The sequence below is a fragment of the Oncorhynchus clarkii genome, chromosome 20, assembly GCF_045791955.1.
Source record: "Oncorhynchus clarkii lewisi isolate Uvic-CL-2024 chromosome 20, UVic_Ocla_1.0, whole genome shotgun sequence".
Classification (NCBI taxonomy): domain Eukaryota; kingdom Metazoa; phylum Chordata; class Actinopteri; order Salmoniformes; family Salmonidae; genus Oncorhynchus; species Oncorhynchus clarkii.
In genome coordinates this window covers 52598790-52887147 of record NC_092166.1, presented here as the reverse complement: position 1 = coordinate 52887147, position 288358 = coordinate 52598790, and the positions used below count along the sequence as shown (strand labels likewise).

Sequence of the window (288358 nt, the reverse complement as noted above, 5' to 3'; positions counted from 1 at the left end):
AGACTCCTTTTTTATTACATTTTTTTAACAGCCATGGGCACACTCCAACACTCAGACATAATTTAGAAAGGAAGCATTTATGTTCAGTGAGTCCACCAGATCAGAGGCAGTAGGAATGACCAGGGACATTATCTTGATAAGTGTGTGAATTGGACATCTTTCCTGTACTGGTAAGCATTCAAAATGTAACTAGAACTTTTGGGTGTCAGGGAAAATGGATGGAGTAAAACGTACATCATTTTCTTTAGGAATGTAGTGAAGTAAAAGTAGTCAAAAATATAAATAGTAATGTACAGATACCCCCCAAAACTACTTAAAGTATTTTAACTTAAGTACTTTTCACCACTGATTCCATATGAGTTATTTCAGATTTGATGTCTTCACTATTATTCTACAGAAAGTAGTAAATAATAAAGGAAAAACTGGAATGAGTAGGTGTGTCCAAACTTGTGACTGGCACTGTAAGCTACTTAACAGCTTTTACCCACAAACCATAAGACTCCTGAACAGCAAAATCAAGATGCTACCCGGACTATTTGCATTGTCCCCACCCACCCACCCATTTTTACACTGCCGCTACTCTCACTGCTGCTACTCGTTTATTATCCATGCATAGTCACTTGACCTGTGCAATATTTGCCCATTATTATTTCTGTTTTAATTCTTTAAGGTCTGTCTAGGAGGTGATGGGAATCATGGCTAGACAGCAATTTTCAAGTCTTGCCATTGATTTTCAAACAGATTTAAGTCAAAACTGTAACTTTGCCATTCGGGAACATGCACTGTCTTCTTGGTAAGCAACTCCAGTGTAGATTTGGCCTTGTGTTTTAGGTTATTGTCCTGCTGAAAGGTGAATTCATCTCCCAGTGTCTGGTGCAAAGCAGGTTTTCCTCTAGGATTTTTCCTGTGCTTAAATCCGGCACATTTCTTTTTATCCTGATAAACTCCCCAGTCTTTGTCGATGTCAAGCCTACCCATATAATGATGCAGCCACCACGATGCTTGAAAATAAGGAGGCAGTTACTTCGTGATGTGAAGTGTTGGATTTGCACCAAACATGGGCTGCATTTAGGTCAAATAGGACGACATAATTATTAACTTGACCATGCTTAAAGAGATATTCAATGTCTAATTGTTTTTGTTACCCATCTACCAAGCACTGCCCTTCTTTACGAGGCTTTTGAAAACCTCCCTTGTCTTTGTAGTTGAATCTGTGCTTGAAATTCTATACTTGACTGAGGGACCTTACAGATGTTGTATGTACAGGGGACAGAAGAAAGGGTAGTCATTAAAAATCATGTCATCCCCTACAGACCTTGGGACTATAAGTTTCTATATGTACAAAGCATAGATCTGAGATATTGAGCATCAAAGTGTTCACATCGCAGATCTCAGAACTGTTTTGTAGTTTATTCTTCTTTCATAACCCAGTAAGATCCTCACCTTAAAGGTACCTAAAATGCTGAGTATCAAAATCCTAAGCCATTTGTAAATCTGTTGTTTTAGAGGTGGGGGCCATTCTTCTGAAAAAGTTGTGAAAAAAATAAATGCAAAATGTAAGGTTTTGAGATAATGGGTATTATTCAAGTCCCAGATCTCAGAATTGTTTATTGATGTCTTCCTCTTCATGACTCAATAAATACAGTGCATTTGGAAAGTATTCAGACCTTATTCCACATTTTGTTACGATACAGCCTTATTCAAAAATGGATGTAAAAAAAATTCCCCTCTTCAATCTACACACAATACCCCATAACGACAAATTAAAAACAGGTTTTAGACATTTTTGCAAATGTATAAAAATCTAAAACAGAAAGATCACATTTCCGTAAGTATTCAGACGCTTTACTCAGTGCTTTGTTGAAGCACCTTTGGCAGAGATTACAGCCTTGAGTCTTCTTGGCTTTTACGCTACAAGCTTGGCACACTTGTATCTGGGGAGTTTCACCCATTCTTCTCTGCAGATCCTCTCAAACTCCGTCAGGTTGGATGGGGAGCGTCGCTGCACAGCTGTTATCAGGTCTCTCTAGAGATGTTCGGTCAGGTTCAAATCCAGGCTCTGTCTGGGCCACTCAAGAACATTCAGAGAATTGTCCCAAAGCCACTCCTGTGTTGTCTTGGCTGTGTGCTTAGGGTGGTTGTCCTGTTGGAAGGTGAACCTTCGCCCCAATCTGAGGTCCTGAGCGCTCTGGAGCAGGTTTTCATCAAGGATCTCTCTGTACTTTTCTCCATTCATCTTTCCCTCAATCCTGACTAGTCTCCCAGCCCCTGACACTGAAAAACATCCCCACAGCGTGATGCTGCCACCACCATGCATCAGGAATGGTGACAGGTTTCCTCCAGATGTGACGCTTGGCATTCAGGCCGAAGAGTTCTTTCTTGGTTTCATCAGACCAGAGAATCTTGTTTCTCATGATCAGAGAAACCTTTTGGTGCCTTTTGGGAAAATTCAAGCGGGCTGTCATGTGCCTTTTACTGAGGAGTGGCTTCCATCTAGCCACTACCATAAAGGCCTGATTGGTGGAGTGCTGCAGCGATGGTTGTCCTTCTGGAAGGTTCTCCCATCTCCACAGAGGAACTCTGGAGTTCCTTCCTATTGACCATTGGGTACTTGGTCACCTCCCTGACCAAGGCCCTTCTCCCCCGATTGCTCAGTTTGGTTGGGTGGCCAGCTCTAGAAATAGTCTTGGTAGTTCCACAATTCTTCCATTTAAGAATGATGGAGGCCACTGTCTTCTTGGAGACCTTCAATGCTCAACACAATCCTGTCTCAGAGCTCTATGGACAATTCCTTCCACCTCATGGCTTGGTTTTTGCTCTGACATGAACTGTCAACTGTGGGACCTTAGGTAGGTATGTGCCTTTCCAAATAATTTGCAATAATTTGAATTTATAACAGATGGACTCATCTCAAGGATGATCAATGGAAACAGGATGCACCTGAGCTCAATTTTGAGTCTCATAGCAAAGGGTCTGAATACTTATGTAAATAAGGTATTACTGTTTTTTTACCTTTAGTACATTTACAAACTTGTCTGAAAACCTGTTTTTGCTTTTTCATTATGGGGTATCGTGTGTAGATTGATGAGGAAAATATGTAATTTAATCCATTTTAGAATAAGGCTGTAATGTAACAACATGAAAAAAGTCAAGGGGTCTAAATACTTTCCAAATGCGCTGTATATCACCTTACAGACAATTATTTTCTACTGACAAACCAGTATTGTATAATTGGATTGCAGACAGAACCTAATAGCACCAAGTTAAAAGATGTTTGCTCAGACAGAACTTTCAGATTATACATTTTTCTTTCAATGTAAATGGAGTTCAAGAAAAATCAGACATATCTCACATGAAAAGGACCACCTAAAGGGAATGTCTATGTGAATAACTCAATTTTTGACCAAAATGTCAGATAGAACTTTAGTTCCAAGGTCTTGCCCTATTTTTTCACACCGTCCATGTAATTTATGTGATTTGTTAAGCCACATTTTACTCCAGAACTAATTTAGTCTTGCCTAAACAAGGGGGTGAATACTTATGCAACGACTATATTTTAGTTATTTCATTTTTATTCATTTGTAAATGTTTCTTCTCACTTTTACATTATGGAGTATTTTGTGTAGATCATTGACAAAAAATCCCACTTTGTAATACAAGAACATTTGAAAACATCCACAAGGGGGATGAATACTTATGATTCCCACTGTACATAATTTACACGCACGCACACACACACACACACACACACACACACACACACACACACACACGTCAGCTCAGACAGATCCAGCTCAGTGAGGTCCAGCTCATGAGCTCCATCAACAACAGCACAATTTTATTTTGAAAGGAAAATGTATGTGTTTTTTCAACAAATGTCAGTGCATCGATTTGTTTTTCTTATCAAATCACTTATAACTAAAACTTACTGATTCCTGCATCAAGACACACTACATATCAAATCAAAGATTTGAAAGATGCACATGTATTTTACTAGGTAGGTCGACTGAGAACACATTCTCATTTACAGCAATGACCTGGGGAATAGTTACAGGGGAGAGGAAGGGGATGAATGTGCCAATTGGAAGCTGGGGATGATTAGGTGGCCATGATGGTATGAGGGCCAGTCATGACACTGTAGTTCATACCCCTACTCTTACAATAAGTGCCATGGGATCTTTAGTGACACCTGTTTAATGCCCCATGTGAAATCCGGCACCCTACACAGGGTAATGTCCCCAATTGCTACACTGGGGAATTGGGATATTGTTTTTTAGACCAGAGGAAAAAGTCCCTTCTACTGGCCCTCAAACACCACTTCCAGCAGCATCCAGTCTCCCATCCAGGACCAACCCTGCTTAGCTTCAGATATAAGCCAGCAGTGGGATGCATGGTGGTATGCTGCTGGCAGATCCCTAGTACAAACCCTGCCCACCTGTCAATTCAGACCGGCTAAAGCAAACCCTAGGTTGTCTTTTTGACAACATGATTTGTCTTGCAGAAGAAGCTGATGAAGCAGTTTTTGGTGCTCCAGAGACAAGGCCTCCAGAGTCATGTCCCTCACCACACCACCGTGGAGGACATGAGCAACTGGCTTGTTAAGAACAAGTCCCTGGAGCGGTGAGTACAGCTACTTGTACTATGTACCATATAATGAGGAATCAGAATACTAGAATTGACATGAACCTTCATATGACAATATAGAAGGTCAGCCATTTTGGTAAGGGAGTTGGTAAGCCCGTGGTCAGCCAGTGCTATGATAAAATATTGTGTAAAATAATGAATGTGAACATTATCTGCACAGTATGTTTGTTAGCTACAGTGGCGACCCGTCATTCAGGGCAGGTGGGGTAGAATTGTATCATTCTGAACTTTATCCACAACGTTATATTACATTTTGTTGCAACTCGAGGGATACCTCTCCGTCCATTCTAGCAAGCAGGCTACACAGAGAATGGAACAGCTGTATAGGGGAAACAGCTTGATTCGCACAAAATGGAATAAAATGTTGCGGATACATTTGGAATGACACTTTTTCAAAGTTGCAAAGTAGCTAAAGAGTTCTAAGTAGTTGCAAAGTTGCCAATTAGCTAAAATGATAAAATTGTCAATGATGTGATTCGAACACGCAACCTTTGGGACTTCCCCAACCAACCTCCCTCATTTTGTTTTTGGCTTAAATATCCTTATTTCTTATGTACAACGTAACATATCATACTCATTTGAGTGTCACAGATTTACATTTACTATGTTACGTCTAGTATTTGAGGCCAGGCTGCTGTACTGCAATTCACTCCGATTTCTCCCTGACCACAAAGGCTGCCATTTTCCTCCCATTCTGTAACTTTGAGCATTTATGACATAGCCCTTATAATTTTATAGGATCTCAATGCCATGTACACTACCACTGTCATTCACTGCAAGGGCATAGACATGCCCACTGGGGAGCCAGGTCCACCAACTCGGCTTGAGTAAAGAAATATGTATATATCTTTTGAATTGCTTGTGTTCTGAATGGGACATGATTTTCTTTTTACCTGAACACCATCAGATAGAATTCATAGCAATCAGTGCACAAATTTGATGAAATATAACAGAACAGATGTTCTGGAATGACATTCACTCTCCCGGGATGGGTTGCCAAAAATAACTAACTGAAAGCCACACTCCCAATAAGCCACAAATATGACTGCATTGAGGCATATTTCACTGTGCTTCTATGGCTATATGCACCATGCCACAGCCTATTTCATTTGTTCATTTAGCAAACAATTCAGCTCATAATTCAGTGCCTTTATCAGTCAACATATCTATATTGTAACTTCAGTTAGCTTTAAAAATGCATTTTCTCTCAGCCTCATGGCAAAATGTGTACAATAGCAGGAAGTTTCTGGCCCACCCAAATGTCTGCAGGCCCACCCATCAACAAATGTCTGGCTACGCCACTGAATCACTGTCATAGGCTCAATGGGAAATCAATGTGAAAGTAGAGGAAGGATAAAAAAGGCAGGAATGTTCAGTTGCTCTGTATTTGATTTTAAGGTTCAGAAAGGAAGCAGAGGAAGGGAATGACATAAGTCACCTGGTAAGAGATTAGAAAGATGTCTACAGTATAAGTGGAGATAATATACAGTTAGTGAGTTATCCTTTCTAATAAACAATGTCCTTATTTTGCATTGGCTCATGGTATGTTGATATCAATATTTTACCCTCACTGCTATGGGCATTAATGGCACCCCCTGTTTCCTGTGACAGACCTGGGAGGTGAACACTCAACTCAGAATGAGGGACGTTGAACATGAGGCTTTTACTGAGTTGGCCACCGACCTTAGTCAGGCCATTAACTCACTTGACTTTACTGCTGATCTCTCCTACCTGTGAGTCACATTCACTCTTTATGTTACAGTTATTTGGTCTATGTATTATTCTATCCATCTACTGATGCTAAATGAAATGACGAGTGCAGGGGCCGATATCAATCAAACTTCATTTACTGTATGTGGCACATTTCTTACAGAGGATGCGTTTCAAAGTGCATAAAAGTGTTTCCTCTTCTCTCTATCTGGCTTGTATTTTTTAGAAACCCTGAGGCCTGCGATGAAGTTGTAAGAGCTCTAAAGAGCATTTCCCAGAGCCTGGCCTTCCAGCCGTACTCCGAGCTGTGCTGTCCCTCTAAGGTGGTGGTGGACATCGTGTCCAGGCTGCTCCAGGCCCTCTGGTCCTGCCAGATGGAAAGCCCCTGTGACCGGTCCTCCATGGCGCTGAGCGACATGAGTGTCACCATAGTGCTGGCAGTAGTGGAGAACCTCTCTAGAGTTCTGAAGGCTCCTCCTGTCGCTCAAGTCTACTACTCCCGTTCCACTGGTGTCAGGATGGTCCACTCACTCAACCGTAAGATCCAGTGCCTAAACAGCCCTGAGGACCTTAGGAGAGCTCTTTTCACCCAAAGTGCCACCTTGATCAGCACCATCATTGAAGCTGTGAGCACCAAAGTCCAGAGGCTGTTTGAAGCTCCTGCTGACTACATTCCATTAAGCTCTATCCGCAGCTGGCTATCAGAGCCCAAGGCGAGCGAGGTTCGTCCAAAGTGCCCTGACCAGCTGGTAATCTCCTCGGAGCTCCTGAGGAACATCATTGGTATGATAGTTTATGTAGTCTTCGAAGGCCACCTAGAGGAAGACATCAACCTTCATTACTGGCCCCTCATAAACGACATAATCCACCAGCTGTCACTGTGTGGGGTCAAAGTCACAAAGAAAGGGGGCAAGGCCAACTGGCACATTGGCTGGTACCAGATCCTTGAGATGGTGACAAACATCCATACTCATCTTCACCACTATACTGGCACAGAGCTGGTACTAAAGTTTGCAACATCTGCAAGGGCCACCATGCTAACGAGGCACATGGTTCACCATGTGGTCGAGGAGCTGGTAAAGCTGAAGGACGTGGATGAAGGGACACTAGCTTCAGGGAGCAGTGAGGTAAGCAATGATTACAAGTGTTTATCTTTATGAAAGTCCACTCATACAAAGCATTTTTGTTGTTGTTGTTGTTGGTAAAAAGAAGATTTGCAATGTCGCAAATATTACGTTAAATATGATGTCCTTGTTGCTTTCAGTCTGTCACAGCACCCCTAATCACTAACCCCGTCAAAGTGGACAACATCACAACAACCATGACCACGACTCCAGTTGACCTCCAGTCAGGTGAGTTAAATTGACACGGATCACTTTGACAGCTGTCCATGTCTTACTGTAATATAACTTATTAGCTAATGTTTTGAAACTAGACAGTTTTGCAATAAGTTGTGTTTGTATGAGATAGATTTTCTCCTTCTAATTTCAAGGGAATGTTGTGGTAAAACACTCAGCACCCTGTATTCCACCTGCAGGCTTTGCCCCGGCACCATGCATATTACCCCCAGGCTTTGCCACTGCATCCTGCATCCCACCACCGGGCTTTGCCCCAGCATCCTGCACCCTACCACCAGTCTTTGCCCCGGCATCATGCCCACTCCCAGCAGGCTTTTCCCCGGCATCATGTCCCCCACCACCAGGCTTTGCCCCTCTATCCTTCCCCCCACCACCAGGCTTTGCCTCTCTATCATGCCCCCCACTACCAGGCTTTGCCTCTCTATCATGCCCCCCACCACCATTCTTTGCCCCTCTATCATGCCCCCCACCACCAGGCTTTGCCCTTCTATCCTTCCCCACTCCACCAGGCTTTGCCCCTCTATCCTGCCCCCCACCACCAGGATTTTCCCAGGCATCATGCCCCCCAACACCAGGCCTTGCCCCTCTATCATGCCCCGCACCACCAGGCTTTGCCCATCTATCTTGCCCCCCACCACCAGGCTTTACCCAGGCATCCTGCCAGCCACCACCAGGCTTTGCCCAGGCATCCTGCCCCCCACCACCAGGCTTTCCCCCGGCATCTTGCCACCCACCACTCACTATCGCGGATCATATCTGCACTCTAATTCAGAGCATCACTGCCAGATCCAACAACATCGTCAACAAGGAGCTGGAGAAGTGTATCGACTCTTATAGTAAGAGCATCTGGGCTGACACTTTCTACTGTGAGTACATGAAGATGTACCCATCACCCCAGGGGATTGAAGCCTTCTCATTTGATGAGGAGAGATTTTTAGTGGTGGCCAACATAATCGGCAGAATATTGCTGAACAATCTCCAGCTAGAGATGCTCCTCTCAGTGGAAGACTTTAATGTGGATGAAGTAGGGAGCAGTGGGGTAAGCAATGATCACAAGTGTTTATCCTTATGAAAGTCCACTCATTCAATATTCTCTGATAAAAATACAACTAAATGTTGGTAAAGAGGAGATATGAAATGTAACAAATGTTCTGTTAAATATTGTGTCTTTGTTGCTTTCAGTCTGTGGACTTGATCCGGGCAATCCCAGAGACCCCTAACCCTGTCAAAGTGGTAGACATCACAACACCCCTGACCACTAATCCAGTCAACCTTGAGGTTTTGGATGAAACACTTGTCCTTCAGTCAGGTGAGTTACACTGTCACAATCACTTTGACAGGTGATCATTTTTCACTGTAATGTAACTTACTGGCTCAGGTTTTGTAACTAGACAGTTTGGTAATTAAGTTAAAGACGTCCACCAGAGATTGTTGAACTTTTCCTGTTGAAAAGCGATATCCCAAGTATAAATCCAGTAAAGTACACACACTAAAGCAGTGGTCACCAACTGGCCAATCGCAGTCGACTGGTCGATCTCCTAGTCAATCACCAAACATGTATGTAAAAAACCCAATAATAAAGCCTTAAAGTTTTTATGTAAGACTGATCTTCACTTTGTCCGCCACCACCAGGCTTTTCCCCGGCACCCTGCACCCCACCACCTGAATTTGCCCCAACACCCTGCATTCCACCCCCAGGCTTTGCCCTGGCAACCTGCACCTTGTCGCCAAGCTTTGCCGCTAATGCCATGCAGGGCTTTGGCACCAAAGTCATCCTGAAACAAATGGTTCTGCTATTCTTGGAGAGGCTCCCTCCTTCGTCAGAGGACCTTGAGTCAGAGTTCCTGACTATCACCGATCGTATCTGCACGCTGTTTCAAAGCATCACTGCCAGATTCCGCAACATCGTTAATGAGGAGCTGGAGAAGTGTACCGACTCTGACAGTAAGAAGTACTGGGCTTACACCTTCTACTGGGAGTACATGAAGAGGTACCCATCATCCCAGTGCCTGGGGATTGAAGCCTTCACATGTGATGAGGAGAGATGTTTAGTGGTGGCCAAAATGTTTGCAAGGAAGATGTGCCCCAAGATGCTCCCCTCAGCAGCAGACTTCGACGAGGCTGAAGATTCAGGCAGCAATGGAGTAAGCGATAATTTCAAGTGTTTATCTTTATGAAAGTCCACTCATTATATTATCTCTGATAAAAATACAAATAAATGTCAATGTTGTGAAAAAGGAGATATGAAATGTAGCAAATGTTCTGTTAAATATGGTGTCCTTGTTGCTTTCAGTCTGTGGACTTGAACCTGGCGATCCCAGAGACCGCTAACCCTGTCAAAGTGGTAGACATAACAACACCCCTGACCACTAATCCAGTCAACCTTGAGGTTTTGGATGAAACACTTGTACTTCAGTCAGGTGAGTTACACTGTCACAATCACTTTGACAGGTGATCATTTTTCACTGTAATGTAACTTACTGGCTCAAGGTTTATAACTAGACAGTTTGGTAATTAAGTTAAAGACGTCCTCCAGAGATTGTTGAACTTTTCCTGTTGAAAAGCGATATCCCAAGTATAAATCCAGTAAAGTACACACACTAAAGCAGTGGTCACCAACCGGCCAATCGCAATCGACTGGTCGATCACCAAGGCATTCCTAGTCAATCACTAAAGATGTATGTAAAAAACCCAACAATAGACTGATCTTCACTTTGTCCGCCACCACCAGGCTTTTCCCCGGCACCCTGCACCCCACCAACAGAATTTTCCCCAGCACCCTGCATTCCACCCCTAGGCTTTGCCCTGGCAACCTGCACCTCGTCGCCAAGCTTTGCCGCTAATGCCATGCAGGGCTTTGGCACGAAAGTCATCCTGAAACAAATGGTCCTGCTATTCTTGGAGAGGCTCCCTCCTGCGTCAGAGGACCTTGAGTCTGAGTTCCTGACTATCACCGATCGTATCTGCACGCTGTTTCAAAGCATCACTGCCAGATTCCGCAACATTGTTAATGAGGTGCTGGAGAAGTGTACCGACTCTGACAGTATGCAGTACTGGGCTTACACCTTCTACTGGGAGTACATGAAGAGGTACCCATCATCCCAGTGCCTGGGGATTGAAGCCTTCACATGTGATGAGGAGAGATGTTTAGTGGTGGCCAAATTGTTTGCAAAGAAAATGTGCCCCAAGGTGCTCCCCTCAGCAGCAGACGTCGACAAGGCTGAAGATTCAGGCAGCAATGGAGTAAGCGATGATTTCAAGTGTTTATCTTTATGAATGTCCACTCATTAAAGAATCTCTGATAAAAATACAAATAAATGTCAATGTTGAGAAAAAGGAGATATGAAATGCAGCAAATGTTCTGGTAAATATTGTGTCCTTGTTGCTTTCAGTCTGTGGACTTGAAGCTGGCAATCCTAGAGACCCCTAACCCTGTCAAAGTGGTAGACATCACAACACCCCTGACCACTAATCCAGTCAACCTTGAGGTTTTGGATGAAACACTTGTCCTTCAGTCAGGTGAGTTACACTGTCACAATCACTTTGACAGGTGATCATTTTTCACTGTAATGTAACTTACTGGCTCAGGTTTTGTAACTAGGCAGTTTGGTAATTAAGTTAAAAACGTCCTCCAGAGATTGTTGAACTTCTCCTGTTGAAAAGCGATATCCCAAGTATAAATCCAGTAAAGTACACACACTAAAGCAGTGGTCACCAACCGGCCAATCGCAGTCGACTGGTCGATCACCAAGGCATTTCTAGTCAATCACCAAACATGTATGTAAAAAACCCAACAATAAAGCCTTACGTTCCTATTTTTTGTATTACTTTCACGCTGTTGGTGGTAGGTGCACTTGATTCAGCAGCCCTAGCTCCGGGAAGGCAGTTTGTTCCCATTTTGAACCATTTCATGTGTCTGAAGGTAGAACGCGTACCCGGCAGGCGCAGAGAGCAAATCAAATGAATTGGTGCATGAGGTGGAAATAATGCAGTGGGCTTTGAGTTTCACCCTCAGCTGGAGTGCAGAGGAGTCAGTTGAGGCAGCCTCACTGCTTCTCCCTCCCCCCAGACTGACCATCTGTCCTGTAAAAAAATGATAGTGAAATTATGCTCACTCAGCTTTGCCTCCCAAATAATACAACACATTATCTAATTACCAGTGTTATCATATATCAAAAAATATATATATATTATTTAAACACACGGTGTGAAAAGATCAACATTGGCAGGCCAATCCAAGCGTAGCCAATATGCAGTGATAATGTATTGGGCCTACAGCCTACTGAACAAACCTCATTGCTACAGAACAGTTTAGAAATAGTTAATGTTGCATAGGTTAACTTTTTTTAAAGTCATGTTTTAAAAAAATCTGAGCGGTAGATCTGGACTTGCATTTTGACTCAGAAATTGATCTTGACTCAGAAAGTGATTTTGACTCAGAAAAGGTTGGCGACTACTGCTCTCAAGGGGAAAAGAATACGTTTTTAGCTAAATACAGTTTTTTAGAGACAACTGCCAACTGCAAGGAGCAGGCTATTCAAGGTGTTGGTCTGATGGTGATCCGTGATGTCATCGGCCGCCCCCCTTTCTTGAGGAGCAATAAAGAAGCAATATAGAACAAAAGAGAAATGGCCCACCCCCACACTTGTGCTATGTCATGACATACCTAGACCACCTGTTGAGAGGTGACTTTTGTTAAGTACATCAGGTGTTAACTGAGGTGAAAAGGACACTAGAGTGCCACTTCTAGTTTTTATGTAAGACTGATCTTAATTTTGTCCGCCACCAACAGGCTTTGCCCCGGCACCCTGCATTCCACCCCCAGGCTTTTCCCCAGCACCCTGCATTCCACCCCCAGGATTTTCCCCAGCACCCTGCATTCCACCCTCAGGCTTTGCCCTGACATCCTGCACCGCATCGCCAAGCTTCGCCGCTAATGCCATGCAGGGCTTTGGCACGAAAATCATCCTGAAACAAATGGTCCTGCTATTCTTGGAGAGGCACCCTCCTACATCAGACGACCTTGAGTCAGAGTTCCTCACTATTGCCGATCATATCTGCACGCTGTTTCAAAGCATCACTGCCAGATTCCGCAACATCGTTAATGAGGAGCTGGAGAAGTGTACCGACTCTGACAGTAAGCAGTACTGGGCTTACACCTTCAACTGGGAGTACATGAAGAGGTGCCCATCATCCCAGTGCCTGGGGATTGAAGCCTTCACATGTGATGAGGAGAGATGTTTAGTGGTGGCCACCTTGTTTGCAAAGAAATTGTACCCCAAGATGTTCCTCTCAGCAGCAGACGTCGACGAGGCTGAAGATTCAGGGAGCAATGGAGTAAGCGATGGTTTTAAGTGTTTATCTTATTAAAGTCCACTCATTCAGTTGTCTCTGATCCAAAAATGTATTGTTGTCAATATTGGTAAATTGTAAAAAAATAAAAAATAAAAAATAGAACATCTGCAATGTTGCAAATGTTATGTTAAATAATATCTAGATTAAATATTTCATATTTTTGCTTTCAGTCTGTGGACATGAACCTGGCAATCGCCGACAAATTTGTCCCTAACCCTGTCAAGGTGTTGGAGTTGCTTCAACCCCTGTCACTTCCAGACATCAAAAAGCCCTTGACCACTATCCATGACAAAGTGCTGGACAACACAACAACAACCCTGGTTGATGCCCCAGTTAAGGTGGACAACATCACAACACCCCTGGTTGATTCCCCAGTTAAGGTAGACAACATCACAACACCCCTGGTTGATGCCCCAGTTAAGGTGGACAACATCACAACACCCCTGGTTGATGCCCCAGTTAAGGTGGACAACATCACAACACCCCTGGTTGATGCCCCAGTTAAGGTGGATAACATCACAACACCCCTGGTTGATGCCCCAGTTAAGGTAGACATCACAACACCCCTGGTTGATGCCCCAGCTAAGGTGGATAACATCACAACACCCCTGGTTGATGCCCCAGCTAAGGTGGACAACATCACAACACCCCTGGTTGATGCCCCAGTTAAGGTGGACAACATCACAACACCCCTGGTTGATGCCACCACCTTAAGGTTACAGATGAACCAGTTGACGTCCAGTCAGGTGAGTTACATTAACACAGATCACTTTGACAGGTTTTCATTTCCCTCTGTAATATAAGGTATTAGCTATTGTTTTATTGTAACACAACAGTTTTATAACTAACTAATTTGTAACTAATTTAAGCTATTTTTTTTTTGTGATTGATCTTCTCCTTCTCATTTCCAGAAGATGTTGTGGTCATTAAACCAAAGAAAAGCAGAGTCATGAGATTCTTCCGTCGACTTTTCTGCTGCATATACGAAGATGATTTGATGGTGTGAACCTAACCAGCTTTTCAGAGGATGACTTCAGCTCACACACAAACACACGGGCGCGCACACACACATATACGCATGCACACACACACACACACACACACACACACACACACCAGATGTTGTTTAACATGAGTTTCGTATGTTAAATATTTCTCTATAATTTTTCCTCATTAAATATTTTATTATGTCTTCATTCAATGACTCTTTTTACTATTTACAGTAGCAATCAATTTGTATTGTTATTTTTTTGTAACTATTTACAGTTTCAATTCACATTTCATCACAAACTTACAGTTTTTTACAATCACTCGGACCCATTTCTCAATACTTAGGTCACTTTTTCAAAACTCTTCACACAGTGAGCATAACAGCAGTCTATGTGGGCTAAACTATGGATCATTTTTCATTGCTTTGGCACAAAATGCATTCAATGACTACATCTTTCAATCTTCATAAACTCTTTTCTCACTCAGACACAACCACCACCAAAACTCTATGTACCTACAGGCCAATTTGCACAAGTTTACATACACTTTTCAAAACTATTAAACTTAAAATCAAAACCTAAAATTATACAAAATTGAATAAGACATACATTTGCTACATTTCTACAGTAATAGCGAATTGAAATATTTTCCAAATCTAAAAAATTAAATTCTATCGAAACAATTAGACCAACCACAGCTGATTCCCATTGTAGATGAACACCCACCCAGGTGTTAGTCTTTCAATTTCATTACCATCTATACAAAAGGGGACATTTTTAGGAATAATGCTGTACTGTAATGTAAACATGGACCCAGCCAGAGATAGAGAAGTGGCTGACAGAGGAAGAAGAGTGGCTGGGAGAGGGAGAGGTGTACATATGCGTGGTGGAAGAAGACCGAGAGGAAGATCAAGAGCTGTAGTCTCAGATGAGATTAGGGCTACTATAATTGATCATGTAATATATCATGCTCTATCAATGAGAGAGGCTGGTCTGAGAGTGCAGCCAAATCTGCAACTCTCAACAGTGGCATCTATTCTGAGAAATTTCCGGCAAAACAACAGGTAAGATGTGCATTCTGCAAGGGCATCTGACTGAACTGCACATTACAGAAGTATATTGAGCAAAGCCTCCAAACCTACTTGTGTGTAATTGTTTTTGTATTTCTGCTTAGGACCCAACCTCCTACAGGCGGGAGAGGTAGGATTTTCACTGCTGTGCAGGAAACTGCAATCGTTGATATGGTCATCAAAAAACTCACAGAGATTCGGGACAGAGTGTTGGCAGACAATGTAAGCATGACAACTATTTCTAGAGTCCTGAAACAACATCAAGTCAGGATGAAGCAGTTGAGGGCAGAGGCACACAATGGCATGTTTTAAGGTATAATGTAAACTACCGTAGTAGCCTAACTCTTATGTTGTCTTGTGGATTTATTTTAGAGAGTCATGGAGATTGAAGCCAGGCAAACACCCCACGTATTCATCTTTGTGGATGAGGCTGGTTTCAACTTGGCCAAAACACGGTGGCGAGGAGGGAATGTGATTGGGAAAAGAGCCTCAGTGGATGTCCCGGGCCAGAGGGGTGCCAATATCACAATGTGTGCAGCAATATCCTCTGATGGATGGCTGTTACACAAACCTCTAAATGGGACATACAACACCGAGCGTCTCATTTCATTCCTGGATGACCTCTATGGAAGGGTTGTGCCAGGTGAGGAGAGGTTCGCAGTGAGGCGAAAACGTTTGTAATTGTATGGGACAATGTGGCGTTTCACCACTCCTGCAGTCACAGAGTGGTTTGCAGTCCATCCCAGGATGATGTCATTTTCCTCCTTCCTTACTCTCCGTTCCTCAACCCCATAGAGGAATTATTTTCCTTATGGAGGTGGAAGGTTTATGACCACGTGATCAATTGTCCCTCCTGGACGCAATGAAGGCTGGATGCCTGGACATATCTGCAGAAGATTGCCAGGGAGGGACCAGGCATGAAACAAGATTCTTTCCTAGGTGTATTGCCCAAGATGACATAAGATGTGACGTGGATGAGAACCTGTGGCCAAATGCATATGACAGGGTTTACTAGCATTGCTACTGTATCTGTATCGGTAGATGGTGTATATACAAATTATTGTATTTTGGAATCACATGAGACATGTATGTAGTGTTTTGGTAGTGTTAGGGCATTTTGAACGTGAAATTAACTGCCTTGCCAAGCTGAAAGTTAGTTATGCTCACTGTGTGAAGAGTTTTGAAAAAATGACCTAAGTATTGAGAAATGGGTCCTAGCGATTGTAAAAAACTGTAAATGACATATTATTTATGCATCAACATGTATTGAACGTCTGTTAGCCTGAGTTTCCTAGTTTAATAACTGTATTTGTTCCGTTTTCCAGCAGAAGGCAGTCTTGTCTAATATCTGGAGTCATGTATGTTACAGTAATTCTGATGACCTTGTGTCTTGGTATATATATTCTTAGTCATTATCATGTACTATAAAACAAATACTACATTGAATATATATATAAATATATAACAAGCATGACCACAGTACAGTATTGACAAGCATGACCACAGTACAAAGAACAATGGTCTTTATGTATATGCTATTAAACTAGTAGTCAGAAAGATAGGGCCATATCCAATAATCTCTCTTTCTTTGATTGCAAAATCTCTATGGGTAATAAACAGGGGTCCCTGTTGGACTAGATAGATTAGGGAAACCAAAGAAAGCTTTACAGTTTACTTTGCAGCAGGGATCTGGTTCATTTCACTTCCAGATGATTATGATGGCCTTGCCTCTCCCAACATGATGGGTGGGGGCTGTGGTGAGACTGGGAGCAAGACCATGGGAAGAACTAGTAGGACAACGTTGAGACACAACGACTACAGCACCGTGCAGTACATCCGTCGAGAGTGTTGCTGTGCTGTATTTAAACTCCAGTCAGATTCCCACACCTTTCAACAACACAACACAACACCCCCCCGAGACCCATGCAGTCGCGGATCTACAGCTTCCGCCAATGCCCTCCATCCAGGTTTCCCACTTCTACTCTTTGACACACACACACACACACACACACACACACACACACACACACACACACACACACACACACACACACACACACACACACACACACACACACACACACACACACACACACACACACACACACACACTGTGCCTGGCTTGCACTGAGGTGGGTTTCAAGTTTACAATGCACTTCTGTTGATGTCTGGCCAGTTCCTTTCTCCTTGTGAGGTATAAAAAGGTCACAAAGCAGCCTTCTGGCTCAGCTTTATAACATATGCTGCTCTGTCTTCCACAATAACTCCTAGCCTCTCTGGTGCATGCTAAAGACTGTTCTCTACAGCTATGTAGCATATATCAGTGCTCTATGGTCATCTCTGTCTTCACAATAGGACTGTTAAATCCCCTGGCAAGAAGAGCTGAAGCAGCTCAGCTGAGAAAATTGCCCCAGTTTGCTACAGAAATTCCTTTGATATGTTTCTACTTTGAAGGGGATATAATGAACGAAAATGTCCCTTGTGTCACTTGAGCCCAATACACAGATTTTGAGCCATAGTCGAAAATCTGCTAAAATATAATTGGCAACATTCTCCTGAAATACATGTAGGCCTATTTCACAAAACACTGTTGTGGTTCGGTGCATCAGTGTATTAAATTACTGTAACAATCATATACATTATTGTTATTTCAAAATAGATTATAGATGTAGGCTATTTGCAAGTGTAAATAAATGTAGACTGTATTTATAGGCTAACCATTGCCATTGTCTTTGATGTTTTGGTAATAAATACATGTTTGTATTTTTAATTAAGCAGCAGTCAATCAAATCAAAAAAATAATTTTGCTGACAATTATTCCTATGTTGATGTTTTCGTTATTTGATCATCGACATCATGCATTTTTGCATGAGCTTTTACGAGTGAGGAACGAGAGCGCAGCGCATCACCTATCACACGCAGTGTGACCATTATCGAACCTGTAGCCTACAGTATTACGCAACAATACGCACAATCCATAACAGTATGTTCACAATCAATTTCTATGGAGATGGAATGTTTGATTTCTCCAGAATGTCAGAATGTTAGCTAAAAACATTAGTTTGCGCCAACCCAAGCACGAACACATTTGCGAATTAGCTGCGATTACTCATCTTTATTTTGAGTTATTGTCAAAAGTCCATCTATCATTTCCTCAAATAATTCATGGATTTTAGCAATAAAATCCCGCGTGCCCTTTCTACATCTGCACAGGTAAATCCTATGATATATCTTATTTGAGTTTTAATAGTTCAATTATGTCCTTGTAGAAAGTCCTGGTATGTTTTTCTGTTCTCAAGATGTTCAGTCCGAGTGCTGAATACCGGCAGACTGTAGAGCGGTGCTGGGACAAGAACTACTACAATGAGCAGGTAAAATTAAATCATCTTCATTTCAGAAAACACTTACACCATATCGAAAGTGTATGTTACAGTGGAGTAAATGTGAATGTTGTAGGGAGTGAACGTTATTTATGATAAGACTTACATGGAGGAAATCGAACCTTTCTGAAATGAAAATGGATGGCCCTCCCTTCAGCAAAATATATTTAACCTAAAACCCTACTTTAAAAAAAAAGTGGCCCTCCCATATACCCGAAATATTAAGTAAGACAAAGTGGATAACAGATAACATGTCTACCTTTTACCCTAACTTCTTGGACAGACAAGAGCCTTAGATATGCAGTTTTATAAATTGTTAATCATCCTGTAAGCATTAAATGGCAACATGGGAATTTTGATAGCACACAGGGCTGTGGGCCAGAAGGTTGTGGGTTTGCAGACCTGGTCTCAGAGTATTTATCATGTACGTAAATCCGAGACATTCGATTTAGTATGACATGATACACTTTGTATGGTACGTATTCATTTGTGGATGTCCATCACCCATTTCGTATGATATGATACAAATTAAAATTCGTATTATTTGTTACGATTTTGAAAAACGTACAATATGTTACAAATTTGCAAAAGTACAATTTGTTAGGAATTTGAAAAATGTGTGATATGTTACGAATTCTAGCAAAGTGTCTAACGTTAGCTAAGCTAGGGGTTAGGGTTAAGTTTAATAGTTAGGTAAAGTGTTAGGATTAGGGGAAGGGTTAGATAACATGCTAAGTAGTTGCAAAGTAGCAAAACATTTGTAATTAGTTAAAAAGTTTCTAATGACCTAAAATGTGTGTTGCTAACCTATGGGTTGCTAGATGTTCGCATTATATACTCACTAGGGTTGAATAGCATGAACTCAGTTACAGAGATTTAATGAGATCTAAGCACCCAAAATCACTCCCTTTTCCCAGGATAAATAACTGTGAGAAATGGTAAATTATAATAAATTCTTTATATCAACAGCATGACGTGAAATGGAACTGTTAAATGACTGTATATGCGATGTCTAAATCTGGCCTCTCTACGGCCTACTCTCTGCATGATCAATCATCAATGCTCATGGTGCGGACAGACAGCCCATCTCAGTATGGAGTGTAGTTCACAATGCATGTAGACCTATCATCTCATCATGGTAACTGTTTTTCTTATGATAAAGGCCTAAATTTGCTGCAACATAGCCTATGCTACAGTAACATAAGGACTGAATGCAAGTCTAATTTACACATCTCAATCTGGCTTTCTGGGATCACTATATTTTTAAATTGTTAATAAAAAAAATTCAATTGCAGCTGCAGAGTTTTAAAACAGCCTATCACTCTAATATAGTTGCTTTAAATCAGAGCACGCACAAGCAGTCTCTCTCCATCCATTCCATTCAAATTGCATCCTGTTTCAGATATATACAGTACCAGTCAAACGTTTGGACACACCTACTCATTCCAGGGCTTTTCTTTATTTGTACTATTTTCTACATTGTATAATAACAGTGAAGACATCAAAACTATGAAATAACACATATGGAATCATGAAGTAACCAAAATAATTATTAAACAAATCCAAATATATTTTACATTTGAGATTCTTCAAAGTAGTTACTCTTTGCCTTGATGACAGCTGTGCACACTCTTGGCATTCTCTCAACCAGATTTTCCAACAGTCTTGAAAGAGTTCCCACATATGCTTAGCACTTGTTGGCTGCTTTTCCTTCACTCTGCGGTCCAACTCATCCCAAACCATCTCAATTAGGTTGAAGTTGGGTGATTGTGAAGGCCAGGTCATCTGATGCAGCACTCCATCACTCTCCTTGGTCAAATTGCCCTTACACAGCCTGGAGGTGTGTTTTGGGTCATTGTCCTGTTAAAAATCAAATGATAGTCTCACTAAGCGCAAACCAGATGGTATTGCTGTAAAATGCTGTGGTAGCCATGCTGGTTAAGTGTGCCTTGAATTCTAAATAAATCGCAGACAATGTCACCTGATTGGCTCAAACACATTAAGAAGGAAAGAAATTCCACAAATGCACTTTTAACAAGGCACACCTGTTAATTGAAATGCATTCCAGGTGACTACCTCAGAGAAAATGCCAAGAGTATGCCAAGGAAAAAAGGGTGGCTACTTTAAAGAATCTCAAATATAAAATATGTTTTGATTTGTTTAACACTTTTTTGTTTACCACATGATTCCATACAGAGGTGGAGGAAGTATTCAATTGTCATGCTTGAGTACAAATAAAGATACCTTAATATAAAATGACCCAAGTAAAAGTGAAAGTAACCCAGTAAAATACTACTTGAGTAGAAGTCTAAAGGTATCACATTTGAAATGTACTTAAGTACAGTGGTGGAAAAAGTATTCAATTGTCATACTTGAGTAAACGTACAAAGTAAAAGTAAATGCTATACATCAAATTGCTTATATTTAGCAAACCAGACTCCTTTTTTATTACATTTTTTTAACAGCCATGGGCACACTCCAACACTCAGACATAATTTAGAAAGGAAGCATTTATGTTCAGTGAGTCCACCAGATCAGAGGCAGTAGGAATGACCAGGGACATTATCTTGATAAGTGTGTGAATTGGACATCTTTCCTGTACTGGTAAGCATTCAAAATGTAACTAGAACTTTTGGGTGTCAGGGAAAATGGATGGAGTAAAACGTACATCATTTTCTTTAGGAATGTAGTGAAGTAAAAGTAGTCAAAAATATAAATAGTAATGTACAGATACCCCCCAAAACTACTTAAAGTATTTTAACTTAAGTACTTTTCACCACTGATTCCATATGAGTTATTTCAGATTTGATGTCTTCACTATTATTCTACAGAAAGTAGTAAATAATAAAGGAAAAACTGGAATGAGTAGGTGTGTCCAAACTTGTGACTGGCACTGTAGGCTACTTAACAGCTTTTACCCACAAACCATAAGACTCCTGAACAGCAAAATCAAGATGCTACCCGGACTATTTGCATTGTCCCCACCCACCCACCCATTTTTACACTGCCGCTACTCTCACTGCTGCTACTCGTTTATTATCCATGCATAGTCACTTGACCTCTACCTACACGTACATATTACCTCAATTACCTCAACTAACACACATTGACTCTGTAGCCCCGCACATAGACTCTGTACCGGTACCCCCTGTATATAGCCTGCTACTGTTATTTTATTGTTGCTCCTTAGTTATTTGATATTTTTCTATTTATGTTTTACTTTAGATTATCTTAGTAAATACTTTTTTCACACTTTTTTTCTCATAAAACTACATTGTTGGTTTAAGGGCTTGTAAGTAAGCATTTCACTGTAAGGTCTACTACACTTGTTGTATTCGGCGCTTGTGACAAATAACATTTAATTTGATTTTTGATTTGAAGAGCTTTGCAAGCCTGGACTGTGCAATATTTGCCCATTATTATTTCTGTTTTAATTCTTTAAGGTCTGTCTAGGAGGTGATGGGAATCATGGCTAGACAGCAATTTTCAAGTCTTGCCATTGATTTTCAAACAGATTTAAGTCAAAACTGTAACTTTGCCATTCGGGAACATGCACTGTCTTCTTGGTAAGCAACTCCCGTGTAGATTTGGCCTTGTGTTTTAGGTTATTGTCCTGCTGAAAGGTGAATTCATCTCCCAGTGTCTGGTGCAAAGCAGGTTTTCCTCTAGGATTTTTCCTGTGCTTAAATCCGGCACATTTCTTTTTATCCTGATAAACTCCCCAGTCTTTGTCGATGTCAAGCCTACCCATATAATGATGCAGCCACCACGATGCTTGAAAATAAGGAGGCAGTTACTTTGTGATGTGAAGTGTTGGATTTGCACCAAACATGGGCTGCATTTAGGTCAAATAGGACGACATAATTATTAACTTGACCATGCTTAAAGAGATATTCAATGTCTAATTGTTTTTGTTACCCATCTACCAAGCACTGCCCTTCTTTACAAGGCTTTTGAAATCCTCCCTTGTCTTTGTAGTTGAATCTGTGCTTGAAATTCTATACTTGACTGAGGGACCTTACAGATGTTGTATGTACAGGGGACAGAAGAAAGGGTAGTCAAGGGTAGTCAATACCCCATAACGACAAATTAAAAACAGGTTTTAGACATTTTTGCAAATGTATAAAAATCTAAAACAGAAAGATCACATTTACGTAAGTATTCAGACGCTTTACTCAGTGCTTTGTTGAAGCACCTTTGGCAGAGATTACAGCCTTGAGTCTTCTTGGCTTTTACGCTACAAGCTTGGCACACTTGTATCTGGGCAGTTTCTCCCATTCTTCTCTGCAGATCCTCTCAAGCTCCGTCAGGTTGGATGGGGAGCGTCGCTGCACAGCTTTTATCAGGTCTCTCTAGAGATGTTCGGTCAGGTTCAAATCCAGGCTCTGTCTGGGCCACTCAAGAACATTCAGAGACTTGTCCCAAAGCCACTCCTGTGTTGTCTTGGCTGTGTGCTCAGGGTGGTTGTCCTGTTGGAAGGTGAACCTTCGCCCCAATCTGAGGTCCTGAGCGCTCTGGAGCAGGTTTTCATCAAGGATCTCTCTGTACTTTTCTCCATTCATCTTTCCCTCAATCCTGACTAGTCTCCCAGCCCCTGACACTGAAAAACATCCCCACAGCGTGATGCTGCTACCACCATGCATCAGGAATGGTGACATGTTTCCTCCAGATGTGACGCTTGGCATTCAGGCCGAAGAGTTCTTTCTTGGTTTCATCAGACCAGAGAATCTTGTTTCTCATGATCAGAGAAACCTTTTGGGGCCTTTTGGAAAAATTCAAGCGGGCTGTCATGTGCCTTTTACTGAGGAGTGGCTTCCATCTAGCCACTACCATAAAGGCCTGATTGGTGGAGTGCTGCAGCGATGGTTGTCCTTCTGGAAGGTTCTCCCATCTCCACAGAGGAACTCTGGAGTTCCTTCCTATTGACCATTGGGTTCTTGGTCACCTCCCTGACCAAGGCCCTTCTCCCCCGATTGCTCAGTAGAAATAGTCTTGGTAGTTCCACAATTCTTCCATTTAAGAATGATGGAGGCCACTGTCTTCTTGGAGACCTTCAATGCTCAACACAATCCTGTCTCAGAGCTCTATGGACAATTCCTTCCACCTCATGGCTTGGTTTTTGCTCTGACATGAACTGTCACCTGTGGGACCTTAGGTAGGTATGTGCCTTTCCAAATAATTTACAATAATTTGAATTTATAACAGATGGACTCATCTCAAGGATGATCAATGGAAACAGGATGCACCTGAGCTCAATTTTGAGTCTCATAGCAAAGGGTCTGAATACTTATGTAAATAAGGTATTACTGTTTTTTTACCTTTAGTACATTTACAAACTTGTCTGAAAACCTGTTTTTGCTTTTTCATTATGGGGTATCGTGTGTAGATTGATGAGGAAAATATGTAATTTAATCCATTTTAGAATAAGGCTGTAATGTAACAACATGAAAAAAGTCAAGGGGTCTAAATACTTTCCAAATGCGCTGTATATCACCTTACAGACAATTATTTTTTACTGACAACCCAGTATTGTATAATTGGATTGCAGACAGAACCTAATAGCACCAAGTTAAAAGATGTTTGCTCAGACAGAACTTTCAGATTATACATTTTTCTTTCAATGTAAATGGAGTTCAAGAAAAATCAGACATATCTCACATGAAAAGGACCACCTAAAGGGAATGTCTATGTGAATAACTCAATTTTTGACCAAAATGTCAGATAGAACTTTAGTTCCAAGGTCTTGCCCTATTTTTTCACACCGTCCATGTAATTTATGTGATTTGTTAAGCCACATTTTACTCCAGAACTAATTTAGTCTTGCCTAAACAAGGGGGTGAATACTTATGCAACGACTATATTTTAGTTATTTCATTTTTATTCATTTGTAAATGTTTCTTCTCACTTTTACATTATGGAGTATTTTGTGTAGATCATTGACAAAAAATCCCACTTTGTAATACAAGAACATTTGAAAACATCCACAAGGGGGATGAATACTTATGATTCCCACTGTACATAATTTACACACACACACACACACACACACACACACACACACACACACACACACACACACACACACACACACACACACACACACACACACACACACACACACACACACACACACACACACACACACGTCAGCTCAGACAGATCCAGCTCAGTGAGGTCCAGCTCAGTGAGGTCCAGCTCATGAGCTCCATCAACAACAGCACAATTTTATTTTGAAAGGAAAATGTATGTGTTTTTTCAACAAATGTCAGTGCATCGATTTGTTTTTCTTATCAAATCACTTATAACTAAAACTTACTGATTCCTGCATCAAGACACACTACATATCAAATCACCTTGAAAGGGAAAGATGCACATGTATTTTACTAGGTAAGTCGACTGAGAACACATTCTCATTTACAGCAATGACCTGGGGAATAGTTACAGGGGAGAGGAAGGGGATGAATGTGCCAATTGGAAGCTGGGGATGATTAGGTGGCCATGATGGTATGAGGGCCAGTCATGACACTGTAGTTCATACCCCTACTCTTACAATAAGTGCCATGGGATCTTTAGTGACACCTGTTTAATGCCCCATGTGAAATCCGGCACCCTACACAGGGTAATGTCCCCAATCACTACACTGGGGAATTGGGATATTGTTTTTTAGACCAGAGGAAAAAGTCCCTTCTACTGGCCCTCAAACACCACTTCCAGCAGCATCCAGTCTCCCATCCAGGACCAACCCTGCTTAGCTTCAGATATAAGCCAGCAGTGGGATGCATGGTGGTATGCTGCTGGCAGATCCCTAGTACAAACCCTGCCCACCTGTCAATTCAGACCGGCTAAAGCAAACCCTAGGTTGTCTTTTTGACAACATGATTTGTCTTGCAGAAGAAGCTGATGAAGCAGTTTTTGGTGCTCCAGAGACAAGGCCTCCAGAGTCATGTCCCTCACCACACCACCGTGGAGGACATGAGCAACTGGCTTGTTAAGAACAAGTCCCTGGAGCGGTGAGTACAGCTACTTGTACTATGTACCATATAATTAGGAATCAGAATACTAGAATTGACATGAACCTTCATATGACAATATAGAAGGTCAGCCATTTTGGTAAGGGAGTTGGTAAGCCCGTGGTCAGCCAGTGCTATGATAAAATATTGTGTAAAATAATGAATGTGAACATTATCTGCAGAGTATGTTTGTTAGCTACAGTGGCGACCCGTCATTCAGGGCAGGTGGGGTAGAATTGTATCATTCTGAACTTTATCCACAACGTTATATTACATTTTGTTGCAACTCGAGGGATACCTCTCCGTCCATTCTAGCAAGCAGGCTACACAGAGAATGGAACAGCTGTATAGGGGAAACAGCTTGATTCGCACAAAATGGAATAAAATGTTGCGGATACATTTGGAATGACACTTTTTCAAAGTTGCAAAGTAGCTAAAGAGTTCTAAGTAGTTGCAAAGTTGCCAATTAGCTAAAATGATAAAATTGTCAATGATGTGATTCGAACACGCAACCTTTGGGACTTCCCCAACCAACCTCCCTCATTTTGTTTTTGGCTTAAATATCCTTATTTCTTATGTACAACGTAACATATCATACTCATTTGAGTGTCACAGATTTACATTTACTATGTTACGTCTAGTATTTGAGGCCAGGCTGCTGTACTGCAATTCACTCCGATTTCTCCCTGACCACAAAGGCTGCCATTTTCCTCCCATTCTGTAACTTTGAGCATTTATGACATAGCCCTTATAATTTTATAGGATCTCAATGCCATGTACACTACCACTGTCATTCACTGCAAGGGCATAGACATGCCCACTGGGGAGCCAGGTCCACCAACTCGGCTTGAGTAAAGAAATATGTATATATCTTTTGAATTGCTTGTGTTCTGAATGGGACATGATTTTCTTTTTACCTGAACACCATCAGATAGAATTCATAGCAATCAGTGCATAAATTTGATGAAATATAACAGAACAGATGTTCTGGAATGACATTCACTCTCCCGGGATGGGTTGCCAAAAATAACTAACTGAAAGCCACACTCCCAATAAGCCACAAATATGACTGCATTGAGGCATATTTCACTGTGCTTCTATGGCTATATGCGCCATGCCACAGCCTATTTCATTTGTTCATTTAGCAAACAATTCAGCTCATAATTCAGTGCCTTTATCAGTCAACATATCTATATTGTAACTTCAGTTAGCTTTAAAAATGCATTTTCTCTCAGCCTCATGGCAAAATGTGCACAATTAGCAGGAAGTTTCTGGCCCACCCAAATGTCTGCAGGCCCACCCATCAACAAATGTCTGGCTACGCCACTGAATCACTGTCATAGGCTCAATGGGAAATCAATGTGAAAGTAGAGGAAGGATAAAAAAGGCAGGAATGTTCAGTTGCTCTGTATTTGATTTTAAGGTTCAGAAAGGAAGCAGAGGAAGGGAATGACATAAGTCACCTGGTAAGAGATTAGAAAGATGTCTACAGTATAAGTGTAGATAATATACAGTTAGTGAGTTATCCTTTCTAATAAACAATGTCCTTATTTTGCATTGGCTCATGGTATGTTGATATCAATATTTTACCCTCACTGCTATGGGCATTAATGGCACCCCCTGTTTCCTGTGACAGACCTGGGAGGTGAACACTCAACTCAGAATGAGGGACGTTGAACATGAGGCTTTTACTGAGTTGGCCACCGACCTTAGTCAGGCCATTAACTCACTTGACTTTACTGCTGATCTCTCCTACCTGTGAGTCACATTCACTCTTTATGTTACAGTTATTTGGTCTATGTATTATTCTATCCATCTACTGATGCTAAATGAAATGACGAGTGCAGGGGCCGATATCAATCAAACTTCATTTACTGTATGTGGCACATTTCTTACAGAGGATGCGTTTCAAAGTGCATAAAAGTGTTTCTTCTTCTCTCTATCTGGCTTGTATTTTTTAGAAACCCTGAGGCCTGCGAGGAAGTTGTAAGAGCTCTAAAGAGCATTTCCCAGAGCCTGGCCTTCCAGCCGTACTCCGAGCTGTGCTGTCCCTCTAAGGTGGTGGTGGACATCGTGTCCAGGCTGCTCCAGGCCCTCTGGTCCTGCCAGATGGATAGCCCCTGTGACCGGTCCTCCATGGCGCTGAGCGACATGAGTGTCACCATAGTGCTGGCAGTAGTGGAGAACCTCTCTAGAGTTCTGAAGGCTCCTCCTGTCGCTCAAGTCTACTACTCCCGTTCCACTGGTGTCAGGATGGTCCACTCACTCAACCGTAAGATCCAGTGCCTAAACAGCCCTGAGGACCTTAGGAGAGCTCTTTTCACCCAAAGTGCCACCTTGATCAGCACCATCATTGAAGCTGTGAGCACCAAAGTCCAGAGGCTGTTTGAAGCTCCTGCTGACTACATTCCATTAAGCTCTATCCGCAGCTGGCTATCAGAGCCCAAGGCGAGCGAGGTTCGTCCAAAGTGCCCTGACCAGCTGGTAATCTCCTCGGAGCTCCTGAGGAACATCATTGGTATGATAGTTTATGTAGTCTTCGAAGGCCACCTAGAGGAAGACATCAACCTTCATTACCGGCCCCTCATAAACAACATAATCCACCAGCTGTCACTGTGTGGGGTCAAAGTCACAAAGAAAGGGGGCAAGGCCAACTGACACATTGGCTGGTACCAGATCCTTGAGATGGTGACAAACATCCATACTCATCTTCACCACTATACTGGCACAGAGCTGGTACTAAAGTTTGCAACATCTGCAAGGGCCACCATGCTAACGAGGCACATGGTTCACCATGTGGTCGAGGAGCTGGTAAAGCTGAAGGACGTGGATGAAGGGACACTAGCTTCAGGGAGCAGTGAGGTAAGCAATGATTACAAGTGTTTATCTTTATGAAAGTCCACTCATACAAAGCGTTTTTGTTGTTGTTGTTGTTGGTAAAAATAAGATTTGCAATGTCGCAAATATTACGTTAAATATGATGTCCTTGTTGCTTTCAGTCTGTCACAGCACCCCTAATCACTAACCCCGTCAAAGTGGACAACATCACAACAACCATGACCACGACTCCAGTTGACCTCCAGTCAGGTGAGTTAAATTGACACGGATCACTTTGACAGCTGTCCATGTCTTACTGTAATATAACTTATTAGCTAATGTTTTGAAACTAGACAGTTTTGCAATAAGTTGTGTTTGTATGAGATAGATTTTCTCCTTCTAATTTCAAGAGAATGTTGTGGTAAAACACTCAGCACCCTGTATTCCACCTGCAGGCTTTGCCCCGGCACCATGCATATTACCCCCAGGCTTTGCCACTGCATCCTGCATCCCACCACCGGGCTTTGCCCCAGAATCCTGCACCCTACCACCAGTCTTTGCCCCGGCATCATGCCCACTCCCAGCAGGCTTTTCCCCGGCATCATGTCCCACACCACCAGGCTTTGCCTCTCTATCATGCCCCCCACCACCATTCTTTGCCCCTCTATCATGCCCTCCACCACCAGGCTTTGCCCTTCTATCCTTCCCCACTCCACCAGGCTTTGCCCCTCTATCCTGCCCCCCACCACCAGGATTTTCCCAGGCATCATGCCACCCAACACCAGGCCTTGCCCCTCTATCATGCCCCGCACCACCAGGCTTTGCCCATCTATCTTGCCCCCCACCACCAGGCTTTACCCAGGCATCCTGCCAGCCACCACCAGGCTTTGCCCAGGCATCCTGCCCCCCACCACCAGGCTTTCCCCCGGCATCTTGCCACCCACCACTCACTATCGCGGATCATATCTGCACTCTAATTCAGAGCATCACTGCCAGATCCAACAACATCGTCAACAAGGAGCTGGAGAAGTGTATCGACTCTTATAGTAAGAGCATCTGGGCTGACACTTTCTACTGTGAGTACATGAAGATGTACCCATCACCCCAGGGGATTGAAGCCTTCTCATTTGATGAGGAGAGATTTTTAGTGGTGGCCAACATAATCGGCAGAATATTGCTGAACAATCTCCAGCTAGAGATGCTCCTCTCAGTGGAAGACTTTAATGTGGATGAAGTAGGGAGCAGTGGGGTAAGCAATGATCACAAGTGTTTATCCTTATGAAAGTCCACTCATTCAATATTCTCTGATAAAAATACAACTAAATGTTGGTAAAGAGGAGATATGAATGTCACACCCTGGTCAAAGTATTTTGTGTTTATCTTTATTTATTTGGTCAGGCCAGGGTGTGGCATGGGTTTTTGTATGTGGTGTGTATTTATGGGGATTGTAGCTAGTGGGGTGTTCTAGCTAAGTCTATGGCTGTCTGAAGTGGTTCTCAATCAGAGGCAGGTGTTTATCGTTGTCTCTGATTGGGAACCATATTTAGGCAGCCATATTCTTTGAGTTTGTCGTGGGTGATTGTTCCTGTCTATGTGTTTTCACCAGATAGGCTGTTTAGGTTTTCGTTACGTTCATTACGTTCTTTATTTTGTAGTATTTGTATTGATTCGTGTTTTACATTTGTTCATTAAAACATGGATCGCAATCTACACGCTGCATTTTGGTCCGACTCTCCTTCTCATACAGAATACCGTTACAGAATCACCCACCACAAAGGGACCAAGCAGCGTGTCAACAGGCAGGAACAGCCCAAAGTGGAGTACAGTATGGACTATACTTCTTGGGAGGAGATAGACAGGTGGGCGGTCGACCCAGGGAGAGTGCCGGAGCCCGCCTGGGATTCGATGGAGCAGTGCGCGGAAGGATATAGGAGAATGGAGTTTGCGAAGCAAGCAAGGCGGCGCGGACGGAGGCCCCATAGTCAGCCCCAAAAATTTCTTGGGGGGGGGCTCAGGGAGAGTGTGGCAGAGTCAGGAGCCAGACCTGAGCCAACTCTCCCTGTTTATCGTGAGGAGCCAAGGAGGAGACCAGAGCCGGTGTTGGAGGTGAGCGAAACAGAGACTGTGAAGGAGTTAATGGGGAAATTGGAGGTGAGCGAAACAGAGACTGTGAAGGAGTTAATGGGGAAATTGGAGGAGAGAGAAATGAGGGAGTTGCTGTGTTGGTGTTTTAAACATGGAATTCGCCCGACGGAGCGTGTCGGGGATTTGATGGCACCTGGGTCAGCGCTCCATACTCGTCCTGAGGTGCGTGTTAGTCGGCTGGTGAAGATGGTGCCAGTCTCACGTACCAGGCCTCCTGTGCACCTCCCTAGCCTTGCACGTCCTGTGCCAGCACCGCTCTCAAGATCTCCAGTACGCCTTCACGGTCTAACCCATCCTGTGCCACCTCCACACCCCAGCCCTCCGGTAGCAGCTCCCCGCACCAGGCTTCCTGTGCGTGTCCTCGGCCCAGTACCACCAGTGCCAGCACCACGCATCAGGCCTACAGTGCGCCTCGCCTGTCCAGCGCTGTCGGAGCCCTCCTTCTCTACAGCGCTGTCGGAGTCTCCCGCCTGTTTAGCGCTGTTAGAGCCTTCCTTCTCTACAGCGCTGCCGGAGTCTCCCGCCTGTTCAGAACTGCCAGTTAGCATAGAGCTGCCAGTTAGCATAGAGCTGCCAGTTAGCATAGAGCTGCCAGTTAGCAAGGAGCTGCCAGTTAGCAAGGAGCTGCCAGTTAGCAAGGAGCTGCCAGTCTGCAAGGAGCTGCCAGTCTGCAAGGAGCTGCCAGTCTGCATGGAGCTGCCAGTCTGCATGGAGCTGCCAGTCTGCAAGGAGCCGCCAGAGCTGCCTGTCTGCAGGATGCCGCCAAAGCTGCCAGTCTGCAAGGAGCCGCCAGAGCTGCCAGTCTGCAAGGAGCCGCCAGAGCTGCCAGTTAGCATGGAGCAGCCAGGGCCGCCAGTCAGCATGGAGCAGCCAGGGCCGCCAGTCAGCATGGAGCAGCCAGGGCCGCCAGTCAGCATGGAGCAGCCAGGGCCGCCAGTCAGCATGGAGCAGCCAAGGCCGCCAGTCAGCATGGAGCAGCCAGGGCCGCCAGTCAGCATGGAGCAGCCAGTCAGCATGGAGCAGCCAGTCAGCATGGAGCAGCCAGAGCAGCCAGTCAGCATGGAGCAGCCAGTCAGCATGGAGCAGCCAGAGCTGCCAGTCAGCATGGAGCAGCCAGTCAGCATGGAGCAGCCAGAGCTACCAGTCATCATGGAGCAGCCAGTCAGCATGGAGCAGCCAGAGCTGCCGGTCGACCAGACTCTTCCAGAGCTGCCAGTCGACCAGACTCTTCCAGAGCTGCCAGTCGACCAGACTCTTCCAGAGCTGCCAGTCGACCAGACTCGTCCAGAGCTGCCAGTCGACCAGACTCTTCCAGATCTGCCAGTCGACCAGACTCTTCCAGATCTGCCAGTCGACCAGACTCTTCCAGATCTGCCAGTCGACCAGACTCTTCCAGATCTGCCAGTCGACCAGACTCTTCCAGATCTGCCAGTCGACCAGACTCTTCCAGATCTGCCAGTCGACCAGACTCTTCCAGATCTGCCGAAACCACCAGCCAGCCAGGTAGATTCATCAACCTGCCTGAGCTTCCTCTCACTCCTGAGCTTCCTCTCACTCCTGAGCTTCCTCTCACTCCTGAGCTTCCCCTCAGTCCCGAGCTGCCTCAGTCCCGAGCTGCCCCTCAGTCCCGATCTGCTCCTCAGTCCAGTGGGGTTCTGGGTGAGGACTACTAGGCCATGGTCGGCGGCGAGGGTGGACTATCCAGGGACGCGAGGAGAAGGGACTAAGACATTGATTGAGTGGGGTCCACGTCCCGCGCCGGAGCCGCCACCATGGACAGACGCCCACCCGGACCCTCCCTATTGTTTTGAGGTGCGTTCGGGAGTCCGCACCTTAGGGGGGGGGTTCTGTCACACCCTGGTCAAAGTATTTTGTGTTTATCTTTATTTATTTGGTCAGGCCAGGGTGTGGCATGGGTTTTTGTATGTGGTGTGTATTTATGGGGATTGTAGCTAGTGGGGTGTTCTAGCTAAGTCTATGGCTGTCTGAAGTGGTTCTCAATCAGAGGCAGGTGTTTATCGTTGTCTCTGATTGGGAACCATATTTAGGCAGCCATATTCTTTGAGTTTGTCGTGGGTGATTGTTCCTGTCTATGTGTTTTCACCAGATAGGCTGTTTAGGTTTTCGTTACGTTCATTACGTTCTTTATTTTGTAGTATTTGTATTGATTCGTGTTTTACATTTGTTCATTAAAACATGGATCGCAATCTACACGCTGCATTTTGGTCCGACTCTCCTTCTCATACAGAATACCGTTACAATGAAATGTAACAAATGTTCTGTTAAATATTGTGTCCTTGTTGCTTTCAGTCTGTGGACTTGATCCGGGCAATCCCTGAGACCCCTAACCCTGTCAAAGTGGTAGACATCACAACACCCCTGACCACTAATCCAGTCAACCTTGAGGTTTTGGATGAAACACTTGTCCTTCAGTCATGTGAGTTACACTGTCACAATCACTTTGACAGGTGATAATTCTTCACTGTAATGTAACTTACTTGCTCAGGTTTTGCAACTAGACAGTTTGGTAATTAAGTTAAAGACGTCCACCAGAGATTGTTGAACTTTTCCTGTTGAAAAGCGATATCCCAAGTATAAATCCAGTAAAGTACACACACTAAAGCAGTGGTCACCAACTGGCCAATCGCAGTCGACTGGTCGATCTCCTAGTCAATCAGCAAACATGTATGTAAAAAACCCAATAATAAAGCCTTAAAGTTTTTATGTAAGACTGATCTTCACTTTGTCCGCCACCACCAGGCTTTTCCCCGGCACCCTGCACCCCACCACCTGAATTTGCCCCAACACCCTGCATTCCACCCCCAGGCTTTGCCCTGGCAACCTGCACCTCGTCGCCAAGCTTTGCCGCTAATGCCATGCAGGGCTTTGGCACCAAAGTCATCCTGAAACAAATGGTGCTGCTATTCTTGGAGAGGCTCCCTCCTTCGTCAGAGGACCTTGAGTCAGAGTTCCTGACTATCACCGATCGTATCTGCACGGAGTTTCAAAGCATCACTGCCAGATTCCGCAACATCGTTAATGAGGAGCTGGAGAAGTGTACCGACTCTGACAGTAAGAAGTACTGGGCTTACACCTTCTACTGGGAGTACATGAAGAGGTACCCATCATCCCAGTGCCTGGGGATTGAAGCCTTCACATGTGATGAGGAGAGATGTTTAGTGGTGGCCAAAATGTTTGCAAAGAAGATGTGCCCCAAGATGCTCCCCTCAGCAGCAGACAATCGACTGGTCGATCACCAAGGCATTCCTAGTCAATCACTCGTCAATCCCCATTAAGCAGCGGATCGGAGTCAGAGGCCGAGTCTTCTCTGGTCTCTACTCCTCCCGTTACGGGGTCTGAGACGCCGAAGCTTCCCACCATTAGCTCTGACAAATTGAAAACTCTAGTCATTGGCAACTCCATTACCCGCAGTGTTAGACTTAAAACGAATCATCCAGCGATCATACACTGTTTACCGGTGGGGCAGGGCTACCGACGTTAAGGCTAATCTGAAGATGGTGCTGGCTAAAGCTAAAACTGGCGAGTGTAGAGAGTATAGAGATATTGTTATCCACGTCGGCACCAACGATGTTAGGATGAAACAGCCAGAGATCACCAAGCGCAACATAGCTTCTGCGTGTAAATCAGCTAGAAAGATGTGCTGGCATCGAGTAATTGTCTCTGGCCCCCTCCCAGTTAGGGGGAGTGATGAGCTCTACAGCAGAGTCTCACAACTCAATCGCTGGTTGAAAACTGTTTTCTGCCCCTCCCAAAAGATAGAATTTGTAGATAATTGGCCCTCTTTCTGGGACTCACCCACAAACAGGACCAAGCCTGACCTGCTGAGGAGTGACGGACTCCATCCTAGCTGGAGGGGTGCTCTCATTTTATCTACCAACATAGACAGGGCTCTAACTCCTCTAGCTCCACAATGAAATAGGGTGCAGGCCAGGCAAAACTAAACATGGCGGTGTTCGCCTTAGCAATCTCACTAGGATAAAGACCACCTCCATTCCTGTCATTATTGAAAGAGATCATGATACCTCACATCTCAAAATAGGGCTACTTAATGTTAGATCCCTTACTTCAAAGGCAATTATAGTCAATGAACTAATCACTGATCATAATCTTGATGTGATTGGCCTGACTGAAACATGGCTTAAGCCTGATGAATTTACTGTGTTAAATGAGGCCTCACCTCCTGGCTACACTAGTGACCATATCCCCCGTGCATCCCGCAAAGGCGGAGGTGTTGCTAACATTTACGATAGCAAATTTCAATTTACAAAAAAAAAATGACGTTTTCGTCTTTTGAGCTTCTAGTCATGAAATCTATGCAGCCTACTCAATCACTTTTTATAGCTACTGTTTACAAGCCTCCTGGGCCATATACAGCGTTCCTCACTGAGTTCCCTGAATTCCTATCGGACCTTGTAGTCATAGCGGATAATATTCTAATCTTTGGTGACTTTAATATTCACATGGAAAAGTCCACAGACCCACTCCAAAAGGCTTTCGGAGCCATCATCGACTCAGTGGGTTTTGTCCAACATGTCTCTGGATCCACTCACTGTCACAGTCATACGCTGGACCTAGTTTTGTCCCATGGAATAAATGTTGTGGATCTTAATGTTTTTCCTCATAATCCTGGACTATCGGACCACCATTTTATTACGTTTGCAATTGCAACAAATAATCTGCTCAGACCCCAACCAAGGATCATCAAAAGTCGTGCTATAAATTCACAGACAACACAAAGATTCCTTGATGTCCTTCCAGATTCCCTCTGTCTACCCAAGGACGCCAGAGGACAAAAATCAGTTAACCACCTAACTGAGGAACTCAATTTAACCTTGCGCAATACCCTAGATGCAGTTGCACCCCTAAAAACTAAAAACATTTCTCATAAGAAACTAGCTCCCTGGTACACAGAAAATACCCGAGCTCTGAAGCAAGCTTCCAGAAAATTGGAACGGAAATGGCGCTACACCAAACTGGAAGTCTTCCGACTAGCTTGGAAAGACAGTACTGTGCAGTACCGAAGAGCCCTTACTGCTGCTCGATCATCCTATTTTTCTAACTTAATTGAGGAAAATAAGAACAATCCAAAATTCCTTTTTGATACTGTCGCAAAGCGAACTAAAAAGCAGCATTCCCCAAGAGAGGATGACTTTCACTTTAGCAGTGATAAATTCATGAACTTCTTTGAGGAAAAGATTATGATTATTAGAAAGCAAATTACGGACTCCTCCTTAAATCTGCGTATTCCTTCAAAGCTCAGTTGTCCTGAGTCTGCACAACTCTGCCAGGACCTAGGATCAAGAGAGACGCTCAAGTGTTTTAGTACTATATCTCTTGACACAATGATGAAAATAATCATGGCCTCTAAACCTTCAAGCTGCATACTGGACCCTATTCCAACTAAACTACTGAAAGAGCTGCTTCCTGTGCTTGGCCCTCCTATGTTGAACATAATAAACGGCTCTCTATCCACCGGATGTGTACCAAACTCACTAAAAGTGGCAGTAATAAAGCCTCTCTTGAAAAAGCCAAACCTTGACCCAGAAAATATAAAAAAACTAATCGGCCTATATCGAATCTTCCATTCCTCTCAAAAATTGTAGAAAAGGCTGTTGCGCAACAACTCACTGCCTTCCTGAAGACAAACAATGTATACGAAATGCTTCAGTCTGGTTTTAGACCCCATCATAGCACTGAGACGGCACTTGTGAAGGTGGTAAATTACATTTTAATGGCATCGGACCGAGGCTCTGCATCTGTCCTCGTGCTCCTAGACCTTAGTGCTGCTTTTGATACCATCGATCACCACATTCTTTTGGAGAGATTGGAAACAAAAATTGGTCTACACGGAAAAGTTCTGGCCTGGTTTAGATCTTATCTGTCGGAAAGATATCAGTTTGCCTCTGTGAATGGTTTGTCCTCTGACAAATCAACTGTAAATTTCGGTGTTCCTCAAGGTTCCGTTTTAGGACCACTATTTTTTTCACTGTATATTTTACCTCTTGGGGATGTTATTCGAAAACATAATGTTAACTTTCACTGCTATGCGGATGACACACAGCTGTACATTTCAATGAAACATGGTGAAGCCCCAAAATTGCCCTTGCTAGAAGAATGTGTTTCAGACATAAGGAAGTGGATGGCTGCAAACTTTCTACTTTTAAACTCGGACAAAACAGAGATGCTTGTTCTAGGTCCCAAGAAACAAAGAGATCTTCTGTTGAATCTGACAATTAATCTTAATGGTTGTACAGTCGTCTCAAATAAAACTGTGAAGGACCTCGGCGTTACTCTGGACCCTGATCTCTCTTTTGAAGAACATATCAAGACCATTTCAAGGACAGCTTTTTTCCATCTACGTAACATTGCAAAAATCAGAAACTTTCTGTCCAAAAATGATGCAGAAAAATTAATCCATGCTTTTGTCACTTCTAGGTTAGACTACTGCAATGCTCTACTTTCCGGCTTCCCGGATAAAGCACTAAAAAACTTCAGTTAGTGCTAAATACGGCTGCTAGAATCCTGACTAGAACCAAAAAATTGGATCATATTACTCCAGTGCTAGCCTCTCTACACTGGCTTCCTGTCAAAGCAAGGGCTAATTTCAAGGTTTTACTGATAACCTACAAAGCATTACATGGGCTTGCTCCTACCTATCTCTCTGATTTGGTCCTGCCGTACATACCTACACGTACGCTACGGTCACAAGACGCAGGCCTCCTAATTGTCCCTAGAATTTCTAAGCAAACAGCTGGAGGCAGGGCTTTCTCCTATAGAGCTCCATTTTTATGGAACGGTCTGCCTACCCATGTCAGAGACGCAAACTCGGTCTCAACCTTTAAGTCTCTACTGAAGACTCATCTCTTCAGTGGGTCATATGATTGAGTGTAGTCTGGCCCAGGAGTGGGAGGGTGAACGGAAAGGCTCTGGAGCAACGAACCGCCCTTGCTGTCTCTGCCTGGCCGGTTCCCCTCTTTCCACTGGGATTCTCTGCCTCTAACCCTATTACAGGGGCTGAGTCACTGGCTTACTGGGGCTCTCTCATGCTGTCCCTGAAGGGGGTGCGTCACCTGAGTGGGTTGAGTCACTGATGTGGTCGTCCTGTCTGGGTTGGCAACCCCCCGTGGCGGAGGTCTTTGTGGGCTATACTCAGCCTTGTCTCAGGATGGTAAGTTGGTGGTTGAAGATATCCCTCTAGTGGTGTGGGGGCTGTGCTTTGGCAAAGTGGGTGGGGTTATATCCTTCCTGTTTGGCCCTGTCCGGGGGTGTCCTCGGATGGGGCCACAGTGTCTCCTGACCCCTCCTGTCTCAGCCTCCAGTATTTATGCTGCAGTAGTTTATGTGTCGGGGGGCTAGGGTCAGTTTGTTATATCTGGAGTACTTCTCCTGTCCTATTCGGTGTCCTGTGTGAATCTAAGTGTGCGTTCTCTAATTCTCTCCTTCTCTCTTTCTCTCTCTCGGAGGACCTGAGCCCTAGGACCATGCCCCAGGACTACCTGACATGATGACTCCTTGCTGTCCCCAGTCCACCTGGCCGTGCAGCTGCTCCAGTTTCAACTGTTCTGCCTTATTATTATTCGACCATGCTGGTCATTTATGAACATTTGAACATCTTGACCATGTTCTGTTATAATCTCCACCCGGCACAGCCAGAAGAGGACTGGCCACACCACATAGCCTGGTTCCTCTCTAGGTTTCTTCCTAGGTTTTGGCCTTTCTAGGGAGTTTTTCCTAGCCACCGTGCTTCTACACCTGCATTGCTTGCTGTTTGGGGTTTTAGGCTGGGTTTCTGTACAGCACTTTGAGATATCAGCTGATATCAGATATCAGCTGAAGGGCTATATAAATACATTTGATTTGATTTGATTTAAAGATGTATGTAAAAAAAAACAACAATAGACTGATCTTCACTTTATCCGCCACCAACAGGCTTTTCCACGGCACACTGCACCCCACCACCAGGCTTTTCCCCGGCACCCTGCACCCCACCAACAGAATTTTCCACAGCACCCTGCATTCCACCCCTAGGCTTTGCCCTGGCAACCTGCACCTCGTCGCCAAGCTTTGCCGCTAATGCCATGCAGGGCTTTGGCACGAAAGTCATCCTGAAACAAATGGTCCTGCTATTCTTGGAGAGGCTCCCTCCTGCGTCAGAGGACCTTGAGTCAGAGTTCCTGACTATCACCGATCGTATCTGCACACTGTTTCAAAGCATCACTGCCAGATTCCGCAACATTGTTAATGAGGTGCTGGAGAAGTGTACCGACTCTGACAGTATGCAGTACTGGGCTAACACCTTCTACTGGGAGTACATGAAGAGGTACCCATCATCCCAGTGCCTGGGGATTGAAGCCTTCACATGTGATGAGGAGAGATGTTTAGTGGTGGCCAAATTGTTTGCAAAGAAACAATGCCCCAAGATGCTAGAAAGTTAGCCTTTGGGGGGCGTCGCGATGGGGTGAGTCTGTTTATGCCTCTTCATGCGGTGACATCGATAGACCGGTCGTGGGTCCGGATATTGTAGCCCAGGAGTATGCTTCGGTGTTAGCACAGGAGCTCTGGCCGGGCTAGCTTCAAGCTAAGTGGGTGGAAACGCTAGCCAGGAGTAATCATCCGGGGTTGCGGTTAGCTAGTTAGCTAGTTGTGAAGATCCAGCTGAAGATGTTCCGTTTACGGTGGGAATCCGGGGATAAAAAAATATAGGTCCGTTATGCTCTGGATAGAGTCGCGTTGTTCGAACTGGCGAGAGCTTTCCGAGCTAAAGGTTAGCTGATGACCGGTTAGCTGAAGACCGCTAGCAATGGTTTGCTGACTGATCCCTGGTAGTTAGCTGGCTAGCTTCAGTTGAGGGGATCCGGATCCAAAGTAAATATAAGTACTTTAGAAAAAAATAGCTACATTGGGTGAGGCGGGTTGCAGGAGAGTACTTAGAAGTTGAGGTTTAGCAAAATGTTTTAAAAGATATGCGAAGAAAAATATGTTGAAAAAACGATATATACGATATATACAAGGGACACGACACGACAAGACGTCCGACTGCTACGCCATCTTGGATACAAGCTAAATACAGTTTTTTAGAGACAACTGCCAACTTCAAGGAGCAGGCTATTCAAGGTGTTGGTCTGATGGTGATCCGTGATGTCATCGGCCGCCCCCCTTTCTTGAGGAACAATAAAGAAGCAATATAGAACAAAAGAGAAATGGCCCACCCCAACACTTGTGCTATGTCATGACATACCTAGACCACCTGTTGAGAGGTGACTTTTGTTAAGTACATCAGGTGTTAACTGAGGTGAAAAGGACACTAGAGTGCCACTTCTAGTTTTTATGTAAGACTGATCTTAATTTTGTCCGCCACCAACAGGCTTTGCCCCGGCACCCTGCATTCCACCCCCAGGCTTTTCCCCAGCACCCTGCATTCCACCCCCAGGATTTTCCCCAGCACCCTGCATTCCACCCTCAGGCTTTGCCCTGACATCCTGCACCGCATCGCCAAGCTTCGCCGCTAATGCCATGCAGGGCTTTGGCACGAAAATCATCCTGAAACAAATGGTCCTGCTATTCTTGGAGAGGCACCCTCCTACATCAGACGACCTTGAGTCAGAGTTCCTCACTATTGCCGATCATATCTGCACGCTGTTTCAAAGCATCACTGACAGATTCCGCAACATCGTTAATGAGGAGCTGGAGAAGTGTACAGACTCTGACAGTAAGCAGTACTGGGCTTACACCTTCAACTGGGAGTACATGAAGAGGTGCCCATCATCCCAGTGCCTGGGGATTGAAGCCTTCACATGTGATGAGGAGAGATGTTTAGTGGTGGCCACCTTGTTTGCAAAGAAATTGTACCCCAAGATATTCCTCTTAGCAGCAGACGTCGACGAGGCTGAAGATTCAGGGAGCAATGGAGTAAGCGATGGTTTTAAGTGTTTATCTTATTAAAGTCCACTCATTCAGTTGTCTCTGATCCAAAAATGTATTGTTGTCAATATTGGTAAATTGTAAAACATTTTTAAAAAATAGAACATCTGCAATGTTGCAAATGTTATGTTAAATAATATCTATATTAAAGATTTCATATTTTTGCTTTCAGTCTGTGGACATGAACCTGGCAATCGCTGGTGTTGGAGTTGCTTCAACCCCTGTCACTTCCAGACATCAAAAAGCCCTTGACCACTATCCATGACAAAGTGCTGAACAACACAACAACACCCCTGGTTGATGCCCCAGTTAAGGTGGACAACATCACAACACCCCTGGTTGATGCCCCAGTTAAGATAGACAACACAACAACACCCCTGGTTGATGCCCCAGTTAAGGTGGACAACATCACAACACCCCTGGTTGATGCCCCAGCTAAGGTGGATAACATCACAACACCCCTGGCCACTAATCCAGTCCACCTTAAGGTTACAGATGAACCAGTTGACGTCCAGTCAGGTGAGTTACATTAACACAGATCACTTTGACAGGTTTTCATTTCCCTCTGTAATATAAGGTATTAGCTATTGTTTTATTGTAACACAACAGTTTTATAACTAACTAATTTGTAACTAATTTAAGCTATTATTTTTTTGTGATTGATCTTCTCCTTCTCATTTCCAGAAGATGTTGTGGTCATTAAACCAAAGAAAAGCAGAGTCATGAGATTCTTCCGTCGACTTTTCTGCTGCATATACGAAGATGATTTGATGGTGTGAACCTAACCAGCTTTTCAGAGGATGACTTCAGCTCACACACAAACACACGGGCGCGCACACACACATATACGCATGCACACACACACACACACACACACACACACACACACACCAGATGTTGTTTAACATGAGTTTCGCATGTTAAATATTTCTCTATTATTTTTCCTCATTAAATATTTTATTATGTCTTCATTCAATGACTATTTTTACTATTTACAGTAGCAATCTATTTGTATTGTTATTTTTTTGTAACTATTTACAGTTTCAATTCACATTTCAGCACAAACTTACAGTTTTTAACAATCACTCGGACCGATTTCTCAATACTTAGGTCACTTTTTCAAAACTCTTCACACAGTGAGCATAACAGCAGTCTATGTGGGCTAAACTATGGATCATTTTTCATTGCTTTGGCACAAAATGCATTCAATGACTACATCTTTCAATCTTCATTAACTCTTTTCTCACTCAGACACAACCACCACCAAAACTCTATGTACCTACAGGCCAATTTGCACAAGTTTACATACACTTTTCAAAAATATTAAACTTAAAATCAAAACCTAAAATGACACAAAATTGAATAAGACATACATTTGCTACATTTCTACAGTAATAGCGAATTGAAATATTTTCCAAATCTAAAAAATTTAATTATATTGAAACAATTAGACCAACCACAGCTGATTCCCATTGTAGATGAACACCCACCCAGGTGTTAGTCTTTCAATTTCATTACCATCTATACAAAAGGGGACATTTTAGGAATAATGCTGTACTGTAATGTAAACATGGACCCAGCCAGAGATAGAGAAGTGGCTGACAGAGGAAAAAGAGTGGCTGGGAGAGGGAGAGGTGTACATATGCGTGGTGGAAGAAGACCGAGAGGAAGATCAAGAGCTGTAGTCTCAGATGAGATTAGGGCTACTATAATTGATCATGTAATATATCATGCTCTATCAATGAGAGAGGCTGGTCTGAGAGTGCAGCCAAATCTGCAACTCTCAACAGTGGCATCTATTCTGAGAAATTTCCGGCAAAACAACAGGTAAGATGTGCATTCTGCAAGGGCATCTGACTGAACTGCACATTACAGAAGTATATTGAGCAAAGCCTCCAAACCTACTTGTGTGTAATTGTTTTTGTATTTCTGCTTAGGACCCAACCTCCTACAGGCGGGAGAGGTAGGATTTTCACTGCTGTGCAGGAAACTGCAATCGTTGATATGGTCATCAAAAAACTCACAGAGATTCGGGACAGAGTGTTGGCAGACAATGTAAGCATGACAACTATTTCTAGAGTCCTGAAACAACATCAAGTCAGGATGAAGCAGTTGAGGGCAGAGGCACACAATGGCATGTTTTAAGGTATAATGTAAACTACCGTAGTAGCCTAACTCTTATGTTGTCTTGTGGATTTATTTTAGAGAGTCATGGAGATTGAAGCCAGGCAAACACCCCACGTATTCATCTTTGTGGATGAGGCTGGTTTTTACTTGGCCAAAACACGGTGGCGAGGAGGGAATGTGATTGGGTAAAGAGCCTCAGTGGATGTCCCGGGCCAGAGGGGTGCCAATATCACAATGTGTGCAGCAATATCCTCTGATGGATGGCTGTTACACAAACCTCTAAATGGGACATACAACACCGAGCATCTCATTTCATTCCTGGATGACCTCTATGGAAGGGTTGTGCCAGGTGAGGAGAGGTTCGCAGTGAGGCGAAAACGTTTGTAATTGTATGGGACAATGTGGCGTTTCACCACTCCTGCAGTCACAGAGTGGTTTGCAGCCCATCCCAGGATGATGTCATTTTCCTCCTTCCTTACTCTCCGTTCCTCAACCCCATAGAGGAATTATTTTCCTTATGGAGGTGGAAGGTTTATGACCACCATCAACATGATCAATTGTCCCTCCTGGATGCAATGAAGGCTGGATGCCTGGACATATCTGCAGAAGATTGCCAGGGATGGACCAGGCATGAAAAAAGATTATTTCCTAGGTGTATTGCCCAAGATGACATAAGATGTGACGTGGATGAGAACCTGTGGCCAAATGCATATGACAGGGTTTACTAGTATTGCTACTGTATCTGTATCGGTAGATGGTGTATATACAAATTATTGTATTTTGGAATCACATGAGACATGTATGTAGTGTTTTGGTAGTTTTAGGGCATTTTGAACGTGAAATTAACTGCTGAGCCAAGCTGAAAGTTAGTTATGCTCACTGTGTGAAGAGTTTTGAAAAAATTACCTAAGTATTGAGAAATGGGTCCTAGCGATTGTAAAAAACTGTAAATGACATATTATTTATGCATCAACATGTATTGAACGTCTGTTAGCCTGAGTTTCCTAGTTTAATAACTGTATTTGTTCCGTTTTCCAGCAGAAGGCAGTCTTGTCTAATATCTGGAGTCATGTATGTTACAGTAATTCTGATGACCTTGTGTCTTGGTATATATATTCTTAGTCATTATCATGTACTATAAAACAAATACTACATTGAATATATATATAAATATATAACAAGCATGACCACAGTACAGTATTGACAAGCATGACCACAGTACAAAGAACAATGGTCTTTATGTATATGCTATTAAACTAGTAGTCAGAAAGATAGGGCCATATCCAATAATCTCTCTTTCTTTGATTGCAAAATCTCTATGGGTAATAAACAGGGGTCCCTGTTGGACTAGATAGATTAGGGAAACCAAAGAAAGCTTTACAGTTTACTTTGCAGCAGGGATCTGGTTCATTTCACTTCCAGATGATTATGATGGCCTTGCCTCTCCCAACATGATGGGTGGGGGCTGTGGTGAGACTGGGAGCAAGACCATGGGAAGAACTAGTAGGACAACGTTGAGACACAACGACTACAGCACCGTGCAGTACATCTGTCGAGAGTGTTGCTGTGCTGTATTTAAACTCCAGTCAGATTCCCACACCTTTCAACAACACAACACAACACCCCCCCGAGACCCATGCAGTCGCGGATCTACAGCTTCCGCCAATGCCCTCCATCCAGGTTTCCCACTTCTACTCTTTGACACACACACACACACACACACACACACACACACACACACACACACACACACACACACACACACACACACACACACACACACACACACACACTGTGCCTGGCTTGCACTGAGGTGGGTTTCAAGTTTACAATGCACTTCTGTTGATGTCTGGCCAGTTCCTTTCTCCTTGTGAGGTATAAAAAGGTCACAAAGCAGCCTTCTGGCTCAGCTTTATAACATATGCTGCTCTGTCTTCCACAATAACTCCTAGCCTCTCTGGTGCATGCTAAAGACTGTTCTCTACAGCTATGTAGCATATATCAGTGCTCTATGGTCATCTCTGTCTTCACAATAGGACTGTTAAATCCCCTGGCAAGAAGAGCTGAAGCAGCTCAGCTGAGAAAATTGCCCCAGTTTGCTACAGAAATTCCTTTGATATGTTTCTACTTTGAAGGGGATATAATGAACGAAAATGTCCCTTGTGTCACTTGAGCCCAATACACAGATTTTGAGCCATAGTCGAAAATCTGCTAAAATATAATTGGCAACATTCTCCTGAAATACATGTAGGCCTATTTCACAAAACACTGTTGTGGTTCGGTGCATCAGTGTATTAAATTACTGTAACAATCATATACATTATTGTTATTTCATTGCCATTGTCTTTGATGTTTTGGTAATAAATACATGTTTGTATTTTTAATTAAGCAGCAGTCAATCAAATCAAAAAAATAATTTTGCTGACAATTATTCCTATGTTGATGTTTTCGTTATTTGATCATCGACATCATGCATTTTTGCATGAGCTTTTACGAGTGAGGAACGAGAGCGCAGCGCATCACCTTATCACACGCAGTGTGACCGTTATCGAACCTGTAGCCTACAGTATTACGCAACAATACGCACAATCCATAACAGTATGTTCACAATCAATTTCTATGGAGATGGAATGTTTGATTTCTCCAGAATGCCAGAATGTTAGCTAAAAACATTAGTTTGCGCCAACCCAAGCACGAACACATTTGCGAATTAGCTGCGATTACTCATCTTTATTTTGAGTTATTGTCAAAAGTCCATCTATCATTTCCTCAAATAATTCATGGATTTTAGCAATAAAATCCCGCGTGCCCTTTCTACATCTGCACAGGTAAATCCTATGATATATCTTATTTGAGTTTTAATAGTTCAATTATGTCCTTGTAGAAAGTCCTGGTATGTTTTTCTGTTCTCAAGATGTTCAGTCCGAGTGCTGAATACCGGCAGACTGTAGAACGGTGCTGGGACAAGAACTACTACAATGAGCAGGTAAAATTAAATCATCTTCATTTCAGAAAACACTTACACCATATCGAAAGTGTATGTTACAGTGGAGTAAATGTGAATGTTGTAGGGAGTGAACGTTATTTATGATAAGACTTACATGGAGGAAATCGAACCTTTCTGAAATTAAAATGGATGGCCCTCCCTTCAGCAAAATATATTTAACCTAAAACCCTACTTTAAAAAAAAAGTGGCCCTCCCATATACCCAAAATATTAAGTAAGACAAAGTGGATAACAGATAACATGTCTACCTTTTACCCTAACTTCTTGGACAGACAAGAGCCTTAGATATGCAGTTTTCTAAATTGTTAATCATCCTGTAAGCATTAAATGGCAACATGGGAATTTTGATAGCACACAGTGCTGTGGGCCAGAAAGTTGTGGGTTTGCAGACCTGGTCTCAGAGTATTTATCATGTACGTAAATCCGAGACATTCGATTTAGTGTTACACATGTTACACATTTGTGGATGTCCATCACCCATTTCGTATGATATGATACAAATTACAATTCGTATTATTTGTTACGATTTTGAAAAACGTACAACATGTTACAAATTTACAAAAGTACAATTTGTTAGGAATTTGAAAAATGTATGATATGTTACGAATTCTAGCTAAGTGTATAACGTTAGCTAAGCTAGGGGTTAGGGTTAAGTTTAATAGTTAGGTAAAGTGTTAGGATTAGGGGAAGGGTTAGATAACATGCTAAGTAGTTGCAAAGTAGCAAAACATTTGTAATTAGTTAAAAAGTTTCTAATGACCTAAAATGTGTGTTGCTAACCTATGGGTTGCTAGATGTTCGCATTATATACTCACTAGGGTTGAATAGCATGAACTCAGTTACAGAGATTTAATGAGATCTAAGCACCCAAAATCACTCCCTTTGCCCAGGATAAATAACTGTGAGAAATGGTAAATTATAATAAATTATTTATATCAACAGCATGACTTGAAATGGAACTGTTAAATGACTGTATATGCGATGTCTAAATCTGGCCTCTCTACGGCCTACTCTCTGCATGATCAATCATCAATGCTCATGGTGCGGACAGACAGCCCATCTCAGTATGGAGTGTAGTTCACAATGCATGTAGACCTATCATCTCATCATGGTAACTGTTTTTCTTATGATAAAGGCCTAAATTTGCTGCAACATAGCCTATGCTACAGTAACATAAGGACTGAATGCAAGTCTAATTTACACATCTCAATCTGGCTTTCTGGGATCACTATATTTTTTAATTTTTAATAAAAACAATTCAATTGCAGCTGCAGAGTTTTAAAACAGCCTATCACTCTAATATAGTTGCTTTAAATCAGAGCACGCACAAGCAGTCTCTCTCCATCCATTCCATTCAAATTGCATCCTGTTTCAGATATATACAGTACCAGTCAAACGTTTGGACACACCTACTCATTCCAGGGCTTTTCTTTATTTGTACTATTTTCTACATTTTATAATAACAGTGAAGACATCAAAACTATGAAATAACACATATGGAATCATGAAGTAACCAAAATAATTATTAAACAAATCCAAATATATTTTACATTAGAGATTCTTCAAAGTAGTTACTCTTTGCCTTGATGACAGCTGTGCACACTCTTGGCATTCTCTCAACCAGATTTTCCAACAGTCTTGAAAGAGTTCCCACATATGCTTAGCACTTGTTGGCTGCTTTTCCTTCACTCTGCGGTCCAACTCATCCCAAACCATCTCAATTAGGTTGAAGTTGGGTGATTGTGAAGGCCAGGTCATCTGATGCAGCACTCCATCACTCTCCTTGGTCAAATTGCCCTTACACAGCCTGGAGGTGTGTTTTGGGTCATTGTCCTGTTAAAAATCAAATGATAGTCTCACTAAGCGCAAACCAGATGGTATTGCTGTAAAATGCTGTGGTAGCCATGCTGGTTAAGTGTGCCTTGAATTCTAAATAAATCGCAGACAATGTCACCTGATTGGCTCAAACACATTAAGAAGGAAAGAAATTCCACAAATGCACTTTTAACAAGGAACACCTGTTAATTGAAATGCATTCCAGGTGACTACCTCAGAGAAAATGCCAAGAGTATGCCAAGGAAAAAAGGGTGGCTACTTTAAAGAATCTCAAATATAAAATATGTTTTGATTTGTTTAACACTTTTTTGTTTACCACATGATCCCATACAGAGGTGGAAGAAGTATTCAATTGTCATGCTTGAGTACAAATGAAGATACCTTAATATAAAATTACCCAAGTAAAAGTGAAAGTAACCCAGTAAAATACTACTTGAGTAGAAGTCTAAAGGTATCACATTTGAAATGTACTTAAGTACAGTGCTGGAAAAGGTATTCAATTGTCATACTTGAGTAAAAGTACAAAGTAAAAGTAAATGCTATACATCAAATTGCTTATATTTAGCAAACCAGACTCCTATTTTATTACATTTTTTTAACAGCCATGGGCACACTCCAATGTACAGATACCTCCCAAAACTACTTAAAGTATTTTAACTTAAGTACTTTTCACCACTGATTCCATATGAGTTATTTCAGATTTGATGTCTTCACTATTATTCTACAGAAAGTAGTAAATAATAAAGGAAAAACTGGAATGAGTAGGTGTGTCCAAACTTGTGACTGGCACTGTAGGCTACTTAACAGCTTTTACCCACAAACCATAAGACTCCTGAACAGCAAAATCAAGATGCTACCCGGACTATTTGCATTGTCCCCACCCACCCACCCATTTTTACGCTGCCGCTACTCTCACTGCTGCTACTCGTTTATTATCCATGCATAGTCACTTGACCTCTACCTACACGTACATATTACCTCAATTACCTCAACTAACACACATTGACTCTGTAGCCCCGCACATAGACTCTGTACCGGTACCCCCTGTATATAGCCTGCTACTGTTATTTTATTGTTGCTCCTTAGTTATTTGATATTTTTCTATTTATGTTTTACTTTAGATTATCTTAGTAAATACTTTTTTCACACTTTTTTTTCATAAAACTACATTGTTGGTTAATTAAGGGCTTGTAAGTAAGCATTTCACTGTAAGGTCTACTACACTTGTTGTATTCGGCGCTTGTGACAAATAACTTTTAATTTGATTTTTGATTTGAAGAGCTTTGCAAGCCTGGACTGTGCAATATTTGCCCATTATTATTTCTGTTTTAATTCTTTAAGGTCTGTCTAGGAGGTGATGGGAATCATGGCTAGACAGCAATTTTCAAGTCTTGCCATTGATTTTCAAACAGATTTAAGTCAAAACTGTAACTATGCCACTCAGGAACATTCACTGTCTTCTTGGTAAGCAACTCCAGTGTAGATTTGGCCTTGTGTTTTAGGTTATTGTCCTGCAGGTTTTCCTCTAGGATTTTTCCTGTGCTTAAATCCGGCACATTTCTTTTTATCCTGATAAACTCCCCAGTCTTTGTCGATGTCAAGCCTACCCATATAATGATGCAGCCACCACGATGCTTGAAAATAAGGAGGCAGTTACTTCGTGATGTGAAGTGTTGGATTTGCACCAAACATGGGCTGCATTTAGGTCAAATAGGACGACATAATTATTAACTTGACCATGCTTAAAGAGATATTCAATGTCTAATTGTTTTTGTTACCCATCTACCAAGCACTGCCCTTCTTTACGAGGCTTTTGAAAACCTCCCTTGTCTTTGTAGTTGAATCTGTGCTTGAAATTCTATACTTGACTGAGGGACCTTACAGATGTTGTATGTACAGGGGACAGAAGAAAGGGTAGTCATTAAAAAATCATGTCATCCCCTTCAGACCTTGGGACTATAAGTTTCTATATGTACAAAGCATAGATCTGAGATATTGAGCATCAAAGTGTTCACATCGCAGATCTCAGAATTGTTTTGTAGTTTATTCTTCTTTCATAACCCAGTAAGGTCCTCACCTAAAAGGTACCTAAAAATGCTGAGTATCAAAATCCTAAGCCATTTGTAAATCTGTTGTTTTAGAGGTGTGGGGGGGGGGGGGGGGGGGGGGGGGGTGCTACGTTATGGCCATTCTTCTGAAAAAGTTGTGAAAAAAAATCTAAGTAAATGCTAAATGTAAGGTTTTGAGATAATGGGTATTATTCAAGTCCCAGATCTCAGAATTGTTTATTGATGTCTTCCTCTTCATGACTCAATAAATACAGTGCATTTGGAAAGTATTCAGACCCATTGACTTATTCCACATTTTGTTACGATACAGCCTTTTTCAAAAATGGATGTAAAAACAATTCCCCTCTTCAATCTACACACAATACCCCATAACGACAAATTAAAAACAGGTTTTAGACATTTTTGCAAATGTATAAAAATCTAAAACAGAAAGATCAAATTTCCGTAAGTATTCAGACGCTTTACTCAGTGCTTTGTTGAAGCACCTTTGGCAGAGATTACAGCCTTGAGTCTTCTTGACTTTTACGCTACAAGCTTGGCACACTTGTATCTGGGGAGTTTCTCCCATTCTTCTCTGCAGATCCTCTCAAGCTCCGTCAGGTTGGATGGGGAGCGTTGCTGCACAGCTTTTATCAGGTCTCTCTAGAGATGTTCGGTCAGGTTCAAATCCAGGCTCTGTCTGGGCCACTCAAGAACATTCAGAGACTTGTCCCAAAGCCACTCCTGTGTTGTCTTGGCTGTGTGCTTAGGGTGGTTGTCCTGTTGGAAGGTGAACCTTCGCCCCAATCTGAGGTCCTGAGCGCTCTGGAGCAGGTTTTCATCAAGGATCTCTCTGTACTTTTCTCTATTCATCTTTCCCTCAATCCTGACTAGTCTCCCAGCCCCTGACACTGAAAAACATCCCCACAGCGTGATGCTGCCACCACCATGCATCAGGAATGGTGACAGGTTTCCTCCAGATGTGACGCTTGGCATTCAGGCCGAAGAGTTCTTTCTTGGTTTCATCAGACCAGAGAATCTTGTTTCTCATGATCAGAGAAACCTTTTGGTGCCTTTTGGAAAAATTCAAGCGGGCTGTCATGTGCCTTTTACTGAGGAGTGGCTTCCATCTAGCCACTACCATAAAGGCCTGATTGGTGGAGTGCTGCAGCGATGGTTGTCCTTCTGGAAGGTTCTCCAATCTCCACAGAGGAACTCTGGAGTTCCTTCCTATTGACCATCGGGTTCTTGGTCACCTCCCTGACCAAGGCCCTTCTCCCCCGATTGCTCAGTTTGGTTGGGTGGCCAGCTCTAGAAATAGTCTTGGTAGTTCCACAATTCTTCCATTTAAGAATGATGGAGGCCACTGTCTTCTTGGAGACCTTCAATGCTCAACACAATCCTGTCTCAGAGCTCTATGGACAATTCCTTCCACCTCATGGCTTGGTTTTTGCTCTGACATGAACTGTCAACTGTGGGACCTTAGGTAGGTATGTGCCTTTCCAAATAATTTACAATAATTTGAATTTATAACAGATGGACTCATCTCAAGGATGATCAATGGAAACAGGATGCACCTGAGCTCAATTTTGAGTCTCATAGCAAAGGGTCTGAATACTTATGTAAATAAGGTATTACTGTTTTTTACCTTTAGTACATTTACAAACTTGTCTGAAAACCTGTTTTTGCTTTTTCATTATGGGGTATCGTGTGTAGATTGATGAGGAAAATATGTAATTTAATCCATTTTAGAATAAGGCTGTAATGTAACAACATGAAAAAAGTCAAGGGGTCTAAATACTTTCCAAATGCGCTGTATATCACCTTACAGACAATTATTTTTTACTGACAACCCAGTATTGTATAATTGGATTGCAGACAGAACCTAATAGCACCAAGTTAAAAGATGTTTGCTCAGACAGAACTTTCAGATTATACATTTTTCTTTCAATGTAAATGGAGTTCAAGAAAAATCGGACATATCTCACATGAAAAGGACCACCTAAAGGGAATCTCTATGTGAATAACTAAATTTCTGACCAAAATGTCAGATAGAACTTTAGTTCCAAGGTCTTGCCCTATTTTTTCACACCGTCCATGTAATTTATGTGATTTGTTAAGCCACATTTTACTCCAGAACTAATTTAGTCTTGCCTAAACAAGGGGGTGAATACTTATGCAACGACTATATTTTAGTTATTTCATTTTTATTCATTTGTAAATGTTTCTTCTCACTTTTACATTATGGAGTATTTTGTGTAGATCATTGACAAAAAATCCCACTTTGTAATACAAGAACATTTGAAAACATTCACAAGGGGGATGAATACTTATGATTCCCACTGTACATAATTTACACACACACACACACACACACACACACACACACACACACACACACACACACACACACACACACACACACACACACACACACACACACACACACACACACACACACACACACACACACACACACAGAGAAAGAGAGAAGTCAGCTCAGACAGATCCAGCTCAGTGAGGTCCAGCTCATGAGCTCCATCAACAACAGCACCATTTTATTTTGAAAGGAAAATGTATGTGTTTGTTCAACAAATGTCAGTGCATCAATTTGTTTTTCTTATCAAATCACGTATAACTAAAACTTACTGATTCCTGCATCAAGACACACTACATATCAAATCACCTTGAAAGGGAAAGATGCACATGTATTTTACTTGGTAAGTCGACTGAGAACACATTCTCATTTACAGCAATGACCTGGGGAATAGTTACAGGGGAGAGGAAGGGGATGAATGTGCCAATTGGAAGCTGGGGATGATTAGGTGGCCATGATGGTATGAGGGCCAGTCATGACACTGTAGTTCATACCCCTACTCTTACAATAAGTGCCATGGGATCTTTAGTGACACCTGTTTAACGCCCCATGTGAAATCCGGCACCCTACACAGGGTAATGTCCCCAATCACTACACTGGGGAATTGGGATATTGTTTTTTAGACCAGAGGAAAAAGTCCCTTCTACTGGCCCTCAAACACCACTTCCAGCAGCATCCAGTCTCCCATCCAGGACCAACCCTGCTTAGCTTCAGATATAAGCCAGCAGTGGGATGCATGGTGGTATGCTGCTGGCAGATCCCTAGTACAAACCCTGCCCACCTGTCAATTCAGACCGGCTAAAGCAAACCCTAGGTTGTCTTTTTGACAACATGATTTGTCTTGCAGAAGAAGCTGATGAAGCAGTTTTTGGTGCTCCAGAGACAAGGCCTCCAGAGTCATGTCCCTCACCACACCACCGTGGAGGACATGAGCAACTGGCTTGTTAAGAACAAGTCCCTGGAGCGGTGAGTACAGCTACTTGTACTATGTACCATATAATTAGGAATCAGAATACTAGAATTGACATGAACCTTCATATGACAATATAGAAGGTCAGCCATTTTGGTAAGGGAGTTGGTAAGCCCGTGGTCAGCCAGTGCTATGATAAAATATTGTGTAAAATAATGAATGTGAACATTATCTGCACAGTATGTTTGTTAGCTACAGTGGCGACCCGTCATTCAGGGCAGGTGGGGTAGAATTGTATCATTCTAAACTTTATCCACAACGTTATATTACATTTTGTTGCAACTCGAGGGATACCTCTCCATCCATTCTAGCAAGCAGGCTACACAGAGAATGGAACAGCTGTATAGGGGAAACAGCTTGATTCGCACAAAATGGAATAAAATGTTGCGGATACATTTGGAATGACACAATTTCAAAGTTGCAAAGTAGCTAAAGAGTTCTAAGTAGTTGCAAAGTTGCCAATTAGCTAAAATGATAAAATTGTCAATGATGTGATTCGAACACGCAACCTTTGGGACTTCCCCAACCAACCTCCCTCATTTTGTTTTTGGCTTAAATATCCTTATTTCCTATGTACAACGTTACATATCATACTCATTTGAGTGTCACAGATTTACATTTACTATGTTACGTCTAGTATTTGAGGCCAGGCTGCTGTACTGCAATTCACTCCGATTTCTCCCTGACCACAAAGGCTGCCATTTTCCTCCCATTCTGTAACTTTGAGCATTTATGACATAGCCCTTATAATTTTATAGGATCTCAATGCCATGTACACTACCACTGTCATTCACTGCAAGGGCATAGACATGCCCACTGGGGAGCCAGGTCCACCAACTCGGCTTGAGTAAAGAAATATGTATATATCTTTTGAATTTCTTGTGTTCTGAATGGGACATGATTTTCTTTGTACCTGAACACCATCAGATAGAATTCATAGCAATCAGTGCACAAATTTGATGAAATATAACAGAACAGATGTTCTGGAATGACATTCACTCTCCCGGGATGGGTTGCCAAAAATAACTAACTGAAAGCCACACTCCCAATAAGCCACAAATATGACTGCATTGAGGCATATTTCACTGTGCTTCTATGGCTATATGCACCATGCCACAGCCTATTTCATTTGTTCATTTAGCAAACAATTCAGCTCATAATTCAGTGCCTTTATCAGTCAACATATCTATATTGTAACTTCAGTTAGCTTTAAAAATGCATTTTCTCTCAGCCTCATGGCAAAATGTGTACAATAGCAGGAAGTTTCTGGCCCACCCAAATGTCTGCAGGCCCACCCATCAACAAATGTCTGGCTACGCCACTGAATCACTGTCATAGGCTCAATGGGAAATCAATGTGAAAGTAGAGGAAGGATAAAAAAGGCAGGAATGTTCAGTTGCTCTGTATTTGATTTTAAGGTTCAGAAAGGAAGCAGAGGAAGGGAATGACATAAGTCACCTGGTAAGAGATTAGAAAGATGTAAGATGTCTACAGTATAAGTTAAGTGGAGATAATATACAGTTAGTGAGTTATCCTTTCTAATAAACAATGTCCTTATTTTGCATTGGCTCATGGTATGTTGATATCAATATTTTACCCTCACTGCTATGGGCATTAATGGCACCCCCTGTTTCCTGTGACAGACCTGGGAGGTGAACACTCAACTCAGAATGAGGGACGTTGAACATGAGGCTTTTACTGAGTTGGCCACCGACCTTAGTCAGGCCATTAACTCACTTGACTTTACTGCTGATCTCTCCTACCTGTGAGTCGCATTCACTCTTTATGTTACAGTTATTTGGTCTATGTATTATTCTATCCATCTACTGATGCTAAATGAAATGACGAGTGCAGGGGCCGATATCAATCAAACTTCATTTACTGTATGTAGCACATTTCTTACAGAGGATGCGTTTCAAAGTGCATAAAAGTGTTTCCTCTTCTCTCTATCTGGCTTGTATTTTTTAGAAACCCTGAGGCCTGCGATGAAGTTGTAAGAGCTCTAAAGAGCATTTCCCAGAGCCTGGCCTTCCAGCCGTACTCCGAGCTGTGCTGTCCCTCTAAGGTGGTGGTGGACATCGTGTCCAGGCTGCTCCAGGCCCTCTGGTCCTGCCAGATGGAAAGCCCCTGTGACCGGTCCTCCATGGCGCTGAGCGACATGAGTGTCACCATAGTGCTGGCAGTAGTTGAGAACCTCTCTAGAGTTCTGAAGGCTCCTCCTGTCGCTCAAGTCTACTACTCCCGTTCCACTGGTGTCAGGATGGTCCACTCACTCAACCGTAAGATCCAGTGCCTAAACAGCCCTGAGGACCTTAGGAGAGCTCTTTTCACCCAAAGTGCCACCTTGATCAGCACCATCATTGAAGCTGTGAGCACCAAAGTCCAGAGGCTGTTTGAAGCTCCTGCTGACTACATTCCATTAAGCTCTATCCGCAGCTGGCTATCAGAGCCCAAGGCGAGCGAGGTTCGTCCAAAGTGCCCTGACCAGCTGGTAATCTCCTCGGAGCTCCTGAGGAACATCATTGGTATGATAGTTTATGTAGTCTTCGAAGGCCACCTAGAGGAAGACATCAACCTTCATTACTGGCCCCTCATAAACGACATAATCCACCAGCTGTCACTGTGTGGGGTCAAAGTCACAAAGAAAGGGGGCAAGGCCAACTGGCACATTGGCTGGTACCAGATCCTTGAGATGGTGACAAACATCCATACTCATCTTCACCACTATACTGGCACAGAGCTGGTACTAAAGTTTGCAACATCTGCAAGGGCCACCATGCTAACGAGGCACATGGTTCACCATGTGGTCGAGGAGCTGGTAAAGCTGAAGGACGTGGATGAAGGGACACTAGCTTCAGGGAGCAATGAGGTAAGCAATGATTACAAGTGTTTATCTTTATGAAAGTCCACTCATACAAAGCATTTTTGTTGTTGTTGTTGTTGGTAAAAAGAAGATTTGCAATGTCGCAAATATTACGTTAAATATGATGTCCTTGTTGCTTTCAGTCTGTCACAGCACCCCTAATCACTAACCCCGTCAAAGTGGACAACATCACAATAACCATGACCACGACTCCAGTTGACCTCCAGTCAGGTGAGTTAAATTGACACGGATCACTTTGACAGCTGTCCATGTCTTACTGTAATATAACTTATTAGCTAATGTTTTGAAACTAGACAGTTTTGCAATAAGTTGTGTTTGTATGAGATAGATTTTCTCCTTCTAATTTCAAGGGAATGTTGTGGTAAAACACTCAGCACCCTGTATTCCACCTGCAGGCTTTGCCCCGGCACCATGCATATTACCCCCGGGCTTTGCCACTGCATCCTGCATCCCACCACCGGGCTTTGCCCCAGCATCCTGCACCCTACCACCAGTCTTTGCCCCGGCATCATGCCCACTCCCAGCAGGCTTTTCCCCGGCATCATGTCCCCCACCACCAGGCTTTGCCCCTCTATCCTTCCCCCCACCACCAGGCTTTGCCTCTCTATCATGCCCCCCACTACCAGGCTTTGCCTCTCTATCATGCCCCCCACCACCATTCTTTGCCCCTCTATCCTGCCCCCCACCACCAGGATTTTCCCAGGCATCATGCCCCCCAACACCAGGCCTTGCCCCTCTATCATGCCCCGCACCACCAGGCTTTGCCCATCTATCTTGCCCCCCGCCACCAGGCTTTACCCAGGCATCCTGCCAGCCACCACCAGGCTTTGCCCAGGCATCCTGCCCCCCACCACCAGGCTTTCCCCCGGCATCTTGCCACCCACCACTCACTATCGCGGATCATATCTGCACTCTAATTCAGAGCATCACTGCCAGATCCAACAACATCGTCAACAAGGAGATGGAGAAGTGTATCGACTCTTATAGTAAGAGCATCTGGGCTGACACTTTCTACTGTGAGTACATGAAGATGTACCCATCACCCCAGGGGATTGAAGCCTTCTCATTTGATGAGGAGAGATTTTTAGTGGTGGCCAACATAATCGGCAGAATATTGCTGAACAATCTCCAGCTAGAGATGCTCCTCTCAGTGGAAGACTTTAATGTGGATGAAGTAGGGAGCAGTGGGGTAAGCAATGATCACAAGTGTTTATCCTTATGAAAGTCCACTCATTCAATATTCTCTGATAAAAATACAACTAAATGTTGGTAAAGAGGAGATATGAAATGTAACAAATGTTCTGTTAAATATTGTGTCTTTGTTGCTTTCAGTCTGTGGACTTGATCCGGGCAATCCCTGAGACCCCTAACCCTGTCAAAGTGGTAGACATCACAACACCCCTGACCACTAATCCAGTCAACCTTGAGGTTTTGGATGAAACACTTGTCCTTCAGTCAGGTGAGTTACACTGTCACAATCACTTTGACAGGTGATCATTTTTCACTGTAATGTAACTTACTGGCTCAGGTTTTGTAACTAGACAGTTTGGTAATTAAGTTAAAGACGTCCACCAGAGATTGTTGAACTTTTCCTGTTGAAAAGCTATATCCTAAGTATAAATCCAGTAAAGTACACACACTAAAGCAGTGGTCACCAACTGGCCAATCGCAGTCGACTGGTCGATCTCCTAGTCAATCAGCAAACATGTATGTAAAAAACCCAATAATAAAGCCTTAAAGTTTTTATGTAAGACTGATCTTCACTTTGTCCGCCACCACCAGGCTTTTCCCCGGCACCCTGCACCCCACCACCTGAATTTGCCCCAACACCCTGCATTCCACCCCCAGGCTTTGCCCTGGCAACCTGCACCTTGTCGCCAAGCTTTGCCGCTAATGCCATGCAGGGCTTTGGCACCAAAGTCATCCTGAAACAAATGGTTCTGCTATTCTTGGAGAGGCTCCCTCCTTCGTCAGAGGACCTTGAGTCAGAGTTCCTGACTATCACCGATCGTATCTGCACGGAGTTTCAAAGCATCACTGCCAGATTCCGCAACATCGTTAATGAGGAGCTGGAGAAGTGTACCGACTCTGACAGTAAGAAGTACTGGGCTTACACCTTCTACTGGGAGTACATGAAGAGGTACCCATCATCCCAGTGCCTGGGGATTGAAGCCTTCACATGTGATGAGGAGAGATGTTTAGTGGTGGCCAAAATGTTTGCAAGGAAGATGTGCCCCAAGATGCTCCCCTCAGCAGCAGACTTCGACGAGGCTGAAGATTCAGGCAGCAATGGAGTAAGCGATAATTTCAAGTGTTTATCTTTATGAAAGTCCACTCATTATATTATCTCTGATAAAAATACAAATAAATGTCAATGTTGTGAAAAAGGAGATATGAAATGTAGCAAATGTTCTGTTAAATATGGTGTCCTTGTTGCTTTCAGTCTGTGGACTTGAACCTGGCGATCCCAGAGACCGCTAACCCTGTCAAAGTGGTAGACATAACAACACCCCTGACCACTAATCTAGTCAACCTTGAGGTTTTGGATGAAACTCTTGTACTTCAGTCAGGTGAGTTACACTGCCACAATCACTTTGACAGGTGATCATTTTTCACTGTAATGTAACTTACTGGCTCAAGGTTTATAACTAGACAGTTTGGTAATTAAGTTAAAGACGTCCTCCAGAGATTGTTGAACTTTTCCTGTTGAAAAGCGATATCCCAAGTATAAATCCAGTAAAGTACACACACTAAAGCAGTGGTCACCAACCGGCCAATCGCAATCGACTGGTCGATCACCAAGGCATTCCTAGTCAATCACTAAAGATGTATGTAAAAAACCCAACAATAGACTGATCTTCACTTTGTCTGCCACCAACAGGCTTTTCCACGGCACACTGCACCCCACCACCAGGCTTTTCCCCGGCACCCTGCACCCCACCCCTAGGCTTTGCCCTGACATCCTGCACCGCATCGCCAAGCTTCGCCGCTAATGCCATGCAGGGCTTTGGCACGAAAATCATCCTGAAACAAATGGTCCTGCTATTCTTGGAGAGGCACCCTCCTACATCAGACGACCTTGAGTCAGAGTTCCTCACTATTGCCGATCATATCTGCACGCTGTTTCAAAGCATCACTGCCAGATTCCGCAACATCGTTAATGAGGAGCTGGAGAAGTGTACCGACTCTGACAGTAAGCAGTACTGGGCTTACACCTTCAACTGGGAGTACATGAAGAGGTGCCCATCATCCCAGTGCCTGGGGATTGAAGCCTTCACATGTGATGAGGAGAGATGTTTAGTGGTGGCCACCTTGTTTGCAAAGAAATTGTACCCCAAGATGTTCCTCTCAGCAGCAGACGTCGACGAGGCTGAAGATTCAGGGAGCAATGGAGTAAGCGATGGTTTTAAGTGTTTATCTTATTAAAGTCCACTCATTCAGTTGTCTCTGATCCAAAAATGTATTGTTGTCAATATTGGTAAATTGTAAAAAAAATAAAAATAGAACATCTGCAATGTTGCAAATGTTATGTTAAATAATATCTAGATTAAATATTTCATATTTTTGCTTTCAGTCTGTGGACATGAACCTGGCAATCGCCGACAAATTTGTCCCTAACCCTGTCAAGGTGTTGGAGTTGCTTCAACCCCTGTCACTTCCAGACATCAAAAAGCCCTTGACCACTATCCATGACAAAGTGCTGGACAACACAACAACAACCCTGGTTGATGCCCCAGTTAAGGTGGACAACATCACAACACCCCTGGTTGATTCCCCAGTTAAGGTAGACAACATCACAACACCCCTGGTTGATGCCCCAGTTAAGGTGGACAACATCACAACACCCCTGGTTGATGCCCCAGTTAAGGTGGACAACATCACAACACCCCTGGTTGATGCCCCAGTTAAGGTGGACAACATCACAACACCCCTGGTTGATGCCCCAGTTAAGGTGGACAACATCACAACACCCCTGGTTGATGCCCCAGCTAAGGTGGGTTGATGCCCCAACATCACAACACCCCTGGTTGATGCCCCAGTAAGGTGGACAGGTGATGCCCCACAACATCACAACACCCCTGGTTGATGCCCCAGCTAAGGTGGATAACATCACAACACCCCTGGCCACTAATCCAGTCCACCTTAAGGTTACAGATGAACCAGTTGACGTCCAGTCAGGTGAGTTACATTAACACAGATCACTTTGACAGGTTTTCATTTCCCTCTGTAATATAAGGTATTAGCTATTGTTTTATTGTAACACAACAGTTTTATAACTAACTAATTTGTAACTAATTTAAGCTAATTTTTTTTGTGATTGATCTTCTTCTTCTCATTTCCAGAAGATGTTTTGGTCATTAAACCAAAGAAAAGCAGAGTCATGAGATTCTTCCGTCGACTTTTCTGCTGCATATACGAAGATGATTTGATGGTGTGAACCTAACCAGCTTTTCAGAGGATGACTTCAGCTCACACACAAACACACGGGCGCGCACACACACATATACGCATGCACACACACACACACACACACACACACACACACGCACACACACACCAGATGTTGTTTAACATGAGTTTCGTATGTTAAATATTTCTCTATAATTTTTCCTCATTAAATATTTTATGTCTTCATTCAATGACTCTTTTTACTATTTACAGTAGCAATCAATTTGTATTGTTATTTTTTTGTAACTATTTACAGTTTCAATTCACATTTCAGCACAAACTTACAGTTTTTTACAATCGCTCGGACCCATTTCTCAATACTTAGGTCACTTTTTCAAAACTCTTCACACAGTGAGCATAACAGCAGTCTATGTGGGCTAAACTATGGATCATTTTTCATTGCTTTGGCACAAAATGCATTCAATGACTACATCTTTCAATCTTCATAAACTCTTTTCTCACTCAGACACAACCACCACCAAAACTCTATGACAGGCCAATTTGCACAAGTTTACATACACTTTTCAAAACTATTAAACTTAAAATCAAAACCTAAAATGACACAAAATTGAATAAGACATACATTTGCTACATTTCTACAGTAATAGCGAATTGAAATATTTTCCAAATCTATAAAATTAAATTCTATCGAAACAATTAGACCAACCACAGCTGATTCCCATTGTAGATGAACACCCACCCAGGTGTTAGTCTTTCAATTTCATTACCATCTATACAAAAGGGGACATTTTAGGAATAATGCTGTACTGTAATGTAAACATGGACCCAGCCAGAGATAGAGAAGTGGCTGACAGAGGAAGAAGAGTGGCTGGGAGAGGGAGAGGTGTACATATGCGTGGTGGAAGAAGACCGAGAGGAAGATCAAGAGCTGTAGTCTCAGATGAGACTAGGGCTACTATAATTGGTCATGTAATATATCATGCTCTATCAATGAGAGAGGCTGGTCTGAGAGTGCAGCCAAATCTGCAACACTCAACAGTTCCATCTATTCGGAGAAATTTCCGGCATAACAACAGGTAAGATGTGCATTCTGCAAGGGCTTCTGACTGAACTGCACATTACAGAAGTATATTGAGCAAAGCCTCCAAACCTACTTGTGTGTAATTGTTTTTGTATTTCTGCTTAGGACCCAACCTCCTACAGGCGGGAGAGGTAGGATTTTCACTGCTGTGCAGGAAACTGCAATCGTTGATATGGTCATCAGAAACAGTGGCAAAAAACTCACAGAGATTCGGGACAGAGTGTTGGCAGACAATGTAAGCATGACAACTATTTCTAGAGTCCTGAAACAACATCAAGTCAGGATGAAGCAGTTGCGCACTGTCCCCTTTGAGAGGAACTCTGAACGAGTCAAGCAACTCAGGAACCAATTAGTCTTGGTAAGATGACTATAAAATATAGAACTGGTTTTGAACAAAACCAAACAGGGCAGAGGCACACAATGGCATGTTTTAAGGTATAATGTAAAGTACCGTAGTAGCCTAACTCTTATGTTGTCTTGTGGTTTATTTTAGAGAGTCATGGAGATTGAAGCCAGACAAACACCCCACGTATTCATCTTTGTGGATGAGGCTGGTTTCAACTTGGCCAAAACATGGTGGCGAGGAAGGAATGTGATTGGGAAAAGAGCCTCAGTGGATGTCCCGGGCCAGAGGGGTGCCAATATCACAATGTGTGCAGCAATATCCTCTGATGGATGGCTGTTACACAAACCTCTAAATGGGACATACAACACCGAGCGTCTCATTTCATTCCTGGATGACCTCTATGGAAGGGTTGTGCCAGGTGAGGAGAGGTTCGCAGTGAGGCAAAAACGTTTGTAATTGTATGGGACAATGTAGCGTTTCACCACTCCTGCAGTCACAGAGTGGTTTGCAGTCCATCCCAGGATGATGTCATTTTCCTCCTTCCTTACTCTCCGTTCCTCAACCCCATAGAGGAATTATTTTCCTTATGGAGGTGGAAGGTTTATGACCACGTGATCAATTGTCCCTCCTGGACGCAATGAAGGCTGGATGCCTGGACATATCTGCAGAAGATTGCCAGGGATGGACCAGGCATGAAAAAAGATTATTTCCTAGGTGTATTGCCCAAGATGACATAAGATGTGTGGATGAGAACCTGTGGCCAAATGCATATGACAGGGTTTATTAGCATTGCTACTGTATCTGTATCGGTAGATGGTGTATATACAAATTATTGTATTTTGGAATCACATGAGACATGTATGTAGTGTTTTGGTAGTTTTAGGGCAATTTGAACGTGAAATTAACTGCTGTGCCAAGCTGAAAGTTAGTTATGCTCACTGTGTGAAGAGTTTTGAAAAAATGACCTAAGTATTGAGAAATGGGTCCTAGCGATTGTAAAAAACTGTAAATGACATATTATTTATGCATCAACATGTATTGAACGTCTGTTAGCCTGAGTTTCCTAGTTTAATAACTGTATTTGTTCCGTTTTCCAGCAGAAGGCAGTCTTGTCTAATATCTGGAGTCATGTATGTTACAGTAATTCTGATGACCTTGTGTCTTGGTATATATATTCTTAGTCATTATCATGTACTATAAAACAAATACTACATTGAATATATATATAAATATATAACAAGCATGACCACAGTACAGTATTGACAAGCATGACCACAGTACAAAGAACAATGGTCTTTATGTATATGCTATTAAACTAGTAGTCAGAAAGATAGGGCCATATCCAATAATCTCTCTTTCTTTGATTGCAAAATCTCTAAGGGTAATAAACAGGGGTCCCTGTTGGACTAGATAGACTAGGGAAACCAAAGAAAGCTTTACAGTTTACTTTGCAGCAGGGATCTGGTTCATTTCACTTCCAGATGGTTATGATGGCCTTGCCTCTCCCAACATGATGGGTGGGGGCTGTGGTGAGACTGGGAGCAAGACCATGGGAAGAACTAGTAGGACAACGTTGAGACACAACGACTACAGCACCGTGCAGTACATCCGTTGAGAGTGTTGCTGTGCTGTATTTAAACTCCAGTCAGATTCCCACACCTTTCAACAACACAACACAACACCCCCCCGAGACCCATGCAGTCGCGGATCTACAGCTTCCGCCAATGCCCTCCATCCAGGTTTCCCACTTCTACTCTTTAACACACACACACACACACACACACACACACACACACACACACACACACACACACACACACACACACACACACACACACACACACACACACACACACACACACACACACACACACACACACACACACACACAGAGAGAGAGAGAGAGAGAAGTCAGCTCAGACAGATCCAGCTCAGTGAGGTCCAGCTCATGAGCTCCATCAACAACAGCACATTTTTCTTTCAAAAGGAAAATGTATGTTTTTTCAACTAATGTCAGTTCATCGATTTGTTCTCCTAAACAAATCGCTTAAAATTAAAACTTACTGATTCCTGTATCAAGACACTACATATCAAATTACCTTGAAAAGGAAAGATGCACATGTATTTTACTAGGTAAGTCGACTGAGAACACATTCTCATTTACAGCAATGACCTGGGAATAGTTACAGGGGAGAGGAAGGGTGGCCATGATGGTAAGAGGGCCAGATTTGGAATTTAGTCATGACACTGGAGTTAATACCCCTACTCTTACAATAAGTGCCATGGGATCTTTAGTGACTAGTCAGGACACCCGTGTAACGCCCCATGTGAAATCCGGCACCCTACACAGGGTAATGTCCACAATCATTACACTGGGGAATTGGAAAGAGTCCCTTCTACTGGCCCTCCAACACCACTTCCAGCAGCATCTGGTCTCCCATCCAGGACCAACCTTGCTAAGCTTCAGATTGAAGCCAGCAGTGGGATGCATGGTGGTATGCTGCTGGCACATCCCTAGTACACACACACACCTGTCAATTCAGACCGGCTAAAGCAAACTCGATGTTGTCTTTTGACAACATGATTTGTCTTGCAGAAGACGCTGATGAAGCAGTTTTTGGTGCTCCAGAGACAAGGCCTCCAGAGTCATGTCCCTCACCACACCACCGTGGAGGACATGAGCAACTGGCTTGTTAAGAACAAGTCCCTGGAGCGGTGAGTACAGCTACTTGTACTATGTACCATATAATTAGGAATCAGAATACTAGAATGAATATGAACCTTCATATGACAGTATAAAAAGTCAGCCATTTTGGTAAGGGAGTTGGTAAGCCCGTGGTCAGCCAGTGCTATGATAAAATATTGTGTAAAACAATGAATGTGAACATTATCTGCACAGTATGTTTGTTAGCTACAATGGCGACCCGTCATTCAAGGCAGGTGGGGTAGAATTGTATCATTCTGAACTTTATCCACAACGTTATATTACATTTTGTTGCTACTCGAGGGATACCTCTCCGTCCATTCTAGCAAGCAGGCTACACAGAGAATGGAACAGCTGTATAGGGGAAACAGCTTGATTCGCACAAAATGGAATAAAATGTTGCGGATACATTTGGAATGACACAATTTCATGTGTACAACATCTAAAGACCAGCATCACTATATTGAGAGCATTTGTTCATGTTTTTTCAGAGCCCCAGTACTGCAAAACGATGATGAGGAAGTGAATCGCTGGTTGGGGTACGTTTTTCAAAAACAAGTAAAATTCCCCTAAAATGTCAGGACCCTTCTGTAACATGCCATTTACATCAAAAATAGAGATTTTTTTTTAAAGCAGTCCGTACAATTTGTTATGAATTTGCAATACATATGATATGTTTCCGAATTCCACTTATTTGTGGCTAACGTCAGCTAGGTGGCTAACGTCAGCTAGGTGGCTAACGTCAGCTAGGTGGCTAACGTCAGCTAGGTGGCTAACGTTAGCTAGTGGGATTGATTTGACAACACCCAGTGAAATAGCAGCGTGCCAAATTCAAAAACAGAAGTACTCAAAATAATAATTAATATATCATACAAGTGTTATACATCGGTTTAAAGATTAACTTCTTGTTAATCCAGCCACAGTGTCCGATTTCAAAAAGGATTTATGGCGATAGAAAACCATGCTATTATCTGAGGACAGCACCCCATCAAACATACACATGAAAATCATAATTCAACCCGATAGGCACGACACAAAAGTCAGAAATAACATATAATTCATGCCTTACCTTTGACGATCTTCTTCTGTTTGCATTCCAACATGTCCATTAAACATCACAAATGGTCCTTTTGTTCGATTAATTCTGTTGTTATATCCCCAAAATGTCCATTTATTTGGCGCATTTGATTCTGAAAATACACAGGTTCACACTCGCGCAACATGACTACAAAGTATCTAATAAGTTACCTGTAAACTTGATTCAGACATTTCAAACAACTTGCCTAATCCAACTTTAAGTATTTTTAAACGTAAATAATCGATAAAGACGGAATAAACTGTGTTGAACAGCGGATAAAAACAAAGTGGAGGGAGCTTTCAGGTCATGCGCCCCAACTATAAGAGGACACTTCACTCGACCCTCCTTCTGAACTGCCCTACTTCTTCATTTCTCAAAGGAGAAGCATCAACCAATTTCTAAAGACTGTTGACATCCAGTGGAAGCGATAGGAACTGCAAGCAAGTGCCTTAGAAATCTAGATCCCCATAGAAAACCCATTGAAAAGAGATTGACCTCAAAAAAAGAAATTCCTAGATGGTTTGTCCTCAGGGTTTCGTCTGCCAAATAAGTTCTGTTATACTCACAGACATTTTAACAGTTTTAGAAACTTCAGAGTGTTTTCTATCCAAATCTACCAATTATATGTATATCCTAGCTTCTGGGCCTGAGTAACAGGCAGTTTACTTTGGGCACGCTTTTCATCCAGACGTCAAAATATAGCCCAAAGAGGTTTTAACAGGTGCATGTTTATCAATAATTGGAAGAAGCAATTTCATAAATTCATCAAGTGCAGTGTCTGGATGCTCCTCACTAATCACATCAGACCAACAAATATTTGTAACATCATCCACATAAGATTCACAGCAAAATATTTTGAATGATCTCTTATACGTTATTTTAGGCCCAGCTGTTGGAACTTTGGCTGTCCTGGATATAGCCACTATATTGTGATCACTGCATCCAATGGGTACAGACAGTGCCTTGCGAAAGTATTCGGCCCCCTTGAACTTTGCGACCTTTTGCCACATTTCAGGCTTCAAACATAAAGATATAAAACTGTATTTTTTTTGTGAAGAATCAACAACAAGTGGGACACAATCATGAAGTGGAACGACATTTATTGGATATTTCAAACTTTTTTAACAAATCAAAAACTGAAAAATTGGGCGTGCAAAATTATTCAGCCCCCTTAAGTTAATACTTTGTAGCGCCACCTTTTGCTGCGATTACAGCTGTAAGTCGCTTGGGGTATGTCTCTATCAGTTTTGCACATCGAGAGACTGAAATGTTTTCCCATTCCTCCTTGCAAAACAGCTCGAGCTCAGTGAGGTTGGATGGAGAGCATTTGTGAACAGCAGTTTTCAGTTCTTTCCACAGATTCTCGATTGGATTCAGGTCTGGACTTTGACTTGGCCATTCTAACACCTGGATATGTTTATTTTTGAACCATTCCATTGTAGATTTTGCTTTATGTTTTGGATCATTGTCTTGTTGGAAGATACATCTCCATCCCAGTCTCAGGTCTTTTGCAGATTCCATCAGGTTTTCTTCCAGAATGGTCCTGTATTTGGCTCCATCCATCTTCCCATCAATTTTAACCATCTTCCCTGTCCCTGCTGAAGAAAAGCAGGCCCAAACCATGATGCTGCCACCACCATGTTTGACAGTGGGGATGGTGTGTTCAGCTGTGTTGCTTTTACGCCAAACATAACGTTTTGCATTGTTGCCAAAAAGTTCCATTTTGGTTTCATCTGACCAGAGCACCTTCTTCCACATGTTTGGTGTGTCTCCCAGGTGGCTTGTGGCAAACTTTAAACAACACTTTTTATGGATATCTTTAAGAAATGGCTTTCTTCTTGCCACTCATCCATAAAGGCCAGATTTGTGCAATATACGACTGATTGTTGTCCTATGGACAGAGTCTCCCACCTCAGCTGTAGATCTCTGCAGTTCTTCCATAGTGACCATGGGCCTCTTGGCTGCATCTCTGATCAGTCTTCTCCTTGTATGAGCTGAAAGTTTAGAGGGACGGCCAGGTCTGATACTCCTTCCATTTCAATATTATCGCTTGCACAGTGCTCCTTGGGATGTTTAAAGCTTGGGAAATCTTTTTGTATCCAAATCCGGCTTTAAACTTCTTCACAACAGTATCTCGGACCTGCCTGGTGTGTTCCTTGTTCTTCATGATGCTCTCTGCGCTTTTAACGGACCTCTGAGACTATCACAGTGCAGGTGCATTTATACGGAGACTTGATTACACACAGGTGGATTGTATTTATCATCATTAGTCATTTAGGTCAACATTGGATCATTCAGAGATCCTCACTGAACTTCTGGAGAGAGTTTGCTGCACTGAAAGTAAAGGGGCTGAATAATTTTGCACGCCCAATTGTTCAGTTTTTGATTTGTTAAAAAAGTTTGAAATATCCAATAAATGTCGTTCCACTTCATGATTGTGTCCCACTTGTTGTTGATTCTTCACAAAAAAATACAGTTTTATATCTTTATGTTTGAAGCCTGAAATGTGGCACAAGGTCACAAAGTTCAAGGGGGCCGAATACTTTCGCAAGGCACTGTATTTCTGGAGAGATGGATCTTTAAAATTAGAAGCTCAAACTGTTTGGGCATAGACCTGGAATGTTCTGTCATACTAATCTCTACAGTAGATTGCAATTCCGCCACCTTTAGCAGTTCTGTTTTGACGGAAAATGTTGTAATTGGGGCCTTCCTAAGCCATATGATTCAGACACAGCTAGGACATCAGGGTTGGGGGAGTGTGCTAAAGCAGTGAATAAAGCAAACTTAGTGAGGAGGCTTCTGATGTTAACATGCATCCAAGGCTTTTATGGTTGCAGAAGTCATCAAATGAGAGCGCCTGGGGACACACAGGGCCTGGGTTAAGCTCTACATCACCAGAGAAACAGAGGAGTAGGATGAGGGTACGGCTAAAGGTTATAAGAACTGGTCGTCTAGTGCTTTGGGAGGGAGCAGATTTACGGGTGTGGTAGGATAGACTCAGGGCATAGTGTACAGACAAGGGTATGGTAGGGTGCGAGTACAGTGGGGGTAAACCTAGGCATTGAGTGACTATTAGAGAGGTTCCATCTCTGGAGGAGCCAGTTAAGCTAGTTGTGGTCTCTGCATGTGTGGTGGGGTGGGACAAGGGGGCTATCTGAGGCATGTTGAGCAGGACTAGGGGCTCCGCAGTAAATAAAACAATGAGAGCTGCCCTAAACAACAGTATACAATGCATTGGGACCAGGTTAAGTCCAACTTTTGACGGGACCCACGCACAGTGTACCTAACCTTCTTCAGAGGCAGAGATGACATCACCTCCTTAATCCACTGCATAAAGGAGGGAGGCTTTGCAGACTTCCAGCAAAAGAGCAGCGAGCTAGCAGAGAGCTAGCAATGATGCGTGGTAGCATTCTGGTCTAGGGGAAGTATTCCAAAAATGGCAGTGACAGGGTTGGGGCTAACAGTTGTATTACACATAAGTGAGAATGCCTCAAAAATGGGGTCCCAGAGGCCACTCAAAGATTGAAGTGACCAAAACATGTGTCCCACAGTCACTGGACACTGGTGGCATCTCAAACACTTGGGGTCAAAATGTGGGTATATTTTTGCCAATCTGTCATTTGAGTAATGGAGATGATACAAAACATTAAACTGAATAAGCCCATGCCTTATGCAAAATGATGACGTGTGGATACGCTCAATAGTTTGTTGCCATATCATCGGGTAGCTCGCCACCTATGTCTTGCTCCCATGCAGATTTTGTATTGGCAAAGGAAGGCGGATTAATGTATTATGTTGTATAGTCTGGAGATTGTGCCCTTCTGATAAGGGCTAAGATCTACGCATCTCTCGACTGGACACTTAGTAAGCTTGAGTGGAAATAAAGGGAAATGTTATTTGGCAAAGGGGAATAATTTGGAATAAGTACAAAAACCCAGGTGGTATAGTCATCTTAACATAATTAATGTGACCTGTTAATGAAATGGGAAGAGACAACCACCAGTGTTTTGAAGTTGTTTAAACAGAGCCTTAAATGAGCGTGCAACCTTTATCTCGAAATAAGTAAAGACCTGATGCTCCACCTTAAATGGGAAATTGGCAAACCCAATTCCTTCTGCTAACTAATTAATGGGGAGGAGCACACGTTTGGTTAGGTTTAACGTATAACCAGAGAATGTCCTAAAACCTTGTAGCATGTACAAGAGATAGGGTATAGACTCCACAGGGTTAGAGATGTATCAAATAAAATTGTCTGTATACAAGGACACCTTGTGAGTTATGTTTCCCCTTAATCCTCTCCTCAGCCCACAGGGTGACAGTAAGAGGCTCAATAGCCATATCAAATAGGAAAGGGGATAAACAGCAACCCTGCGTGGCCCCCCCGTGAAGAGGGAGGTAACATTGTTGGTGCGAACAGAAGCCACTAGGGACGAGTACACCATCTTAATCCAGGAAAGGAATGACGGGCCAAACCCAAAGCTCTCTAGTACTGTAAATAGATATTCCGACTCAACCCGGTCAAAAGCCTTTTCAGCATCAAGAGACATGACAACCTCTGCCAGAGTAGCTTCATCATCACTTATTGAGGCATCAATGTGGGTTTGTTCATCTGAATTGAGGCAGGGGATGTCCAAATTGTCTAGAAATGCATGCATACGAGATGTGTCAGGAAGCGCCTCTGATGAGTAAAGAGCAGAATAGAATTGATTAAATTGATTTCTTTGGGATTGGTTAAATCAACTGCAACACAGATTTCAGGTATGGTGCTGCTAGCAGCCGATTGTCGAAGCTGGTGAGATAACTTGCCAGCTTTCTGTGTTCATAGAATTTTTGCCTTGACTTAAACAGAAGCTGCCCCATTTGTTTGGTGGAAAGATTGTCAAATTCCGATTGGTGTAGCAGTCTCTGTTTGTAGAGTTCAGGAGTTGGAGAAGATCTGTTGTCCACATCTGGAATGAGTTGCGATATAGCTCCGATAAGCATTTGGTGTGCTGTTTATTGTCATACGCTGTGTATTAAATAATTTGTCCCCTTAGATATGCTTTTAACGACTCCCACACAGTAGAGTGCCAGGGGTGCAGTTGATCTGAAAAAAGACATCAATGTGAGTTGATATGTATTTTCTGAAGGCACTGCAGGATAGTATTAGAGGGTCAAGTCACCACGCGCGTTGACACAGTACTACTGTCCGGAAAGTGGATATCTAGCTGGACAGGGCTATGGTCTGAGATAATGATGCTGTGATATTAGCTAGTTACAAAAGGAAGAATTCTATTGTCCAGAAGGAAAAAGTCAACCCTAGAGTATGAGTAGTGGACTGGATAAAAAAAGGAGTACTGTTTAGCAGCTCTACCCATCCTCTCTTTAGTTTATCATGGTGGCTGGACCCGAGATGGGTCTCTTGGAGAAAAACAATGTCCGGACTTAAGACCAGCATACACTCGGCTACATTAATTCCTTTCATGTTCCAGCTGAAAAAGCATGTGGAGCCTAGAGTATGTGAATTAGGCATAGTCCTAGTAATCATAAATGAATGTTAGTACGATCACATGACCAGTGTGCTGAAAGGTCAGAGTAATAAATTATAAAGAAAATAAAAAAAAAGCTAAAAATAACAAAATACCCAGAAGAAAAACTTGGACCCTTATCTGTCTGTTGGAAGGCTGCATCTACCTTTCCTAGACTAGAGCAAAATCCTACCATGTTAAACTGAACCTCAATAGAGCTCTATCTAGGGCGAACATAATCAAGTTTACACCTAGGGAAGGGATTCTGGAGGGAACAACCTCATTTACAGTGGGGCAAAAAAGTATTTAGTCAGCCACCAAATGTGCAAGCTCTCTCCAAAGATGAGAGAGGCCTGTAATTTTCATCACAGGTACACTTCAACTATGACAGACAAAATGAGAAAAAAAATCCAGAAAATCACACTGTAGGATTTTTTATGAATTTATTTGCAAATTATGGTGGAAAATAAGTATTTGGTCAATAACAAAAGTTTATCTCAATACTTTGTTATATACCCGTTGTTGGCAATGACAGAGGTCAAACGTTTTCTGTAAGTCTTCACAAGGTTTTCACACACTGTTGCTGGTATTTTGGCCCATTCCTCCATGCAGATCTCCTCTAGAGCAATGATGTTTTGGGGCTGTTGCTGGGCAACACGGACTTTCAACTCCCTCCAAAGATTTTCTATGGGGTTGAGATCTGGAGACTGGCTAGGCCACTCCAGGACCTTGAAATGCTTCTTACGAAGCCACTCCTTCGTTGCCCGGGCGGTGTGTTTGGGATCATTGTCATGCTGAAAGACCCAGCCACGTTTCATCTTCAATGCCCTTGCTGATGGTAGGCTTTGTTACTTTGGTCCCAGCTCTCTGCGGGTCATTCACTAGGCCCCCCTGTGTGGTTCTGGGATTTTTGCTCACCGTTCTTGTGATCATTTTGACCCCACGGGGTGAGATCTTGCGTGGAGCCCCAGATTGAGGGAGATTATCAGTGGTCTTGTATGTCTTCCGTTTCCTAATAATTGCTCCCACAGTTCATTTCTTCAAACCAAGCTGCTTACCTATCACAGATTCAGTCTTCCCAGCCTGGTGCAGGTCTACAATTTTGTTTCTGGTGTCCTTTGACAGCTCTTTGGTCTTGGCCATAGTGGAGTTTGTAGTGTGACTGTTTGAGGTTGTGGACAGGTGTCTTTTCTACTGATAACAAGTTCAAACATTTGCCATTAATAAATGTAACGAGTGGACAAAGGAGCCTCTTAAAAGAAGAAGTTACAGGTCTGTGAGAGCCAGAAATCTTGCTTGTTTGTAGGTGACCAAATACTTATTTTCCACCATAATTTGAAAATAAATTCATAAAAAATCCTACAACGTGTTTTTCTGGATTTTTTTCCCCTTATTTTGTCTGTCATAGTTGAAGTGTACCTATGATGAAAATTACAGGCCTCTCTCATTTTTTTTAGTGAGAGAACTTGCACAATTGGTGGCTGACTAAATACTTTTTTGCCCCACTGTATCTATCAACCCCCTCCCCCCCATCCACTTGGGATGACAAGCATGTATGCATACAACCGTTCAAAAGTTTGGGGTCACTTAAAAATGTCATTTTTTTAAATAAAAGAAAATCACTTTTTTCATCAATTAAAATAACATAAAATTGATCAGAAATACAGTGTAGACATTGTTAATGTTGTAAATCACTATTGTAGCTGGAAATGGCTGATTTCTTATGGAATATCTACATCAAATCAAAATCAAATCAAATTTATTTATATAGCCCTTCGTACATCAGCTGATATCTCAAAGTGCTGTACAGAAACCCAGCCTAAAACCCCAAACAGCAAGCAATGCAGGTGTAGAAGCACGGTAGCTAGGAAAAACTCCCTAGAAAGGCCAAAACCTAGGAAGAAACCTAGAGAGGAACCAGGCTATGTGGGGTGGCCAGTCCTCTTCTGGCTGTGCCGGGTGGAGATTATAACAAAACATGGTCAAGATGTTCAAATGTTCATAAATGACCAGCATGGTCGAATTATAATAAGGCAGAATAGTTGAAACTGGAGCAGCAGCACAGTCAGGTGGACTGGGGACAGCAAGGAGTCATCATGTCAGGTATTCCTGGGGCATGGTCCTATGGCTCAGGTCAGTTGAAACTGGAGCAGCAGCACAGCCAGGTGGACTGGGGACAGCAAGGAGTCATCATGTCAGGTAGTCCTGGGGCATGGTCCTAGGGCTCAGGTCCTCCGAGAGAGAGAAAGAGAAAAGGAGAGAATTAGAGAACGCACACTTAGATTCACACAGGACACCGAATAGGACAGGAGAAGTACTCCAGATATAACAAACTGACCCTAGCCCCCCGACACATAAACTACATTGGCGTACAGAGGTCAATTATCAGCAACCATCACTCTAACCATTGACGTGCGACAGCCGCAAACCATCTCCGCTGCAGTGGATGAGATGCTGAAGAGCTGGGAAGGATGGATGTTCTCCTTAATAGTATGCACACACACACGTGTGCACAGACAGACATGCACACACACACACGCACGCACGCACACACACACACACACACACACACACACACACACACACACACACACACACACACACACACACACACACACACACACACACACACACACACACACACACACACACACACACACACACACACACACACACACACACACACACACATTTAGTTTTCGTCTTTCTTTATCTGAATTTACATGTTCATTTTAATACCATATTTCTAATGGAAAAGTGTTAACGTTGGTTGTTTGAAATATGTAAGTAAGTGTCTAGCACTCAATTTTAAGTTTCTACAGTATGTCCTCATTGCTCAAGATAAAAAGAAACAGTAGCACCAATAGTATAGCCAGAGATGATACAGACTTTGGTGTAGCACCTTTTCTTTCGTTAAATATGCATTCACACAGATTCACCTGAGGGGGGCGCCAATGTGTAATGCAGCTGAAATTGGTGCCTTTGGTTTGGCTACAACTGTGCAGATCAGTGGTTCCCAACACTTTTTGGGTACTGTACACCTGCCTGAAGTACCCCGTCATGCGTGTGCGACCAGCGTGATTCCTAAATTAGGTGTACATTTGATTTTAAAAATTGTTTACGCACCCAGTCGAGTTGGGCAGACTTCTTTTCAATGTCAGGAAATAAGGAGTTGAGCTCACTGTTGAGTTTGGCTAAATGTGAGCTTACTATTTGCACCATAGGAGCCCTGTCAACATCACCTGTAAAAAGGTAGGTGTCAAGTTGCTGGAAACAACTTCACATTTCCTCTCCCAACGTTAGATCTTCTTCATGAATCCGCTCACTTTGTCATACTTGTAGAATGTGTGTCTTTACCTTGCAGAGTTAGATTCACATTGTTCAGTATGCTGAACACATCAGCAAGGTAGGATACCCAGTCTGTGTTCTCGAACACTTCCACAAGGGGGTGTGAGTGCTCAGACAGAAAATCACTTCGGCAAGCAACTCAAAAATCCTTTGTAGCGTTTTCCATCTGAATAGACAATGGACCTTGGTGTGAAGCAGTAGCTGCTAGTGCTGTCATCACAGAGCCTTTAAAATATCTGGTGATTCAGAGGCCTGGACATGATAAAGTTAATCACTTTCACTGCGTCATTCAAAACATAATGTAACTCAGGACTCATTATCTTGCTGGCCAATGACTGTGGGATTTACCTTCTATATGTGGGCAATCCTGATTGTGCTCTGAAAAAAATTCACCAAAGTGAAACATATCCTCACCTGTAGTTCTCCCGGAGAGCTTTTAGCAGAACAGAATGTGCTCATAAATTTCCGAAATGTCTCTGTATTGCACACACGCAATCAACTGGGCTTCCCCACTGACATCAGTCGATTCGTCCAACTGCAGAGAAAACAGACCGGAATAATTATCTTTTTTTTCACAACATACAATGACATTCTAGACGATTCTGTGCTTCCAACGTTGTTGCAACAGTTTGGGAAGCCCTTTCCTGTTTCAGTACTACAATGCCCCAATGCACAAAGCGAGGTCCATACAGAAATGGTTTCTTGAGATCTGTGTGGAAGAACTTGACTGGCCTGCACAGAGCCCTGAGCTCAACCTCATCGAACACCTTTTGGATGAATTGGAATGCTGACTGCGAGCCAGGCCTTATCGCCCAACATCAGTGCCCAACCTCACTAATTCTCTTGTGGCTGAATGGGAGCAAGTTCCCACAGCATTGTTTCTACATCTAGTGGAAAGCCTTCCCATAAGAGTGGAAGTTGTTATAGCAACAAAAGGGGACCAACTCAATATTAATTGCCCATGATTTTGGAATGAGATGTTCGACTAGCAGGTGTCCACATACTTTTGGTCATGTACTGTATTTTTGCGTCCTATTTTGGAAACTGCGGTTCGTTCTATGCGCGTGCGTGAAACGTCATTGCTGTATGCGGCTGAGGGGGGTGGCAGGGGCATTTGCTGCTGATGAAATTGTGAATGGCCTCTGTTCTAGATAAATATTGGCAACATATTTTGTATGTTTGACACATCTCGGAGCATCTACTGACGGTCATCATGTCTTTGGAGTGCGTTGGGATGGTAAATACATTTCGAGAGTCCGGGAATAGCTGAAGAAATTTTAAGCAAACAGACTGAATATGTTCCTGACACAGGTGGATGATTCTTGGAATAACGTTAAATTAGCTATCTTGGATTCGAAACGTATGGAGAAAACACCAAACGCGGATGTAAATTAGAATTATTGACAAAACGAACAAACTAACTTTACTGGGAATATTACATTTGACAACATGTCCTCGTAGCCAGTCCAATTTAGTTTCAGAATCAGAGATTGACCATTTGGCTTGTTTGCTAGTTAACGTTTGCTAGCTAATTAAAGCGTCCTTCAAGATATGAGAGTGGGGATGTTTGGAAGCGTTAAGTCAATGTTATTAAACATGTCAGTCAGTAAGCAAGCCTAACTATTTCAATTGGACATGTCAAGCGTTGCTAACTAGCCAAGTTAGCTAGAAAGCTATTTATTTACTCACTCCAAGGTTGGCGTATTTTCATCCACTGGCACTGTCAAGTACAACGTAAATCGCATTGGCTAAAAGCTAGCTGGCTAGCCTGTTACAATGGTCACACGTTGCAACCAAATTGTGGATAACTTTTTGGACCTTGTTAGCACATGTTAACTATTTAAAATAACTTTAACGCGTTCGTGGTATTTATTGCATCCAATTTATAGCATGAATCTCATGTTATGCTAAATATTTTCTAACTGATGTGTTAGGCAGTCAGTTGTGTAAGCAAGAAGGGCCCCTCGCGTTAGTCCCAATGCTGGAGATGGGGGCAATGAATGAGTGTTTTAGATAACACGCTAAATTGATCAAGTCACTTACTATTACAGGGACTCATCTTTTTGTGTGATATCGCTTCACGTTTTTTGACGTTAGCCTGTTGTTGCCTCATTAATATGTTGGTTCTTAGAACATTTCTATTTAGTTTTAGCGCTATTTTGATAAGTCACATGTCACCAATGTATTTGTTGAATTCCAAAGTACAAATCAAAGTTCATAATTCTATGGAATTAATTATAAATTAATCTGAAAATGCAAATTTGTTTAGTTGACAACATTTAAAAAGTGCATGCTTAGACGGGGTAAATGAGGCGTGGATCATTTAGGCAACAACTAGGGCAAGTAGACAAATAAAAAAATATGGAAAGTACACTGGTTTTTAAATACTAAGGTGTTTACACAGTGCTAAAATGTCATAAATTCAAAACGAGACAGTGAAGGCAGGTGTTTTATTTACCATCATGCAACATCTGCCCATGGATCTCGTCAAGGACGTTGTCTACCATGTGTAGAATAACAATATTGAAATTTAGGAAGAATTGGATGTTTGCTTTGAAATAAATTATAATTTTATAGTTTACTGGGGAATTAGCTATCTACTCAAATGGAACATACTCTGATGTCTAGCCCTCTGGGATATTCAGACTGGGATTCAGAACGCATACCCTCCCATGGATTCCTCCTCATGGATTCAGACAAAGGAACCATGCTGCCCCAGAGAGAAAGTGATCAGACAGGTTTGGATTTCCAGAAAGTCAACCAGGGTCTATCTCTAAGCCTGGAAGAGCTTTTTCAGGAGAATGCCTTAAATATAGATAGCCTTTTCAGGACCTCCAGTTACTCTGGTGGAGACCAGATCTTGCCCTGGGAGGGATGTCAATCTAATCATTCCCAAGATGTTCCCCTGGGTAAACCAGCAGAGGTATTGCCTCTCAAAGACAAAATTGAGGAACAAAACAATGTCAGTGACAGCCCACTACCTGGGCTGTTATTCTCCAAAATGGCTAATTTGTTCAGGGACATCTCAGCCTGCGACGAACAAAATCCACCTGTGGGTGACAGAGTCCCTGTTACCTGTCACAGGGAGCTGATAACCCTCAGTGAACATCCTTCTACTGTGAAGGTTTCAGATAGGACTCCAGATACTAACACTGAGGCGTCCTCTTTGTTGATAGTTCACCTCTTATCTGAACACTCCCCTTTTCCCTCCGGCCCTTCTCCTTCAGATGAGGTAAACCCACGAGGTGTCTATGAGAAGCTTTTATTTCCATCTCTGGATCAGGACAGAGGCCAACCTCCTCCCTTGCAAGGTGGGGAGACTGTGCCACCTGAAAATGGGGACAAAGGTTTATTCCTAGGACCTGTGACTAATCTGCCCACAGTCAGTAACATTACCTCAGAAGGTTTACTTGAGAGCAGCCTCTCACACAACACCATCCCTTTTGACCGCCCTAGCCTATCTCCAGAGGTTCAGGTGGGATCTGTGCCTTTGCTGGATCTGGAGGTTCCCGACTGTGGCCCCAGCCTCTGCCCTACTCATCTCGACTCACCTACCTGTACAGGTGCTCCATCAGATTCAACTGCAGAGGATTCAGAGCAGGAACACACGTTGGCTACTACAATCCTGACTCTCTCAGACCACAGAGGTGAGGGGGACTTGGCCCTCCTTCTGAACTCCTCACCATTGATTGAACCCCTGTTGCCAAAGGTACTCTCTGACAGAGATGCTTCGATCCTGGGTCACCTGCCCAGTGGCTGTAGCTCAGATAAAAATGGCTCCCAGGATTTGATGGAAGACAAAATTATCTTTGATGTTACTAAACACGAGGGAGAGGAGGAAATGGCTCTGGATCAGTGCAATACCTCAGATGCGCTACGTGATGAGGAAACTTGGGACTTGAAACTACCCGAGGCTATACAGGGTGACGGTATTCCTGCTTTAAAAACTGAACAGAGCGATGAGGTAAGGTTGGCAGACTTGGACCTATTTGCCAGAACCACAGATAGTTTTGATGGCCTGGTTCTGGAGATGAATGGTTCGTCTTCTGAGTCTGGATGGACAAGTGAACAAGCAGTGGAGAATCTGTCACTCTCTAAGATGGTGGGGTCTGACTCCATGCCTGTGGTTCCCATAGTGAATCGGAGAGAGGAAGACCCGTCACCTCTGAAGGCCGTGTTTGATGCTCTGGACCAGGATGGGGATGGATTTGTACGCATTGAGGAGTTTATGGAGTTTGCTGCTGCCTATGGGGCTGACCAGGTGAGACCCACCTCATTTTAGATTTTAGTCTGTGTTGTTTTTGTTATTCTGGTCCCAGTCAGTGGAGTATTGAGTATAAGGTTATGGTTAATTGGCAATATGAAAGGGTTCTGTATGCTTGTCAACCTAGAGATCATGAGGCTCATTCTAAATGATTTACTATTGATTCTCCACTTTACTTTAGAGAGATTCCTTTAAAAGCTTAGTTAATTACATAAACTGAAATCCATCCCTCTATCAGTGTTTCCTCAAAGGGTGAAAGGGTTTCATTTGTAAGCTATTTTGTACGAAAGGCTGGGCAGGCAAGCTAACTGGTAGGCCTTTGCTAATGCTAATTATCACAACCAGTTTCAGAGTAAAAGGAGCCTAGGTTATACACGCCAGGCAACATATTATCACATAGAATAGGCATACACTCTTATTTGTTCAAATGCTTTTCTTTTCCATGATGGGGGAGCTCACTGGTGGTTTACGTTACCCCAAAATGCGATAGAACCATAATCCTGAACACTAGGGCTTTGCTGAGCAACACAGGCTATTTTATAATTCAAACCCTAAAGGCAAACCTCCAGCTTTGATTTATTTTATCAGCAATAAAAGTAAACTAGACTACAAAGGGTTTGTTAATACACTATTGAAACATGACCAGACAAGGCTTGAGAATATTTTCATGCTCTATAGCTTGGTTTTGTGATAAATCTGAATGAAAACATGGGCTGAAATAAATTCTGACAGGGCTGGCCTAGTACCTTCAGCCTTCTTATTCAACAAAGCAAGCCACGAAGATGACCAAATGTATCATTAGGCAACATACCTCATCCCATTGTACTGGATAATCTCGTGAAATGTTTGCTCTGTCCTGCCCCACCTGTGACCTTCACCCATTCTCCAATCTCTCCCAGGCATCTTGCGTTACACCCAGGCCTATCACTTCAATTATGTGGTTTTACTTAGGAAATGTTGCCAAGAAAAACATACAAACGCCCTCCACTGCTGTTGGGCAGTGAAAGGTGTCTTTTAATTTGATTGGCATCCCTTTTGTGAAAATAATTATTTTTGGGTGATGTGGGTAGGGAGTTTCATCTTAGTTTTTTTTAATAGTCCTTTAGTTTTACTCAGAACACACCCTGATTTATTCCTCGGCAAGGCCATGGAGGCCCTTTTTATTATTTGGCTAAGAGGACAGGGCTGGGCTAAGGTGTTGATGTACATAAACAACGAAGTTAAAAAGGTGTCAGGTTCCTGTGTTCAACATTCTTGTCTTTGTGCCCGTCTCAGGTCTGTTTTATAACAAGTAGACCTAGGCCTACTTCCAGTAAGCACCCAACCTTTCAGTTGCCAATAACATGCGCAAGGTTGGATGCAAATACCAGTGTAACTGTCCGTAAGGCTAGGGGAAGCCAAACTTCCCCTAAAGTAAATTGAATTGCCAAAATTATAACCTAATTAGCTTACTACTGTCTATACATAAATAAAATAATTCAAAATAGGCTTCTACACTAGAAAGCATAATTTGGCCACAGAGGATCATTTACATAAACATGTTTTTTATTGTTTTAATGCTACAGCATACAATGACATTCTAGATGATTCTGTGCTTCCTTTGTGGCAACAGTTTGAGAAAGGCTGTTTCCTGTTTCAGCATGACAATGGCCCCGTGCACAAAGCGAGGTACATACAGTGGTTCATCAATTGAATGTTTTGAGATTATGCTGCTGTAGTACATTACCCTGCATCACTGCTTCATTGCTCCAGACCACCACAAGGGAGAGTTAGAGTTCTGATTATGCTTTTGGGTCCCAAGGCCTAATGTTTCTCTATCAGACAATGAATGGGCGATACAAACCAAGTAGAAATTGATAATTGTGCACGACTTCAACATTGGATTTCAATTAACTGAATGATGAAGAATGGTGTAAGAATTGCTATTCCTCTGTCCTTCACGCACACCCCAAAAAATACATTTTTATTTTTTGGGGGACTGCAGCATATTACTTACTAAAACTGTTGTTACACTAAGGTTTTCATTCAAAGAGAAACACAAATGTTTATTATATTCTAAAGATGTGTTAACTGAATATACACCGATCAAAAAAAATAAAGGGAACACTTAAACAACACAATGTAATTCCAAGTCAATCACACTTCTGTGAAATCAAACTGTCCACTTAGGAAGCAACACTGATTGACAATAACTTTCAAATGCTGTTGTGCAAATGGAATAGACAACAGGTGGAAATGATAGGCAATTAGCAAGACACCCCCAATAAAGAAGTGGTTCTGCAGGTGGTGACCACAGACCACTTCTCAGTTCCTATGCTTCCTGGCTGATGTTTTGGTCACTTTTTAATGCTGGTGGTGCTTTCACTCTAGTGGTAGCATGAGATGGAGTCTACAACCCACACAAGTTGCTCAGGTAGTGCAGCTCATCCAGGATGGCACATCAATGCGAGCTGTGGCAATAAGGTTTGCTGTGTCTGTCAGCGTAGTGTCCAGAGCATGGAGGCGCTACCAGGAGACAGGCCAGTACATCAGGAGACGTGGAGGAAGCCATATGAGGGCAACAACCCAGCAGCAGGACCGCTACCTCCGCCTTTGTGCAAGGAGGAGCAGGAGGAGCACTGCCAGAGCCCTGCAAAATGACCTCCAGCAGGCCACAAATGTACATGTGTCTGCTCAAACGGTCAGAAACAGACTCCATAAGGGTGGTATGAGGGCCCGACGTCCACAGATGGGGGTTGTGCTTAACCTTTCTGATCTCCCCATCCCGGATCCGGGATCGTGAATACAGACTCAAGCTCATTACCATAACGCAACGTTAACTATTCATGAAAATCGCAAATGAAATGAAATAAATATGCTAGCTCTCAAGCTTAGCCTTTTGTTAACAACACTGTCATCTCAGATTTTCAAAATATGCTTCTCAACCATTGCAAAACAAGCATTTGTGTAACAGTATTGATGGCTAACGTAGCATTTAGCATTAGCATTCAGCTGGCAACATTTACACAAAAAAACAGAAAAGCATTCAAATAAAATCATTTACCTTTGAAGAACTTCAGATGTTTTCAATGAGGAGACTCTCAGATAGCAAATGTTCAGTTTTTTCTGAAAGATTATTTGTTTAGGACAAATCGCTCCGTTTTCTGCGTCACGTTTAGCTATGAAAAAACCCCTGTATCCAGGATTGTGTAAATCTATCAGCAAGCTCATTAGCATAACACAACGTTAACTATTTATGAAAATCGCAAATGAAATGAAATAAATATGCCATCTCTCAAGCTTAGCCTTTTGTAAACAACACTGTCATCTCAGATTTTCAAAATATGCTTCTCAACCATAGGAAAACAATCATTTGTGTAAAAGTAGCTAGCTAGCGTTAGCATTTCGCGTTAGCATTTAGCGTTAGCATTAGCGTTAGCATCCAGCACGCAACATTAACAAAAACATAAAAGCCTTCAAATAAAATAATTTACCTTTGAAGAACTTCTGATGTTTTCAATGAGGATACTCTCAGTTAGATAGCAGATGCTCAGTTTTTCCAAAAAGATTCCTTGTGTATTAGAAATAGCTCCGTTTTATACATCACATTTGTCTACCAAAAAAAATCCGAAAATTCAGTCCTCAAAACGCGAACTTTTTTCCAAATTAACTCCATAATATCGACTGAAAACATGGCAAACGTTGTTTAGAATCAATCATCAAGGTGTTTTTCACATATCTCTTCATTGATACATCGTTCTTGGACACATGCTTTCTCCCCTGAATCAAATGGTAAAGTAGAAGCAGCTGGCAATTGCGCACCGAATTCGACGCAGGACACCAGGCGGACACTTGGAAAATGTAGTCTCTTATGGTCAATCTTCCAATGATATGCCTACAAATACGTCACAATGCTGCTAAGACCTTGGGCGAACGACAGAAAGTGTAGGCTCATTCGTTGCGCAATCACAGCCATATAAGGAGAGAATGGAAAACAGAGCTTCAGAAATTCTGCTAATTCCTGGGTGATGCATCATCTTGGTTTCGCCTGTAGAATGAGTTCTGGGGCACTTACAGACAAAATCTTTGCAGATTCTGAAACTTCAGAGTGTTTTCTTTCCAAAACTGTCAAGAATATGCATAGTCGAGCATCTTTTCGTGACAAAATATCGCGCTTAAAACGGGAACGTTTTTTATCCAAAAATGAAATAGCGCCCCTAGAGCTCTAACAGGTTAAAGCCCAACACCGTGCAGGACGTTTGGCATTTGCCAGAGAACGCCAAGATTGGCAGATTCGCCACTGGCGCCCTGTGCTCTTCACAGATGAAAGCAGGTTCACACTGAGCACGTGACAGACGTTACAGAGTCTGGAGACGCCGTGGAGAACGTTCTGCTGCCTGCAACATCATCCAGCATGACCGGTTTGGCGGTGGGTCAGTCATGGTGTGTGGTGGCATTTCTTTGGGGGGCCGCACAGCCCTCCATGTGCTCGCCAGAGGTAGCCTGACTGCCATTAGGTACCGAGATGAGATCCTCAGACCCCTTGTGATACCATATGCTGGTGCGGTTGGCCCTGGGTTCCTCCTAATGCAAGACAATGCTAGACCTCATGTGGCTGGAGTGTGTCAGCAGTTCCTGCAAGAGGAAGGCATTGATGCTATGGACTGGCCCGCCCGTTCCCCAGACCTGAATCCAATTGAGCACATCTGGGACATCATGTCTCGCTCCATCCACCAACCACAGACTGTCCAGGAGTTGGCGGATGCTTTAGTCCAGGTCTGGGAGGAGATCCCTCAGGAGACCATCCGCCACCTCATCAGGAGTATGCCCAGGCATTGTAGAGAGGTCATACAGGCACGTGGAGGCCACACACACTACTGAGCCTCATTTTGACTTGTTTTAAGCACATTGCATCAAAGTTGGATCAGCCTGTAGTGTGGCTTTCCACTTTAATTTTGAGTGTGACTCCAAATCCAGACCCGTCATGGGTTGATAAATTTGATTTCCATTGATAATTTTTGTGTGATTTTGTTGTCAGCACATTCAACTATGTAAAGAAAAAAGTATTTAATAAGAATATTTCAATCATTCAGATATAGGATATATAGATATATAGATATAGTGTTATTTTAGTGTTCCCTTTTATTTTTTTGAGCAGTATGTATGTGTGTATGTGTGTGTGTGTGTGTGTGTGTGTGTGTGTGTGTGTGTATATATATATATATATATATATATATATATATATATATATATATATATATACACACATACACATATATACACATACACATATATACACATACACATATATACACATACACATATATATATATATATATATATATACACATACACATATATATACACATACACATATATATACATACACATATATATACATACACATATATATACATACACATACATACACATATATACATATATGTATGTGTATGTATATATATGTGTATGTATATATATGTGTATGTATATATATATATATATATATATGTGTGTATGTATATATATATGTGTATGTATGTATATATATGTATATATATATGTGTGTGTATATATATATATATATATATATGTGTATATATATATATGTATATATATGTGTGTGTGTATATATATATATATATATATATATATATATATATATATATACATTAATATATATGTGTATATGTGTATATATATATATTACACACACATTATCCGTTATTTAACTAGGCAAGTCAGTTAAGAACAAATTCTTATTTTACAAGCCTACCGATGGAACTGTGGGTTAACTGCCTTGTTCAGGGGCAGAACGACAGATTTTAACCTTGTCAGCTCTGGGATTCAATCCAGCAACCTTTCAGTTACAATGATCTAACCACTAGGCTACCTGCCACCCCTAAATAGTTAAGGCCGATTCCAGCCTTACTGAGGCACCCCCAGATCATCACCAATCCTACACCACATTTCACAGTGGGTGCAAGACACTGTGGCTTGTAAGTCTCTTCAGGTCTCACACCCACTGTGAAATTTGGTGGAGGATCGGTGATGATCTGTGGGTACCTCAGCAAGGCTGGACTCGTGGAAATGTGTCTTTGTGAAGGACTCATGAATCAAGCCACATACAAGGTTGTCCTGGAAGAAAACTTGCTTCCTTCTGCTCTGACAATGTTCCCCAACTCTGAGGATTGGTTTTTCCAGCGGGACAATGCTCCATGCCACACAGCCAGGTCAATCAAGGTGTGGATGGAGGACCACCAGATCCAAGACCCTGTCATGGCCAGCCCAATCTTCAGACCTGAACCCCATTGAAAACCTCTGGAATGTGATTAAGAGGAAGATGGATGGTCACAGGCCGTGCTACTAGAATTTTTGAGCCAGGAGTGGCATAGACTGCTGTAGAGCATGCCAAGACGCATGAAAGCTGTGATTGAAATTCAGGGTTATTCCACCAAATATTGGTTTCTGAACTCTTCCTAAGTTAAAACATTAGTATTGTGTTGTTTAAAAGTGAATATGAACTTATTTTATTTGCATTATTCTAGGTCTGACAACACTGCATCTTTTTTTGTTATTTTGACCAGTTGTCATTTTCTGTAAATAAATGACCAGTTGTATTTGGGAGAAATGTTGTCAGTAGTTTATAGAATAAACCAAAAATTTTCATTTTACCCAAACATAAGTAGTAAAACCAGAGAAACTGAAAATTTTGCAGTGGTCTCTTAATTTTTTCCAGAGCTGTATATTGGTCCTGAGTGGCGCAGCGGTCTAAGTCAGTGCAAGAGGGATCACTACAGTTCCTGGTTCAAATCCAGGCTGTATCATATCCGGCCGTAATTGGGAGTCCCAATAGTGCAGCGCACAATTGGCCCAGTGTCATCTGGTTTTGCCGGGGTAGGCCGTCATTGTAAATAAGAATTTGTTTTGAACTGGCTTGCCTAGTGAAATAAAGGGTAAAGAAATATATACTTCTATATAATGTCTTACAGAGCCTTTTCATAAGTCCACTTAAGTTTCTTAAACTGTCTTCTGACTGTGATTAGAGCGATGTTGTGCTCTGATGCCAGCAGTTTCCAGACTGTATTTGCCAATCGCCCATCATCTTCAACCATCTATCTGTGAGTCGATGGCTTGAGTAGTCTCGCTGGAAATTGTAATGAAAGTACTGTACAAAGTCTATATTTTTTATTATGGTCTGCAGAAATGCAGCAATTTTGTAATGTGTTTTGTTTGGTAAATTGTTTTGTAAATATGAATTCACATTTGTGGTGCCACTAAGTAAACAATTAATAAAATCAATATTGTTATTAAAATATTTTTTATAATGGAGGGGGGTTGGACAGGGAGTACAAAAAAATGAACCCCAAAAGTTTCTTTGAGGAACCATTATAAGGAGTTATTCTAATAAACGTTATCAAGTGTTCTTCGAAGAACTTATAAGGGTTCCCCCACAGTTTCAATTTGAAGAACCCCCTGAAGGATACGCCAGAAACCTTTTCTTTTTAGAGTTAGGAGTAAATAGTCAACTATTTCAGCATTGTTTCGCACTGCTCTGAGACAAGCAAGACTACTTAATAAACATATACATTTTAAAAGTTATTTTTATTAACCCTGTGTTGTAAATTGTATAAAAGCCCCTTTAGATATTAATTTAGACTCTTCTAAGTTTTATTTAGAGATTCCAGTAAAGAAATGTGTATGTAGAAGGTTAACTTTCTTCAACAGTTCTCTTACCATTTTGTACAGTTGTGTGGTTAACCTACCAGTTGGTGTAACTGTAATGTTATTTCTCTTGAGAGGAATTTTGCTCTTCACTATCACAGTATTAAACATTTTCAAATGCATTCATGAATTAAATTGCTTTAGCCGACATGTTTCGGTTCATCTGATGAAGGATTGACCCGATCTATAAGCCCAGGACAATAGTAAAACGGGCCATCAAGCAAAACAGACCAATGAAGCACGGGTAAACGGTGGGAGTAACTATGACTCTCTTAGGACTGGGTAGGGTAAGGGGGCCCACGCTCTCCTCGCCCTCGGCGCAGGGTTTTGGGCCGGAAGGGTGGCTTCGGCTCTCGCCAGAGTTAGGATCTTCAGGCCGCCTGGGTTGCGACCGACCTGCTCCATCCCCCCTTTCCCCGTTAGGCACGACCGCATGGCGCACCCCCAATATCAAGGTGCACATGGGCCTATTTATATCATGAATATGAATTCAGAGGGCAGAAATGATTAAATATTAAAGCAGCTTGATTTTTCAAGCTTTTCAAACATTCATAGATGACCAGCATGGTAAAATAATATAAACTGTGGTTATAGAGTGTGCAACCGGTCAGCATTTTAGGAGTAAATTCCGTTGGCTTTTCATAGCATTCAGAGATCAAGACAGCGTGTGCGAGAGAGAGAGAGAGGATCGTAACACACAGTAACGCATGGAATATAGCAATACGTTTAATATGCAATGCAGATCACCTCCTATTACCATTCTCAGAGTTTTAAGAATTGTGCGTGTTCAGTTATTTGTGACATTGTGGCATTTAAAGCACATTGAGTTTGAGATTTTTATTTTCACTGAATATCCGTTTGGGTATTGGTTAGACTACAATTAGGGTGTGAAAATGTTAGGATTATTTTGCTCTTAGTACTGTAGCCTACTCCCGACCGGTCACGTTGTACAGCGCCATATTTTCCTAACGGAAACCCTGAGGGTTTCATTTGAAGTTTTTCTTGGAATAGAAACACCATAATATTAATCAAATTAATCCCATATACTATGTTCTTACAAAAGGTTTTAAATTCTCTAGGACAGACAATGTTAAAGACTGTCAAATGCTTCTCAAAGATAGTCTGATCACCAGAGGGTATCACTAACTAGCATTAATGGCAACAATGGCTGACACTTAAATAACGTGCCAAGGTGTGCTGCAGTATGACGCAACTTTTACAGGAAGAACCACTGTACAGAAATGGTTTGTCGAGATTGGTGTGAAAGAACTTGACTGGCTTGCACAGAGCCCTGACCTCAACCCCATCGAACACCTTTGGGATGAATTGGAACGCTGACTGTGAGCCAGGCCTAATCGCCCAACATCAGTGATGACCTCACGTCCAGGCTCTGGCTGGGCCACTAATGGACATTCAGAGACTTGTCCCTAAGCCACTCCTGTGTCGTCTTGGCTGTGTGCTGAGGGTCATTGTCCTGTTGGAAGGTGAACCTTCACCCCAGACTGAGGTCCTGAGTGCTCTGGAGCAGGTTTTCATCAAGGATCTCTCTGTACTTTGCTCCAAAGAGTTCAATCTTGGTTCGATCAGACCACAGAATCTTGTTTCTTGTCCTTTCTTGTCTTGAATCTTGTCCTTTCTGTGCTTTTTGGCAAACTCCTTTTACTAAGGAGTGGCTTCCATCTGGCCACTCTACCATAAAGGCCTGATTGGTGGAGTGCTGCAGAGATGGTTGTCCTTCTGGAAGGTTCTCCCATCTCCACAGAGGAACTCTGAAGCTCTGCCAGAGTGACCATTGGGTTCTTGGTCACCTCCCTGACCAAGGCACTTCTCTCCCGATTGCTCAGTTTGACCTCTAGGAAAGGTCTTGGTGGTTCCAAACTTCTTCCATTTTAAGAATGATGGAGGCCACTGTTCTTGGGGACCTTCAGTGCTGCAGACATGTTTTGGTACCCTTCACCAGATCTGTGCCTTTACACAGTTCTATCTCGGAGCTCTACTGACAATTCCTTTGACCTCATTGATTGGTTTTTGCTCTGACATTAATTGTCAACTGTGGGACCTTATATAGACAGGTGTGTGCCTTTCCAAATCATGCCCAATCAATTGAATTTACCAAAGGTAAATTTACCAACAATAATGTTGTAGAAACATCTCAAGGATGATCAATGGAAACAGGATGCAAATCGACAACAGCCACCCTCGAAGCAGCGTAACCCATGCAGAGCAAGGGGAACAACTACTCCAATTCTCAGCAAGTGACGTTTGAAACGCTATTAGCGCGCACCCCGCTAACTAGCTAGCCATTTCACATCACATCGTTACACCAGCCTAATCTCGGGAGTTGATAGGCTTGAATTCATAAACAGCAGAGCTGCTGGCAAAACGCACAAAAGTGCTTTTTGAATGAATGCTTATGAGCCTGCTGGTGCCCACCATCCCTCAGTCAGACTGCTCTATCAATTCATAGACTTAATTATAACATAATAACACACAGAAATACGAGCCTTAGGTCATTAATGTGGTCGAATCCGGAAACTATCATCTCGAAAACAAAACATTTATTCTTTCAGTGAAATACGGAACTGTTCCGTATTTTATCTAACGGGTGGCATCCATCAGTCTAAATATTCCTGTTACATTGCACAACCTTCAATGTTATGTCATAATTACGTAAAATTCTGGCAAATTAGTTCGCAATGAGCAAGGCGGCCCAAACTGTTGCATATACTCTGTAGACTCTGCATGCAATGAACGCAAGAGAAGTGACACAATTTCACCTGTGTCACGCGGGACTAGGTGGGTGTGCAGGAATCAGACGCAGAGCGAGAGTAACGGAGTAAAGTGCTTTACTATTGCACACCAAACTGATAAGCCCAATACAATACAGGGCGCAGGACACTATACCAGACAACCCAAAACCACAGGGTGTCCAGTATAGAAAATAAAATACACTACGAACTAATATGTACACACGTAACAAAAGACAATCCCGCACAAAACAAGGGCGGGTCAAACTACTACATATAGGGAAGCTAATTAAACCAAAATACACACAGGTGAAACTAATAAGACAAAACCAACAGACAAACGAAAAAGGGATCGTAGCGGCTAGTAGGACGGTGACGACAACCGCCGAGCACCGCCCGAACAGACAGGGGAGCCACTTCGGCAGAAGTCGTGACAACCTGGTTAATATTGCCTGCTAACCTGGATTTCTTTTAGCTAAATATGCAGGTTTAAAAATATATATTTCTGTGTATTGATTTTAAGAAAGGCATTGATGTTTATGGTTAGGTACACGTTGGAGCAACGACAGTCCTTTTTCGCGATTGCGCACTGCATCGATTATATGCAATGCAGGACACGCTAGATAAACTAGTAATATCATCAACCATGTGTAGTTATGATTGATTAAGTTTAATGCTAGCTAGCAACTTACCTTGGCTTCTTACTGCATTCGCGTAACAGAAGGGCTCCTCTTGAGGCAGGTGGTGAGAGCGTTGGACTAGTTAACCGTAAGGTTGCAAGATTGAATCCCTGAACTGACAAGGTAAAAATCTGTCTTTCTGCCCCTGAACAAGGCAGTTAACCCACCGTTCCTAGGCCGTCATTGAAAATAAGAATGTGTTCTTAACTGACTTGCCTAGTTAAATAAAGATTCAATTACGGGGTAAAGTTTTTTTTTTTTTTAAATTTGGGCAAAATCGGCATCCTAAATTACCGATTTCCGATTGTTATGAAAGCTTGAAATCGGCCCTAATTAATCGGCCATTCCGAATAATCGTCGACCTCTAGTCCTAACCTATATACAGATAATGCTTGGTTATTCCCTCCTTGCTCAGCGGTAATCCAACCTTCTCAGTAATGAGGTTGCAGAAATGCATTGCTCTTTCTGGTGTCTGCACCATAATTCATGTGAATGAGTGAGATGCCATGCCATAAACAAAATATAGTCCAAAAGGCATTAAGCATAACAGTGTGGGCCTATAAAGTTTGTTTATAGCAACTTATCTTCTCTATGTGGTAAATGTTGTAAATGTTGTCGTTCCTTGTGGCTTTTTATTTTGCCTGTAAGCTTCACAAATAATTGTATTTTCCTTGTGGTGAAAGCTCTTGGCAAGTCTCTTGTGTGTAACCAAAAATGTTTCACAAGTAGGTCTGAGCAGAGGAGAATTCATTTCTAGCCTAGCTAACTTCACACTGCTCGGCCTGTGTAGGACATTCCCTGAATTGATCATTGTAGATGGGTGAAGAAATTGCATGTATGGTGTGATATCAGATATCTGATATTTGCATTGTTATCGTGATCCTTTAATGGGGTTGGGGTTGAATGCAAATCCCATCCCAGAATTATTCCAGGAAGAGGAGCTAGTGATCTTGTGGTGTGACAATCAGGCAACAGTGTGGCTGAGTGGGAGGAGAGAACAGTGAACAAGAAGAGGACAGATAATACAGTGCCTTCAGAAAGTATACACACCCCTTGACTTTTTCAAAATTTTGTTGTGTTTCAGCTTGAATTTAAAATGGATTAAATATAGCTTTTTTGTCACTGGCCTACACACAATACCCCATGATGCCAAAGTGGATTCATGTTTTTAATTTTTTTATTGTTACAAATTAATTAAACATGAAAAGGGGACGGCTTGAGTCTAAGTATTTAATCCCTTTTGTTATGGCAAGCCTAAATAAGTTGAGGAGTAAAAATGTGCTTAACAAGTCACATAATAAGTTGCATTGACTCCCAACTGTGTGCGATAATAGTGTTTAAAGCTGCAATATGTAAATGTTTGGGCGACCTGTCCAAACTCAAATAGAAATGTTATAGATCTGTCATTATCATTGAAAACAAGTCTAAGAAGCGGTATCTTTTCTATGTGCTTTTTCTGTGTTTCCCTTAAGTTTAGTTTTTTACTTTCAGTTTTGTACACTAGCTTCAAACGGCTGAAAATAAAATATTTTTGGTTATGGAAAAGATATTTCACAGCGATGGTAGAATGATTCTCTACACTATTCTTGTTTATTTTGTCACATAAACTGAAATTAAGCGAATAATTCTAATTTTAGCATCCAGGAAATGGCGGCATGATTTCTGCATAGTGCATATTTAAGGTTTTTGAATGACTACCTCATCTCTGTACCCCTCACATACAATTATCTGTAAGGTCCCTCAATCGAGCAGTGAATTTCAAACACAGATGAAACCACAAAGACCATTTATTTTTTTTGCAATGCCTCGTAAAGAAAGGCACCTATTGGTAGATGGGTGCTGGTCTCACCCACTCTCTTACTCGAGGTGTGAAGAGAGGTGTTTCCTGTGTGTTATAGTGACCCTGCCCTCAGGTCGACTGGCCAAAGGGAATCAAGTAAAAAGCTCCATTGCGGGGGAACACCCACTCTCACCTCTGAAATGTCAAACTCCATCTCATTCTCTGCTGTTAAAATATCTGCAACCGCTTTAAACGACCCATCTATTCACTACCACCCACCCCCTGGTCAACCTAATTTATGGAAGATTTGCATAGCAGAGATGGGGAGCAGGAAGGGCTTGACTGTAACATTTAACCTGAACTCTTACATAATTTTAGTGTTAAACCACAAAACAAGGCAAACCGCTCCCATCTCACCTCTATAACGTCAGCTGAGTTTAATCGACTAGCTGGAAACATATGTCGGTCTATCACCTTGAGGGCTGTAAATCTCAGTCAATCGACAGTTTGCTAAGAGTTTCAACTGCTCCCGCTCTGTAGTCGTGGCCAAAAGTTTTGAGAATGACACAAATATTAATTTTCACAAAGTCTGCTGCCTCAGTTTGTATGATGGCAATTTGCATATCCTCCACAATGTAATGAAGAGTGATCAGATGAATTGCAATTAATTGCAAATTCCCTCTTTGCCATGCAAATGAACGGAATCCCCCCAAAACATTTCCACTGCATTTCAGCCCTGCCACAAAAGGACCATCTGACATCATGTCAGTGATTCTGTCGTTAACACAGGTGTGTCAATCATGGTTAACTGCAAGGAAATACGTGCCGTCATCATTGGTTGCACAAAAAAGGCTTCACAGGCAAGGATATTGCTGCCAGTAAGATTGCACCTAAATCAACCATTTATCGGATCATCAAGAACTTCAAGGAGAGCGGTTCAATTGTTGTGAAGAAGGCTTAAGGGCGCCCAAGAAAGTCCAGCAAGCGCCAGGACCGTCTCCTAAAGTTGATTCAGCTGCGGGATCGGGGCACCACCAGTACAGAGCTTGCTCAGGAATGGCAGCAGGCAGGTGTGAGTGCATCTGCAAGCACAGTGAGGTGAAGACTTTTGGAGGAAGGCCTGGTGTCAAGAAGGCAGCAAAGAAGCCACTTCTCTCCAGGAAAAACATCAGGGACAGACTGATATTCTGCAAAAAGTACAGGGATTGGATGGCTGAGGACTGGGGTAAAGTAATTTTCTCTGATGAATCTCCTTTCTGATTGTTTGGGGCATCTGGAAAAAAGCTTGTCCGGAGAAGATAAGGTGAGCGCTACCATTAGTCCTTTTCCAGCATGATGGAGCACCTTGCCATAAGGCAAAAGTGATAACTCAGTGGCTCGGGGAACAAAACATTGATATTTTGGGTCCATGGCCAGGAAACTCCCCAGACCCTAATCCCATTGAGAACTTGTGGTCAATCCTCAAAAACAAACAAAAACCCACAAATTCTGACAAACTCCAAGCATTGATTATGCAAGAATGGGCTGCCATCAATCTGGATGTGGCCCAGAAGGTAATTGACAGCATGCCTGGGCGGATTGCAGAGGTCTTGAAAATGAATGCTCAACACTGCAAATATTGACTCTTTGCATCAACTTCATGTAATTGTCAATAAAAGCCTTTGACACGTATGAAATGCTTGTAATTATACTTCAGTATTCCATAGTAACATCTGACAAAAAAAAAAACTATCTAAAGACACTGAAGCAGCAAACTTTGTGGAAATTAATATTTGTGTAATTCTCAAAACTTTTGGCCACGACTGTAAGCTGTTAGAGATGGAGCTCACATTTTCTAAGCAGAATGACTGTTTGGATGTATGTAACCGATTCAAAAGTGCAGAACAGGAATGCCTATTAAAAAAATGCAAAAACCAATCAGGGTTGTACTTTGGTTTTGTGTCATCTATTCTCATGTTGAAGTTGAAGGTTTTCCCAAGGCCTACGCTTGTGTTTTGCCCACAAACTTCCCTACCCTCCCAGCTAATTGTAAATGATACATGCATGGAATGACACCGTAATGAGTATGGGACATTTTTAATCGCAACATACCGCACTTGTATCTCTCATTTCTAGGAAAAGCCTGATCATATTCTGGGTTGCCAAGGGCGCCATGGTTAAAGCTCCAGGGAACGACTTTTAAACTTAACCCCCCAAAAATGTAAGAATTTGGGTCACAACTAGAAGTGATTCTTCTTCTGAGCTTATTCTTAAGAAACCAAAACAATGAAGTGCATTCCAAACATTCCAAGACAATGTCTATAATGCTATAAGGTCTACAATGCTCTTGAGGTCTATGCCAAATACATCATTGGGGTGTAAAGCACACACACTTGTTGGCCTATCTCCCTGGATACCACCTCACTTGTTGCCAGGTTACCCGTGGAATGGATGTGGAACATCAAATAAATGATTGATTGTACAGTGTCCTGTCATTTGAGTGCCGGGTTAGGTGCACACTGTGTCTTTGGTTATATAAATCTTTATTGGTGCAAGTTGGGCATTTCAAGTTGTGTAGCCAGGTTTTGTTTCTGTGTTTGTGTGTGTATGTTTTGCTTTATGTAGGCCTAGAAGTGTTGGCCTTGTGTTGAGGGAGGCGAGACACTTGGTTACCTTGTCTGAGGACACTGCAACCCTGTAAAATTGAAGCACATATTTATATGTACATTTTATAAAAGAGTTAAGAAATCAATGTCTACATGTGCAGAAACAAATAACTTTTGTATTGGTTCCTATTGTCTCGTCTTGGAAAGAAACATACCAGTTGAAGTAGCCTAACCACAGAAGCCTCAGTGAGACAGTTTTGTGATTTTGACGATTTTCAAGGATGTTTTTACAGCCCTAGAAATTTTTCCATGACGTGACTGAGCTCAATGAAATATCAGTCGTTTTAGGTAGTTCATTTTCAGATGTACTCTGAGATAGCAAAGCCACAACCTTTTCAATTTGGATGCTGTCCCCTGTTTCTTAATTCAATTTGCTCAGTTTTACCCTGTGTGCTCATTGCCTGTTACATCACGTTCATTTGGACAGAATGCAATCTGATTTATTCATAAAGCATTCAGGCAACAAAGCTGATTTAATTATAGTGTGAAGTGAGCTTTATGATTGATGTGTTTGAAAGGTCTCTCATGGTTGTCTCTATATTACAGGTGAAGGATCTGACCAAGTTCCTGGATCCTAGTGGGCTGGGGGTGATCAGCTTCGAGGACTTCTATCGTGGAATCACGGCCATCAGCAATGGAAGTGAGTCAGAGGATCTTCCTTTCGAAACTGGGATGACGATGATTGCCATCACATCATAGTTGGACTTTTATTTGGATAATTAGGTGGATGTGCTCTGACTGACATGCCCCATTTTGTCCTATTGTCAACATGCCACTGGTGCAGGCCTTTGGAACATCTACATTTTAAAAAGTAAAAAAGATATATGCTGTGTTCGAATACTCATACTATCCACACGAACTGTACTATTTGTGTCGTGAATTGAATATATGGTCATATGCTTAATGGTCATAGTATGGATATAGTTAGTATGCCAAAAGTTCCCGGATGTCGTACTAAATTTGCCAAAATATGAAGTATACACGCAAAGGACACTATTTCTGTACTTTAGGGCCCATAATGCAATTCTTCAGGAAATGGTCGTGGCTTCACATCGTTTTCAGATTTGAAGAAAATGGCAGAAAATATGGAGCCTAAGTCCAACGATAGTGGATACAAATTCATTGCTTTAACTAATTATGACAAATGTTAACAAAATGTTTAGCAATGTAATAAAGTAGTTCCTTTTCAAATAAGTTACCTTACATGTTATGTTGGCTGACAATTTGTTAGCTACGCTGTCCTTAAGAGCCACTTAGCATATCATTACAGCAGTATGTACCGGTATGTTAGCTAGCTACCTAATGTTAGTTGGCTACTTATACATCAAACTTGCCAGTATATTAACTATAAGCTAACTAACTACCCAATGTTTATTGACTTGATTATTCACATCATTCTTAGCTAAATAGTATAGTCGTTGTGCGTTCTCAATGGACATTCGGGTGCTTTCATAAATTCGCTCATCTTAAATAAGCATGCCCCATTCAAAAAATGTAGAACCAGGAACAGATATAGCCCTTGGTTCACTCCAGACCTGACTGCCCTTGACCAGCACAAAAACATCCTGTGGCGTACTGCATTAGCATCGAATAGCCCCCGTGATATGCAACTTTTCAGGGAAGTTAGGAACCAATATACACAGGCAGTTAGGAAAGCTAAGGCTAGCTTTTTCAAACATAAATTTTCATCCTGTAGCACAAACTCAAAAAAGTTCTCGGACACTGTAAAGTCTATGGAGAATAAGAGCACCTCCTCCCAGCTGCCCACTGCACTGAGACTAGGAAACACTGTCACCACCGATAAATCTACTATAATTGAGAATTTCAATAAGCATTTTTCTACAGCTGGCCATGCTTTCCACCTGGCTATCCCTACCCCGGTCAACTGCCCTTCACCCAAATCCAGATAGCTGATGTTCTGAAAGAGCTGCAAAATCTGGACCCCTACAAATCAGCCGGGCTAGACAATCTGCCGAAATTGTTGCAACCCCTATTACTAGCCTATTCAACCTCTCTTTCGTATCGTCTGAGATTCCCTAAGATTGGAAAGCTGCCGTGATCATCCCCCTCTTCAAGGGGGGAGACACTATAGACCCAAACTGCTACAGACCTATATCTATCCTAACCTGCCTTTCTAAGGTCTTCGAAAGCCAAGTTAACAAACAGATTACTGACCATTTCAAATCCCACCGTACCTTCTCTGCTATAGCAATCTGGTTTCAGAGCTGGTCATGGGTGCACCTCATCCACTCTCAAGGTCCTAAACGATATCATAACCGCCATCGATAAGAGACATTACTATGCAGCCGTATTCATCGACCTGGCCAAGGCTTTTGACTCTGTCAATCACCACATTCTGCACTGCAGACTCAACAGCCTTTGTTTCTCAAATGACTGCCTCGCCTGGTTCACAAACTACTTCTCTGATTGAGCTCAGTGTGTCAAATCGGAAGTCCTGTTGTCCGGACCTCTGGCAGTCTCAATGGGGGTGCCACAGGGTTCAATTCTCGGGACGACTCTATTCTCTGTATACATCAATGATGTCGCTCTTCAAATCAAATCAAATGTATTTATATAGCCCTTCGTACATCAGCTGATATCTAAAAGTGCTGTACAGAAACCCAGCCTAAAACCCCAAACAGCAAGCAATGCAGGTGTAGAAGCACGGTGGCTAGGAAAAACTCCCTAGAAAGGCCAAAACCTAGGAAGAAACCTAGAGAGGAACCAGGCTATGTGGGGTGGCCAGTCCTCTTCTGGCTGTGCCGGGTGGAGATTATAACAGAACATGGCCAAAATGACCAGCATGGTCGAATAATAATAAGGCAGAACAGTTGAAACTGGAGCAGCAGCACGGCCAGGTGGACTGGGGACAGCAAGGAGTCATCATGTCAGGTAGTCCTGAGGCATGGTCCTAGGGCTCAGGTCCTCCGAGAGAGAGAAAGAAAGAGAGAAAGAGAGAATTAGAGAGAGCACACTTAAATTCACACAGGACACCGAATAGGACAGGAGAAGTACTCCAGATATAACAAACTGACCCTAGCCCCCCGACACATAAACTACTGCAGCATAAATACTGGAGGCTGAGACAGGAGGGGTCGGGAGACACTGTGGCCCCATCCGAGGACACCCCCGGACAGGGCCAAACAGGAAGGATATAACCCCCATCCACTTTGCCAAAGCACAGCCCCCACACCACTAGAGGGATATCTTCAACCACCAACTTACCATCCTGAGACAAGGCTGAGTATAGCCCACAAAGATCTCCGCCACGGCACAACCCAAGGGGGGGGGCGCCAACCCAGCAGCTCTGATTCTCTGATCCATCTCTATGCAGACGACACCATTCTGTATACTTCTGGCCCTTCTTTGGACATTGTGTTAACAAACCTCCAGACGAGCTTCAATGCCATACAACTCTCCTTCCATGGCCTTCAACTTCTCTTTAATGCAAGTAAAACTAAATGCATGCTCTTCAACCGATCGCTGCCCGCACCTGCCCGCCTGTCCAGAATCACTACTTTGGACGGTTCTGACTTAGAATATGTGGACAACTACAAATACCTAGGTGTCTGGTTAGACTGTAAACTCTCCTTCCAGACTCACATTAAGCATCTCCAATCCAGAAATAAATGTAGAATCGCCTTCCTATTTCGCAAAAAAAGCATCCTTCACTCATATTACCAGACATACCCTCGTAAAACTGACCATCCTACCGATCCTCGACCTCGGCGATGTCATTTACAAATTAGCCTCCAACACTCTACTCAGCAAATTGGATGCAGTCTATCACAGTGCCATCTGTTTTGTCACCAATGCCCAATATACTACCCACAGGTCATCATCTACAAGTCTTTGCTAGGTATAGCCCCCCGCCTTATCTCAGCTCACTGGTCACCATAGCAGCATGCGCTCCAGCAGGTACAGTGGGGCAAAAAAATATTTTCATCACAGGTACACTTCAACTATGACAGACAAAATGAGAAAAAAACCCCAGAAAATCACATTGCAGGATTTTGAATGAATTTATTTGCAAATTATGGTGGAAAATAAGTATTTGGTCAACAACAAAAGTTTATCTCAATACTATGTTTTCTGTAAATCTTCACAAGGTTTTCACACACTGTTGTTGGTATTTTGGCCCATTCCTCCATGCAGATCTCCTCTAGAGCAGTGATGTTTTGGGGCTGTTGCTGGGCAACACGGACTTTCAACTCCCTCTAAAGATTTTCTATGGGGTTGAGATCTGGAGACTGGCTAGGCCACTCCAGGACCTTGAAATGCTTCTTACGAAGCCACTCCTTTGTTGCCCGGGCGGTGTGTTTGGGATCATTGTCATGCTGAAAGACCCATCCACGTTTCATCTTCAATGCCCTTGCTGATGGAAGGAGGTTTTCACTCAAAATCTCACGATACATGGCCCGATTCATTCTTTCCTTTACACGGATCAGTCGTCCTGGTCCCTTTGCAGAAAAACAGCCCCAAAGCATGATGTTTCCACCCCCATGCTTCACAGTAGGTATGGTGTTCTTTGGATGCAACTCAGCATTCTTTGTCCTCCAAGCACAACGAGTTGAGTTTTTACCAAAAAGTTATATTTTGGTTTCATCTGACCATATGACATTCTCCCAATCTTCCTCTGGATCATCCAAATGCTCACTAGCAAACTTCAGACGGGCCTGGACATGTACTGGCTTAAGCAGTGGGACACGTCTGGCACTGCAGGATTTGAGTCCCTGGTGGCATAGTGTGTTACTGATGGTAGGCTTTGTTACTTTGGTCCCAGCAGGTCATTCACACTCCGTGTGGTTCTGGGATTTTGGCTCACCGTTCTTGTGATAATTTTGACCCCACGGGGTGAGATCTTGCGTGGAGTCTCAGATCGAGGGAGATTATCAGTGGTCTTGTATGTCTTCTATTTCCTAATAATTGCTCCCACAGTTGATTTCTTCAAACCAAGCTGCTTACCTATTGAAGATTCAGTCTTCCCAGCCTGGTGCAGGTCTACAATTTTGTTTCTGGTGTCCTTTGACAGCTCTTTGGTCTCTTTGGTCTTGGCCATAGTGTAGTGGAGAGTGTGACTGTTTGAGGTTGTGGACAGGTGTCTTTTATACTGATAACAAGTTCAAACAGGTGCCATTAATAAAGGTAACGATTGGAGGACAGAGGAGCCTCTTAAAGAAGAAGTTACAGGTCTGTGAGAGCCAGAAATCTTGCTTGTTTGTAGGTGACCAAATACTTATTTCCCACCATAATTTGCAAATAAATTCATAAAAAATCCTACAATGTGATTCTCTGGATTTTTTTCTTCTAATTTTGTGTGTCATAGTTGAAGTGTACCTATGATGACAATTACAGGCCTCTCTCATCTTTTTAAGTGGTAGAACTTGCACAATTGGTGGCTGACTAAATACTTTTTTGCTCCACTGTATATCTCACTGGTCACCCCAAAGCCAATTCCTCCTTTGGTTGCCTTTCCTTCCAGCTTTAAACACCAGCTACCAGAGCAACTCACAGATCACTGCACCTGTACATAGCCCATCTGTAAATAGCCCATCCAACTACCTCATCCCCTTACTGTATTTATTTATTTATCTTGCTCGTTTGCACCCCAGTATCTCTACTTGCACATGCATCTTCTGCACATCAATCACTCCAGTGTTTAATTGGTATATTGTAATTACTTCGCCACCATGGCCTATTTATTGCCTTTACCTCCCTTATCTTACCTCATTTGCACACACTGTATAGACTTTTTATACTGTATTATTGACTGTATGTTTGTTATTCCATGTGTAACTCTGTGTTGTTGTATGTGTCGAACTGCTTTGCTTTATCTTGGCAAGGTCACAGTTGTAATTGAGTACTTGTTCTCAACTAGCCTACCTGGTTAAATAAAGGTTAAATATTTTTTTTTAGAAAAAATAATTATCTACTCCGATTTCAGAGCACTCTCGTCTGAGTTTACCAGAGCAGAATAATGAATTTATGGGCACTCAACACCGGTTGAATTTGGTCAGTGACAGTTACCATTGGGAAAAAAAAGCTAAATTAAATTGTTGCCAGCAACACAGTTAGTCATAGTTAGTCATGGATAACATGAAAACTGCTAACAGAAAGCTGGATAACATGAAAACTGCCTAACCAGCTCTTCTAGAGCGACTAAAATGGTCAGAGTGGTCACTCACATTTGTGTCTGGAAGTAGCTAGCAAGCTAGCCAACGTTAGCTTGGGTGCTTGATTGCTATTGTAAGGTCAGAACGCTCAAATCAACCCTACTTCTCGGCCCAAGCGCCCAGTGTGCATTCCGAGAGCGATACGCTCTGAATTTACAAACGGACAATCTGACAACTCTGAATTTACGAGCGCACTCTGGCACTCCAGATTGAATTTAGGAACACACCCGAAGTCTTAAAATGTCTAACTAGTAATTTAACTAGCTAGCAAGAGATTGCATAACAACAGCATCAACTTCCAGTAGACCGGCAGAGGTAGTACGTTCAACTGAAAGGATACTGTTCTATTTACAGTATACTAAAATGAACTAATAGTATGTAGTATACAGTATGTCAGTATGGCTTTTCAAACACAGCTATCGCCTACACCATCACAATAAATCCAGGATTTATTTTAGACAGGTCTAAAGAAACATGAAATTGAGAAAATGTAGCCTATTTCAGAAGAACAGAATTGCATACTTCAAATCAAATTGTATTTGTCACATACACATGGTTAGTAGATGTTAATGTGAGTGTAGCGAAATGCTTGTGCTTCTAATTCCGACCATGCAGTAATATCTAACAAGTAATCTAACAATTTCACAACAACTACCTTATACACACAAATGTAAAGGAGTGAATAAGAATATGTACATAAAAATATATAAATTAGTGATGGCCGAGCGGCATAGGCAAGATGCAGTAGATGGTATAGAGTACAGTATATACATATGAGATGAGTAATGTAGGGTATGTAAACATTATATAAAGTGGCATTGTTTGAAGTGGCTAGTGATACATTTATTACATCAATTTTTCATTATTAAAGTGGCTAGAGATGAGTCAGTATGTTGGCAGCAGCCACTCAATGTTAGTGATGGCTGTTTAACAGTCTGATGGCCTTGAGATAGAAGCTGTTTTTCAGTCTCTTGGTCCCTGCTTTGATGCACCTGCACTGACCTCGCCTTCTGGATGATAGCGGGGTGAACAGACAGTGACTCGGGTGGTTGTTGTCCTAGATGATCTTGTTGGCCTTCCTGTGACATCGGGTGGTGTAGGTGTCCTGGAGGGCAGATAGTTTGCCCCCGGTGATGCGTTGTGCAGACCTCACTACTCTCTGGAGAGCCTTACGGTTGTGGGCGGAGCAGTTGCCGTACCAGGTGGTGATACAGCCTGACAGTATGCTCTCAATTGTGCATCTGTAAAAGTTTGTGAGAGTTTTAGGTGACAAGCCAAATTTCTTCAGCCCCCAAAGGACATCCAGCCAACTTGACACCAGAGTATGTGAGTGTAGCAGAACGTGCCTAATTTTACTAGAGAGCGGAGCAAGTTTCCAAACGTGTCAGCCTTCTCGCCTGTTCCAATTTTGCTCCAGTAGCGCTCATTCCACGAGCTCAGGGCATGCCCGGCCCAGCATGCATTTGTAGGCTACTTGTGTGCTGCTATAGCCCCTTGCTTTAGCTATAGTCATGGAGGTCTCTAAATATTTTCATAAAGAACTGATTAAAAAAACATAGGCGCAAAATCAAGGTGACTTACAAAGATGAGGACCAAGAGAGGAAAACTAAAGACACGTATCCCGAAAGGATGATGGTGTACTACGTGCACATGCTAACAGAAAGGAATGAGGTGGGTAGCTAGCTAAGTGTGTCATTGCAACAAAGTATTTCTAAACAAAAAATCCGATCTCTTAAAGTTTTGTTCATTTTCGTTCTATTATCTATACAATAGGCTAACTAGCATTGAATCTGGCCCAATATGCCTGAAGGAACATTCTGTTTTGATAGGATTATTTTGCATAAAAATAATAGGCCTACCTAAAGAAAAAGAAAAAACTCCATATCCCTGCCCAACCTTGCAAGAGTGACTCTAAGAGTGTTTAGCTTCCCCAGTGGCTCTGCAAGCATGGAGAGGGTATTCTCGACTGCTGGACTGCTCTCCAGGCATCATCGCATGAGCCTGAATCAAATTAAATCAAATCAAAGTTTATTTGTCACGTGCTCTGAATACAACAGGTGTAGTAGACCTTACAGTGAAATGCTTACTTACAAGCCTTACTTACAAGCCCTAACCAACAGTGCAATTTTTAAGGAAAAAATAGGTATTAGGTAAACAATTGATAAGTAAAGAAAAAAAAAAGAAAAGTTAAATTACAGTGAAAATAACAGTAGCGAGGCTATGTACAGGTGGTACCTGTACAGAGTCAATGTGCGGGGGCACCGGTTAGTCGGGCTAATTGAGGTAATATGTACATGTAGGTCTAGTTAAAGTGACTATCCATAGATGATAAACAGAGAGTAGCAGCAGTGTAAAAAAGGGGGTTGGGGGGTGGCGGGACACAATGCAAATAGTCCAGGTAGCCATTTGATTGCCTGTTCAGGAGTCTCATGCCTTGGGGGTAAAAGCTGCTGAGAAGCCACAGACTTTGGCCAAACTCGTGTTACTAAAAGTTAATTCAAAGGCACTGTAGACAGATGCTAATTAGGCATTTTTTTCATTTGTATTTAATTCTAAGTAAGTCACAGCATACATGCACAATTTATAGACTAATGATTTAATACAACAACATTTTTAAATGATCCTGCCAGCCTAGTGTTTTGCACTCACATATTTTGCCAGGTAAATTGCCTGAGAACATGTTCTCATTTACAGCAACGACCTAAGGGAATAGTTACAGGGGAGAGGAATGAGCAAATTGGGGATGATTAGGTGGCCATGATGGTGTGAAGGCCAGATTGGGAATTTAGCCAGGACACCGGGGTTAACACCCCTACAATAAGTGCCATGGGAGATTTAGTGACCACAGAGATATATATTTATATTTATATATTTAGTTGTAGACTATATAATTTAAATAATAGGCTCCTTCTTAGGCTACCTGTCTAGCTCCTGACCTATTTAGTGTCCATGTGCTGTTTAACACATGTAGCCTATTTGAAATGATGAGTGCTTTTTTACAGTCACCTTTTCATGTTTATTCAAATACTTTGTATTCCAATCATATGATTTGTTTTCAATACTTCAAAACCAAATTGTTTGTCCAGGTAGTCACAAAAATAGGTGGGTGTTAAATGGTGATTTTAATGAATTGAGCAAATTTTGAGCGGCAGTTTTAATTCCTGTGAGCGAGGAGGGGTTTTTAGCGGCGCAGTTGGAACGGATGTGGAGTGAGGAGCGAAATTTCCAACAGCTCAACTCTGCTCAATCAGGAATCAACTCTGATTCCTTAATCCCAGAAAATGTATACAGTGCCTTGCGAAAGTATTTGGCCCCCTTGAACTTTGTGACCTTTTGCCACATTTCAGGCTTCAAACATAAAGATATAAAACTGTATTTTTTTGTGAAGAATCAACAACAAGTGAGACATAATCATGAAGTGGAACGACATTTATTGGATATTTCAAACTTTTTTAACAATTCAAAAACTGAAAAATTGGGCGTGCAAAATTATTCAGCCCCTTTACTTTCAGTGCAGCAAACTCTCTCCAGAAGTTCAGTGAGGATCTCTGAATGATCCAATGTTGACCTAAATTACTAATGATGATAAATACAATCCACCTGTGTGTAATCAAGTCTCCGTATAAATGCACCTGCACTGTGATAGTCTCAGAGGTCCGTCAAAAGCGCAGAGAGCATCATGAAGAACAAGGAACACACCAGGCAGGTCCGAGATACTGTTGTGAAGAAGTTTAAAGCCGGATCACACCATCCCCACTGTCAAACATGGTGGTGGCAGCATCATGGTTTGGGCCTGCTTTCTCAACCACACTGCACACCGCCCTAACCCATCTGGACAAGAGGAATACCTATGTGAGAATGCTGTTCATTGACTACAGCTCGGCATTCAACACCATAGTACCCTCCAAGCTCGTCATCAAGCTCGAGACCCTGGGTCTCGACCCCGCCCTGTGTAACTGGGTACTGGACTTCCTGACGGGCCGCCCCCAGGTGGTGAGGGTAGGCAACAACATCTCCTCCCCGCTGATCCTCAACACTGGGGCCCCACAAGGGTGCGTTCTGAGCCCTCTCCTGTACTCCCTGTTCACCCACGACTGCGTGGCCACGCACGCCTCCAACTCAATCATCAAGTTTGCGGACGACACAACAGTGGTAGGCTTGATTACCAACAACGACGAGACGGCCTACAGGGAGGAGGTGAGGGCCCTCGGAGTGTGGTGTCAGGAAAATAACCTCACACGCAACGTCAACAAAACTAAGGAGATGATTGTGGACTTCAGGAAACAGCAGAGGGAACACCCCCCTATCCACATCGATGGAACAGTAGTGGAGAGGGTAGCAAGTTTTAAGTTCCTCGGCATACACATCACAGACAAACTGAATTGGTCCACTCACACAGACAGCATTGTGAAGAAGGCGCAACAGCGCCTCTTCAACCTCAGGAGGCTGAAGAAATTCGGCTTGTCACCAAAAGCACTCACAAACTTCTACAGATGCACAATCGAGAGCATCCTGGCGGGCTGTATCACAGCCTGGTACGGCAACTGCTCCGCCCTCAACCGTAAGGCTCTCCAGAGGGTAGTGAGGTCTGCACAACGCATCACCGGGGGCAAACTACCTGCCCTCCAGGACACCTACACCACCCGATGCCACAGGAAGGCCATAAAGATCATCAAGGACATCAACCACCCGAGCCACTGCCTGTTCACCCCGCTATCATCCAGAAGGCGAGGTCAGTACAGGTGCATCAAAGCTGGGGCCGAGAGACTGAAAAACAGCTTCTATCTCAAGGCCATCAGACTGTTAAACAGCCACCACTAACATTGAGTGGCTGCTGCCAACACACTGACACTGACTCAACTCCAGCCACTTTAATAATGGGAATTGATGGGAAATGATGTAAATATATCACTAGCCACTTTAAACAATGCTACCTTATATAATGTTACTTACCCTACATTATTCATCTCATATGCATACGTATATACTGTACTCTATATCATCGACTGTATCCTTATGTAATACATGTATCACTAGCCACTTTAACTATGCCACTTTGTTTACATACTCATCTCATATGTATATACAGTACTCGATACCATCTACTGTATCTTGCCTATGCTGCTCTGTACCATCACTCATTCATATATCCTTATGTACATATTCTTTATCCCCTTACACTGTGTACAAGACAGTAGTTTTGGAATTGTTAGTTAGATTACTTGTTGGTTATTACTGCATTGTCGGAACTAGAAGCACAAGCATTTCGCTACACTCGCATTAACATCTGCTAACCATGTGTATGTGACAAATAAAATTTGATTTGATTTGATTTGATTTTCTTCAGCAGGGACAGGGAAGATGGTTAAAATTGATGGGAAGATGGATGGAGCCAAATACAGGACCATTCTGGAAGAAAACCTGATGGAGTCTGCAAAAGACCTGAGACTGGGACTGAGATTTGTCTTCCAACAAGACAATGATCCAAAACATAAAGCAAAATCTACAATGGAATGGTTCAAAAATAAACATATCCAGGTGTTAGAATGGCCAAGTCAAAGTCCAGACCTGAATCCAATCGAGAATCTGTGGAAAGAACTGAAAACTGCTGTTCACAAATGCTCTCCATCCAACCTCACTGAGCTCGAGCTGTTTTGCAAGGAGGAATGGGAAAAAATTTCAGTCTCTCGATGTGCAAAACTGATAGAGACATACCCCAAGCGACTTACAGCTGTAATCGCAGCAAAAGGTGGCGCTACAAAGTATTAACTTAACCTGTTGGATCTCTGGGGGCGCTATTTCATTTTTGGATAAAAAACGTTCCCGTTTTAAGCGCGATATTTTGTCACGAAAAGATGCTCGACTATGCATATTCTTGACCGTTTTGGAAAGAAAACACTCTGAAGTTTCAGAATCTGCAAAGATTTTGTCTGTAAGTGCCCCAGAACTCATTCTACAGGCGAAACCAAGATGATGCATCACCCAGGAATTAGCAGAATTTCTGAAGCTCTGTTTTCCATTGTCTCCTTATATGGCTGTGATTGCGCAAGGAATGAGCCTACACTTTCTGTCGTTCGCCCAAGGTCTTAGCAGCATTGTGACGTATTTGTAGGCATATCATTGGAAGATTGACCATAAGAGACTACATTTTCCAAGTGTCCGCCTGGTGTCCTGCGTCGAATTCGGTGCGCAATTGCCAGCTGCTTCCACTTTACCATTTGATTCAGGGGAGAAAGCATGTGTCCAAGAACGATGTATCAATGAAGAGATATGTGAAAAACACCTTGATGATTGATTCTAAACAGCGTTTGCCATGTTTTCAGTCGATATTATGGAGTTAATTTGGAAAAAAGTTCGCGTTTTGAGGACTGAATTTTCGGGTTTTTTTTGGTAGCCAAATGTGATGTATAAAACGGAGCTATTTCTAATACACAAAGAATCTTTTTGGAAAAACTGAGCATCTGCTATCCAACTGAGAGTATCCTCATTGAAAACATCAGAAGTTCTTCAAAGGTAAATGATTTTATTTGAAGGCTTTTATGTTTTTGTTGAAATGTTGCGTGCTGGATGCTAACGCTAATGCTAACGCTAAATCCTTTGTTTGCTAGCTACTGTTACACAAATTATTGTTTTCCTATGGTTGAGAAGCATATTTTGAAAATCTGAGATGACAGTTTTGTTTACAAAAGGCTAAGCTTGCGAGATGGCATATTTATTTCATTTCATTTGCGATTTTCATGAATAGTTAACGTTGCGTTATGGTAATGAGCTTGAGTCTGTATTCCTGATACCGGATCCGGTATGGGGAGTTCCAAGAGGTTAAGGGGGCTGAATAATTTTGCACGCCCAATTTTTCTGTTTTTGATTTGTTAAAAAAGTTTGAAATATCCAATAAATGTCGTTCCACTTCATGATTGTGTCCCACTTGCTGTTGATTCTTCACAAAAAAATACAGTTTTATATCTTTAAGTTTGAAGCCTGAAATATGGCAAAAGGTCGCAAAGTTCAAGGGGGCCGAATACTTTCGCAAGGCACTGTATGTTGGCTTCTTTTCATTTTGATCATTATTTTCATTGTGGTTATTTGTTGAAAATATAAGGTTGTGTCCAGGGGCGAAAATCTGATATGAACTTTGGAGGGGACAATTACATTACATTTTCTCAAGAGCAATTCCTGAGGGAGACACCAAAAGTAGTGCTGTAACACATAGCCTATGTTGTAATATGTTAAATGTATATTGAGGAACCATAATTACTACTACTGGATAATTGATAGGTACAGTAGTTAAAGTGTTGTCAAACTTGTTAAAATGTTTAAATCATTATAATACTAATAATAATAATAGTTATAGCAGTGTTCCTTATCAGTCCAGTATGTATGCAGGTATTTGTATTTACAACCAGCAATACCAAGCAAGGCCTGTAGGTGGTAATGGTACTGTACACTGTATGGGTGCAGGTTTCATAAATACAATGAACATGGTGCGATCTCATCTCAAAGAATCTCCATTGAGAACCAGCACAAAGTTGGTCTACGCACTGAACTGACATTTTTTAAAAAACTTTTTCTGATTAATTTATATAGTCATTAAATATGTGCCACTGGTTTGAGTCTATTACAACATCTTTACAAGAACAAAACGCTCAGAATAAGTACAGTTCTAAAAGCAAGATAACTACTTAAATGAAAAACCCAAACAAATCAATCAAAATATCCTTCAGAAATACTTAGTTATTGTTCAGTCAGAGTCTCAACTCTTCAAACAACAGCTATGGACAAGTATGTCACACAAAGTATGCAATTTTAAATAAAATTAAATAAATAATTAGGCAGTGTACTGTCATGTACTAAAAACTACTAAACAAAATAACACATATCATACTATACACCAGGGGTTCTCAAACAGGGTAGGTGGACCCCTAGGGGTCCCTGGTGTAATGACAAGGGGTCCATGAAATAAAAAAGTGTAATGAACGTATTCAGCAGCACAAGGATTCCACTAACTTTACATATAATATAGAGGGTGTGGAGGTCCCTGAGGACCACTCAAAACCTTGCCTGCCTTTCCTCAAAATATGCAGGGGTTCCAGTACTCAAAAAAAGTTGAGAACCACTGCTATACACACTACTGAACAAAAGAACCGAACCTATGTTTGAGGGTTTCAATGGATCCAACAAATTGCTGGCAGATATTTTCCCTCAAGACTGTCCAGCCTGTCTTTATGTACATTACAGACAAAATTCTGATCAGCACCTCAACTTGGTCAACCAACCCCCGCACCTCCACTGGAAGCCTCCTGAGGACCTCAGCTGCCTCTCAACTGCTGCTACATGGGTATTTGTTGCGAAAGAGAGGCAACTGCACTGAAAGAGAATATATTTTCAGCTCAGGGTACTGATCTAGAGACTCATCCAACTCCCCCATGAGAAGCACTCTTTCCAACTTTTACAGAATGTTTAGACTGTCCTGGTCAAAACGGTCGCCAAACTGAACCTCCACACCATCCAACACTTAAAAAAATTCTGCCCTATAGTGATCCACTGCTTTGCCAGTAAATCGTCTTGAGTGTGTCTCAATGGATTCAATCAATGTTGTTGCTTTCTCATACAGTGCAAGGTAGCTTTCGTAATTTCTGCTGTTTACCCCACGCGCTGGATAACTGGACACGGATTGGATTCAGCTGATGTGCTGTTACAGTTACACAGTGGCGGTGGGTTTGGCAGTTGTGATTGTGCTGTTACAGTTACACAGTGGCGGTGGGTTTGGCAGTTTTGATGTGCTGTTAGTTACACAGTGGCGGTGAGTTTGGCAGTTTTGATCTGCTAAATCCTGCACTAATGAAGGCAGCATCTGCTCTTTGGCCAATAGATGGCTGGCTTGAAAACCATTGACTACAGTGAATACAACACTCCTTTTATTGATGGATTATAATGTAGCCAGGGGATATCGCAAAACCATCTCTCTTGAAACGTCAACACTCTGTTGGCAAGAGTTTGCGGTTCTAAAAATTGTGGGTGTGGCTGATATGGTTTTGTGCCATCACTGAGGTAACTGGACAATGCTGTGCCACTGTCCTCTATACTGGTGCAGCTGGCAACAAGGTTGACACCTGGTCCTGCCGTGGCTGTGCCACTGTCCCCTATACTGGTGCAGCTGGCAACAAGGTTGACACCTGGTCCTGCCGTGGCTGTGCCACTGTCCCCTATACTGGTGCAGCTGGCAACAAGGTTGACACCTGGTCCTGCCGTGGCTGTGACACTGTCCTCTGAAGTCTCTCTCCTTGGCTCTTTCCCTTTCACCACCCTCACTGCCTCACAGTCTGTCTCCTAGAAAATAAATAAGGTGTTTGCCGTACTCCTAACTACCAGTACCCAAAACTACACAATTAATCACAACAACAATACCATTGCCTTAAACAAATCTTAGTTCAGTCACCAGTTTAAGTTAAGAGTGGGGGTATCCATGGCATTTTCCAATTATGTCCCTATTTTACAAGTAAAAAAATGTAGAACCTTTCATAATGTTGCCAAACAAAGACTCAACAAACTTACCTGAGACTCTCTGTCTCTGCCAGTCTGTCCCTGCCCATCTGTCCCCAGCTCTGTTGCCTGATCTGCCTAATGGCATCATTGTGAACCACCATTAGCATTTCACTTCTTTCTAATGAACATTTTATCAACTAGTGTTAGGCTACTAGGGTTCTTGCTTTGCGTTTTGGTGTCCTGAAAAATACTCTGATGTCTGTCTTTTTACTTTTTTCTGACATTTTTCTACCTGGCAGGCTGTCTAGCTGCGCACACGCACACACACACACACACACACACAGAGTGTGTAGGTTATTTACAGTAGGAGATGGGCTTCCATCATCTTATCTTCTATAATTCTATATGGGCTTCGATCTAAAAGGTAGCTAGCAAATGTGAAACGGATTGCAGTGACAAGAGTTGACAGCTGTATGAGTTCACCATTTACACAACATATGCTGCAACCTTTTGTAATTTTAATATAGTTTGTTTCATATTGGCTGGCTTCCAACAATAGCTGAATTTGCAAAGCTAGCGAGCACCAATTCCGTTTCTGTGGTGTTTGCTATAATTTTTGCTATTGTCAGTTTACTCCAAGATCAGCACACGTGCTTCAAAGTCCCATAGCGACAATTTAGTTTTTGCAACGAGACCATTAAAGATATTTAAGGCAATGGTAGAAGAGAGTGTAGTTCTGTTCAGTTGGGAGTTCAATTTATCAGTGACCTTATCACAGGGACTTTGAAGCACTATAGCTGCATGCTGATCTTGGAATAAACTGACGATAGCAAAGATTCCATCTTTGACGACGCCACATAAATGGAATAGGTACTAGCTAGCTTAATAGTTAATGTTTACCCGCTAGCTCTGCAAATTCAGCTAGTATATGTGTAAACCCTGCCAACATAAAAATAAAACATTGCTATGGCGCGATTGACTGGATTAACCTCACGTCAGTTACGTGCATTGAGTGCCTTTCAGAAAGTAGATACGAACCCTCTGTTACCTGCCAGATAAGGAACTGGCAGTGGATCAAACCATTGTGAGGCAAAGGGCGGGGGGTCGCAATCTTTTGAAACTTAAAAACGCTCTATTAAGTGTCTATAATCAGCACAAGTGCTTTCATTGCGTATTATTAATATTATTGAAATTACATAGTTATGTTTACAGTGATATATTGGGGGGGACAAATCATACTTTTCCCAGGATGGAGGGGTCGTGTCCCCCCCGTCCCCCCTGGGATTTCCGCCTATGGTTGTGTCATTAGATTTGTAGTGTTGTCACAAGATAAACAATGTGAATACCACTGCACTAACTTAAATCTTTGTTTACTTTGAGTTGGCCCTATTTACTCTGCTTACCTAATTACGTCTGTGTAGTGGCAGTGTTCTATTGTTTTCGTGGCATATTGGCTCTGTCTTTATAATAGCATTGTGTTGACTTTGTTCTGTATGTGTTTGCAGGTACAGAGCCCCAGCTCTACGATGTGCACTTCAGCCCAGGGGACGGAGCAGTGGGCTGCCCAGAGGAGTACGATGAGGTAGGTGATGTCATTGGATATCATCACAGTTATTGGTTACATTACAGTTACTGCTGGAAATATGACCACTCAACACATACATTATAATAGCAGTGTGACTGCACAGAATATCAATGAACCCCCCTACATAAAGCAGCATGATATGGGCCAGGGTGTTCTAATGTGAATGAGCAGTCCTCTATAGTGGTATAGCATGGTATACCACTGTGACTGCCCATTTGTAATATATTATGACCTTGTGTGGTTCAGTTGTGCTGTTACCATTGTGCCTTTGCATACAGAGTTCCCTGGCTGAACTCTCTGCGCCCTCACTCATTCCACAGTAATCAGCGAGTGGCCAGCAAAGCGATCATTACTACTCTGTGAATATTCCGCATGCTGAACACTACGGTTTGGCACAGGGTCCAATGACATCTGGCAGAATTTTCACATCGTATTTTTCTTTCGACCAAATATTGAATGGTTAGAGTCTCTTGTCACATATACACATGTATTCTATTGTGTTTTTTCAGCTGCGGTGAGCATATCTGAAATTCTTGGCTCATCTTGTGCGTGGACTTTGACTATTGTGAGCGGACCAAGTAATTGGGCGTCACTCTCAAGCGGGAAGGTGGAATAAACGAGTCAGGAGTAGGTTTTCTTGATTGAACACAGTTCTCTATTGAGGGCATTTGGTCAACACAAGCACTCCAACATAATCAATGAAAATCTTCCAAGGAAAAACATACATCTTCTTCTCCAGATGAAATAGGAACACAATATGATTATCTTTAAACTACAACAAAAAGTCACGGGACTGTCACCGTCTTAGTGGTTCTTCCTGGATAGCTCCTCTCTCTCGGTGGCCATCTTCCAGAGATAGTTTCCCCCCCTCTCTGCTGGTTCCATTCTCTCTCTTATAGGGGAAGGAGAGTATGTCATTAGTACCGTCAGCTGTGCTTAATTGCCTCTGGTTACCTTGTCTCCCATGCCTTGTTGGGCTACTATCCATGAGCCCAGCCTGCCCTCTGGTGGTCCTTCCACATACCTTCCCCCCCAGGACCGAACCGGAGGTTCTTGGTCGCGTCGGGACAGCGCGTCTGCATTCCCGTTCCTCGATCCGGCCCTGTGGATGACATGGAAAGAGAACGGTTGTAAAGACAAAAACCATCTGGCTATTCTGTTGTTATTGTTTCTCTTACCAGCCATCCATGTGAGGGGCGCATGGTCAGTAACTAATGCAAACCTCCGACCCAGTAGGTAGTACCGGAGATAATCGAGGGCCCACTTGATGGCTAAGGCCTCTTTCTCTACGGTCGCATACCTCTGTTCCCGATCGCTGAGCTTCCTACTAATGAAGAGAATGGAGGCTATTCCAATAAAAAGAAAAGATTAAGACGGGCAAAAGAACACAGACACTGGACAGAGGAACTCTGCCTAGAAGGCCAGCATCCCGGAGTCGCCTCTTCACTGTTGACGTTGAGACTGGTGTTTTGCGTACTATTTAATGAGGCTGCCAGTTGAGGACTCAACGTCAACAGTGAAGAGGCGACTCCGGGATGCTGGCCTTCTAGGCAGAGTTCCTCTGTCCAGTGTCTGTGTTCTTTTGCCCGTCTTAATCTTTTCTTTTTATTGGCCAGTCTGAGATATGGCTTTTTCTTTGCAACTCTGCCTAGAAGGCCAGCTTCCCGGAGTCGCCTCTTTACTGTTGACGTTGAGACAGGTGTTTTGCATCTGTTCCTCAAACTAGACACTAATGTACTTGTCCTCTTGCTCAGATGTGCCTCAGGGCCTCCCACTCCTCTTTCTATTCTGGTTAGAGCCAGTTTGCTCTGTTATGTGAAGGGAGTAGTACTCAGCATTGTACGAGATCTTCAGTTTCTTGGCAATTTCTCTCATGGAATAGCCTTAATTTCTCAGAACAAGAATAGACATGTGTTTCAGAAGAAAGTTATTTGTTTCTGGCCAGATTGAGCCTGTAATTGAACCCACAAATGCTGATGCTACAGATACTCAACTAGTCTAAAGAAGGCCAGTTTTATTGCTTCTTCAATCAGCACTACAGTTTTCAGCTGTGCTAACATAATTGCAAAAGGGTTTTCTAATGATCAGTTAGCCTTTTAAAATTATAAACATGGATTAGCTAACACAACGTGCCATTGGAACACAGGTGTGATGGTTGCTGATAATGGGCCTCTGTACGCCTATGTAGATATTCCATTAAAAATCAGCCGTTTCCAGCTACAATAGTCCTTTACAACATTAACAATGTCTACACTGTATTTCTGATCTATTTGATGTTATTTTAATGGACAAATAGCTTTTCTTTCAATAACAAGGGCATTTCTAAGTGACCCCAAACTTTTGAACTGTAGTATATGCATATATATACACATACATACAGTGGGGAGAACAAGTATTTGATACACTGCCGATTTTGCAGGTTTTCCTACTTACAAAGCATGTAGAGGTCTGTAATTTTTATCATAGGTACACTTCAACTGTGAGAGACGGAATCTAAAACAAAAATCCAGTAAATCACATTGTATGATTTTTAAGTAATTCATTTGCATTTTATTGCATGACATACAGTGGGGCAAAAAAGTATTTAGTCAGCCACTAATTGTGCAAGTTCTCCCACTTAAAAATGTAATTTTCATCATTAGGTACACTTCAACTATGACAGACAAAATGAGAAGAAAAAATCCAGAAAAAAAAAAAATCACATTGTAGGATTTTTAATGAATTTATTTGCAAATTATGGTGGAAAATAAGTATTTGGTCAATAACAAAAGTTTATCTCAATACTTTGTTATATACCCTTTGTTGGCAATGACAGAGGTCAAACGTTTTCTGTAAGTCTTCACAAGGTTTTCACACACTGTTGCTGGTATTTTGGCCCATTCCTCCATGCAGATCTCCTCTAGAGCAGTGATGTTTTGGGACTGTTGCTGGGCAACACAGACTTTCAACTCCCTCCAAAGATTTTCTTTGGGGTTGAGATCTGGAGACTGGCTAGGCCACTCCACGACCTTGAAATGCTTCTTACGAAGCCACTACTTCGTTGCCCGGGCGGTGTGTTTGGGATCATTGTCATGCTGAAAGACCCATCCGCGTTTCATCTTCAATGCCCTTGCTGATGGAAGGAGGTTTTCACTCAAAATCTCACGATACATGGCCCGATTCATTCTTTCCTTTACACGGATCAGTCGTCCTGGTCCCTTTGCAGAAAAACAGCCCCAACGCATGATGTTTCCACCCCCATTCTTCACAGTAGGGATGGTGTTCTTTGGATGCAACTCAGCATTCTTTGTCCTCCAAGCACGACGAGTTGAGTTTTTACCAAAAAGTTATATTTTGGTTTCATCTGACCATATGACATTCTCCCAATCTTCTTCTGGATCATCCAAATGCTCTCTAGCAAACTTCAGACGGGCCTGGACATGTACTGGCTTAAGCAGTGGGTCACGTCTGGCACTGCAGGATTTGAGTCCCTGGTGGCGTAGTGTGTTACTGATGGTAGGCTTTGTTACTTTGGTCCCAGCTCTCTGCAGGTCATTCACTAGGTCCCCCCGTGTGGTTCTGGGATTTTTGCTCACCGTTCTTGTGATCATTTGGACCCCACGGGGTGAGATCTTGCGTGGAACCCCAGATCGAGGGAGATTATCAGTGGTCTTGTATGTCTTCTATTTCCTAATAATTGCTCCCACAGTTGATTTCTTCAAACCAAGCTGCTTACCTATTGCAGATTCAGTCTTCCCAGCCTGGTGCAGGTCTACAATTTTGTTTCTGGTGTCCTTTGACAGCTCTTTGGTCTTGGCCATAGTGGAGTTTGGAGTGTGACTGTTTGAGGTTGTGGACAGGAGTTATTTTATACTGACAACAAGTTCAAACAGGTGCCATTAATACAGGTAACGAGTGGAGGACAGAGGAGCCTCTTAAAGAAGAAGTTACAGGTCTGTGAGAGCCAGAAATCTTGCTTGTTTGTAGGTGACCAAATACTTATTTTCCACCATAATTTGCAAATAAATTAATTAAAAATCCTACTATGTGATTTTCTGGAGAAAAAAAACTCTCATTTTGTCTGTCATAGTTGAAGTGTACCTATGATGAAAATTACAGGCCTCTCTCATCTTTTTAAGTGGGAGAACTTGCACAATTGGTGGCTGACTAAATACTTTTTTGCCCCACTGTAAATGTGACATTTCAGTTTTTTTATGAATTCATATTATTGGGGTATTGTGTGTAGATTGCTGAGGGAAATACATTTTTTAATCCATTTTAGAATAAGGCTGTAACGTACGTTTTTTGGGAAAGTCAAGGGGTTTGAATTCTTTCCCGCATGCACTGTATTGCGGTTCGATACTGTGATTTTGCCATTAGATGTATTTGGTATTTTATTAGGATCCCCATTAGCTATTGCAAAAGCAGCATCTATTCTTTCTCGGGGTCCACACAAAACTTAAAACATAATACAGAATGAAATAATACAAAACATCAATAGACAAGAACTGCTCAAGGATAGAACTACAAAAATTAATAGGCACACGAAGCCTACATATCAATGCATACACACAAACTATCTAGGTCAAATAGGGGAGAGGCGTTTTGCATTGAGGTGTTGCTTTATCTTTTTTTTGGAAGCAGGTTTGCTGTTTATTTGAGCAGAATGTGATTGAAGGAAGTTCCATGCAATAAGGGCTCTATATAATACTCTACACTTTCTTGAATTTTGTTTTGGATTTGGGGACTGTGAAAAGAACCCTGGTGGCTTGATGCAGTCAGTCTCTCCTCAACTCTTAGCCAAGAGAGACTGGCTTGCATAGTATTTATATCAGCCCTCTGATTACAATGAAGAGCAGAATGTGCAGCTTAACTAAGTCTTTCCTTTCAGCACTGGAGCACATGACGGGACAATAATCAAGATTAGATAAAACTAGAGCCTGCAGAACTTGCTTTTTGGAGTGTGGTGTCAAAAAAGCAGAGCATCTCTTTATGAAGGACAGGCCTTTCCCCATCTTTACAACCATTGAATCTACATTTGAAGTCGGAAGTTTACATACGCTTAGGTTGTAGTCATTAAAACTTGTTTTTCAACCACTCCATAAATGTCTTGTTAACAAACTATAGTTTTGGCAAGTCGGTTAGGACATTTACTTTGTGCGTGACACAAGTAATTTTTCACAAAATTGTTTACAGACCGATTATTTCACTTATAATTCACTGTATCACTATTCCAGTGGGTCAAAGGTTTACAGACACTAAGTTGACTGTGCCTTTAAACAGCTTGGAAATTTCCAGAAAATTATGTCATGGCTTTAGAAGCTTCTGATAGGCTAATTGACATCATTTGAGTCAATTGGAGGTGTCCTGGTGGATGTATTTCAAGGCCTACCTTCAAACTCAGTGCCTCTTTGCTTGACATCATGGGAAAATCAAAAGAAATCAGCCAAGACCTCAGAAAAAATATTGTAGACCTCCACAAGTCTGGTTCATCCTTGGGAGCAATTTCTAAACGCCTGAAGGTACCACGTTCATCTGTACAAACAATAGTACGCAAGTATCAACACCATGGGACCACGCAGCCGTCATACCGCTCAGGAAGCAGACGTGTTCGGTCTCCTAGAGATGAACGTACTTTGGTGCGAAAAGTGCAAATCAACCCCAGAACAATAGCAAAGGACCTTGTGAAGATGCTGTAGGAAACAGGTACATAAGTATCTATATCCACAGTAAAACGAGTCCTATATCGACATAACCTGAAATGCCGCTCAGCAAGGAAGAATCCACTGCTCCAAAGCCGCCATATAAAAGCCTGACTACGGTTAGCAACTGCACATGGGGACAAAGATTGTACTTTTTGGAGAAATGTCTGTTCAGCCATAAGGACCAAACATAACGTTTGGAGGAAAAGGGGGAGGCTTGGAAGCCGATGAACACCATCCCAACCGTGAAGCACGGGGGTGGCAGCATCATGTTGTGGGGGTGCTTTGCTGCAGGAGGGACTGGTGCACTTCACACAATAGATGGCATCATGAGGAGGGAACAACTTGTTGTTGTGGAACTTGTGGAAGGCTTCCCGAAACATTTGACCCAAGTAAACAATTTAAATGCAATGCTACCAAATACTAATTGAGTGTATGTAAACTTCTGACCCACTGTTACTGTAATTTAATTATGCCAATGTGCTTTCATCAATTGAAAGCCCTTAATCTATTTTATGAGAATTTGTAAGATTTCTTGTTTGCATAAAATAGACACAGACCAGTCTTTCAATAATAGGTAATAGAATTTACTCTCGGAGCGCGCTCCCACTTAATCACGTGCAGCAGTTTATATACAGATCATGAAGTCATTTCATTGCTTTAACAGAATCCCCTCCTCTCGACCGGGACAAAGTAAGGTGAAAAGTTCATTCTAACTTACTAACACACTCCCAGATTACTTTTGGCCCCTCAACATTATCGATCACCACTGAACTGACAGTTTTAATTAACAGAAAACCTAGGAATGCACTCACTGCCTTATCTAAAAACCCCAGAGCTAAGTTTCTGTAGGGTCAACCATAGGCTAACAACCTTATCTGTTTTCACAGTCCACAACCCATTCGTTTTATTCCTAGTTGGAATGGTGTTCATTAACTTTTTATTACTCCTTGTCCGTGTCACACAATCCCTTCTTATGAACTCATATTGTTAATCACTTATAAAACAGAGTATAAGTTTACTTAGAAAAACTGAGTTTTAATGTATTTGGCTAAGGTGTATGTAAACTTCCGACTCCAACTGTATATGTTTTGACCATGACAGTTTACAATCTAAGGTAACGCCAAGTAATTTAGTCTTCTCAACTTGTTCAACAGCTGCCATACCGTTCATTTCCAGATTCAGCTGAGGTCTAAATCTTAAGGAATGATTTGTACCAAAGACAATGCTCTTAGTTTTAGAGATGTTCAGGATCATTTTATTGCTGGCCACCCATTACAAAACAGACTGCAACTCTTCGTTAATGGTTTCAGTTACTTCATTAGGTGTGGTTGCTGATGCTTATATGGTTGAATCAGCATTATACATGGACACATATGCTGTGTTTAATGACAATGGCAGTTCATTCGTAAAAATAGAAAAGAGTAGAGGGCCTAGAGAGCTGCCCTGTGGTACACCACACTTTACATGTTTGACATTTGAGAAACTTCCATTAAAGAAAATCCTTTGAGTTATTTTAAATTGATAGCTCTGAACCCACAATATGGCAGAGGTTGAAAAGCCATAAAATATACGTTTTTTCAACAACAGGTTAGGGTCAATAATATCAAAGGCTTCACTGAAATCTAACACTACAGCTCCCACAATCTTCTTCTTTTTAATTTATTTCAACCAATCATCAGTCATTTGTTAATTTGTTTACAGAGAAATAACATTGTATTCGGTTAAACACCATTTTTTGCTAAGAGCTGGTGGCAAGCTTCTTGGTCTGCTGTTAGAATCATTTAAAGGCCACTTTACCACTCTTGGGTAGCGGAATTACTTTGGCTTCCCTCCAGAGGACATAGACTTTCCTCAAGGCTCAGATTAAAAATATGACAGATAGGAGTGGCTATAGAGTCAGCCACCATCCTCTATAGCTTTCTATCTAAGTTGTCAATGCCAAGAGGTTTGTAATTATTGATCGATAACAATAATTTTTACACCTCTCCCACACTAACTTTTAAAAATTCTAACTTGCAATGCTTTTCTTTCATGATTTGTTTTTTATGCATTAATACTTTTGCTCACTGGTCGTTGTTGGCAATTCCTGCCTAAGTTTGCCCACTTTGCCAATTAAATAATCATTAAAATAATTGGCAACATCAAATGGTTTTGTAATGAATAAGTCATCTGATTTGATGAAAGATGGAGTTGAATTTGTCTTTCTGCCCACAATTTGATTTAAAGTACTCCAACGTTTTTTTCCATCATTCTTTATATCATTGATCTTGGCTTCATAATACAGTTTCTTCTTTTTTTTGGGGGGGGGGGGGGTTTAGTCACATAATTTCTCAATTTGCAGTAAGTAAGCCAGTCAGACTTTTTAGCCACTCCTTTTGCCCCATCTCTTTCAACCATACAGTTTTTCAATTCCTCATTAATCCATAGAGCCGTAACAGTTCTAACAGTCTGTTTCTTAATTAACAGTTGCATGTTTATAAATAATTGGAAAAAGCCATTTCATAAATTCATCAAGTGCAGCATCTGGATGCTCCTCATTAATCACATCAGACCACCAAATATTTGTAACATCATCTACATAAGAGTCAGTGAAAAATATTTTGTATGATCTTATACACTATTTTAGGCCCAGCTGTTGGAACTTTGGCTTTCCTGGATATAGTCACTATATTGGGATCACTGCATCCAATGGGCATGGATGCAGCTTTAGAACTAAGTTCTACCAGTATTAGTAAAAATGTGATCAATACATGTGGATGATCTTGTTCCTGTAGTGTTTGTAAACACCCTGGTAGGTTAATTAATAACCTGAACCAGATTACAGGCATTGGTTTACAGTAAGAAGCTTCCTCATGAGCGGACAGCTTGATGAAAACCAGTCAATATTCAGATCCCCAAGAAAGTAAACCTCTCTGTTTACATCACATACACTATCAAGCATTTCACACATATTATTTAGATACTGACTGTTTGCACCTGGTGGCCTATAGCAACACCCCAAAAGAAAAGGCTTTAGATGTGCCAAGTGAACCTGCAACCACAACACTTCAATAACCCTTGACACAAGATCTTCTCTAAGCATGACAGGGATATGGCTCGGAATATATACAGCGACACCTCCCCCATAAGCATTTCTGTCTTTTCTATAGATGTTATATCCTTGTATTGCTACTGCTGTATCATCAAATGAATTATCTAAGTGAGTCTCAGAAATGGCTAAAATATGAATGTTATCTGATGTTAGCAAGTTATTGATTTCATTAACCTTATTTCTAAGGCTACATATATGGGCTATTTTCAACTCTTCCCCGGGTAGGTTATCAGAGATAGACATACTGTAATACTGAAAAGAGCAAACAAAGCAAGAGAAAAAAAATACATTCAGCAGTCCATTAATCAATTGGTGTGTGTGTGCTACGGGTTTGAAGCTACGAACCCATAGGCTTGGCTCTCTCATCATGTTCCAAACATATTGCTCACCATATATGTCTGCTGCAAAGGGACAAGAGTGAGCCATTAGAAAACTAGTTTTGATCAGTTATGGAAATAAAAGTGTGGAAAACAAATAGGCTCCCTATTTAAATAGAAGATGGAGAAAAAGCTATGAAGGAAGTTTTAGTGCAGGTACAGCCAACTAACACATTATTAAACCAATAATACCTACATGATCTGGAGAATATGGACAGAATTATGAAATCCTGACATTAAAACGGAATTCAACAATATATAAACATTTGTTAAACCTAGGAGATCGACTAAATGTATTGAACTTATTGGAAAATGTATGACTTTGACCAATATTATTGTAAGACAAAATGTATCAGTGATTCATATTTTCCTTAAATTTTCTGAAGAGGCAACACAGGAATGCCTGTCTGTGTGTGCTGTTTGACTACCACTTTGTGTAGCTATTAGCGATGATGCTAATAATGACAACTGGTTTCTAATGGATGGAATGGTTTTCCCAAAAACCTCAATAAAATATCTACAAAGTATACCGACCTGGTATCATGATTATTTGTGTTACTCCAGTGGCAATTTGTTTAGCAAACTCAGTTACACGTGTGCTACAGAAACACAGCTAACCAATCAAGTCTTTGTTGCATTTGAATTAAAGGGTATCTACACTCAAAAATACAAATGTATAAAAATATATTTTTTTTTTTCACCAAAAGTGGTCTCCTGATGTGGTTAGTCTCCTGATGTGGTTCGTCTCCTGATGTGGTTATTGTAGTATTGTTGTGGACATCCAATTTTGAAGTTTTTCCTGTTAAATATGTGTGATTTTTGAGAGTGAAAACCTAAAAAAAAAAAAAAAAAAAAAAAAATAAAACCGGGAAAAATAAAATGGAGAAAACATAATTCAGGGAAAAAATCTAACAGATTTTATAGGTCCTTACTTAGAAAGTCCAAATAACACCTGTTTTGACCAATGGGTAAAGTAATACGTTAATTGTGTACATAATCCTCTAACAAACCTCATGTCTCTATCATAATCTGTTCAAAAGTTATTGCTGTTTTTACCCTTGTAGGACGGACAAAATTACGGTGTCTAAATCAGTTTATGACAGAAAAAGTGGTCAGAAATAAGAAGAATTGCACAGCATCACGTCAGCTAGGCTGGATGCTGTGCGAGAATGAAGGCTACCTGACAGGCTCACTTTCCCGTTCTTTATTCTACAATCCGCAGGGCATATACAAATATAGAGGTAAAATAGATATTGATTTTGAGACATGCATGTAGTATTTTCATAGTTTTATTTAATCTTCATATTAATGTGAAATTAAATTAAAGTAAAGTAAAGTCCTCAAAAGTTGCTGCAAGAAAGCTCCACCGCTTTGTCAACGGCGCTCTGTGCTCATTATAGGATTATTATTGTGTTACGAAATCCGACATATACTGTTAATTAAATGTTAGAGAAAGACCCCATGGAACGATTCAGAACATGAATAATTTGTCTTTGTAAAATGTATTCACCAAGTGAAATGTCATCACCAAAGCTTGTTTTCACCCACTCTGGGTAGAGTATGGACACCCTACCCTACCTATAGTTTTTACACACACCTCCACAAAAACACAGTGAAGGGAGTTACAGAAACGGGTCTGTCCTCTCCATAACATTGAACTAATCATGAACTGCTGTATCTCTATAGTATACATTTAAATTTAATTTGCTTGCCTTGAGAAACCAAAGACCCCACCTACTTTTCCTCTTCCTTTGCCTTTCCGCTCTCAAACATACACCCAGCCAGTGTGTGGTTTCCACCTGTCATTGTGAGAGAATATCTCTCTGTCAGTACATAGCCATTGTGGCCTAACCTCTTCTTGTGGCCTTTTCTCTAAGCCTAGAGGTGCATTAACACAGCCAATCCAGCCCCCTCTCCTCAGCCTCCTCCCCAGGCAAAGGGTTCAATCTCTAGGCTGGTTTTGTCTCCTTAAGGTAAACGGTGAGTAAAATAAATAAGTAAACAGCGAGTCAGTTTATGGCTATGCACATACAGTATATGGCATTCTTCGTCCAATCATATAAGCCTATAAAGACTGGTAGAAGGGGGGGGGGGTGGCTTAATGATTCACCCTGTCAAATTCGACCAGGAACTAGAGTCATTGAAACTGAAAAATTTAAAGGGGACATTGCTCCCTCTATTTCATGTGATATTTTGACCATCAAATTCAGTGAGAGGAGTAGATTGACTGGTAGTTGAGGTACCGTATGCTATACCGTTTCCTTCCCCTGCCCTTCGGACTCTTTTCAGTCTACAGAGTCCACCCCTTTTGAGAAGGTCTCATGACAGGCCAGTCTTCCTACATGTGAGCCCCAGGCAGGCATAATGGTTTTGGGACTGGTGGACAGCCCTCTGGGCCCGGTTCCTCCTGGAGCTCCACACAGACCGGTAGGGGAGGCTCTTTGACTATTGTTCTTATGTCCTCGGTCACCTAAGCTTAAGTTAAGCCTAATTTTATAAGTAACCAGACAATGTTTATTGATTATAATGTGGGTTTAGCAATCTATTGATTGTTGATGAAATGCAAACGAGAGGAGACGTATGTGAGTTTGCGGTCGCACGCCGTCAATTGGTTTGTGAGTGCTAAACCTATTGTTGTGTGTTGCCCAGTATATAACTTTATTCATGTATTTATGATCAGGAAGTACAAATGTGATTTAATCATTTTTGACGATTAAATCGTGAGGGTTAAGCTTCAATGTAGATGCTTACCTTGTTATCCTTGTTTATTGAAAAGAGTTTTGTTAATTTCCTGGTCTGAGAATTGATGGGGAAATGGGGTGCATTGAGAACATACTTGATGAATGGTAATGCGGTAGCTTATCCCGTGGGACGTACATGTTTATATCCCAGGTTGTATTTATGCTTAAAAGCATGTGTGGCACCTTTATTGATAGGTGTGCTGGTAGTAATTAATGTGATTTAGTTTTTTTTATACTGAACAAATAATTGAATGTTACAATTTCTACAATTATTTCCAAGTTCAAGTTCATATAAGGAAATCAGTCAATTGAAATAAATTAATTTGTCCCTAATCTATGGATTTCACATGACTTGGAATACGGATATGCATCTGTTGGTCACAGATACTTAAAAAAAAGAAAGTAGGGGAGTGGATCAGAAATACAGTCCATATCTGGTGTGACCAGCATTTGACTCATGCAGTGCAACGCCTCTCCTTCGCATAGAGTTGATCAGGCTGTTGATTGTGGTTAAGGAATGTTGTCCCACTTTTCTTCAATGACTGTGCGAAGTTGATGGATATTGGCGGGAACTGGAACACGCTGTCGTACACGTCGATCCAGAGCATCACAAATATGCTCAATGTTTGGTGAGTATGCAGGCCATGGAAGAACTGGCACTTTTTTTTAGGAATTGTGTACAGATCCTTGCGACATGGGGCCGTGCATTATCATGCTGAAACATGAGGTGATGACGGCGGATGAAGGGCACGGCAATGGGCCTCAGGATCTCGTCACGTATCTCTGTGTATTCAAATTTCCATTGATAAAATGCAATTGTATTTGTTGTCCGTAGGTTATGCCTGCCCATGACATAATCCCACTGCCACCCGGGGGAACTCTATTCACAATGTTGACATCAGCAAACCGCTTGCCCACACTATGCCATACACGTGGTCTGCGGTTGTGAGGCCGGTTGGACGTACTGCCATATTCTTTAAAACAACATTGAAATTAACATAACATTTTCTGGTAACAGATCTGGTGGACATTCCTGCATTCAGCATGCCTATTGCACTCTCCCTCAAAACTTGAGACATCTGTGACATTGTGTTCTGTGACAAAACTGCACATTTTAGTGGTCTTATATCGTCCCCCAGCACAAGGTGCACCTGTGTAATGATCATGCTGTTTAATTAGCTTCTTTATATGCCACACATTTCAGGTGGATGGATTATCTTGGCAAAGGAGAAATGCTCTCTAACAGGAATGTAAACAAATTTGTGCACACCATTTGAGAGGAAAAGCTTTTTGTGCGTATGGAAAACTTCTGGGTTCTTTTATTTCAGCTCATGAAACATGAAACCAACACTTTCCATGTTGCGTTTATATTTTTGTTCAGAATATATATTGTAAGGTTTCGGCAGCTGTAACAATTCTTAAACTTCTAAATTAAAAGTCTCACTTTGGCACAAAAAAAAATCCAGCGACTTTGTCTTCTCTAACCGCTGTTTGGACTTTGCTTTAATTGGCTTTTAAGTGCCATTGGCAACAGTTAAATTGTGAATATGGTCTCCTCTGAAAATAGGCTACTCTTTTGTTACTCATTAACTGTCTATGATTGATGATATTACACTGTGACATGAAAAGGGTTGGCTTAAAGTAATCTCCAGATTTGTCACGGGATTTTTCTGTTGAAGGAGTGGCGGACCAAAACGTAGCGTGGTTATTGTGATACATCTTTAATGAAGATGATAAATGAACAATATACAAAACAAGACCGAAAAAACAAAAACAGCCCTATCTGGTGTAACAAACATAAAGACAGGAACAATCACCCACAAAACCCAACACCAAACAGGCTACCTAAATATGGCTCCCAATCAGAGACAATGACTACCACCTGCCTCTGATTGAGAACCATATCAGGCCCAAACACAGAAACAGACAAACAAGACATCCAACATAGAATGCCCACTCAGATCACACCCTGACCAAACAAAACATAGAACATACAAAGCAAACTATGGTCAGGGTGTGACAAGATTTCTATAAAATATGACCTATAATGAATTACAAAGGGTGCTGCCCATCTGAGCACTATTCACATACACTGACTGTTCAATAGATAATCTTTGGCTGATGGAGAGATGTGATGGAGAGTGTTTTTGGTGGCAATCAGCTTTGAAATCAGAATATTTTGCGTTATGGTTTGCGTATCATCACAAACAAATTACAACAGGTAGTGAATTGATGTTAGTTTCAGTTGTAAGCTAATTATCTTCAAGCATTGCAAAGTGTTGTAGCATGCATGCACATTGTTTTGCAAACAGTAATTCAGTTTCAAAATGTAGACATGCCTTGTCGCATTATTCAATTGTGTTAATTTCTGTGTAGCATGAGTAGGGAGCTAACATGATGCAGCTTACTCAGACTCCCAGTGCAGGCTAGGAATTAGTAAGTAGAACAGGCACAGTGCACGCCTCGTGCTGTAGGGGGACAGCAGCTGCATTGATGGACAGAGTTGATCTGTGAGATACATTTTCACAGAAGTACCAAAAGTAACCAACATTCTAGTACGGAACCATTTTTCATGTTCTTCTATTGAAAAATTGTTGGCACCCTTGAAAAACATGAGCAATAAAGACAGTGCATTCGGAAAGTATTCAGACCCCTTGACTTTTTCCACATTTTGTTATGTTACAGCCTTATTCTAGAATGTAGTAAATATTAGGGTTTGTCCAGGGTAGGCTGTCATTGTAAATAGGAAGTTGTTCTTAACTGACTTGCCTAGTTAAATAAAGGTTAAATAAAAAAAGATAATCAAGGACAACAACCACCCGAGGCACTGCCTGTTCATCCCGCTACCAACCAGAAGGTGAGGTCAGTACCGGTGCATCAAAGCTGGGAACGAGAGACTGAAAAACAGCTTCTATCTCAAGGCCATCAGACTGTTAAACAGCCATCACTAACAGAGAGGCTGCTGCCTACATACCGACTTGAAATCATTGGCCACTTTAATAAATGTGTCACTAGTCACTTTAATAATGCCACTTTATAAGGTTTACATATATTGCATTACTCATCTCATATGTACAGTGGGGCAAAAAAGTATTTAGTCAGCCACCAATTGTGCAAGTTCTTCCACTTAAAAAGATGAGAGAGGCCTGTAATTTTCATCAAAGGTACACTCCATATATTTATATGTATATATTCTTATTCCATTCCGTTACTTAGATTTTTGTGTATTAGTTAGTTGTTGTGGAATTGTTAGATTACATGTTAGATATTGCTGCACTGTCGAACTAGAAGCACAAGCATTTCGTTACACTCAAAATAACATCTGCTAACCATGTGTATGTGACCAATAAAAACCACACCACCCTCTGGAGAGCCCTGCGGTTGCGGGCGGTGCAGTTGCCGTACCAGGCGGTGATACAGCCCGACAGAATTCTCTCAATTGTGCATCTGTAAAAGTTTGTGAGGGTTTTAGGTTCCAAGCCAAATTTCTTCAGCGTCCCAAGGTTGAAGAGGTGCTGTTGCACCACACTCCCAAGGCCCTCACCTCCTCTGCGGCCTGAGGTCCTTAAGGACATTCAGAGACTTGCCCCGAAGCCACTCCTATGTTGTCTTGGCTGTGTGCTTAGGGTTGTTGTTCTGTTGTAAGGCGAACCTTCACCCCAGTCTGAGGTCCTGAGCGCTCTGGACCAGGTTCTCATCAAGTATCTCTTTGTACTTTGCTCCGTTCATCTTTCCCTTGATCCTGACTAGTCTCCCAGTCCATGCCGCTGAAAAACATTCTTGCAGCATGATGCTGCCACCACCATGCTTCACCGTAGGGATGGTGCCAGGTTTCCTCCCGACGTGACACTTGGGATTCAGGGAAAATAGTTCAATCTTGGTTTCATCAGACCAAAGAATCTTGTTTCTCATGGCCTGGGAGTCCTTTAAGTGGCATTTGGCAAACTCCCAAGTGTGCTGTCATGTGCCTTTTACTGGGGAGTGGCTTCTGTCTGGCCACGCTACCATAAAGGCCTGATTGGTGGAGTGCTGTAGAGTGCTGTCCTTCTGAAAGGTTCTCCCATCTCCACAGAGGAACTCTGGAGCTCTGTCAGAGTGGCCATCAGGTTCTTGGGCACCTCCCATATCAGGATGCACCTGAGCTCAATTTCGAGTCTCATAGCATAGGGTCTGAATACTTATGTAAATAAGGTATTTCTTTTTTATTTGGAAAAAAATTGCTAACATTTCTAAGAACCTCTTTTCTCTTTGTCATTATGGGGTATTGTGTGTATATAGAGGGATTTTGAAAATATTTTTAATCAATTTTAGAATAAGGCTCTAACATAACAAAATGTGGAAAAGGGAAGGGGTCTGATTTCTTAATGAATGCACTATATGTAATTGAAATACTGACCTACATTGTATGCTTGTGACGATTCAAATGTTTAAGATACGGCTGCATCGTTCCGCAGACCCAAAACCGATCCAAATGTATAATTAATTGGTCAGCAAATGTATTCAAACGTTACGAATCACAGATTCACTAAAATGTTTTGCTCTAATGACTTTCTTCCTTCTGAAAATACCTTATCTTTTGTGACAACTGATCAATCAATCAAATGTATTTATAAAACCCGTTTTTACATCAGCCGATGTCACAAAGTGCTATACAGAAACCCAGCTTAAAACCCCAAACAGCAAGCCATGCAGATGTAGAACTGATGCTTTCTCTCAGTGTTGAACTAAGCATGTAATTGTGTTGACAGTCAATGACCTGCAAGTTATTTTTCATTTTGACCAACCCCAGGGAATATCAGTAGCCTTGTCAAACTGCTCACTGTGCCCAGCCTCACACGTTGACCAACGCAAGGTATGAGGCCTGTTTCTGATCTTGCACATCTGCGTGGCACCTTAAGCATTCAAATGCTAAAATGACTTGCGCGATGTTCACATATTTTTGGTCATGTAGTGTATTGTGTTGTGACAACAGGTAAAAATGTGTCAAGACTGTGTAATGACAAAAGTTGTGTAAACTGTTATGGCATATTATGACATGGTTATGACCGTGTTATGATGCTGGGTGTCAAGTAAGGTTTTTTACCTGTTTGTCAGCAAGTCTGTCAGCAAAGTTACAGCTAGGAAAAAAGTAGGGTGTAACAATCAAACTAGTATACAATACAGCCTACAGTATGTAGTCATCACCTCTCAACTGGGTGTGTTTACTCTTTGTTAGCTAATACATAGTCCATCCACATATCAGCTACTGTACCAGCCCTCATACTGCTATTTTTAGTAACCTGTTAATGATTTCTCAATTTAAACGATGTCCACTTAACTCTCTCTCTGTCCCAGATACGTTGGACCACTATTGTGGAGGATTCCCAACTTGATCTAATAAGATTACTAAAATGTTCCTATTTCCCTCCTGTAGCAGAACGAGGTGACGGATAGTGCCTACCTGGGCTCGGAGAGCACCTACAGCGAGTGTGAGATGTTCACCGACGAAGATTCGGGAGCCCTAGTCCAGCCAGAGATGCACGAGGATGTGGAGACGGACAGTGGCATCGACGCAACGCTGCACGACCCCGAGGACAGCCACAACAGGTCAGTTCTGACTTACTTAAGCCTCTTTACTCCATGTGGAGCATAAGGCTGCATGTACTTTGCATTTTTTTCTGCTTATCCTCAGGACAGGCACATGGTCCAATAGTCAGTCCTGACCGTGACCTCTAACCTTAACCCGACCCACATACCGTTGGCCAAAGTCAAATCCTAACCCCATACACCTTCCCCTCCTACTTAGAACTACCATAAACATTAACCTTGAGGTAATGTTTTAATGACATCTGTAGCTATGTCGAGGTGAATCAGTTGAGGCAGAAGTGGGTCAAAACTGTTAGTGATGCGCGGGTTGACTCATGTCCCCTGGTTATATCCACAGGGAGGGCAGGTTTAGGATCATAGAATACTGTGTGGATGAAGGGTGGGTGTGTGGCAGCTTGAAGAGAGAAAACAATATAGAAAAAATACAAATGTAAAATTCTTGTGCAATTTTATCTATAGTCTACATTGACATTCATCTTTAATTGTTTTCAGGCTATCTGGCATGAGTGCATAAGAGTATAAGCTTCAGTGCTTTTGGGAAAGGGCAGAAAAAGTCAATGTTGATCCACTGAGGCAAATGGGACAATGTCAGAGTTTAATTCAGTAAGAGAAAAGCTACGAAATGGAGAGTTGAAAATAATGAGAAGGGAGGGCCGTGAAAGTAATGTTTGCAAAAGATTTGGTGAAGTGGTAAAATAGTATGATAGCAGTGCTGGCTATGTTGTTTGTGTGTGATTATTGTGAGGTGCTATACAGATTCGACAGTCACAAGACAGGGCCTTCAAATAGAGGCCTATGGCACATCAAGGGAACTGTTGCTTACTGTTCAGATGGGAAACTGAAATCTAGACACTGACTTTAGGGCTGTAACCTTTCACATAGCCTGCAGAATTAAGCATTTCTTGCAGTAACATTATATACCAAATGTGACCAGTTTCAAGAAGCTAGGCGTATGTTGCACGTCACTACTTCACAGGAGAGGCATTTGAACGTCTTTGATTTTTTATTTTTATCAAAATGCGTTTACCTTCTAGAACTTGTGAACTTTCATGTCCCTTAATAACAAACTTGTATTCCCTCTGTAAATACGAATACAATTGTTAAATTACGAGCCGAGTTGGTTTAGCCACTGAAAAAGACAGGAATCTTCCCGCTCGCCATGATTGGCTGCGCTAATGGATGGGCTGGACATGCCGGGAGATGAGTTTGGATTGGTCTGCCATGTAGCATGCTTCTGTCTAACGTGAACTGCTCAGTATGTGTTGATAATCCTTTCTACCACAGATTACGGGCATCTATTGTATTTTTTGTGTACATGTATACACATGTATATTTGTGTACATGTCTAGACAATATTGACCCATCCACTTAGCTAGATGTGGCTGGGGGGTGGTTACAGCATTTCTTTCACATGACCCATCAATTTAGACAAGTGTGTCTTGGTAAACGTCAGCTAATAATTATCTGGACACTTTTTGTTTTTGATATTGCTACTATGTAAATATGCAAGTAACCATTTCACTGTACCGTTTACACACCTTCTGTATCTTGCGCATGTGACAAATAAACTTAGATTTTATTTAATTTAGTCTGTGTTTACCAGAGACAGTAATGTGAAGAACAACATGACCTGCACCAAAGTCAGGTTAGGATATAGGCCAAAAGTGTATTTTTACCTGGAGCCTTTCCTTCCTGTAGGCTACTACTTTTAGTCATGAAATATTTGGTTGTTAACTACATTACTCACTCTGTTTAACACATGGATTCACATGTGAATCCTTAAAGAGATGGGGTGGCGCTAAAGTTTAAGAGGGTGTGAACGATGCTGAATGAGTGTAGACAAAGAAGGGCTCTCCAGTAGGTGTACCAAAGTATTCAAAGGCCATTTTCTCAAAAGTGGGGTAACAAGTTTATCAACTTTCGAAGCAGAATTACTTTCCCATTGTTCCTCAACTGCAGTGAACAATATACAATTTTCTAGCTCTGAGTCTCTACTTTTATCCAATGTTAAACACGCCATTTAAAATGTTGCTACATAGGACCGAATCCAGGTTGTGGGTCACAAATGTATATTTTGACTCGGGAACAGGAGTGGAGAAATATGATTTCTTTCTTTCAGCATTTGAGAGAATGTTAGGGACGTCTGTAGAGGTGCTATCTCTATCAGCACCATAAAAAGTGGTATTTCAACCACGTAAAATATGCATCCAACCCGAACTGAAATCTTATCAGAAACATGTTGGGTAATTTTCACAGCTTTCTCTTTCCTCTCAACTGGTCAAACTGATGACATTTTGCACAGAAAACCTTTTCCGTTCTTTTGGACGGTTATTGCATTTTCTCCTCTGTGCCTTAACGTCTTTGCTCCTCGAAAGAAGCAGAGATGAGAGAGAACTTACTGATGTCACCTAGATTGAAGCATTCATTCTATCGATTTATGACATTCTGGTGAGCAAGGGTTTATTTAGTCTTCTAGGGCAACATACAGTGCCTTCAGAAAGTATTCAGGCCCCTTGACTTTTTTCACGTTACGTTACAGCCTTATTCTAAAATGGATTTAAAAAAAAAAAGAATCCTCAACAATCTAAACACATTTGTTAAGTGCCACCTTGAAGGAGGGAGGTGCAGGAATCAGGAGCAAGAGATCAAGGAAGTCCCAGTGGCACAATAGTTTATTCCGATAGTCCCAACTCAACAACAACATGTGGGGGAATATGCCCAAACAAGGTCGCCACACACAGGGAAAATAAGCAATACACACGGGGGAGAAACTCTACTCCTACACACAACCAAACCGGTACAACTGCCGTGTGAAAAAAAAAAAACATGGTGCAGACACGCACCCCTAACACAGTAACCACAGCAAAGGGAGAGGAGCCACCTTCGGTGGAAGTCGTGACAACAATACCCCATAAAGTGAAAACAGTTTATTTAAATTTTTAATTTTGTACATTTACATAAGTATTCAGACCCTTTGCTATGAGACATGAAATTGAGCTCAGGTACATCCTGTTTCCATTGATTATCCTTGAGATGTGTCTACAACTTGATTGGAGTCCAGCTGTGAGTAATTCAATTGATTGGACACAATTTGGTAGGACATAAACCTGTCTATATACGTTTAACAGTGCATGTCAGAGAAAAAACCAAGCAATGAGGTTGAAGACAATACCCATAGAGCTCCCGAGACAAGATTGTGTCGAGGCACAGATCTGGGGAAGGGTACCAAAAAATTTCTGCAGCATTTGAGGGTCCCCAAGTACACAGTCCCCAAGTACATCATTCTTAAATGGTAGTTTGGCCCACCCGGACAAACTGAGCATACTTATAACGTTTCCAACAAAAAAAAGAAAAAAGAAAGAAACAGTTTCTGCCATGTCATTATGGGGTATTGTGGGTAGATTGATGAGGGAAAAAAACATTTTATAAATTAAAAAAAAAGAAGCTGTAACCTAACAAAATGTGAAAAAAGTCAAGGAGTCTGAAATCTGAAGGCACTGTATAATGACAGAAGAGAAGCTTCTTGTATCTAATTATAGACAGTTGACTAACAAATTGAGAGCTTGGGACTATAAGGTTCTATCTGCAAAGAGATGATTCTGATATAATTGGCTTTAAAGTTACAAACCCTCATTGGTTTGAATTGTGTCAGCAACGTATATCTTTTGTTTTCTTTTAAACGTATAAACATGGATTGAGGTATTTAGTGTACTATGCAGTGCCTTAGACCACTGCGCCACTCGAGAGGCCTAATATTATTTTTTTTTACAAAAATGCAGATAGAACCGTATAGTCCCAAGCTCTCAAAATAGCCTACAAAAAAATCTGAAATTATAAACAGAAACATATCTAAGTTATGCAAACATAATACTGCACCACCTGTAAAAAATTGTTCTGCTGTCTCTGACTGTAGGCTACAGTGCATTTTCTATATTAGCGGGTTAGGGTTGTTTGCCAGCCTCAGATTTTCACTTTATCACATATAGTTGGCAGTTGTGGATGGGCTATTAGCCATTGCGGGCCAGTGCAGGTGAACAAACAGCTTACCCACGCACCACTAAAAGCTGTCCTGAAACCACGATATCACTGCTCATCACTCAGACACCAGGGTTTGCACTGTAACAGATAAAGTAAATGTATGAGGCCTTTGACTAAATACTATCGGTGGCCAACTCAGAAAAGTCAAAGTAATACTAGCCTCAGCCATCACAGGCTATCTATCATCAAGCCTTTTTTTCACCTTTATTTAGGCCAGTTGAGAACAAGTTGTCATTTACAACTGCGACCTGGCCAAGATAAAGCAAAGCAGTGTGACAAAAACAACAGCACAGAGTTAAACAACAACAAACATACAGTCAATTATACAATAGAAAAATATATGTACAGTGTGTGCAAATGTAGAAGAGTAGGGAGGTAAGGCAATAAATAAGCCATGGAGGCTAAATAATTACAATTTTGCATTAACGCTGGAGTGATAGATGTGCAGATGATGATGGTGCAAAAGAGCAAGAGGATAAGTAACAATATGGGGATGAGGTTGTTGGGTGTGCTATTTACAGATTGGCTGTGTACAGGTACAGTGATCGGTTGGTTAGCTGCTCTGACAGCTGATGCTTAAAATGAGAGGGAGATATAAGACTCCTGCTGTCACACCCTGGCCTTAGTTATCTTTGTTTTCTTTATTATTTTGGTTAGGCCAGGGTGTGACATGGGTGATGTATGGTTTTTGGCTCATCTAGGGGGTTTTGTAGTTTTATGGGGTTGTGGTCATTCTAGGTGTTTATGTAAGTCTATGGTTGCCTAGATTGGTTCTCAATCAGAGGCAGGTGTTTATCGTTGTCTCTGATTGGGAACCATATTTAGGCAGCCATGTTCTTTGGGTATTTTGTGGGTGATTGCTTCCTGTGTCAGTGTTTGTGCCACACGGACTGTTTCTTCGCCAATTCACTTTATTATTTTGTATTTGTGTTCATGTTTAGTTTTTCTTATTAAAAACCATGGACACCTACCACGCTGCGTATTGGTCCGATCCTCGTTTCACCTCTTCAGAGGAAGAGGAGGAAATCTGCCGTGACACCTGCTTCTGTGATTTTTGCAATTCATTCCAGTCATTGTTAGCAGAGATCTGGAAGTATAGAAAGGCGGCCAAAGGAAGTTATGGCTTTGGGGGTGACCAGTGAAATATATCTGCTGGAGTGCGTGCTACGGGTGGGTGTTGCTATGGTGACCAGTGAGCTGAGGTAAGGCTGGGCTTTACCAAGAATAGACTTATAGATAACCTGGAGCCAGTGGGTTTGGCGATGAATATGTAGTGAGGGCCATCCAACGAGAGCATACAGGTCGCAGTGGTGGGTAGTATATGGGGCTTTGGTGACAAAACGGATGGCACTGTGATAGACTACATCCAATTTGCACAGTAGAGTGTTGGAGGCTATTTTGTAAATTTTTATTTTTTTTTATTTTATTTTACCTTTATTTAGCCAGGCAAGTCAGTTAAGAACAAATTCTTATTTTCAATGACGGCCTGGGAACAGTGGGTTAACTGCCTGTTCAGGGGCAGAACGACAGATTTGTACCTTGTCAGCTCGGGGGTTTGAACTCGCAACCTTCCGGTTACTAGTCCAACGCTCTAACCACTAGGCTACCCTGCCGCCCCAAATGACATCGCCGAAGTCAAGGATCGGTAGGACAGTCAGTTTTACGAGGGTATGTTTGGCAGCATGAGTGAAGGAGGCTGCGTTGAGAAATAGGAAGCCGATTCTAGATTTATTTTTGGATTGGAGATGCTTAATCTGAGTCTGGAAGGAGAGTTTACAGTCTAACCAGACACCTAGGTATTTGTAGTTGTCCACATATTCTAAGTCAGAACCGTCCAGAGTAGTGATGCTAGTCAGGCGAGAGGGTGCGGGCAGAAATCGGTTGAAGAGCATGCACTTAGTTTTACTAGCGTGAGCGGTTGGAGGCCACGGAAGGAGTGTTGTATGGCATTGAAGCTCGTTTGGAGATTTGTTAGCACAGTCTCCAAAGAAGGGCCAGATGTCTACAGAATGGCTTCGTCTGCGTAGAGGTGGATCAGAGAATAACCAGCAGCAAGAGTAACATCATTGATATATACAGAGAAAAGAGTCGGCCCGAGAATTGAACCCTGTGGCACCCCCATAGAGACTGCCATAGGTCCACTACAACAGGCCCTCCGATTTGGCACACTGAACTCTATCTGAGAAGTAGTTGGTGAACCAGGCGAGGCAGTCATTTGAGAAACCAAGGCTGTTGAATCTGCCGATAAGAATGAGGTGATTGACAGAGTCGAAAGCCTTGGCCAGGTCGATGAAGACGGCTGCACAGTACTGCCTTTTATCGATGGCGGTTATGATATTGTTTAGGACCTTTAATGTGGCTGAGATGCAGTCATGACCAGCTTGGAAACCAGATTGCTATAGCGGAGAAGGTACGGAGGGATTCGAAATGGTCAATGAGCTGTTTGTTAACTTGTCTTTAGAGAGGCAGGGTAGGATAGATATGGGTCTGTAACAGTTTGGGTCTAGAGTGTCTCCCCCTTTGAGGAGGGGGATGACCGCGGCAGCTTTCCAATCTTTAGGGATCTCAGACAATACGAAAGAGAGGTTGAACAGGCTAGTAATAGGGGTTGCAACAATTACGGCGGATAATTTCAGAAAGAGAGGGTCCAGATTGTCTAGCCCAGCTGATTTGTAGGGGTCCTTATTTTGCAGATCTTTCAGAACATCAGCTTTCTGGATTTGGGTGAAGGAGAAATGGGGATGGCTTGGGCAAGTTGCTATGGGGGGTGCAGAGCTGTTTACTGGGGTAGGGGTAGCTAGGTGGAAAGTATGGCCAGCCATAGAAAAATGCTTATTGAAATTCTCGATTATCTAAGATTTACCGGTGGTGACAGTGTTTCCTAGCCTCAGTGCAGTGGGCAGCTGGGAGGAGGTGCTCTTATTCTCCATGGACTATACAGTGTCCCAAAACTTTTGGGAGTTAGTGTTACAGGATGAAAATTTCTGTTTGAAAAAGCTAGCCTTTGCTTTCCTATCAGCCAGTGTATATTGGTTCCTAACGTCCCTGAAAAGTTGCATATCGCGGGGTCTATCCGATGCTAATGCAGTATGCCACAGGATGTTTTTGTGCTGGTCAAGGGCAGTCAAGTGTGGAGTGAACCAAGGGTTATATCTGTTCTTAGTTCAATGAAAGGGCCATGCTTATTTAAGATGCTTATTTAAGATGGTGAAGGAAGCACTTTTTAAGAATAATCAGGCGTCCTCTACTGACGGGATGAGGTCATTATCCTTCCAGGATACCCGGGCCAGGTTGATTAGAAAGGCCTGCTCGCAGAAGTGTTTTAGGGAGCATTTGACAGTGATTAGGGTGGTCGTTTGACCCGTAGACCCATGATGGACAAAGGCAATGAGGCAGTGATTGCTGAGATCCTGGTTGAAGACAGCAGAGGTGTATTTAGAGGGTGTTTACGGATTTAGGGTTGTACCTGGTAGGTTCCATGATTAGTTGTGTGAGATTGAGGGCATCTAGCTTAGATTGTTGGATGGCCGGGGTGTTAAGCATATCCCAGTTTAGGTCTCCTAACAGTACAAACTCTGAAGATAAATGGGTGTTAATTAATTCACATATGGTGTCCAGGGCACAGCTGGGTGCTGAGGGGGGTCTATAACAAGCGGCAACATTGAGAGACTTATTTCTGGAGAGGTGGATTTTTAAAAGTAGAAAAAAGTAGAAGCTCGAACTGTTTGGGCACAGACCTGGATAGCATGACATGCTATCAGGCTATGCAGGCTATCTCTCCAGTAGATTGCAACTCCATCCCGTTTGGTAGTTCTATCTTGGCAGAAAATGTAGTTGGGGATGGAAATTTCTGCATTTTTGGTGACAGAATTTTTCTTCCTAAGCCAGGATTCGGCTAGGACATCAGGGTTGGCGGCGTGTGCTAAAAACATTGCTAGATTGTTTTACTATTTAACTCGTAAAGCAGATTGTGTTTCCTAACCAGGCAAAGGGTAGCTAACTAGAAAGCTGGTGGTGACTGGTTAGCTAAGGTGAAGCAAAGCAAATCAAATCACATTTTATTGGTCACATACACATGTTTAGCAGATGTTATTGCGGGTGTAGCGAAATGCTTATGTGTCTAGCTCTGACAGTGCAATAATATCTAACAAGTAATATCTAACAATTACACATTTACCCAATACACACAAATCTAAGTAAAGGAATGGAATGTCAGAGTGCAATAGACTAAGATATAGTATAGAATACAGTATATACATATAAGATGAGTAATGCAAGATATGTAAACATTATTAAAGTGACTTGTGTTCCATTTATTAAAGTGGCCAGTGATTTCAAGTCTATGTATATAGGCAGCAACCTCTATGTGCTAGTGATGGCTATTTAACAGTCTGATGGCCTTGAGAGAGAAGCTGTTTTTCAGTTTCTCGGTCCCAGCTTTGATGCACCTGTACTGACCTCGCCTTTTGGATGATAGCGGGGTGAACAGGTAGTGGCTCGGTTGGTTGTTGTTCTTGATTATATTTTTGGTCTTCCTGTGACATCGGGTGCTGTAGGTGTCCTGGAGGGCAGGTAGTTTTCCCACGGAGATGCGTTGGGCAGACTGCACCACCCTCTGGAGAGCCCTGCAGTTGCGGGTGGTGCTGTTGCCGTACCAGGTGTTGATACAGCCTGACAGGATGCTCTCAATTGTGCCTCTGTAAATGTTTGAGGGTTTTAGGTGCCAAGCCAAATTTATTCAACCTCTTGAGGTTGGGGAGGCACTGTTGCGCCTTCTTCACCACACTGTCTGTGTAGTAAATTAACAGCATTCTTACATAGGTATTCCTCTTGTCCAGAAGGGTTAGGGCAGTGTGCAGTATGATGGCGATTGCATTGTCTGTGGATCTATTGGAGCGGTAAGCAAATTGAAGTGGGTCTAGGGTGACAGGTAAGGTAGAGGTGTTATGATCCTTGGCTAGTCTCTCAAAGCACTTCAAAGAGAGATTGAGAGATTGAATATGTCCGTAAACACAGCAGGCAGCTGGTCTGCGCATGCTCTGAGGACGGGCTAGGGATACCGTGTTTAGTTTGTCCGGAAGCAAGATGTTGGTGTCCACGACGTGACTGGTTTTTCTTTTGTAGTCCGTGATTGTCTGTAGACCCTACCACATACGTCTCGTGTCTGAGCCGTTAAAATAAGTGTTCATTCAGTATTGTTGTAGTTGTCATTATTACAAATACATTTTTAAAAATTAATCGGTATCGGCTTTTTTGGTCCTCCAATAATCGGTATCGGCGTTGAAAAATCATAATCGGTCGACCTCTAGTTTTGATTGCCTTGGGTTGGTTCGCCCTTTCAGTTTTGCGCGAATGCTGCCATCTATCTAAGGTTTCTGATTAGGTTAGGTTTTAATAGTCATAGTGGGTACAACATCTGCTATACACTTCCTGATAAACTCAGTCACCGTATCAGTATATTCGTCAATATTGTTCTTGGAAGCTACTTGGAAATATATTCCAAGTAGCTTCCAAGAACAATATTGACGAATATACTGATACGGTGACTGAGTTTATCAGGAAGTGTATAGCAGATGTTGTACCCACGTACCCGTTGTACCCGCGTGATCTAAACAATCTTGAAGCATGGATTCTGATTGGTCAGACCCGCGTTGAATAGTCCTTAGCACGGGTACTTCCTGTTTGAGTGTCTGCCTATAGGAAGGGAGGAGAAAAACGGAGGCATGGTCAGATTTGCAGAAAAGTGGGCGGGGGAGGTCCTTGTAGGCATCCCGGAAGTTGGAGTAGCAGTGGTCGAGTGCTTTAGCCGCGCAAGTACTACAGTAAATGTGTTGATAGAACTTCGGCGGCCTCATGAAATCTGCTTTGTTAAAATCCCCAGCTACAATAAATGCGGCCTTTCCAGTTTGCATAAGTAATATCTGTGAGGGAACAGCAAAATGGAGGCGTGGTCAGATTTGCAAAAAAGTGGGCGGGGGAGGTCCTTGTAGGCATCCCGGAAGTTGGAGTAGCAGTGGTCGAGTGCTTTAGCCGCGCAAGTACTACAGTAAATGTGTTGATAGAACTTCGGCGGCCTCATGAAATCTGCTTTGTTAAAATCCCCAGCTACAATAAATGCGGCCTTTCCAGTTTACATAAAGTTCATTGAAGTTCTTTGAGGGCCATCGTGGTATCGGCTTGAGGGGGGTTATGCACGGCTGTGACTATAACCGAAGAGAATTCTCTTGTGTGGTATCCTAGGTCGAGTGAACAAAATGACTTGAGTTCCTGTATGTTATCACAATCACACCATGAGTCATTAATCATGAAACATACTCTCCCTCCCTTCTTCCCAGATAGATATTTATTCCTGTCTATGCGATGAACTGAGAACCTAGCTGGCTGGACGGACTCAGACAGTATATCCCAAGAGTGCCATGTTTCCGTGAAACAGAATATGTTACAATCCCTGATGTCTCTCTGGAAAGAAACCCATGCCCTGAGCTCATCAACTTTATTATCTAGAGACTGAACATCAGCGAGTAATATACTTGGGAGCGGTGGGTGGTGTGCGCACCTCCTAAGTCGGACTAGAAGACCACTCCGAGTACCTCTTCTCTGCCGGTGGTGTTTTGGGTCGGCCTCTGGAATCAGTTCAATTCCCCTGGGGGTTGCGAACAAAGGATCCACTTTGGGAAAGTCGTAATGCTGGCAGGGCTGGTGAGTTACCACCGCTCTGATATCCAATAGTTCTTCCCGGCTGTATGTAATAACATAATCACATTTCTGGGCTAATAATGTAAGAAATAATACATTAAAAAAAATACTGCATAGTTTCCTAAGAGCTAGAAGCATGGCAGCCCTCTCTGTCGGCGACATTTTTCCCTCATAACTTGTCATAATGTCAGCTGACATAACTTGTCATGACACATATATTTAACCTGTTGTGACAGGTAGCAGAGGAGGGAAGATGGGGCCCTCCAGAAAAAAAAGGAAAAAAGTGAAAAAAGCAAACTCCACAGTCGGTGACTACCTCATGAAGCTGGTTGAAAGAAGACCAAAAGTGTGCATAGCTGGCATCGAGGAAAAGGGTGGCTATTTGAAGAATCTAAAATCTAAAATATATATTTAGATTTGTATACAAAAAAATAAAAAAATGGGTTACTAAGTGATTTCATATGTGTTATTTCATAGTTTTGATGTCTTCACTATAATTCTACAATGTAGAAAATAGTAAAAATAAAGATAAACTATTGAATGAGTTTGTTCTAATGTTCTAAAACTTTTGACCGGTAGTATGTGTATGTGTGTGTATATATATTTATATACTTTACTTTACTTTTCACTGTCAAGAAGCATTATGACCATCATAATAATATGAGCCAGATAGGCCTATCACAATAATTTAACAATAATAATTGAATATGGTAATTTAAAAACTCTATATATATTGTATAATAAATATATATTGTTTTTTAAATGACAATATTAAATTATTTTAATTGCGCACACATTGATGACTGGGATGAATGCATGATCGGATTTTAGGAGCAGGACAAGACACCTTCTTTTTAACTGATGACTGATATAAGGGCATGCACGTGATAGGCCTATCTGGCTCATATTATTATGATGGTCATAATGCTTCTTGACAGTGTCATAAAGTATATATTTCTTAGTCTACGTAAAGTGACACAGGATGGTCATTATGCTTCATGAAATTGTCATAAAATGTTATTTAAAATATGCTGGAAAAAAATTACTGGAAAGTATTCATTATAACAACAACTAAGGATTTAAGAAATAAACTTTCAAACGAAAGGAAACTTCTTGGTCAGGGAAAAACTGATTTGAATAAATGTGGGTTTTGGCACTCAAATGTAGATGTCATAACCAGCCATAAAATAACACAATATATGTCACAACAGGTGTAAATATATGGGTCATGACAGTGTTATGAGAGATATAGGGCAGACACTTCAGAACAAACGTACTTTAGATTTTTTGGGACTATCTGTTGTTCCACGTAGTGAATCTGTTATTCAATGCGTTTGTTTGGGCTAATAGCAGAATTTCATCAAATAATTGTATCAAATCAAATCAAATGTATTTATATAGCCCTTCGTACATCAGCTGATATCTCAAAGTGCTGTACAGAAACCCAGCCTAAAACCCCAAACAGCAAGCAATGCAGGTGTAGAAGCACGGTGGCTAGGAAAAACTCCCTAGAAAGGCCAAAACCTAGGAAGAAACCTAGAGAGGAACCAGGCTATGTGGGGTGGCCAGTCCTCTTCTGGCTGTGCCGGGTGGAGATTATAACAGAACATGGCCAAGATGTTCAAATGTTCATAAATGACCAGCATGGTCGAATAATAATAAGGCAGAACAGTTGAAACTGGAGCAGCAGCACGGTCAGTTGGACTGGGGACAGCAAGGAGTCATCATGTCAGGTAGTCCTGGGGCATGGTCCTAGGGTTCAGGTCAGTTGAAACTGGAGCAGCAGCACGACCAGGTGGACTGGGGACAGAATGTAGTCATCATGTCAGGTAGTCCTGGGGCATGGTCCTAGGGCTCAGGTCCTCCGAGAGAGAGAAAGAAAGAGAGAAGGAGAGAATTAGAGAACGCACACTTAGATTCACACAGGACACCGAATAGGACAGGAGAAGTACTCCAGATATAACAAACTGACCCTAGCCCCCCGACACATAAACTACTGCAGCATAAATACTGGAGGCTGAGACAGGAGGGGTCAGGAGACACTGTGGCCCCATCCGAGGACACCCCCGGACAGTGCCAAACAGGAAGGATATATTTTTATGTATATTATCCTTGGTATGACCATTTAAAAAATATTCCATATTGGCTTGGAACATTTGCCTGAGCAGACAGTGTTGAAATAAGCGTTTTATGAGATAATGTGCAAGAATAGAAGGTGTCAACAAATGTTATAGTCATCATACGAATGTTTTACTGTCATACAAAAGATCAGCTCCTCCCTTGACGGGGATCGTTCACTTAATGTTTTTTGGCTTTTTACCTAAATTCAAATAGGTTACATGTTAATTATGTTTTATGTTTAGGGGAAGGCACCTTTTGCCTGTTTTTGGAGTATTATCAAAGCCCAACATATTTGATTCAAGTCAGTTCAACTTTAGTTGTACCCTTAGGGGCAATAACTAGACACATTGCCCCTTAGGGCAAATACTGAAAACGTATTAACATTGTCATCATGTGCTCTTCATCTGAGGATTTGTTTGATTGGATCCACCCCTAATGCATTAATTGGGTCAAATGTTAGAATGAGGAGATGATGATTAGTCTAGTTGTGGGCACTATGTAGTGTGTTCCCTCACCCCCACCCACCTGATTTTACAGCCAGATTAGTGGCTGACACCTGTTTGGGACAGTCACTTTGTTTTCTCCTTTTACCTTTATTTAACTAGGCAAGTCAGTTAAGAACAATTTCTTATTTACAGTGACGGCCTAGGAACAGTGGGTTAACTGCCTTGTTCTCAGGGGCAGAACAACAGATTTTCACCTCGGGGATTCGATCTAGGAACTTTTCGGTTACTGGCCCAACGCTCTAACCACGAGGCTATCTGCCACCCCACTTGACAATGTCCTTTTTACGTTCCAGATATCTCTGTTAAGTGTTTGATACTAATTGAAGAAATTTAGCCTACATCAAGCGATTTTTGATGTAGGCTACGACTATATTAACTTGATTTTACTTTAGGCCTATAGGTTGACCATATCAATCTGCTCTATGAAAGAGAGAGGGTGTCTGCCCTCCGTGTAAGTAAATACAATAGCTGCTGTTTGGGGTCTTTATTCTGAGCGCATTTATGAGTTGTTTTTGCATGTAGTGCTGGGGTCTGTCACGAGGGAGGAGGAAGTGTAGGGGCATATAAGGCCTTGTCTGCTGATTGCGTTACCCAGCTCTCCGGCTTGATGACGGATTGGGGGGGATGTGTTTGGACTTCCTGTTCACAGCTGAGCCTTAAATTCCAGGAAGTGTGGAGTTTGCTTTTTTCACTTTTTTCCTTTTTTTTCTGGAGGGCCCCATCTTCCCTCCTCTGCTACCTGACACCTCTTTCCTTCATGCTGAAGGAGGCCAAAGCCCAGGCCGGCAGAGACTCTGACACTTCCACTTGATCCTGTTTCAGCAGTCCTGCACTGTTAGCGATTTGGCAGTAATTATGGAAGGTCTTCCCCTGGCTCTCCAGGGCTGAACCTCCCCTGAAATAAATTACTTTCAGTAAATGTTGACCTTTCTCTGTGTTGAATCTTGTCAGGCAACTTGTTGACACATTTTGAATGGAAATATAGTCCACTGCCAAACGGCAGTCTATCTGACATCCATTTTCTACTCTGCTAACTATGTCAGATCATGCTCCTGTTACTCTTTCCATACAGGTGTTTTCTTATATAACTTTCTAACTTCAGTTTACGGTGGTAATCTCAGGCTTCCCTGAGGCAGATTTGTCTGCGTTTCAACTCAGTTCCTTCTTTAAGTTCCACATTTCCTGTGTTGTCCTGTCTGTCACAGCAGGTGATCACTGCAGGTGAATTACAGAAACCAACCACAACCATTTTGAGTTGATGTCACATTTTAGGATACCTGAGGTTGGATTAGGAACATTGTTTGAAATGTTGATGTCAGTGTAAAAAGGTTTACAATTGGCAGCGCTGTGATCAATAGTCACCTTTGACCATCAGAGGTAAAGGTAAACAAAACAAATTAAGCAAATCAGCACAATAACAACACACTCCTGCCTCAGTCATGTGCTCTTGCATTAACAACGAGACTAATTTCCTATTTCCACACACGATGACTCAACACTGTGTCAGTAATGTTTAACCTCCAGGGCACTCCAGTGCCCTTTTCACTTAATTTCACTTAATTTAATTTAAGATCTACAGAACAAACGGCACATCTCAAAACGTGGTCCAGGTATGTCATGACATAGCAAATGTGGGGGATGGGCCTTTCCTATTTTGTTCTCTATTGCTTCTCTATTGTTCCTCTAGCAAGTCTGATGACTTCACAACTTCCCATCAAACCTAGTCCTTGAATGCCTTGACTGGGGATACCTTGGCTCTTGGCTGGGGATTAGGAGTTTAACAGGATTACCCACCCTACCCCATCCACCCGTCCTGTCCTACCCCAGCATCCCCTCACTAGGCTGGGCCCTGGCCAGTCACTGCGCTTGCCTGGTGCCCCTGTTTAGCCCTAAATTTGATTAACCCTCAGGCACTCACAGCCTGCCTTCCCATCCTGTCTCAAGTCTACGAGGAAGAGCCCATGGTATAACAGGGAATGACCGACTGGTCACTTGTGAGTACTGATCATTTGTGGGGACAAACTGTGATGAACACTTTCTAGTCGCCCACATTGGTGGGAACCTATTAATTCAAATCTCTTAGGGATCCCTCAGCACGAATCCCGCTCGAATCCCGTTAGCGAGATTGATTTGACAACATCCAGTGAAATTGTAGTGCGCCAAATTCAAACTACAGAAATATCAATATTCAACCTTCACGGAAATATAAGTGTAATACATCAAAATAAAGCTTAACTTCTTGTTAATCCAGCCGCTGTGTCAGATTTCAAAAAGGCTTTACGGCGAAAGCAAACCATGCGATTATCTGAGGACAGCGCCCCGCATACAAACACATGAAAATAATTTTCCAACCAGGCAGGTATGACACAAAAGTCATAAATAGGCCAAAAATAAATGCCTTACCTTTGAAGATCTTCTTCTTTTTGCAATCATCTCAAATGTCTCAGTGACACAATGAATGGTCGTTTTGTTCAATAAATTCCTTCTTTATATCCCCAAAATGTCCATTTATTTGGCGCATTTGATTCAGAAATACACTGGTTCCAACATGACTACTAAGTGTCTAGTAACTTACCTATAAACTTGGTCCAATAATTTCAAACAATGTTCCTAATCCAACCTCAGGTATCCTAAAATGTAAATAAACAATTCAATTTAAGACGGAATAAACTGTTTCTAATACCGGATAAAAACAACGTGAAGCCGCTCCAGTTCACGCGCAACAAAAGACTAAAAGCCCTTCAGAGTGACACCTACAAAGAACAGCCCTACTTCTTCATTTCTCAAAAGAAAAGCATCGAACAATTTCTAAAGACTGTTGACATCTAGTGGATGTCTAATAAAACCAGGTCTCCCATAGAAACCCATTGTAAAACACAGTGACATCAACAACAAAAAAATCTCTGGATGGATTGTGCTCGGGGTTTCGCCTGCCAAATTAGTTCTGTTATACTCACAGACATTATTAACAGTTTTAGAAACTTCAGAGTGTTTTCTATCCAAATATACTAATTATATGCATATCCTAGCTTCGGGGACTTAGTAGCAGGCAGTTTACTTTGGGCACGCTTTTTATCCGGATGTGAAAATACTGCCCCCTATCCCAGAAAGGTTTTAAACATTCACTGCAAGGAAAGAAGAGTGCAATTTAAATTACAATTTTCTGGGGACAGTAGACTGATCTCGAGTGGACAAGGTCTTTGGGATTGTCTCTTAACTGGAGAACTGGGCAGTACTACTCGGGTTGGTGTAGCCAATGAGTGTTCAGGATTCCGCTCTGGTTGGCTGGAGGTTGTCTGAGACAGACCTCAGTTGCTCTGAGGTTGAGACGTGGGGGCAGCGGACAGCGTTTAAAGATGCGGTCTCTCTCCTCACCCGCCCTCTATGTGCGGGACCTTACTAGGGACCTCAGTGTTGGGCTGAGTAGTGGGTAAGTGGGTCTGAATGTTGGGTTGAATTGCTACTTGCTTGTGCTAGTGATGGCTATTTAATAGTCTGATGGCCTTGAGAGAGAAGCTGTTTTCAGTCTCTCGGTCCCAGCTTTGATGCACCTGTACTGACCTCGCCTTCTGGATGGAAGCGGGGTGAACAGGCAGTGGCTCGGGTGGTTGTTGTCCTTGATTATATTTTTTTCCTTCCTGTGACATCGTGTGTTGTAGGTGTCCTGGAGGGCAGGTAGTTTGCCCCCGGTGATGTTTTGTGCAGACCGCACCACCCTCTGGAGAGCCCTGCGGTTGTGGGCGGTAAAACCTGTAAAAGTAAGTCTTGAAGCGTGGAATCCGATTGGTCAGACCAGCGTTGGATAGACCAAAGCATGGGCGCTTCCTGTTTTAGTTTCTGCCAATAGGAGGGGAGCAACAAGGTGGTCAGATTTGCCAAAAGGTATGCATCGCGGAAGTTGGAGTAGCAATGGTCGAGCGTGTTACTCGTTCGTGTACTGCAATCGATATGCTGATAGAATTTAGGTAGCCTTGTTCTCAAATTAACTTTGTTAAAATCCCCAGCTACAATAAACAGTAATAGATGAGAGACTCTAACTTAACTCAACCTTACTTTAGCTAAAGCCTCATAAGTGTGCATGAGATTTGTGGAACGGGCTGTTCACAATCACACATACATGTACAGTGCATTCGGAAAGTATTCAGACCCCTTGACTTTTTCCACATGTTGTTACCTTACAGCCTTATTCTAAAATGGATAAAATCGTTTTTTTCCCTCATCGATCTTCACACAATACCCCATAATGAAAAGCAAAAATTGGTTTTTAGATTTTTTTGCAAATCTATTAAAAATAAGAATCTTAAATATTACATTCGCACAAGTATTCAGACCCTTTACTCAGTACTTTGTTGACGCACATTTGGCAGCGATTACAGCCTTGAGTCTTATTGGGTATGACACTACAAGCTTGGCACAGCTGTATTTGGGGAGTTTATTCCATTCTCCTCTGCAGATTCTCTTAAGCTCTGTCAGGTTGGATGGGGAACGTTGCTGCACAGCTATTTTCAGGTCTCTCCAGAGATGTTCAATCGGGTTCAATTGCAGGTTCTGGCTGGGCCACTCAAGGACATTCAGAGACTTGTTCCGAAGCCACTCCTGCGTTGTCATGGCTATGTGCTTAGGGTCGTTGTCCTGTTGGAAGGTGAACCTTCACCCCGGCCTGAGGTCCTGAGCACTCTGGAGCAGGTTTTCATCAAGGATCTTGCTGTACTTTGCTCTGTTCATCTTTGCCTCTATCATCACTAGTCTCCCAGTCCCTGCTGTTGAAAAACATCCCCACTGCATGATGCTGCCGCCACCATGCTTCGCCGTAGGGATGGTGCCAGGTTTCCTTCAGATATAACTCTTGGCATTCAGGCCAAAGAGTTCAATCTTGGTTTCATCAAATCAGAGAATCTTGTTTCTCATGGTCTGCGTCCTTTAAGTGCCTTTTGGCAAACTCTAAGCGGGCTATCATGTGCCTTTTACTGAGGAGTGGCTTCTGTCTGGCCATTAAAGCCTGATTGGTGGAGTGCTGCAGAGATGGTGGTCCTTCTGGAAGGTTCTCCATATCCACAGAGAAACTCTGAAGCTCTGTCAGAGTGACCATTGGGTTCTTGGTCACCTCCCTGACCAAGGTCCTTCTTTCCCGATTGCTCAGTTTGGCCGTGCGGCCAGCTCTAGGAAAAGTTGTGGTGGTTCCAAACTTCTTCCATTTAAGAATGATGGAGGCCACTGCGTTCTTGGGGACCTTCAATGCTGTATACATTTTTGGTACCCTTCCCCAGATCTGTGCCTCAACAAAATCCTGTCTCGGAGCTCTACGGACAATTTTTCCGACCTCATGGCTTAGTTTTTGCGCTGACATGCACTGTCAACTGTGTGACTGTATATAGACAGATGTGTGCCTTTCCAGATCATGTCCAATCAATTGAATTTCCCACAGGTGGACTCCAATAAAGTTGTAGAAACATCTCAAGGATGGTCAATGGAAACAGGATGCATCTAAACTCAATTTCGAGTCTCACAGCAAAGGGTCTGAATACTTATGTAAATTAGGTATTTCTGGGTTTATTTTGTATAGATTTGCAAACATTTCTAAAAACCTGTTTTCGCTTTGTGATTATGGGTATTGTGTGTTGATGGTTGACGAAAAAAAGATTTTAATACATTTTTGAATAAGGCTGCAACGTAACAGAATGTGGAAAAAGTCAAGGGGTCTGAATATTTTCTGAATGTATAGTAGATGCATAGAACCACAAACCATGAAGCCTGTAAATGATCAAACAAGGTGTACCAGCATTTACCTGCATTTCCACCCCTGACAGCATTCACACAGAATCCAGTTCCTCCTAAATTGGCTAAGTGCAGGAAAATACTTTTTTTTTAATAGGTTTGCTGTGTGTACCTGAAAGGCTATTGTTCTCCTATTTTTCTCTTTCTCTCTTTTATACACACTCATTCTTATTCCCCCTGTTCCCTCTCTCCCTCAGGTTCTCCTTGAGCTCAGAGCTGCACAGCCTCTCCCTGGTGACAGTGATCGGCAGGGAGGAGGAGCACTTTGAGGACTTTGGGGAAAGCAACACCTCGGAGCTGCTGCTGGACACCACTGAGGAGGGGACAGATGGAGAGGGAGACTCATCCCACCTCCAGACTCTGGACCAGAACAACTGCTCCTCCCTGCTACTCTCTCCCAGGTACAGACCACCCTTAAAGAACGGACCCAGTCAATGGCCCACACCAACTAAGCACTCCAAGTATGACTGTGACGTATAGGAATATGTAGGCTAGGCTTAGTACCACTAATCAGTTGAAAACGGAGATGTCGGATGAAGGTCACCCACAGTATCTGCCATATTGTTACCAACGATAATATTATTTAATCCTAGGATATCACCTCTAAAGTCAAACACAGTTGTTAGTAGTCTTTGTCATTGGCTCCTGTCTGCTAACAGGGAAATTGTTGTCCTGCTGGATTGAGTAGCAGGGTAGATTTAATTAGCTACATTTTAACAGTCACAACCTCCCCCGGTGCTGTTATAACCAGACTGACTGGCTATATGTTTGGAAAGACTGGAGGTCAAACATGACAAGGCCTCTCTGGAGACGTCCTTCCCATTCCACCCCTGCTGCCTCCTGTTCCTGAAGGGTGAGATAAAAGGGAACATGGGCAAATTTCACTTACTCACACTCTCTCTCCCTGTTGTTGCTTACTCAGTGACACTGAGGACACTGGCTGGAAAAACTTGCTCCCTTCTCTCTGCCCTTCATTGCTCGCTCTGAGGTATCTGAAAGGACTAGGCAGGTGAAAGCAATTTGGTGAAAACTTATTTATAAAAAAAAAAATGGTTTGAAGGGCAGGCAGAGCTACTTCACACCATATACTTTCACACATCCAGTTATCAAGGGCAAACAGAGCCATGTTTCTGGAATGGAATTCAGACAAAATTGAAAGTTACAGGCTTTCCATATGCTGCCTAACAAAGCTGCGGGTTGAGGCGGCCAATATGGATAAGTGTCTGTTTCACCTGACCACACCAGAACACTCACTCCCCTATCTCCTTCCTCTGACACGGTACTGCTCTGCCTGAACACTCCTGAGCACTTCCTCTTGTTTTTCTGTGGTCATTCCACCCCCTTCTTCTCTTACGCTTTGTTTTCATCAGAGACGCTAAGCCGGATAATGCGTAATTCCCGTTTGCGTGATATTTTCCCAAGCTCTTAGCCAGCTAACTACCTAGATTTTCTCTCTCGGTCACAATATGGAAATAAACTGGCCTAAATGGCTTGGCTTTATTGATTCCTTCTGAGTTACAAATAATACTAAACCTTTGTTCCCCTCGGTAATTCAACGTTACAACCATAACTTCCTTCCAACTAGAATTAATGGGCACTAAGCCAGTTTGAATCAGTCCATTGTGATTTACAGTGTGTTGCAGGAGCATTGTGGTTAGTGCAGTGCTGTGTGCTGTAATACCAAGAGACGTACTACTGGTCAAAGCTGAAGTGTAAAATTGATCTGACCACTTTCACACAGATGTGTGTAAACGACACCTCTGTACACACAGGATGTTAACCACTCTCCTCGTCTTACAAGACAAACACACACACACCTAGAGACAGTACACTGCTGCTTCACTGCCACTCTGTCTACAAACACACACTGTTGCGTCACTACTACTGCAACACACACATACATAACCTACTGCAGCTGTTACTTCACATTAGTGTCCTTCACTATACCTTCCTAATATTGAGTTGCACACCCACCTTTTGCACTCAGAACAGCCTCAAAGTCGTCAGGGAATGGACTATTAGGTGTTGAATGCATTCCACAGGGATGCTGGCCCATGTTGACACATTCTTCCCACAGTTGTGTCAAGTTGGCTGGATGTTCTTTGGATGGTGGACCATTCTTGATACACACAGGAAATTGTTGAGTGTGAAAAACCCAGCAGCGTTGCAGTTCTTGACACAAACCGGTGCGCCTGGCACCTACTACCATACCCGGTTCAAAGGCACTTAAATCTTTTGTCTTGCCCACTCACCCTCTGAATGGCACACAATCCATGTCTCAATTGTCTCGAGGCTTAAAAATCCTTCTTTTAACTGGTCTTCTCTCCTTCATCTACACTGATTTGAAGTGGATTTAACAAGTGACATCAATAAGGGATCATAACTTTCACCTGTATTCACCTGGTCAATCTATGTCAATGAAAGAGCAGGTGTTCTTAATGTTTTGTACACTCAGTGTATTAAAGTGAGCCCAATAACAGGACGAAACCTCGGATGCAACAACGCTTAGATGGAATCCAACCTTTCAGTAAACCCCACAGCCCAATTTGTCTCACTTTTCACAAACTCTGATAATCCTGCGCTCTTGATCTCCAAAGCTTCCTCACTGTGCACCCCACTTTTCTGTCACTCACTCCCTCTCCTTTCCCCCCCTCTCTTCCTCTCCCCAGCGCCCCAACTACTCTCCCTGCAAGCTTTCAGAGCTACCTTAGGGAGGAGGCGCTGGACTTTTTCTGTAACCAATGTCACAAACAAATCTCTCGCCTGGAGGACCTCTCCACTCGCCTCAATTTCCTAGAGATGAATAGGTAACACTTCTCACCACCACTAAGGTTACCTGTGTGTGTGTGTGTGTGTGTGTGTGTGTTGACAAGGAAACACACATTACTTTAGTTGTCTGTGCATGTGCTGTCCTGTTATGTTCAATTGGTAAGATGCACACATGCGTGCTGTGTTTAATGTCAAATAGACAGACACATGCACAGATTATGATGGTGTTTGTGTGTTTTTGAATAGGTTCGTCACACACATCTCACTCGCTCCACTCATCTTCACTCTTCAGTGCACGTTTGTGTGTGAGTTGTGGTGTTTTGACAGAATTGGTGTTTGGCTTGACTCAGCTTGTTTTGGGGGGAACCTCTCACTCAAACTCAGGCTTGCTCATTGTATCTGTACTGTATTGTTATAATAGGATTCATAAGGTTATAGTTGTTTTTAAACTGAGTTTGGTGGACTGTCATGCTTTTCTCTAGCTGTTGGTGCTATGTGGCCAACAGAAGGTTTGCACGGAGTTCCCATTGCTCATATCAGTGCATGCCTTATACGTTTCATATATACATACTGTATCTCACATCCTGTCAAGCTCATGGAAAGAATTCCATCTGTGCAGTGACAAATGTAAAAAAAAAAAAAAGATAAAAAAAATAATGCTAAATCTGAAATAACTTCACAGGTGAGTGATGTCAATTGCAATGGTTTGAACCTTTGTTTTATCAGGGAGTCACACAGACCAAGGTCTCTTACAGATGAGCCCTAAATTGCAGTCGTTAAAAACACACTTTCGTCAGTAATAAAGTTCTCAATCAGCCTTCTGAATTGCCTTAGAGCCACCAGAACCTAATATTTAAGAAAGATTGTTCCACAAATAAGGTGCAAGAAAACTTAAAGCTGATTTACCGAACTCAGTAGAGACCAAAGGAATTTCCACAGTTAGCCATCCCAGAGACCGGGCGTGGTAACTCGTGTATCTAAAGTTTAGTAATGATGTTAGGTATAGTGGGACTTTTTGTAAAAGGGCTTTATAAATGAACACATAGCAATGTATCAAGCTAAGTGACATCAAAGAGGGCCAACCAACTTTCTGGTTGCAGTGAATGCAGTGATGAGAACAAAAATGTTTGCCCAATTTACAGCGCAGTGTGCTATGATAAACTGCATCTAACGGCTGAAGTGTCAGCTGCGTTCATATAGATGATATCACCATAGTCTTGGACCAATACGAACATCAACTGAATGATCTGCTTTCTACTATTTAGCGAGAGGTAGGATCTTTTTCTATAGAAAAATGCTATTTTTATTCTCAGCTTCTTAACTAACTATGCTTTTTAAACGACAGCTTTTCATCTATCCAAATGCCCAGTTATTTGTAAGCACGGACACGATCAATATGGACACCATCCAAAATACATATGCTTAAATCATCAGACTTATTTTTATGCGCTCTAGAGAACAGTATATACTTAGTTTTATCAGCATTCAGTACACATTTCAGGTCAATAAAGTGTTTTTTTTCTAATACAAGGAAGGCAGTCTGTAGTCTGCAGTCTGTAGTTCAGATAGAGCATAGAACCGTGGGGGCAATAGCACACACAATAGTATAATCGGCATACAAGTGCAGGTTACAATTTTTTACAGACAACTCGATATTGTTAATCTAAACAGTAAAAAGTACAGGACCATGAATCGACCTCTGAGGTACACCTTTCGTAATATCCAGAAAACCTGATTTAACACCATCGGTAGATATACATTTTTGGTATTTTATTAGGATCCCCATTAGCTGTTGCAAAAGCAGCAGCTAATGGGGATCTATCTGTTAAGTCATTTTTTTAACCAGTTACATGTAGCCTTGTCTAGGCCAATTTGAAGAAAACCTCTGAATTAGCAGTGAGTGATCAACACTATCGAAAGCCTTTGACATTTGTAATTATTATGGATCCCTTCCTGGGGTCCGACAAAATTAAAGCAGTTATACAATTTTAAAAACATTACAATACATTCATTACAGAGTTCACAACACACTAAATGTGTGCACTCAGGCCCATACTCCACTACCACATATCTACAACACAAAATCCATGTGTACGTGTGTGTATAGTGCTGCCCTCTTCATGTCAATGAAGAGGGCAGCACAATGTTGCCTTTTATCCGTACAGTTAACCACATTTATAACTAGGGAGGCAGCAGAGATAGTGCTATATGATCTGGTTTAAAACCCAACTGATGTACATTTAGAATATATTTCAAAGATAAGAAAGATCTTAGCTGAGAATGAATCAAGGATTCTAATATTTTAGCTAGGCAAGAAAGTTTAGAAATAGGCCAATAATTTATTTAGGTCACAAGGGTCACCACCTTTGTGAAGGTGGAGTACATGGGCCTCCTTCCAAACCTTGGGGACAGTACCAGATATAATCGTCAGGTTAGAAATATGGGTTAATGAATCAGCAATCAGGGGGTCAGAGAGCTGCAGTAAAAATGGATCAAGCATATCAGATCAAGCACATCAATCTTAAGCAGGCATAAAGCAAATCACAGATAGTCAATTATTGAAATGAAAAAAAAGATTCTCTAGAAGTTGACGGGTTAACCGTCGAGTCAGCTAAAGGCTGGCAGAGGGAAGAGCAGTCGATTGACTGAGCAGGGTCAACCACCGTTTCTCTCAAATAAAAAGCCTGCAGAGATAAAATTAGGATTGGTGTATGTCTTATGTGATTGCTCTCATGCTCCATTTGAAGTATTCCATTGCAACCTTACAAATAGACTTAATCATTGTGTGCCTGTTCAATGAGTGCTGATAAAAAAATATATATTTTTGTGCCTGGGTTGTGTTCATTAGGCACATAACATAAGAAAATGGACTGTAACAAGGAGGGACTAGGCCTGCCTCACACGTGTCCAATAAGAAACACGCATGTTCGTTTCCTGTTGCAACACATTTTAAAACAACTGCTGTTGAGTGCCCTAATGACCCCAATGACCCTGGTTGCGTGTGTGAGTACTCGGATGTGCATATGAACATGTACCATACTTTCGGAACCTATCCTCTCAGTATAACAACCTCTCTGCTTTTTGGAGCGAGGGATGAGGGGGTGGGGACTAGGAAAGAGGGACACTAGGAGATGGACAGTGTCTCTTTCCTCTTATACTTTCTCTCTTCCTGACTGGTTTCCTGTCTGGTTTCCATTCAGCTCCAGCAAGAGGCTGTCCAGCAAGAAAGTAGCACGGTAGGTCAAAATGTATTCGTTGAATTAATTCTGTAGAATATTATTTTAAATTGAATGTGAAAATGTTGTATTTTTGGGATAAACATAACAAGCTAAGTCTGGTGTGGATTAGCAAAAGCTGTCAGGGGCAAAACAGGGCTTTCTTTATGAAAACCATTTATCATATTTCCTCTCCGGTGTTCCAGACACCTCCGGAACAGCTCCATGACGCTGGACAGCATGGGCGAACTGTCCCGGGACATACTGGATCTGGCCGACACCGACATCACTGAGAAGGTCAGAGTTCAACATCACAACACGGCATCATAACATTATACAGCATCATACAGAGTTTATCAACAGTATCAAACAGCAGTATACAGCACTGAATATTAATGTAAAGAAAGAGTTCAGCATCAAACAGCAAAATAGCACCATATTATACAGCACTGAACATCAAAGAAAATATAATGTAGTTCTCAATAACATCACTTAAATGCTACAAAAAAACATGTCAGTTCCACACACTGTTGTACCACATAACACCTTGTAAAGACTCTGAAGATTAGCGCCCCCCCCCTCCTATTAAACAAACAGCACTGCTCTGTCCCTCTCCCAGGTGCTCCTGCTGGAGCGTCGTGCAGCAGAGCTGGAGAAGGACTCGGAGGCCAGCGGGGAGCAGCACACACGGCTCCGCCAGGAGAACCTGCAGCTGGTGCACCGGGCTAATGCCCTAGAGGAGCAGCTCAAGGAGCAGGAGCTCCACGCTGAGGACCACTTCCACCAGGAGACCCGCCGCCACAAAGACGCCCTTTCCAAGCTGGAGTGGGAGAGGAGCCTGGAGCTGGAGAACCTGCAAGCTAGGTCAGTGGTATGGGGTGAGTGTGTGTCGGTTGTGTGTGTGCATGTGTGAGAACTACAATAAGTTGACTTATAGAAGCTAATAGGGCAGGTCTGTTTGTATGTCTGTAAGTGTATTGGGGACCTGGGGCAGGTGTTTATATGTATATCTGCACTGTGCATGTGAGTATGGAGAGATGGGAATGAATTGGATGGATGACCCATAGGCCAGGTGCATGGCAAGCAACTCAATTTTTATATTTATTTATTTTTATTTTATTTCACCTTTATTTAACCAAGTTGAGAACAAGTTCTCATTTACAATTGCGACCTGGCCAAGATAAAGCAAAGCAGTTCGACACATACAACAACACAGAGTTACACATGGAGTAAAACAAACATACAGTCAATAATACAGTAGAAACTAAAAGTCTATATACGATGTGAGCAAATGCGGTGAGATAAGGGAGGTAAAGGCAAAAAAAAGGCCATGGTGGCAAAGTAAATACAATATAGCAAGTAAAACACTGGAATGGTAGATTTGCAGTGGAAGAATGTGCAAAGTAGAAATAAAAATAATGGGGTGCAAAGGAGCAAAATAAATAAATAAAATAAATACAGTAGGGAAAGAGGTAGTTGTTTGGGCTAAATTATAGGTGGGCTATGTACAGGTGCAGTAATCTGTGAGCTGCTCTGACAGCTGGTGCTTAAAGCTAGTGAGGGAGATAAGTGTTTCCAGTTTCAGAGATTTGTGTAGTTCGTTGCAGACATTGGCAGTAGAGAACTGGAAGGAGAGGCGGCCAAAGAAAGAATTGGTTTTGGGGGTGACCAGAGAGATATACCTGCTGGAGCGTGTGCTACAGGTGGGTGATGCTATGGTGACCAGCGAGCTGAGATAAGGGGTTTGGCGACGAGTATGAAGCGATATACAAATATAGCGAGGGTGGCCAGCACTTGTGCCTGTTGCATAGGCCTTTAGAGGCTGTGATTGTGAACACTGCAATTGACTGTGTATGTCAATTGCACTGTGGGACATCACTGCCTCCTACTGGTCTAGAGTACCACTGACCCTTGCAAATCCTTTGAGTTCAAAGCAGTAATCTTTTAGTAGAGTAGTCACATCAGTGTCACAGCAGCTTAGTTTTGTTGTGCTGTGTCTGCTCAGCTGTGAATGTCAGTGTGTGGAACAGAATAGGAATTATTTGAATTTGTTGAATGAATCATTTTAATAGATTGATCCAAACAAATTAAAATCAAATTGTATTTGTCACATGCACCGAATACAACAGGTGTAGTAGACCTTACCGTGAAATGCTTACTTATGAGCCCTTAACCAACAATGCAGTTCAATAAATAGAGTTAAGAAAATATTTACTAAATAAACTAAAGTAAAATATAAAATAAAATAAAAAAGTAACAAAATAAATTACAATAATAAAGGCTATAAACAGGGGGTACCGGTACCGAGTCAATGTGCGGGGGTACAGGTTAGTCTAGGTAATTTGTACATGTAGGTAAGGGTAAAGTGACAGCGAGTAGCAGCAGTGTAAAAACAAACGGGGGATCAATATAAATAGTCCGGGTGGCCAGTCTTATGGCTTGGGGGTAGAAGCTTTTTGGACCTAGACTTGGCGTTTCGGTACCGCTTTCCGTGCTGTAGCAGTCTATGATTTGGGTGACTGGAGTCTTTGACAAGTTTTTGGGCCTTCCTCTGACACTGCCTACTATGGCAGGAAGCTTGTCCTGGATGGCAGGAAGCTTGGCCCCAGTGATATACTGGTCCATACGCACTACCCTCTTTAGCGCCTTGCGGTCGCATGCCAAGCAGTAACCACACCAGGCGATGATATAACCAGCGAGCTGAGATAAGGGGTTTGGCGACGAGTATGAAGCGATATACAAATATAGCGAGGGTGGCCAGCACTTGTGCCTGTTGCATAGGCCTTTAGAGGCTGTGATTGTGAACACTGCTGATGGTGCAGCTGTAAAACTTTTTTAGGATCTGGGGACCCATGCCAAAACTTTTCAGTCTCCTGAGGGGGAAAAGGTGTTGTCGTGCCCTCTTCATGACTGTCTTGGTGTGTTTGGACCATAGTTTGTTGGTGATGTGGACGTCAAGGAACTCTCGACCTGCTCCAGGTTGTACAACACTGCCAGGTCTCTCACCTCCTCCCTATAGGCTGTCTCATCATTATCGGTGATCAGGCCACGCAGCCCTGAGTGAACAGGGAGTACAGGAGGGGAATAAGAACGCATTCCACCTGGGGGAGGCCTGTCAGGAAGTCCAGGATCCAGTTGCAGAGAAAGGTGTTTAGTTCTAGGGTCCTTAGCTTAGTGATGAGCTTTGAGGGCACTATGGTGTTGAATGCTGAGCTGTAGTCAATGAATAGCATTCTCACATAGGTGTTCCTTTTGTCCAGGTGGGAAAGGGCAGTGTGAACTGCGATTGAGATTGTGTCATCTGTGGATCTGTTGGGGTGGTATGCGAATGGAAGTGGGTCTAGGGTTTCTGGAATGTTGGTTTTGTGAGCCATGACCAGCCGTTTTAAGCACTTCATGGCTAACAACGTGAGTGCTACGGGGCAGAAGTCATTTAAGCAGGTTACCTTCACTTTCTTGGGCACAGGGACTATGGTGGTCTGCTTGAAACATGTAGGTATTACAGACTCGGGCAGGGAGAGGTTGAAAATGCCAGTGAAGAGACTTGCCAGTTGGTCCGCGCATGCTCTGAGTACGCGTCCTGGAAAGCCATCTAGCCCCGCGGCCTTGTGAATGTTGACCTGTTTAAAGGTCTTGCTCACATCGGCTACGAAGAGCATGATCACACAGTCGTCCGGAACAGCTGGTGCTCTCATGCATACTTCAGTGTTGTTTGCCTCAAAGCGATTATAAAAGGCATTTAGCTCGTCTGGTAGGCTCGCAACACTGGGCAGCTCGTGGCTGGGTTTCCCTTTGTAGTCCGTAATAGTTTGCAAGCCCTGCCACATCCGACGAGCATCAGAGCCAGTGTAGTAGGACTCATTCTTAGTCCTGTATTGACACTTTGCCTGTTTGATGGTTTGTCGGAGGGCATAGCGGGATTTCTTGTTAGCGTCCGGGTTAGTGTCCTGCTCCTTGAAAGCGGCAGCTCTAGCCTTTATCTCTTGTCCACATATTCTAAGTTAGAACCGTCCAGAGTAGTGATGCTGGACGGGCGGGCAGGGTGCAGGCAGCGATCGGTTGAAGAGCGTGCATTTAGTTTTATTTGTATTTAAGAGCAGTTGGAGGCCACTGAAGGAGGGTTGTATGGCATTGAAGCTCGTCTGGAGGGTTGTTAACAGTGTCCAAAGAAGGGCCAGAAGTATACAGAATGGTGTCGTCTGCGTAGAGGTGGAGCAGAGACTCATCAGCAGCAAGAGCGACATCATTGATGTATACAGAGAAGAGAGTCGGCCCAAGAATTGAACCCTGTGGCACCCCCATAGAGACTGCCAGAGGCCCTAACAACAGGCCCTCCGATTTGACACGCTGAACTCTATCAGAGAAGTAGTTGGTAAACCAGGCGAGGCAATCATTTGAGAAACCAAATGAAACCAGGCTATCGAGTCTGCCGATGAGGATGTGGTGATTGACAGAGTCCAAAGCCTTGGCCAGATCAATGAATACGGCTGCACAGTATTGTTTCTTATCGATGGCGGTTAAGATATCGTTTAGGACCTTGAGCGTGGCTGAGGTGCACCCATGACCAGCTCTGAAACCAGATTGCATAGCGGAGAAGGTATGGTGGGATTCGAAATGGTCGGTATTCTGTTTGTTGACTTGTCTTTCGAAGACCTTAGAAATGCAGGGTAGGATAGATATAGGTCTGTAGCAGTTAGGGTCAAGAGTGTCCCCCCCCCTTTGAAGAGGGGGATGACTGCAGCTGCTTTCCAATCTTTGGGAATCCCAGACTATACGAAAGATAGGTTGAACAGACTAATAATAGGGGTTGCAACAATTTCGGCAGATAATTTTAGAAAGAAAGGGTCCAGATTGTCTAGCCCGGCTGGTTTGTAGGGGTCCAGATTTTGCAGCTCTTTCAGAACATCATCTGACTGGATTTGGGAGAAGGAGAAATGAGAAAGGCTTGGGCGAGTTGCTGTGGTGGGTGCAGTGCTTTTGACCGGGGTAGGGGTAGCCAGGTGGAAAGCATGGCCAGCTGTAGAAAAATGCTTATTGAATTTCTCAATTATAGTGGATTTATCGGTGGTGACAGAGGTTTCCTATCCTCAGTGCAGTGGGCAGCTGGGAGGAGGTGTTCTTATTCTCCATGGACTTTACAGTGTCCCAGAACTTTTTTGAGTTTGTGTTGCAGGAAGCACATTTCTGCTTGAAAAAGCTAGCCTTGGCTTTTCTAACTGCCTGTGTATATTGGTTTCTAGCTTCCCTGAAAAGTTGCATATCACGGGGGCTGTTCGATGCTAATGCAGAACGCCATAGGATGTTTTTGTGTTGGTTAACTTCTTGATCCTACTTGAGACGCAGACGTCTCAAGTAGGCACCTGGAAATGCAAATGCGCTACGCTAAATGCTAAATGTACTCGTTAAAACTCAAACGTTCATTAAAATACACATGCAGGGTATTGCATTAAAGCTACACTCGTTGTGAATCTAGCCAACAAGTCAGATTTTTAAAATGCTTTTCGGCGAAAGCATGAGAAACTATTATCTGATAGCATGCAACACACCAAAATGCCTGAAGGCGACGTAAACAAAAATTAGCGTAGCCGGCGCTACACAAAAACGCAGAAATAAAATATAAAACATTCATTACCTTTGATGATATTCTTTGTTGGCACTCCTATATGTCCCATAAACATCACAAATTGGTCTTTTTCCCGATTAAATCTGTCCATGAATGCCCAAAATATCCATTTGTATAGCCTGTCTGCTTCAGGAAAAAAGCTCTCTTCCAACACGCAACGTCATTTTTAAAAATGATATAAGTTGCCTATATTCTTTGACAAAACACTTCAACCTACTTTTGTAACCCAACTTTAGGTATTTGAAAACGTTAATAAGCGATCAAATTGATCACTGGGCGATCTGTATTCAATAGCAGCTACTCAAGAAAACAATGTCCATTTTTCAATCTTCCAAAATCGATTGAGGTAGGCTGGATGGAATTACGAATCTATTGGTAATGTCTCAAAGGTTCAAATGTCTCAAAATTTTTGTCAATGAAAATTACGTTTTTGGCGACATCGTGTGGAAGCTGTAGGAATTGCATCCGTGTCCATATTAAATTTGGTTTCCTTTAAACAATCCATGAAAGGGGCGCATGGATACTTTTTTCAGATTTCAGTGACCAGTTTTTCTTGCGCTTTTCGATGAAACACACGCTCTGTTATAGTCACAGCCGTGATTTAACCAGTTTTAGAAACTTCAGAGTGTTTTCTATCCACACATACTAATCATATGCCAATACTATATTCCTGGCATGAGTAGCAGGACGCTGAAATGTTGCACGATTTTTAACAGAATGTTCGAAAAAGGAGGGGGTAGGATGAAGAGGTTTAAGGGCAGTCAAGTCTGGAGAGAATCAAGGGCTATATCTGTTCCTGGCTCTAAATTTCTTGAATGGGGAATGCTGATGGTGAGGAAGGCATTTAAAAAAATAACCAGGCATCCTCTACTGACAGGATGAGGTCAATATCCTTCCAGGATACCCCGGCCAGGTCGATTAGACAGGCCTGCTCGCTGAAGTGTTCCAGGGAGCGTTTGACAGTGATGAGTGGAGATCGTTTTACCGCTGACCCATTACGGATGCAGGCAATGAGGCAGTGATTGCTTAGAGGGCAAGTTGGTTAGAATGATATCTATGAGGGTGCCCGTGTTTACGGCTTTGGGGTGGTACCTGGTAGGTTCATTGATAATTTGTGTGAGATTGAGGGCATCAAGCTTAGATTGTAGGATGGCTGGGGTGTTAAGCATGTTCCAGTTTAGGTCGCCTAGCAGCACGAGCTCTGAAGATGGAGGGGGGGCAATCAGTTCACATATGGTGTCCAGAGCACAGCTGGGGGAAGAAGGTGGTCTATAGCAGGCAGCAACGGTGAGAGACTTGTTTTTAGAGAGTTGGATTTTTAAAAGTATAAGTTCAAATTGTTTGGGTATCGACCTGGATAGTAGCACAGAACTCTGCAGGCTATCTCTGCAGTAAATTGCAAAACCGCCCACTTTGGCAGTTCTATCTTGTCTGAAAATGTTGTAGTTAGGGATGAAGATTTCAGAATTTTTGGTGGTCTTCCTAAGCCAGGATTCAGACACGGCTAGACCATCCGGGTTGGCAGAGTGTGCTAAAGCAGTGAATAAAACAAACTTAGGGAGGAGGCATCTAATGTTAACATGCATGAAACAAACTATAGTTTTGGCAAGTCGGTTAGGACATCTACTTTGCGTGTGACACAAGTAATTGTTTGTTTATAGACAGATTATTTCACTTAAAATTCACTGTATCACAATTCCAGTTGGTCAAAAGTTTACAGACACTAAGTTGACTGTGCCTTTAAACAGCTTGGAAAATTCCAGAAAATTATGTCATGGCTTTAGAAGCTTCTGATAGGCTAATTGACATCATTTGAGTCATTTGAAGGTGTACCTGTGGATGTATTTCAAGGCCTACCTTCAAACGCAGTCCCTCTTTGCTTGACATCATGGGAAAACACAAAATAAATCAGCCAAGACCTCAGAAATGTAATTATAGCCCTCCACAGGTCTGGTTCAACCTTTGGAAATTGCTCCCAACTCCTGAAGGTAGCATGTTCATCTGTACAAACAATAGTACGCAAGTATAAACACCACGCAGCTGTCATACCGCTCAGGAAGGAGAAGTGTTCTGTCTCCTAGAGATGAATGTACTTTGGTGAAAAAATTTGAATCAATCCCAGAACAACAGCAAAGGACCTTGTGAAGATGCTGGAGGAAACGGGTACAAAAGTATCTATATCCACAGTAAAACGAGTCCTATATCAACATAACCTGAAAGACCGCTCAGCAAGGAAGAAGCCACTGCTCCAAAACCGCCATAAAAAAGCCAAACTACAGTTTGCTACTGCACATGGGGACAAAGATCGTACTTTTTGGAGAAATGTCCTCTGGTCTAATGAAACAAAAATAGAACTCTTCAGCCATAATGACCATCGTTATGTTTGGAGGAAAAAGGGGGAGGCTTGCAAGCCGAAGAACACCATCCCACCCGTGAAGTACGGGGGTGGCAGCATCATGTTATGTTGGTGCTTTGCTGCAGGAGGGACTGGTGCACTTCACAAAATAGATGGCATCATGAGAGGGGACCTTATGTGGATATATTGAAGCAACATCTCAAGACATCAGTCATGAAGTTAAAGCTTGGTCGCAAATGGGTCTTCCAAATGAACAATGACCCAAGCATACTTCCAAAGTTGTGGCAAAATTGCTTAAGGACAACAAAGTCAAGGTATTTGAGTGGTCATCACAAAGCCCTGACCTCAATCCTATAGAAAATGTGTGGGCAGAACTGAAAAAGCGTGTGCGAGCAAGGAGGCCTACAAACCTGACTCAGTTACTCTAGCTCTGTCAGGAGGAATGGGACAAAATTCACCCAACTTATTGTGGGAAGCTTGTGGAACAATTTACCCAAGTTAAACATTTTAAAGGAAATGCTACCAAATACTAATTGAGTGTATGTAAACTTCTAACCCACTGGGAATGTGATGAAAGAAATAAAAGCTGAAATAAATGATTCTCTCTACTATTATTCTGACATTTCACATTCTTAAAATAAAGTTGTGATCCTAACTAACCTAAAACAGGGATATTTTACTAGGATTAAATGTCAGGAATTATGAAAAACTGAGTTTAAATGTAGTTGGCTAAAGTGTATGTAAACTTCCGACTTCAAATGGATATAAGGTACACCACAGTTCAAAAGCTTGGGGTCACTTAGAAATGTCCTTGTTTTTGAAAGAAAAGCATTTTTTTTGTCCATTATAATAACATCATATTGATCAGAAACACAGTGTAGACATTGTTAATGTTGTAAATGACTATTGCAGCTGAAAACGGATGATTTTTAATGGAATATCTACATAGGCGTACAGAGGCCCATTATCAGCGACTATCACTCCTGTGTTCCAATGGCGCGTTGTGTTAGCTAATCCAAGTTTATAATTTTAGAAAACCCTTTTGCAATTATGTTTGCACAGATAAAAACTGTTGTCCTGATTTAAAGAAGCAATAAAACTGGCCTTCTTTAGACTAGTTGAGTATCTGGAGCCAGAAACAAAGAACTTTCTTCTGAAACTCGTCAGTCTATTCTTGTTCTGAGAAATGAAGGCTATTCCATGCCAGAAATGTCCAAGAATCTGAAGATCTCGTACAACGCTGTGTACTACTCCCTTCACAGAACAGCGCAAACGGACCCTAACCAGAATAGAAATACTGAGCAAGAGGACAAGTACATTAAAGTGCTAGTTTGAGAAACAGACACCGCACAAGTTCTCAACTGGCAGCTTCATTAAATAGTACCCACAAAACACCAGTCTCAACTTCAACAGTGAAGAGGCGACTCCGGGATGCTGGCCTTCTAGGCAGAGTTGCAAAGAAAAAGCCATATCTCAGACTGGCCAATAAAAATATAATATTAAGATGGGCAAAAGAACACAGACACTGGAAAGAGGAACTCTGCCTAGAAGGCCAGCATCATGTGTGCTGCTATTATTTCCAGAGGAGTGGAGAAAGTGAAATCTTTCAATACCACAAACCTAATTACTCATTTGAAAGTGCATCACCCCCAGACGTTCAACGTGTCACGACTTCCGCCGCAGTTGGCACCTCTGCCTGTTCGGGCGGTGCTCGGCGGTCGTCGTCACCGTCCTACTAGCCGCTACCGATCCCTTTTTCGTTTGTCTGTTGGTTTTGTCTTATTAGTTTCACCTGTGTGTATTTTGGTTTAATTAGCTTCCCTATATGTAGTAGTTTGACCCGCCCTTGTTTTGTGCGCGATTGTCTTTTGTTAGGTGTGTACATATTAGGTCGTGGTGTATTTTATTTTCTATACTGGACACCCTGTGGTTTTGGGTTGTCTGGTATAGTGTCCTTGGCTTATCAGTTTGGTGTGCAATAGTAAAGCACTTTACTCTGTTACTCTCTCTCTGCGTCTGATTCCTGCACACACACCTAGTCCCGCGTGACAGAATCCCGCACCGCAACATGGAATCAGCAGGAGCAGCCGCATCTCCTCTCCCATCGATGGAGGAAAGGGTCCTCCATCATACCAGCGTTCTCCATAGGATTGGTTCGGCCATGGACCAAATGATGGAGAGGATGGATCGATGGGAGAGGAGTGGCCTTCCCACCTCATCTCCAGCACCCCCTCCTCCAGCACCTCCTGTTCCTGCTACCGCATCTGGCTCCGGGGTTCTTCGGCTGACGCTCCCACGGGAGTATGATGGAACGGCGGCGGGGTGCCAGGGTTTCCTTCTACAACTGGAACTGTACCTGGCTACCGTGCGTCCTGCTCTCTCCGGAGAGGTGAGCGTGAGCGCCCTCGTCTCCTGTTTTACTGGGTGAGCTCTCGAGTGGGCCAACGCAGTTTGGAACGGTCCGGACTCGGCGAGGGATTATTACCCCGAGTTCACCCGCCGATTTCGAGCTGTGTTTGACCATCCACCAGAGGGTCGTGCGGTGGGTGAACGGCTGTTCCACCTGCGTCAGGAGACGAGGAGCGCGCAGGACTTTGCCCTGGAGTTCAGGACCTTGGCCGCAGGAGCAGGGTGGAATGACAGGGCCCTGATAGATCATTTCCGATGCAGTCTCAGGGAGGACGTCCACAGGGAGCTAGCATGTCGGGACACCACCCTCACACTGGATGAACTCATTGACATGGCTATCCGTCTCGACAACCTGCTGGCTGCCCGCGGGCGTTCGGATCAGGTCCTGTCGTTTCCACTTCCCAGCCCTCCTGCCCCTATCCCTATGGAGTTAGGAGGGGCGGCTTCGAGGGGGACCGGAGGAGGAGTGTCCTCCTGCACCAGTTGTGGTCGGCGAGGGCACACGGCCAACCGGTGCTGGAGGAACTCGTCTGGGAGTCGGGAGGGCAGGCGGAGCACTACTCGATCACCCCAAGTGAGTAAGCACCAGACTCACCCAGAGCTTCCTGTCGGTCATATGTATGTGTTAACTTCTTTCCCTGGGTTTCTTCCCTCTCTACAGCATAAGGCGCTAGTCGATTCAGGCGCAGCTGGGAATTTCATGGATCGTGGGTTCGCGTTAAGGCTAGGGATTCCCATGGTGTCGTTAGATCTACCTTTCCCCGTGCACTCCTTAGATAGCCGACCATTAGGGTCAGGAGTAGTTAGGGAGGCTACGGTGCCGCTGGACATGGTAACGCAGGGGGGTCATAAGGAGCAGATTAGTCTGTTCCTTATAGATTCACCTGCGTTTCCAGTGGTGTTGGGCATTCCCTGGCTAGCTCAGCACAACCCGGTGATTTCCTGGCGACAGGGGGCTCTTAAGGGGTGGTCAGAGGAGTGTTCAGGCAGGTGTATAGGAGTTGCCATTGGTGCGACTACGGTGGAGAGTCCAGACCAGGTTTCCACCGTGCGCATTCCCTCTGAATATGCCGATTTGGCTATCGCCTTCAGTAAAAAGAGGGCGACCCAAGTACCACCCCATCGTCGAGGGGACTGCGCGATAAACCTTCTGGAGAACGCTGCACTTCCTAGGAATCACGTGTATCCATTGTCCCAGGAGGAGACAGTAGCGATGGAAACATATGTTGCTGAATCGCTGGGACAGGGGTACATTCGGCCCTCCGCATCACCCGTCTCCTTGAGCTTCTTTTTTGTGAAGAAGAAGGATGGAGGTCTGCGTCCGTGCAGTGATTATAGAGGTCTAAATTCCATCACAGTGGGGTTTAGTTACCCACTACCTCTCATCGCTACGGCGGTGGAGTCATTTCACGGGGCGCGCTTCTTCACAAAACTGGACCTGAGGAGTGCGTATAATCCGGTACGTATCCGGGGAGGAGATGAGTGGAAAACCGCATTTAGTACTACATCTGGTCATTATGAGTACCGCGTCATGCCATATGGGTTGAAGAATGCTCCAGCCGTCTTCCAATCCTTCGTAGATGAGATTCTCCGAGACCTCCTATGGCAGGGAGGGGTAGTGTACATCGATGACATCTTGATCTATTCTGCCACACGCGCATGTGTCTCTGGTGCGTAAGGTACTTGGGCGACTGCTGGAGCATGACCTGTATTGCAAGGCGGAGAAATGTGAGTTTTTCAAACAGGCCGTTTCCTTCCTGGGTTATCGTATTTCCATCTCCGGGGTGGTGATGGAGGATGACCGCGTAACAGCCGTGCGTAATTGGCCGACTCCGACCACGGTGAAAGAAGTGCAGCGATTTTTAGGGTTTGCCAATTACTACCGGAGGTTCATCCGGGGTTTTGGTCAGGTGGCTGCTCCCATCACCTCACTGCTGAAGGGAGGACCGGTGCGCTTGCATTGGTCAGCAGAGGCGGGCAGAGCTTTCAGTCGTTTAAAGGAGCTGTTCACCAATGCGCCCGTGTTGGCGCATCCGGACCCCTCTTTAGCGTTCATAGTGGAGGTGGACGCGTCCGAGGCGGGGGTCGGGGCTGTGCTGTCCCAGCGCTCGGGCGTGCCACCCAAGCTCCGCCCTTGTGCCTTCTTTTCGAGGAAGCTCGGTCCGGCGGAACGAAACTATGACGTGGGGGACCGGGAGTTGTTAGCTGTAGTCAAGGCTCTGAAGGTGTGGAGACATTGGGTTGAGGGGGCGAAACACCCTTTTCTCATCTGGACTGACCATCGTAATCTCGAGTATATCCGGGCAGCGAGGAGACTAAATCCACGTCAAGCTAGATGGGCCATGTTTTTCACCAGGTTTCGGTTTACCATCTCATACCGGCCAGGCTCCCAAAACACCAAAGCCGACGCGCTATCCCGCCTTTATGTTACAGAGGAGCGGTCCGTTGAGCCAACTCCCATCATTCCACCTTCATGTCTCGTGGCACCGGTAGTATGGGAGGTGGACGTGGAGATAGAGAGGGCCTCACGGTTAGAGCCGGCCCCCCCTAACTGTCCAGCGGGGGCTCAGTACATGCCGAGGGGGGTCCGGGATAAGCTGATCCGTTGGGCTCATACTCTCCCCTCCTCGGGTCATCCTGGCATCGAGAGGACAGTGCGGAGTCTTAGAGGGAGATACTGGTGGCCCACGCTGGCTAAGGACGTGAGATTTTATGTCTCCTCCTGCTCAGTATGCGCTCAGAGCAAGGCTCCTCGGCACTTGCCTAGAGGGAAGTTTACAACCCCTCCCCGTTCCACAACGGCCGTGGACACACTTATCGGTGGACTTTCTTACCGACCTTCCCCCGTCCCAGGGAAGTACTACAATCCTGGTCGTTGTGGATCGGTTTTCTAAGTCCTGTAGACTCATCCCGTTGCCCGGTCTCCCTACGGCCCTGCAGACTGCGGAGGCCTTGTTTACCCATGTCTTCCGGCACTATGGGGTGCCTGAGGACATCGTTTCTGATCGGGGTCCCCAATTCACGTCCAGAGTATGGAGGGCGTTTATGGAGAGACTGGGGGTCTCGGTCAGCTTAACCTCAGGTTTTCACCCCGAGAGTAATGGGCAGGTGGAGCGCGTAAACTAGGATGTGGGCAGGTTTCTGCGGTCATATTGCCGGGACCGGCCTGGTGAGTGGACAAGGTATGTTCCTTGGGCGAGCTCAGAACTCCCTACACCACTCCTCAACTAACTTGTCCCCTTTTGAGTGTGTGTTAGGTTACCAGACAGTCCTGGCCCCATGGCATCAGAGCCAGACCGAGGCTCCTGTGGTTGAGGAATGGGTACAGCGCTCCAAGGACACCTGGAACGCCGTCCAGGATCGCTAAGGTTAGCGGGAGAACAGCAGAAGAGGAGCGCTAACTAGCACCGTGTTTGCACCGCGGGACAGGGTCTGGCACTCGACCCGAAACCTGCCTCTCCGCCTGCCCTGTCGGAAGCTGGGGCCGCAGTGTGTGGGGCCATTCAAAGTCCTGAGGAGAATAAACGAGGTGTGTTACAGGTTACAACTTCCTAGGTATTACCGTATTAACCCCTCGTTTCATGTGTCTCTCCTCAGGCCGGTGGTGGCTGGTCCCCTGCAAGAAGGTGAGGTGCCTGAGGTCCCTCCGCCCCCTCTGGACATCGAGGGGTCCCCGGCGTACACAGTCCGTGGCATTTTGGACTCGAGACGCCGGGTGAGGGGCCTACAGTACCTCGTGGACTGGGAGGGGTACGGTCCGGGGGAGAGATGCTGGGTTCCGGTGGGGGACATTTTGGACCCTTCTCTCCTGAGAGATTTCCACCGCCTCCACCCGGATCGCCCGGCGCCTCGTCCTCCGGGTCGTCCTCCCGCACTGCGGGAGCCGCGCGTCGGGGGGGTACTGTCACACCCTGGACACCCTGTGGTTTTGGGTTGTCCGGTATAGTGTCCTGCATTGGGCTTATCAGTTTGGTGTGCAATAGCAAAGCACTTAACTTCGTTACTCTCTCTCTCTGCGTCTGATTCCTGCACACACACCTAGTCCCGCGTGACACATCGACTACTTAGAACAAAAGGGGAAAAAAGTAAGCTCACACTTCCAACAACTAAACAAGTTCAAGGCGAGTAGTCATTTGAAAGAGTAAGAACATTTCAGCGAGACAACTCAAAGCGAAATCCATTAACGCCAAGATAAGGGAATTCATTGCCCTTGACAATCAACCGTTCTCTGTCGTGGATGATGTTGACTTTCGCCTACTGGTCGAGCACCTCAAGCCCCGGTACACACTACCAAGTAGGTGCTATTTTTCAGATGTTGCACTACCGGAGTTACACAGTATTGTTGAAATGCACATCCATGAGCTTCTTGCTATGGGCGTCACTGCTATTAGCTTCACGACTGACATTTGGACCAGCGATGTAGCATGCAGAGTCTGACAGCACAGTGGGTCGACAAGGATTTTGTACTGTAGAAAGCCGTATTGCATGCTCAATAATGTGCTGGTTCTCATTCCGCTGCCATTTCAATGGCATTTGAGAACATGTTTAAAACTTGGAAACATGAACACACTCCTAGCTCCATTCGATCAACTGACTCCAGAAATAAGCTCATCAACTGCGTCTGCAGCAGATGTGATACCCTCTGTCATGGCATTGAAACGCCTGCTCAACAAAACTGCCGACAGACCGTGGGGTTAAAACGTGCAAAAGTACTCTACTAGAGGCTGTGAACAAGCGATTCGGTGGCATTCTTTCTGAGCCTCTTTACTGTGTCGCGACCATGCTTGATGTTAGGTACAAGGACCGCTACTTCGATGCAGACAAAAAACAGGGTTTACGTGAAATGTTACAGACACAGCTGGACAAGATGGAAACGGACACAGTGCGTACCAACGAAGAGGACCCACGACAGAAGAGGCCACAGACAGACAGAGCTGAAACTTCACTGCTTGACATGTATAACAAAATCCTGTTCAAGAATGAAACGACTGAATAAATTAACAACAAAACAGCACAGCAAGGAACTGAAAGAAATATATATGGATTATGCTTTACTGGTAATGGAAACATGTAAATGCCAACAAAATAACTTTTTGGTCAGTGTGTGTGTGTGTTTCAACTATTTAACTGTACTAGAAAGCTTAATAGGTCGCAAAAAATGTAAATATCGGTTATCGGTATCGGGGTTTTTGGCAAGGAAAATATCAGATATCGGTAGCGGCCAAAAATGTCATATCGGTGCATCCCTAGTACATACAGTGCCTTGCGAAAGTATTCGGCCCCCTTGAACTTTGCGACCTTTTGCCACATTTCAGGCTTCAAACATAAAGATATAAAACTGTATTTTTTTGTGAAGAATCAACAACAAGTGGGACACAATCATGAAGTGGAATGACATTTATTGGATATTTCAAACTTTTTGGGGGGTAGAAGCTGTTCAGGGTCCTGTTGGTTCCAGATTTGGTGCATCAGACTTGCCATGTGGTAGCAGAGAGAACAGTGACTTGGGAGACTGAACATTTGTAGGGTCTTCCTCTGACACAGCCTGGTATAGAGGTCCTGGATGGCAGGTAGGTCGGCCCCAGTGATGTACTGGGCCGTAAACACTACCCTCTGTAGCACCTTGCGGTCAGATGCAAAGCAGTTGCCATACCAAGCGGTGATGCAGCCAGTCAAGATGCTCTCAATTAGCAACAGTTGGACTTACCCTACAGCCTTCTTAGACTTAACAACCCTGAAGCAACAATAAACAGACAGAAAAGAATCACTAAAAATAGAAATCCCCCCCAAATACACATTAGACATGGTCCTAAACGATATCTTAACCACCATCGATAAGAAACAATACTGTGTAGCCAAATTCATTGACCCGGCCAAGGCTTTTGACTCTGTCAATCACCACATCCTCATCGGCAGACTCGATAGCCTTGGTTTTTCAAATGATTGCCTCGCCTGGTTCACCAACTACTTCTCTGATAGAGTTCAGTATGTCAAATCGGAGGGCCTGTTGTCCGGGCCTCTGGCAGTCTCTATGGTGGTGCCACAGGGTTTAATTCTTGGGCCGACTCTCTTCTCTGTATACATCAATGATGTTGCTCTTGCTGCTGATGAGTCTCTGATCCACCTCTACGCAGACGACACCATTCTGTATACTTCTGGCCCTTCTTTGGACACTGTGTTAACAACCCTCCAGAGGAGCTTCAATGCCATACAACTCTCCTTCCGTGGCCTCTGAAACTGGAAACACTTATCTCCCTCACTAGCTTTAAGCACCAGCTGTCAGAGCAGCTCACAGATGACTGCACCTGTACATAGACCATCTATAATTTAGCCCAAACAACTACCTCTTCCCCTACTGTATTTATTTAATTTGCTCCTTTGCACCCCATTATTTCTATTTCTACTTTGCACATTCTTCCACTGCAAATCTACCATTCCAGTGTTTTACTTGCTGTATTGTATTTACTTTGCCACCATGGCCTTTTCTTTTGCCTTTACCTCCCTTATCTCAACTCATTTGCGCATGTTGTATATAGACTTATTTTTCTACTGTATTATTTATTGACTGTATGTTTGTTTTACTCCATGTGTGTTATTGTATGTGTCGAACTGCTTTTCTATGTCTTGAGTGTATGTAAACTAACACCTAAGTGTATGTAAACTTCCGACTTCAACTGTATGCACGTCAGCTTTGACATTGGTTTTGCACATCGGATGCCGATGTAGCCATTTTTAGCTATTATCGTCCGATTCCGATATTCTTACCGATAAATCATGCATCCCTAATGTGTACATATCTACCTCAATTACCCTGTACCCCTGCACATAAACTCGGTAGTCGTACCCCTTGTACATAGCCATGTTATTGTTACTCATTGTGTATCTGTTATTACTTTTATTTATGTTTTACTTTTCTATTATTTCACTATTTTCTTTCTCTGCATTGTTGGGGAGTACCCATAAGTAAGCATTTCCCTGTTAGTCCACACCTGTTGACAGGGAAAGCATGTGACGAATACAATATGATTTGATTTCGAATAGGGGTTGTCAATGTGTACTGCACTGTGGCTATATCATTGGTGTATGTTTTCAAACTGTGCTGTTTTCTATCGTAGGCTGCAGCAGCTGGATGAGGAGAACAGTGAGCTGAGGTCCTGTGTACCCTGTTACCGTGCCAACATTGAGAGACTAGAGGAGGTAAGAGCACTGTCTTTTCTCCCTTTCCTCTCCTTTCACCTCCATATCAAGCCAAATCTGCAGTTTTCTTATCTTCCCCCATCTCTTTTCCCGCCAATCCTTTGTCTATTTAGCTCTTCGCTCCAATCGCTTGTCTATTTAGCTCTTCTCTCCTTTATGACCCCCATTTCTCCAGTTTCTATCTCTTCCCCTCATCTCTTTCTCTTCCCTCCTATACCTTGTGTATTTACAGCAAGCTCCAAAAGTATTGTGACACACTTATTTAGGGGGGGGGGGAGCTCTGTACTTCAGCACCTTGAATTTTTAATTATACTGAGGTTAAAGTGCAAACAGTCAGCTTTCCTTTGAGGGTGTTTTCATCCATATCAGGTGAACCGTTTAGAAATTACAGCACTTTTTGTACATAGTTCCCCCATTTTAGGGGACCAAAAGTATGAATTTCAAATCCAAAAGTGCTGGAGTACAGAGCCAGAACAACCAACAAATTGTCACTGTCCCAATACTTTTGGAACTCACTGTATCTCTCCTCTCATCCCTCCTTCCTCTTGTTTGCCCATTAGGAGAAGAGGAAGCTAGAGGATGAGTTGGAGGATGTGACTGAGAGGCTGAACGAGGAGCTGGAAACCCGCAGGAAGACATCCGACAAGCTGACCCACGAACGCCACCAAAACCAGAAGGAGAAGGAGCACACGCAGGAGGTGAGAGGTCATGAGGTCACACCTGTACATAGCAACCCACTGTACGTCCATCTGACTCTGAATACACGTCAAATGTTGTCCTGTCTGTCATTTAGTTTTGCTCCGTCAATGAGTGGGATTAGGATTCCTTTTGGCTTTCGTTATTTTTCATCTCCTGGGTAGAAAATATAATAATGAAGAAATAAATATGGCTGTCAAAGTTTCTGCACGGACTCTATGAAGTGCAACACACAACACAGCGTTCACTCAGTGGCAGCAGCTTCTGTTATGTAGTGATATCTGTCTGAATGTGGTCCTTAATTAAACATCCACTATATGCACATCTTTGAGCAACAAGAAAAATGTACTGAAAGTTTAATGATAAACACATTCCCAGGTGTTTCTTTAGATAACCGCAAAAGCATCAAGTAGCTAGCTAGTCATGCTCAGTGCTTAATTTGTAAACCGGGAGGTGCTGGAACAAACAGTGAGCATGAGAGGGGGGTGACCTGGGGAGTTCTGAGTTATTTATTTTAAAGCATTGCATTCATATAATTTGACTAGTGGCAAAGAGCAGTAGAGTAGAGGCACTTACAGAAGTTGCACACATGGGGGTACATTTTCATTTGCATAAAATGTTGGCCTTTTAATAAATGAATTTCATGCAATTCTACGTAATGTTTCATGACTGGAGACTTTGGAAGAATCTTTGTTAATACCACACAAATGATCGAAATAGCAGCCTACTTTGAAACTGACAAACTGAGAATCAGAGATCAATAAAAATGACCTTGTCTTGAATCCATCAATAGCCTTGGCCTATGTGTGTGGAGACACATATTATAGGCTACAATATGAGGAGGAATTGACTCACCCAATGATGGGCAGCTCACTCACTGGTGATGGCCGATGCACTCGTGCCAAAAGACTATCTCTCCGTATTTGGAAGTTGATTAAATATTTTGGTGGCCTACAGCATAGTCTAAATAAATGATTAAGTGCAACACTTGAGAGATGAGAGTTAAGGCTCATGTCTATCGGAGCAGAGAGGGAAAGAGATCATAGAATGCGAATCTCATTCTAGTTATGTGAGATACTGGCGCACACAGCCACGGTCTTCTCACACAGCCACGGTCACGTTGGTCTCAAACATATACTATGCCTACATGCTCTAGTATAGCTGTGGGGCTTACAGGTCTGAATTTCTTATAGCCTAATTTTCAATGCTACCCTACCAAGCAAAAGAGCAATAACTGCTCATAAAGTGAAACTGAGAAAAATTACTTACGTTTTTTCATTGTCCAGCCAATCAATTGTGACCGACCGCCTTGATTCGGTCTTATGTAGCAAAAATTTAAATTGTGTTTTTTTACAATGGATAAAAGCATAGACACAGAGCTACAACATGGTATATCATACACTGCATTTGAGGAACAATGGGTAAGTAATTCTGCTTTGAAATTCGATAACTTCACTTTTGAGAAAATGGCCTTTGTTTTGGTTCTTACCGGAGAGCTCTTCTTTGTCTACACCCATTCAAACATCATTCACACCCTCTTAAGCTTTAGCCGCCACCCAAACGCTGGCCATTTTACTCACCCTAGCAGAGCTGGTTAGGCTGTTTTCATGTTATCCAGAGCGTTGGTGACTGTAACTGCTGCTGGCAATAATTGAATTTACTTTTTTTACACAGATTTCAAAACTCGGTCCTCCAGAAAATGTAGAGCAACATATATGCAGTTTACTACGCGATAAAAACATTTTTAAAGCTGCGTTAAAGAGGATTACCTACACACACTGACCAGCATAAATAGACAGAAGCGTTCTATTTGGCAAACCAATCCAAACTCATCTCTCGGCATATCCAGCCTACTCATTATCTCAGCCAATCATGGCTAGTGGGAAGGTTTCTGACTTTTTCTGTGGCTAAACCAACTAGGCTTGTAATTTAACCATTTTATTTGTATTTACAGATAGCAGACACGTTTGTTATTAAGGCACATGAAAGTTCACATTTTCGAGAAGGCATTTCTGCCGAATATTATTTTTTTAAAGTTATTTTTTTAAAGTTGTTCAAACAGCTCTCCTGTGAAGTAGTGACCCGCGACATACGCATAGTTTCCTGAAACAGGTCACAATTGTAACAGATCATTGGAGATGTTGTCTTACTGTGAGGTTATTTTTTATTCATATTTACCCTGATCTCTATTATGACCTTTGACCCTAGGCGGCAGTTACCTTCTTGCTTGGTACATCCACTGGAATACATTTCCATTACGATTGTTTTTAACACCAACTTGTGTTAATATATTTGTTTGTATGTAGCTGTCAGTGTCATATAGTTTGATACTTGTATCCGCAAAGAATAATAAATGATACCATGGTCAACCAGAGACACTGCAGCCCAAAGCTCAGTGAAACCAGTAACTAACATGTGTGTGATGGTAGTTACTGCCTTTTTCCTTGGTTACACTGTAACTTTTTGCAGTTACTGCAGACATGACCCCGCCATTTTCTCCATAACACAACACAATGGAGGCAGGATATTTGTCCACATGATAAAGCATGTATTTAATGTATAAAAAATGTCAACAAATTTTTTGGAACAAATGCACAGTTTATTTGCACGGTTTTTTTGAACAAATGCACACTCTTTTGCTTGGTAGGGCAGAATGTACAGCATGATATTTAGGCGTCACTGCAGAGCACCCGCCATATTCATATGCACACATACCCAGCTGTGGGGCTTGCAAGACTCGAATTTCATATACCTTTCAAGACATCAATGTAGCAGTAGAACAAACATATCACAATCAATTTGATATCAGAATATACTTCAAATAAAATAAATAAATGTAAGCTACAGCAGAACACATATTATAATAAATAGGCCTCCTGCCTATGTGATAATATGAAGCGCATATTCAGATTAACTTCACAGTACAGAACAAGTTTGTAAAGGAAAAAGATGTTCCTACCTTAGTTTTCCAAAACCTCCCACAACGACCATTTCCTTGTGCGTATTCTCCTCCCTATTTCTTGTTTTGCTCCTGGTGTCTGTGACACATTTGTGTCCTTCAGCAATCCATGACCTCATATAGGGGACTGGGTACAATTTGGTTAGGGGTGGGCCAACAAGGTTCAGAAAGAGTAGCCCTGATATGGTGGAGGTATGCAGAAAGGCGCTGGGTCTTCCACCATTCAGTTTGACGCATTGGAAAGAGTTCTCCTGAATCCCTCTCTGGCTGAGTTGTGAGTGTCGTGTCGGCCTGGCTGCTCTGCCATTGCCCTGAACACCCTCGCTTCCCTGCTGACTGCCCTGTGTGCAGTAATAATTGTGCAGTCTCTCTTTTGGAGCTTGAGTGACAATTCTGATAGTTCTGGAAGTGCATCACATATAAGGCCTAGATTGTTAACAAATGCATGCGAGGATATGCCCATGGCCAGGCCACTACAGCTCTGACGGGTCACGCCGTCGTGGGAAGTATCCTTAGCTGCTGTGGTGAAATGCTTGTGAAGAGCCGGGTAATTGTTCCACACAGACTCTCCAGTTCTAAAACTGGGTGGCAACCCATCTAGTGTCCAAGATCCTGCCGATTTTGCACAGCTGAATGTCTAAACTCTCTGTGCACTCCCTCAGCTCCATTCATTTTTTGTTGGATATGCTATAAAGCACATGTAGCTTGTCCTTTAGTATTTTTAAATGATTGATAGATCCCATCAATTTTACCACATCGCCTACTGCAATTTCAAGCCTGTGTGCCGAGCAGTGCCAAACAGTTAAATTAGAGAAGAGGGCCTGGAGCCTTGTTGCTACTCCACTCTTGTATCCCAGCATGACAGACGCACCATCGCACGTAATTCTAATGAGGGTTTTGGAGAGAAAGTCCTCAGTAAACTTTATACCCTCTAATGCAGATAACAGATTACAGACAATTCCCTCAGCAGATAAATCCTCCAGTTCCACAAGATCAACAAAAATGTTTGCCGGTATGTCCATATCTGCCAGCTGAAGTCTGATATATACAATGAAGAGTATTTACTCTTTGGGACACACGATTAAAAATGAACAATACTTCACAACTTGAATAACAAAATAAGCTTGCGTCACACAACATCAATAAAAATCCCCAACGTTTGGAACAATGAAGGCACTCTTTTATTCAAACTAGTAGCCTCATCGAGCTGATTTTGGGAGAGCGCTGTACTATTCTTTCAAATCGTTTTTGCTTTATTTCGGATGAAATATGTTGCTGTATGTTGGAGCAAGCAACATTGGAATGGAGAATTCTCCCCATCTCAAGTTCATTTAACTCCTGACAGTCAATTTCTTGCTCAAAACCGTGAGCGGGTCTGTGATGTTTAGCCTCCTTATAAGCTGTTCAAAAGACTAGCAGTATTGTCTATGTTTTTATTTTGAGCTTTAACTACAACCTGTGTTAAGGTGTCCTCTTTAGACTTGTCTGCAATGTGTGTTGCAGCTAAATGGGCCTTGGTTTGGGCATGTTCAAAAACCTATTTTCTGGGGGCTCTTTGTTGCTTTTTAACTTTGGAGGCAGAGGATGTTACTGTACATTTCACTCACTCTTTTGCTAGTTTCATCCCTCCAGTCTATTCCGGGCCCAAACTCCATACCTTTTTGCATGTTGGACAGCCCAGCTTTGAATTTTGCTTGACAAGCCAGGGCTTACAAGTTTGCTTGGTCTTGAACTGAGCCTCGGTCCAAATTGCACCTGTTCCGGGCACTACGTTCTTGGATGCACTGACTCATTAGTAGACCTACTAGCTAGTGGAGGTGCCAGTGGTGATGCTGAACTGGCAGGATAAGCAGCGCTGCTAGCTAAGGCATTGCCATCAGGAGCAGTTTGCTTTTCACTCCTCTCATCTCTCAGTTGTCCCGGGTTAGGGAGGGGATGGCCGGTAGGGGTATCCTTGTCTCATCGCGCACCAGCGACTCCTGTGGCGGGCCGGGCGCAGTGCGTGCTAACCAAGGTTGCCAGGTGCACAGTGTTTCCTCAGACACATTGGTGCGGCTGGCTTCCGGGTTGGATGCGCGCTGTGTTAAGAAGCAGTGTGGCTTGGTTGGGTTGTGTATCGGAGGATGCATGACTTTCAACCTTCGTCTCTCCCGAGCCCGTACGGGAGTTGTAGCATTGTAGCCATCGCTGGCTGAATGCCTCTTTATATAACTCGAACTTCCAACAATGATTTTAATCAGAACAGGACATCCATTCCATTTAGCTACTGTTTTGTTGTAGTTCTCCAGTCAAAGATTTAAAGCTGCAATATGTAACTTTTTGGGAGACCAGACCAAATTCATATAGAAATGTGAGTTATAGATCTGTCATTCTCATTAAAAACAAGTGTTAGATCTGTTATGTCTGTTATTTGTATGCTTCCCGTTCTTAAGTTTTGTTTTTAGGTTTTGTATACCTGCTTCAAATACAATGTTTTTGGTTATGGAAAATATATTTGACAGCAGTTTAGGTTGCACAATGATTCTGTACACTATATTTGCTTGTTTTGTCACAAACTGAAATTAGGAAAACTATTAAAATTTTTGCAACGAAGAAAACGGCGGCGAGATTTCTGCATAGTGCATCTTTAAGCAAATTATCACAATTCTAGTAGAAGCAACTTGTGGCTAGTTCATGTTGAAGAACATGGATAAGTTGTTCCTAGGCTAGATCTAATAGCTGTATTACATTAACTCAGATGTTAGCCGTATACTACGTACGTGGTTTGAGGAGTTAGCGAGGCAACTTTGGTCAACCAGTTCAACTTGGGATAACCGGTACCATGAAAGTGTCTCACCTTTTAGACAGGTACATTTCAATGGCAACGAATCCTTCAGAACTAACCTGCTCCCGGGCAGGCTAACTCCATTTATTCTGAATGAAGTGTCTGAACTGCGAGATGCGAACCTGATTCCCTCCCTCTTGTAAAGATTGCGTCATCATCCCCTTCATTTGAGGAAGATAACTGATGTTTCTTTGTGTGTTAAAAAATCTCATTTTACATTTAGTAATGTAAGAATACATTTTAAACTTCACGCACAGTAAAACTTGTATATGACTTCATATAATTATTTTATCGATAGGAATGTGAAAAAAGGTGCTTGTGCATTGATAAGCACACCAAAGACGGCATTAACGATAAGTAATAAAATAAAGACGGCACTTCAACAAGCCTATTTCACACCATAGCCTGCTGAATTTGTAAGATAACTTTTCTTTCATTTTGATTTCGGAACAAATGAAAGTGTGACATAGACCCACCCATTGATTGATGTTTCAGCATTGTCTCTATGCACGCAGTTACAAGCCTACTAGAGTTAGCAGCAGGCGGACAAGCAATATCTACCGACGTAGTACGGATTAAGCCTGAGCTTGAATGTGAAGCTAACTGAAACTGGCTAGCTTTAGAAAACCCTGGGTAGATCTAGCTTCAGCTTCTGGCTGATCTGTTGTTATTGTCATCTGTGGAATTCATAATATTGTTGGACAGGTTGAAATTCTCTTTGTATCCAGAGAGCCAGTTCAATTTTTTTCCTATAGTTAACCCTCCAATCAGCAATTGGGCGAACACTCATTTAGAATGCCTGAAGCTTTAACAGAATTTGTGCTTGTGCATGCAAAATGTTAAACATCAAGAACATTGATAACAGAGAATAGGCCTTCTTAAACATTTGGAGCATTTTGTTTCTGATAGAGATTATTTTGTATTTCCATCCCTTACAATCAAAGCATAGTATGCCTGTAACTCAATGCACTGCTTTTTAAAATCTTTCTTTAGGGACAAATTTGAGCAAATTCAAAACATTTGATTAATCGCGATTAACTATAGAAAATCACGTGATTAATCACATGTATTTAAATCGTTTGAGTGCCCTAGTAAAAAAGGATACCTACAATTATTGTTTTTTTCCAACCAACCCCTCCAACGGTTGGTGACTAGTTGCTCTTGCAGAATAGACTATTGCGGTATCTCTCTCTAATTGCAGTCTTTCTCTCTCCCCTCCCTCAACCAGCTGATTGAGGACCTGCGGAAGCAGCTGGAGCACCTACAGCTGTACAAGCTGGAGGCAGAGGCCAGGAGGGGGCTCTCTCCCAGTGCCGGGCTGCAAGAGTACCAGAGCCGCACCCGTGAGGCTGAGCTAGAGCAGGAGATCCGACGCCTCAAGCAAGACAACCGCAGTCTGAAGGAGCAGAACGACGAGCTAAACGGCCAGATCATCAACCTGAGCATCCAGGGAGCCAAGAACCTGGTGACGGCCTCCTTCTCCGAGTCACTGGCGGCTGAGATCAACTCTGTGTCCCGGGGAGAGGTGAGTCACAATATAGATAGTAGACAGCAGATACACATATACAGTGCCTTCAGAAACTATTCACACCCCTTGACTTTTTCAAAATGTTATTGTCTTATAGCCTGAATATAAAATTGATAACATTTCTATTTTTTAGGTCACTGGCATGCACACAATACCCCATAATGTCAAAATGGAATATGTTTTTCAAAAATGTTCTAAATGTATTGAAAATGACAAGCTGAAATGTCTCGAGCCAATAAGTATTCAACTCCTTTGTTATGGCAAGCCTAAATTAGTTCAGGACTAAACAAATGCTTAACAAGTCACATAAGTTGCATGGACTCACTCTGTAGTAGTGTACCCCACACATACAATTATCTGTTAGGTCCCTAAATCAAGCAGTGAATTTAAACACAGATTCAACCACAAAGACCACAGAGGTTTTCCGTGACTCACAAAGAAAAGCACCTTTTGGTAGATGGAAAAGGGGGAAAAAAGCAGACATTGAATTTGAGCTTAGGGAAGTTATTAATTACACTTTGGATGGTGTATCAATACACCCAGTCACTACAAAGATACAGGCATCCTTCCTAACTCAGTTGCTGGACGGGAAGGAAACGCCATGAGGCCAATGGTGACTTTAAAACAGTTACAGAGTTCAATGGCTGTGATAGGAGAACACTGAGGATGGATCAACAACATTGTAGTTACTCCACAATACTAACCTAATTGACAGAGCCTGTACAGAATACAAATATTCCAAAACATGCATCCTGTTTGCAACGAGGCACTAAAGTAATAGTGCAAATAATGTGGCAAAGCAATTCACAAGACATTACTGACTACCACTCTCCATATTTTCAAGCGTAGTGGTGGCTGCGTCATCTTATGGGTTTGCTTGTAATCGTTAAGGACTGGGGAGTTTTTCAGGATAAAAAATTTTACTTAATGGAGCTAAGCAGAGGCAAAATCCTAGAGGAAAACCTGTTTCTGTGCACTTTCCAGATGTCTGGAGATGAATCCACCTTTCTGCAGGACAATAACCTAAAACACAGGGCTAAATGTACACTGGAGTTGCTTACCAATAAAGCTGTGAATGTTCCTGAGTGGCCAAGTTACAGTTTTGACTTAAATCTGCTAGCAATGATAAATAACTCACAGTTGTATTGACTGAGAGTTGAATACCTATCTAATCAAGATATATTAGTGTTTTATTTTTCTTACATTTTTTACAAATGTTATAATTTTTCTTCCACTTTGACATTAGCGTATTTTGTGTAGATCGTTGACACCAAATGACAATTAAATCAATTTTAATCCTACTTTGTAACTAAACAAAATGTGGAAAAAGGCAAGCAGTGTGAATACTTTCTGAAGGCACTAGTTATACAGAGAAGGCTTTTTAAATGTTTTAATCTTTATTTAACTAGGCAAGTCAGTTAAGAACAATTTCTTATTTTCAATGACAGCCTAGGCGCCGTGGGTTAACTGCCTTGTTCATGGGCAGAAAGACAGATTTTTACCGTGTCAGCTCGGGGATTTGATCTTGCAACCTTTTGGTTAATAGTCCAATGTTCTAACCACTAGGCTACCTGCCGCATTGATATGCAGGCCATAAATATACTGTATTTCTATGTCCATTTTATCTCAGTAAGACTAATTTGGGTGAATAAAGGTGAAATAAAATGCATTTCTTGCAACTTTGATGCATCCCCCATCAAAATTCTGAATCTTAAATGCAGATAGCTGAAATCTGTATTGCATATCTTGTTGTGTCCTATTTTAACTTCTTAAATAATTGTTCAATGCAAATGAAAAGTTAATATAAGTTACTATCCTTCTAAACATTTCATCTGTTGTGTTGTTTGCAGTTGATGGAAGCTATCCGCAAGCAGGAGGACGTCAACTTCCGACTACAGGACTACATCGACCGCATCATTGTTGCCATCATGGAGTCCAACCCCTCCATGCTGGAGGTCAAGTACTAGAGACGGCCAATTTTGGAACAGGGTAGCCTGGCGGTCTCTCCGCCTTACTGGACTGCCATACTGGGAGAGACTGGCTAAACACTTAAAGACTGACTGCTGGGACTGACCACAACTATACAGTACCAGTCAAAAGTTTGGACACACCTACTCATTCAAGGGTTTTTCAAAACTATGAAATCACACAAATGGAATCATGTTGTATGTAAAAAAATTTAAAAAGTGTTAAACAAATCTAAATATATTTTTTATTTTAGATTCTGCCTTGATGACTGCTGTGCACACACATTCTCTCAACCACCTTCATGAGCAAATGCTTTTCCAACAGTGTTGAAGGAGTACCCGCAAATGCTGAGCACTGTTGGCTGCTTTTCCTTCACTCTGCGGTCCAACTCATCCCAAACCATCTCAATTGGTTTGAGGTTGGGTGATTGAGGCCAGGTCATCTGATGCAGCACTCAATCACTCTTCTTTCTCAAATAGCCCTTACACAGCCTGGAGGTGTGTTGGGTTATTGTCCTGTTGAAAAACAAATGATAGTCCCACTAAGCGCAAACCTGAAGGGATGGCGTATTGCTGGAGAATGCTGTGGTACCCATGCTGGTTAAGTGTGCCTAAAATTCTAAATAAATCACTGACTGTCTCCGGCGAAGCACCATCACACCTCCTCCTCCATGCTTCACGGTGGGAACCACACATGTGGAGATCATCCATTCACCTACTCTGCATCTCACAAAGACACAGCGGTTGGAACCAAAAATCTCCAATTTGGACTCATCAGACCAAATGACAGATTTTCACCGGTCTAATTTCCCGAGTGGCACAGTGGTCTAAGGCACTGCATCTCAGTGCTAGAGGCGTCACTACAGACCCTGGTTCGATCACAGGGGTCCCATAGGGCGGTGCACAATTGGCCCAGCATCGCCCGGGTTAGGGGAGGGTTTGGCCGGGGTAGGCCGTCTTTGTAAAATAATATTTTTTCTTAACTGAATTCCCTAGTTAAATGAAGATTAAATAAAAAATGCCAGTTACATCATAGCCCGTAAAGGCTTTTGCGACTGCAGTTGAAGAAACCTTCAGAGTTCTTCAGATGTTCCGGATTGACTGACCTTCATGTCCTAAAGTAATGATGGACTTTCATTTCTCTTTGCTTATTTGAGCTGTTCTTGCCATAATATGGACTTGGTCTTTTGCCAAATAGAGCTATCTTCTGTATACTACCCCTACCTTGTCACAACACAACCGATTGGCTCAAACGCATTCAGAAGGAAATCAATTCCACAAATTAACTTTTAACATGTTAATTGAAATGTATTCCAGGTGACTACCTCATGAAGCTGGTTGAGAGAATGCCAAGAGTGTTCAAAGCTGTCATCAAGGCAATGGGTGGCTACTTTGAAGAATCTCAAATCTATTTTGATTTCTGTAACACTTTTTTGGTTACTACATTATTCAATTGTGTTCATGACTGCACTATTCTTCTACAAAGTAGAAAATAGTAAAAAATAAAGAAAACACTGGAATGAGTAGGTGTGTCCAAACTTTTGACTTGTAGTGTGTGTGTGTGTATATACAGTGCCTTGCGAAAGTATTCGGCCCCCTTGAACTTGGCAACCTTTTGCCACATTTCAGGCTTCAAACATAAAGATATAAAACTGTATTTTTTTGTGAAGAATCAACAACAAGTGGGACACAATCATGAAGTGGAACGACATTTATTGGATATTTCAAACTTTTTTAACAAATCAAAAACTGAAAAATTGGGCGTGCAAAAATATTCAGCCCCTTTACTTTCAGTGCAGCAAACTCTCTTCAGAAGTTCAGTGAGGATCTCAGAATGATCCAATGTTGACCTAAATGACTAATGATGATAAATACAATCCACCTGTGTGTAATCAAGTCTCCGTATAAATGCACCTGCACTGTGATAGTCTCAGAGGTCCGTCAAAAGCGCAGAGAGCATCATGAAGAACAAGGAACACACCAGGCAGGTCCGAGATACTGTTGTGAAGAAGTTTAAAGCCGGATTTGGATACAAAAAGATTTCCCAAGCTTTAAACATCCCAAGGAGCACTGTGCAAGCAATAATATTGAAATGGAAGGAGTATCAGACCACTGCAAATCTACCAAGACCTTGTCGTCCCTCTAAACTTTCAGCTCATACAAGGAGAAGACTGATCAGAGATGCAGCCAAGAGGCCCATGATCACTCTGGATGAACTGCAGAGATCTACAGCTGAGGTGGGAGACTCTGTCCATAGGACAACAATCAGTCGTATATTGCACAAATCTGGCCTTTATGGAAGAGTGGCAAGAAGAAAGCCATTTCTTAAAGATATCCATAAAAAGTGTCGTTTAAAGTTTGCCACAAGCCACCTGGGAGACACACCAAACATGTGGAAGAAGGTGCTCTGGTCAGATGAAACCAAAATTGAACGTTTTGGCAAAAATGCAAAACGTTATGTTTGGCGTAAAAGCAACACAGCTCATCACCCTGAACACACTATCCCCACTGTCAAACATGGTGGTGGCAGCATCATGGTTTGGGCCTGCTTTTCTTCAGCAGGGACAGGGAAGATGGTTAAAATTGATGGGAAGATGGATGGAGCCAAATACAGGACCATTCTGGAAGAAAACCTGATGGAGTCTGCAAAAGACCTGAGACTGGGACGGAGATTTGTCTTCCAACAAGACAATGATCCAAAACATAAAGCAAAATCTACAATGGAATGGTTCAAAAATAAACATATCCAGGTGTTAGAATGGCCAAGTCAAAGTCCAGACCTGAATCCAATCGAGAATCTGTGGAAAGAACTGAAAACTGCTGTTCACAAATGCTCTCCATCCAACCTCACTGAGCTCGAGCTGTTTTGCAAGGAGGAATGGGAAAAAATTTCAGTCTCTCGATGTGCAAAACTGATAGAGACATACCCCAAGCGACTTACAGCTGTAATCGCAGCAAAAGGTGGCGCTACAAAGTATTAACTTAAGGGGGCTGAATAATTTTGCACGCCCAATTTTTCAGTTTTTGATTTGTTAAAAAAGTTTGAAATATCCAATAAATGTCGTTCCACTTCATGATTGTGTCCCACATGTTGTTGATTCTTCACAAAAAAATACAGTTTTATATCTTTATGTTTGAAGCCTGAAATGTGGCAAAAGGTCGCAAAGTTCAAGGGGGCCGAATACTTTCGCAAGGCACTGTATGTATATATATATAATACACACACACATATATATATACATATATACAGTTGAATTCAGAAGTTTACATACACCTTAGCCAATACATTTAAACTCAGTTTTTCATCATTCCTGACATTTAATCTTAGTAAAAATTCCCTGTCTTAGGTCAGTTAGGATCACCACTTCATTTTAAGAATTTGAAATGTCAGAATAATAGTAGAGAGAATAATTTATTTCAGCTTTTATTTATTTCTTCACATTCCCAGTGGGTCAGAAGTTTACATACACTCAATTAGTATTTGATTGCATTGCGTTTAAATTGTTTAACTTGGGTCAAACGCTTTGGGTAGCCTTCCACAAGCCTCCCACAATAAGTTGGGTACATTTTCTATAGGATTGAGGTCAGGGCTTTGTGATGGTCACTCCAATACCGTGACTTTGTTGTCCTTAAGGCATTTTGCCACAATTTTGGAAGTATGCTTGGGGTCCATGTCCATTTGGAAGACCCATTTGGAAGCTTTAACTTCCTGACTGATGTCTTGAGATGTTGCTTCAATATATCCACATAATGTTCCTCCTCATGACGCCATCTATTTTGTGAAGTGCACCAGTCCCTCATGCAGCAAAGCACTCCCATAACATGATGCTGCCACCCTGCCACAACTGTGCTTCACGGTTGGGATGGTGTTCTTCGGCTTGCAAGCCTCCCCCTTTTACCTCCAAACATAACTATGGTCATTATGGCCAAACAGTTATATTTTTGTTTCATCAGACCAGAGGACATTTCTCCAAAAGGTATGGTCTTTGTCCCCATGTGCAGTTGCAAACCGTAGTCTGGCATTTTTATTGCGGTTTTGGAGCAGTGGCTTCTTCCTTGCTGAGCGGCATTTCAGGTTATGCCGATATAGGACTCGTTTTACTGTGGATATAGATACTTTTGTACCTGTTTCCTCAAGCATCTTCACAAGGTCCTTTGATGTTGTTCTGAGATTGATTTGCACTTTTCGCACCAAAGTACATTCATCTCTAGGAGACAGAACGCATCTCCTTCCTGAGCGGTGTGACGGCTGCGTGGTCCCATGGTATTTATACTTGTGTACTATTGTTTGTACAGATGAATGTGGTACCTTCAGGCGTTTGGAAATTGCTCCCAAGGATGAACCAGACTTGTCGAGGGCTACAATTTATTTTCTGAGGTCTTAGCTAATTTATTTTTGGATTTCCCATGATGTCAAGCAAAGATGCACTGAGTTTGAAGGTAGGCCTTGAAATACATCGACAGGTACACCTCCAATTTATTTAAATGATGTCAATTAGCATATCAGAAGCTTCTAAAGCCATGGCATAATTTTCTGGAATTTTCCAAGCTGTTTAAAGGCACAGTCAACTTCATGTATGTAAACTTCTGACCCACTGGAATTGTGATACAGTGAATTATAAGTGAAATAATCTGTCTGTGAACAGTTGTTGGAACAATTACTTGTGTCATGCACAAAAGTAGATGTCCTAACCGACTTGCCAAAACTATAGTTTTTTAACAAGAAATTTGTTGAGTGGTTGAAAAATGTGTTTTAATGACTCCAACCTAAGTGTGTGTAAACTTCCGACTTCAGCTGTGTATATATGTACTGTGTATATATGTACTGTATATGTATAGCTATTTTAGTTGGGAAAAAACACCCCAATTACCCTTAAAGAAGATTTTAATGGAAAATAAAATTGTCACTGTTTGTGGCTGTTATCTGAGAAAATAAGGTACGTGGTTTAACGTTCCTGGCATTTGAGCTTTGCTTTGTGTGCTTGTCTGTTCCCCCTGAATACAGTAGGATTTGGTTATGATGACTTCCCTGAATTTGGGTAGAGGGACCTGAGTTTCCCTTGTGTGTGCGAATGTGTTTTCTATGCGGGAACTCTTTCGAGAGTTGGACTGCATGGAAGAGCTAGTTAACTTGTTGCTGTCCCCTTCACCATTTTTTATGACAATTAGATCTTATGAGCCTCAATGCTAACATGATTCTAAAACGTGTCCTTCAACTACATATCAGCCGATACCATCTTTCACCGTGAGATCAGTAAATGAATAAACTCATGGGACGTTTTGTCCCGTTTCTCCTGTATTAGACTGAACCGTGTTTAAACCACATTTAAACAGTATGAAGCACTGGTCAGGAGACGAGGTCAAATTAAGTCGACCCTGGCTGCTCTCTTCAATACAGTCTTGTGGTGCCGCCTACTACATTAACCGTGTTTATCCTGATTTGACTTGGATTTTCTTCTCAGTGTGAGTTAAGGCAACCCAGGTAAGGGAGGCCTTAACTCTGTTTTATAATGAAACCGAGTCCTAGGGAGTCAGGTGGGCTAAATACTCCAATAAGAGAACACTAACCCATCACATCACTCCCTCTAATGTAACTTTGGGGTAGTTAAAAACGGACAAATACATATATAGATACTGTACTAAATTATGCTCATACTGACATGAAATAATTGGATGGTGTAACTTGGACACTAAATCAAATTGAGAGAAAATGTTGCTCTGACTAGTTTGTATTTTTGTATTTGAGCTGAGTGCACTGGGAAGTGTAGTTCTTTGGCATGTGACTGACCCAACTGATCCTTAGTGGACTCAAGCTGAGTGAAATCAAAAAGGGAGCCATCTTATCAATTGGGAAGTACATGTCTGGTCTGCTTGTTACCTATAACTTACTTTCCATGAAATGTTGATAAAAAAGCTGAATATATTTGACATGTTGATAAAAAAGCTGAATATATTTGACATGTTGATAAAAAAGCTGAATATATTTGTAATGTTTTATTGAAGGAATGGAATCGGTTGTACCTAAGACAAAGTATTGTTTGTAAAAAAAAAATTAAAAAGTTTATTGTTAAGGAATGTAATCGGAATTTGAAGATATCTTTTGCTTTAAGATAACATGAATTACTTAAGAATGCTAAAATTATTTGAAAACGGACTTGTTGCTTGTGGCTACCGGAGAGTTTCAGAGGTTAGATCTTGTAACTCTCCCACAGCTTTTTGATTTAAAGGAGCAGAAAATGTTTAACACATCGATGAAGCAATAACGTTGTGAAGAACAGTGGGGAGCGATGGACAGACACCACAATCGGACGTCAACAAACGGACAAAACTCTCTTCTTTACTGTAAGAGCCTCAGTTGACTAAACCCTAATCTGAATCTCGTGAACTTTTAACCACATTTCTGAAAATAAGCAAGAGGAAATGAAAATGGCAGGCTATTGATACACATCATTAGTGCTGCCTATTCACCAATGCACTCTCTGACACGGTTGAGATACTTGACATATTGAAGGATAATATTGTTGCTGTCTCTTAACTGCTCGAACTGCAGACAACCTTGTAGCATTCTGTATCAACCACGCAGCTATACTAAAGACAAATGCAGCCTCCTCCACCTTTCACCTATAAAACTCTTGCTCTGTCACCACGCTCTTCTCCTTCTTTTCAAACGCTCCATGAAAAATGGCCTTTGGATGTAAATAACTTGTACATGTAAAGTTTTTTTCTAACCTTGTAGATTCTAAGTATTTTTATAGCTGAGGGAAAAAAAATGTTTGTTTTTTTTGGTCTTCTGCTAAGACATAATATGATCCTATCCCATGGGTATGTCTTGTGTATGCCACTCCAGCATGTAGCATGTACACATCATTTTCTCCCATCTGTGAATCACATTCACACATTTATTCCATATTTCACATTACTTCACACTCTTTTAATGATTATTTTCCGTTGTTTCTCTCTAATACAAGTTGTTTTTTAGGGAAACGTTTGTAAATAGTTTTGGCATTTCTGGATTCACAGGGGATTCTGGTATTTAATGGATTTAATAGTTGAATGCTACTCATGGGGAGAAATTGTTGAATTGAGAAAAATATTTAGATTGAAATTGTTGTCTTGTACTCAAGGTAGCACACAGTACATTTCAAAAGTGTTGTGTTGAGCACCCATTGAATTGGCAACACTGATGTGTTTCATTCATTCTGGTCTGATCAATTCAAAATGGCTTTTTATATGGTGTGGTCAATCCACTTCAGCCCCACTGAAGTGTGATCCACTGTAATGCTGACGTTGCAGACAGTGACCTCTTAAAGGTCATTGTAGTTAACAGAGTTAGCATGTGTCACTGATATCTCCCCAGCTGAGAACAGGCACTGTACAGAACTACAGATCTCTTCTGTATTTCACTTTCTGAATCTTTTAAACTGATCTTTAGGTTTACCCATCCATATCATATGGAGGTCAGTGGAGTTGCACTACGCCTGTTGCCTGGGGACAGGTAGTGAGGCCTCATAAAGCCAGCCCACAAAGGGCTGAACCACACATTATGTCAATCATAAACCAATGCAACTGTCTAATTGGTTCAAGTCATTCTGCCTTTGAGTATAATTGATGGTTTTCCACAGCAGTAATGAGGCTCAATGAGGCTTCAGGCAATCATTTACTACTACAGTACCCAGCAGCCAGGAGGAAACCGTAAGACATATCTTCCCACATACTGTACCCTATGTTTCCTGGATACAGCAGCAAGATTACCTAATTTTTTTGGTATTCTTTGTTTCCTTCTTTATTTCAGACTGTCTAGTTCAGACAGCTAGTTGTGACACTTTGCATAATTGCTAGCTGACTGATTAGACGGAGTCCTGTCCAGGCATTCTGTTTTGCGTGGTTAAACTTGATTCAATGGGATTCTCTTATGCACTTTAAACAAGTTCCAATTTCTTTTTAACCCTCGTATTTTCAAACTGACCAAAGAATTAGGTTTTACTTCTGACCATTTTAACTATCAGCTCACACACTCCTTCGCTGTAATTTGAAAACATAATCAAAAAAGTTATTCATTGTCATTGCTAAACCCTGAAGATTTGGCCTGATAGTCTTAACACTGTGCCTCTGTCATTCATTCTTTTGCCTCTTACTAACCTGATGATAAGCCCTGGGAAAGCACTGACCATATGTGACTCAGTTTGTTAAATTATAAAAATAGAATATTGTAGAAACAAAAATTGTACAACTGAAGTTTATTCTTACTCTGAAGGATAATGTGTAAATTATGATAACAGTATTGTTTACTGCTATATATTTTTCATTGAATATCCCTTGAAAGATGCAATCCTTGTTATCAGGGGCGCAACTTTCACTGTAGGGGGGCCGCCCTGTTTTAAAATTGGAATGTGATACAAAAAGAGACAACAGTGTGCTTTAGGGCCATGATTCGGGTAGTCTGTGTGGAGTGTTTATCTGACTGGATAAAAATATGTATTATATATTATGTCCCCCTCTCTTCTAAAACCAAAGTTGCGCCCCTGCTTATTGATATTGGGGAATTATAATTTCAAGTCAATGTAAAAAGGTCAAAGAAAACAGTGAAGTAAGAAAATAAATCAAATAATAAAATTATATTTTGTTTGATGATCTTGATATTTTGTATAATATTGCTCATCACTACATAATGAAGAAGACACTGGTATCTCGTAACCATGGTAAGGATGTGGTTTCCATGGAGAAAGAATGCAGTATCCTTTGAAATGTCTTGACCAATAGTTTTTGTGATATAGACCATTATATTTCCAGGATTGCTGCTCATTGGAGGATTGTACCAATAATTTATTTTCTCACATATTTTTGCTGCAAATCCAGTGTTTTATTTTACCAAATTAAAAAAAGAATGTCCCTCTATGTGACAAGGGAGAACTCAAATGGTAAGTTTCTTTGTAAATTGTGCAGGCATTCAAACGTGTCCAGTATAATCTTCAGGTAATTAATATTATATGTCTATGTTTTGGATGAAAAACAACTGTCTAATACAATAGTGTGACCTAGCTCTCTCTTGTGTCACCCATTCTATGCAGAGGAAGCCTTTCCCCCTCTATCACCAACTCCGCTGTCCCATGGAGACCTTGTCCATCCCCAGAACCTCTCCACTAAGGTCCCTGCCTTTTTCCACTCTCAGCCTTATCAATACTGGAGCCCTTCATCTCCAACCCATCATAACCACCTGCTGGCTATGGACATGTACTACCAGAGCCCACAACAAGCATCTGCCCCCTGGGAACAGCAAACTCCTAGCTATACTGGCTATACACCATCCTCTCATACTGAGCAACAGTATGGAAACTTCTACAATTATCCCCTCTCCCATGGAGATCACTACCATACCATGCAGTATAAGGGGGCTCCATGGTTGCCACCACCGATAAAGGTACCACAAACCCCCACCTATGACAAGCGGGTGTTGGAACAGATAGGGCCTGTGTGTCCTCTGATGGTAGCCATGATGGTGTCAGGTATACCAGTGGTCCCTGTGGTTGGAATAGGCTTGGGCAGTGTGCGGTTAACAGCCCAACGGTTCATGGAAATGAACCCGAGAATGGATGTGCTTTGGAAGGAGGAGATGGAGGATATTCTGGCATCATTCAACAGTTCTGAGGAGGAGAGATACTGGAGTGAAGGATCATTCCTAGAACAGCTGTACAGCAGTCATATTCCTCTTGGCCAGTTTGACCACTTCGTCTGATAGAGCTAGGAGAGGCTTGTACAATAAAACATATTTAGTACAATATTGAGTTTTATATGACCAGTACAATGTTATCATTTAATTTTTATATTGTGGAAAGTAGTAAATATTGATTTTACTTACACTGGTATGTTTTTGCAATGTTTTCAATTCAGGTTCACTCAGAATAAAAGAAAAGTCTAATTAAAAAGTCTGACTTGTTACAAACATGTTGGCCTGTTGAATGTAACTCAAAAGTCCTCACACGGAACTTTTCTTGATACATATTGCGTACTTTTATTCAGTACGGACATTTTTTGTTAGCGCACTCACTTTGCGCAGCAGGCGTTTTTTATTAGGTATGGTGAAAAAGTAGCTAAGACTAGCTAGAAGAATATAGGTTGTTTTTAAAGCAGTTTGAACCTTAGTTTGTTTTGGGCTGCAGTATTTGTCCAATTAATTTAATTCACAGCGTGAAACCGTTTCAAATGTGTCGTTTATCACCCGGTGAGTAGACCAGAGATGTGGGAATACAACCTTTTATTCTGGCTAATGGTGGCTACTGGCTAGTTAGCTAAACATTCAGGTGAGTGCCTAATAGTCTTTAATAATCAGTATCCCAACATAGGACCTCTTCTATTGACGTCTGTTGTTAATTGGTCCAATAATAGCAATTAAGGGATCAGGCTGTCAGTAGTTAGCCAGCTAAATAAAATCTCATGATGCTGTTAACAGATTTATGCATTTCTTATGTAACGTTACCTAGGTAGGAAGCTAGCTAGCAGTGATTTGAAAGTATTGGTAGAACACGAACTATATAAACGAATCATGTCTCCAACAGGTGCTGGAGAATGATGCCGTCCCTAACCCCAGATGTTGAAGTTCGACTCTCAGTGGGCCAATGCGTCCGAACTCTCACTACATCCAAAGAGAAGGAAGAGGTGACCAAAACTCTACACACACTAACCAGTTACCTGGACGATGGGCCTCAGAGTACAATTACATCAGCTCAGCGAGCAGAGTTCAGTCGAGCCCACTACACCCGTACCCTACAGTTTCTCATCAGTAACATCAATGCTGATTGGCTCCAGCTTCTTACCGTTGCCCAGTGCACAGAATTGTGGGATGGTTTGTTCCTCCGAGGTCCTCCAGACCAAACTCTGTTAGTGCTGATGGATGGTATCAGCTCAATGAGGTGAGAGAAATGTTTGAAGATGTTAATAGTGGATACTTAGTCTTCTAGAATCCAAAGGGCCATACTCATTTGAACCATGGACCACAGCGCGGCCAATGTATACAACAATCCCAACACTATATGTCTAAGCGTATAATAATAGTGCAAGTCGGTTTTGGAATCCTTTGGAAGTTAACTTTAATATCATCGAGAAATAATTTTACAAATATAAAATATATACGCACTGTACACCTTCTAAACAGGTTGCAGCTGACAGTATTTTTCAGTTACCCTTTTCTGTCTTCTTCCGTTACACAAAGGCGTTCAGAGATACTGGATAACTAATAAGAACAGGCGGTTGCCTCTGTTCCGTAAACAAGCTGGAAAGTTGCTGTTACATGGAAATATGGCGGTGTGGGATTTGTTAAAACTATGTCCATGATCAACTTGGATTAGCTAACAATGTGCCATTGGAACACAGGTGTGATGGTTGCTGATAATGGGCCTCTGTATGCCTATGTAGATATTCCATAAATAATCAACCGTTTCCAGCTACAACAGTCTTTTACACATTAACAATGTACACTGTATTTCTAATCTATTTTAATGGACAAAAAATTTGATTTTTCTTTCAAAAACAATTCAATTTCTAAGTGACCCCAAACTTTTGAAAGGTTACTCGATGATATTACATTTCCAAAGGTTTCCAAAACCATAAGTGAGGATTGTTAATGTCTAAACAGAGCATCTGGGCTGTTTACACATTCCATGCGACAGTGAGACAGGAAGGGAACTTGACATTGATGCATTACAATGCATTGATAGTCAATATAATGGGCTACTTGATATTGTGAATAACTGTGTCTTTGCTGCCGGTGACCTGTGTGGTAATGATATACTCATCTTGTACATTTCTCTGACTGATTCTCCTTGTTTGTGTGTGTGTTTTGGTGTGTATGAATGTGTGTGATCATCTATCTCCAGCAGCCCCAGTGCAGGTCTGGACCGTTTAGTCAGCATCCTAGAGCGGTTCCTTCAGAGTGGTCGTCTGACAGTCCTACTGTGGACCCGCTGTCAGGGGACGGGTCCCTCCGACTCTCCCCAGCTCAGAGAGACCCTGCTGAGCCGCCTGGTGGCTCTGCCTGACCTGACTGCCAACCAGCTGCACCACCACAACAAGACCCTCTTCCTCCCCCAGCAGTACTACCCCTTATTGGCCAGAGATATGCTCACTGTGCTAGAGAGAACCTGTCAGGCTCTGAGAGGTTTGTGTGCCCATCCATCAGTTTATGTCTACTTTATATAATGCAGAAGATAGTACTTTTTTAATATAAGACAGTACTTTCTGATTATGGGCCTATTTATTTATGGCTGTTTTAACTTTAACTGTCTTATTGGAAATGTATTTTATTATGTGTGTAACTCACTGTCAATACACTGTTGTTCCCAGATAGAAAAGACTGCTCTCTGACTTTTGTGGCCCAGGCACTGGGGAAGGCCTGTGTTCAGGGACACAGTGGTAAGCAAGGCTGTGTTCCTCTTGCATTGATGATTGTCAACTGTAACACTTTCCCATTGTATCATCAGAAATGTTACATAATTGTGTGTTTCTCTCTGCAGCGTTAGTATTTGGGGTGCTGGCCCCTCGCCTCTCCTCCTGCACGCTTTCAGACATGGTGTGGCAAAGGGTGTGCTGGAAGCTGCTGGAGAATGTCCCAGAACGCTGGCTGGAGAGCGTGCTCACTGGGATGGTGCAGGCTGTCAACAGGTGAGGGATGGGAGATAGCTAGAAGTTATCAAAAGGTGTCAAAAACATACTTTTTACTGCACCGCATTTACCCCTTTCTCTTATTTTTCCCCTAGACCTGATGCTCTGTCCAGGATAATGGGGAACCTGGTGTTGAAGAACAAAAAGGCCCAGTTTGTCATCACCCATAAACTGCTGCTGCTCCAATACAAATATGAGGTGAGACGGTGAACTCATGGTGAGTCTAGTCAATCTATCATTTTTGGAAATTGAAAAAGCTTCTGTTATAGCTGAAGTGTTTAACTTACTTTCTCCCAGACTCGTGTGTTGAGCATTCTTCTAGGCTACCTGGCTCAGGACAGGGAGAGAAGGCCACTACTTATACAGGTGAGTGTACAACGTATAAGACATGTGTTGTGATGATATATGGGTATTTATGATCATGTTATTGACTGTGTCCAGGTGCTGCGGTCGCTGTGCCAGGCCTGGGCTAACCCCAGTGCAGTCAGACACACCCCTCTGGAGCAGCAGCTCTATGTGAGCCGGGCTCTGCTGCTGTGTGTGGGACTACTGAGTGATGCAGAGCTACAGGAGCTGCGCTCAGGTAACTCTCCGAACACTACGCCACAGTATTATGTAACACGGTCAGAGGTGTTCACACTACTTTCTGTCCTGTCTGTCTCTGGGTTATGTTCATTTGGGCATTTAATAGAAAACATTTTCCTGCCCAATCAAATACGACCCTGTTGTCCTTTCTCCTTCCTCCCTGTCAGAGCTGCTGCAGTGCATGTTGGGAGGGATGCAGAGCCACCTGGACAGCAGTGTAGTCCGTGTGAGGCGCATGGGCATGGTGGTGGGGGAGTGTCTCAGCTCCCGCATGGATGTCAATGGAGCCAAACTCAAATTCGAAGTACAGTATTGTATGGCACCTTTCCCAAGGCTTTGGGTGCATCTCTATAGTCTGAAGTGGCTCACTGTCCCTATTTGTCTTTTCTCTGCTCATACTGATCTGAAAGAACTGAACGGGTGAAAACAAATACCATAATGCTTTCTCCTATTTACTGTTCAGATCAGTGCACTTTAAAGAAAGGAGATGTCAGGCTATGTCTGTCTTGTTATGAGTCCTGTGTAGGACTCCGGAAAGGGTGTGTGTTCATTTGTTGTGTTTCTCCCGCTCAGTATGAGCATGATGAGGAGACCGAGGAGCTGCTCTCACTGATGACTCCACTGTCTGAGGAAGAAACAGAGCCGCTTGATGACAGATTGGCTCTTCCTCAAGACATCAAAGGGAAGACTGTACCCTCTCAGGCAGTACCATCCCAGGCTGCTTCCGTGGCTCAGAAATCAGGAGCTGACTCAGAGCTGGATAGGTAAGAGATAGTATTATCATAATCAAACCCATAACACTCTGTAATACCACTTGTTATACACTACATGTATTAACATAATTCTTTATGAGAGTGAAGTTTTATATTTAATTAAAATCACTACAATCTTCCCATGGACAGTTAAGAAGGCATGGTTTTGTAGTGTTGTATCGATTAGGCTCTATGACCCTGTCCTGTGTGTGTTTGAACCAGTGATGATGAGCTCACCCCCTATGACATGTCAGCTGACCAGGAGATGAGCCAAGCTGCCCCACCTCGCTACCTCCGAGACTGTCTGGAGGGTAAGATACAGTATATAGGTCTCTCCATGGGTGGGAGATGGACGAAGCAACGTGTTGCATTTTACAGCAAAAGCTGCAGCAGAAGCAAACTCCTTTGTCTTTCGTCCTCGCCCACGTGTGCGCAACTGGCTGGGATCGCGTTGCGTTGAGGGCTCCGTGGAGTAACTTGTGAAGGCTTTCATATGTCTTCCGTGGGTTAACTCATTTAAACCTATCATATATATATATATATATATATATAGGTTAATTTATGCTCTAAAATTATCTTTGTTTATATGGGCAGAATATAATATAAGATTAAGAAAAATGCCCTGCATTCGTTGCCTTCATTTTAGACTAAATAAATAAAACAAGTTTGGGGGAATAACTTGAAAAATGTAATCAATAAGCCTACTAATGCATTAATAAATGTGCACATATAAATAAATTTTATTTCAACCTTGTAATAAGTATTAGGCTATAGTGATCGATACCAGTAGCCTGTGTAAAGTCTACGAGTTGCATTTTTTAGATATGAAAAAGAGGGAAATATTACTCTACTGCACGTCGGAGAGTGTCCAGATGACTGTGAGCTGATTAACCAGTAGGCTAGGGGTGAATGTTATCATCTGAATAGGAGACCCATTATAGGCCATTGCCTAACTTGCGCGATTCTTCAATAGGCTATGCGTAGGCTAATAGACCTACTTGTTGGGTGCACATTTGGTATCCAATTGTTTAGTTAGGCCTAGTGATATTGTCGACCATCATCAGCTGATACAGGAAATGTTTTTCTGAATGACAGTCAAGTGACAAACAGCCTATAGCATGCCATGAAAAAACAGCCTGTGTGGAAAAACAGTGTTTGTTAGAATATTTTGATGTCTTGTTCATTGCGCCAGTGAAGTCAGTTGGATCCAATCCAATACCCCTTCATTTATGTTGATTATCTGCTATTTTCTGCTGGATTTACAGCCGTGTCTACAAGATTTAACAGAGAAAGCATTAATGTAACGTGTTAATGTTTTCATGTTTCTGTGTGTCGAATTGGACACGGAGTCTAGGCTGCTGTGCGCAATTGTGTAGGATAGCCTAGGCCAGTGGTTCCCAAACTTTTTTTTTTTAATAGTCCTATACCCCTCTAGCACCAGCTGCGTACCCCCTCTAGCACCATGGTCAGCGCACTCTGAAATGTTGTTTTTTGCCATCATTGTAAGCCTGCCACACACACTATTCAATACATTTATTAAACATAAGAATGAGTGACTTTTTGTCACAACCTGGCTCGTGGGAAGTGACAAATAGCTCTTATATGACCAGGGCACAAATAATAATATAATAATAATCAATAATTTTGCTCTTTTATTTAGCCATCTTACATATAAAACTTTATTTGTTCATCGAAAATTCACCACAGGTTAATGGTGTGCTTGAAAGGATGCACATAACTCTGCAATGTTGGGTTGTTTTGGAGAGTCTGTCCCTTTATTTCGTTTTCATGCTAGTGAGGGCTGAAAATCCACTCTCACATAGGTACGTGGTTGCAAAGGGTATCTGTGTCTTAACAGTGCGATTTGCCAAGGCAGGATACTCTGAGCACAGCCCAATCCAGAGATCTGGCAGGCTTCTGATTAAATTACATTTTCACAGAACTGCTTGTTGCAATTTCGATGAGGCTCTCTTGTTCAGATATCGGTAAGTGGACTGGAGTTATGTGAATCACATTTTTATTTGGCGTACCCTCATCGGCATTGCTACTCCAGTTTGGGAATACCTGGCCTAGGCTATTGCACGGAACACCCAAGGTATTTCCTTTCTGTTATTCAGGACATTTTAATGACAACAAATGAGAAGCCTAGTGGGCTTATAAACAAAGTGATTTGGTGACTTTGATTGCTGTAAATCATGATGATGGTAAGAGCCCCAGTAACTGATTGACTCCGATCCCTTTCATCATAGAGGCTGTTGTTACTTTGTGTCTCTAAAATCACAATGTTTCCTATTTTTTTTTCGTCATGTGACAAATAGAATTTTCTTATTTGAAAGCATCAAATGTCGGCCTTTTACTAGATCCGAATAGACACAGTTTCACATTTTTTTGACAGACTCAAATAGAAACAGGCAATGGGCTACAGCTTGCTTCAGTTTTTCCGCCAAATAGGCCTACAAGGAAACTCGATATACTGTACGAAGACGGTGACTATGCAGGGGGGTTTGCACGCAGTGTCGTGCCTTCCACAAAAAGTTATGCTTGACAAGTAAGCGGAGATGGGGGTAGGAAGCCTAGCGGTTAAGAGCGTTGTGCCAGTAACCGAAAGGTTGTTGGTTCGAATCCTTGAGCTGGCAGGGGTGGAAAGATCTGCTGTTCTGCCATTGAGCAATGTAGTTAATGCCCAACAACAAATGCGCCTGGACATCGATTAAGGCAGCCCTCCGCACCTCTCTGATTCAGATGATTTGGGGAAAATTGGGAAGACAAGTGTCGTTTGAATGCATTCAAACTTCCAAGAAGCCAGTTTTTCAGACTGCGCCGAATATGCCACTCCACAGAGGACTATCTAGAAAAAGCAGCGGAGATGCGCAATATGTTTCTAAGAAGAGGCTACACACAATGTGTGAAAACACGAGATGAACTGCTACAAAAATACCCACGAGAGCTAAAGAACACTCTGTCGTGTTCACCACCACATATACTTTGCACTTGCGAAAAGTGGGAGATGCTGTCGAGAAACTCTGGCATGTTTTATCATCGGACGTAGCTTTGCCAGCGAAATTTAAGAATCCACCACTTATTGTATATAGGAGAGGTTGCAATTTACGCGATACATTGGTCTTGACCTCCCCATAAATGTAACGGACATATACCAGGAGCTGTGCCAGGTCCGCCACGCCTGTTGACTCATTCAGATGTACAGTGCCTTGCGAAAGTATTCGGCCCCCTTGAACTTTGCGACCTTTTGCCACATTTCAGGCTTCAAACATAAAGATATAAAACTGTATTTTTTTGTGAAGAATCAACAACAAGTGGGACACAATCATGAAGTGGAACGACATATTTATTGGATATTTCAAACTTTTTTTTTGTGTTCTCTTATTGGAGTATTTAGCCCACCTGACTCCCTAGGACTCGGTTTCATTATAAAACAGAGTTAAGGCCTCCCTTACCTGGGTTGCCTTAACTCACACTGAGAAGAAAATCCAAGTCAAATCAGGATAAACACGGTTAATGTAGTAGGCGGCACCACAAGACTGTATTGAAGAGAGCAGCCAGGGTCGACTTAATTTGACCTCGTCTCCTGACCAGTGCTTCATACTGTTTAAATGTGGTTTAAACACGGTTCAGTCTAATACAGGAGAAACGGGAGAAAACGTCCCATGAGTTTATTCATTTACTGATCTCACGGTGAAAGATGGTATCGGCTGATATGTAGTTGAAGGACACGTTTTAGAATCATGTTAGCATTGAGGCTCATAAGATCTAATTGTCATAAAAAATGGTGAAGGGGACAGCAACAAGTTAACTAGCTCTTCCATGCAGTCCAACTCTCGAAAGAGTTCCCGCATAGAAAACACATTCGCACACACAAGGGAAACTCAGGTCCCTCTACCCAAATTCAGGGAAGTCATCATAACCAAATCCTACTGTATTCAGGGGGAACAGACAAGCACACAAAGCAAAGCTCAAATGCCAGGAACGTTAAACCACGTACCTTATTTTCTCAGATAACAAGTAATTGTTCCAACTGTTCACAGACAGATTATTTCACTTATAATTCACTGTATCACAATTCCAGTGGGTCAGAAGTTTACATACATGAAGTTGACTGTGCCTTTAAACAGCTTGGAAAATTCCAGAAAATTATGCCATGGCTTTAGAAGCTTCTGATATGCTAATTGACATCATTTAAATAAATTGGAGGTGTACCTGTCGATGTATTTCAAGGCCTACCTTCAAACTCAGTGCCTCTTTGCTTGACATCATGGGAAATCCAAAAATAAATTAGCTAAGACCTCAGAAAATAAATTGTAGCCCTTGACAAGTCTGGTTCATCCTTGGGAGCAATTTCCAAACGCCTGAAGGTACCACATTCATCTGTAAAAACAATAGTACACAAGTATAAACACCATGGGACCACGCAGCCGTCACACCGCTCAGGAAGGAGATGCGTTCTGTCTCCTAGAGATGAATGTACTTTGGTGCGAAAAGTGCAAATCAATCTCAGAACAACATCAAAGGACCTTGTGAAGATGCTTGAGGAAACAGGTACAAAAGTATCTATATCCACAGTAAAACGAGTCCTATATCGGCATAACCTGAAATGCCGCTCAGCAAGGAAGAAGCCACTGCTCCAAAACCGCAATAAAAATGCCAGACTACGGTTTGCAACTGCACATGGGGACAAAGACCATACCTTTTGGAGAAATGTCCTCTGGTCTGATGAAACAAAAATATAACTGTTTGGCCATAATGACCATAGTTATGTTTGGAGGAAAAAGGGGGAGGCTTGCAAGCCGAAGAACACCATCCCAACCGTGAAGCACAGTTGTGGCAGGGTGGCAGCATCATGTTATGGGAGTGCTTTGCTGCATGAGGGACTGGTGCACTTCACAAAATAGATGGCGTCATGAGGAGGAACATTATGTGGATATATTGAAGCAACATCTCAAGACATCAGTCAGGAAGTTAAAGCTTCCAAATGGGTCTTCCAAATGGACATGGACCCCAAGCATACTTCCAAAATGGTGGCAATATGCCTTAAGGACAACAAAGTCACGGTATTGGAGTGGCCATCACAAAGCCCTGACCTCAATCCTATAGAAAATGTACCCAACTTATTGTGGGAGGCTTGTGGAAGGCTACCCAAAGCGTTTGACCCAAGTTAAACAATTTAAACGCAATGCAATCAAATACTAATTGAGTGTATGTAAACTTCTGACCCACTGGGAATGTGAAGAAATAAATAAAAGCTGAAATAAATTATTCTCTCTACTATTATTCTGACATTTCAAATTCTTAAAATTAAGTGGTGATCCTAACTGACCTAAGACAGGGAATTTTTACTAAGATTAAATGTCAGGAATTATGAAAAACTGAGTTTAAATGTATTGGCTAAGGTGTATGTAAACTTCTGAATTTATTTTTTTTAAATTTTTTATTTATTTTTATTTCACCTTTATTTAACCAGGTAGGCTAGTTGAGAACAAGTTCTCATTTGCAACTGCGACCTGGCCAAGATAAGGCATAGCAGTGTGAACAGACAACACAGAGTTACACATGGAGTAAACAATTAACAAGTCAATAACACAGTAGAAAAAAGGGGAGTCTATATATACATTGTGTGCAAAAGGCATGAGAAGGTAGGCAAATAATTACAATTATGCAGATTAACACTGGAGTGATAAATGATCAGATGGTTATGTAAAGGTAGAGATATTGGTGTGCAAAAGAGCAGAAAAATAAATAAATAAAAACAGTATGGGGATGAGGTAGGTGAAAATGGGTGGGCTATTTACCAATAGACTATGTACAGCTGCAGCGATCGGTTAGCTGCTCAGATAGCAGATGTTTGAAGTTGGTGAGGGAGATAAAAGTCTCCAACTTCAGTGATTTTTGCAATTCGTTCCAATCACAGGCAGCAGAGAACTGGAACGAAAGGCGGCCAAATGAGGTGTTGGCTTTAGGGATGATCCGTGAGATACACCTGCTGGAGCGCGTGCTACGGATGGGTGTTGCCATCGTAACCAGTGAATTGAGATAAGGCGGAGCTTTACCTAGCATGGACTTGTAGATGAGCTGGAGCCAGTGGGTCTGGCGACGAATATGTAGCGAGGGCCAGCCGATTAGAGCATACAAGTCGCAGTGGTGGGTGGTATAAGGTGCTTTAGTGACAAAACGGATGGCACTGTGATAAACTGCATCCAGTTTGCTGAGTAGAGTGTTGGAAGCAATTTTGTAGATGACATCGCCGAAGTCGAGGATCGGTAGGATAGTCAGTTTTACTAGGGTAAGTTTGGCGGCGTGAGTGAAGGAGGCTTTGTTGCGGAATAGAAAGCCGACTCTTGATTTGATTTTCGATTGGAGATGTTTGATATGGGTCTGGAAGGAGAGTTTAGAGTCTAGCCAGACACCTAGGTACTTATAGATGTCCACATATTCAAGGTCGGAACCATCCAGGGTGGTGATGCTGGTCAGGCGTGCGGGTGCAGGCAGCGAACGGTTGAAAAGCATGCATTTGGTTTTACTAGCGTTTAAGAGCAGTTGGAGGCCACGGAAGGAGTGCTGTATGGCATTGAAGCTCGTTTGGAGGTTAGATAGCACAGTGTCCAAGGACGGGCCGGAAGTATATAGAATGGTGTCGTCTGCGTAGAGGTGGATCAGGGAATCGCCCGCAGCATGAGAAACATCATTGATATATACAGAGAAAAGAGTCGGCCCGAGAATTGAACCCTGTGGCACCCCCATAGAGACTGCCAGAGGACCGGACAGCATGCCCTCCGATTTGACACACTGAACTCTGTCTGCAAAGTAATTGGTGAACCAGGCAAGGCAGTCATCCGAAAAACCGAGGCTACTGAGTCTGCCAATAAGAATACGGTGATTGACAGAGTCGAAAGCCTTGGCAAGGTCTATGAAGACGGCTGCACAGTACTGTCTTTTATCGATGGCGGTTATGATATCGTTTAGTACCTTGAGCGTGGCTGAGGTACACCCGTGACCAGCTCGGAAACCAGATTGCACAGCGGAGAAGGTACGGTGGGATTCAAGATGGTCAGTGATCTGTTTGTTGACTTGGCTTTCGAAGACCTTAGATAGGCAGGGCAGGATGGATATTGGTCTGTAACAGTTTGGGTCCAGGGTGTCGCCCCCTTTGAAGAGGGGGATGACTGCGGCAGCTTTCCAATCCTTGGGGATCTCAGACGATATGAAAGAGAGGTTGAACAGGCTGGTAATAGGGGTTGCGACAATGGCGGCGGATAGTTTCAGGAATAGAGGGTCCAGATTGTCAAGCCCAGCTGATTTGTACGGGTCCAGGTTTTGCAGCTCTTTCAGAACATCTGCTATCTGGATTTGGGTAAAGGAGAACCTGGAGAGGCTTGGGCGAGTAGCTGCGGGGGGGGGGGGAGCTGTTGGACGAGGTTGGAGTAGCCAGGCGGAAGGCATGGCCAGCCGTTGAGAAATGCTTGTTGAAGTTTTCGATAATCATGGATTTATCGGTGGTGACCGTGTTACCTAGCCTCAGTGCAGTGGGCAGCTGGGAGGAGGTGCTCTTGTTCTCCATGGACTTCACAGTGTCCCAGAACTTTTTGGAGTTGGAGCTACAGGATGCAAACTTCTGCCTGAAGAAGTTGGCTTTAGCTTTCCTGACTGACTGTGTGTATTGGTTCCTGACTTCCCTGAACAGTTGCATATCGCGGGGACTGTTCGATGTTAGTGCAGTCCGCCACAACTGTATATATGTATATAGTTAGTGCAGTCCGCCACAACTGTATATATGTATATATATGTGTGTGTGTATTATATATATATACATACAGTGCCTTGCGAAAGTATTCGGCCCCCTTGAACTTTGCGACCTTTTGCCACATTTCAGGCTTCAAACATAAAGATATAAAACTGTATTTTTTTGTGAAGAATCAACAACAAGTGGGACACAATCATGAAGTGGAACGACATTTATTGGATATTTCAAACTTTTTTAACAATTCAAAAACTGAAAAATTGGGCGTGCAAAATTATTCAGCCCCCTTAAGTTAATACTTTGTAGCGCCACCTTTTGCTGCGATTACAGCTGTAAGTCGCTTGGGGTATGTCTCTATCAGTTTTGCACATCGAGAGACTGAAATTTTTTCCCATTCCTCCTTGCAAAACAGCTCGAGCTCAGTGAGGTTGGATGGAGAGCATTTGTGAACAGCAGTTTTCAGTTCTTTCCACAGATTCTCGATTGGATTCAGGTCTGGACTTTGACTTGGCCATTCTAACACCTGGATATGTTTATTTTTGAACCATTCCATTGTAGATTTTGCTTTATGTTTTGGATCATTGTCTTGTTGGAAGACAAATCTCCGTCCCAGTCTCAGGTCTTTTGCAGACTCCATCAGGTTTTCTTCCAGAATGGTCCTGTATTTGGCTCCATCCATCTTCCCATCAATTTTAACCATCTTCCCTGTCCCTGCTGAAGAAAAGCAGGCCCAAACCATGATGCTGCCACCACCATGTTTGACAGTGGGGATGGTGTGTTCAGGGTGATGAGCTGTGTTGCTTTTACGCCAAACATAACTTTTTTCATTGTTGCCAAAAAGTTCAATTTTGGTTTCATCTGACCAGAGCACCTTCTTCCGCATGTTTGGTGTGTCTCCCAGGTGGCTTGTGGCAAACTTTAAACGACACTTTTTATGGATATCTTTAAGAAATGGCTTTCTTCTTGCCACTCTTCCATAAAGGCCAGATTTGTGCAATATACGACTGATTGTTGTCCTATGGACAGAGTCTCCCACCTCAGCTGTAGATCTCTGCAGTTCATCCAGAGTGATCATGGGCCTCTTGGCTGCATCTCTGATCAGTCTTCTCCTTGTATGAGCTGAAAGTTTAGAGGGACGGACAGGTCTTGTTAGATTTGCAGTGGTCTCATACTCCTTCCATTTCAATATTATCGCTTGCACAGTGTTCCTTGGGATGTTTAAAGCTTGGGAAATCTTTTTGTATCCAAATCCGGCTTTAAACTTCTTCACAACAGTATCTCGGACCTGCCTGGTGTGTTCCTTGTTCTTCATGATGCTCTCTGCGCTTTTAACGGACCTCTGAGACTATCACAGTGCAGGTGCATTTATACGGAGACTTGATTACACACAGGTGGATTGTATTTATCATCATTAGTCATTTAGGTCAACATTGGATCATTCAGAGATCCTCACTGAACTTCTGGAGAGAGTTTGCTGCACTGAAAGTAAAGTGGCTGAATAATTTTGCACGCCCAATTTTTTTCAGTTTTTGATTTGTTAAAAAAGTTTGAAATATCCAATAAATGTCGTTCCACTTCATGATTGTTTCCCACTTGTTGATTCTTCACAAACAAATACAGTTTTATATCTTTATGTTTGAAGCCTGAAATGTGGCAAAAGGTCGCAAAGTTCAAGGGGGCCGAATACTTTCGCAAGGCACTGTAACTCATAGAATTCACTGGCTGCCAGCCACAAAAGAAAATCAGCCAGGCTCTTTTACGGCCTCTTCTCGAATTTTAGCTATAAATGCAGAGGTTGCGCACAGTGCAACAATATGATGAAGTGTGAATATTTCTGCCACCGACTGACAGGAAAACGGTTCCAAATAAATTACATTATTACGTGCTCCACCACCCATGTTATCTACATGATTAAATGTCCATGTGGGCTGTGTTATGTATGTAAAACCCGTCCTCTCAAACAGACTTTGTGAACATAAACGATAAATCGGGAGAAACGACAGGGATTATCCAGTCCAGAACATTTTAATGACCTGAAACATGAAATTTCTAACTTTTTTTTTTGTTGATTTTGTGGCGTAGAGGAAGGTAAGATATACTCTGAGCAAAATAGAATGTTTTGGGAGTTTCACCCTCCAGAAAAATGTAAATGTGAATATGAATGAAAGCTTTTTAAAGAGCAGTGTGCGGGTTTCTTCTTGTTTCTCATTTTATTCAACTGTTACCATGTACCTGTAAAAAAGATTGCTCATATGTGCAAGTGTCTTTTGAATGCATTCAGTTGTGCAACTGACTAGGTGTCCCCCTTTCCCATTAAGCTTACCAATGCTCTCTTTATTTTACTAACTTGTTAAATGATTGGTTCGTTCATCCTTCCATCCATCTCTCCCCAGCCTTCCTCTCATCTGAGGACCCAGTGAGGGTGGATCTCAGTCTGAGAGCCATTGAGGGCTTGGTGAGGAAGAACACTTCTACAGCTCGAGAGGTGAGAGGTCACACACTGTTTACTACATTAAAATGATAAGCATATAGTTCCCTTGTTATAGTCGATCCCTTAATGTTTGTCGCTCCTCAGGTCAGTGTTGAACTGAGCAAGGTGCTGCTGCACATGGAGGACAGGTACAACACTGTGGGTTTCCTGAGTCTCAGGCAGGCTGCTATGGTGGCCCTCACTGTCACCGACTCTGTCCCCGTAAGATATTTCACCTTAATCTTAACCATCTACCTTTTTATATTATGGTTTAGTTTCATACACTGAGTGTACAAAATATTAGGAACACCTGCTATTTCAATGACATAGACTGACCAGATGAATCCAGGCAAAGCTATAATCCCTTATTGATGTCACTTGTTAAAGCCACTTCAATCAGTGTAGATGAAGGGGACAGGTTAAAGAAGGATTTTTGAAACAATTGAGACATGGATTGTGTGTGTGCCATTCAGAGGGTGAATGGGTAAGACAAACTATTTATGTGGCTTTGAATGGGGTATGGTAGTAGGTGCCAGGCGTGTGTCAAGAACTGCAACGCTGCAGGGTTTTTCACACTCAACAGTTTCCCGTTTGTATCAAGAATGGTCCACCACCCAAATGACATCCAGCCATCTGGACAGCCAACTGTGGGAAGCAATGGAGTCCAGCATCCCTGTGGAACGTTTTCGACACCTTTGAGTTGAGGCTGTTCTGAGGCAAAAGGGGGTGCAGCTCAATATCAGGAACGTGTTCCTAATGTTTTGTATGATCAATATTCACTGCTAAATAGACCATGTCCTTTTTAATTCTCATCCGTTTCATTCACAGGTGACTGAGTATCTGACCACAGAGTTCTACTCCATGAATTACAGTATACGACAACGGCTGGATATTTTAGAGGTGAAGAGAACACGGTTCCTCCCTAGTATCTTCTGTGAATGTAGAATGGCTTTTACAAAGGCTTCATAACCATTTACTTATCTCCCCTGTGTCAGGTCCTCATTATGTCTGCGCAGGAGCTCTCTCAACCAATCACTGACAAAGGAGGTCCATCCAAGGCCATTCAGCGGGTTACCATGAATACACCCCTTTACCCCGGCGATGACCCCATACACTGGCGACAAGTGGTGGAGAGGCGGATTCAGAGTAAGACCAAACGGCTCAGTAAGGTAGGCTGCACAACAGTTTCAATAAAGTTATTTCTTTGCCTTTTAAATAATACTGGAATTAAGACTCTAACCATACAGTAGCTAAATCTGATTCCTGATCAATGTTAAGATGGGTTTTGTTCTGCCCTCATTTCAGGGCGTCACTCACCCCCCAGCTAAGCCCACCCCAAACCGTTATGCCCCTGTTGCTGGCCACTTCTTCTTCCCTCTGCTCAGAAACTATGACAGGTAATGTGTTGGAATGTACAGTGGGGCAAAAAAGTATTTAGTCAGCCACCAATTGTGCAAGTTCTCCCACTTAAAAAGATGAGAGGCCTGTAATTTTCATCATAGGTACACTTCAACTATGACAGAAAAAATGAGAAGAAAAAATTACATTGTAGGATTTTTTTATGAATTTATTTGCAGATTATGGTGGAAAATAAGTATTTGGTCAATAACAAAAGTTTATCTCAATACTTTGTTATATACCCTTTGTTGACAATGACATAGGTCAAATGTTTTCTGTAAGTCTTCACAAGGTTTTCACACACTGTTGCTGGTATTTTGGCCCATTCCTCCATGCAGATCTCCTCTAGAGCAGTGATGTTTTGGGGCTGTTGCTGGGCAACACGGACTTTCAACTCCCTCCAAAGATTTTCTATGGGGTTGAGATCTGGAGACTGGCTAGGCTACTCCAGGACCTTGAAATGCTTTTTACGAAGCCACTCCTTCGTTGCCTGGGCGGTGTGTTTGGGATCATTGTCATGCTGAAAGACCCAGCCACGTTGTCCGCCAAATACGACGAGTTGAGTTTTTACCAAAAAGTTATATTTTGGTTTCATCTGATCATATGACATTCTCCCAATCTTCTTCTGGATCATCCAAATGCTCTCTAGCAAACTTCAGACGGGCCTGGACATGTACTGGCTTAAGCAGGGGGACATGTCTGGCACTGCAGGATTTGAGTCCCTGGCGGCGTAGTGTGTTACTGATGGTAGGCTTTGTTACTTTGGTCCCAGCTCTCTGCAAGTCATTCTGGGATTTTTGCTCACTGTTCTTGTGATCATTTTGACCCCACGGGGTGAGATCTTGCGTGGAGCCCCAGATCGAGGGAGATTATCAGTGGTCTTGTATGTCTTCCATTTCCTAATAATTGCTCCCACAGTTGATTTCTTCAAACCCAGCTGCTTACCTATTGCAGATTCAGTCTTCCCAGCCTGGTGCAGGTCTACAATTTTGTTTCTGGTGTCTTTTGACAGCTCTTTGGTCTTGGCCATAGTGGAGTTTGGAGTGTGACTGTTTGAGGTTGTGGACAGGTGTCTTTTATACTGATAACAAGTTCAAACAGGTGCCATTAATACAGGTAACGAGTGGAGGACAGAGGAGCCTCATAAAGAAGGTCTGTGAGAGCCAGAAATCTTGCTTGTTTGTAGGTGACCAAATACTTATTTTCCACCATAATTTGCAAATAAATTCATTAAAAATCCTACTATGTGATTTTCTGGATATTTTTTTCTCATTTTGTCTGTTATAGTTGAAGTGTACCTATGATGAAAATTACAGGCCTCATCTTTTTAAGTGGGATAACTTTTGGTGGCTGACTAAATACTTTATTGCCCCACTGTATGTGAATGGGTCCCTAGCAAATGAGTGTGAGGCAATGTGAGAGAGTGTGCGTGTGACACAGTATTCTTCATTTGAAGCACAGTTTATTTGTGTCACACCTTTTGTGCTACACAATTGTATTTGAGTTCTTGTATGCAAGTGAACATTGTTGTTCCAATACTAACATTTCTCCTTGACCTTGACTCCTAGGCCTCAGGTGACCTTTGACCTGCTGGGCGGTGACCACCTGGTTCTGGGGAGACTGATCCACACGCTGGGACTCCTCATGCACCTAGCAGTCAATGCTCCGGTAGGCTACAACTTGATTTCTTCTGGTGTCACCTCATAAAATGTCTCCCTTGCTTTGACTAGGCTAGTATTTGACTGAGTTAGGTGTCTAAAACATGTTCATTATTCGCTACTGCATAGCATAATGTCACCTCCAGAAAATATCTCCATTGCTGTGACTTGACTATGTGATTGAATGGGTTGTCTGGTGTTTTGCAGGTGGCCACTCAGATGGGCAGAGCTCTGTTGGATTTTGTCTGGGCCGTACGCTACCACGTTGACCAGTGAGTATATCTATCTATACACGCGTCATAAATAGGAAACTGTTTGAGTGTGGGTAGGAAGGAAGGTCTTTTGTCCAACTGGTCTATGGCTTACCCAACCTCTGTATTTCCAACATAGGATGGTGCGGCGAGGAGTCCTATTTGCTGTCTGCTCCGTCTTTCTGAGCATGCCCAGTCATAGTTTGCTGGTGGAGCTCAGTGATCAGCTGTTTGAGACCAGAGCATGGCTGGCAGGTGAGAATACAGGGCAGAACAATAAAGTATCACTTATGTTACTATATACAAGAGTAGAGACCAGACTACTTTATCTCAACATACTTGACAGTTGTCTCACCCAGTGAATTCAGGGAGTAGAGTTTGACATTAGTAGTAGTTTATTATGATTACATGTAGGCTGTACTTGGCAGCTAAAGCTGAATTGCAGTACACAGAACATAAACAACTTTGAAAATTCACTTGGCCGCTGGATAATGGCGCCAAAGGAGATGGCTGCCATTTTACGGTCTCCTAACCAATTGTTCTATTGTGTTTTTTTGCATTATTTGTAAGTTATTTGGTACATAATGTTACTGCCGTTGTCTCATGACCGAAAAGAGCTTCTAGATATCAGGACATCGATTACTCATCTCGTATTGGAAGAATTTTTCTGTAACGAGTCGGACGCGAAGGATTTATTTCAGACACCCGACAAGGCCCAAATCCCGTGATTCGCATGAGAAAGAGACGGAGATGTCGGGTGCCTTTTAAGGATGAGTGGGTAATCTGCCTCTAACATCAGTACTATTAGTCAACGTACAATCATTGGATAACAAAAAAGACAAACTCTGATCACTAATATCCTACCAATGGGACATTAAAAACTCTAATATCTTGTGTTTCACAAAGTTTTGGCCTCTGTGTAATGCTCATTCCTTCGGCGGTAAACGCGAATCCGACCATCACCCCTGGTGAGACAAAACTGCATCTCGTCAGTGAAGAGCACTTTTTGCCAGTCCTGTCTGGTCCTGCGACGGTGGGTTTGTGCCCATAGGCGATGATGTTGTTGCTGGTGATGTCTGGTGAGGACCTGCCTTACAACAGGCCTACAAGCCCTCAGTTAAGCCTCTCTCAGCCTACAGTCTGAGCACTGATGGAGGGATTGTGCTTTCCTGGTGTAACTCAGGCAGTTGTTGTTGCCATCCAGTACCTGTCCCGCAGGTGTGAAGTTCGGATGTACCGATCCTGTGCAGGTGGTCTGCCACTGCAAGGATGATCAGCTGTCCGTCCTGTCTCCCTGTAGCGCTGTCTTAGGCGTCTCACAGTACAGACATCGCAATTTATTGCCCTGGCCACATCTGCAGTCCTCATGCCTCCTTGCAGCATGCCTAAGGCACGTTCACGCAGATGAGCAGGGACCCTGGGCATCTTTCTTTTGGTGTTTTTCAGAGTCAGTGGAAAGGCCTCTTTAGTGTCCTAAATTTTCATAACCGTGACCTTAATTGCCCACCGTCTGTAAGCAGTTAGTGTCTTAACGACCGTTCCACAGGTGCATGTTCATTAATTGTTTATGGTTCATTGAACAAGCATGGGAAACTGTTTAACCCCTTTACAATGAAGATCTGTGAAGTTATTTGGATTTTTATAAATTATCTTTGAAAGACAGGGTCCTGAAAAGGGGACTTTTCTTTTTTTGCTGAGTTTACTTGTTCATATTACTTATAATATTATAATCAATAAAATTGAAGACGGTGTGAACTGTGTTCAATACAGAAGGAAAACAAACTATAGCTACATTTCTGGTCACGCGCCTCTATCTAACAGTACACTTCAAGTGACCCTCGTTCAAGATGGCCGTACTTCTTCATTACACAAAGGAATAACCTCAACCAATTTCTAAAGACTGACATCCAGTGGAAGCGATAGGAACTGCAAGAAGGTCCCTTAGAAATCTGGATTCCCAATGAAAACCCATTGAAAAGAGTGACCTAAAAATAAAATCTGAATGATTTGTCCTCGGGGTTTCACCTGCTAAATAGGTTCTGTTATACTCACAGACATGATTCAAACAGTTTTAGAAACTTCAGAGTGTTTTCTATCCAAGTCTACTAATAATATGCATGTTGTAATATATATGTTGTATTCGGCTAATGTGACGAAAACAATTTGGTTTGGTATAATGGTCTGGTTAGCTCGTGTACCAGCCCGAGTCGTGTCAACTTGCTTTCATCCTCAGTCCTCCTCAGCTTCTCTGCATCCACACTGGATTAGGTTTGCGCACTCCTACTAATGGGCAGCACCCACTTGGGTGATGCTTAACCTGCCACTGGCGCTAAAAAGCTCACCGCACATCAGTTCAAAGTAGTACGACTCCTTTGCTGTCGCCACACTGCAGTCCCACTTCTCAAATATAATGATTTTGTTGAAGAACTGAAAATGGCATTGTTTTCAGGGTATTTCTGACCCTAAGCCTACCATTGTCACATTAGCGCTGTAAGTTTTACACGCCTTTGATGACATCATTCAGGGCTGACCTTGGGTTATGTGTATTTTAGGGATGACCAGAAGAATGTGGTTAAAAAGAACACAGTCCAGATGTTCATGCAGCTGCTCAGTGTGTGAATCTGAGAACACACACACACACACACACACACACACACACACAGCTGGGGTGAGCATTGCTGGGAAATGGAGGGAATCCAGGATATCCTGTCCTGTGCAGACTGTCTGTGACGCCATTCACTCATCAATGGAAATGTAAATTCTCCCAAGGGCATTACCAATAGTCCAGAAGACACATGAATGTTACTTGGGTTTTCAATGTGACTCAACTGTGTTGCATTTTTAAAAAGCCTTGCATTTAAAAAAATACATGCTTGTTTTATTGCCTGAACAGCCTCATTGTTCTTTATGGTTAATTTCTACCTGTTTACCGTAATAATGATACTCATGTTCCAACCTGTTGTGCTGTTGACAGACGTAGCTGAAGGGGACCCTGATACAGACTGCAGGAACCTGGCCGTGCAGAGCCTGGTGCTGCTGGAGAAGAGTCTGAAGACTGAAATGAACCCTACTGCACTGGTCCTGCAGTCATGATCACAACATGATGATACACAGTGGACCTTGAAGTCCTATCCCTCTGATGTACAAAAGGCAACAAACAGCTAGTGTATTGGTTGTGACTGCCGGTGTATTGGTAGTGACTGCTTTAGGACACTGATTGTGACATGAGTACAAATTATGCTTGCCAACAGGAACTGGCTGGCAGAAAGCCCGAGGATGTGGCGGATCCTGGACACTGAAGGATGTCCTTTAAGCTAGAGCTACAGGCGCTGCAGCCCCACCATATCCTGAAATGAATAAATGCATGCCAAAGGAAAGAAGTATGTTTATGTGAAGGAGGAGTGTGGAACAGTGCTACACATACACTGCATTGTTTGGGGTTTTAGGCTGTGTTTCTGTGTAGCACTTTGTGACATCGGCTGATGTAAAAAAGGGCTTCATAGACACTGGATTTCAATCAATCACATGTAAGGGACCATAGCTTTCATCTGGATTGAGTCTGTCATGGATAGAGCAGGTGTTCCTAATGTTTTGTACACTCAGTGTATACTTGCAGACACACACACAAATTAATTCATTAAGCAGTTGAAACATACCAAGACTGGAAAGGAGGATGTCATTAGACAAAAATAAATTACATGTATTAAAATGTTTGTGGAGGATGTCTTTTTCTTTTTCCTGACCAGGAACATCCCTCTGTACTATAGGTGTTTGCTTACAGAGGAAGTCCTGTAAATTATGTTTCCTTACACACGTATCCAACACGCGTGTGTACCTCAACAAGTGATTATTTGGGAGATTAATTTCAGCTGCCTGAAACAGCAGAATCCTCCATAATAAAATACAAATATATATATAAAGAGAGAGAAACCAGTAGCCTGGGAGCCACTCTGCTTTTGTTCTCATGTTTGCTGTGACAATGAATGTGTCAAGGAGCTGGGAATGCACACAACGGATCTGAGACCAGGCTATTCAGTAAATTGTTCCTGGCTCCTTTCTGTTTCAGGGCCATGGAGAGATGTCAAACACCTACAAATCCTTGCCCTCTTGATGAGAATGACATTGTGTACCTTTGTCTATCAGAAAAATACAATCAGTAACCGTTCATGTTGCATCTAATGGACGTAATCAAATGAACAGGTTCTGGGAATATGTATTAACTTGAAGCAGAGAGCTATTTCTGTATTCAATGTCGCTTTATTTACGGAGCTGTAAGCGACCCTGTAAAAATGAAAGGTTGTGTTGTGAGCCACATGCCATAACACACCGATTTACAATCGGTAGTTTCCGTAACTCCTCCCACCCTTTCCGACGACGTTGTCGGGGTAACTAGAAGGGACGCTTTTTTCCCTACAGGGCAGCAGAGCAAAACCACAGTACTTTGCCAATTTGCTATTTATGTTATCACGACTATTTACCAATTTTTGGACGGCACTTATAATAAATATTTTCATGTAACTTCTCTATTCTTTTGAACTCTGACTCCTTCGTAAACGAGCATACAGTTTAATGCTAACGTTAGCTAACCATAGCATGCTATTTTTGCAACAGGACCCAAAGGCAATGGATTAAGTTAGCTAGCTAGCTGGCTAACGTTAGCTCGCAGCCAATGCTGATTTAGTTACCATAGCAAAGTTACTTAGCTAGCCTGTCTTTTGCAATTAGTTTTGTCCAGTAATCCACATAACGCTCACAAATAACCAGAGGACCATTTTGAACAGCCAGGTCTGTTTGTGTTAGTTAAGTTAACGTCGCTAGCTAGCTACAGTTGTCAGGAACATCATTCCAGCAGTTTCTAGCTAACTTGCTTAGCAGCAGCAGTAGCTATTATGTTGCTTGGTTATCTGATCAAGTCACTTGATGCAACACATAAGTGACATGCTACTTACTCTGTTGTTATCATCTATGCATAGTCAATTTAATAACTACCCACTTGTACATCAACTAACCGGTGCCCCCTTACATTGACTCTGTACCGGTACCCCCCCCCCCCCCCCCCGTATATAGTCTCGCTATTGTTATTTTACTGCTGCTCATTAATTACTTGTTAATTGTATTTCTTATTTTTATCTGTAATTTTTGTATTATTATTTAGATGTTTTTTTTATAGTGTTTATATATATTTTTAAACTACGTTGTTGGTTAGGGGCTCATAAGTAAGCATTTCACTGTTGTATTCATCGCATGTGACTAATACAATTTGATTTAATTTGAATAACATTTGAAAGACCTTAGCTATTTTGCCATCTCATATGATTATTGTTTGGCAAGACCGCATAAACAGATCTGAGATTCAGGTTAGGGTCAGAGTGACAATGTATACTTTGGAAACCATCCTACTAAGCTCCTGTCCCAGTGTATGATGCTGACTGGTCGTGGTTGGTTCCAGAGATGTGGCGATGCGGGCGGCAGTGGGTGGGGACAAGAGTGCCCTGGACATGTTCAACTGGAGGAAGGCTGGGAAGTTAGAAAACTATTAGTGTTTTTACCTGCGTTGTTCCCTTACGTGTGTGTGTGTGTGTTTGAATGTGTACGTGCATGCATGTCTGAGATATTCCCCTGAAACAAGCCCTCAACGGTTAGTGTGTGTTTAGGTTTGGTGCGCTGCCTGGTGTAATGAAGCGAAATTAAAGCAGCACTGTCACTGCTTGCCTTGGTGAGTGTGTATTGACTCTGTGACTCCGTGTCCTGTCGTGGAAATACAAATTAATAATGATTAGAGACAAGGTCAATCACCAATCAGGATTTTTCTTTATTCAAAACGTATTAATAACATTGATTAATTATCTGCTGTAAAGACTGTTCTCATTGTGTAGAAACCAGGGTCTGGCCCCCAAAACAAGGTTCCTTTCATTATCCATACCCAAGCCATCTCTCCCTGGTACATTCCAGTCAAACCGGAGCAACCTCCCTCACATGAATGGAATGTGACTTGTTAGGTTTATCACCCAAGGTATCGTAAATCTACTGTCAGCATTAAGCCCCAGATGCCCACTCTCCGTTCACACAGACATAATATAGTTCTAAGAACCCCCCTATTCTGTTGCATAAAGCAACCATTTGATGCAATGACAGTATTATAACATAATCTTGTAATTTCCAGAAAAGGTACACTGTGTGAATGAGTGTGGCAGGAGTAGCCCAGTGCTCAGTGTGGACGGCTCCATCCAGAAGCTCTTCTATCTGAAGAGGAGAGACATCCTAGAAATCATGAAAACCCTTTTGATGTCGCAGTACACTCTGGGACCTGAGGGGGGAGCCCCGGAGCTCATGAAGGTACAGTGTCACAGTCAATTTAAATAAAATTGTATTGGTCACGTACACAGATTACAGTGGCACAGTCAATTCAAGTGTGATTTTGTGTTTATGTGTTCTGTTGTCACAGGTGAAGCTGAGCGGAAAGAGTGGCCGAAGCGCAGATATCGTTTCAACAGAGACAGGCCTCTCATCACAGCTACAGGGGAACAGGTCATCAGGTCAGACACACACACTCACTGCTGTGCTGACATACGTTGTGTTGTAGGCTCTGGGACTTGGATAGGGATGACAACTATGTTCTCTCTCTGGATGAGAGCCTAAGACTAAACTGAACTTTACTGGTGTTGTGAAAATGTGTGCTAATTAAGTGCTATGGTAGACTTATGTTAAATGGATTACTATTACACAGTGTATATACAGTCACTAGCCTAGTCCCAGATCTGTTTGTGTTATCTAGTGGTTAGAGCTTTGGACTAGTAACCGAAAGGTTGCAAGATTGAATCCCCGAGTTGACAAGGTAAAATTCTGTTGTTCTGCCCCTGAACAAAGCAGTAACCCACTGTTCCTACGCCATCATTGAAAATAAGAATTTGTTCTTAGCTGACTTGCCTAGTTAAATAAAGGTAAAATAAATCAAATTCTTGCCAGCAAATCCTGAGTCTCAAGTTTGGAGAAGCTAATTTTCACCATAAAAAAATATAAAGCATTCCAAGCGTCATCACATTTGCAGACTTATGTAAGATAACTGACTATTCCTAATGTTATTAGTAAATTGGATAGTCATAATTTAGGATAATAATTGAACTCAAATCACTTTTGCCAAAAAAAAGACTGTTCAATGCAGCGCGAGGTGGAGTAGGCTTAGGCTAGGCTATATCAGATAGGCCTATGTTTCTTTTGCTTTGCACGGGAAAAATGTGGCCTTTTATAAAAACATTTCATACACTTCTACAACACTTTATATGACCCGAGAGGTTAGCAGAATCTTTTTTTATATGACTTTCAAGAGGCCAATGACCCAATGATAATGACAGTGAATATGCACGCTCACCGGGGATGTCAGTGTCAGTGCTCGCCATTTACCTATGTCTTGTTTGTGGTGCTGGAATTATTAGTAGGTAGCCTATGGTTTTTGTGCATATTCTGCAAACAGGCTGGTCCAAGTCATCTGGTTCTCCATTGTCGTTAGCTTTGAAACGGAAATTAAACCAAAAAAAAGCCATCTTTTTCACCTCAGTCCTCCAATCTACTGTAATAATGAAAAAGGCCAGAGGTGAAGGGTTATCGGATCTACAGGTACCCCCGGTCCCCACTTTTCACCCCACCCCCCCCTCAATGAACTGAATTTGCCTTCAAAGATTCTCTCCTATTCACACATATAACGGATTACAGTTGAATCGACAGATTAAGTTAGCAAAACAATACCATATAATAAATAGTTAACACTGCCGCTATGGGTAAAGTACATCTACATTAAAATTAAGTAGATAAAACATTTGATAAAAAATGTAAAAAGGCTTTTGAAGGTTTTTATTTTCATGATGGTTTTCATCCAAAACTATCAATGTCATGGTTATCCATTTAACGTCACAGCCCTATAGTCGTTCTCCCTTGCCTAACTCCCCATGCGTCTTCTCAGAGATCCTAGCTGCAAGCACCAACAGGGGGCGTATAGCTCTGTGGAGAATGGTGAGCCAGCCAAACACCAAGATAGAAGGCCCAGGCCCAGTAGAAACTACAGACACCCATGGAGATTGAGGGCATTGTCACCTAGATCCAGGTACATCACTTTACTGCAGTGCTACTGTAACAGTACTCTTCTTGCATTGTGTGCAGTCATCGACACAGACTTCAATTTGTAGCACCAGTCATGGAAATTTATTCTGATAGAAACGGCACAAAATTGCACGTCATGCAATGCACAGCTCACCATCCATCTCTGCACTCATACAATCTGGTTTGGTGCTTGTTCAATGGGATGATTCTAACTTAACCATCCTCGTAAGCAAGCCACGCAAACCAGCCAATAAGATGCCATGTTGAGAAGGTGAAGGCAAGACAAAACTAAAAACCAAAAACCCATTGGCTTAACAATAAAGTGGCAAGGTGAATCACCAATATAACCGTGTTACACTACATTATACTGTATTGACTCTTGGCCACAACAGAGACAGTGTATTATATCCTCATCCATCACCTTGTTTAGACAGATCCTATCACAATTCATTTACAATGCATTTTTTCATTTGTCACACCTGGCCTAAAACATTTGATTTCACTGATTGTGATCACAAAACTATTACCATTCCCATAGACAGTTGTCGTAGCAGAATCAGAATTAGTTAGGTAACATTGATAAATAAGATATTTTATCTACTTTCATAAATATGCTTATGTGGGAAAAAGTCACTTGGGGCCCAGAGAGAGGAGAGGTCAGGCTTGTCTTCATATGTGAACGTATCTTTTAAACCATGTGAAGGGATGATTGAGGGGGAACCAATTATCTCTTGGCTCCACAATGTCTGTGTGCTCGTCACTCCCTACTTTTCCCATTTGGGGGAAGAGTATGGCAGTGTCTGGAACCATTGTATGTCCCCTCTGATTGCCCTTATCTTGACCTAGAGGCTCACTCTCCTCTCCGTGAGCTTGTCCAGGAGGGGTTGTATTTGAGATGGAAGTATCTAGAATTGACAATTGATATATGCTTTTGGATGAGGTAATGTTTTGGTACTATGTTGTACCAAGAACGAGATAAGAACTTTGTTTAGGAGAGCAAATTGAACGATAATTTATAGCTAATGCTGTCTGGCTATGGGATACTCCTCTCTCAAGTAAAAGTCTTCCTTTGTGCAGTTTTCCTAAGACCTGTGGTTCATAATTGTGAGTTGGGAGAGGTGGATCTTTGCTATAAAAGATCTCAGTTGCCATTATGTTGACACTCAGAATTCATTTATAGACACTGAATTGATCTGAGAGTCAAGGGGCTATGGTGAAGCTCATATTATTAAAATATGAAGTTTAAAGTATAACTCTGACTTGTGTGTGGTTTGTAAACTCTCCTTTCACTTAGTAAAACAGGAAATTACCACGACACAGTGCAGTTATATTAGTGACTATGTTGTTTAAGTTTTACGATAATGTGTTGTCTGATTAATTACAATTGTCTTGTGGAGTTTCCAATGGGGCTCCAACCTGAGCCTGCTGGCTGCCAACAGTGTGATCACAGTGCTGATCCTCTGTGAGCACGGCATGTCGGCACGGCATGCCACCTGCTGTGCAGCTCAGCCTCACCATGCTGTGCAGCTCAGCATCACCATGTTCTGCTGTGCAGCTCAGCCTCACCATGTTCAGCACCAACTCCCATCTCACCCTGTGCTCAGACATGCACATCAAGGGTGTCTGCATAACCAAGGTAACCAACCCCAAAATGTGTCTCGTTACACTAGGTAACCAGCCCATAAATGTGTCCCTTCACCAAGGTAACCAGCCAGGGAGGCTATCAAGGAATTTGTTTCTGCTCAATATATGACACTTGAACTGTGTCCATCTCAAACAAGCAGGTATGAGTATGTGAGGTGTGTTGAGTGGTCATCTCTTAAGGTCCATACACACCAAAGACGATAACTATAACAATAAGTATATCGATAAGAAAGTAGAAGTTGTTCTAATTCAAGTGAACAGCAGCGTATACACTACAACGATAACTAATAAAAAACAATGGAGAATATAACGATAGCTATCGTTGGGATCACTTTCAGAGCGATTTCCCCCCAACGATACAATGTCATCAACCAATCAAACACCCGTTCTATTGAAGCGTTCTAGGTGTGTGAGGAATAGTCGCCCGGAGGGGAGAGGAGATGGGGCATAGCACACTGAGCTTTCCTGAATTACTGGGCATGTGAGCATATTGGTGGCCACATTAATTATAGGACGACTTGGGAGACTAATGATCCACAACAGACAGTGCATCTCAGTATCAGAAGATGCCCATATCTTCATATGGTACAGTTTTCTGACAAAAAACACCATATGAGTGGCCTGTTAATGTACCTTTCTGGACCTTTTAAACGGTTGAGAATAGACCCATAAATGATCCAAGTGGTTGCATAATCAAGCCGAGGCAGTTATTTTGGAATGAAACATACTTTCAAAACTAAGGGTGTTTTTGCAGTTATTCGCTGCAGTTTACAGCCTACACAATAATTGTGTACTCACTTGAAAACAATAATAGAATTCCTCATTGCGTTGTGTATTTGTAGCCTAAGTCAAAACGTAGGCCTAATCAATAGGGGAGCCCGGGGACTGCAGTGCGCAGCCTGGGGGAACACATAGTGCGCAGCCTGGGGGAATACACAGTGCATGTGGCATTTCATAATCTGATTACTTTTATTCTTGCACTTTGTCAGTTAAATATGTATAGCCCTAATATTTAGATAATGAATGTCCTAAGATTTAGCAAATTTTTAGCTTCTTACTTTGGCTGCATATCTCTAGCCTCGCTCTTCCAGTTGTTCCTGTGCCTAGTAGGCTATAGACTACACAAGCCTACACTATTCCTCTTCTCGTCAAGTTCTAAATCAAATCAAATCAAATGTATTTATATAGCCCTTCGTACATCAGCTGATATCTCAAAGTGCTGTACAGAAACCCAGCCTAAAACCCCAAACAGCAAGCAATGCAGGTGTAGAAGCACGGTGGCTAGGAAAAACTCCCTAGAAAGGCCAAAACCTAGGAAGAAACCTAGAGAGGAACCAGGCTATGTGGGGTGGCCAGTCCTCTTCTGGCTGTGCCGGGTGGAGATTACAACAGAACATGGCCAAGATGTTCAAATGTTCATAAATTGCCAGCATGGTCGAATAATATAAGGCAGAACAGTTGAAACTGGAGCAGCAGCACGGTCAGGTGGACTGGGGACAGCAAGGAGTCATCATGTCAGGTAGTCCTGGGGCATGGTCCTAGGGTTCAGGTCAGTTGAAACTGGAGCAGCAGCACGGTTAGGTGGACTGGGGACAGCAAGGAGTCATCATGTCAGGTAGTCCTGGGGCATGGTCCTATGGCTCAGGTCAGTTGAAACTGGAGCAGCAGCACAGCCAGGTGGACTGGGGACAGCAAGGAGTCATCATGTCAGGTAGTCCTGGGGCATGGTCCTAGGGCTCAGATCCTCCGAGAGAGAGAAAGAAAGAGAGAAGGAGAGAATTAGAGAACGCACACTTAGATTCACACAGGACACCGAATAGGACAGGAGAAGTACTCCAGATATAACAAACTGACCCTAGCCCCCCGACACATAAACTACTGCAGCATAAATACTGGAGGCAGAGGAAAAGGCTCTAGGAAAAGCTTTAGGCTACTCTAGCTTGTTAGACATTTATTTTTACTTGCTGAATGTAAAATACAGCATAGGCCAAACAACCTGTTGGGGAAAGTTAAGGAGAGAGAGTGCAGTGCGTTGGTGTGATCACTTTGACCAGTGATGATAACATTGTTTGTTGTACTGATGCATTGCAAATGGTTGCATAGGACAGACAGAGCACAATGAAATAGAAGATCCTAACTTACTGACAACCTTTAGAAAAAGGGAAATCACCTGCAAACCACTTGAGCAATGAGGCAAGCAATGACATTTGTTGTTGAAATTCTACCTTTAAATACAAGTTTCCATATGATTTTTCATTACATGTGCATTTTATTATAATTTGCTGTTGTCACTATAACAATGAACACACCCTGAAGGCACTGAATTGTCTGTGTTACCACATTAATAAGCCTACAGTGAGCGGTAGAATGCGTCGATCACTTGATTGACGTGTACTTTAGAACGATAAAAAAATACTCTAGTGTGGATCCTTGCCAACATTTTATAGTTACGTTAAGTTTATCATTATTGTCCTTGGTGTCGACGGGCCCTTACCATGACTGTGGCTCAGTTGGTAGAGCACGGAGCTTGCAACCCCACAGTTGTGGGTTAGATTCCTACAAGGGGCCAGTACGAAAAAGTATGCAGTCACTACTGTAGGTCGCTCTGGATAAGAGCGTCTGCTAAATTACTAATTACTAATAAACATTTTGAATATTAGGCATCTGATGTTTAGGTGTTGTGTGTTCAGGACATAGTCACAGTGTGGAACGGGAAGCAGGTCACTGTGTACGAATCCTCAGGGACAACTCTACGCAACACGGGGTAACGTAGTTAAATAGTCACAACTCCAGCATGTTGTGCATAACACTATCATAAGCATTGCTAAGACAGATACTTAGTGTTATTAAGCCCTGTGTGAATCCTCCTTTCCGGCTCGTCCCCAGGATATTTCCCGTGTGAGTCTCAGATCTTAGCTGTGCTGTGAATATCTACACTGTGGAGCCCAATAGGGTCCAGGTCCACACACCACAGGTCGGTCCCCTATCTGAAACCCTCTGCCTATCCACATTGCCTTCCTTCTTACCCTTTTCTGTTCACACTTGGTACACACAGTCACGCATGCATGTGGGAATACATATATACGCATGCACACACACACATGCATACTGCCTCATATGGCTTCAAATCTATTTCAGTGTTGTTTTTTGCTGTTTTCTGTAGCCTATATTATAGATAAGCAATGTGTATCTATCTTGCTCTGCCTCCCAGGGCACAGTGAAGCAACTGCTAGCGACAGGGCAATCCTGTGCCGCTCGGTGGGTGTCAGGGCTACCTGGTGGTTGGAACAGACACATTTAACCTTTATTTAACGAGGACAATGATCAAGGTATTTGACCTCACCCGCAGGTGTACACACAGCATATAAAATCCCTATTACCTCCAGTCAATTCACATTTCTTGTAATGCCACAACCTCTGTCTCATATCAGCATCGTTAGCCAGTATAAATAAATGAGTTATGAAAACATTATGTCACCACTGGAGCCACTTGATATTACAAAGGCCAATTTAGTTTTGCTGGTCTCCATCATGTTTAGTTGCAACATAGCTAATATAATAATAATATATGCTGTTTAGCAGATGCTTTTATCCAAAGCTACTTAGTCAGGCTAATCCCTTTGATTGCATACTGCAACACAATTTTCAGGGTTCATTCAATAAGTCACAATAGTGTGTGTGTGTATATTATATATATATATATATATATTATATGTGCAGTGCTAAGAACCTGGTGGACCTGATCTCTAATCTAGGATCCCTGAGATCAGTCAAGTGTAATGCCAAAGTCAACATCCTGGTCTGAGTGGACACTCGGAGACACAGAACCTTGGCTTTATTCTCGAAGGATCTCATAGATAGACCTTGGTCTAGGGATTTAAAATGAAGTGATTTGAATTGCTACACTTCCAAGTCAATTAAAATTATATTATTCTTATATATAACTATAAGTAGTTAATTGTCTTGTTGCTGATATATTTCTCCATCTAAGGTGAATGGGAGACCTGACCACAAAATGTGCTTCTATAATGTGGAGATGGACACACTCTCTCACTTTCACTTCTTCACTGGCAGACCACCTATTGGCATCTATCAGGCCGACGACACAGAAAGATGTGTGTGTGTTCTTTTGACTGTGTATTTTTTCTGACTATGTACAGTGGGGAGAACAAGTATTTGATACACTGCCGATTTTGCAGGTTTTCCTACTTACAAAGCATGTAGAGGTCTGTAATTGTTATCATAGGTACACTTCAACTGTGAGGGACGGAACCTCAAAAATCCAGAAAGTCACATTGTATGATTTTTAAGTAATTAATTAGCATTTTATTGCATGACATAAGTATTTGATCACCTACCAACCAGTAAGAATTCTGGCTCTCACAGACCTGTTAGTTTTTCGTTAAGAAGCCCTCCTGTTCTCCACTCATTACCTGTATTAACTGCACCTGTTTGAACTCGTTACCTGTATAAAAGACACCTGTCCACACACTCAATCAAACAGACTCCAACCTCTCCACAATGGCCAAGACCAGAGAGCTGTGTAAGGATATCAGGGATAAAATTGTAGACCTGCACAAGGCTGGGATGGGCTACAGGACAATAGGCCAGCAGCTTGGTGAGAAGGCAACAACTGTTGACGCAATTATTAGAAAATGGAAGAAGTTCAAGATGACGGTCAATCACCCTCGGTCTGGGGCTCCATGCAAGATCTCACCTGTTGGGGCATCAATGATCATGAGGAAGGTGAGGGATCAGCCCAGAACTACACGGCAGGACCTGTCAATGACCTGAAGAGAGCAGGGACCAAAGTCTCAAAGAAAACCATTAGAAACACACTACGCCGTCATGGATTAAAATCCTGCAGCGCACGCAAGGTCCCCCTGCTCAAGCCAGCGCATGTCCAGGCCCATCTGAAGTTTGCCAATGACCATCTGGATGATCGAGGAAGATTGGTAGAAGGTCATGTGGTCTGATGAGACAAAACTAGAGCTTTTTGGTCTAAACTCCACTCGCCGTGTTTGGAGGAAGAAGGATGAGTACAACCCCAAGAACATCATCTCAACCGTGAAGCATGGAGGTGGAAACATCATTCTTTGGGGATGCTTATCTGCAAAGGGGACAGGACGACTGCACCGTATTGAGGGGAGGATGGATGGGGCCATGTATCGCGAGATCTTTGCCAACAACCTCCTTCCCTCAGTAAGAGCATTGAAGATGGGTCGTGGCTTGGTCTTCCAGCATGACAACGACCCGAAACACACAGCCCGGGCAACTAAGGAGTGGCTCCATAAGAAGCATCGCAAGGTCCTGGAGTGGCCTAGCCAATCTCCAGACCTGAACCCAATAGAAAATATTTGGAGCTGAAAGTCCGTATTGCCCAGCAACAGCCCTGAAACCTGAAGGATCTGGAGAAGGTCTGTATGGAGGAGTGGGCCAAAATCAGGAGGAGCGACCCAGCGATGTGTGTGCTTTGGGGACCTTTAACAGAATGTGACTGGCAGAATGGTTGTTGTATGTGGAGGATGAGGGCTGCAGTAAGTATCTCAGATAGGCCTCACTCTAGAAGGACAGTGTACCATCAAGCCATACTCCCAAGTACTTGTATGAGGTGACTTTATACACTGTACTCTTTGAGAGAGGTAGTTAGCAAACCAGACCAAAGACACCTCAAAGACACCAATACTCCTTAGACGGCCCACAAGAATGGAATGGCCAAGTCAATAAAAGTAGCAACACAACATTGCTTAGAATCAAGGGCAATGGTGACATCATTTAGGACCTTCAAGGTTGCAGTGACACATCCATAGCCTGAGCAGAAACCATATTGCGTACCCGAGAGAATACTATAGACATCAAGATAGCCATTCAGTTGATTATTGACAAGTTTTTCCAACACTTTTGATTAAAAGGGCATAATATAAATTGGACTTTAATTGTTAGCCTTTAACAGTGGGGAGGAGACAGGTTAACCTACAATTTCCGCGCCCTCGTGGAAATCGAATTAACTTAATGAAAAAATCCCCATCAGAATCAATCTGTTTAAGCTAGAGATATGTGTCTCAATCCACAGCATCTGCCAATATCACCCTTCCACATCTGCGGTGAAAGGTGGCAGAGCTATAGCGTTGTTTGTCAGACCATGAGACATACCAAAAATCTGTCTTACAAAAACGTATGCAGCGTCCCCCCTTTGCTGCTATAACAGCCTCCACTCTTCTTGGATGGCTTTCCACTAGATGTTGGAACATTGCTGTGGGGACTTGCTTCCATTCAGCCACAAGAGCATTAGTGAGGTTGGGCACTTATGTTGGTCGGTGAGACCTGGCTCGCAGTCGGCTTTACAATTCATCCCGAAGGTGTTCGATGGGGTTGAGGTCAGGGCTCTGTGCAGGCCAGTCAAGTTCTTCCACACCGATCTCGACAAACCATTTCTGTATGGACCTCGCTTTGTGCACTGTCATGCTGAAACAGGAAAGGACCTTCCCCAAGATGTTGCCACAAAGTTGGAAGCACAGAATGTCATTGTATGCTGTATCGTTAAGACTTACCTTCACTGGCACTAAGAGGCCCAGCCCGAACCATTAAAAACAGCCCCAGACTATTATTCCTTTACAGTTCAAATCATATTTTATTAGTCACATGCGCCGAATACAACAGACCAGTAGACCTTACAGGGAAATGTTTACATACATGCCCCTAACCAACAAGGCAGTTTAAAAAATACTTGTATTTCTTATTTGTAAAAAGTAGTTAAAGAGCAGCAGTAAAATAACAATAGCGAAACTATATACAGGGGGTACCGGTACAGAGTCGTGCGGGGGGCATCCGCCAAACCCAGATTCGTCTGTCTGACTGCCAGATGGTGAAGCGTGATTCATCACTCCAGGGAAAGCGTTTCCACTGCTCCGGAGTCCAATGGCGGCGAGCTGTACACCACTCCAGCCGACGCTTTGCATTGCGCATGGTGATCTTAGGCGTGTGTGAAGCTGCTCGGCCATAGAAACCCATTTCATTATGCTCCCGGCAAACAGTTTGTGTTGACGTTGATCGAGGCAGTTTGGAAGTCGTAGTGAGTGTTGCAACTGAGGAGAGACGATTTTTGCGTGCTCGGTGGTCCCGTTCAGTGAGCTTGTGTGGCCTACGACTTCACGGCTGAGGTGTTGTTGCTTCTAGATGTTTCCACTTCACAATAACAGCACATTCTAATGGCACCGGTGGAGATGGCTGCCGTTTTACGGGCTCCTAACCAATTGTGTTTTTTTGGGTTATTTGTAACTTATTTTGTACATAATGTTTCTGCCACTGTCTCTTGTGACCGAAAATAGCTTCTGGATATCAGAACAGCGATCACTCACACCTTGTACTGGACGAAGATTCTTTAACGAGTCGACCGCAAAGGATTTACTTCAGACACCGGACAAGGCCCAAATCCCCATCATTTGGATGAAAAAGAGACAGAGATGTAGGGGACATAGGTCGGGGTGCTCTGATGAAGACTATCCTACCAACTGACGCTAAAAACTGTAATATCTTATGTTTCACCGAGCCGTGGCTGAACGACAACATGGATAACATACAGCTGGCTGGGTTTTCCGTGCATCAGCAAGATCGAACAGCTGTTTCCGGTAAGACAAGTGGTGGCGGTCTGTGTCTATTTGTCAATAATATCTGGTGCACGAAATGTAATATTAAGGAAGTCTCAAGGTTTTGCTCACCTGAGGTAGAGTATCTCATGATAAGCTGTAGACCACACTATTTACCAAGATAATTTTCATCTATATTTTTTGTAGCCGTCTATTTACCACCACAAACCAATGCCGTTACTAAGACCGCACTCAACGAGCTGTATAAGGCCATAAGCAAACAAGAAAATGCTCATCCAGAGGTGGCGCGCCTAGTGGCCGGGGACTTTAATGCAGGAAACTTAAATCTGTTTTACATCATTTCTACCAGCATGTTACATGTGCAACCAGAAGGAAGAAAAAAAAAACTCTGGACCACCTTTACTCTACACACAGAGATGCGTAAAATGCTCTCCCTCACTCACCATTTGACCATAACTCTATTCTGATTATAAGCAAAAACTAAAGCTGGAAGTACCAGTGATTCGCTCAATACAGAAGTGGTCAGATAATGCAGATACTAAGCTACAGGACTGTTTTGCTAGCACAGACTTGAATATGTTCCGTGATTCTTCAGTCACTGGCTTCATCAATAAATACATTGATGATGTCGTTATCACAGGGTCCGTACGTACATACCCCAACCAGAAGCCATGGATTACAGGCAACATCCACACTGAGCTAAAGAACTGCCGCTTTCAAGGAGCGGGACTCTAACCTGGACGCTTATAACATATCCCGCTATGCCCTCCATCAAACAGGCAAAGTGCCAATACAGGACTAAGATTGAATTCTACTACACCGTCTCCAACGCTCGTCGGATGTGGCAGGGCTTGCAAACTATTACGGACTGCAAAGGGAATTACAGCCGCGAGCTGCCCTGTGACACGAGCCTACCAGACAAGCTACATTTCTTTTATGCGGCTTTGAGGTAAGCAACACTGAAGCAGGCATGAGAGCATCAGCTGTTCCGAACGACTGTGATCACGCTCGCCATAGCCAATGTGAGTAAGACCTTTAAACAGGCCTTTTGGTCCTAGACTTGGCACTCAGGTACCGCTTGCCATGTGGTAGTAGAGAGAACAGTCTATGATTGGGGTGGCTGGGGTCTTTGACAATGTTTAGGGCCTTCCTCTGACACCACCTGATGTAGAGGTCCTGGATGGCAGGCAGCTTAGCCCCAGTGATGTACTGGGCCATACGCACTTCCCTCTTTAGGCCGTGCAGTTGCTGTACCAGGCATTGATGCAACCAGTGCTTTCAATGTTGCAGCTGTAGAACCTTTTGAGGATCTGAGGACTCATGCCAAATCTTTTTATTTTCCTGATCGGGAATAGGCTTTGTCGTGCCCTCTTCTCGACTGCCTTGGAGTGTGTTTGGACCATTTCTAGTTTGTTGGTGATGTGGACACCAAGGAACTCGATGCTCTCAAGCTGCCCCACTACAGCCCCATCAATGAGAATGGGGGCGTGCTCGGTCCTCCTTTTCCTGTAGTCCACAATCATCTCCTTTGTCTTGCTTATGTTGAGGGATAGGTTGTTGTTCTGGCACCACCTGGCTAGGTCTCTTACCTCCTCCCTATAGGCTGTCTCGTTGTTGTCGGTGATCAGGCCTACCACTGGTGTGTCTTCTGCAAACATAATGATGGTGTTGGAGTCGTGCCTGGCCACGCAGTCGTTGGTGAACAGGGAGTACAGGCGGGGACTGAGCACGTACCCCTGAGGTGCTCCACTGTTGAGGATCAGCGTGGCGGATGTGTTGCTACCTACCCTCACCACCTGGGGGCGGCTTGTCAGGAAGTCCAGGATCCGGTTGCAGAGGAAGGTGTTTAGTCCCGGGATCCTTAGCTTAGTGATGAGCTTTGAGGGTGCTATGGTTTGAACGCTGAGCTGTAGTCAATGAATAGCATTCTCACATAAGTGTTCCTTTTGTCCAATTGGGAGAGGGCAGTGTGGAGTGCAATAGAGATTGCATCATCTTTGGATCTGTTTGAGCGGTATGCAAATTAGAAATGGGTCTAGGGTTTCTGGGATAATGGTGTTAATGTGAGCCATGACCAGCCTTTCAAAGCACTTCATGGCTACGGACGTGAGCGCTACTGGTCTGTAGTCATTTTGGCATGTTGCCTTAGTGTTCATGGGCACAGGGACTATGGTTCTTGTTAACTGACTTGCCAGCATTTCACAATAAGGTCTACACTTGTTGTATTCGGCGCATTTGATTTGATTTCACAAAATTTCGATCTGCAATCTTTTGGACATAAAAGCAATGTTGAGGGAACGTAAACTATTCGAACCAGGACCTAAAAATAACTGATATTGGTACAAGATGGAGGGAGGGTTGGAGCATAACTAACACAATTATGAAAATGTACGCTTAATTCAGTAAAAATTTATGTACAGAATTTATTACACAAAACAAAGTTCACAAATTCAGGGTCATTGTGTTAAACAATGACTCTTTTATCCATGCCTTCTGGGAGTGCTATAAAGTCAAAGTTATGATCACAGTTAGAAGTTTTACACTTTAAGATCAGTGCAGAGGCGTGCGTGCATCGGTTATATTTCAGATGGCGTCAACATAATTTACTTTTCATGCAGTAGAATGTCCTTTTAAAAAGTCACCACAAATGACTGTCACAGTCTATATAAAAAATTACAAAATATCCCGCGGGGCGTTCCCAACTCCTCCCTTATCCTTTGCCACCGCTGCTGAAAAAAATCCTAGGTAAAACACTGACGTATGTGTGGATATGTTCAGTAGGTATCTGATATGTTCTGAGTCCACTTTGCTATGAACTAAAGTATCTAACCTATAGCATGTATTTGCTGTCTCATTCAGGAGGAGTTCAGGACTTTCGTCTGCACTCAGGAACATGGGCTTCTCCTTCAGGATTCCTACCCCAAACCAGCCGGCCTGCAGGCCCTACTGGCCCTGAACGTTTCCTACTACTACTATTTCACCTGTAAGGTAGGGACAATGACGAATGTATAGTACTTTACCTGCAGGGTAGTGAATGGTATCCCTTTACTTATGAGGTGAGGCCATTCATGACTGTATGCCTACTCTTTTGTTTACTCTTTTTCTAATTTACAAGGGACAAACTGTTTGAGTTAGTTAGACAGTTATCAGGATTTTCAGTAGGCCTAAATCACCTGTAAGGTAGGGTTGCTCTCTCTTCCACATCCTATCCCTCAGAGATTATCTTCACAAAAGTCTGTCAGTCTTTTCTTTTTATTCTACCTCATCTTTGCTGCATCTCTTCCTCCCTCCCTCTCTTTCTTGAGTGTATGTGAATTTGTCATATTTCATGTGCATGTCGGTCTGTGTGTGTGCTTGGCTTCCATTCACACCAGCCGTTGTTTCAGAGGGGTGATATCTTTCTACCGAAAGTGAGTCTCTACTGCCCCTCAAGTTAGTCAGTGCTGCGAAGCTCCTCTGCTCTTCCATGGTTCTCCTATGGAAGGACCATGGACCTCTTTTCCTAGGCTAGTGGCATTGTAAAGCCTCCGTTGGGTTACAATGATTAACAGAACAATGTAATCTAGATTCTAATCTAGACCATCCAATGTGTTTTTACATAGTACGAATACACAACTGTATTTAGATAGATGTGCAAGGTCCATGTTTTGTACTATATAATTACATATGGAATTGTATAGGATGTGTGGGGCTTACACACCCTACTCCACTGGTTGGATAGGGTCAATGTGTTCTTACAGTTTGTGTCCATTTCCACTGCTTTTGCTGCTATGGTTTTCTTGTCTGTGTTTCCCTAATAGCCTGAGGTTTCATATCCGAGGAAGTTTCTTTCATTGAGCCTAATCTTTCTATGATAAAGTGAGTGTCACTACAGTAGCGTGAGTGTGTGCGCGCGTGTGTCCCTGCCAATTTATTGTGGGAAGCTTGTGGAAGGCTACTGGAAACGTTTGATGACTATGTACGTACTGTAGGGCAGCACTCTCTAAGGTGCAGGGTAGAGTACCGGGTGGTAGCTGGCTAACAACAGTGACCAAGTTCAGGGAAGGTACTGGGCTGAGGCCGTCTAGTGATTACTATTTAACAGTCTGATGGCCTGGAGATAGAAGCTATTTGTCAGTCTCTCGGACACCGCTGTGATGCACCTTTACTCTCTCCGCCTTCTAGATGGTAGCGGGGTGAACAAGCCGTGGCTCGGGTGGCTGAGGTCCTTGATGATTTTCTTGGCCTTCCTGTGACACAAGGTGCTGTAGATGTCCTGGAAGGCAGTAGAGGTGGAAAAAGTTCTCAATTGTTATACTTGAGTAAAAGTAAAGATACCTTAACCTGTTGCGACGACCAAACCCGGATCCGGGATTCTATTTATAGACCTAAGCTCATTACCATAACGCAACGTTAACTATTCATGAAAATCGCAAATGAAATGAAATAAATATGCTAGCTCTCAAGCTTAGCCTTTTGTTAACAACACTGTCATCTCAGATTTTCAAAATATGCTTTTCAACCATAGGAAAACAATCATTTGTGTAACAGTAGCTAGCTAGCGTAGCATTTAGCGTTAGCATTAGCGTTAGCATTTAGCAGGCAACTATCACAAAAACAAGTAAAGCCTTCAAATAAAATAACTTACCTTTGAAGAACTTCTGATGTTTTCAATGAGGAGACTCTCAGTTAGATAGCAGATGCTCCGTTTTTCCAAAAAGATTCTTTGTGTATTAGAAATAGCTCCGTTTTGTACATCACATTTGGCTACCAAAAAAAAAAAAAAAAAAAACGAAAATTCAGCCCTCAAAACGCAAACTTTTTTCCAAATGAACTCCATAATATCGACTGAAACATGACAAACGTGGTTTAGAATCAATCCTCAAGGTGTTTTTCCACATATCTCTTCAATGATATATCCTTCGTGGAAGCCTGGTTTCTCCTTGCTCTCAAATGGAAAAATAATTGCACCTGGCTTTACGCTCCAATTTCGACGCAGGGACACCAGGAGGACACTTGGAAAATGTAGTCTCTTATGGTCAATCTTCCAATGATATGCCTACAAATACGTCACAATGCTGCTAACACTTTGGGGGAACGACAGAAAGTGTAGGCTCATTCCTTGCGCAATGACAGCCATATAAGGAGACAATGGAAAACAGAGCTTCAGAAATTCTGCTCATTTCCTGGTTGATGCATCATCTTGGTTTCGCCTGTAGAATGAGTTCTGGGGCACTTACAGACAATATCTTTGCAGATTCTGAAACTTCAGAGTGTTTTCTTTCAAAAACTGTCAAGAATATGCATAGTCGAGCATCTTTTCGTGACAAAATATCGCGCTTAAAACGGGAACGTTTTTTATCCAAAAATGAAATAGCGCCCCTAGAGATCAAAGAGGTTAATATAAAATTACTCAAAGTAAGTGAAGTAACCCAGTAAAATACTACTTAAGTAAAAGTATCTGATTTTAAATGTACTAAACTACAGTGGTGGAAAAAGTATGTTTCATACTTGAGTAAAAGTACAAAGTTCAAGTAAATGCTATACATACAATTCCTTATTTTTAGCAAACCAGATGGCACAATTTCCTTTTATGTAACTTTTTTTGACAGTCAAGGGCACACTCCAACACTCAGACATAATTTACAAAGGAAGCATTTATGTTTTGTGAATCCACCAGATCAGAGGCAGTAGGGATAGCTAGGGACATTCTCTTGATAGGTGTGTGAATTGGACCCTTTTCCTGTACTGCTAAGCATTCAAATTGTGACTAGTACTTTTGGGTGTCAGGGAAAATGTATGGAATAAAAAGTACATAATATTCTTTAGGAATGTAGGAAAGTAAAAGTTGTCAAAAAAATAAAAAGTAAAGTACAGATACCCCCAAAAACTACTTAAGTAGTACTTTAAAGTATTTTTACTTTAAAGTTAATATTTTCCATCACGGGAAGGTAGGCAGTGTGCCCAAGGTGATGCGCTGGGTTGACCGCACCACCCTCTGTAGAGCCTTGAGGTTGTGGATGGTACAACTGTCGTACCAGCCGGTGAAGTTTGTGAGGGTCTTAGGGTCCGAGAGGAATTTCTTCAAATCAAATGTATTTTTATTTTTTTATTCATTATATTGCCCTTTGTACATCTCAAAGTGCTGTACAGAAACCCAGTTAAAACCCCAAACAGCAAGCAATGCAGGTGTAGAAGCATGGTGGCTAGGAAAAATTCCCTAGAAAGGCCAAAACCTAGGAAGAAACCTAGAGAGGAACCAGGCTATGAGGGGTGGCCAGTCCTCTTCTGGCTGTGCCGGGTGGAGATTATAACAGAACATGGCCAAGATGTTCAAATGTTCATAAATGACCAGCATGGTCAAATAATAATAATCACAGTAGTTGTCGAGGGTGCAGCAAGTCAGCACCTCAGGAGTAAATGTCAGTTGGCTTTTCATAGCCGATCATTAAGAGTATCTCTACCACTACTGCTGTCGCTAGAGAGTTGAAAACAGCAGGTCTGGGACAGGTAGCACGTCCGGTGAACAGGTCAGGATTCCATAGCCGCAGACAGAACAGTTGAAACTGGAGCAGCAGCACAGCCAGGTGGACTGGGGACAGCAATGAGTCATCATGCCAGGTAGTCCTGAGTCATGGTCCTAGGGCTCAGGTCCTCCGAGAGAAAAAGAGAATTAGAGAGAGCATACTTAAATTCACACAGGACACCAGATATAACAAACTGACCCTAGCCCCCCGACACAAACTACTGCAGCATAAATACGGGAGGCTGAGACAGGAGGGGTCAGGAGACATTGTGGCCCCATCTGATGATACCCCCGGACAGGGCCAAACAGGAAGGATATAACCCCACCCACTTTGCCAAAGCATACCACTAGAGGGATATCTTCAACCACCAACTTACCATCCTGAGACAAGGCCGAGTATAGCCCACAAAGATCTCCCATATGGCACAACCCAAAGGGGGGGGGGGGGGGGGCAACTCAGACAGGAAGATCACATCACTTGAGTGGGTTGAGTCACTGACGCACCCCTCCTAGGGACGGCATGAAAGAGCACCAATAAGCCAGTGACTCGGCCCCTGTAATAGGTTTAGCCTCCTTAGATTGAAGAGGCGCTATTGTGTCTTCTTCACCACATTGTCTGTGTGGATGGACCACTTCAGGTTGTCTGGGATGTGCACACCGAGGAACTTAAAGCTTTTCACCCTGTCAACTGCGGCTCTGTCGATGTGGATGGGTGCGTGCTCTCTCTGCTGTATCCTGAAGTCCAGGATCAGATCCTTCATTTGTTGACCTTTAAAAAGGAGAGATTATTTTCCTGGCGCCACTCTGCCAGGGCCCTCTCCTTCTCTCTGTATGCTGTCTCTCTATGCTGTTGGTAATCAGGTCTACCACTGTTGTCAGACCCAAGGGCACAAGCTTAGTTATGAGCTTGGACGGCGCTATTATGTTGAAGGCTGAGCTGTAGTCAATGAACAGCATTCTTACATAGGTATTCCTCTTGTCCAGATGGGATAGGGTGGTGTGCAGTGTGATGGCGGTTGCGTCATCCCTAGATCTGTTGGGGCGGTATGCAAATTGTAGTGGGTCTAGGGCAGGGCTGTCAAACACATTCCTTGAAGGGCCTCATGTCTGCTGGTTTTTGGTTTTTCCTTTTAATTAAGACTTAAACTACCAGGTGATGGGAGTTACTTACTAATACATGACCTTAATTCATCAATCAAGTACAAGGGAGGAGCGAAAACCCGCAGACACTCGGCCTCCCCGAGGAATGAGTTTGACACAAGTGGTCTAGGGTGTCGGCTAAGGTGGAGGCGATATGATCCTAAACTAGCCTCTCAAAGCACTTCATGATGACAGAAGTGTATGCTACGGGGCCGATAGTCATTTTAATTCAGTTACCTTCACTTTCTTTGGTACGTACAGGAGCAATGGTGGATATCTTGAAGCAGACTGGAATAGGGAGAGATTGAATATGTCCATAAACACTTCAGCCAGCTGGTCTGCACATGCTCTGGGTTTTCCTCGAAGTGGGCGAAGAAGGTGTTTAATTGTCCGGGAGCAAGGCATCGGTGTCCGTGACATGGCTGGCTTACCCTTTATATATATGATTGTCTGGAGTCCCAGCCACATTTGTATTGTGTCTGAGCCATTGAGTTGCGACTCCACTTTGTCCCTGTACTGTCGTTTAGTCATCATCTTTGCACAAAACATCCATTGAGCTATTCAAATAATTGTTGATGAGGACGATTTTTTCACCAATCACTCACAGCCAAAGATATTGAAATGTTATCTTCATCCAATGTTTGCCATGTTTTTAGATGACGTGATGACGTTGTTGCTGCTCCCTGTGCGTAGTGCGCATGTGATGTAGAATGGCGCCGGAGAGGATGGCTGACATTTTACATGCTCCTAACCAACTGTGCTATTTTTTTTTTGTTTGTGTGTTGTTTGTAACTTCTTTTTTAAACTTATTTTGTACATAATGTTGCTGGTACCATCTATTATGTCTGAAAATAACTTCTGGACATCAGAACAGCGATTACTCACCTCGAACTGGAAGAAGCTTTTTCCTTGAACAAGTCCGAATTATATACTGCTTTCTCGGGAACAGGCCCAAATCCCCATAATTTGCATGAACAAAAGACAAAGAAAAAGGGGGCAGAGGTCAGGCTGCCTTCAGAGAATTTCTGCCATCCGTTCTATTGGCCAATGTGCAATCATTGGAAAATTAAATCTATGACATACAATCAAGATTATCCTACCAACAGGACATTAAAAACTGTAATATCTTATGTTTCACTGAGTCGTGGCTGAATGACGACACGGATAATCTAGAGCTGGCGGGATTTCCATGGACCAGCAAAACAGAGAAGCTACGTCTGGTAAGATGAGGGGTGGGGATGTGTGTCTATTTGTCAACAACAGCTGATGCACGTTGTCTAATATTAAAGAAGTCTTGAGGTATTGCTCATCTGATGTAGAGTACCTCATGATAAGCTGTAGAGCACACTATCTACCAAGAGAGTTCTCATCTATATTATTCGTAGCCGTCTATTTACCACCACAAACCAATGCTGGCACTAAGACCGCACTCAACCAACTGTATAAGGCCATAAACAAACAAGAAAATGCTCATCCAGAAGCGGCGCTCCTAGTGGCCGTGGACTTTGATGCAGGCAAACTTAAATCTCTTTTACCTAATTTCTACCAGCATGTCACATGTGCAACCAGAGGGAAAAAAAACTCTAGACACAGCGATGCATCCAAAACTCGCCCCTGCCCTCCATTTGGCAAATCTGACCATAATTAGATCCTCCTCATTCCTGCTTACAAGCAAAAACTAAAGCAGAAAGTACCAATAACTGGCTCAATTCGGAAGTGGTCAGATGACATGGATTCATCCACATCGAGCTAAAGGCTAGAGCTATCGCTTTCAAGTAGCGCGACACTAATCCGGACGCTTATAATAAATTCTGCTATGCCCTCAGACGAACAATCAAACAAGCAAAGCATCAATACAGAATTAAGATTGAATCCTACTACACCGGCTCTGACTCTCGTCAGATGTGGCAGGGTTTGAAAACTATTACAGACTACAAAGGGAAACCCAGACGCGAGCTGCCCAGTGACGCGAGCCTACCAGACGAGCTAAATGCCTTTTATGCTTGCTTCGAGGCAAACAACACTGAAGCATGCATGAGAACACCAGCTGTTCTGGGCGACTGTGTGTAACGCTCTTTGTAGCCAATGTGAGCAAGACCTTTAAACAGGTCAACTTTCACAAAGCCACGGGGCCAGACAGATTACCAGGACGTGTACTCAAAGCATGCGCGGACCAACTGGCAAGTGTCTTCACTGACATTTTCAACCTCTCCCTGACCTGACCTGTAGTCTCTAATACCTACATGTTTCAAGCAGACCACCATAGTTCCTGTGCCCAAGGAAGCGAAGGTAACCTTCCTAAATGATTACCGCCCTGTAACACTCACGTCGGTAGCCATGAAGTTCTTTAAAAGGCTGATCATGGCTCACATCAACAGCATCCTCCAGGATACACTAGACCCACTCCAATTTGCATACCGACCCAAGAGATCCACAGATGACACAATCTCTATCGCACTCCACACTTCCTTTTCCCACCTGGACAAAAGGAACACCTGTGTGAGAATGCTGTTCATTGACTACAGCTCAGCGTTCAACACCATAGTGCCCACGAAGCTCATCACTAAGCTAAGGACCCTGGGACTAAACACCTCCCTCGGCAACTGGATTTTGGATTTACTGATGGGCCACCCCCAGGAAGGCAACAACACATCTGCCACACTGACCCTCAACACAGGGGCCCCTCAGCGGTGTGTCCATAGTCACCTCCTGTACTCCCTATTCACCAAAGACTGCGTGGCCAAACACGACTCCCAACACCATCATTAAGTTTGCTGACAACACAACAGTGGTAGGCCTGATCACTAACAATGATGAGACAGCCTCGTTGGGAGGTCAGAGACCTGGGAGTGTGTTGCCAGGACAACAACCTCTCCTTCAATGTGAGCAAGACAAAGGAACTGATCGTGGACTACAGAAAAAGACGGGCCGAACAGGCCCCCATTAACATCGACGGGGCTGTATTGGAGCGGGTCGAGAGTGAAGTTCCTTGGTGTCCACATCACCAACAAACTATCATGGTCCAAACATACCAAGACAGTCGTGAAGAGGGCACGACAACACCTTTCCCCCCTTGGAAGACCCATTTGCGACTTTCTGACTGATGTCTTGAGATGTTGCTTCAATATATCCACATAATGTTCCTTCGTCATGATGCCATCTATTTTGTGAAGTGCACCAGACCCTCCTGCATCAAAGCACCCCACAACATGATGCTGCCACCCCTGTGCTTCACGGATGGGATGGTGTTCTTCGGCTTTCAAGCCTCCCCCTTTTTCCTCCAAACATAACGATGGTCATGAATGGGCTGAACATTTCTATTTTTGTTTCATGAGATCAGAGGACATTTCTCCAAAAAGTAAGATCTTTGTCCCCATGTGCATTTGCAAACCATAGTCTGGCTTTTTATTGGCGGTTTTGAAGCAGTGGCTTCTTCCTTGCTGAGCAGACTTTCAGGTTATGTCAATATAGGACTCGTTTTACTGTGGATATAGATACTTTTGTACCTGTTTCCTCCAGCATCTTCACAAGGTCCTTTGCTGTTGTTCTGGGATTGAGTTGCACATTTCGCACCAAAATACGTTATTCTCTAGAAAACAGAACACTTCTCCTTCCTGAGTGGTATGGCAGGTGCGTGATCCCATGGTGTTTATACTTGCATACTATTGTTTGTACAGATGAACGTGGTACCTTCAGGCATTTGGAAATTGCTCCCAAGGATGAACCAGACTTGTGGAGGTCTACAATTTGTTTTCTGAGGTCTTGGCTGATTTCTTTTGATTTTCCCATGATGCCAAGCAAAGAGGCACTGAGTTTGAAGGTAGGCCTTGAAATACATCCGCAGGTACACCTCCATTTGACTCAAATGACATCAATAACCCTATCAGAAGCTTCTAAAGCCATGACATAATTTTCTGGAATTTTTCAAGCTGTTTGAAGGCATAGTCATCTTAGTGTTTGATTTGATTTTATTAGGATCTCTTTTAGTCCCCATTTGGACTAATTTCCAAGAGTCCTTAACATTAAAATACAATGTATAATACAAACACACTTTCACATATAACACACTATTACAAACATACATAATACACTAGCATAATGACCCAATAAATACTCAATCTAAAAAAATATTGATTCTTCATCTACTAAAGTCCCACAACATTTCTATATACTATATTTAAATTTTTTTAAATAATGTTTAAACTTATATATTAAAAGGTTTCTAGTTTGCTCAGTTAATGTATTCCATTTCTTTATTGCTCTAAATCGAAATGTTCTTTTGCCCATTTATTTTTTCTGTCTGGATAACGCATAGATGGTGGACAATCTATTCCTAGTATTTACGGAATGTCTGTCTCTTACCAACTGAATACCATTGTGAATAGAATTTGGCCGTTTTAAATGAGGTATATTATAAAATAAGATAAGCATGTTTTTTTCAATTATCTTGTCGATTGATGACCAACCAAGAACACTGCACATGACTGCAACAGAAGAACCATATCTCTGCCTTAAAACAATCCTTGCTGCTTTATTCTGTGCATTCTGCAGCCTCCTAACTTCACTAGATGATGCATTTCCCCAGACCACCGAACAATAGTTCACTTGACTCTCAACCAATGCCTGTGTTATTTGCTGAAGGATTTTCCCTGGTAAATATTTAGCTATCCTCTGATTATGCATGTTGTTTTAATATTTTTTTTTACATAGATTAGTTATTTGAGACGACCATGATAAACAGTTGTCTAGCTGCACTCCCAGTAGTTTGGTCTGTAAATATAGTAGCTTGAGTTTCAACCAAGGCACAGGGAAGGTCATTGGTGTATATTAAGTAGAGAAGTGGCCCAAGGCAGCTGCCCTGCGGTATTCCACAGTTTAACACATTAGGGGAAGAAAATGAACCATTGATATAGGTGGACTGTTTCCTGTCAGTTAGATATGACTGTACCCAATTCAATGCTACCTCCTTAAAACCATAATGCATTAACTTCTTCGATATAGGGGGCGCTCTTTTAATTTTTGAATGAAAAACATTCCCGTTTTAAACAATATATTTTGTCACGAAAAGATGCTCGACTATGCATATAATTGATAGCTTTGGAAAGAAAACACTGACGTTTCCGAAACTGCAAAGATATTGTCTGTGAGTGCCACAGAACTGATGTTACAGAAAAAAACCCAGATAAAAATACAATCAGGAAGTACCGCATTTTTGAAATCGCCTCATGGCAATGACTCCTTATATGGCTGTGGAGGAGCTAGGAGTCAGCTTACATTTTCCACGTGGTCGCTTGGTGTCTTCCGTTGCAATTATTGCGTAATCTCCAGCTGCAGTACTTTTCCGTTTGCTACTGAGGAGAAACCCAACTGCCACGAAGGATTTATCATCGAATAGATATGTGAAAAACACCTTGAGGATGATTCTAAACAACGATTGCCATGTTTCTGTCGATATTATGGAGTTAATTTGGAAAAGAGTTCGGCGTTGTAGTGAATGAATTTTCGTTTTTTTTTCTTAGCCAAAAGTGATGAACAAAAGGGAGCGATTTCTCCTACACAAATTATATTTTTGGAAAAAAATGAACATTTGCTATCTAACTGAGAGTCTCCTCATTGAAAACATCCAAAGTTCTTCAAAGGTAAATTATTTTATTTGAATGCTTTTCTTGTTTTTGTGAAAATGTTGCCTGCTGAATGCTAGGCTTAATGCTATGCTAGGCTATCAATACTCTTACACAAATGCTTGTGTAGCTTTGGTTGAAAAGCATATTTTGAAAATCTGAGATGACAGTGTTGTTAACAAAAGGCTAAGCTTGTGTTTCAATATATTTATTTCATTTAATTTGCGATTTTCATGAATAGAAAAAGTTGCGTTATGCTAATGCATTATAGTTGAAGTATTTTTCTGCCGATTTCTCAGCCAAGCAGGATGAACAAACGTGACGTTTTTCGCCTACAAAAATATTATTTTTGGAATTTTTGGAAGAAAGGAACATTTGCTATCTAACTGGGAGTCTTCTGAGTGAAAGCATCTGAAGTTCTTCAAAGGTAAATTATTTAATTTGGTTGCTTTTCTTATTTTTGTGAAAATGGCCTGCTGCCAGCACAGCCTAGCATAGCATTATGCCATGCTAAACTTACACAAATGCTTGTCTAGCGTTGGCTGTACCGCATATTTTGAAAATCTGAGATGACAGTGTTGTTACCAAAAGGCTAAGCTTGTGTTTGAATATATTGATTTCATTTCATTTGCGATTTTCATGAATAGGAAACGTTGCGTTATGGTAATGTGCTTGAGGCTATGATTACGCTCCCGGATACGGGATTGCTCATCGCTAGAGGTTAATTTTGTCAAAATAATTTCATGATCCACTAAATCAAATGCTGCACTGAAATCTAAAAATAGTACACCTACAAACCTGCCATTATCCATAGCATTGAGCCACTGGTCAGTCATGTCAACCAATGCAGTGGTAGTGGAATGTTTTTTGCGATAAGCATGCTGATTGGCTGTAATCAGATCATTCTTTTCCATATACTCCCACATTTGTCTACTCACAATACCCTCCAATATCTTACTGAGTGTAGGGAGTAGACTAATTGGTCGACTATTGGCAGGAGTAAGGGGTTCTTTGCAGTCTTTCGGAATAGGACACAGTTTCGCATGTTTCCATACATTTGCAAACAACCCCTTTTCCAGTGACCAATTAAATATGTATCTCAGTGGAACTGCAATCTGGGGAGCAGCACAGCGAAGCAAAAAAATTGTCCATAAGACCATAACCTGTAGATTTACCATCAGGTAATGACTTCAATAGGTTTAACACCTCCTCCACTGACACCGTTTGTAGACTAAAAGAGCAGATCTTATTGCTCATAATATGATAATCAATCCATTGGACAATAGCTTGTTTGGAAGAATTTATGTCTACATTGTTGCTTAGTAATTTAATTTTCTGTGTAAAAAAAATCTGCAAAATGATTGGCAATATTAACTGATTTTGTTATTATTCTCCCGTCAACCTCCACACTAGATGGGCATGAGGAGATAGATGTACCAAGTAAGCCCTTAACTGTGTTCCATACCCTTTTAGAATCTTTTTTACAATCAGTAAAAGCATTGTTGTAAAATAACTTTTTTTTCCCTTCGATTCAATTTAACTGCATAATTACGTAATGTTCTATAATTCTGTTCATCAATTTCAAATTTTGACTTGGCTGCTAAGACTTTTGCCATATTTATTTGAGAAAAAGCCTCACCCAGTTCATCATCAATCCATGGAGATGGACGGTTACCAACTGTTCTCTTTCTTATAGGGGCATGACGGTCCATTACCTCAGTGAGCAAACCAATAAAACATTCTGTAGCGTGATTTAAATCATCCTCTAGATAAATCAGCTCCCAGGGTACAGCAGCTAAATCATTTAGAAATAACTCATGATTAAATGTTTTAAAATTTATTTTGACCACAATCCTAGGGGGTTTCTTTGGAACCTTGGTGTTCATGGTTATGGTCACAATATTATGGTCTGTCCAGCCCACTGGCATTGATCTGGCTTTTAAGCATTGCAATGGTATATTACAAAAAATCAGATCAATGCATGTGTCTGAACGATGACCCAACTTAATTGAAGATCTAGTAGTATCATTAACCATTTGTTTCAAACCACAGTTCTTAGCATATCTCATCAATTTTGTTCTATTCAAATTATTGTGATCCTTCCAATTTATATTAAAATCCCCCAAGATAAATACATCTCTGTTGGTATCTGTGGACTGGTCAAACCCAGTACATAAGTCATCCAGATAGGACACCTTAGAGCTAGGAGGTCTATACACACATCCTACCAATATGGATGCCTGGTGAGGTAGATGTACTTGAGCACATAGTGCCTCTATTTGACCTACATTAAGGTCATCCCTCCTCTTAAAAGGTATATGATTCTGAATATACAGTGCAACACCCCCACCATTCCTGTTCCTGTCCCTTCTCAGTAGACTATATCCTTGAATGTTCATTTGCCCATCATTTACAGATGCATCTAAATGCGTTTCGGTCAAAGCCAAAATATGAATATTATTTATGTTGACCAAGTTAAAAACCTCATGCATTTTGTTAGGAAGGCTACATACATTAATAACCTGAGCTATATGCAGCCCTTTCCTTATCAAGTGGAGATCAATATAGCATGTATTTCTTATAGTTATAGTTGTAATGATACACTACAACACACACTCAGTTTTAAACATTAAATTAAAATAACCAGGGAGTTACTCTAGAGTCCTGATACAGTTGCCCGTTGATATAAAGTTTATCCATCAACATGGAGACTCGTTGATTCAGGCAACGCTTTTCCTTCATGATGGGATATAGTTTTTTTCTCCTTTCATTGATCTCAGTGGGGAAGTGATCATTCATTCCAAAATCAGTGTTTCTGAGTTCTCTCCCCATGTTCTTCGTCATTTCCTTTTGCTTAAATTTATCAAAACATGCAATAATAGCCCGTGGCCTATTTCCAGAGGCCTTGCCTATTCTATGGACTCTGGAGAAAGTGGCATTGCGCACAACATCGGTGGGCAGTTTTAGTTGAGTTGACATAAGAAATGTATGCAAACTTCTGACCCACTGGAATTGTGATACATTGAATTATAAGTGAAATGATCTGTCTGTAAACAATTGTTGTAAAAATTACTTGTGTCATGCACATAGTAGATGTCCTAACTGAGTTGCCAAAACTATAGATTGTTAACAAGAAATGTGTTGTGTGTCTGAAAAACAAGTTTTAATGACTCCAACCTAAGTGTATGTAAACTTATGCTTCAACTGTACATTAAGTTATTTCATTGGGTCTTTCTCCATTCTGATTGTTTTATACTGTTCAATTCAACCTCAACCAAAAATAAATTATCAATTTCTGCATATCCTGCACTCATTTGAGGTCATTTCCACACTGCCAGGTAGGGCTGCACGATATCGGAAAACAATCTAGGCCTTATTTTTAACTAAATGTTTCAATTGCAAGTTGACTTGCAATTTAGAACACTTGGGTGAACTGTTGGAATCATGGAAATAGATTGATTGTCGTAATTTAGTTATCATTAGAAAGATTGGTATACCGCCATCGAGCTGTAGACCTAAGAGCGCATCTTATTTATTCCTAATACCGTAACTTATTCTTGATCTCCACAACTACGTCAAATGTCTTCCACAGATCTGACTTCCCCTTTCGCTTCTGAACAACCAGTAAATATTCACCCGGTTCGAGTTTCTTTTTCACATCCTCCAGCATCCATTTTGCTGTCGACATTACTGTATTCGGAGTATGTTATAACCAATTTATTGAGGTGATTGTGATATTCTATAGGTCAGGCCATATTGGTCACATGAATGCGATACTTACATGTTTCACTTAAAGAGAGCAAGGGTTGAGGGAATAGGGAATGTTTTTCCTAAACAAATTAAAGATTTTGGTAGCAGAACTTTTCAGTCAGAAGCAAGTAAGAAACTAAATGTCTAAAATGATGTTGCAGCTTCAAAACAGACAGCGCAATAAACCCTGTGGTGCCTTTTTGCTACAGTAGGGAGGAGAGCGAAACAACGTTTGCCAGTCACACAGGCACTCGCTGTCTTTTTTTTTTAGCACAATGTGACCATCTGACTTTTTTTTTGTCATTTGTGTATCTTAATTATTTAATCAAACAGTGTGCTTAAAGCGTCAGACAAACTCAGTGCATATGTGGTTGATTTTATTCAAACACATAGGGTGTCTGTCTATATATGGAAAAATACATGTAAACATTTTGACTAATTGATTGGTCGAAAGAACAGGACGACTCTCGGTAGACCAAGATTTTTTTTAGTCAGGGAATGCCCAAGTATCGTGATAATATTGTATCTTGAGGTCCCTGGTATTTCCCAGCCCGTGTGTGCGTGTGTGTGCGTGTGTGTGCTGTATGTTATGGTAAGTGGATGTGCTTCTCTAAACACATGGTAACACACAAATCCCCTGTCCCTGTTTGTTTCTAAAGGAGTGCCATTTCCATCCCATTCATTCAGCCAAACAGATAAATAAGTCAGAGAGAGGGTGTGTGTCATCTATAGAGGAATATATGACTCTGGGCACTCCAATCCTAACTTCCCCAGGAGGACTGCTTTGAGCACGTATTCATATTCAAATACATCTGAAAACACAAACATAAGGGGAAATAGCATATCCTAGCTAGCCGGATATGACACTGAGTTTAATAGGTGGGATGACGGTTTCAGTATGTTCCACAAGGACAGCTATTTTTACTGCCAATATTTTTTTTCAAAGGATAGTCACTGGAGGCATTGTGTTCGATTCCTGTGTATCCCCACCCACAGGATGATGCACTTCCTGTTCTGTGTGACCACTGACCAATAACCTGTAATAAATTATTCTCCTTATCTGCATGGAAATGACCATTGCACTGCCAAGGTGGTTCAGAGTGTTGGGCCAATAAACAACAGGTTGCTGGTTCCAATCCCAGAGTCGACTTGGTGAAAAATCCATCTTTGCAAGGCACTTAACCTTCATTTATCCTGTAAGTCACTCTGGAAAAGAGCGTCTGCTAAATGACTCAAATGTAAAAAAATAAATTAAAAAAAATCCTAGCAGTGTTGCTTTACTCAGAACATATCAAATATGAGATATTTCTAAAGATAGGCTCACCTATATTGTTTGATACTACCAACTCTAATCCTAGTCTAAATGCAAATTGAGCCTTACAGCAGCGCATACAATGATCAGCTACTGAGATTTTATGTAACTCTAATAACATTTTAAGTTGATAAGATTTAGAGATGTTAAGGGTTAACCGTTAGTCGATTAGCCACAGAAAATACATTTGACATGTCATGCTAACCAGTCTGTAGGTTGACTTGCATAATTTAATGGTATTCAACAGCTAAGCTAGCAACTGAAAAAATGTCTACTAGTTTTCATATCAACTTTCTTTTGTTGTCCAGAAACCAAAGGCACAATCCTAGTCATATTAACAACTCATCCTAGATGCTTCAAATTTACATTTTCCCTCTTTCTAAGTTTCTAACGGAGATGTTCACCTCTGTCACATTAAATGGTTTGCGTAAAGTACTTCTTTTAGAACAGTGCTTTCCCACAAATTCATTACCGTAGTTGCATGTTCAATAATACGAGAGGCTTGCTATTGTCACATGTTTTTTAAGCGCTTAATGAAAAATGTCCGCTCGTTCCATGCACAGTATTTCATTTTCTGTTGGTCACATCATTTTTGTGTTTGGAACTAATTTAACCGTTTGTTAACCAGTTGGTTAGTTGACAACAAAATTGACCAACATTTGCATACATAATAAGATTAGCTATACATCAACTTAATAGGTTGGTCATTCTTAGTCTAAACTCATAACTCAGGGGTTTTCAAGCAGGGGTCTGCGGAGGTACTGCAGGGGGACCACAAATATATATATTTGAAAATAAAATAAATGGAAAATATATATTTTTAATTTAAACTGTTTATGAATATCGCTAGCAGCAACATGAGACACATTTTGAATGACATACCTACAGTAGAAAATAGGAGAATATCTTTTGTAATGATGTCAACTTTATTTCACAACTCCTAATATTGAGCAAATTACCCTAATTTGTATTTGCATTTATTATGGATCCCCATTAGCTGCTAACAAGGCAGCAGCTACTCTTCCTGGTGTCCAGCAAAATTAAGTCAGTTTATACAATATTAAAAACATTACAATAAAGACATCCACAGACTGTGTGCCCTCAGGCCCCCACTCCACCACTACCACATATATACAGTACAAAATCTATGTGTATGTTACCGTGTGTGTGTATGCTTGTGTCTGTGCCTAGGTTTGTGTTGCTTCACAGTCCCCACTGTTCCGTAAGGTGTTTTTTTTAACCTGTTATGGCTGCAATTCCGATACCGGGATCGATATGACAACTACCAGTGAAAATAGAGGCCGCCAAAATTCAAACCACAGAAATCTCATAATTACAATTCCTAAAACAGACATGTGTCTTATATCATATTAAATCTATTTTCATTGTTAATCCCACCAAAGTGTCCGATTTCAAATAGGCTTTTCAACGAAAGCACTACAAACGATTATGTTAGGTCTCCATCAAAACACATAAGCACAGCCATTTTCCAGCAAAATATAGCCTTCACAAAAACCAGAAAATAATTCAAGGTTAGTGAATTATTTTATCTTTATCTTCATCAGATGACACTCATTGGACTTCATGTTACACAATACATGCATGTTTTTGTTTGATAAAGTTCATATTTATATTAAAAAAATCTGAGTTTACATTGGCGCGTTAGATTCACTAGTTCCAAAAACATAAAGTGATTTTGCATAGCCACATCATTCAACAGAAATACTCATCATAAATGTAGATGATAATATAGTTATACACGTGGAATTATAGATATACCTCTCCTTAATGCAACCGCTGGGTCAGATTTCAAAAAAACTTTACGGAAAAAGAAATGCATGCAATAATCTGAGACGGCGCTCAATTTAAAAACACCACAGCTGCAAAGATGGCGTCAACATAAACAAGAAATTACATGATAAATATTCCCTTACCTTTGATGATCTACATCAGAAAACACTCCAGGAATCCCAGGTACACAATAAATGTTTGTTTTGTTCGAAAATGTTTGTTATTTATGTCCAAACACCTTCTTTTGTATGGTATACATATCCAAAAGCTAATTCTGGACAAAAACTTCAAAAAGTGATATTACCGGTCGAAGAAACATTTCAAACTAAGTACAGAATCAATCATTAGGATGTTTTTAACATATAGCTTCAATAAAGTTCCAACCGGAGTACTCCTTCTTGTCTTCGTGAGCAATGGAACGCAAGTGACTATCATGAGGAAAAAGTGGGATCACAAAATGGCTGCTTGATGGACAGCTGATATATTCTGCTCTCATTCACTCCCACAACAGCATAGAAGCCTCATTATAATTTCTATTGATGGTTGACATCTAGTGGAACCCCTGGGCAGTGCAACATCATTCATATCTCAAGGGGATTTCATTGGGGACTCTGGTGAATACATACAAACTCAGATTTTTGACTTCCTGTTTTTATTTCAACTCAGGATTTTGCCTGCCATTATGAGTTCTGTTATACTTACAGACATCATTCAAACAGTTTTAGAAACTTCAGAGTGTTTTCTATCCAATACTAATAATAATATGCACATTTTAGCAACTATGACTGAGGAGCAGGCCGTTTGAAATGGGCACCTTTTCATCCAAGCTACTCAATACTGCCCCTGCAGCCATAAAAAGTTAATCTGTTTTTTTAAATCTAAGTTTACTCATTGAAGCTAATTACTTACTGGAGTATCTGACAGTGGTCGCATTCCCATGCTCAGACGTTGCATGCATCAACCATTGGTTTTGTGCCACATAATCAACTGTGCCGTCAGGCATCAGATTGCTATAACATGATGTGATTAGCTAAAATATCAAGATTTGGCATACGCCAGCAACGCTTGGACAGAGGAACGCGGCCATAGGCTTTGAAAAAGCACCCTTGAGTGCCGCTGGCTGCTGGTAAGCTTTCTTGACGTAATACATAAAAAAATTGTACCAATACATGGCTAGCCTTTGTTTAACCAAATAAACGGCTGCTATTAGCGAAAAGGTGTTTGGAGTTACCTTTCTATTGAATAGGCTTTGTTTGAGTTTACTCTCTTAATTGTAATGTGGGGAGGTAAAATAATGAAATAAACTATTGACCATATCTATTCATTTTCAAATGTTGATTACTTCTTCTTGCCATTCACCTGATGATAAGACAAGGCATGTGAAAAAAATTATGTTTTATTAACATACACTGAGTGTACAAAACATTAGGACCACCTTCCAAATATTGAGTTGCACCTCTTTACCCTCAGAACAGCCTCAATTCGTCGGTGAAGGGATCCTACAAGGTGTTGAAAGTGTTGCACAGGGATGCTGGCCCATGTTGACTCAATGCTTCCCACAGTTGTGTCAAGTTATCTCAATGTCCTTTGGGTTGTGGACCATTCTTTATACACACGGGAAACTGTTGAGCGTGAAAAACCCAGCAGTGTTTGCAGTTCTTGACACTCTCAAACCAGTGCGCCTGGCACCTACTACCATATATAAGGGATTATAGCATTCACCTGGATTTACCTGCTCAGTCTGTCATGGAAAGAGCAGGTGTTCCTAATGTTATGTACACTCAGTGTATGATGGGGGTCCCTGGGTCGCCGGGTTTGTCTGGGCAGTGGTCCCTGGACAAGAAAAGGTTGAAGCCTCTCTCTCTCTCTGAGACATACTGAAGTATTATGTCATATTGATGCAGTATGTCAGATACAGTATGTCAGCTACAGTGTGGAATGTCTCTCCTCAGTCCAGAACTGCTTTGCTATTTCCTGTCATTCATGTTGTCCTTGACTCCATGTAATACGCTACAGGGTTATCGCTCCAAGCCTTCATTTACTAAATTTCCATTGCCATCGTCCATCTATTTACAGGGGTAATGCTTCATCTTTTCCATTACCGAGTCAGAAAAAACACTTAAAGAAGTCTCCAGAAGTACAGCTAGACTGATTATGACAATGGTCACCAGTACAGTGATTGTTGTAGTGAAGTCACAAGTTTTGTACTGTATCTCTTAGGCAAAGCTATAACTTTCTTTATGAGAAAAAATGTACACTAGTCTAACACTATTTAATAGGTCACACAATATGTCTTGGTATTTTGACAGTGCTTATCTGTGATTGTGAGTTAGCCTATAAATATAGTTAACGTATAGGCTACTTCATATAATTCTTTGTAGATGCGTGACTCCTTCAAAGCACTTTACCCTTCACTATAAGCTCAATTTAGGGTCAACTGTCTCAGTATTGCTTGATACAATATAGAGCCTTTTCTCTAGATTAGCGATAGGAAACACTTGGGTGTAGATCAAGAGGACCACTGTGTACCATAGGCTAATTACTTTTACAACTGTAATGTATTGTGTTCATCGTTCATCAGTAAGCCCTAATGCAATTAGAGTTTTTAGACTCTCGCCACAGTTTTTTAAGATAATACAGTAACTTTAAGTATTTTCTAACTATTAACCTCCCTCATAGAATTTAATAAAAAGTATATGTTTGAAGAAAACCACCACGAAAAATGACAGGCGGCCTGTATACACTAAATATTTATTTATTGAAAACAATCAATGGCAAAGGAATATTGGGGCACTTCCTCGTCTCTTCTATGCTCTTCTCTGCTTCACCTACTCAGTCATCCTTCTCCTCTTTGGTCGCCTCTTCCAAGACCACCTCCTTCTGCTCCTTCATCTCCTCCAAGCACCTGCACCTCCTCATGCGCCAGGCTGCCATACTGCTCATGGTACCCCTGGACGAGCCCCTGTGTGCCTCTTCCTCCACCTCCTTTGTGTGTTCCACCTTCCAGCGCAGACTCTCCAGGTGGCCTACAGCTACTGGGCTCGGTCAAACACCTCGTCCCCCTTGGGCCTCAGCTCCTCTGCCTTATCAAGGATGTTTGTTAGTAAAGCCAGTGCATTGGTCCAGTCTTTCCTCCCTAGCCAGGAAAACGTTCTCCAGCTTGGGCAGGTTGTCAGTTTTTCCCCTCCAGTTAGATGTGAGAGACGTAATTGCAGTAATTAATTTAATAAATTAAGACAATGCATCAGAATCAAACTTCAGTCTTAGGTATCATGTCTTCTTACCAGGGCGCAGATCCTCAGGTGCATGTTGTGCAGAATCATGACAAAGTGGTCATCCATTCCAGGGCCAGCCCTAGAAGAACCCTCTGGGGTAGCAAATGCTGTTGGTCGTATGCGAGTCATGCAGGCTATAACTATGGCACTGCCATGGCCAAATCCAAGGCAGTGAAGTCAGGAGGTGGGCAGCAAGTGTTTGAACCAAAACAAACCAATTGAACCAAAACTATTCAGAATTGGATTCCTTGACCAAAATGATCTATCATCATGGATAGTTGGCAACACTAAGCAAAATGGAATTTTGATAAAAACCTGGTGTTAGGAGACTTAAGTTAGGGTCAGCTGATGACTTACAGTGCAATTCATGTCTTTCCTTCCATCACATCAAAGCCAATCACCAACTTCAATGAAACTTCACTCTAAATTGTCTACTCTAAATCTACTCTAAATTATGGTTTGTGAAGTTTTGCATGGGTTTTTTGATTTGTGTTACCAATATTTTGTCTTGCCACAAATACCAGAATTTATAAGAATCCTGGACATCCGACACAATAGAACAGCAATTTAAAAAGACAACACTAGACACTATTGCATTTGTTTTATTTATTATTATTTTCATGCATACTCACTGTTTGGTTTGAAAGTGACTACTCCACAAACGGCTGATTTCTTTGCAGCAATATGATATAAGATCAATATTTTAATACAACTGTATATAATTAATTTAAGTGCATGTACCACAAGTGAGCAGATTATCAAAAGGAAAGCGTCCTTACCAAATGAGCTCAAATGTTTATGGTATTTACTGTGTCTGTTGGGCCAATCTGAAATCATCAATGACAGGACATTCATACAGAGGTCTGAGGATCTGAGCAAAATGTGTTGTCAAATTGCCATTAAACACCCTTTGTTGGTTTGGATAGAATGAATTAATGTGTGTACACTTCACTTGACAACACTGTGTTCTCAAGATAAAGGTAGAAATATGGTACCTAATCGACAGTTTTTAAGTATACTTTGAATAGATTGGATGGGGTTAACTCATTTTCAAGTCGATGCTAACTAGAGAGTTGTAACCTAAATCACTTTTAATATTAAGAATAATATAAACAATATGCAGGAAATATATGTTATTACATAAGTACACATAGAACAAAACATGTCAAGATCCAGCTTGATCTCTTCCAGGGTGTTTTCAGGGGGTGTGGCTGAGGAAATACAAATTCTCTCTCTACAAATTCCAGGGCAAACAAACTTTCAAGCACACCTTTTGAGTAATTGGCTTACAGCATGTCTACTAAAATGATACATTCACTACAGCTTATGGTTTTTAACACTGACTTTTCATTCCTAATTTTAGATGGATGTTTTATGGCGAAACTATCCTTGCAGCAAGGAGCATTACTCAGTCCAGGGCAGCATTTGAGACCATGAGTCATTGTACATGATAGCCATCACGTGAGAAGATGTAGAACTGTACGACAGTGAAAGCATGTTAGTCCAGCACCGGTAGAGTCACGTCAAAACAAGTGTCTTCTATAGAGTCATTCATTGAGGCACCTGGTCGGATAAGAATATGAGGAGACAGTCAGAACATTGTCTGTTCTTCAGCATGTTAGGTAGTCCTTATTGACGAATGGGGGTCAGGGCTCAGGGGTGCTCAGCAGGGCGACTCCACATAGTCGTTGTCGAGGCGTGGGTGGAAGTTCGACGCCAGCGAGCGGCTGATAACAATGACACGGGGCGTGAGGCAGTCGTCGCGGCGATGTAAGATGTTCCAGATGAGCATGGCAGCAGCCAGAGTGGCCAATAGGCAGGCGGCGATGTCCATGTAGCACGAGTAGGACAGGTGCGTGTACGGGCCGATCCGGTAGAATGTCACCAAGCCGATTACCAGCACAAAACCTGGGGAGGGAGAGACAGGGAAGGGTTAATTCAATGAGACTTTAATCATTTAAAACAAATACTGTAGCTCCTCAAGTGCCTATGTGTATTTTAGTCTTCATCTCAAACAATTTTTTCATTGAATTTCTTTAACAGTGACGTTAATGGAGAGGGGATGTAAAATCTAATCTCACTGTTGCTAACTTCTAAAGCAATAACAATCTATGGGGTTTTTCTCTGGGAGGGCTTCTGAGATTTCAGCATCAAAGGAAACACAAGGAAATGTCATACTTCTCACAAAACCTATCCAAATAAGTTTTAAGGCCATTCTAATTCCTTATTGATTTAATCTTAAAACACATTGTTGTAGCCTACGCCACTATGATCCAGGTCAGGAAGATCACAAAAGAGAGAATACTATTCTCAACATGAGTCAACTATTTCAGTGTTCATCAACAAACTTTAGCTCACCGTTTTTGCCTTTTTTTGGTCACCACTGTTAAGGTTTGGATATGAATTGGTGAAATAACCCCAGGGGGGAATTTAACCCTGTCCTCCCAACCAACCCTGTTCTCCCACAAAGTATGACAACATTTGTAACTGAAATTAACCATCACCCACATTGGATTGACCACTAACCTAGATCTCAAAGAGGAAGTCCATTTCATGGATTTAAGTAATACCTGGAGCCAGTCAATAGTTCATCAATAACACTCATCTCGGAGCATGTCCAATCAAGGGTTGGTATAAATAAAGGCGCCAAAAATAATTGCTGGAAAAGGGGATGATGGCCCATTAGGATTTGAATCAGTCAGTTTCTTGTGGCAGGTCAGAACGCCAGTGCCAGTGCTGGACTAGCGTTGAAATGCGTAATTGGCGCTCTCTCTCAATGGGTCATTCAGATTTGTGAGACGGTCTTTGTTTATGAGAGGATGTCATTAGGTAATTGTGTATATGCCTGTGTGACTTATGAGTGTGTGTATGTGTCTTATGTGAAGGTGTGTCTGCATTTGAGTGCAAGTGTTTGTCCGTCTGTGTGTGACTCCTTTTCTAAGAAACCATAAAGCCCTTCACCTCCCCAGTCCTGGGGCTCCAGGCTGGGTGGGCTGTGTGAACTGCTTTTTTTTGGCACAGTCTAATCTTTCTGGCTTCCTTCCTCTTTCCATCCTTCCTTCCTCCCCCCCTCTCCACACCCCCGCTTTGGGTTTGCATATTGGGACTTTTTACAATATCTATCAGGCAGTCTGAAAGACACTGAAAGGGCACTTTTTTTTTTTAGAAGGAGTACCGTGTGCGCCTAAATTGAAACATTTTGCCGCACCCAGACATTTTTGAGCACAATAAAAAAATATTTGAGGTAAGAAAGCTAGAATCTTGAATTTTTCTAGGCGCAATGGTGCTCCTAATTTCTAATTTCAGGTCGCACAGCAAAATATGTAGCCACATATGCAAGTAAAATGGTCGCACTATAGAGCCCTGATTGACTGAAACACTTATTATCTTATCATACTAAGTCAAAGTCCTGGAAATTCACTGACCTTACTGATTACTGCTTGTCCTTACAATTGATCTCCAATTGATATCAAATCAAAATCTAATCAAACTTTATTTGTCACCTGCTGTAACGCTCGTCGTTGGGAGATAGAGAGGAGGACCAAGGTGCAGCGTGGTAAGTATTCATATTCTCTTTTAACGAAAACGAATACTTGAACAAAAACAACAGAGAACGAAACGAAAACAGTCCTGAAAGGTGAAATACAAACACAGAACAGAAAATAAACACCCACGAAACACAAGTGGGAAAAGGCTACCTAAGTATGATTCCCAATCAGAGACAACTAACGACACCTGCCTCTGATTGAGAACCATACCAGGCCAAACGCAAACACAACATAGAAAACGGAACATAGACCACCCACCCAACTCACGCCCTGACCAAACTAAAACAAAGACATAACAAAAGAACTAAGGTCAGAATTTGACACCTGCGCCGAATACATGTGTAGCCCTTACCGTGAAATGCTTACTTATAAGCTCTTAACCAACAGTGCAGTTCAAGAAAGAGTTAAGAAAATATTTACCAAATAAACTAAAGTAAAAAATAATCAAAAGTAACACAATAAAATAACAATAACGAGGCTATACAGGGGGTACCGGTACAGGTTTGTTGAGGTAATTTGTACATTGAGGTAGGGATGAAGTGACTGTGCATAGATAATAAACAGTGAGGAGCAGCAGGTTAAAAAAAACAAATGGGGGGGTGTCAATGTAAATAATCCGGTGGCCATTTGATTAATTGTTCAGCAGTCTTATAGCTTGTGGGTAGAAGCTGTTAACTTCTTATGGATAGGGGGCAGCATTTTCACGTTTGGATGAAAAGCGTGCCCAGAGTAAACTGCCTCCTTACTCATTCCCAGATGCGAATATATGCATATTATTAGTTGGATAGAAAACACTCTGAAGTTTCTAAAACTGTTTGAATGATGTCTGTGAGTATAACAGAACTAATATGGCAGGTAAAACCCTGAGAGAAAATCCAACCAGGAAGTGGGAAATCTGAGGTTTGTAAGGTTTTCATCTCAGCCCCTTTTGAAAATACAGTGGGATATGGGTCATATTGCACTTCCACTAGATGTCAACAGTCTTTAGAACGTTGTTTCAGGCTTCTAATGTGAAGGGGGGCTGAATGAGAGGGGAATGAGTCAGAGGTCTGCCAGCAGCCTCAGTCTCGTGACGCGCGATCTTGAGAAAGTTACCTCTCGTTCCATTGCTTTTCTACAGACAAATGAATTCTCCGGTTGGGACATTATTGAACATTTATGATGAAAACATCCTAAAGATTGATTTTATACATTATTTGATTTGTTTGGTGTTTGGAGTGTGACTGTTTGAGGTTGTGGACAGGTGTCTTTTATACTGATAACAAGTTCAAACAGGTGCATTAATACAGATAACGAGTGGAGGACAGAGGAGCCTCTTAATGAAGAAGTTACAGGTCTGTGAGAGCCAGAAATCTTGCTTGTTTGTAGGTGACCAAATACTTATTTTCCACCATAATTTGCAAATAAATTCATTAAAAATCCTACAATGTGATTTTCTGGATTTGTTTTTCTCATTTTGTTTGTCATAGTTGAAGTGTACCTATGATGAAAATTACAGGCCTCTCTCATCTTTTTAAGTGGGAGAACTTGCACAATTGGTGGCTGACTAAATACTTTTTTGCCCCACTGTAGGTCCTGGATGGCAGGAAGCTTGGCCCCAGTGATGTACTGGGCCGTACACACTACCCTCTGTAGCGCCTTACGGTCAGATGTCGAGCAGTTACTATACCAGGCGGTGATATAACCGGTCAGGATGCTCTCAATGATGCAGCTGTAAGACTTTTAGAGGATCTGGGGACCCGTGCCAAATCTTTTCATATCTTTTCATATCTAAACTATGTCATGCCTGAATTTACTTACCAGTAATTTTCTATTAATTGAATAGTGCTATGTAAACCAGCCCAGTAAATGCCCTCACCTTAATTTGCTGTGCACTCAACTGTGGTGTGACATCACCCACAAGACTAAGAGGTCCTGGCTTTCAAATTCCCTGACTTCTTATCCTATCGCTTTTCACTTGCTTTTCTATCCCTCTAGAAAGAAGCACATTTTCCCCTGGTATATTTTGTTTAAGTTGTGCCAATGCCCCGTTGTGTAGGGGAGACATAACTGCCAAGGCCACAGTTTGGGCATGGTGACAGCTGTAACCCCACCGGCTTAAGTGCAACAGAGTTTAAACCTGAATCTCAAATGCACATAACCCTTCACCTTTGACCCCCTGATCTTGACTCTCTCCATTCCGTCACACATTCCTGAGCATATCAGTCTCAAGGGGTGAAAACGGGCCGGTGTTATACTCAGCCAAGGCTCAGACCTGCCGATAGCAGTGTTGAGATATCACTGAATGGAATTGGATATTGTTATCCCACTGTCTGCATGTGATAGCTGAGGTTTTTGGCTCATCTGAAAACGCAAACAGAGCATTCTTTCCCGAGAAAGACTGGCTGCTGGTAAAAATAACTCCCATTCACAGCAGAGAGAGAGAAGCCAATTCTCAGTGGGGGAGGAGAAGAACTAGGGATGAATTGCTGAGTGGTGGAGGTATACTAAACTGAACCGAACTCAGGAAATGAAGGCCTTTTACACTTGAGCCTAGATTAAGTGAAGGCATTGGGAATGCTGGGAAATCACTGAGCCTGCTGCTTTTAAACATATTGTAAATAATGTCTCGATTTTTTCCCAGTGGAGATTACGTTCATGAATTGCCTGACTGGGCTGCGGGACAGTGTATGTGCATTGATTATTCAAATGTAAAGTTAACAGGATTCTTGAAAATAACTAACATTTATCCTCCAATCAGCATCCAAGATCCCCCCCATCTTTGCCATCAGAACAGCCTCAATTCGTTGGGGCATGGACTCAACAAGGGGTCGAAAGTGTTCCACAGGGATGCTGGCCCATGTTGACTCCAATGCCTCCCACCTTTGGGTGGTGGACGATTCTTTATACACACGGAAAACTGTTAAGCATGAAGAACCCAGCAGCGTTGCAGTTCTTGACACAAACCGGTGCGCCTGGCATCTACTACCATACCCCGTTCAAAGGCACTTAAATCTGTTGTCTTGCCAATTGAGCAGGCCACACGCATACATAATCCAAGACTCAATTGTCTCAAGGCTTAAAAATCCTTATTTAACATGTCTTCTCCCCTTTATCTACACTGATTGAAGTGGATTTAACAAGTGACATCAACAAGGGATCATAGCATTCACCTGGTCAGTCTATGTCTTGGAAAGAGCAGGGGTTCTTAATGTTTTGGATACTCAGTGTATAATAAGGCAATGAGTAGCTTTGGGAATACTGATACCTAGTAACCATTGTTATCTCTTCTGCTATGAAGTCCTCACCAAGGGTCATCGCAAGTCATCTATTGTTTTGCTCACTTGTTGATCAAATATGGTGAAGTCTTCAGATAGTGGCATTTGAGTACAAAGGAAGATTACATTTTTCCAGCAGCATGTATTTTTAGCTGGTGGAAGTAGGTGTGTATGTGTCTGTCTGACTCATTAGTCGTGTCACTATTCTTATTAATGTCAACATGTGTGAAGGGCGTTTATAGTAGATGGCCTGTTTTTGAAAACAGCTACCAACGACCGCCATAGATATCCATACCTAATCATTCTGCCATCGTATTAAAGGGATAATCCACCCCAAACACCTAATTCCTATGATTAACGGTGTTAAAAAACACTAGTGCAGAGTATGTTGCTATGGCAACAACGAACATTTCCCACAGACACACAGGGAGCATTGCGAGATGGTACTTGAAGGAGAAATTGAGTTGAATAATTTAGTACACTGTTTAGATTGAGCACATCTAAGCAAAGTTTATACTTTTTCATAACGATATGAACGGATGGATGTGTTCTAGACAAGAATGCCTATACCATCTATTGGCTGATTTGTTGATTTAGAGTGCAGGTAAGTTTACCTCCACTGTATTCACATCCTACCATACCTTTTGTCTGTACATTATACCTTGAAGCTATTTTATCGCCCCCAGAATCCTCCACTCTGTACCGGACGTCCTGGATGACCAATTTTCATAGCTTTTAGGCGTACCCTTATCCTACTCCTCCTCTGTTCCTCTGGTGATGTAGAGGTGAATCCAGGCCCTGCAGTGCCTAGCTCCACTCCTATTCCCCAGGCGCTCTCTTTTGATGACTTCTGTAACCGTAATAGCCTTGGTTTCATGCATGTTAACATTAGATGCCTCCTCCCTAAGTTTGTTTTATTCACTGCTTTAGCACACTCTGCCAACCCGGATGTCCTAGCCGTGTCTGAATCCTGGCTTAGGAAGACCACTAAAAATTCTGAAATCTCCATCCCTAACTACAACATTTTCAGACAAGATAGAACGGCCAAAGGGTGTTGCAATCTACTGCAGAGATAGCCTGCAGAGTTCTGTCCTACCATCCAGGTCTGTACCCAAACAATTTGAATTTCTACTTTTAAAAATCCAACTCTCTAAAAACAAGTCTCTCACCGTTGTCGCCTGCTATAGACCACCCTCTGCCCCCATCTGTGCTCTGGACACCATATGTGAACTGATTGCCCCCCATCTATCTTCAGAGCTCGTGCTGCTAGGCGACCTAAACTGGAACATGCTTAACACCCCAGCCATCCTACAATCTAAGCTTGATGCCCTCAATCTCACACAAAATATCAATGAACCTACCAGGTACCACCCCAAAGCCATAAACACAGGTACCCTCGTAGATATCATCCTAACCAACTTGCCCTCTAAATACACCTCTGCTGTTTTCAACCAAGATCTCAGCGATCATTGCCTGCATCCGTAATGGGTCAGCGGTCAAACGACCTCCACTCATCACTGTCAAATGCTCCCTGAAACACTTCAGTGAGCAGGCCTTTCTAATTGACCTGGCCCGGGTATCCTGGAAGGATATTGACCTCATCTCGTCAGTAGAGGATGCCTGGTTATTTTTTTTTAAATGCCTTCCTCACCATCTTAAATAAGCATGCCCCATTCAAGAAATGTAGAACCAGGAACAGATATAGCCCTTGGTTCTCTCCAGACCTGACTACCCTTAATCAACACAAAAATATCCTATGGGTTCTGCATTAGCATCGAACAGCCCCCGTGATATGCAACTTTTCAGGGAAGTTAGAAGCAAATATACACAGGCAGTTAGAAAAAGCCAAGGCTAGCTTTTCCAAGCAGAAATTTGCTTCCTGCCACACAAACTCTAAAAAGTTCTGGGACACTGTAAAGTCCATGGAGAATAAGAACACCTCCTCCCAGCTGCCCACTGCACTGAGGATAGGAAACTCTGTCACCACCAATAAATCCACTATAATTGAGAATTTCAAGAAGCATTTTTCTACGGCTGGCCATGCTCTCCACCTGGCTACCCCTACCCAGGTCAACTGCACTGTACCCCCCACAGGAACTCACCCAAGCCTTCCCCATTTCTTCTTCTCCCAAATCCAGTCAGCTGATGTTCTGAAAGAGCTGCAAAATCTGGACCCCTACAATCTGGACCCTTTCTTTCTAAAATTATCTGCCAAAATTGTTGCAACCCCTATTACTAGCCTGTTCAACCTCTCTTTTGTGTTGTCTGAGATTCCCAAAGACTGGAAAGCAGCTGCGGTCATCCCCCTTCTTCGAAGGGGGGGGCACTCTTGACCCAAACTGCTACAGACCTATATCTATCCTACCCTGCCTTTCTAAGGTCTTCGAAAGCCAAGTCAACAAACAGATTACCGACTCTTTCGAATCCCACCGCACCCTCTCCGCTATGCAATCTGGTTTCAGAGCTGGTCATGGGTGAACCTCAGCCACGCTCAAGGTCCTAAACGATCATTTAACCGCCATCGATAAGAAACAATACTGTGCAGCCGTCTTCATCGACCTGGCCAAGGTTTTCGACTCTGTCAATCACCACATCCTCATCGGCAGACTCGATAGCCTTGGTTTCTCAAATGATTGCCTTGCCTGGTTCACCAACTACTTCTCTGATAGAGTTCAGTGTGTCAAATCGGAGGGCCTGTTGTTCGGGCCTCTGACAGTCTCTATGGGGGTGCCACAGGGTTCAATTCTTGGGCCGACTCTCTTCTCTGTTATACATCAATGATGTCGCTCTTGCTGCTGGTGAGTCTCTGATCCACCTCTACGCAGACGACACCATTCTGTATACTTCTGGCCCTTCTTTGGACACTGTGTTAACAACCCTCCAGACGAGCTTCATTGCCATATAACTCTCTTTCCGTGGCCTCCAACTGCTCTTAAATACAAGTAAAACTAAATGCATGCTCTTCAACCGATCGCTGCCTGCACCGGCCCGCCCGTCCAGCATCACTACTCTGGATGGTTCTGACTTAGAACATGTGGACAACTGCAAATACCTAGGACTCTCTCGTTGGCTGGCCCTCGCTTCATACTCATCGCCAAACCCACTGGCTTCAGGTCATCTACAAGACCCTGCTAGGTAAAGTCCCCCCTTATCTCAGCTCACTGGTCACTTTAGCAGCACCCACCTGTAGCATGCGCTCCAGCAGGTATATCTCTCTGGTCACCCACAAAACCAATTCTTCCTTTGGCCGCCTCTCCTTCCAGTTCTCTGCTGCCAATGACTGGAACAAACTACAAAAATCTCTGAAACTGGAAACACATCTCCCTCACTAGCTCTAAGCACCAGATGTTAGAGCAGTTCACAGATTACTGCACCTGTACATAGCCCATCTATAATTTAGCCCAAACAATTACCTCTTCCCCTACTGTATATATTTATTTATTTACTTTGCTCCTTTGCATCCCATTATTTATATTTCTACTTTGCACATTCTTCCACTGCAAATCTACCATTCCAGTGTTTTACTTGCTATATTGTATTTACTTCGCCACCATGGCCTTTCTTTTGCCTTTACCTCCCTTATCTTACCCGATTTGCTCACATCGTATATAGACTTATTTTTCTACTGTATTATTGACTGTATGTTTGTTTTACTCCATGTGTAACTCTGTGTTGTTGTATGTGTCAAACTGCTTTACATTATCTTGGCCAGGTCACAATTGTAACTGAGAACTTGTTCTCAAGTTGCCTACCTGGTTAAATAAAGGTGAAATAAAATATATATTTAAAAATATATATATTGTTTTAAAAGTGTTATCCCCTATCGCCAGTGACAAGAAACATGTCCAGTGCATTCGGAAAGTATTCAAACCACTTCCCTTTTTTCAAATTTTGTTACATTGCAGCTTTATTCTAAAAGGTATTAAATAAAAAATGTTCCTCATTAATCTACCCACAATAGCCGATAATGACAAAGCAAAAACAAGTTTTTCAATAATTATTTTGGCTAATTTATTAAACAAACAGAAAACATTCCTTCTTTACGTTAGTATTCAAACCATTTGCTATTGGATTCAAAATAGAGCTCAGGTGCATCTGGTTTCAATTGATCTTCTTTGAGATGTTTCTACAACTTGATTGGAGTCCACCTGTGGTAAATTCAATTGATTGGACATGATTTGGAAAGACACACACCTGTCTATATAAGGTCCCACAGTTGACAGTGCATGTCAAAGGAAAAACCAAGCCATGAGGTAGAAGGAATAGAAGAGGTAGAAGGTAGAGCTCCGAGACAGGATTGTGTCGAGGCACAGATCTGGAGAAGGGTGCCAAAAAAAAGTGTTGAAGGTCCCCAGGAAGACAGTGGCCTCCATAATTTTTAAATGGAAGAAGTTTGGAACCATCAAGACCCTTCTTAGAGCTGAGCAATCAGGGGAGAAGGGCCTTGGTCAGGGAGGTGACCAAGAACCTGATGGTCACTCTGATAGAGCTCCAGAATTCCTCTGTGGAGGTGGGAGAACCTTCCAGAAGGACAACCATCTCTGCAGCACTCCACCAATCAGGCCTTTATGGTTGAGTGGCCAGACAGAAGCCACAACGCAGGAGTGGCTTCGGGACAAGTCTCTGAATGTCCTTGATTGGCCCAGCCAGAGCCTGGACTTAAATCTGATCGAACTTCTCTGGGGAGACCTGAAAATAGCTGTGCAGCGACGCTCCCCATCCAACCTGACAGCTTGAGAGGATCTGCAGAGAAGAATGGGAGAAACTCCCCAAATACGTGTGCCAAGCTACATTTCCAACAATTTCTAAAAACATGTGTTGACTTTTTCATCATTGGGGTATTGTGTGTAGATTGATGAGGGGGGGAAAAATATTTAATTCATTTTAGAATTAGTCTGTAACGTAACAAAATGTGGAAAAAGGCAAGGGGTCTGAATACTTTCCGTATGGACTCTAGCTATGATGCGTTCCTACTAATTTCACAGACGGACCATATCGAAGGGGGGAAATTTGTATTTTACCCACAGATAGAACATAGGGTTTCACCAAAATGACAGGAGTTTCATGATTTTTATTTTGGGGATGCATTATCCCTTTACCATGAGTGACACTTTATAGCATGCCAAACAATAGTTTATCTCAGTGGGTTCTTTTGGAAGGGAATCAGTGATTATTTGGGTGGGTCCCATCTAAGACCTTCAGATAAAAGTTCCGGCGATGCCTGCCGAAGAAGCTAGCATTGAGAGGGGACCCTTTATTTGCCCCTGTTCCTGGACATTCTGTAAACAGGCATAAAAGCTAGGCCAAGCTTATCTGGACAGCAGCTGTCCCCACCCTACAGCATTTTTCTACCAACTAACCCAACACACACACATATACACACACACACACCCTCACTTCCAGAACCCAGTCAGTCCCTGTCGAACTGTCTTTCATGTCTGCTCTCCCCCTCTTTCCTCCTCTGCTCGGGGTTTGCATAACAGGTAGTCGCAGGCATTTCCTCGTCCTGAGCAGGGATTTCCTGGCGCCCGACAGTCGCTCCCTTTTTCGCTGGAACTCCGGCCGGCCCACCAGCCCAGACTGACGGCCTGCTATATTTAGCCATCAGACCCTTGGATGCTGCGCCTGCTGTGCCACAATACTGCCCGGGGCTGACATCCCTAAACAACAAGCTGTACACTCAACAAAATGTGGCAACGTCACACTTCCTCAAAAGGGGCACTGGGACAAGGACATGCCCACACTTCCGCACAACCCTCTGGGATGGATGAAGGAGAGGGGTCTTGATTTGCCCTTACTGCCCACCTCTCCTTCTTCCCATTGCTATTCCTGGTTGTTATCGTCTTTAATTGACTTTCCAAGAAAATTCCTTCTTGGAACGATAAGGGACGATTCTAGTCTTTTTATTCCTCCTTTTCTGTTTCCTAGTCACCCCCCTAGTTTGATTTGTTTTGGTTGCTCTGGATTAATGTATGCTTTTTGTCCTTAAGCCAATTCTCAAAGCTCCAAGGGTTCCTCTTTTGGGCTCCACTGGGGAACAACAAGGGACTTGTATGTTTCTTTGCAGCAACACACTGTGACCATTTTTAGATCTGAGGAACGCTCAGAAAAGCCTCAAGCGACTCTATTGAACATTTCAAAGTTGAAATCAAAAGCCAGACACGTGTAATAGGTGTTTTATAGTGTGGTTGTCTCTCACTCATGTTTAGGTGTCTGCTGGCCTCCACACTCATTAGTGTTTTGGAAAAATGGAACAAAAATGTCCATGGCATGTATATGTTTATCAAATTTCACTTAGAATTCAACTCTGTGCTTGACCCGATGCAGTGGTTATGTCCAGGCTTGTAGGTGTCTGGTTTCCACTCTACTGGGACTGCCACATCTGGATTCTTGTCTTTGTGCATCATGTCAGAGTCACAGTATAGGCCAGTGTTACTGTTTCTCAACCATTTTTTTGTGCCAATGACTGGCAAGCTATTGCCCTTCCTTCCCTTTTTGGAGGACTGCCGACATTAAAAACTATCACTTGAGAAAAAATAATAATAATCAGGTACACCTAACTATCTCAGGGACCGGTAAACCTCATTCTAGGGACCAGTGCCGGTCCGCGGACGAGAGGTTGCTGACATTAGGCTAGGCTATATGTCATGTTGTGCAGTGTATTAAACATATTGGTGTGGATGTATAGTACTCACTGGCCAACTGGAAGAGTGCGGCGATGGCCTCCTCCCACCACTGGGAGTCCTGGGTGACAAAGGGCAGCTCCATCAGGCCCAGCAGGAAGATCAGCTGACCGGCCGTCAGAGCCACCGTGGCCATCAGGTTACACGCTCGCATCATGTCAAACTGCACTGGAGGGAGGGGGGGGGGGGGGGGGGCAGGGAAAGAAATTATGAATATGGCAAATTATTGTCTCAAACTAAACCAGAGACATTAGGGCAACATCATGTGAAGACACCTGTTGATATCAGAGTCCAATGCGTCATAGCAAATAACCATTCATGAGCTGAGCTGATCAATGTCATTACAAAGATGCATCTTTGTGTGTAGCCTTTATCAAGGGCTTAATGGAATGATGGATTCACTGCAAATCAACATTGTTTTTGCATCTGTAGACAATGCCCTATGAGTTCTGAGAATTATTTTTGTTTGTTATTATTGTTATTTGTTTTCACTGAATGAGGTCCCCTGGACTGCCGCTGCTTGTTATGCAGCTGGCCTGGGGGTCAGGATCTTGCTGCCTCTGGTTTTGCTATTTATTTATTTAATTTTAGTTAACCTTTATTTATCTGAGCATGTCAGTTAAGAACAAATTCTTATTTACAATGAAGGCCTACCCCGGCCAAACCCTAACCCGGACGACGCTGAGATGCAGTGCCTTAGACCACTAAGCCACTCAGGAGCCCAATAGGCCTACACTATCCATCTCCCCATACATGCACATCAATTAGGCACACTCTTAAGGGTTTTGGAATGAAGCACACTCATGAAACACAAACACACATTACATTTGACGGTGCTGCGGGACTCCTGGTAGCCTGCGTACTCCGAGCCCCAGCCCAGACCCTCACACGGCATCTGAGTCCCCTGACCTCTCCTCCCGCCCCCCCGAGGTTCATCCCGGCCCCTCTCTCCTCCAGTCATGACGGGGCACATCCTCCACAGCCCCACGTTGCGCTTGCGTCCATCCTCCAGGGCCTGCAGCACCCAGCTGGGGGTGAAAGCTGCCACGTTGTTGAGTACCAGGGACAGCAGGGCCACCATCACCGCCACCGCCACCAGCCGCTGCACGGCCATGCACCGCTGCCCGCCCGCCACCTCTGCCTCCACCACCTCCTCCCTCTCTTCGTCCCCTTCTTCCTCTCCCGTGCTGCCCTGCCTCTCCTGGGCAGCAACACCAGCGGCGCTTGGGGCACCCTGGTTCTCCTCCTCCTCCTCCACTGCCAGGCAGCTAGCGGCTTATGCTAACCCCAGGCAGTCGCACCGCTGAAGAAAAAAGGGAACGTGTTGTTAGCTCAGCTAAAGAACATCTCCGTTCATCCTCATTTGTTTTTGGTGGTGGAGGTGGGTTGGTTCAGCCTTCCTCCTCGGAGTGCACAGTGGGCAGGCATGGGTTAATCCGACCGACACCGAGGTCCATTCCACTGGCTTTGGTGACTGAATGCAGCTTGACTCTCGGACTCGAACCTCTCTTCAACCGTCTCTTTTCCACTTTTATCACCCCTTTTCTCTCCACTTCTGATTTCTTCTGGCTGCCCTCCTCACCGTTGGTTCTCTGCAATTTCAAGTTATTTTATTCTCTGTGTAAGCGCCTGTCTCTTTTTCCCCTCAGTTTCTTTCTTCGTTCTTCTGTGTTTTTTTCTTCAGACTCTACACCAGGGGTAGTGGGAAAAGGGAGAAGCAGTGTAGAGCAGCAGAGCAGATCGTCTGGATCGTGTTGCTCAGCTCACTGAGGCTTAACCAAGAAAGGGCTTTGTCAGCTGGAAGAGCGATCTCTCACTGCGCAAGCTCTAGTCTTCTTCTGACCCTCCTCTCGCTCTCTCTCTCTCTGGGAAGAGTTGGTGCTCCTGCTCTCTCTCTCTCTCTCTCTGGGAGGAGTTGGTGCTCCTGCTCTCTCTCTCTCTCTCTCTGGGAAGAGATGGTGCTCCTGCTCTCTCTCTGGGAAAAGTTGGTGCTCCTGGGAAGAGTTGCTCCTGCTCTGCTCTCTCTCTCTCTCTCTGTCTGGGAGGAGTTGGTGCTCCTGCTCTCTCTCTCTCTCTCGTGTCCTCGGCCCAGTACCACCAGTGCCAGCACCACGCATCAGGGAAGAGATGGTGCTCCTGCTCTCTCTCTGGGAAAAGTTGGTGCTCCTGCCAGTCTGCTGCTCTCTGCAAGGAGCCGCCAGAGCCGCCAGTCTCTCTCTCTCTCTCTCTCTCTCTCTCTCAGCATGGAGCAGCCAGTCAGGGAAGAGTTGGTGCTCCTGCTCTCTCTCCCTCTCTCTCTCTCTCTGGGAAGAGATGGTGCTCCTGCTCTCTCTCTCTGGGAAGAGTTGGTGCTCCTGCTCTCTCTCTCTCTCTCTCTCTCTCTCTCTGCCAGTCGACCAGGATCTTCCAGGCCAGTCGAAGAGTTGGTGCTCCTGCTCTCTCTCTCTCTCTCTCTCTGGGAAGAGATGGTGCTCCTGCTCTCTCTCTGGGAAGAGATGGTGCTCCTGCTCTCTCTCTCTGGGAAGAGTTGGTGCTCCTGCTCTCTCTCTCTCTCTCTCTCTCTCTCTCTCTGGGAAGAGATGGTGCTCCTGCTCTCTCTCTCTCTCTCTCTCTGGGAAGAGTTGGTGCTCCTGCTCTCTCTCTTTCTCTGGGAAGAATTGGTGCTCTCTCTCTCTCTCTCTCTCTCTCTCTCTCTCTCTCTCTCTCTCTCTCGCTGGGAAGAGTTGTGGCTCCTACTCTCTCTCTCTGGGAAGAGTTGGTGCTCCTGCTCTCTCTCTCTCTCTCTCTCTCTGGGAAGAGTTGTTGCTCCTGCTCTCTCTCTCTCTCTCTGGGAAGAGTTGGTGCTCCTGCTCTCTCTCTCTCTCTCTGGGAAGAATTGGTGCTCTCTCTCTCTATCTCTCTCTCTCTCTCTCTCTCTCTCTCTCTCTCTCTCTCTCTGGAAAGAGTTGGTGCTCCTGGTACAGCTCAGTCCCAGCGGTCAAAAAAGGATTAGAATAAAGGGTTCAGGGTGGGAGATATCAGTCTGTGGCTCCAACAGGTTTGACCAGACAACTCCCTCCCTCACTCTCTGTGTGAGAATTTGCGCTCCTGAGACTCACTCAGAGAGGACAGCCCATAGAGCCTAAGTGGTGTTCCAGATGCTGCAGCTCTACTTCTGCCTGTGTGTGTGTGTGTGTGTGACAGCGACGAACACATTGGCCCTCACAGCCCGACCAGCAACAGGATGCGTTTCCTGATAGGAAAATGGTCAGAGGGGGGCAAAAGGCGGACCCTCTCCTCTGTCCTTTTTTTCTTGTAAACCCTCTCTATCTCTGTCTGTTTACCTACCCTCTCTCTGTCTTTCTCTCTGTGTCGCCAAACCTACTATAGTTATTTTCTGGCTCTGAAACATCTGTGTAAGACGTGGATTCAGAGAACGATAGAGCCGTGGGGATTTTGAGGGGCTGTGTTTGTATGGTCTGTGGCCATAGAGAGCAGGCTTTTGGCTGCCAGTGCAGTGCTACATAGCATGGGTCTCTGCAAGGCAAGCTTGGCCTCATTTTTCCCCGCCAGTGAGTCCCAAGGCCCCTAAAGATTCCGGGAATTTCCTGTTGCCTAACTTTAATAAACAAACCCACATCTGTATCAGCTAAAGAGAGAAGTTGGAGGAGGGGGAACACAAATAGGGTCCAGATGGGTGTGGAATCTGGAATGGTGGCTGAGTGAATGGGGGATTGAGGTTGACGTAGATGAGAAAGAGAGCGAGAGAGAGAATAAGTGTGTGTGTGCATGCATGTGTGTTTGTGAGAGAGTTGAGTTGGATCTCCCTGCAATCATTCTTCTATGCCTAATCCCCCGTGGCAAGCATATATCCAAGACTTGGCTTCCTGCCCTGAGCTCTGGGTCTGGATTCCCACGCACAGATTCATACCGCTGTCTGTGATTTAAATCAATGTTTATGTGTTAAAGCGGTTTAGAAGAGATTTAGAGATGTTGATTTGGTTCGATGTTGAAAGTGGAGCCTAGGCATTGTACCAGAAATCAATGGCTGACCTGTATATGCAAGAAATCAAATGGCTATAACATATACTTTCAACGTTTTACTGAATGACCTTGAATCAAAAAGGAAATGGTTTACAATGTTTTCCTTTTTCCAATGCTATGTTAGTCAATAGTTTTCCATTCTCTATTGCATTATGGTTGCTGATCTTATCTCATTCCTAATATACTTTATCAAACAAAATGTCTCCCGCTAACGTCTATGATCAAACAAAATGTCTCTCCTCTTTCTCTGCACTGAGGCAGAATAGGAGAACACGGCGAGGATGTGTGTGAAGAACCGCCATCTGGATGTGTCCCGGGTGTGTCTGGAGAACATGGATAATGCCAGGGCAGTGCGGGCACTACGGGAGGCCGAGACCGAGCCTAAACTGGAGGCTGGCAGTGGCGGTACTGGCCCTGCAGCTGGGCATGCTGGTAAGAAAACCAACCAAGCAGTAGGTGATCATAGCATTTAATGGTGGCTTCACCTCATTTTCAATTAATTTCCTTAGCCAGGTATTGTCATACCTGGTACATAGAGTAAAATAATGGTCAATTATAGGTTGTTTAATTTTATCATTACCACATATACTGTCGGCACCTAGTACTTGTACCAGTAGCATCACCTATGTGATTACCCTGTAATAGTGTAAAAAGTATAGTGTAGTAAGTACATGCTATTATGGAGTACTTACCACTTTTGTCTTTATAAATTAATGATGTCATTAGTAGTATATCTGTCCATACTAAAACACTACATGTGTACTGTCTTTAAGATCATCATTACAGAATAAATTATTACCTAGGGATAATGCCCCTAATCTTAAGTGTTACTAGACTTCCAATGGCCCCACAGGAGGATGCAGGGAAGCTGTATAAGATCCGTGGGCGCTTCAACCTCCTGAACAAGTTCTACCAGGCATCAGGCCAGTGGAAGCAGGCGGTGGAGACCGCAGAGACCCACGATCACATCCACCTCAGGACCACCTACTATAGCTATGCCAAATACCTGGAGGCCATCGGAGACAAGAGCATGGCCCTCGTATTGTAATGAGCCAGCTTAGCACTTATGCTATGACTGTTAACATTTGATAAGTTAGCATTTAATTAGACTATGTTAGCATTTGATACATGCAGCAAATCAGTACTGATCTACAGTGAATGGCGTTGTAAACAACAGCCAACTTTCCGGGACATGGACATGTCTTATATCATCAGAAAACTTAAATGATTGTTAATCTAACTGCAGTGTCCAATTTACAGTAGCTATTACAGTGAAAAATACCATGCTATTGTTTGAGGATAGTGCACAACAACAAAACACTTATCAAGGCAACTGGTTTGATAAATTCACCTCTGACGGTAAATAATGTACTTACATTCTGTAATCTTGCTCTGATTTGTCATCCTGAGGGTCCCAGAGATAAAATGTAGCATAGTTTTGTTTGATAAAATATATTTTTATATCCTAACATGTTCCATGTTTTATACAGCTTTTTGCATGAATTCCGACTCTTTCAACAAAACAATTTTAAAAATTTTATCGGCAAAACGTTGTTTAACCCGGTCAAGTTCGGTTTTTGTGCAATCCGCAGACACTCTAAAAAGCAAACCAAACTTGTTTCATTATTTTACATTACGTATTAGCTACACAACACGTCAATTATGTCAGCTATCATTACGCACTAATGAGACGAGTGTTCACTTGATTGACAGTGTCTTGGTCCAATGATCACCTATCGTTTTGGAACATAGCTAGCTAGATAGCCAATGAGCTGGGCTTTCCAGCAGTATGTGAACGCCCTTTGTGCGACAAACAGCCATCATGTTAGAGTTGAATGTAAGTACCTAAAGCATTTCACTACACTCACAATAACATCACCTAGCATGTGTATGTGACCAATAAAATTTGTTTTGATTTGAGCTGTGCGCAACAATGTTAATTTTCAGGTGAACGCAAACAGGACGCACGCTAGTTTATGTTATGCAGAGGTTCGTTCTCTTCTACAAACTTTTCTCAAAACTGAAAAAGTAAAACATGGCTAATAAGAGTGGAAAGCTTTATCGAAGTATACACATTTGGATGAAATTTTTGCAGAAATTGACCAGGTGAGTGACAGAACGAATATATACGAATATGAGGACTCTGAGTGAGCAGAGTTTTGATTCCAGCACGGAATAAATGTTTTTGGACAGAAAATATCCATCCGGTAAGTAAAATACATTTTTGCTTCTTATGCTAATGCAGTTGTTTAAATGGTTGCAGTTGGTGTGTCAAAAGTTTGGACACATACTCATTCCTGGGTTTTTCTTTAATTTAAATATTTTCTACACTGTACAATAATAGTGAAGACATCAAAACTATGAAATAACACATATGGAATCATGTAGTAACCAAAAAATGAAATTTGAAATTCTTCAAAGTCGCCACCCTTTGCCTTGATAACAGCTTTGCATGGTCTTGGCATTCTCTCAACCAGCTTCATGAGGTAGTCACATGTAATGCATTTCAGTTAACAGGTGTCTTGTTAATTTGTGGAATTTCTTTCCTTCTTAATGCGTTTGAGCCAATCAGTTGTGTTGTGACAAGGTAGAGGTGGTATACAGAAGTTAGGCCTATTTGGTAAAATAACAAGTCCATATCAAGGCAAAAACTGCTCAAATAAGCAAAGACAAACGACCGTCCATCATTACTTTAAGACATTAAGGTCAGTCAATGCAGAAAATTTCAAGAACTTTGAACATTTCTTCAAGTGCAGTCGCAAAAACCATCAAGAGCAATGATGAGGCTAGCTCTCACGCGGACCGCCACAGGAAAGGAAGACCTAGAGTTGCCTCTGATGTAGAGGATAAGTTCATTAGTTACCAGTCTCAGAAATTGAAGCCCAAATAAATGCTTCAGAGTTCAAGTAACAGACACATCTCAACATCAACTGTTCAGAGGAGACTGCGTGAATCAGGCCTTCATGGTCAAATTGCTGCAAAGAAACCACTACTAAAGGACACCAATAATAAGAAGCGACTTGCTTGGGCCAAGAAACACGAGCAATGGACATTAGACTGGTTGAAATCTGTCCTTTTGCCTGATAAGTCCAAATTTGAGATTTTTGGTTCCAACCACCTTGTCTTTGTGAGACAACTAGTAGGTGAACAGATTATCTCTGCATGTGTGGTTCCCACCGTGAAGCGTGGGGGTGCTTTGCTGGTGACACTGTCTGTGATTTATTTAGAATTCAAGGCACACTTAACCAGCATAGCTACCACAGCATTCTGCAGTGATATGCCATCCCATCTGGTTTGAACTTAGTGGGACTATCATTTGTTTTTCATCAGGTGTCGTGGAAAATGTAATAATTATTCATCCTATCCCGTGTTTTACTGCTTAAAGAATAGTCTCTTGTTATATGCTACTGTTTTTCTAACCTGATACTAACTTGTCTTTGTGGGACTTATCTATAAGCCCAGTCTTATGACTAATGCCAGCAGCATACCACCCTTCTGGCTTGCTTCTGAAGCTAAGCAGGGTTGGTCCTGGTCGGTCCCTGGATGGGAAACCAGATGCTGCTGGAGGTGGTGTTAGAGAGCCAGTAGGAGGCTTCCTTTCCTCAGGTCTAAAAAAAATCTCATTACCCTGTGTAGGGTGCCGTCTTTCGGATGGGACGTTAAACTGGTGTCCTGACTCTGTGGTCACGTAAGATCCCATGGTACTTATTGTAAGAGTAGGGGTGTTAACCACTGTGTCCTGGCTAAATTCCCACGCCCTCATACCATCACGGTCATCTAATTATCCCCTCTCCTCTTCCCTGTAACTATTCCCCAGGTCGTTGCTGTTAATGAGAATGTTTCTCAGTCAACATACCTGGTAAAATAAGGGTTAAATAAAAGGTCAGTTTGGGTGCGACCTCAGCATGCAACATCCTGTGGGTTTACTATCTACAGAAAGTCACATGTATGGAAAGGAGCACATAGTGTTTGTCGTTGTGAATGCAGTTAGACTGTTGAGTTCTCGGGCTATAAACCTTGGGCTATCTTACATCTGGACAGAAATCCGAGCAAGGGTAGCATTCCAGAGGGACATCAGAGACTGTAACGTTCTTTGCTTCACGGAAACATGGCTCACTGGAGAGACGCTATCGGAGTCGGTGCAGCCAGCTGGTTTCTCCACGCATCGCGCCGACAGAAACAAACATCTTTCTGGTAAGAAGAGGGGCGGGGGCATATGCTTCATGGTTAACGAGACGTGGTGTGGTCACAACAACATACAGGAACTCAAGTCCTTCTGTTTACCTGATATAGAATTCCTCACAATCAAATGTTGCCCGCATTATCTACCAAGGGAATTCTCTTCGATTATAATCACAGCTGTATATATTCCCCCCCAAGCAGACACATCGATGGCTCTGAACGAACTTTATTTGACTCTTTGCAAACTGGAATCCATATATCCTGAGGCTGCATTCATTGTAGCTGGGGATTTTAACAAGGCTAATCTGAAAACAAGACTCCCTAAATTGTATCAGCATATCGATTGCGCAACCAGGGCTGGAAAAACCTTGGATCATTGCTATTCTAACTTCCGCGACGCATATAAGGCCCTGCCCCGCTCTCCTTTCGGAAAAGCTGACCACGACTCCATTTTGTTGATCCCTGCCTACAGACAGAAACTAAAACAAGAAGCTCCCGCGCTGAGGTCTGTTCAACGCTGGTCCGACCAATCTCAAGGTGACCGGAAATATGACTGAATACAAACAGTGTAGCAATCAAACAAGCTAAGCGTCAGTATAGAGACAAAGTAGAATCTCAATTCAACGGCTCAGACACAAGAGGTATGTGGCAGGGTCTACAGTCAATCACGGATTACAAAAAGAAAACCAGCCCCGTCACGGACCAGGATGTCTTAAATAACTTTTTTGACCGCTTTGAGGACAATACAGTGCCACTGACACGGCCAGCAACCAAAACATGCGGACTCTCCTTCACTGCAGCCGACGTGAGGAAAACATTTAAACGTGTTAACCCTCGCAAGGCTGCAGGCCCAGACGGAATCCCCAGCCGCGCCCTCAGAGCATGCACAGACCAGCTGGCTGGTGTGTTTACGGACATATTCAATCAATCCCTATCCCAGTCTGTTGTTCCCACATGCTTCAAGAGGGCCACCATTGTTCCTGTTCCCAAGAAAGGTAAGGTAACTGAGCTAAACAACTACCGCCCCGTAGCACTCACTTCCGTCATCATGAAGTGCTTTGAGAGACTAGTCAAGGACCATATCACCTCCACCCTAAATGACACCCTAGACCCACTCCAATTTGCTTACCGCCCAAATAGGTCCACAGACGATGCAATCTCAACCACACTGCACACTGCCCTAACCCATCTGGACAAGAGAAATACCAATGTGAGAATGCTGTTCCTTCGACTACAGCTCGGCATTTAACACCATAGTGCCCTCCAAGCTCGTCATCAAGCTCGAGACCCTGGGTCTCGACCCCGCCCTGTGCAACTGGGTACTGGACTTCCTGACGGGCCGCCCCCAGGTGGTGAGGGTAGGCAACAACATCTCCACCCCGCTGATCCTCAACACTGGGGCCCCACAAGGGTGCGTTCTGAACCCTCTCCTGTACTCCCTGTTCACCCACGACTGCGTGGCCACGCACGCCTCCAACTCAATCATCAAGTTTGCGGATGACACAACAGTGGTAGGCTTGACGAGACGGCCTACAACGACGAGACGGCCTACAGGGAGGAGGTGAGGGCCCTCGGAGTGTGGTGTCAGGAAAATAACCTCACACTCAACGTCAACAAAACAAAGGAGATGATTGTGGACTTCAGGAAACAGCAGGAACACCCCCCTATCCACATCGATGGAACAGTAGTGGAGAGGGTAGTAAGTTTTAAGTTCCTCGGCGTACACATCACAGACAAACTGAATTGGTCCACCCACACAGACAGCATCGTGAAGAAGGCGCAGCAGAGCCTCTTCAACCTCAGGAGGCTGAAGAAATTAGGCTTGTCACCAAAAGCACTCACAAACTTCTACAGATGCACAATCGAGAGCATCCTGTCGGGCTGTATCACCGCCTGGTACGGCAACTGCTCCGGCCACAATCGTAAGGCTCTCCAGAGGGTAGTGAGGTCTGCACAACGCATCACCGGGGGCAAACTACCTGCCCTCCAGGACACCTACACCACCCGATGTCACAGGAAGGCCATAAAGATCATCAAGGACAACAACCACCCGAGCCACTGCCTGTTCACCCCGCTATCATCCAGAAGGCGAGGTCAGTACAGGTGCATCAAAGCTGGGGCCGAGAGACTGAAAAACAGCTTCTGTCTCAAGGCCATCAGACTGTTAAACAGCCACCACTAACATTGAGTGACTGCTGCCAACACACTGACTCAACTCCAGCCACTTTAATAATGGGAATTGATGGGAAATGATGTAAAATATATCACTAGCCACTTTAAACAATGCTACCTAATATAATGTTTACATACCCTACATTATTCATCCCATATGTATACGTATATACTGTACTCTTTATCATCTACTGCATCTTTATGTAATACATGTATCACTAGCCACTTTAACTATGCCACTTTGTTTACATACTCATCTCATATGTATATACTGTACTCAATACCATCTACTGTATCTTGCCTATGCCGCTCTGTACCATCACTCATTCATATATCTTTATGTACATATTCTTTATCCCCTTACACTTGTGTCTATAAGGTAGTAGTTTTGGAATTGTTAGCTAGATTACTTGTTGGTTATTACTGCATTGTCGGAACTAGAAGCACAAGCATTTCGCTACACTCGCATTAACATCTGCTAACCATGTGTATGTGACAAATAAAATTTGATTTGATTTGACAACCCATTGCCTTTTACACACTATCTGCTGACTGCCACATATAAAATAATGTGTGCTTCTCTATAAAAGCAGAGAACCGACACAGTTTGTTTAGTTTTTAAACTATGCACGGTTGAATGGAGGGTTGATTCCTCATTTTTGCTAATCTTATATTATAGTGTTGTTTAAAAGAATCTGCAGACTCTCCTTTGTTTTAGAATATCCACAACACGGGACAATGACCCATAATAAAGTGTTGTTTAAAAGAATCTGCAGACTCTCTCTCCTTTGATTAGAATTACCACAACACAGGACAATGACCCAACACACCTTCAGGCAGTGTAATGGCTATTTAAACAAGAAGGAGAGTGATGGAGTGCTGCATCAGATGACCTGGCCTCCACAATCACCCGACCTCAATCCAATTGAGATGGTTTGGGATGAGTAAAAAAAAATGTATGAACCTTTATTTAACCAGGTAGGCCAGTTGAGAACAAGTTCTCATTCACAACTGCGGTCTGGTCAAGATAAAGCAAAGCAGTGCGACAAAAACAACAACAGAGTTACACATGGGATAAACAAACGTACAGTCAATAACACAACAGAAAAATCTGTATACAGTGTGTGCAAATGAAGTAAGGAGGTAAGGCAATAAATAGGCCAAGTAATTACAATTGAGCAATTAACACTGGAGTGATAGATGTGCAGATGAGGATGTGCAAGTATAAATACTGGTGTGCAAAAGAGCAGAAGAAAATATATAGGGATGAGGTAGGTAGTTGGTTGGATGGATGGACTATTTACAGATGGACTGTGTACAGCTGCAGCGATCGGTAAGCTGCTCTGATAGCCGATGCTTGAAGTTAGTGAGGGAGATATGTCTCCAACTTCAGTGATTTTTGCAATTCGTTCCAGTCATTAGCAGCAGAGAACTGGAAGGAAAGGCGGCCAAAGGAGATGTTGGCTTTGGGGATAACCAGTGAAATAAACCTGCTGGAGTGCATGCTACGGGTGGGTGTTGAAATGGTGACCAGTGAGCTGAGAAAAGACGAAGCATTACATAGCAAAGACTTATAGATGACCTGGAGCCAGTGGGTTTGGCGATGATTATGTAACGAGGACCAGCCAACAAGAGCATACAGGTCGCAAATGGGGCTTTGGTGACAAAACGGATGGCACTGTGATAGACTGCCTCCAATTTGCTGAGTAGAGTGTTGGAGGCTATTTTGTAAATGACATCGCCGAAGTCAAGGATCGGCAGGATAGTCAGTTTTACGAGGGTATGTTTGGCAGCATGAGTGAAGGATGCTTTGTTGCGAAATAGGAAGCCGATTCTAGATTTAACTTTGTATTGGAGATGCTTAATGTGAGTCTGGAAGGAGAGTTTACAGTCTAGCCAGACACCTAGGTATTTATAGTTGTCCACATATTCTAAGTCACAACCGTCCAGAGTAGTGATGCTAGGCGGGCAAGCGGGTGCGGGCAGTGATCAGTTGAAGAGCATGCATTTAGTTTTACTAGCGTTTAAGAGCAGTTGGAGGCCAAGGAGTGTTGTATGGCATTGAAGCTTGTTTGGAGGTTTGTTATCACAGTGTCCAAAGAAGGGCCAGATGTATACAGAATGGTGTCGTCTGCATAGAGGTGGATCAAAGAATCACCTGCAGCAAGAGCGACGTCATTGATATATACCGAGAAAAGAATTGGCCCGAGATTTGAACCCTGTGGCACCTCCATAGAGACTGCCAGCGTTCCGGACAACAGGCTTTCGATTTGACACACTGAACTCTATCTGAGAAGTAGTTAGTGAACCAGGCGAGGCAGTCATTGGAGAAACCAAGGCTGCTGAGTCTGCCGATAAGAATGTGGTGATTGACAGAGTCGAAAGCCTTGGCGAGGTCGATGAAGACCGCTGCACAGTACTGTTTTTTATTGATGGTAGTTATGGTATCGTTTAGGACCTTGAGCATGACTGAGGTGCACCCGTGACCAGCTCGGAAACCGGATTGCATAGTGGAAAAGGTACGGTGGGATTCGAGATGGTCGATGATCTGTTTGTTCACGTGGCTTTCAAATACTTTAGAAAGGCAGGGCCGGATGGATATAGGTCTGTAAAAGTTTAGGTCTAGAGTGTCTCCCCCTTTGAAGAGTGGATGACCGCGGACGCTTTCCAAAATGTAGGAATCTCAGACGAAACGAAAGAGAGGTTGCGACAATGGTGTTGGATAATTGTCTAGCCCGGCTGATTTGTACGGATCCAGATTCTGCAGCTCTTTCAGGACATCAGCTGTCTGGATTTGGGTGAAGGAGAAGCGGGGGGGCTTGGGCCAGTTGTTGTGGGGGGTGCAGAGCTGTTGGCTGGGGTTGGGGTAGCCAGGTGGAAAGCGTGGCCAGCCGTAGAGAAATGCTTGTTGAAATTCTCGATTATCATGGATTTATCGGTGGTGACAGTGTTTCCTAGCCTCAGTGCAGTGGGCAGCTGAGAGGAGGTGCTCTTATTCTCCATGGACTGTACAATGTCCCAAAACCTTTTGGAGTTTAGTGCTGCAGGATGCAAATTTCTGTTAGGAAAGCAAAGGCTAGCTTTTTCAAACTGACTATGCATATTGGACTTCCCTGAAAAGTTGCATATCGCGGGGACTATTCGAAGCTAGTGCAGTGTGCCACATTATGTTTTTGTGCTGGTCAAGGGCAGTCAAGTCTGGAGTGAACCAAGGGCTACATCTGTTCAAAGTTCTGAATTTTTTGAAAGGGGCATGCTTATTTAAGATGATGAGGAAGGCACTTTTGAAGAACAACCAGGCATCCTCTACTGACGGGATGAGGTCAATATCCTTCCAGGATACCCGGGCCAGGTCGATTAGAAAGGCCTGGTTGCTGAAGGGTTTTAGGGAGCATTTGACAGTGATAAGGGGTGGTCGTTTGACCGCGGACCCATAATGGACGCAGGCAATGATGTAGTGATCGCCGAGATCCTGGTTGAAGACAGCAGAGGTGTATTTAGAGGGCTTGTTGGTCAGGATGATATCAATAAGGGTGCCCATGATTACAGATTTGAGGTTGTACCTGGTAGATTCCTTGATAATTTGTGTGAGATTGAGGTTATCTAACTTAGATTGTAGGATGGCCGGGGTGTTAAGCATATCCCAGTTTAGGTCACCTAACAGTACGAACTCTGAAGATAAATGGGGGGCTATCAATTCACATATGGTGTCCAGGTCACAGCTGGGAGCTGAGGGGGGTCTATAACAAGTGGCAACAGTGAGACTTATTTCTGGGGAGATGGATTTTTAAAAGTAGTAGCTCGAACTGTTTGGGTATAGACCTGGATAGTAGGACAGAATTCTGCAGGCTATCTCTACAGTAGATTGCAATTCCGCCCCGTTTAGCAGTTCTGTCTTGACGGAAAATGTTGTAATTGGGGATGGAAATTTCAGAATTTTTGGTTGGCTTCCTAAGCCAGGATTCAGACACAGCTAGGACATCAGGGTTGGGGGAGTGTGCTAAAGCAGTGAATAAAGCAAACTTAGGGAGGAGGCTTCTGATGTTAACATGCATGAACCCAAGGCTTTTACAGTTACAGAAGTAACAAATGAGAGCGCCTGGGGACACACAGGGCCTGGGTTAACCTCTTCATCACCAGAGGAACAGAGGAGGAGTAGGATAAGGGTGTATTAAAGGCTATAAGAACTGGTTGTCTAGTGTGTTCGGAACAGAGAGTAAAAGGAGCAGACTTTTGGGCGTTGGTAGGATAGATTCAGCGCATAATGCACAGACAAGGGCATGGTAGGTGCAACAGTGCAACCTTCCGGTTACTAGTCCAACGCTCTAACCACTAGGCTAAATCCTTGAGTGTTTTCTTTCCTCTCCAGCAACTGAGGAAGGACTGTATCTTTGTAGTGACTGGGTGTATTGATACACCATCCAAAGTGTAATTAATAACTTCACCATGCTCAAAGGGATATTCAATGTCTGCTTTTTTTTTACCCATCTACTAATAGGTGCCCTTTGCAAGGCTTTGGAAACCTCCCTGACCTTTGTGGTTGAATCAGTGTTTGAAATTCACTGCTCGACTGATGGACCTTACAGATAAGTGTATGTGTGGCGTACAGAGATGAGGTAGTCATTTAAAAATAATCTTAAACACTATTATTGCACACAGAGTGAGTCCATGCAACTTAAGTGACTTGTTAAGCACATTTTTACTCCTGAACTTATTTAGGCTTGCCATTAACAAAGTGGTTGAATAATTATTGACTCAAGACATTTCAGCTTTTCATTTTTTATTAATTTGTAAAAATGTTATAAAACCATAATTCCACTTTGACATTATGGGGTATTGCGCATAGGCCAGTTACACAAAATCTCAATTTAATCCATTTTAAATTCAGGCTGTAAAAAATTCAGGCTGTAAAAACAAAAATATGTAAAAAAGTAAAGGGGTGTGAATACTTTCTGAAGGCACTGTAAATGATCTCTGAGTGTGTCCTGATTTGGTGATTTGAGGAAGAAAGTAGAAAATGAATACTGCAATGGCAGAGAGGACCTGTTTCCATTGATCATCCTTGAGATGTTTCTACAACTTGATTGGAGTCCACCTGTGGTAAATTCAATTTGATTGAACCTTTATTTAATTAGGCAAGTCAGTTAAGCCCAAATTCTTATTTACAATGACGGCCTACACCTGTCAAACTCAGACGATCCTGGGCCAATTGTGCGCCGCCCTATGGGACTCCCAATCACGGCCGGTTGTGATTCCGGTTGGATTGGACATGATTTGGAAATACACACACCTGTCTTTATAACGTCCCACAGTTGACAATGCATGTCAGAGCAAAAACCAAGCCATGAGGTTGAAGAGGTCCGTAGAGTTCTGAGACAAGATTGTGTCGAGGCACACATCTGGGGAAGGGTACCAAAAAATGTCTGCAGCATTGAATGTCCCCAAGAACACAGTGGCCTCCATCATTCTTAAATGGAAGAAGTTTGGAACCACCAAGACTCTTTTTTTTAATGAATATTTAAAACATACAATACACTTGCGGTGAAGCCGCTCAACAACTACATCACATTAATCATCTAACGGCCTCCCATCCAGAGCGACACACAGAAGCAACCAGAGTCTCCCACCAGCCCTCCAAGACCCCCCCCCCCATACACAGTTCCCCAAGAGATGCCCCTCAACCATCCAAGACCCCACCTGAGAAAAAATATAGAAAATAATTCCATTCCCCACCCCCCATGCACCAACAACCGAAAAAAGATAAAGACAAAGGAAAACAGAAAACCATGCAAAAAACAAAAGACAATAAATATAACAGCAAGGCCAACTGAAAACATTTGAGTGCATGTATGGCACTATTTACATGTGTGTGTCTGTGCACATGTGTGCATTTGAATGAGTGTGTGTGTGTATAATGCATGTGTACATACACCTGCACAGCAACAGCCTCATGCAAACCGGCATTAACTGTAACAACACTGCCCCTCAGTGCCATTCAAAGTTTCCCTCAGCCCATCCCATCTGTCTCTGCTGGCTATTCTCTTCGGATTTCTATGCACCATATATCTTTCAACTATGCTGTGATGTTGAACATACAATTTCAATCTATCTAATAGAATAGAATCCACAGATTTCGAGTTGAAGATGAATACTTTAACTAAGAGTATTGGCATATTAGTAATTGACTGACCCGGTCTCTCCAGATCTCCTAACATTACTATTCTTAGGGTCAATTTTAGATCAATGTTATGCATTTTTAGCCATTCCTGAACCTGAAACCAAAACAGGCTACCTGAGGGCAATACCAAAATAAATGGTCTATTGATTCTGTATCCTCACAACAAAATCTGCAGAGCTTCGATGATGGTATGCCCCAAATATTTAACATTTTGTTGGTGACAAGAATGCTATATAATAATTTTAGCTGAAATGCACGAAGTCTTGAATCTTGCATAATTTTATTTAACGACTCATACCATGGAATCAGTACATCAAAAATCTGTTTCCAACTATTTTGCAATCTGTATAGCACAGCTGTCACCATCCTGGTCCTCAAATGAAATTGGTATCCTTTCCAATTTATGATATTTTTATTCCTCCGCCATATTTGATCCTTTATATTGGGCAGACAGACCAGTTCCCTACCTCCTCCCGCTGCCACTTGCCGCCTCCATTTTTGGGGTAATGCTGTAATCAATTGGTTGTAATCTTGGATTGGGAAGACCTTCCCATACAATTCTGATAACTCCATGAAAGACATAACTCTACCATTCCAATTTACAATATCATTTAAAAAAAAAATTAAAACATCTTTCCCATAAATACAGGTATTTTATCAACCATCACATTTGAGTTCCGCCATAATATTTGTCGTAATATTTGTTCTATCTTTTCAGGGAGATGAAATTGAAATTGTAGCCAGCTCTGCAATGCCTGTTTGAAAAAGACAAATACTTTGGAAAAAGTATCATTTTCAATTAATCGAAAATGAGACATGGCAATCTGCACAAAGGCTAAAAGGCCATTTTTAAACAATGGATGAGCTTTTCTTAGTATCGACTTGAGAACCATTTAGGGTCCAAGTAAAACTTTTGAATAACTGAAGCTTTGAGAAAGGGGGGTTTAGTGCTTTTATATTAAATAATCTCAACCCATCCAATTCATATGTATTATATAGATAGGCATGCTTTGTCTTGTCTGGTTTAGCATCCAAAATAAAACAAAATATTTTTTGCCTATATGATTTTAGAAAAAAAATGAATCATCAGGAGTAGGCAGCGCCATGAGTAAGTGAGTAAACTGAGATATGACTAAGGAGTTAATCAGGGCCATTTTTCCATAAATAGACAGGTATTTACCTCTCCATAGTTGCAGGATCTTGTCTATTTTTACAAGTTTTCTATTGAAATTCATTGTGGAGAGCTCATTTACAGTGGGGCAAAAAAGTATTTAGTCAGCCACCAATTGTGCAAGTTCTCCCACTTAAAAAGATGAGAGAGGCCTGTCATTTTCATCATAGGTACACTTCAACTATGACAGACAAAATGACAAAAAAAATCCAGAAAATCACATTGTAGGATTTTTAATGAATTTATTTGCAAATTATGGTGGAAAATAAGTATTTGGTCACCTACAAACAAGCAAGATTTCTGGCTCTCACAGACCTGTAACTTCTTCTTTAAGAGGCTCCTCTGTCCTCCACTCGTTACCTGTATTAATGGCACCTGTTTGAACTTGTTATCAGTATAAAAGACACCTGTCCACAACATCAAAAATATTTTATTTGAATAAAAAATACATGTGTTTGCATAATTAATGTCTAAGAAATTGAATTTCCATTTTTCTTATCTGTGCTTGGAATGGAAAACAATTAACCCAAAATAAGCTAGCAGTGTTATTAAAAATCTTTATTTAATTACCTTCAAATAACCTATAATTTCCTTTCTCAGAAAGTTAATAAAACCTCTCAGGAAAACTTTCAGGGAACCATAGTAACATGTTTTCAAAACCTCCCTGCAAATGTAAAATGTACATTCCCAGAACAGGCAAAATGTTCCCTTCCTTTCTCAAAATGTAAAAATAACAGTTAAACCGATCAGGAATCATATGGCTTCATTCCCAGAACCAATGGGGAAACAAAAACATACGTTCCCACAACTTCCAAGGAAACAAATGTGCTAACTGGGTTAACACAAAGCTAAGACACTTGTATATACCCCACAAAACATGCCAGAGGTCTCTTCACAGTCCAGAACCAAGGCAAACGCACAGTTCCACTGGGCACAGACGTCAATTCAAAGTCTATTCCACGTTGGTTCAACGTAATTTAATTGATTCTTACTAATGTAACGTAGTAGGGGTAGGCAGCCCTGGTCCTGGAGTGCCACAGTTACTTCATGTTTATGATTTAACCGACCTGGAAGACCAGGTGTGTTGAATTTAGTCATTCATTGAACTGATCAATTAGCTCAATTGGAAACCCTTGAATGTAGAAACCCTTGAATGAGTAGTTATGTCCAAACTTTTCTAGGGTTGCAAGCGTTGGTTGATTTTAAATGGAATCTACAAGTTAATAATACAATAAAAATTGTATTTGATTTGATTTAGTCATATTCTTTAACTTAGATTTTTGGTTGTAATGGAGACTTCAATCCAACATATAAATTATCAATGTTTTGACAAACCAGAATTAAAGCCAGACTCAGTGGCACAGATAGAGTAATCCAAGCGGAAGAAACATCTTAAAATGTTGATATTTAGTTGCATTGTTAACCAAACACAATTCAATATTACTTTTGTAAGACAGTAAATAGCCTAATGTTAAAGCTATCTTACAAACTAATGTAACAGTATTTATTCAACCTTAAAATGAGTACAACATCGATGGCCACATATTGAGGTTACTGTTACAATAAATGTCTTCTTATGTAATTATAGAAAGCGTGCATGTTCAGGGTCGCAGGTCTGTGGAAATATTCACAATTGCTATAATAATTTGCGCAGAATCTCAAATGTCATTGATCACTTGCACCATGCAGTGTATCACCCCTTTCCTACAGACAAATGATGAAATCGCCCTCTAGTGGCATTGTGACAGCTTTGTTGCTTGAATCAGATTGCCACTTTAATTAAAGGATGACATTGTAATGCATATCACTATTTATTCAATTGTGAAATATGATCAATTTAAAGTAAAAATAATACTTGGAGTATTTTGTCTTATACATTTGTATTGTATTATACAATATTTCCATGTACAAAGCTGTATTGTAGTCTCCTTGACTAATTTCCTCATTATAATAAAGCAGCTGAACACAGGAAACATGAGGTAGATTAAATCACTTACAGACACAGAGCTCAAACTGAAGATGCAGAATTTAGTCTGTAAATGTTCACCCCAAAGGGACAGCATCATGCTGTCACACAACATTTGTCATGAGACATCATAACGATCATTTTTTTCATTTAACTTTTTTTAACTGATGATTATGATGCCATGTTCTAGATGCAATTAAATTCAATACAACACAAATGATGAAATCTTTCACATAAACAATGTACAAGAACAAATCTACAACCAGGTAAAGCTACCTTCTTCAAGATGACATCAAGACACTTGGGAAATAAGTCCTATTTTGTATGTCAGATACAACAAGTTTTTTGTTAGTTCAGTTTCTTAATTTGTTCCAAAAACTGGTTTAGTCGAAAAGACACTTCAGACTGGTTCGCCCCAGGACTCTATCTGGAGGAGATGAGACTGAATGTGACATGACATGATGGCCCATGACACTCAGGTTTCTAGAGCTGCTGGACCAAGTAGAGAAGATGGTGTCAGGAAATAGAGAGCTTCTACAGCAGTCAGACCTTCCAGGAGGCAGAGGCCCAGGTCAGAGAGTTGTTTGAAGGGGGACTGAACAAAAATATTATTGGTAATAATAGGTGATCAGAGCAGTTAAAATAAGAGAGCACCGCAAATGAGTGGGGAAAAAGGCTGAAGACATAACTTTGTTGACTGGGCTCCATATTAAAGGCCCAGTGCAGTCAAAAAACAGATTTTTCTGAGTTTTACATATTTATTTTTCAACACTATGGGTTTGGAATAATACTGTGAAATTGTGAAACGTATGATAATGCCCTTTTAGTGTAAGAGAAATTGTTCTTGCTAAGAATATATTTTTGTTTGTTTTTGACCATTTTAATTGAAAACAATCACAGTAAGTTACTTAATTGTTACTCAGAAATAATTTGATATTGAGATACAAATGCCTGCATATTTATTATAATAATTAGGTTTGTCCCATTTCACACGTGTGGACTGGAAATATGTTTTTTTTGCATATCCCGCTCCCCTTGAGACACCCTCGGTGAGTAGGGTCACGGCCAGGGATCAGCCATTATTGACGGTGACCCTGGAGCAATTAGGATTAAGTGCCTTGCTCAAGGGCATATTGACAGATTTTTTTTCACCTAGACGGCTCAGGGATTTGAACCAGTGACTTTTCGGTTACTGGCTCTGCACTTTTACTCTTAACCACTAGTCTATTTGACCATCAGATGGGAGTGTTGTCTGGTTCTCAACGTGTATTCTACAAACTGCGAAGGGAAATGGAGAAAGTAGTCAGAGCAATTTAATGAAAAAGTAGAAATGGAATTAGGCTGAAGTGAATTAGAGATAGGAGGGGAAGGTTGAGATGGCCCTACTGTGAATTTAATTAAAATCACTGATTGATCTATACTAAATGATAGATAATTGTATTAATTGGTATTAATAGATAATTTCATTAATATTGCCTACTTTCAACTTTGATAACTGTTTTCCAACAGATTACTTTGTCAACCTTTGACTTCATCTTCAGTAATAAAGGATGAATCATTCAGATATTGTATTAGTCGTTTTATTTTACAAGCACACAGTGATCATAACCGTCAGTCATCAACTGAAATGCAAAAAGAAAGACATGAAAACAGAAATAAAATTCAATTCCTACACTCACTGCTGTTTTTCAGAACTTTGATGTACGAGCTAATGTTGCTTTCTAGTGATGAAACTACCATATAGCTTATGTTGTTTGCAATTAGCTACTGTATTTAGCTCAGTGGAGGCTCCTCAGAGGAGGAAGGGAGGACCATCCTCCTCACTGAATTTCATACAAATACAAATAGGGAAACTAAAAAAAGTCCTCATTTTTAGATTAAACTGTAATGAATATATTCACGTCACCAAATAATTGATTAACACACTGTTTTGCTATGAAGGTCTACAGTACCCTCAGCAGCACTCTTTCGGGTAGCACCATGGTGTAGCCGGAGGAGAGCTAGCTTCTGACCTCCTCTGGGTACATTGACTTCAATACAAACCTAGGAGGCTTATGGTTCTCATCCCCTTCCATAGACTTGTACAGTAATTATGACAACTTCCAAATAATTAATCTAGTATTGAAAGCATTAGCTAAAGCTAGCTAGCACTGCAATGCATAAAAAGTGGTGAGTAGTTGACTGAAAGAGAGAGAAACAGTTTAAACAAATGAACTTCTTCCAAAATTCAGGAGAAGCAAGAGACAGAGAGAGGGAGAGAGAGCTATATTTGGTTGTATTTCTTGAAAACTTTCACTTAGCTAGTGATTGCAGTTAGCTAGTTTAGCCTACTCAATCATCCGGCTCAAACAGAGAGGGATGCTATGTTAGCTAGCTGGCTATGGCTATCCAACACTGGAACTCTTCCAAGTCAAGGTAAGCTTTTGGTTTTTAAATGTATTGCCACCGGGGCACGCTGGTGTAACTGCTTAACTGCTTTCTGACCGTACTGCATGATTGCTGCGGGTTTACAAACGCGTTAGTTTTAGTAGCTACAGTATGTTGACTATGACATGACAACGATGTAGGCTGTGTGTAGTAGTTAACGGTCATGATATGAAGGTTTGGCTTGGAAGGTTTTTTCATCTGGTCACAGACATGTTTTGTTGTGCACTGAAATCCACAAGCGAAGGGAAAAGGTGAGAGGAGGAGAGTGAGTAGATAGTTGTGAGAAGGAATTATATATACAGTGCATTCGGAAAGTTTTCAGACCCCTTCACTTTTCCACATTTTGTTACGTTTCAGCCTTATTTTAAAATTTATTAAATCGTTTTTTCCACGTCAATCTACACACAACACCCCAGTCTGAGGTCCTGAGTGCTTTGAAGCATGTTTTCATCAAGGATCTCTCTGTACTTTATTCCGTTCATCTTTCCCTCGATCCTGACTAGTCTCCCAGTCCCTGCCACTGAAAAACATCCCCACAGCGTGATGCTGCCACCACCATGCTTTACCGTAGGGATGGTGCCAGGTTTCCTCCAGACTGGACGCTTGGCATTCAGGCATTCAGGAGTTCAATCTTGGTTCATCAGACCAAGTATCTTGGCTGTCATGGGCCTTTTACTGAGGAGTGGCTTCCGTCTGGCCACTCAACCATAAAGGCCTGATTGGTGGAGTGCTGCAGAAAGGGTTGTCGTTCTGGAAGCTTCTCCCATCTCCACAGAGGAATTTCAGAGCTCTATCAGAGTGACCCTCGGGTTCTTGGTTACCTCCCTGACCAAGGTCCTTCTCCCCCGATTGCTCAGTTTGGTCAAGCAGCCAGCTCTAGGAAGAGACTTGGTGGTTCCAAACGTCTTCCATTTAAGAATGATGGAGGCCACTGTGTTCTTGGGGATTTTCAATGCTGCAAAAATGTTTTGGTACCCTTCCCCAGATCTGTGTCTCGACACAATCCTGTCTCCGAGCTCTACGGACAATTCCTTCGACCTCATGGCTTGGTTTTTGCTCTGACATGCTCTGTCAATTTTGGGACCTTATATAGACAGGTGTGTGCCTTTCCAAATCACCTGCTCTCAATTTCAAGTCTCATAGCAAAGGTTCTTGTGTAAAGAAGGTATTTACAATTTTTTTTCGCTTTGTCATTATGGGGTATTGTGTGTAGATTGTTTAAATGTAATACATTTTAGAATAAGGCAGTAACGTAACAAAATGTGGAAAAAGTCAAGGGGTCTGAATACTTTCTCGAATGAACTAAAAAAAGATCATCCTCCCTACGGCAGTGTAGCCTAGTGTTAGAGCGTTGGACTAGTAACTGAAAGGTTGCAAGTTAAAATCCCCGAGCTGACAAGGTACAAATCTGTCGTTTTGCCCCCGAACAAGGCAGTTAACCTACTGTTCCTAGGCCGTCATTGAAAATAATAAGTTGTTCTTAATTGACTTGCCTAGTTAAATAAAGGTAAAATATTAAACAGCACCAACCACCACTGATTTAGCTTGCAGTAAAACAGCTTACATTGTTAGAAATGGTATTTCACTAAATAAATATTTCTTTGGATGCATGTTTCCATACATTATCACCACAGGGTGATGCTCACGCCACTTGTTCCCTCTATAAAGAGCCCGTAGAAATCCAGCCTTGAGAATAAATGCAATGAATGGTTGTAAAGCTTATATCAATTTCACGAGCTAGGGAGAAGAAAGCGTGCTGACTATGAATGATCACCCCGTTGAGAATAATGTCATTACATGTTATCCAGACACACACAACCGTGAATACGGTCCCTCTGAGGGTGAGATGAGAATCCCGAACCAGACAACCCCAGGCCCTCCGAAAATGTAGGCCCTCTGAGAATTGATGACATAGACAGCGTTGTTTTGAACGAGGAACAAGTGAATACTCCCTTTAAATCCTTTTAACAGTGAAAGGCACCTTGCATTTGTTTGTTCCACAACCTTGACACAGTTCATTCCGTCGCCATAGTTGGCATACCAACAGTGCAATATCAACCTGCCCTGTTACAATTTGACATGATCAAATTAGGGTCAGAGTTTTGTGAATGTTTCAGTAACACTTCCTCAGCCTAATTGGAATGGTGGAATCTGTAACAATAACAGTTAGGAGTGACTCAACACCATAACAGAAAAAGAGCTAAAGAGGGATGCAAAAAGAAAGACCGAGGAATGGAAAGAGTGAGGGAGCTACAGAATATGAGAGGGAGAGGATGGAGAGGAGGAAGAGTCATATCCTGCACATCGCCTCAATCCCCCTTTTAGGGGTCATACCATTGCCAACTGTGGTGTGGACAGAGGGGGAATGGGAAGTGGGATTTTGTCAGTAATGTATTTCACTCCCAGGACCCCTGGGAAAAGATCTGTGTGTGTGTGTGTGGGAGGGGGGGTGTACAGGCTTGGTCGGTGCCAACATAGTCACTGTGCCAAAGAGGGGATGATACTCTCTCACCAGCAGATCTGTGGGAAAATCAAAACCAGGTGGCCTGCCACAGGTGAGCCAACAAAGACAAAGGGCTAAGTACTGTACTGTGCTGCTGAGGCCTCCGCAAACAAGCAGCACTGTACTGTATAGGCAGTAAGGAAATTAAAAGAGAAAAAAGAACTGGAGGTTTTTATTAAAAGATAAGACCGAGAGTTATCTTTTTGCTGTGTTGAGGGAAAGAGAATGTATCAGGCTTCTGCAGTAGAGTTGGAGATAAGGAAAGACGTTATATAAAACCAGTTGGCTCACAAAATATTTGATATACAGTAGATTGTCAAATAACCCCCTAATTCCATTGGGTTGAAGACAATTCTATCCTTTATTTTTGGATTATAATTTCCATGGCATCAAATGAAGATGATGTAAAATGCTGGTCCATACATTTGTGAGCTCATATGAACATAAATAGCACCTACTGTATCTTTACTAGTGAACCATCTCTACTCTAATTATTCCAACACTAATAACTTACAGCAAAATACAGTATGAATATTAATGTAGACCTCTATAGGCTAAATATGCTAACTGGATGCTAAGGAGACTGACTGGCCAGGGACAACTCTAGTGGGAAAATTGTTGATGAATGTG

At 42.4% G+C, this 288358-nt stretch overlaps 3 protein-coding genes across 7 annotated transcripts; 2 read left to right on the top strand and 1 right to left on the bottom strand.

Annotated features, from left to right (window-relative positions):
- Nucleotides 1-75221: 75221 nt before the first annotated feature.
- On the top strand, nt 75222-182946 carry LOC139377482 (rab11 family-interacting protein 4-like). Its single transcript, XM_071120512.1, has 13 exons — nt 75222-78403; nt 94509-94602; nt 111124-111200; nt 128510-128682; nt 148016-148219; nt 150488-150625; nt 153788-153823; nt 154009-154099; nt 154422-154666; nt 171306-171387; nt 171948-172085; nt 179095-179391; nt 181245-182946. Exons 1-13 carry the CDS (start codon nt 76748-76750, stop codon nt 181359-181361), a joined length of 3348 nt encoding a protein of 1115 aa, XP_070976613.1. The 5' UTR covers nt 75222-76747; the 3' UTR covers nt 181362-182946.
- An 8446-nt stretch (nt 182947-191392) lies between these two features.
- LOC139376488 (TEL2, telomere maintenance 2, homolog (S. cerevisiae)) lies at nt 191393-212592 on the top strand. Of its 5 annotated transcripts, XM_071119124.1 has the most exons (21): nt 191405-191659; nt 191915-192268; nt 193232-193512; nt 193698-193766; nt 193868-194015; nt 194111-194213; nt 194313-194381; nt 194457-194598; nt 194768-194904; nt 195174-195364; nt 195575-195663; nt 205496-205587; nt 205678-205794; nt 206401-206472; nt 206568-206741; nt 206878-206969; nt 208539-208638; nt 208836-208900; nt 209019-209134; nt 211854-212020; nt 212131-212299. In XM_071119124.1, exons 2-20 carry the CDS (start codon nt 191925-191927, stop codon nt 211970-211972), a joined length of 2520 nt encoding a protein of 839 aa, XP_070975225.1. In that variant the 5' UTR covers nt 191405-191659; nt 191915-191924; the 3' UTR covers nt 211973-212020; nt 212131-212299. The 5 variants fall into 5 exon arrangements, with proteins under 5 accessions (XP_070975226.1, XP_070975225.1, XP_070975229.1 ...); XM_071119125.1 differs by having other exon boundaries at nt 191393-191659; nt 211854-212592; XM_071119128.1 differs by having other exon boundaries at nt 191405-191580; nt 191915-192014; nt 211854-212592.
- A 37617-nt stretch (nt 212593-250209) lies between these two features.
- On the bottom strand, nt 250210-265100 carry LOC139376486 (transmembrane protein 204-like). The gene is made up of 3 exons (XM_071119122.1): nt 263932-265100; nt 263119-263274; nt 250210-251526 (listed from the first exon to the last, which is right to left on the bottom strand). The coding sequence occupies exons 1-3, from the start codon at nt 264218-264220 to the stop codon at nt 251282-251284; spliced, it is 690 nt and encodes a 229-aa protein (XP_070975223.1). The 5' UTR covers nt 264221-265100; the 3' UTR covers nt 250210-251281.
- Between the last annotated feature and the right edge of the window lie 23258 nt (nt 265101-288358).

Coding starts and splice junctions, on each gene's coding strand:
- LOC139376488 (XM_071119125.1), top strand. CDS start 191,925: ATGATGCCGTCCCTAACCCCAGATGTTGAAGTTCGACTCTCAGTGGGC. Junction 193,513..193,697: donor AACCTGTCAGGCTCTGAGAG/GTTTGTGTGCCC, acceptor TGTTGTTCCCAG/ATAGAAAAGACTGCTCTCTG. Junction 209,135..211,853: donor GACCAGAGCATGGCTGGCAG/GTGAGAATACAG, acceptor TGCTGTTGACAG/ACGTAGCTGAAGGGGACCCT.
- LOC139376486 (XM_071119122.1), bottom strand. CDS start 264,220: ATGGCCGTGCAGCGGCTGGTGGCGGTGGCGGTGATGGTGGCCCTGCTG. Junction 263,275..263,931: donor GTCCCGCAGCACCGTCAAAT/GTAATGTGTGTT, acceptor CCCTCCCTCCAG/TGCAGTTTGACATGATGCGA. Junction 251,527..263,118: donor CGCACTCTTCCAGTTGGCCA/GTGAGTACTATA, acceptor CTCCCTCCCCAG/GTTTTGTGCTGGTAATCGGC.
- LOC139377482 (XM_071120512.1), top strand. CDS start 76,748: ATGGAACATACTCTGATGTCTAGCCCTCTGGGATATTCAGACTGGGAT. Junction 94,603..111,123: donor CACGGCCATCAGCAATGGAA/GTGAGTCAGAGG, acceptor ATGTGTTTGCAG/GTACAGAGCCCCAGCTCTAC. Junction 172,086..179,094: donor AGAAGGAGCACACGCAGGAG/GTGAGAGGTCAT, acceptor TCCCTCAACCAG/CTGATTGAGGACCTGCGGAA.